The sequence below is a fragment of the Carassius auratus genome, chromosome 45 (genome assembly GCF_003368295.1).
Source record: "Carassius auratus strain Wakin chromosome 45, ASM336829v1, whole genome shotgun sequence".
Taxonomy (NCBI): Eukaryota; Metazoa; Chordata; class Actinopteri; order Cypriniformes; family Cyprinidae; genus Carassius; species Carassius auratus.
This window is the reverse complement of record NC_039287.1, coordinates 4,136,151-4,389,587: the sequence shown is the minus strand read 5'-3', so window position 1 is coordinate 4,389,587 and position 253,437 is coordinate 4,136,151. Positions and strand designations below refer to the sequence as shown.

Sequence of the window (253,437 nt, the reverse complement as noted above, 5' to 3'; positions counted from 1 at the left end):
TGTCAATCTAAACTCAGTTTGTGTGCATGTAGCCAGTAATGATTTCCTACAGCACAGGCACACTCAATCTTTGATGTCACGACCCAGTGGTCTACACGGGCTGCCCATCCAATTCGCAATAACATCCATCACTAGAAGGAGAGGGGACAGAGAGAAAAGAATAGTTTTCTTATTTTAAAGGTTAATAGGATTAATGTCAAGGGACATTATTGAGGGACCTGACAGCTCCTGCCTTAGAGGCATTATCAACCAATTTATCTCCTTATTACAGTGGAGAGATCAATTCTGTTCTGCTACAATGTTTTTTTTTTTTGTGTAATAAAAAAATATTAGTGATTTTTAAAAAATAGCTTAGAATCAGTTAACTTGCTAACTACAGCATGTGTGATTTAAATTCTGACTTTCAACATTAGTGTAGACTACATCTCAATGCACCTGTCTGGTTCTCCACTATCACGCTATTCTAGATCTACTTTAAACATGAGAAGATGTGACTTGAAGATGGTACGGCTGAACTCAATCCTGAGTTTGAGTTCTCAAAGCTTAATCCTTTTGCTGTAGGTAGCAGTTGCCGAACAAGAGGCTTTTGTCTGCCCACCAGGTTTCTAGACTTTAATTCTTTGTGCAGCCGAAAAGTCACGCTCTCTTTTGGTCCCTTGCATATATTTCAAAAACCATGTTCATTTTGTCTAGATTCATGCTAATGCTTTCATATGTGAGACTTCAGCATATTGTCTTAAATTTTTTTAAATTAACAATTTTTGAAAGAAATTTGACAAAACATCTCAGTGCTCACAAATCTGTGTTCCAATATGTGTATAATCCGTGGGAGATGTCTGTCTGGGGGTCACCAAGGGACTGCTGCTGCTTGTGGACCTTGACCTTGATGACCTGAGGTCATTGTTAATGGCTTTTGTGCTTGAAAACGTGTTGCATTATATTGCCTTTCCTGAGTGTGCTAAATTTAAACCGTCGGAAAGCCTACATGTCTGGCATGTCAATAATCTTGCTATCAGTTATCTATTTTAAGACTTTGTGTGGTGCATGTCAGTCCTCCCACACTCAATATTCATTGACTTTATCTTGTTACACATTCTCAAACACACGCACAGGCTACTTCTTGCGATTATTTGTGTGTGTGTGTGTGTTTGTGTGTGTGTCTGACTCCTGGTCATGGTGCTTCTAGATGACAGACGACGGAGGAAATCCCTCAGCATGGCAATCTGTCAGATTAAAGCATCCGCTTGCTGCAGACGAGCGAGGGAAGTCTGTTGGGACAGATTGTGTGGGAGGCATTGGGAGGGGGTGCGAGTGATTAGTGGATTCCTACACAGGCTGCTTTCTCTCTTTTTTGGCTCTCTTTTTATTTCATATAGTTTTATTCCTGTGGTAATGAATTCAAAACCTATTGTTTTTGTTAAGATTAATCGCTAATGCTTGTATTTTTCCTTGCTTGTAAGTCACTTGAGATGAATAAATACATGTAAATGCAAATGTTTCCTTTTGAGGGGGGTTGGTTATATTTTGGGTAATCAAAAATGTATTGCCTCCGCTTGGCTCATAAAACTGCAGATGATTTCTAGGTGTGATTTACATTGTGATATAATTTAAAGACATTAACAAAAGCAGCAGGATATATTTGTATAATTTTTTGTATTGTAACAATTTTTATGAAGTTAAAAACGTATATACAACTATATTTTTAAAACCAGATTTAATTTGGCTGAATTTTTCTTTTTCATGTAAACAACTATCGAAATACACAGGATAAAACACTGTTCATGATACAAAAATCCTATGTTGTCACGAAAGCCGAGATTTTATTTTTCCCCTGTCTTTTGTTGCTTGTCTCTTGGGTCCCACGATAAAGACGTGATATCTGTTTGATTTCTTCTATGAAATGCAGTTCTTCTTTCCTGACCTGGTCTCAAATATTTGAAGATGCCTTAACAAATATTTGAGTTAAAGGATTTAAAAGTAAAATCTCAGATGTGCACTGTGTGCCAATATTTTGGTGTATGTGTGTTGTACAATTACATGTAGACATTGTCTTTATAGATTGATTTTGGATTATTGTTGTCTGTCTGTCTGTCTGTCTATCTATCTATCTATATGACACTACAGCAGTTTTATATTGTGCTTATTCTATTATAAATGCAAATATTGCTGATTCTATGGTTTAGTGTTCAAAATGTCTTTCTTTCTTTCTCTCCATCTCTCTCCATGTTATTCCAGTGTGTATCTATGTGAATAAGCATGTGAACACGGGTCCTAACCTGGACAGGCAGAAGGTGCTGCAGCTGCCCGATCACCTGGGTCCTGCCAGGCCCTCTGTGGTGCTGCAGCAGGCGGTACAGGGCTGCATTGACAGCGCGTTTCAGCAGAAAGCTGTCTTCACCCTTCTTACCGAGGGCTACGGGGGTGAAAAGATCTCAGGTTCATTTGCATGCGAAACACAAATGTGTGCCTCCATTCTAATTCTCATTCTGCATTCTGATGTTCATCCTTTATAGGCAGTTTAAAAAACTTGGGGTCAGAAAGATTAAAAATATTAATATAAAAATGTATGCTTTTGTTCTGCAGTGATGCATCAAATTGATCAAAAGTTATAGGAAAGACATTATATTGTTATATAATGTTACAAAAGTTTTCTATCTCAAATAAATGCTGTTTATTTAAATTTTCTATTCATCGAAATAGAAAGTTCTATGTATGTTTTTATTCAGCCTTGTTGAGCATTCATTTCAAACACAATTTGTAAACACAAGTTTAATTAGTAGAAACGTGATTAACAGGTATATTGTACAGAGCAGATTAATCTGTCAATATTTGGCCATTTTGATGTTATCATCAGCTAATAACTATACCCACTTAAAAGATCAGATAATATTATCAGATAATATTACCATCGTCTTTAATAATTGATATTCCACAATTTATATTTTCACGCTTTAGAGAAAATAATGATTTATAAAGTCTTACTGTACGTGTATTAACACAAATTCCAACAATGTTCAGTTTACTTCAAATTCAACACTCTTTGTTTCTCTTCCTCAGCAACCTTTGACGGTAAGCAGCATTTGTTGAGTTTGCCAGTGGTCAACAGTGTGGGTTACGTCCTCCGCTTCCTCAAGAAGTTGTGCCGAAGCCTGTTGTGTGAGAAGCTCTTCAGTGACCAGCCCATTGCCCCTTCATCGTCTCCCTCCTCTTCTTCCTCATTCCACACTGAAAAGCACTCAGACGGACAACTCAAGTCAAGTGCGTGATCATCATGCTTTTATGTGACCTGTGTTCTTCTACCCTTTCATATCCTTCTTCTATACGTTAATAGAGCTGTATTTACATCTACCATATCCCTATACAATGTGCAGAGTAGAAATGAGGTTTAAATATTAGACTGTTTTTGTCTCATTTTGTTTTTGGATGTTTTGTAAATTTGGCTAATTTGATTGGATCTGCCCTCTTTTCTGTTGCTCTTCAATTTTGCCCTTCGGAAAATGCAGAGGAGGCCTTTAGTGAAAGCTGAGCTATTTAAGTGGCAGTGAAAGGTTGAGTGCCTCTGTGAGTGGCCTGTGGTTTGAGTGTTTGAATTCTGTTGGCTCCCTCTCTCTCTCTCTCTCTCTCTCTCTCTCTCTCTCTCTCTCTCTCTCTCTCTCTCTCTCTGCTGAATGTGGTTTTGGAGCTCTAGAGATTAGAGCATTAACTTCAGTATAACACAATATCTCGCCGCACAGCAACACAGGCAAAGGTTCTGTCCCGACTCAATCCCGTGTCAATGGTTAATGTGGTTAAGAGAGGAAAACCTACTCTACAAGGTGCCTATATTACTCAACACTGTATGTTAATCAGTGTTTCCTGCAGAAAGCTGTTTGCTGCAGCAGAAACCACTGTTTATCCCATAATTTGTTCTGCACAAACTACATAAAAACAATTATATATATTGTTATTCTTTCTTTAATTGTTTAAATTATTATATATTTTATTATAATTGTATTTATATATTTATTGAACAACTCGTCATTGATAGTTAATGTTTTGAAAAACCTTAAGTCCACAATTTTTTTTTTACCAGTTTAGTAAAATTTGTCAGACTGATTTAAACTCGTAACTATGCATTTTTGCGATTTCATTAAAAGCTTGAATCAGACTGCACTAGTCATTCTTAAAAAATAATTTTGAGTGAAGAAAGACATAGAAAGATTTGTTTTCTTTGAATTCACTGTATACTGTATGTATATAATTTGGTTTGGATTAATCCATGCATACCAATTTACTCTCAAGAAAGCAATAATTAGCCTGAGCCAAATGAAGCCTTTAGATGCATCATTTTCCCTAAATTGCATTTCTTTTTGTGCAGCAGATTCAATGGTGGATGATTACCACGGTGATTCAATGAACCCTAAGCGGTATTCTGCGGACCTCAGCGACTCTGCCTATGGTACGATGTCCTCACCGTACACTGCGAGTAAACCTGCTTACGGTTTTCGATCTGGTACCTCCTACTCCGGAGGTGTGTGCAGGCAGGCAGCCAGTCCCAGCACTTTCACGGAAGTAAACAGAAGTGGTAAGAAAGAGGAAATGTCCACTTGTATGTTAAAAGACACCAAGAGAAAATCAAAACACTGAAAACTAAATGGTATTAACGATACTAGTGGTTCATAACCAAGGAGCCGGTGTCCAATAGGGGGCCTCAGCAAACTTTACTTAAACTGATGTAAAACAAATGTAGTTTGAGTGATGAATGGAGCTCGAGCTTAGTTCAAATTTGATGGCTATTTGTATGCAACCAAGAATCAAATCCTTGCCATCTGTTATCCTGATTTATCTCTATCTAGCCTACAGTCCATCCCCAGAAGGAGGGGAGGCAAAGCCCCCATCCAGTAAGGATCCCTCCAGGTGGAGTGTGGATGAGGTGGTGTGGTTTATCAAGGATGCAGACCCTCAAGCGCTGGGCCCGCACGTGGATCTCTTCAGAAAACATGTGAGTTTAATTGACACATTTATTTACTTGTGGCAAACAAACACCATGTGTTGAACATGTCGTCGGGTAAGAAATCCATGTCTGGTTAACGTTAGTACAGTTTCAGGTTAAAAAACCTTGGATATGATCATCTCTGTTTCACAACTCAAGCTTTCAGAAGCAATTCAACTTCACAAATTTTTTTAATAATCACCAGAGCTGTATGTTAAATGAAAATTGACTTCAAATCTGTAAATTGCTTATTTAGACCAGAACAAAAGCAAAGTAGAATTTAACAACATCTAATGAAATTGAATTACCGGTACTCTTTAAACCAGAGCTGCCAAATTGTAATTGTAATAAGGCCTTGTTCCTTATTAAAGTGCGAAAGCCTGTGATTTAATTAAATGTGGGAATGTGTCCATCTCAGTAGGTGTTCTGGGTAAGATGGTGTTGTGTGAATTGTAACTGGAAAGCACAGCAGGTTAACTTTAGCTTCACATTTACAATAATTTGCACCATGTTTGCTACAAGTGAAGAAATAGAGGGAGAGATGATTATTATTATCCAGGTGCAGTTCAAGTCAGATTATACGAGTAAAGTGGAATGAAATCATTATATAATTATGTTGACTTGACAAAGTAACTTAGAGTTTGGAAGCAATTAACACCAAACTCAGATTAGATGTAACATACTATCTTCAAGCTAAAATGTGCTAGCAGCTTGTTAAAACAAGATCCATGCTAGCGGTGTGATGCTAATATTTTGCTAAATTGTTACAATTTTATTAACTGACTTTGTGTATATAGCTTTCAAACTTTATAGCTTTTAAAACTTATTTTAAACTTGTTGACTAGACTTTGTAATGTCAGCATTAGAATTTGTCTTCAAACTTAAAACCATTACTGCTTCACTGTAAAGTTTTTCAGTGTTTGTTTGAAACTCTGCTTCCACTCTGCACCACTCACAAAACGGTTTCTGTTATTGCAGTATTTGTTCAAATCATTGTCATTTTTGGGCCAGATTTTATACAGATCTTGGCTAGATTTATTGAGAAAAAAAAACAACACGCCACTTGTTTCATGTGTACAGTAAGCATTCTGTTGTGGAAATTGTGATTACTTCTTCAGGAGATTGATGGGGATGCTCTTCTTCTCTTGAAGAGTGACATGATCATGAAGTACCTGGGACTTAAACTGGGCCCGGCTCTCAAGCTCTGCTATCACATTGACAAGCTAAAACAGAATAAGTTCTGACCTGTCCCTGAACCCTACAAACACACACAGATGGATTCACTCACAGTATTTACTGTGACTCTCATTTGTTGTAGTACAGGACGTTTTTGTCCCCTCTTATCTGGTCATTCAAGGACAAGCACCAGACAATTGTTTTTTTACTCGTTTGGTTTGTCTGCCTGTATATTGGGACATTTCACCGACCAGAACATTTCCTTGTTCTCATTTTAAGTGTTTTATTTATTACTTGATACCTGAACACTGCTCGAATCAAATGGCAAGTCATCTCCGCTTCCTTCTGGGATTTGAGTTATTTTTCCTCAAGCCAGAGTTATGCAGATGAGTTAAAAGTGTACATCATGCTTCTTCAAATGGACGGAGTAGCAAAGGTATTAGGCCACAGACAAACTCGCTCCCATTTTAACAGAGCTATGGACATGGACTGTCTAAAATCCCTGTGAACTTCAGCCACCTGCTGGTGAAGTGGAGTCACTGCAACTCTGTGACATTTAATGCTATTCTAGCCGAGAACCATTCAGTTTTTTTTTTTAGCTGCTTCAGAGGCTGCTAATCTGGGAGATCAGTAACAAACACAATTTAGAATTGTGCTCTTAACTGAACAAATACAGTACGCACACAGTTTTGGTAGGATACAACTAGGAACAGTTACACTTTGAAACCAGCAAATAACAGGCACAAATGTAACCTTACTCGTCAATGGACCATTCACATCATCTTTGGGAAGCCTCCTTGGCAGTGTAAGTCAAAACTAAACAGGACACACTACAAGGGAATTACTGTTACTGTAAAAATAGTGCATTACAAACATATTAATGTGTACCAGGTGCTGTTTCTCAACCAGCAAGTCAAGTTTAACAAAACAATTATAATAGTACCGTACTTTATATTTCATACTGTGGACCAAATACACTGATAGGTCTCGTAAGTCCCAACATTTCTTGTTTTCCCTCTTTTTGGAGCAGAGGCCTCCTATTGAAAAGCTGTCTGATACAACACAAAAGTAAACTTGTGATTTTCTTAAGAAATATGTACTGCTTTACAATGATGTTCAATTCATTCAGTACATTGGTATCGTGAACTAACAATGAACTATACTTTTACAGCATTTAGGTTTACCATAATTTGAACATTTACTACTGTTCAAATTTTGGGGTCAGTAAGAAATAAATTAAACTTTTTTTTTTTTAACCAAGGATGCACTTTTAATCGAAAACTGACTGTAAAGACATAATTTCTACAAAAATAATAAGTAGTGCAAATAGTGAAAATAACAAGAAATGTTTCTAAAGCACCAAATCAGCATTTTAGAATGAATTCTGAAGAATTAAGTGACAGAGGACTGGAGTAATGACAAATTAATAATGTATCATGAACAAATATGAATTAATTTATAAATTACCATTAACATTAATAAATGATGTAAAAATGTTGGTCATTGTTAGTTCACATACCTAATGCATTAACAAATGTGACAAAATTGAACTTTATTGTAGTGTTGCAACAAAATGTGTACAACATGTTTGAACCCATTTTTTAAGTTCTGTAATATTTTGACTGTGGGTTCGAATTTTCTCTCTACGTACAGTAGATATGTGAATAGAATGTGTGAATGAGTTATTTAAGGCATTTCAGGAAATTAATATTATTTTTATATTATTGTTTTTTTTTTTTGTTGTTGTTTTTTTTTGTTTTTTTTTTTGCAAAAATGGCATTTAGAATCACTGTATTGTTTTTAGATGCAAAAATGATTATGTTGTCATCATTTATTCAACCTCATATTGTTCTAAACTTGTATGCCTTAAAGTGAAATTCAGTTCTGTTCCACAGGAAAAATAAAGTCGTACAAGGTTAAAAATGACGTGAGGGTGAAGAAATGGTGATAAAAATGACATTTTTAGATGAGCTATCCCTTTAAGTCTGCTCTAAAGATGTCATCCCAAACTGGATTAGAAAACCCTGGATATGATCATATGAGTTTATGTAGTAATCACAGATGAAATCTACCATTTCTTAAGTTAAAGAGCAAATCAATCAAGTACAGTTTATATCCAATCATCCGATGAACACATCCAGCTTTAACACGAAAACAACTACCAGCTTTGCTGCGCTAGACTTCATTGTTGTACAGTCTGCCTCTAAAAGCGACTGCTGTGCTAACCTAAGCATCTGTACAGAGTTATTGTTTCTAATTTTGCAACAGGGAGGCTTTTAAATGGTCCTTTTTTTCCCTTTTTAATGTAGCATCAATTGACCTGGGTAATATGATCTCTCAATGAAAAATGCACATGTGGAGAATCATCAAAAATGTAGGCACCAGAAGGTAATCAAGGGAATTAATCAGTGAGCTCTTAAATCTAGTGCCACATTAAGAGGTTAGGGTTCTTCATGAGTAAATTTACTGATTTGAAAAGTAGAGTATTCTTTTTTTTTTTTTTTTTTTTTTTTTGCATAACCCGTCTCTTTTGATTGGTTGGAAAAAGTTGAAGGAATAAACAATAGATTTTGGGCTTTAATCATGCGATTTTATTTTTTAAACCAAGACCCAAGATTATAGAAATAATTACCTATGTGTGATGTTAAGACTTTCGTATTAGCTTTAAAAGCATTTATTTATTTTTTATTTTTTATTTCCACTCATATACTCAAACAGTGGGAATATCTTGTTAGTTTTAAAAGCCCTTTAACCGAGTAAGGATCTTTTAAATATGTTTGCAAGCACTCCTTTCTATGGCTGCTGCACTTAGCTAAATCCTACTTCATGTAGGAAGCCATGACACTTTCATAACAATCTTTAATAACGTTTTGGACCGTTCATGACCTCATGCAGATATTCTGCTGATATTGATTAGCCCTGATGTTTCTGGCTTGATATTACCATGGTTTTGTGTCAGGAATATGAGTGGGCTTTTAGGGATAATCTTTTATTCAGTTCAGCTCTGTATCATTTTGTGTGTGTGCATATGTCAGGTTTGCGTTTGCCTCCGCACCATGTCATTCCTTGTCACTTTTTATATATAATGGAAAATGTAAGTGTACATTTATGAATGCTGCTCTTGATGATAGTCCCATATAAGATTTGTCAACTCACAAAAGACTTTTAATGGAAAAGGTGGGACTACAACACGGACCATTCATGTTGGTGCTATAATATGACTGTGTATTTAACTAATAATGATTTTATGCATATGATTTTATGATTAGTTTGCTTTATTTCTTCAGATAGACTTCAATGTTGTGAACTCTCGTGACTGACATCAGGCTCTGCACTGCGTGTCTGTTTGTGAGGTTAATATAGAGCATTATGAAAGAGTCAGAATAAAGCATTATGAACACCCTGAACGCTTACTGTATTTGTAGTTCTGTAGATACATCGCTGTTTGTATTTCCTGTTTTTCTTCTCTTGTGCAGACAGACACAACTCTGAACTTCATGCATCTAGTCTTGTTTGGAAGAGCAACATGGCTGTTGTACCAGTTTTTACAATTTAAGGCACATTCACAAGAAATAATATTACTGGTCTTGTTGTGTTGTGCTGACTGTCTTCTACATATAGGTGGCACTGTTGGGTCTTAAATATGCTGTATGTAAAATAGCCCCAACACAACATGGGTTAATATATCATACTTCACTCTCTTGTCTTCATGTATAAATCGACAAGTTAGACAAAACACCCCTGGTGTATTTAAAAGCTATGTTATTAAGTGTGGTGAACTGCAATTATTTTGCACCATTGATTCAAACCTGATGACAAGCAAATAGCTTTCAGCCACATGCATATATATTTATTTATTCATTCCTTCCTTCATTGACAGGACATTATATGGTAGATGGGAAAGTTGATATTGACCACTTGTCTTCATAGTAGGGAATTTTTTGATGTGGAACAAATACCTGAGGAGACACACCATGAGCATGCTCTGTTCTTGCTCTATTTTCACTTTATTTTTTTATTATTGTCTATTTATTTTGAGGCTTTTATTTTGATGCCATTAAAGCACACCCACAAGCAAGAAAAAGATTACGAAAAATCAGACAGGTCAGGCTTGCTTTATACTTTTTGAAACATGAGTGTTCTCAGAATACAGATGCAACTGAAATGAGTGTGTATCGTGCTGAAGGGGAAGCACACAAAAACTTCTCAAGGGTGAAACAGCCAATTGAAGAGAACATGCAACAGTAGGACATGCACCACACACAAAACACCACTGCAAACAAACAAACAAAACAACAATATGTGCCTCTGGCCAAGTGTTTCTGAGTGGAAAGACTAATAAAATCTACAGATTCTGAAGAAACTCTTAAATGAATGTTGAAACGATACAGTATGCAACCCGTAGGCATGGGGAAAAATAATTTGCAGAAAGAGTTTATTGCAGAATATTCCCACCAGTGGAAATGTAAACATTCTCTCACATACAATGAAGTTCTGTAATGTCAAAATCTGGAATTGTTGGAAATCTCTATATTAGTTATATGCCTGTGTTTGTGTGCTTGATAAATAGTTTTTTCCAGCCATCCTTTTTGTCGATCGTTTTAGCATTCTATCAAACGTTTTACTACTCTGTCAGTCTATCATTCTGTCTGTCAACAACTTGCTTTTCTAGTTAAAATTTGGTTGAACTTTGAACATTCATTTATTTTAATTCTACTTAATAACATTCAAATTCAAACTCCAGTATGTTTCTTGATTGATTTCTCAATTTTTTTTTTTTACAAACTAATTCATAAGGTGAACTCCATTATGAATGACAATCAACATATTCTAAACAGTCTAAACATTAGACTGTGACCACAATGTATCATCTTTCATTTCATTATTATTATTATTAAATGTTTTTGCTTTTGTTTGTTTTTTGCCTCTATTTATATGGAAGTGAATACTCTTTCTTTTTTTTGCAGTTTAATTTGATTTACAATTATCAAATTGTATTGTCAGCATAAGAATTGTTCAAGTTGAACAGAAAAATTGGCATGAATGTCAAAATTTGTTACAAATTAAACATTTTTGTAAAAAAATCTTTAAGATTTTGTTTCCAGGTTTGAATACAATTTTAAATTCATATCTTCAATGTAGCTGTATATCATAACACATGAAAGAAAAGGCTTCAGGAAAACGTGCCTACAGCAGTGCAGGCTTCTTTAGATGAATGCTGTAGTCTTATCAGTCGACTCAAATGAGCTCATCTCGATGATGGCAGAGTGTCAGAAGACCGACTCTCATGTATATACAGCTTATCTCTCTAGGACAAGATAGATAAGCTGTGCTTTGGCACAAATATGTCACATAAAGATATTAAAACATCTCCGTCTGCCTCGGATACCATAACGCGCTCTCATCTGCCTCCATCTCCCCCTACACCATCCGTTTGGAGTTCATGTGGAATGTGTCTGGAGATGTTTTAAATGGGGGGACAGCAGCAGATGAGTAGAGAGGAAGTGGCTTATTGGATTTGACAGACGGAGAGTGGGATATGTCGTGCCCTCCCTCTGGGTTTTCTTCTAAATCCAGTTTGAGTAATCATTTTATTCTGAAATAGTTTGTAAGACATCCCCTTTGCCTCAGGAAATAAAGATGAATAGATTACTTTTATTTGCTGTTGCTTCATCATGTCTCTTTATTTCTCTCTGATTTACTTTCTCTCCTGTGACAATTGCAAATGGTCATGCAACAGTGTAAAAAAAAAGAAAGGTTCTGAATGGAGGGAGAAGAGCTGGGATGTAAAACCAAAAAACAAAGATGGTTTGTGATTTGCTTTATTGCTTAGAGATCAGTATGTATGTATGTTTCCTTTCACCAGAGCCTGGCTTTTTTTGTTTTGGTGATTACATTCATCATGGAACAAATGACAGAAATATAACTATATCGAAACATGATTACTGAGAAGATGACAGGCGAAGCGAGTGAGAAAGGGGCAGGGGGAATTCCTGTGTCAGTTCCTTCAGATTTGGCATGAAACTGTGCTGTCTGTTGGACTGAAATGAAGATGTTTCCAGGGTTTGACTGGCAGACTGACGGCCGCACAGTTTGCATTTTGAACAGTAACGTTACATTACAGCTGCTCCAGGCCTGATTGATCAACTCTTTCAGCACTCCCACACATGCATATGTCTCGTCTGGTTGAGCAGGAGAGCCAATTCTCTAACTGTTGGTACACATGACCAGAAAGGTCAAAAAAAGTTGTTGAGTTTGCTGTTTTAGAATCATCACGTGGATGTTTGATACTGCTAAAGATACTTATGGTCAGGGCCGCTTCTGGCCAAATGGGTGCCCTAAGCAGGATTGTATTGTGCCCCCTTTCCTCAAATATGATGATGGAAAAAACACCTATAGGGGTGAAAATAGAACATTAATAAAATAAAAAAGTAAATGACCTAGATGAACAATTACAGTTGTTTTTATGACTGTAAGTCATTCTCCTCAAATGCTACTGACGTTAGAAAAGTGTTTACAAATATCGCATGTAACTTTAGAGACGCTAAATTTCAAAAGTCCAATCTCAAGCCAACCTTATGACTGTTTTTTTATTTTATTTTTTTATTTTTTACTTTATTTTTCTTTACTCTGCGCCGAAATGCTGAGGTCCTTTACCCGGGCATAGATGTCTATCCATCAATTATGAACATTCAGCCACAAACAAGGTGCGAGCGTGGATGGGAGAATGGCGCATGTTTTTTTTTTTTTTTGAGCAACTGGGATCGTGCCCCCTCTGGAGTTGGTGCCCTACGCAGACTGCGTACTCTGTGTATAGGGAGCGACGGTACTACTGCTTAGTTTGATAAGATACACTGTCACGAAAGAAATGTGCAAAAATTTTACCTATTAGTATCATCAAAGGTGCATATTAATTACCTAATTCACAACTTTAAATGGATAGTTCACCCAAATATTCTTTATTTGCATGTCATTCAAAAACTGACTTTATTTCTTCTTCTGTGGAAAGAAAATAGTTTGAAGTTTTATAGTTTTTTAGAACAGAGTTTAGATGAAAGACCAGACTTGCCAAATATTAAGATAACAACATACAGCACACCTCAAAAATAATTTTCTTAATGGTTATTTTTTGTTTTGTTAACTGGTAAAATATCTAAAAATCCTTAAAAAATAGTTGTAGAAATACTGTATATTTAATCTTTTATATACATTTTATTAGATCATTTATAAGCTTTATTAAAATTTGATATATTTAGGCAAAATCAAAGATTTATTTAATTACATTTGAATTCTTAATATATAATGCAACTTTGCTTCTCAAGTTAATGCATCTTTTTCTATGAATGTTTATATATTTTTTAAACATTTTGATTAATGATTATGGTGCTTTTAAAGGTTTCTGTAATTAACTTCAGTATAGACTATGAACTAGTGAATGTACTAATTCAATGTAAAATAAACACCACAATTAGATATTTGATATAATTGGTTAATCTATTAATTTAATGGTTTGATCTATTTGGTATTTAGAAATGATTGTAAAGGCAAAAGAGGTATTTTTCTCTTTCTTCACCAAGATTACAGATAACACTAGTAAATGCATGTTATAGTTTTGATACAAATATCTCGAATGTATTTGTGAATCAGAAGATACTGGCTATACATCTATACGTTATGAAAATCATAGCACAGTGTTTCACTTCAGTCTCACTAGCTGCAGTGGGATTAAAAAATGTCTATCAGTACAACAGACATTAAAATATGACGTTGCCATCATTTCATCAAATAGATGTGACATTTTAATACCATCTCTATAGAGGGGAAAGATTCAGCTGTGGGTTGTCATTATGTATATACGCTGACTGTAAGCCACAGAGCAGCAGTTCAATAATGAAGTCTGCAGAGGAATGCCCTACTACTGAGCGATAGTGCTTAAATCCTCCTGGAGACCGAGCAATGATCACACAGACAGCTTAGGTGAGATTCCCTATCTCCAGCTTAATTGAAATGCCAAAAAAGAGCTGTTCTACATGTATGAGAATGACAGGTACAATTTTTCAGCCCCCAGTTTTTGCATCTGCACCTTTGGTTGTGATGGCTAAGGTAGGCCTCGCTTTATTCCCAACAGCCAATCCTTGTGCTGGGAGTTTGGGATCTATGGATGAAATATATCAAATAATTAGAATTCCTGTTCTGTGGTCTGGGAATTACTTAAAGGAAATTTACATTTGAGCTTAAACCACTGTGTTGGCTGCCAGCTTTTCAGCTTCAGATTTACATATGAAAAAGAGGACATATAATCAGAAAGTATGGCGTACTCTTCTGGGAAATTGTGTTAGATGTGTGGTGCAGGGTAGCTTTTAGAAAGGTTGGCAAAAGTTTTGATAAATTGTGACGTTAATCTGCATGTTACTTGGAGTTTGGCACAAGGATGTTATGTAAATCTAGATTGATTTCAGTCATTGCATATAGACAAGGTTACATTGTTTTCTAAGTAATGCCAATATTTCACCTAGACATTCTTTTTATACTATCTGTTCAAAATAAGTTTCTGCACAAAGTTTAGATAGAATATCAGACATGACAAGTTATAATGTAAAATAACTTTTAATCAGTATTATTGTCTTGTTTTCCAGTAAAATATTGAAACATCCTTAAATTTTAAATAATTTACTTTGTTCAGAATACATTGAATCTTTAATTCAAGATTTATTTTCATATGCAATTTTGCTTCTCAAGTAAATGAACTTTTTTAAGCATGTTGATATATTTTTACTGGAAAAAAAAGGCAAAAATTATTATTGTTCCTTAAATTACAAAGGATTCGTCATAATTGGCATTCGGGGTTCTGTACTTCAGTGATTATTGTCATAATTTACCAATAGAACCTTTTCTGTAGTGATTGTGGACTTGTCCTCCTCCATCACTTCTCTCTCGTGTGAGGTGCCACAAGGCTCTATTGTCGGAACTGTTTTATTTCCAATTTACATGCAGCCTCTCAGGTCCATTATAGCCAGGCATAACATAGCTTTTCACTGCTATGCTGATGATTTGCACTTATTTGCCTATGAGACCACAAAATGCTAACGCATCTGGGTCGCTATTTGTTTGTATTTATGACATTAAACTATGGTTTATCTAAACAAAGAAAAAACTGAATATATTTTATTTAGAGAGTCTGTAACTACTGACTTTGAAGTGTTCACTTTAAAGCTTAGACCAACTGTCAGAAATCTCGGTGTGAATTTTGATAGAAGCCTGAAATTTGATAAACAAATTGACAGGGTTGTTAAAACTAGTTTTTATTTCATGTCTTTTGGCCAAGGTCAAACCATTTTTGAATCGCTCTGACCTTGAGAAAGCTATTCATGCTTTTATCAGTTCAGTGTAGCCCGTTTTTTTAACTAACACACGCAAACATGAGCACATTACCCCAATTCTTTATTCGCTCCACTGGCTTCAAGTTTCTTTTAGAGTTTTTATTTTTATTGATTGTTTTTAAAGCCCTCGATGGCCTTGCCCCAACTTATGTAACTGAGATGCTGGCTTTTCATCTGCCAAACAAGACTCTTAAGTCAACAGATCAACTTTTGCATGAAGTCCAGAGGTCACAGTTCAAACACTGGGGTGACCAGGCTTTTTCTGTATAGCTAGGCCCAGACTCTGGAATAAGCTTCCCCAGTATATGTGCACCATTACTGACCTGGGCCTTTTTAGAGCTAGGCTTAAAACTTATTTATTTAAACTGGCTTTTAATATCTAGCAATTGTTGGGACATTTTTGTATATTTTATGTATTTTATTGTTGTTGGCTTTTATTTTTGTTTAGTTTTTTGCCCTGTTTTATTGGAAATAACTTTGGTTCACCTTGAGTCTGGTAAAGGGCTGTATAAATAAACGTTGATTGATTGATTGATAACTATCTTATGGTTGTAAACCCTAGCATTTTTTTTTTAAATTATTGTTAAAATGATTAAACAAATATTTAAAAATGATGTTCCACAGGGTTCAGTTTTCAGTTTTGTTTGATTTGCTTAACACTTGTTTAGAAATTATGGTACACACACACAAACTCACACAATGTATACCATGGCCTCCTCAACAGAAGGTCATATTAAATCATAACTGGCCAGAACATTCAGCATTAAAGTTTGATATAAAACACAGTTAAATGGTCTGACTTATGCAAGTAATTTATCTTCATCAGAATTACAAGAAATATAATCCCATTGTCCAAAGGAAATCCATTCTATTTTACGCATAATAAAATTTGAAAGCACTTTAATGCCAAGAGAATTGTAACTTTATTCCATTGTCTGTAATAAAATACAGAAATTTCAGACATGCAACAATATATTGTTCATACGGAGGTAATGACAGTAAGACATTTTATGAAGTGCAAAATAGATTGGCATGGGAAAAAGAAAGTTATACTGCTGCTAGAGAACAAAATAATTGAACATTAATTTCCATTAGTACTATTTCAAATTTATGTTTGTACATTTACAGAAACACTCTCCTGAGTTAATAACCATAAGCTGAGATGAAAAGTGTAATATATCGCAATACATAGCCAAAAGAATGTGGACACCTGAATACTGTGTGTCCAAACCATGGGTATGAAGAGGAAAGCTGGTCCTCTGTTTGCTGCTATTATAGATTCCAGTTTCACACAGCTTGGCATTTACTACTTTTCAGACAACAAGAGCATCTCTGAAGTCAGGCATTGATGTTCGTTGATGGTGTCTGGCTCACTCACCACTCAAATTCATCCCAAAGGTGTTCAGTGAGGTTTAGATGTGGTTTTCCACACCAAAACCAAGTAAACTTTTTCTTTATGGCCCCCGCTTTGTGCACAGAAAAATGGAAAAGGTCTCTATTCTATTATAAATATTTGGCTGCATGGCTGTATGTTGGATTGTTTTGCACTTGTTAGAGCTGAAATCGCCAAATCCTCTAATTAGACGGGGTTGTGCACATACTTTTGGACATTATATGTATCTCAGATCTTCTAAAGCTTGGTTCTTTTGAGTAATATGATGCTGATTGTATGTGTACACACACACACATACACACACAAACAGTTGCTTGCAAGTGTGTGTGCACATCTGAGAGGATCTGAGAAATCCCATGCTACCAAATAGGCATTTGATGAGAAAATGTCTGAAGGTAGGAAGAATGCAAGTATATTTGGCTGCTTGTGAAGTGTGTGCCTTTGTATGCTTGAGAGAGAATCCATAGGGCCAATAGGGCTTGTTTAAAAGTCTTTTAGTACAGTGGACAATGGCAAAGTGAGGTTAGAATTCAGCCTTTCTGCAGATTTGTGCTGCTGGACAGAAAAGTGCTTTGACAGCTTAAAAGAATATACTAGGCTGGCATTCAATGGCTAGTAATGTGTGCTGGCTAGTGGCTAGTATTAGTACTCAACATAACATAACACATTTCCCATTGCATTAAGTCTTAAACCTAAAGCTATAATCAGCTATGAAGGACAGTGGTATCATTTTTAATACTGAAGCATTATAACACAATCTGTTTCCAAAAGCTATAGTATGGTCTGTAAGATTTTGTAATGTTTGTGAAAAAAGACTCTCTCGTCCACCAAGGCCACATTTATTTGATTAAAAATACAATAATAAAACAATAATAATGTGAAATATTACTAAGATTTAAAACTACTATTTTCTATTTTATCATAGTTTAAAATTAAATGTATTCCTGTGATAGCAAAATGATGCAGAATTTTCAGCAGCCACTGCCTTCAGACATCATTAATATACTGATTTGGTGCCGAAATATCTTATTATCAGTGTTATTATAATTTTGCGGAAATCATGATACATTTTTTCCTGAATCCTTTGATGGACAGGACGTTTGTATTATCATTATTATTGTTATTATTATTAGTAGTAGTACTAAGGAAGTAAGTAAGTAAGAAATAATTGAAGACAGGCCATTGAATTATTAGAATATAACGGACACCCAAGGTGCGGAGTGGGCATACACCTCGGATGTGCATTATTTTCTAATAATTATCCAGTTTATACTATGGTTAACACACCTCAAATATTGTTATGTATCTCATCCCATGCCTCTGTTTTTAATTCCAAAAAGGCTTGTTTTAAGAGAAAGAGAGAGAGAGAGAGAGAGAGAGAGAGAGAGAGAGAGAGATTAAGTGTGTGTGAATTAGCTGAATCTGTGTGTCTCTCAACAGTGTTCGGGAGCAGTGTTTCTACTAATAATCTCCATCATCAAGAGCAGCGTTTTGGTTCTTTTGCTGTTTTAATGACCTTTGAAATAACTAAAATCATTTGGCGAAGTGATATGGACATATAATGTGGTCAAGACCTGCCTGGAGCTACTTTAGCCGTGTGTTGTCCTGAAAATAATTGCACAACTTAGAATGTTCATCAGCCAGTCAGATTCAAGCATTCAACAGCCCCATAGTATATAATAAACTGCAGACGGCAGACTCTTCATTCATTCTTACTTTAATAAGATTAAAAAAGAAATCTCTTCTATTTAATGGTTGGACTTTCCTGTTGTTTTATAATGAAAAAGTTCTTCTTCTTTTGTATTCTTCATATCCTGATGAAGACTATGTGGGCCAAAACACATTGATTTCATTTAAATATTATTCCCCCAGCAACAAGTGTTGATCGATTTACCTTCTTCAGAAGTTTCTTACAATTTCCATTTACCTTGTTTGTTAGTAAGGTTGCACCTGACTAGTTATCGGTCCTGTTTTACAGTCCATATTGCCCTTTGCACACTGCAAATAACTTTTCCAGGCCTCTTTCTCACCTCAAGCCCTGTCTGTTTGAGTCATATCAGCCCACCCAACCCATTACCGATCAACATTCAGCTTGAAACAACTACACTTCATCTCAGCAAGCATCAAACATTCTCTATCAACTGCCTTAAATCCATCCTGCTCAGCCACCTCTTGTAGACACTCATTCATCAACATCCTCCCTGACAGCCACATCTTATGAACACCAGTTCTCCAGCTCTCATCGTCCCCCCCCCCCCCCCCCTCAAATGGCCCATCGTCTCAGCTGTTAGACCCTCCAAACACAGCAACTGCATTCTCATATCACATCTCTCCACACACCCACACATACACGCAGTCTGTGTAATGGGCTTGAGGAAACATACTGGGAACACTATCAGTGTGTTTGGAGACAAAGAAAGATGACAGCTCTGATAGAAAGAGAGAGCGGGACGTGATGATGATGCAGAGTGAGGGAAAAGAATGCGGAGAGCCAGAAACAGCATGGAAAATTCAAATTAAGAGAGGTGGTGTGGTGTGGTGGAAAGATGGATAGCAACAAAGTGGTTGGGAAGAACGATATGACAATGATAAATACAATTTCACAAAAGGGAGAGGGAGAAATAGCATGAGTCCAGAGCTAAGCAGCATGCAAACAGTGAGGTGTTTTTCAGAGGATTATTTTATATATTATGATGCTGATTATTATTATTATTATTTTGATTAAAAAAGTCATTTTAATTCCTGAAGAGCATAGATAATGCATTAGTAAGCAGAAGGCATGGGACACGCAGAGCTCACTCTCACACTTTGAAATGGCTGATTGGGCGTAATTGGAAGTAATTCAGGGTTAACAAAAAAAAACTAGATTCAAATTGTGCTAAACTCCTCGCTGCGTCCTTCCCGGAACATTTTACCTGGGAAAAGGGGACACGCCAGAGAGTGCTTTCACACTGTGAGCTGAGCTAATCAGACTCATGAAGCTACGCAAGCTGTGAGTGTATAAAGCACCAAATAAATCTCACTCTCTGCGAAAAGCAGGGAATATTCTACTTCAACCTGAGTGCTCTCACACAATCAGACCTCATTCAGAAATGTTTGCTCCATTCACATGTGAGTCCAAAACAACCATAAACCTTGTTTATTTTTATTTTTTATTTTTTGGGGGGGGGGGGGGGGGGGAGCTAGAGTCCTAATTGGAAATAGGCACATTTAGATTAATAATAATTTACATATTTTATTTTAATTTTATTAGAAGCATTAATTAAGTTGCTCGGGACGAAAGTGCATCTGCAACCAAATAAAGATCCAAGGAGAGAGAGTGTACGTCCTCTGTGAGGGGGGGATTGATTTCAGGTCTTTATTGGTGCAGGAGCAGATACTAATCACTACTAATTAATATGCTAAAACTTTCCCTCTAGCACTTATCTCTCACCACAGCAACCTGGTCTTAATTATTTCATTCGCAAGATTCGAAAGAGATTCCTTTACAAAGCAGTGTGACATATTTTAACACATACATATATGCGACCCTGGACCACAAAACCAGTCTTAAGTCGCTGGGGTATATTTGTAGCAAAAGCCAAAAATACACTTTGGGTCAAAGTGATAGATTTCTCTTTTATGCCAAAAATCCTTAGGACATAAGATGTTCCATGAAGATATGTTGTAAATTTCCTACTGTTAATATATCAAAACATTATTTTTGATTAGTAATATGTACAGCTAAGAAGTTCATTTGGACAACTTTAAAGGTTATTTTCTTAATATTTTGATTGCAGCCTCAGATTCCAGATTTTCAAATAGTTATGGCTAAATATTGTCCTGTCCTAACAAACCAACCATCAATGGAAAGCTTGTAAATGTATACATCTCAATAATAAAAAAAAGAGCCTTATGACTGGTTTTGTGGTCCAAGGTCACATATAGCCTGACCCACATACTGACCCAAAAGCAGTGTACAGTATGTTTCATTTATAATACAAGGCATCATGTTTACTTCTTTCTGACAATAAATAAATAAATCGAATGCATACCTTCTGCCTACTTTTGGATTATCTACTGTATGCTCTTCAGGAAATAGAAGGATTTAAAAATAATAATAATAATAATAATAATGATAATATATAAAATAATAATAATAATAATGATAAATATTAAATAATTTAACTCCATAATTACATTTTAAAAATATTGTCTGGTTAATGTGCATGAACAACTGTAAGTTGTAATGAATGACAGTCGGGGAGTATTCAGAAAACCTGTTTGAAAATGGTCATTATTTTTGCAATTGAGTTTGGTCATACAAGTGATGTCATTGCACATTTCACCTTTACAGCTTCATGGACTAAAAGATTGTGTTCAGATGTAGGATGTTATTACCTAAAATTATGATGCAATATGTTGGAATACTATTGGTTTTGAGGTAATGTTTAGGATTCCTACAGTTCTTGCTCTTTATCGAGATCTCACATTCATGTTTCTGCAGTCGCTTCATGCGTATGCTTAACATTTAATATTAACACCCATGTTCAACAGGATAAAAGGATCCGTCAGGAGGACCAACCTTTAGGGTGCCTTTTAAAAGTGCTTTTCATATTGCTCTACTGCCATGCCAATCGCCTTATCTAACTGCAGCAGTAACTAGAGAAAGCATAATCTACAACTTAACCTCCAGGCATCTTATCATCTTGGAACATCATGCCCCTTTTCTTAGCCCATATCCGAATTCCAAATAAATAAATAATGCAAACCCAGAACATGCCTGTTTGTCTGTCAGTGTCATTTGCACTTCAAAGTGTGAGGAATGGAACCGGAGAGCAGGCGTCTGGTTGTCAAGCATGTTTGGGTGAATCATTTGTTTGCCCCGCAGTTGTCTCTCTTTGGTTTGCGTCTAGCTGTGGTTAAACCTGTAGCATTGATGCCGGCTTATCTCTGCCACTCAGAGACTCCACACACACATGAAACTGACAGGATGTACGTCTCGAAGGAGAGAGGGATGAAAAAAGAATAAAAGTAACATCTTAGAAATATTGGAAAACAAACTTGTTGGGGGCCAAGGAAGGGCACTCAGATCTCATCTGTTATAGTAGTGTAGAAGAAGTCTGAGGTATATAAACAAAAAACGTGTGCAGATTTTTTGAAAGATAGTAAAAATGTAATCATGTTATAATTTACTCACTTTCATGTCATTCAAAATATATATGAATAAAATGTTGTCATGAAACTCTAGAAGTGTAATTAATTAATTAATTAATTAATTAATTAATTATAGCATCAGTCACATGGCACAGCTGAAGCCGGTTTCTTTTTGCATCAGCCGCCATGAGGTTGCTGCTCAACATTCAAATACTTGGCTAGTGCTTACTGCAGCAGTTGTAGCATGCCTTAGAAACTCTTCACTATCCCCAGCTCCACCTTATAGATCTGCTATGTGATAATTTCCTGTATATTATATTATTTCATATATGTGAACCTGGACCACAAAACCAGTTGTACCAGGTGTGTTGGAAAACAGAGTTTTGCTCTGAAAAAAGAAAGGCTATGGATTTCAAATGACATGAGAGTGAATAAATAATGCTGAAATGTTGCATGTTGCAAAACATGGTCAATCCCAGTTGGTGTTGGCATTCCCTATTGAAACACATTTAACTCCAACTGGCAATCTCTTTCACTCCTCTACCAGCTCCACTCTTTCCTTTACATGGTCTGTCTCTTCTTGTCTCCCGCTACATTAGTGTGAAATGTGTGAGGAAATAATCAACACCAAATTTGAAGATTTGTAACAATACGGGTCAGAACAGCTACAATATTGTTAAAATGCTAAATTAATTAATGTCTTGGTGTTGCATATTAGTGGACAGCTGCACATCCTCACTACATTTGGAGTGCTATAATCCCAGGTCAGTTCACAATGTGTTTCCCTGGCCTCAGACCCATTTCTGCTGTTATTTAGAGTATAATTTGAGAAGCAGTGATGGGTGAAGGAGGAAGATGGCTTAGAGAAAGAGAGAACGAGATGAATAGGATAGTTTGCTGTCTATTATTCTGGCCTTTATGTCCTAAAAGATGAATCTCATTAGTTCAAGGCTGTGCCTAATGAGCACTAATCCTCCATTCAGTGAGACACACACATAGAACCACTGACAGATTCTCTCTCTCTTGTTGACAGAGAGGGGAAGCATGGATTCTTTCTTCCTGTATCTGAGAAGATTATAATAAAAAAAAGTTGTTGTTGGCACATACACTCTTAAAAATAAAGTGTTTCGCAACGATGACCTAGAAGAACCTTTTCCCACTAAAATAACATTTTGTGCAGTATAACGTTTCCATGGATGTAAAATATGCTTCATGGAGCAGTAGATGCCAATAAAATAAAACGTTTTATTATACTTTGAGGATTTTTTTTTTTATGAAATCATAACGGGTTAGGAGCCATAGGTTAATTCCTTAAAATGTCCATTTAAACAGAGCCTGAGGAGGGAAAGTCTGTAAATAAACTCAGTTTTTAACTAAAAGAACAGTTGTATCGACCTTCAACTCAATGGAGGGATCAAACCTGAGTTACTGTAATTAAACTAAAGTAGAAATAAAAGTATTTTTCACCAAAATGCCACTGGGTCGGTGTTATTTTAATTGAATCAAGAAATCCATAGTGTCTCTTCTCAGAAAGAAAAAAACAGAAAAAGAAAATGATGGGAAAGTGTAATATGAGAGGAAAAGATGAGATGGCTCATCTGATCAATATCTCCCTGCCTCGAATTCAATCAGTGGGGATAAAAAGCAATTCTTCCTATCACCCAAAATAATACATCTCCATTACTCCGCACGAACTCCCATCATATCTGACCCTTCGTTCTATCCACACCTCACATGCTCGCTCCCCCCCCACCCATCTTTTTAATCTGTGCAGAGATACACGAGAGGAGGGGTAGAGTTGATGATTGATTGAGTCATGATAAATCAATCATCCCAAAATAACCCACATGCTTTTGGCACCTGTCATTTCATTTTCCTGACCCCAGAGCTGTTTGAGGGGGATATCTCTTTGATAACATTGCTTCAGAGTGACAAGAATGTAGAAAAAAAGTGCATCCAAACGTGCATGGTGAGCCAGTACATGTCTGTCTCATTGTTTCCCAAATGGAAGTTGCAGCAGTTGTCCATCGCTCAAATGCATAATCAAGAAACCAACTGCAATAACAGCTTGACAAATACAATATTCCCTGCAGAGCGTGTCTCTGTCAAGTAACTCCCATGATATGCATCCTCTCAAATACTGAATCATGTTACAGAGGCTTGCAGAAAATAACTGCTGGCTATGAAAGCCCTGGGAGGAAGGGTTTCCTTATCTCTGCCTGTTTATAATTCATCCCATCCAAAGACAGAGTTGTAACATTATCTGTTTTTCTTGCCTTGGGATCATTTTTATATGCATTAACTTTAGAGTAACTTTGCACGTTTGTTGGTGTTAGAGGGCGACAGGACAGGTAGATTAAAAGCTGGATACACTTGCATAATGGATCAGGTTTGCCAACTGAATAATAACCAGGAAGTAATTTTCCTTAATTAGGGACCAAAGACTAAAAATACAAACAATATTTTGGTATTTACATTTTAAGAGTGCTGGGGAGTAATTAACGGTAAAAACTATTGATAATTATATATTGTATACGTTTAAAAACATACATAATGTGTAAAGCTAACGTCTTTAAAAACATGTTTGACTGTAGTTTAACCACAGATGTAGCAGCTTCCCCAACACTGGTGATTTACACAAAGTTATAGTTATGCTGATGTTATATTTACATATAGGGATTAAAAACAATCTCAAAACCAATCAACCAACACGATATGATATCAGTAACACTCCCTTTCAGTTTCCAAGTGATTAATCTTGTATTGGTACGAAAGGTGCTAGCTTAGCATATAGCCTCTAGATATCACATGAATCACTCGCTGACAGATGAGGCTCTGGGATGTTGCATAACAGCATTTTTTTTTTTTTCATTTGTCATGTTTATCTCTGGATACTTTTCAAATATCACAAAAAAAACAAAAAAAAACAAAGCTGTAAGTATATCTTAAAAGCTTGTATCTAGATGAAACATTGTGATATCATACTTTAGTGAAACCTAAAACAAAACATAGCATTGTTTGCTTGTCACTGTTGATTAAAATAATAACTCAGTGCTATTGTATTATACAAATCGTATACTATTTGTTTTTGACCTTGTGTAATAACTGAACTGATTCATTTTCAGATTTATTTTACTCTTTAAAAACAATTACCGTGCCCATGATACAGATGATGGCTCTCCAACTCCTGCCAGCACTCCATGCTTATATAAACAGAGGGGTGTGACAAACCCTTTTTATTAGATTCCCAACCTCAGTCCTCCTCCAATGCTTAGCTGAAGACAGGGAAAGCAGACCATAATCTGACAGGCATCTGGAGGCAGATGGAGAAATCCAGTCTTCCCTTTAGAGAAGCAGTGAGATGTGGCGCATTTCCCCTCTCTTCACACCCTATTACCCCTCTATCCTGTCCCAATCTCCCTGATGGAATGGAGAGGGATCCGGGACAGAACGAGAGTTAGTCCTGGTGGTCCATGAGCATCAAGGCAAAACCGCAGTGCGCTGAGAAGGTTCTAATTCAACGGGCAGGAGACAGGCTGAAACATATACCTCCCGTCCAGCTCGAGGGGAAATGCAACATTTGGAATACAATATAAACTCACATAACACTCACATCTATAATTATTAATAAAACATATGAATACACTCAATTGGGCCCAGCATGTCGGAGAAAGTTTTTAAGGCACTTTGTCTGGAGGGTTGATAGGCCGTGCTTGACGGGGTTCCTGACATCTGGTGCTTGGATATGTGAGCAATTGCTATAAAGCACTCACTCCATTACTTTGCCACAGTGGAAAAACAGGTAATGGGTTTCTTAACTCTTCTTCTTTCCCCTTACCTGCAAAACTAAATCGAAAACAGTTAATGACTCTGACATTATCAGATTCAGCCCACTTTTCAGAAGGGCCACACTTAAAATAATAAAAAATATTTTTGTTAGTCAGTGTTACTTATTCTGCAGTGTATCTCAAATGTTTTTTTTCTTCTTGTTTTAAGTATATAAACCTCACTAAATATGGTTAATTATTAGTTAATACTTAAAAAAATAATCAAGGTTTAATAATAATAATAATAATAATAATAATAATACATATTTTTTTTTTTAACAAATCTTATGCAATTTTGTGTCTCCAGTACATTTTTAAGTTCATTAAGTTAAGTAAAAAAAAAAAAAAAACTGTCAAAAGAGAGTATCAAAAGGACCAAATCTTTGTCCACACTTTTCTTCTTTATGCCAGCAAATAATTCATTAATCCTTATCCAGTCTGGCTAGACATTACAGCTTTGTTTTTTCTGAATGTCTTTATTATAAAGAAATGAGTGAATCACTTAAAAAAAAAGAACAAATGAATAAAACTAGCTCTACACTGATAGCAGAATTAATATCTAAAATAAGAAGCATAGTTTCAATTACCTTGTCTTTATATTTATTTATCATAAAAAAGTGTTTGCTTTACTTTAAAAGGGGGATTGTGCATGCTTTGAAGTTAGACTACTAAGTTTTTCCTGCCTATAAAGCTTAGCAGCAACTAAAATGAATTACCCTTTAAACTCATGGTGAACAATTGAAATGAAATCCCTGAGAGTAGAAAACTGTGATAACGATGCAGAATCTTTCTGCAGTAATGAGTATAATGAAGGAAATAAGAGTGTCAAACAGCACGGCTGCCGTTGTAACAATCAACCACAAAGGGAAATTCACAACTCAAACAATATTCTACAAGCTATAAAAAGATTTAGTAACATTTGGCATGTTTAACAGAGTAAGAGAATAAGTAGAGGTGTAGCAAGAAAAAAATAGATTTAACTTTAACCTGCCTAGCAGATAGGAATCCTTATGTAAAAACCTAACGTCTAGTAATAGAACATATTATTTTGGATAGAATCATGTGATGTTATTTTGCAGTTAAATCTCCAGGCTTAACCTTCAAGACTTATTAATAAAGTATAAATAATTAATTTTATGAAGTGCTTTGATCCACAAACATTTCGTTTCTCAAAGGTCAACCAAGCATGAGACTGGATGTTGTACTATGACAGTGGAAGGCCTGCATTGGGCTGACTTCAGCCAAATGGGAACAAACAAAAACTCAAATTTTAGCTTTGAAGTGGAAAATTATCTTTTATATTAAGCAGGTGTGAGGTTTATGATTTACTGATACAGGGTGCTATTCTCTTATAATCATGGGCATTATATTTCAATAATATTCTTACTGATAGCACATCTGAGTGTAAGATGTTGACCTTTTATGCTGTTGTTAAAGCTAGACATGCAAAGGTTCAAAATTGAATCACAAATGCTAATACAGTTTGTATAAAGACACATTAGAATTGCATAACCCAAGATTTAACAATTAAAGACATGCAGGTAGAAGGTTTTCCACTATACTATAAAAGATCTCTGCTTGATATTAGGAATTTTTTTTTAATTAATATTAACATTGACAGCAAAAGGTCAGTTGCATTGTTTTCTTTTGCAGCATGACACCTACTTTGATATTTCTATCAATTCTAATCTTTAAATTTATTAGATTTATTAGGCTTGACGTCAAAGTATGAGTCATTTGATAAATAGTATTCCTCCATCTAATCAGCCCTCATATATTCAAGCCATGGATTGGATTTCCTGAAGCACTACTTACCTTTAATATTTTATTTCATTTTTATTTCATTTCATTTCAAAGGAGGTGCTTGCTCTTCAGTAGTTGATCACCAACCATGTTCATATGGCAATATTAATATCAATTGAGCTGTTTTATTTTCTATTTATATTTTATTAAGTTACTAAAAAGTTATATGAAGTGTTACTAAAATGTGGGACTTGGCTGGTGTGATTTTGTTAATTCCTAACATGAAATAAACATGGAAATTATTTTTTTAATTTATTTTTAGCTCAAATTAATTTTACTGAATAAAATAAACAAGGGTTAATTAGAAGGTGTTCTCTCTCTATATAATAAATAGCAGTATCTGAGAAACAGTGACCTCTGCTGACGACGAGAGAAACTGCAGACATTATGAGGGAAAAAAAAAAAATTATTTGTGATTCTTCTTGATACGAGGTGCTCAAGATGATTATTTTATTTAATTATTATTGTAGTTCCCCTTGGTTAGATAACTGAATTAACAGATAGAGGAGCAATTCCAGCACAAAACAACAGATGTATCAAACATGAAGTGCAACAAATTCCACTTTGCGTGCAAGAGCAAAGTCTAGTGACACTGCCTGTGTGCAAAAAAACAAATGCATGTGCATTACAATTTATTGCAGGATGTAAATGCATTAGCTGGTAATGCCATTGTGCCCTGGAATGAGTACGGAATGGAGTACGACCTTGCTGATCAATTAGTTCAGGCATTGTTAGATACCTGAAATTGCCTCATATGATATTGCTAGAAAAACAAACTGGACACAGACCACTACACATCATGAAATACCCAAGCTATTTCAGAAGGTACGGCTTTTTTTCTGTTGAGTGTGGAGGTCAGAAATACTGTGGATAAAAACAAGTAACACATTTACTGATAAAATATATATGCTGGAAGTACTGTAAATTGGTTTTGAGCGGCTGTCAAATAAATAAATGTAAAGGTAAGTAGCACACTGTCTTTTATCTCCTTTGGGAGATAAAGGCATCTGTCTAGTGTAAAATGAGAATGATAAGGTGAGGACTCAATTACCCACCAATGAGTTAAACAGATGAGGTCAAAGACAAGGCAATCAATGAGCCAACACTGAGATCAGTGACAAGGTCTTCACTGAGACGACCACTGAGATAACTGCCAATAAAGTAAGTCATTACTCTCACTGGGCTATACAGGAACCTGTTCTTATGTTACTAACTGAATCTGATTATGTTTATCAACAGAGCTTTCTGATTGCATAAATGTAGTTGTACACTACATCATTTTTTTATATGCATAGTTTTTAAATAGACTAGTTATTTAAAAGCTACTTTTTGTGACAGCTAACCTTTTGCATTTATCGAACAGGTAAAATGTCAGAATGCTTTAAAAGGTCTGACATGAAGAACATATTAAAATAGACCTAGTTAGAGTGATACAGTTATATCACTTGCATTTCTTTGCATCACTAAAACTAAAATGTCTTTTATGAAAAGTTTCTGTTTAAAGAAATAGTTCACCCAGTGAAAACTCTGTTTGTAAGAAACAAATCCATCATTAAGGCATTTTAACCATAAACCGTAACATCTGGTCATAATAACAATAATCAGTCAATAATATGTAATGGTACCTCCACTGAAAACTGTATCTTCTGTTGTCCTCTCACACCAAAATCCACTGTTTTGGACCTTTAGTTGCTTGATCTGTGCATATTGTTCTTTTGATTCAGACTTTTTCACTGGAGAAAGCAATTATGGATAGATGACTTATTTTAGCTGAAAGCACTGGTTTGAAGTAAAAAATGACCTAATAATGGACTTGTCGTTTGGATTATTGTGATGTTTTTATCAGCTGTTTGGACTCTCATTCTAACGGCACCCATTTACTGCAGAATATCTATTGGTGAGCAAATGATGTAATGCAAAATTTCTGCAAATCTGTTCCGATCATCTAAATCTTACATGGTCTGATGCTGAGTACATTCTCAGCAAATTAACATTTTTGGGTGAACAATTCTTTTAATAATGCTTGCCAATGAAATTAACAAGTGATGCTAACATTTTGAAGACAAGATATACACCTTTGCTATGATCCTAGTGACTGACAACAGCAATATATCTTTTCAATACTATGTGCTTTGAGACTTGCTTGAGAATGAAAACCAATAAACTACTGCAAAGCAGAGTCCTCCACCAGGAGTCCTCAGTGGCCCCATTATTCTTCGCTGCCCTTTGATGGCCCTTGCTCTCCAGGCTGGATTGATAGACAAGACTCTCAGCTCAAACCTTCTCTATTTCTAGGGGTCACGTAGCTGCGGTTAAACCTCAGCTTATAAAGCCATATTGCAATGGGCCAAACATGCTCTGTATTTCAAAACTGACATAAGATAATAATAGTAATCAGACAAATAATAAATCAAGGAGCAGAAGACAAATATTCAACACGTTTCCATATTATAAATCGTGTACAGCCTCTAGGTGATGCTAGGCATGTGCTTCTATTTTCAATTATCTTCAGGATGTGTACAATCTTTTCATTGGTTTCGTTCATTTAATGTGGAACACGGATGGATTTTCTATCTCTGTGTTATGAATTAAAAGAATATGTTGTTTGTCAGGTTGTACATACTGACCTTGGTGTATCACATTGTTTCTGTGGTTTTAAAAGATTTTATGCTAATGTATGCGTGTTTGTGGGGGGGATTGCAGTAATCTTTGAAACTGTTATCAAGGGACATGAAGTTCAAAAACAAGCTTTTGCAAGTGTCACATTGATTGCTACATTATATTCTGTGCAAGACATACTTTGTTCCAGCATCTGGTATTCTGCTTTCTTTTATTATAGTGGAAATAATCCCTTTTTTATTTTTTGTGTGCGTGTGTGTTGAGCCTCATTTTGCCCTTTTAGATAATCATGCTTGAATTCTATTTTGGGGTTTTTAAGAGAAAAAAATGTAAGACAGTTTTACCCTTTGTAACCGTGGGGTGGAATTGCACAGTTGATTTATTGGAGCTAAATAGTTCTGTTAAAGGTTAGATCACAGAATAAAAATTAAACAGCTTTCTTACTTTGAGTAGGTCAGTGGTTGAATGATGTGACAGGAACCACCTCAACAGCTGTTAAAGCAGATCGTTTCGTTTCCAAATTACTCTATTTTTGTTGCATCAAAACAAAATATACATTTCATTATGTCATATTAAGGAAATACATTTGCATGCCAGTGGTTATTGTGGTCTATATAACCTTAATTTAGGACATCTTCCTTCACATATTTATTCATAGAAACTACTTCAACTGCTCTCCCCAAGTTCACAGATCAAACAGATGTCAAACCTGCTGAAAGCGGAAAATTAAAGTTGTGAAAAATCGTAGACATTTCCGTTTGCATCTATAAACGGTCAGTTCATAACCATTCAAATAGTGTGGACCATGTCCTCACAAAGTGGTTTTTGACATGTTTTAATATTTGAGAGGACATTTTTAAAAATCTGGTCTTCACAACTAAAGCCAACCTGAACACACACACACACACACACACACACACACACACACACACACACACACACACACACACACACAAATATACAGAGAAGGTCCAAAAGAAGGCATATTCCTGAAGCTTTCTACATTCACCATTAACCAGCACCCACTTCCTATCCACTATGGTCAAAAAGTTTGAATGCTGTTAGGCCCTTTGTTCAGTCCTGGGTGCAAGTCATGTCCATGGTGAGTGAAGCACAGAGAAAGTGCTCTCAGAGTGGCTGAATATTAGTCATCACACAGTGAATGAGGCCTTGCAGAAGGCAAGAGGCCCATTTAAAAGTTCTAGCTGTCATTTAGGAACTTTGGCCTCCTTCTTTAAAGCATTGCACCCATACTGTCATATGTATATATATATATTATTTTTTACACTAAATGTTTATTTCTTAAACCGGTAATGCTAAACTATTTCTTTCAGTAATATCAAGGATCTTTGGAAGAGCTTTGTAGAGATAGATAAATGAAACAAGAAAAAGAGTAGTTTGTAGTGTCCCTGGGAAACAGCTTTGTATCCATTTAGCAAGTTACTTAGCATGGATATGTAAATGCTTGGGAGTGTAAATGCACAGATATATTAAACCAGCTTAGATAGACTGTGATGTGTTGCATCAAAATATTGAATCTAGAGAACAGTAGCCACCGCCTTTCAAGTGTCTTTGGTCAGCCAGGCGCACAAACTCAATTTAGAGGTAATGATTACTTTATTGACAAGCCTGTGGCTTGCTCACTGTGGTATTGGAAACCAAGCCTCTCTGCAGCTCCAGCTATGAAAGAAGAAGTTAAAGACAGACAGAGATGAGCAGAAAGTGGAAAATTAATCATAGCCCTAGAAGACGAGCACTATGGTGAATACAGCCAAAGCATTTGTCAGGCATTTGTTTACAAAAAGCAATTGCTTGCATGTGCATGTGTGTCAGAACACACATTAAATATATAATAGCTACATTATTATTCATCACAGTGATTCATTATAAATGAGTGTAGAGTTATATTTGAAAATGTACAAATACAATTTAGACTATTTATATAGAATATTTGGGGGAATTTGCAATAAAACTGAGCCGTTTTGTAAACAGTACATTTGATGGAATAATAATATGATGCCCGAAGGAGAACATTGTATTATTCCTTAAATTATAAGTTGTATTTGTTATGCACCACTCACCCTAAAAACACACATTTAAAGTTTGTCAAGCTAAAATAAAATGATCTATATATTTGTTAAGTGTGTGCATGAAGTAATTATTTAAGATTTATCATCAACGATTCTCTAATGTTTATCTTTTGCATTGCTGTGTGGTCTGTCTACATTATTCATCCTCTCATGAAAATGAAATTGCTGACTACTGTTATGACATCCCACACATAACACTTTTTTTTTAAATTCCTTCTGCTTATTATCACTCCTTTCTTCTCTTTCATTTTGTCTCTGTCTCTTTTTCAGGAGCAAGAAATCTGCCGAATTAAGCATATAAAAGAAGATAATTATTAATTCTTCATTCTTAATTTTTTTGAGATCTCATTTTTTAGGTTTGTTGAGTTTGCTTGATGCCTTAGCAGCTGTAAATCCCAGATCGGTCTGGATAAAAATGAGAAAACTATTCACACCAAGGTCTTAGGAGAACCACATTAAAGGGGTCATGAACTGAGAAAATGAAATTCCCTTGATCTTTTGACATATAAGAGGTCATTGTACTATAAAAACATCCTGCAAGTTTCAGAACTCAAAACTCCCTTGTTAGTCTAAAAACAGCTTATACTGAAGCCTGTCTGCCAAAATGACAGGTTGTGGAATGTGTCACTTTATGATGTGTGGCTAAACTCCACCTCCGCAGAAGAAATCAAATGTTAAAGATGCTCAGAAGACAACAATACACTCCCAAGTTGTGGAAAAACAATATTTGCATCACCTTCCTTCAGATCCCAGTGTTAGGAAAGAGTGAATGAATTTATTTTTAATGAAGTTCCTGATCAAGTCAGTAAGAACTCTGCCCTATGTTTGCTTTATTTTATACTGGATTTATTTACAAACAAGGCACAGCTCGATGCAGGATTTTCAGAAAGATTGAAACTAAATGAGGATGCTGTGCTGACTATATTGGATTACTGACAGTAATGTCGCACCACACAAGTGTGAGTAACTGTTTTTATCATGGTCACTATTGCTTTATCTGTTATTACAGATTTTATATGTAGCCTAGTGAGTATTTATGCGTTTTTTATTTTTTATTTTACCATAAATCACAGCACTATTCATCCATGAAGGCTGTAGGCTGTCAAACATACACAACTGTTATCCAATCATAGCAGTGGGAGTTTACTTCTGAGACTAAAAATCTTGGAAAAATCGCGATGACATTATAAGTGGACCTCAGAGAACTGTACAAAATAATAAAAAAGGCAGTTCATGACCCCTTTAATTGTATAGTGCTGTGCATTTTTTTACTCTAAAGTTGAATGTATAATGTATCTCTGGTTCCATTGTTTTTCATTCAAAGGGATAATTTAACCAATTCCACATTTTATTTATTTTTTTAAACACCTGCACAGAAGATCATATAGAATTGGAATCACACAATGGTTAGTGAATGATGACAGAAGTAGCAGTTACCAAAAGAAAATGATTTCCTTGCTTGAAAAAATAAATACAAATAATAATAATTAAAAAGTAAAAGTGGTTTGCTGGTCAGGTTTAGCCAGACTATCAATCTAGTCTTCACTAAAACCATCAAAACACAACAGCTTGACCTGAGTGGCAAAACCTTAGGCCGGTTTAAGTCATTTTTTTTAGCATTGCTGATAAGTATTTTAGAAGGTTATTGTAAAATAAGCCGACAGACTGAGGTGAATGATTTTATATAGCTGTCAAACAATGTCTTTAACTTCTTTTGAAGGGCAAAGGACTTTTCCTCACTCAGCAGCCACATTATCTCAGCATGCCAAAGCAAAGCAACATGCTAATGCTAATCAGGAAAAGAGCTGGGATCGATCCTGCCACAATGAATCTCAAATGAAAGAAAGATGAAAAACGACAGAGGCGTAGAGGGAGAGGGGAGTGTTTACCTCTTGAATATTTGATAACATCTGTTTGTTGCGTTTAAGTATGCTGTAGCTATTGTTCTTCTAGTCTCATCAGTATTGTAGGCGTCACAGGAAGGTAATTGTGATTGAGAGAGTCTGAGTGTGTTTGTGCCAGTAGGCTGCTCAGAGCTACATGGGCCGCTCACATCTGATTTGCATAAATGTGTTTTAATCAAGTTTATAATTGTCAGCTGCTTTTGCCCCCTGAACTGCAAAATAAATGCAGTCTATTGGAGAGCAATGGAGGGGATTTTTTGGGGAGGGAAGGGAAATGGAGGGAAAAGTGTTTTGTAAATTTGTCTACATTTATGCATTGTTTTGCACCACAGGTACCGCAGGCAGAACACCTGTCTAAATGGAATGATAATGATGGTGTGATAAATGTAGCCATAGCTCCCACAAGAGCAGCAACAGGGAGGAAAAGATGACTGATGGCAGCCATGGTGGAGTTTTGCCTGCACTTTAACTGTCTTAGTTAAGGATTAGAGCACCACCCAAGGGCTGTCGCTACCTGATTAAACTGGCAGAAAACAAAATAATCTTAAAATAGCTTGGTGAGAACATGGAATGAGATTTAGCATTAGTGTGTGTGTGTGTCTGTTTTTCTAATCCTGGGTTGAGTTGAAGAATAAACTGTTCTGCCTTAATGTGTGTGTGAGTTCAGTTAAAGAGATATAAAGTAACTCATCCAAAATGTCCATGCATTAACATTATCTCATATCATCATCTGGCTTCTATAGGGCTCCAAAAGAAAATTACATTTTTGTATATACACTACAATTCAGAATTTTGGGGGCAGTAATATTTTTTTAAGGAAGTCTCGTAAGCTCACAAAGGCTGATACAATAAAACAGTGATATTGTGAAATATTATTATTTATTTTATTTTTTTATTAAATCATTCTTTTGAGTTGAATCTTTTCAAGGAATCAGCTGGTTTGGTTTACCAAACCAGGCTGAATGATTTGTTCCCTTACTGACTCACTAAAGGGGAAGGAGAGCATTTTCTCACACACAACTAATGACTTCATAAAAGTTTTATGAACTACCTTAGCGATACTTCGGCAGCTCTGACAAGTACAAGATTCAAAATCCATTTGTATTTCATTGATGAAAAAACTAAAGGAAAAAAAAAACATAAACAGGGTAAGCGAATAATGAAATAATTTTCATTTTATAATTCTAATAAGTATTCAGAAGTATTCTTAGAACTGTCTAGAGAATTGCTGTACCTTTGGCTTCAGGAAATGGTCAAATCCCACAAACATTCTAGTGTCTGTGTTGATGCTGAGGATAAATTCATGGTCCATTTTCTGGAGAATTCTCTGAGCATGCTCTCTGTGATAGAATAAGTACCCCACAGCTTAAGCCCTGACCTTGTGATAACACAGACAATATATCTCTTTCCTCCTGAGTCTCTCTCCATTCATCTAAGTCTCCTATCGTTTGTCATTAGCTCTCTGCCTTTTTATATCATTCTCTGTCTCTTTCTCGCTCTGTTTTTCAATCTTTCATGCTGTGTGCATGCTGTTTCTCCTCTCTCTCCCATGTGAACTCAAAGCCATGGCCTTGGTCAGACCTCTGCGCACAGCTATCTCTCTCTGTCTGAACACATCACATGCTCAACAACCTCACTAAGCTACTTTTTCATTCCACAGGCCTGCTACATTTTAACTCATGTATGACATTTGCTATAAAGACCTAAGGACATGCAATTTTTATAATCATTGTGGGACATTGTTTTGCAGTGAACCCTGCAATGTTTTGCCAGTGGGGTAAAAAATCTTTTAAGTGGAACAGACTGCAGAATGTTTGAGATGAATTTGATTAAGTATCATCTTATTGAAGGGCAGAGAACAATATAGACTCTTCCCTGTCCCAAGCCTCCTTCACAATGTACATTTTTTCAGCCTATAAAAATGGTTTATTTTCAGATTGGAGAGTTCAAGTAGCAGCCATGGCAAAACTGTAGCATACAGTATATGTCAGATTGTATGATATACAGGTTTGTAGATACCTTAGTCACAGGTATGTTGTTGGCTGGGTATTTTACATCGTCATCTATATGTGAAAGACACTGAAATAATACTGCACAAACCTAAGCCAGTCCTTTGTCTAAAGTACTCATCACAAGTGCCACTGTCGAATTTGCCCAACAGTCAAATCTTTTACAATTATTTTCAGTGGGAAAAGGACTTGTATGCAGTGGAAATATTAGTGAAATATAGTGGATTAATCTCTAATCAGTCTAGGTCAATGCCAATGAAAAATAGCAAAACAAAGGGATGTATACAATAAAAATGATGACATGCTCTATTATTTTGAGTCAGAAAAAACTAAAGGTAAAAGCTTAATTTACTTAATTTCAAGATTCATGTTTGTTATATAGCCTCAGCTTTACAATTAAGTGTTTCAAAATATGAAATACAAACAATGAATATTGTTTTGATGCTTTAAAGTGTCATTAAGTACTCTTGAATCATATATTCTTCTTTACAACAACAGCACAAAAATGCATTAATGAACATTAAAAGCTATGTTGAAAGATGTGGGAAAGCTTTTCTAAAAAATATATAATCTCTCATTTAATTTCCATAGCTTGTTAGTCAGCTTAAAAAAGAACCTCAGTATGGCTAAAATCATAAATGTGACCCTGGGACACAAAACCAGTCTTAAGTCGCTGGGATATATTTGTGGCAATAGCCAAAAATATATTGTATGGGTCATTATAGATTTTTCTTTTATGCCAAAAATCATTAGGACATTTATTCAGCTTTGAGATTGTGTATAAATCCAAAAACAAGACTGGTTTTGTGATCCAGGGTCAAAAATATATTGTTGACTATAAAAAAAATCATTAACCTTTTATTAGTGTCTTAATGTTGTTATAATAAATTAAGTATAATAAGTTGTTAGCACTATGCACAATGTTTATGATTAAGTTATTTTACTTAACTCAGATAAAATAATAAATTATGTTTTCAGTTTGCGACATTAATCAAAGTTTAAACTTTTTTTTTTTTTTTACATTTTGTCTAAGTTTCAGAGAACAAAGGCAGTGAGAATATTCTCAAAGAGCACTCAAAGCATTGCACAATTGTTTGTCTCCAGGCTCCAGCATTCAATGGAACAAAAACAGGCAGTCCAATGACATTTCCGAGCATGACGAGGCACAGGATGTGCCAAAAGCAAAAATAGCAGATGTCACGTCACTGACTTTTCAATGTGGCCAAGAAATATGCAACAAAGCCGTACACATGCAAGCACAATCTGGCAACACAGGATATGAGGCACCCCTCCTTATGCAGACCTGACACACAAGATGATGAGACCCATCTCTTTTCATTTAGATTTTGTTTTTAGCTTCATAAATTGCATTAGGCACGGCATCTCTCAGTACAGTACGCTGCTCTTATTAATGACTCAAGCCAAGAGCAGGGACGCTGACTTCTGATTCACTGTGTCTCCTCGAGGCACGACGCCCAAAGAGCGAGCAAAGCAAATTAATTGGATGAGCAGAAATGCAGACAGTGGAAAATTGGAGCTCTCGATCTTGTAATGCATTCATCATTTCTTTTTCTTGTTTTTGTGCTCACCGTTTCATAAAAGTACACTCACTGCGGTCTGCTCACAATCGCATTTCAATTTGTTCTCATTTGGACATATCACTTTTACATTCAAGGTTGCCTTTAAACTATTGATAACAAAAGCACTCCACGGATATAAAACAGATAGCACTCATTTCAAGTATTCAATAATGTGTAAAATACATAAACACAGATGCTTTGTGTAAATGCTTCTGTAAGGATCTCTAAACTAAAAGATGCGCAAAATGTATCAAACATTATCATGAAAATGTCTAATAATATAAAAATTATATTTCTAGTGTGGGATATATTAATAATAAACGTATTATAAACTTATTATTTTTAGAAGAATTATTTCAATTATAATTTTTTTTAAACAAAATATTTTACTACAGTAAACTCAGTGGCATCCATAGTTTTAGTCAAACAGCTAGAAAATGTGTCTTCATTTGGATAATGATGTGTATGAATTATTCTATAAAAATATTTGATTATTAATCTATAATTTATTTATTTATTTTTGAAATCATTTGAATTATTTTCACAGTGAGAATGTAGTTTAACCCAACTTACTTAGTACGTTACGTTGTTTTATCTCTCTTTTATCAGGTGCTCAGCAACAAAGATTATCCTGAAAATGTCTAATAATATTAAAATCATATTTACAAGGTAATATATAAAAATGCAAATTTATCAGAATAGTTATACATTTAATATTTTATTTAATATAAATCATCTCAGTATAGTCAATGAATATTCTTAACATGTTTTATAGCTAGAAGTTGATGATGTGCATGAAATATTCACATGAAATATTATTTTATTAATTCTTAAAGAATCATTCCTTCCAGAAATGTGTGTGGCTATCTTTACTTGTGTGAAGACTATATCAGAAAGAGCTATAAGTCTTCTTCTATTCCTGATAATATCCTCAGGCTTCTGTAGCAGCTGTGTACGACTGTGTGCTATAACAAACAGCAGGCCCGAGGTCTAATTGGGGCAAATCAAGTTTGGCTTCAATAATGTGCAGAAGCTCACCTCTGGCATTTAAGTTGGTCTCCTTTAAGCTCTGGCACAAGAACATACAGTATTTAAAACACACTCATGTTTGCCTGAGTGTAATAACACACAGATAAATATGACTGTAGGGGTACTCATAGGCCGCAAAAAAGATTCTGAATAGGTAGAGCTAAAAAAATCACAAGGAAGAAGTAGAAATAATGTGTGATTCAGCAGGTACAGTATATGTTACCATTTTGTCACTGAATAGCTTGTAGCCCCATAAGTTTTCTTTTATTGCATTTGTATTATTTGAAATGCAAACAAACACATTGCATTTCAGGAATGCTTTTCTTAAAAAAAAAAAAAAAAAAAAAATCTGTATTCATTATCACCATAAGAAAATAATGGGGAACTTTGGTAAGTTGATCTTGTTTACCACTACACTACATTGTAAAAACGTCTGTTTTACATAAAAAACTAAACAAACAAACAATCAAAAGATTTATACATTTTAAACCCGTCAATCCAACAATCTTTTTTTTCTGCTGAAAAAAGGCCACAGTGCTACTAAAATCAGTTTTCCACCTTAAACGTGCTGATAACCACCATAATAACAGGCTGTAAAAAAAAAGTAACACATGAAACTCAAATAATGCAATAAACATGATATCAAATAAGGGTTAGCACAAAAATAATTAGATTACATTACCAAAAATGTGTAATCTAAGATATTACATTGCTGACTACAAATTTTGTCACGCAATCTGTAATCAGTAACTGATTACAATTCATAAGTAATGTACCCAGCTCTTATATAATCATATTATATATCTCATATAAAACCCTAATATACATAACCGATAACATAAACTATTAAGAAACACATTGAAATAAAATACCATCAAATGTGAGCACAAGGAGCGCAGTTTGCTCTTTTTTAGATGAAATTATAGGATAACATTAATTTTCACTTCCACAAACTGTACATTCAGTATTTTACTTAAAAATCGATGCAATGTAAGGTAAAAACTATTTGATTTTTACATTTTTACAGTCTTTTGCACTGCTGAGTGTATCTGTCATTTGCATCATCCTGTATGACACACGCTTAAAATGACAAGTACTCTAGACTTAATAACTTGTCATGTCAACCGTTGAGTTAGCAGAAGACTAATGATGCTCTTCGAGTAGCATTGCATTGCTCATGGTCTTTTTATCTTGCTTATGACTTATGCGTCCATCATGAACTATTATAATAGGTCTTTCTACAGATCAGAAAATGAGACCAACAGCAACAGTCTCCGTTGAAGTATTGCATACATAATGAGGCTACTTCAGTGTAATCATATAATTGCTAGAACTCAATCTCCGCTTAGACAGATAACTGTAGCCTAACAAGCTAAGCTTGGGTTGACTGATGGCAATGCAAATACTGAAATGCAAATTCATAACCCAATACAAATAAAGTGAAACTGCTAAATGAAATCAATAAATAGGAAGGGAAAAGTGGTCAATAAAAGGACGTGAATGGTTGTGCATCTGAATAGTGAAACATGAGATAGAAGCATCTATTTGAGTTGTTGTCAGGATAATAACAAACTTCTTTTGCCCACTGAGGCTTAGCACAAGTTCTCCTGACATGCATTTCACTCTCCCCATGTCAGAGTGCTCTCATATCTCAGTCTGTTTTCATTCTGCCCTCCATCTTTTTCATCAGTATCATCAATTTATTATCAGATAAACAAAAACAGTCTTTATATTCAATCCAGTATCTGCTGGAATGATCATTCAATTGAATGCTTAAATATTAATGGAATCAATGGCAATTCATTGAGGGATGACAATAAAAGCAAAAGCATTTTGAGGAGAGAAGCAAAATTGCACTGCTAAGTATTGAAACAGAGAGAAAAGATTCTCAGAGAACAAAAAAATGGTTTTCATTACATGTTTTTTTCTGAATCTTTTCAAATTCACTATTCACTCCTCTCCTCTACTGAAACAGTAATAAATCCCAGGCCATTGCTTTATATAAATAACGTGTATCTTCTGTGAAATAAGATAATCTGTAAATTAGCAATAATTTGAACTTAGAAAATGTGGGCTGCTAAATGACTTGTCGAAACCTACATTATGTGCATTAACAGAAACAAACACATTCGAATTCTTTTTAAATAAAGTTATAATATTAATCAAATACTCATAAACTTTTTTTTTTTTATCTGACTGGAAAGTTACTTGAATATTGTTACCTTATTTTTCTATCTGGTGTAAAAGTGGAAATGATTAAAAAAAAAAATAATAATAATAAAATTGCTGGGATGGCCTCCATTCATGCGAGACATGCTGGGATAGGCTCCTTTCCTTCCTACCCTAAAAATAATAAAGCATGTTTATCAGGATGGATGAATATATTATCATTTCATTTGATCATGCACATACTACAATGCTTATGCTCACTCAGGGGAAGCTAAACAAATGTTTGAATAATAAAGCTTTATGAGCAGTATAACGCAGCACTTTATGCTTCAAATAATAGAGCAGAAACATATTATCAAGCATCAGCTCAGTATGAATTTTTGTTGCCAACATATCATTTAATATCAATTCATTCAAAGCAATATTCTGCTCATGTAATCTTAAAATGATCAAATATGAGTTGCAATAAAAATGAAACTGAAACGGTGAGCTAATCTAACTAAACTGTAATCTTAGATTTATTCTGATAAATATCTCTTTCACTCAGCATGCAGTTGGAAGGCAACTTATGGATAATTTCTTGACGGGCAACTGTTTTGCAATTACAGAAATGGCCTTAATACCCGAGCCAACATATTCTTTGAAAAGGACTGATTAAATGTCAGCAATCTGAGTTTGACTGCATTGCTTTTTTCTGTTTTGTCCCAGTTAATCGTATTTCCCTTCCCAGAATGCACCACTAGCCTATTTTACTAGTGTTACACTCTCAGAAAACGAGCAAAATTTTTTTTTTTAGTGGCAGGTTCGAGTCTTGGTATATACAGCACTCCTTTCCACCCTCAGGACCATGACTGAGGTGAGACCCTTGGCCAAGGCATTGAACCCAACTGGCCCCCGGGCGCTGTAGCAAAAATGGTTTCCCAGGAGTGTTGTGTGTGTGTGTATGTGTGTTTACTACTCACTACTGTGTGTGTGCACTTGGACGGATTAAATGCAGAGCACAAATTTCAATACTATGGTATGACTTGGCTTCAAGTTATGTCACAAGAAATGATTCAAATGAAAATGGCCCTCTGCTATTGAGGAGTCTACAGAGCCATATCTAAACAAAGATGTTCTAACTACTATGACATTTTAGTCTGTTATTATTTTACAGATTTCAGTGCATTAGAAGTTCAGAAATGTGTTTTTTTTTTTTTTTTAAGATGATGTCCAAGGAGGATCCTGGAGCAAAGTAAAGGTATTTGTTGACAGAGTGCATAAAACTGGCAAAACACTCTTAAAGGGGTCATATGATGCTGCTAAAAAGAACATTATTTGGTATAATGAAATGTGTTAAAATATATTTTTTTAAACATTATTTTCCACATACTGTACATTATTGTTTCTCCTCTATGCCCCACCTTCTGAAATGCATTGATTACAAGGCTCATCGCTCATGTGCTCTGATTGTCCAGCTATCCAGTGCATTGTGATTGGCCAAATAACTTATGTGCGTGACGGAAATGTTACGCCCCTTAACATATTGTGATGCCCTGTCTGGCCGGAGCGATGCGACATAAACATTAAACCCATTCAAGACGTGTAACAAACATGATTTTTAGTCGTGTCCTCTTTTGGAAGGCTAAACAAAGTAGTTTGCCTTGAGTGAGTGGATGCCGCTTGAGAACGGCGTGGCTGGTGGATTCTACATAGGAGTGTACATTGGGATTGCGGCAACCACATGTGACAATCCCGGCTGGACTCCGCTTCGTCCACGGTGAAAACCGATCCGGCGATCAGTGCAAAGTTGATGTATTTCCCCAACGACCAGCACGGATCAGCTTCAGGCATGACGAAGCGGATATAGTCCTCTTTAGTCTTTGCAATTTTACAGATCTTCTTTAAACACCGAGAGGATGCAACACTCTAAAGAGAAAGGAAAAAAATTAATTGCATCATATGACCCCTTTAACATTTGGCTTAGTGCTGGCACAGTGGATTGAGACTCAAAACTGAAGCTTATTTCCCTTTGCACACTTTTCTTAATTTGAGCAGTTGAACTGACACTCAACTGAAGCAACTCCTTGCATACGAGCGAAAAATAAATAAATAAATTACATTTTCATAAACAATCTGTGAAGCTAATTTGTGTTGCTGAGATTGTTCTAGTGATGTGGATTGCTCTGAATCACACATTAACTCAATAAAAGAGTGCTGAATGTTAGCATTCTAGAGTCAATGTTTTCTTCTTAATTAGACATGTTTTAAAATCATTACAGTAATTTAATTCATTGTGAGTGTGTCATCATACACACACTAGGACACTTATTGAGGAATTATTGTATCAACTGTAACAAAGCAGTAACAACTGTTTTGTCATCTGTGATTACAATTATTGAAAAAAGTTATAGCGTGGGAATTGTACAGGTATACTCAAGTGGTTTCTCTTCCACTGGCTCTTCACTCTAATGGTCTGCATTGCCTTGGTCTACCAACAGGTAACTTTGTGTGAGGGTAAGAATGTATTTATTTTCTGTTGTTTGAAAGTCAAAGCCTGAATTTTGCATGAAGGCATGTCAAGGGTTTCTTTGACTTCTTCACTCCACTCAGCTTCAGATGAGGAACTTAAAGCAGTGCCTTTTAAATATTCACAACAGTAAAACAATGAAGGTGTTAAAAAAAGCATAAGGACTGATCATTTATGTGCTGAGAAGTGTGAGAGAGAGAGAGACAGAGACAGAATGAAAGGTGTAGACAGACTTTTCTAAATTTTTCTAAATGTTCTTCTAATTCTCTATTTATTTATTTTACCAGTGAATGAGCATTTTGAGTGAAAAGTTCAAATGAAAAAATTGACATCAATATAAATTATATATATATTAATTAAAAATTTAAAATCTTTGAATGAGAAGGTGTGTCCAAACTCTTGGTCTGTACTATATATATATATATATATATATATATATATATATATATATATATATATATATATATATATATATATATATATATATATATATATATATATATATATATATATATATATATATATGACTGATAAACATATATAAATGTTATATATGTATATATAAAAGTTATATGTGTGTATATATATATATATATATATATATATATATATATATATATATATATATATATATATATATATATATATATATATATATATGACTGATAAACATATATAAATGTTATATATGTATATATAAAAGTTATATGTGTGTATATATATATATATATATATATATATATATATATATATATATATATATATATATATATATATATATATGTATATATATATATATATATATATATATATGTATATATATAATTTATAATAATAAATTATATATATACCCTATAAATGTACTTATTTTTAAAGGTCTTCTAAAGTGAAAAGCTGCATGTTTTTAATGAACAAATACATCAAGATTTTTTACTTCAAACCATTGCTTCCGGTTCCTCTATACATAATTTTACTTTCTTATGTTGAACTGTTAAACTGAAGCTATTTGGACTCTCATTCTGATGGCACCCATTGACTTCATGTCATAACTTTCATTTGTTTCATTAATTCAAATAACATTGTTTATTTTAAATCAGACTTCTCGATTTTTGGATCCTGCTGTATCTCTGTATATTAATTAATCACACATCTTATATATCACAATGAGAAAAACATCTACAGAAACACTATTCCATTTCACATATAAATGAATACCCAGATTTCCCTTGGCAAATTTATATTAATACATTAACCAAACAATGGTTAGTATATAACTTTTGCCAGCTGTCATGCATGCAGCTGCAATCTCTCTCCAAACATACAAAGACCCTAATTTCCTTTCAACACACGTTTACAAGAAATTAAACTGCTAATTTGCCTTCTCCATGGGAGGAAAAAAAGCTGATTTCCAGGCCTGAACTTGCAGGACAGGGTATGAATTAACAGCATGGCAACAAGCAGAATATGTTTTGTGCTAGCTTTAATAGGGAATATGGGGTTATGGCTCTGTGAAATTGTATAAGCTTCCAGTTCATAAAAAACATTCTCTGACTAGTAAAACCCTGCCAAAATTCAAAATAACATATTTGACATTAACTGCTTTTAGAGACTGCAAACATATCACTTTGGTGATAGCAGAAACAGCAGCATGACTTGATCAGATGTTTAAATGGGGTAGACAAGAACGGAACATAGAGCGGAACTCATATGAACTTTTATGAGCATATGAGCATTTCTCCCGGAAAAGCGCGCCCGCGCACACACATTGACCACATTGACATCGTCGGCAGCGCTGCGTAGGATTTGTTTGAGAATGACTCCAAATAAGTGCATTTTTGGATGTGAGGGTAAAGTTTACCGTGTTCAGCTTCCTCAAGAACCCAGCATTACATGAACAGTGGATGCAGTTTGTTTTTCCGGGGCAGCAACGGAGTGCCTTTGTGTTTTCTGTTCACTTGAGTGAGAATGTTTTATAAACAAAGGCCAAAGTCGATGCTGGATTTGCACATCGTTTGCTATTAAAACATGGCGCGGTCCCTGTGATAAAAGACCCCAATCATTTAAGTACAATTGCATCAGATTTCTGAATTTTGTGGGAAATCAGCACATAAGTGAATATATGTTAATGGAAACAACACGAAACATCAGTATTATAGCTCCGCTGACGGCACGCCTCCAGAAGCCTGGCTTTTTCCGGAAAGAATCGGAAAGCTGTATTTTTCTTTATAAATATTATAAAACTAAAGACTTTTGGATATATGAAGGATGCAGTACTACTCTATAGGTACTCAAGATTAACATGAGATTAGGTGAAACCCTTTTTTACCCTTTAAATTCATGTCTTGCCCAAAGTTGCTCATGTATACAGATGCAAAACTTGCCTCTTTCCAGAGACAGCAGATAGCAATGTGAGTTTGAAATTTATAGTGAAAGCCTAAAGGTGAACCACTGGTTCAGCTGGTCTAATCTAATTTCCTGTCACACAAGAATAGCATCTAAAGAGAAGCTTAGAATGCAATAAAATATAAGGATGCTACTGCTATTCTAGCAGGCTAACAGTGCAGTGTTATGATAATCTGCATGTACATAATAGGCCAGAATTATTGCTAAAGCATTTAGCAAATTCATAAACTACAAACAAGATTTAAAAATTCACAGATTTTTATTATTATTATTATTATTATTTTTAATAAAAAGAGCTCATGCTCAAGAAAACTTTCCAACTTTCCGTATTTTCCCTTGAGTTTGATGTGCAAGTCTTATCAAGTAAACCTATAGTACCTGCAATCTGTTTGCAAAGCTTTACCACAACCTACTTTAATGCTCCTCTTGCATAAGTTCACCTGAACATGAATACTTTAAAATATAGTTTAATATTACATGCCATGTGTGCAAGAAATAATCGATCACTGAAAAAAAAAGTTTTATGACAGCTGCTATTTATACTAAGGTACATTTATTTTTTAACCTGTACATTTTTTTCTACAGGTAAAACAATGTTTTCCCAGACAGTGTGACAACAACATAAAAAAAATAAAAAAGCAACCAAAATAAACTTTTTTTAACTGGTTAGTAATAACCTTCTAAATTATACATATAAATTTAAATCACAGGTTAGCTGATATTCAGTTCAACAGTATGATTGTGATTCAGATACTGCTTTTATATGCTGCAGATCAAAAAACAGTTACTTTGTCTGTTTTGCTCAAGTCAAAGCAGAAAAAAAAGCCAGTCAACCAACAAAAATGTAGGTTATAATGCATGGAACGTCTTCCTTTTAGCTGCAGTGTTCCAACACAGCACAGGATCTTGAAGTTGTTGAAGACAATACTATCATTTGATCCTGGTTTGACTACTTTTGTAACTATTTTTACCGACAGACCAAAAGTCAGCAAAACCGTTGTGTTTGAAATGTCAGCATTGATTGCTTTTCCCTCTGTATCCACTTCACACTCATCAAACATGACAGCAGATTAGCAGTTTATTGATTATGCTTTAGCTATTTGGTTACACATGGTTTATCTGCAAATACCCTGAAGCAACATTTTAAAAGGTCACAGAGGGTCACAGGTATTTCAGCATGTTTTAAATCATTTTTAACACTGTGGATGTTCAAGACCATTTACTGTGGCTGCAAAGTGCATTCCTACGCATTTTTCTATCTGAAATTCTTAAGCTCTTTTTCTGTTTTTTTTTTTTTTTTGTGTCTTCAATTCTTAGTCCTTTCATTTTCTTCTTCAACTCAAATAGTGGCATACTAAGTAAGCTTGCAAATGGATCATGTTTAAATGCACTTTAAAGGAAGGCCTGGAGGTGCCTGAAAATGAATAAGGGTCTTTAGAAAACTACATTGTATGTCTCATTTATTTCATATTTTGCCTTATTAAGTGACGGTCCAGGAAGAAGGATTGTTCTGTTTTCTGGAGATATCTTGGCAGTCATGTTTGCAAACCCATTTGAGGATTTTAAAGGTGTAAGCGGAGGGCCATTAGTGGAAATGCAACAACAAATGCTTAAAAACTAAAACACTCTCCCCATTATATGAATTGTGGTCTAGCATATAACATAGTTTTGTGACTTGTGTGGCTCTTTAATATAAGACTTAAATCATTTTCACTTCTTTTGACACCATCATGCACTATCCGAAAAAGAACAGACAGGCGTTTTATCCATGGAGGTGAGCGATTCAAAAAAGAAATATTGTTTTCCTCCAGCTCCATTTTCCTTCTCTGCTCCTGTGTCAGCACTTTGTGTCCTATGGCGCTTTCATGAAAGTATGATAAAGTCAAATTATAGGGATGGGATTAGCTTTAAATAAATAATTGGATTCTCAATTTGCAGAAGATGATGTTTAAATTTAAATGAAAGGATTCCCTTAGGGAGGGTATGGATTTGACATTTTCTTCACTGACACAGAAAGACAGAAGTACCCTGTCCATACTGTTGGTGCGACTCTTCTCCAGTGTGGTTTTTATGCGTTCAATCAGCCTTACAGGGACAATGAATAAAATAAAAAAATGAGGAAAATAATTTAAGAAAAATGCTGTCATATTTTGTCGGTCGCATGTTGGTCCAAACACACATACTGTCAAAACAAAGAGGGAATGGAATTTTAAATGATTTTTCACATAAAACTTTTCAACAGAATGATGAATCATAGGCTATCAAGCTCCAAAAATACTATAAAATTAGTTCATATGACTCATGCAGTGCATTTCAAATCTCCTAAAAAACTTTGTGTGACAAACAGACAGACTCTGTTCGATGTACAAACCCATCCTGAATCAACACTACTTTTAGTTTTAAAATCAATGTAGTTGTTGCACTTTATTATATATTATTTAATACAATTAAAAGCGGAAGCGAATATTAAACCAGCTTGCATTATGACAAGGCTGCACATAATAAGCAGCACAAAGGGCTAAAAAAAACCCACAATTTAATGTGCTGATGCTAAGAGTGCTGCCTGATACTGAGAGCTGAGGACAACCAACGTGACACTCTCTCTGATTCAGGCTTAGTCATGTGGAAAATTAAACAAAGAAAGGAGCAGCAGTCAATGCAAATGCCGCTAGGGGAAATTTCAACTTTAGAAGAGGCAGAATTAAATTCTCATTTAGTGCAGATTTTCTACCTTAATAATTGCACCGCTCACTTTCTCTTATTTAATCTGGTTTTTCATTCTTCCTCACTTTTATCTATCATAAATTTAGAAAAAAAAATGTATAAACTCAAATTAGAGTTTCAAATTATTCAAAATTATTTCAAATTATTAAAATAATTTTATAATTGTACCTGTATATTTTATTACAGCTTTTGCAAAAAAAAAGGTCCATTACAATATATGAAACTATGAGAATTGCAACAAGACAAACACTGCAATGTTAATATTATTTATATACTCATTATACACATAATATTATTTCAGACAGGACCACTTTGGCAAGTTACTTGAGTTTATTGAACACAATTTATCCCCCCCCCATATACACACACACACACACACACAATATGGTACTATGACTATTTACATCACAATGTGCTTGGATATATTTAATAGTTAGTATGTGAGTACCAATGATATGGGACACAGTCCTAAACTATGGACTAATGAAGGCAGTATTAAGTTATGTAAAACTAAGATAATCATTACAGGAGCTTAGAGAGATAACACCAGAAAAAAAATCACTCTGCACACATATATACATACATAAAACACACACTTACTCACATACTTATGGGGCAACATGAATATGACATCTTCAGTGTCAACCAGTTTCTACGTGAATCTCGAGATTAAGTGAAAGCCTATAAAGAAGGGATGCTGAGTGAGAGCTGATGGGTTTGTGTAATGATGCTGTATATGCTCATGTGCGTGGGTTTGTGAGCAATTATACACTGTTTGTGACCTTGTCTGCAAGTGAGAGTCTGTGTTAAAGTTGTAGTAGTTTGGATGCTCATTGGTGTGCATTTTCCCTGTGTGTGTGTGTGTGTTTGCATGTGTGTGTCTGTGTGTAATAATGTTTCTCTTTAAATTGTCTTTTATGAAATGAAGTGAAGCCTGTACTGCCCTGCTGCTTGGCATTCTGGGTAAATGAGGGGTTAAGGCCGGTAATGGTGGGGCGCTCAGCATGGAGGCCGGAGCTCTGATGGCAATCCTCCTCTTGTTTTTAATCTCCTCTTTCTCTTAAGTCTTGTCATCCTTGGGAAACAGTCCTTGTTGTTGACTGCTGTTGACTCACACTACAAAACAGTGGTTAAACAAGTGCATTTATAAATTTTATACAGACAACAGAATCCAGCCTAGTTAGAGATTATGTTTTGTGTGGGTGAGTGTGCTCAGCTCTGTGCTTAAAAGACTACATCTATGTAACTTGCTTTATATAAAAACAATATGTCTATGGTATGTCCATTAGATAGACAAGTACGTGTGAGTAAAAATGAAAGGGTATGAAATTATAAATTTAAAGCAACTATTTAGAGTCCATTGACTTGTTTTACTGTTCAGATTCAATCGCCAATACCAACCCAAAACTGCCATTACTAATATGTGTGTGCACACGCATACCGTATACCTCAACAGCAGATAAAAGACAAACTCATTTCCCCACTGAATTGGGGCTGTGCAAAATGCTAACTCTGCAAAACACACTGAAGTGTAGGTATAGAGGCTATAAATTAAACCTTTGGCATGGAAATCTCATTTAAAACCAAATGGCCTTTCAACTATAGACATACATACATAACCACACACACACACCTGCACATCCTATCACATAAATCTTAAAGTCTGTTGTACTTGTGCATTACACATACAGTAATCATGCAATCTCTGATCTCCAGTTTTGGAGTTAAGTACTGGCCCACAAGTGACACACACTCCGAGGTATCTAAATGAAAACTTCAATCTCCATTTACTTCCAGTGTTTATTTAATGTAAATATAATTACTATAATAACATTAATCCTGACACGTACAAAAAAAAAAAAAAAATGTTGAAAAGATGTTTTGTCAGCTTATTATTCTCCAGAAGTTTGGGTAGGTGAGGAAAAATGTATAGATTCACTACCATTTAGAAGTTTGGGATCAGAAAGATTTCTTCATTTATTGAAACAAAATTATATTTGCATTCTGAAAGGATGCTTTAAATGAATCAAAAGTGACATTAAAGACACTTTAGTTGTTACGAGTGATTTATGTTTCAAATGATTCTTTTGAACTTTCTGGACATCTTTCAAAAAACTTACCAACCCTGAAACATTTGAACAGCATATATGTAGGCAGTGAAGCAGCTGACTAGAACAGAGCTACTGTATGTCAGTTCAACAAGACATCAACACATGAATCTATGGATTTAAAGTCGCCTGAAGATACACTGAAGAGATTATAAATTATATAATGATGGTGTTTTGACATTTTTTTTAAAAAAATGTAAAATAATTTATGTAAGATGTGTATAAGCATTCAGAACTGTAATTTATTTCATTACATGGTTTTGTTTGTTTGTTGTCACTCTTAAAAATTACATCTGGTGGTATTTATATACACAGTGGGTGTAAGCACTCTTCATACTATTCTTTAAGAAAACTCCAGCCATTAAAAAAAATCCATCAACAATTGATTTCAGCGTTTACGATTTGAAAAGCGTTATGGGTAAAGCTGCATTAAGTTACTTTCAATTACAGCATGCAATTTAGTCAGAGAGCAAAGCAATTGGCCTTTATAGGTAAACACACCATTCAGTACCGCATACCTAAGGAGATTTATTTTTCTTTATCTGGCACAATTTTGTTATCTATTAATATTTCCATCTATCCATCCAGCTGTTCGTCCAAATGCATCCAGATCCCAACAATCCATCAAATGCTAGCACGTGTGCTTTCTGTCAGCAGACCTTTGATTACAGAACTCTTCATCTTTTTTTTCCCTGCCTCTTTTTTCTCTTTCTACAGTACACAGTGGATTTATGTCATTGAAAATGCATTGGGTGAAGCAGAATCTGTTTCTGCATGTCTGCAGTCGCCTGAAGGAATGTGTGTTGCTTAGAAAAAGCAGAGAGATGCACGCACGCACACACGCACACACACACACAAACAAACATATGCCTACTGCAAGATGGATTTGTAATCATACATGTGAGAGACTCACACACAGAGAGCTGAGGAAGTAAATAGTAAATAGCTGGAATTGGACAACAGCATGGCAGATGTTATAGAGGGCATGTCTGGTAACAGCCTACATGCTCTAATGAAAAAGGCATACAGTAGGCCTTTATTTAGGTCTTATAAAGGTTAAACTTTTATACTCAATGTACTGAATCACACAGTGTAAAACTAGTGGTGAAGGCCATTTAATCATCCAAACAGTATTGCTTTAGTGGCATCAAAACATAAATGCCAGTAAGGTTATGTTAAGATTGGAACACACAAGTACAGTAGTCTGTTTTGTGGATTTTTATTATAATCACAAACTTTTTACTTTATTTTAATTCATTAATTTACTTATTGCTATTTTTAATAATTTTTCCATCTTAATTGGAGTTTTGGCAGTCATATGTTTTGCTTCCCAATATTTTCTCCCAGTGCTTTTCTTTAGCCAGATTATTAGCTAACTTGGCTGGCTAAATTGTTTTGAGGCAAAGTATAATCAAAACAAATCAATTGCAAAGAGCATATTATTTTCTGGACTCTCAATGCCAAAATCAGCAGTGAATTTATTTATTTATTGCACAAGTCATACATAACTTCATTCATTCTTTCATTCATTACATGCATGAACGAATAAAGGAAGAAAAAAAAAAACGGAACAGGAAGAAGAAAATCTTATGGTACCTGTCGCTTATTTGTGCACATCAAAAACAAACAAAACAAAAAAAAACAGCTACTTTATAAATGGATCAACCCCAATCATCACCCCAGACAACAAGTATTTTCAGTAATACCTATCTTACACTTAATTATCATCATTTTAAGCGTGTTAGTCATCATTTTTCTTGTAACATTCCTTTATTTTTTTCTTATACAAATTCTTAAATTTACACTTTTGCAGCACTTCAGTTCATAGTCCAAGGTGTTCCATAGTTTAACTCCATAAAGAGACAAACACATCTGTTTTTGTGTAGTACCTGTACGTGCAAAAAGAGTTTTAAAATAATATTGCCTTCTATGGCCATCTTCCTCTGATACAAGAGTAAATACATTTTGTAAGACCATAGGCAAAACTCTCTGCTTAGCTTTCCACATAAAAATCTAAATCTTCAAGTCAACCAAATCTTTGAATTTAGAAATTTAGAAATAAACTATTTATGTGTTCTCTGTAGCCTGTCTTGTTGATAATCCTTAATGTTTTTTTCTGTAACAAAAACAGAGATCTTGTGTTACTAGAGTATGTATTACCCCAGACTTCTGTGCAGTATCCAAGATATGGGAGTATTTGGGAATTGTACAACATATGCAATGAAAAACAGTCTAAAACATCTTTAACCTGATACAAGACCCCAATACTTTTACAAACTTTACTCTTAATATAAACTATGTGATCTTTCCAATTCAATTTATCATTCAAAATAACACCTAAGAATTTTAGCTCATTAACTCTTTCAATTTCATTTCCTTCAATTGCTTTTCTTACATTTTCATTCTTTTTACAATTACCAAAAATCATGTGTTTTGTTTTCTCCCAATGAATGAAGACCTTGCTACATTGAAGGATATAAAGATTAATAAAAAACTTATTTGTCCTCTGAACGATTCTACAAGACACTTTTAGTGTAATTTCAAAATCTTTGCACATTGTATTTTGGGTAAGAAGGTAAAATTGTCAGTCATTAATACAACAGTGTGATGTTACCAAATTGCAAATAAATTATTCCAACTTGTACAAGTCTTCACACCATGCATCCTTCTTTCAAGACAAACGTTCATGACTATTCATATTTTGGCATTTATTACATTTTTCTGTACAGTATTCTTATCCACGCAAATGAAAACGTCTTGGTTATGTATGTAACCCTCGTTCCATGAAGGAGGGAACGGAGACGTTACGAATGGGATCTCGCCCAAAAGTGGTACAAAACGAGCCAATGGTACACAAAGTACCTTGGTCTGCGGAATTTGCATCGCGAGCTCCGCCCCGCACAGCGAGTATATGAGGAGCAACGCAAGCAACTCGCATTCAAGTCAAGCACCCTGTCGTGAGGCCAGCACGAGTGAGGGCCTATAGCTCGCACAGAATACACTGGGTAGCATATTCCAGCTGGACATATGCTAGCAGGCTGCCTGTCCGTGGGAGGACTTACAGAAAGCAGGTATCTACCAAGGTGGTGATACGTAAGAACTCTGAGGTACCCAGCCCGCAGGGTGGAAGTTTCAACGACAGAGCTGGCAAGGGGCTTGCCAAGGGAAAGACACATGCTGCGGAGAGACTTACTGTGGACATACACACGTGGGATTACCCAGAAGGGGAATCACGACACATGGAGGCACCTAGTCCCACACATGGCTGACCAAGGGGCTTGTACGCAAGTGTTGGACATCAACAGTGCTGGAGGAACCCAGGGTTCTGACTGAGGAACTCACCTGAGGGGAATAGTGCACACATCCAGTCCGCGGAGTGGAATGGCGCAGCAGCAAGCGGATTGACACCGAGCAGGTCCTTACTGGCCCGAAGGGGCGAGTACCCGGGAGGACACGGGCTCTACACGGAGATTATAAAATCTTGCGAATGTGTTAGGTGTCACCCAGCCCGCAGCTCTACAGATGTCTGCTAGCGAGGCGCCATGCGCCAGCGCCCAGGAGGAAGCTACGCTCCTAGTTGAGTGAGCTCTCACCCCTAGGGGGCATGGCAGGTCTCGAGCCTGATAAGCCAGGACAATAGCATCCACTATCCAGTGGGATAACCTCTGCTTGGAGACAGCCTTTCCCTTCTGCTGGCCTCTGTAACAGACAAAGAGCTGGTCTGAGGTCCTAAGGCACGGAGTTCTGTCCACGTAGATGCGGAGCGCACGTACTGGACAGAGCAGCGCCAGGGCTGGGTCTGCCTCCTCCAGGGGCAGCGCTTGCAAGTTCACCACCTGATCCCTAAAAGGAGTGGTGGGAACTTTGGGCACGTACCCAGGCCGGGGTCTCAAGATAACGTGAGAGTTAGCCGGCCCGAATTCCAGGCACGCTTCGTCAACTGAAAATGCCTGCAGGTCCCCGACCCTCTTCACCGAAGCCAAAGCCGTCAGGAGCACAGTTTTCAAAGATAAAAACTTTAGCTCTGCTGAGAGCAAGGGTTTGAAGGGAGCTGTCTGCAGTGCTAATAGAACCACTGCGAGGTCCCAAGAGGGGACTTGCTGAGTGCGAGGCGGATTGAGCCTCCTTGCTCCTCTCAGGAACCTGATGATCAGATCGTGCCTTCCAAGAGACTTACCTTCAACAGGGTCATGGTGAGCCCGAAATGGCAGCCACATAGACCTTGAGGGTGGAAGGAGACAGCCTTCGTTCCAACCCCTCCTGAAGAAAGGAAAGCACTGACCCAATCGGCATTTCCAGGGGTCCTCACGCCGTGAAGAACACCAAGTGACGAAGAGGTTCCACTTCAAAGCATAGGCATGTCTGGTGGACATGGCTCTAGCTGAAGTGATGGTAGCTACCACCTGTGGTGGCAAGGTACCTAAACCTTCCGTGACCATACTTGCACAGGCCCAGCGGCCAGCTGTGTGTCAGGGCGTCCGTGCCGAGGGTGCACAAATCAGCTGAACCGACTGGGGGTGGAGTCTCCATTACCCAGGGTGAGACTGCTGTCGTGAGAGCTCGTTGGCTGCACGATTGAGCCTGCCCGGAATGTGAATGGCACGAAGCGACCTCAGATGCTTGTGACTCCACAGGAGGAGATGGCGAGCGAGTTGCGACATGCGGCGGGAGCGTAGACCACCCTGACGGTTGATGTACGCTACGGTCGCAGTGTTGTCTGTATGGACCAGAACGTGCTTGTCCTTCAGCAGGGCCCTGAAGCGGTGCAGAGCAAGACGTACTGCTAGCAACTCGAGGCAATTGACATGCCACTGAAGTCGGGGTCCTGTCCAGGAGCCCGACGCAGCATGCCCGTTGCACATGGCACCCCAGCCCATGGCAGAGGCATCTGTTGATACAACAACATGTCTGGACACCGGTTCTAGGGGCACGCCGGCCCGTAGAAACGAGGGGTCCAACCACGGGGTGAAGTATCGGCGGCAGGCCAGAGTGATGGTCACTTAGAGCGTGCCCTGTTGCCATGCCCATCTTGGGACTCGGTCGTGAAGCCAGTGCTGAAGCGGTCTGATATGGAGTAGCCCGAGCGGTATGACTGCTGCCGCGGACGCCAAATGCCCCAGGAGCCTCTGAAACAGTTTCAGTGGAACTGCTCTCTTGCCCTCGAATTGTCTCAGGCAATACAGCAGTGACTGCGCGCGCTCGTTCGTGAGCTGCGCGAACATGGTGACCGAGTCTATTTCCATACCGAGAAAAGAGATCCTCTGCACTGGGGAGAGTTTGCTCTTTTCCCAGTTGACCTGAAGACCCAGTCGGGCGAGGTGTCTGAGCACCAGATCCCTGTGCTCGCACAACCGCTCTCGAGAGTGAGCTAGGATCAGCAAGTCATCGAGGTAGTTGAGGATACGGACACCTTGTTCCCTGAGAGGAGCCAGGGCTCCCTCCGCGACCTTCGTAAAGATGTGGTGAGACAGGGCCAACCCGAATGGGAGAACCTTGTACTGATATGCCTGCCCCTCGAAAGCAAACTGAAGAAACGGTCTGTGTAAAGGAAGAATGGAGACATGAAAGTACGCATCCTTCAGGTCGATCGCTGCAAACCAATCCATCGGACGAATGCATTCGAAAATGCTCTTGGGCGTTAGCATCTTGAACGGGAGTCTGTGCATTACTCGGTTCAAGGCACGCAGGTCCAGGATTGGCCATAACCCACCTGTCTTCTTGGGTACTATGAAGTAAGGGCTGTAAAAGCCGGACTTCATGTCGGCTGGAGGGATCGGCTCTATCGCGCCCTTTGCCAGCAGGGTCGTGACCTCCGCGCGCATGACAGGGGCATCTTTGCCCACCATCGTCGCGTGGACACCCCGAAACCTGGGGGGAGGCTGGGCGAACTGAATCGCATAGCCGAGCCTGAGTGTCCGGATGAGCCTGCTCTCCTTCGTCGCCCGGAGAGCAAGGTCGGTAGCAGTGCGCCTCCTGCAAGACCCCTGGGTCAGCACCGCCCTCGTGCAGCTGCCGGAGCAGCTTGGCCTGATAGACCTGAAGTGAGGCCATGGCATGCAGGGCAGAAGTGGCCTGGCCCACAGCTCGGTAAGCCTTGGCCACAAGGGTGGATGAGAACTTACAGACCTTGAAGGGCAGCTTGGGACCACCACGCCAAGCGGAAGCGCTCTGTGGACACAGTTGCATCGCAAAAGAACGCTACACCGGGGGAATCCCAACATACCCCTTGGCCGCCCCGCCATCGAGGGCAGTGAAGGCAGAGGAAGAACCAGAACGGTTTCGGGCAGTTAAAGGTGCCTTCCATGAACTAGTTACTTCCTGGTGCACTTCCGGAAAGAAAGGAACCAGAGGGGGGTGCTGGCGATCCGCATGAGCAGCCCCCAGGAACCAATCATCCAGCCTCGAGCGCTCGGGACAGGGTGGAGGATTCCACTCAAGCCCGATGCTCTCCGCTGCCCGGGAAAGCACGGCCGTCAGCTCGGGATCGGACTCGGACAACGCTGGCACTCCCGAGGGAGGCAACGCAGCCGAACCCTCATCTCCCGAGGACTCAAGCCCGCCTTGTGATGCGGCGATCGACATACGGTCCTCTTCGCAAGCCCCGAATGAGATGTCAGGAGCCTGAGAGGGTCCAGCAAACTCATCCGGGAACTCGACCGGCTGCGGCGTATGTGAGGGGGGTGTGGCCCGAGGAGGTTCGCTCGTCGGGGAAGCCCACACGGTAACCCTCAGATCACCCTGGCCACCAGCCGAAGTAGCCCTCTTACGAGAAGAGCTAGAACGTGGTGTGGCAGAGGGGACTCTATATCTTTTAAGGTAATCGAGTCTCGATCTCAACGCCGAGATGGTCATGTCCCCGCAATGAGAACATGAGCCATCCACGAACGCAGTCTCAGCGTGCTGGAAGCCCAGACACGTGACACAACGATCGTGACCGTCACGAGGAGCGATATATCGACCGCACCCAGAAACACACACAAGGTACTTTGTGTACCATTGGCTCGTTTTGTACCACTCGAAGGTGATTGGGCTCTCGGGCGAGATCCCATTCGTAACGTTGAACGTGACTGACTGAAAGGAACTAAATGTTTGAAAAAAAATTTTTTTCAAAGAGTGTGCTTTCTTTTTCACATGAAACCACCACTAATCAACATTTAAAAACAACACTTTTCCTGTGGTCATATGGTCTCTTCCTTTCTAAGTAGGTGGTTCTTGGCTAGAATAAGCTGCAATGTGGAGTTTGGCTAGGAAACTGCCGTCAGCTCACAGGGATCCAGTCACACAAACACACACATCTGTTTGAAGCTTGGCAGCCAGTCAAAATGCCATGCAGCTATCTATCCATCCTTAACCTAGCATTATGTTATGACTTAAAAACCACTTCATCTTCCCTTATGAAAGGAAGAGAAAAAGAGAGTGGAGGGGAGGTGGGGTTGGGTTTACAAGACTGGCTAGGGGCAAATGAGAAGTTGAGTCGTTTCCTGGCTAATTAAATCATTCTAATAAAATAACTCTGGACACAACACAAGAGAGGAGGCATTATTAAATCATAGCCCATGGTGTCAGCAAGGAAACTTAAAAAGCACTGTCCTCCGGCTGGGGTGAAGTTAGATTTCCAATGTAACTAATATGAAAAATTAATTATGGCTTCAGTGTCACTGGTATCTCCTATTAAAAAGTGAGCGGTGTCTTAAAAAGGCAAGCTTAAAGCACCCTTTATCATAGCCAGGCCTCAAAGCCAGCATGATCAATCTGCATTAAAAGCAATGCTAATAATTACACACCAGTTGTGTGGCCTCTGCCAATGTAAAAGGGTCTGAAGGGCAAAGGGACATATATGCTATGCTATACATAAAACTTCAAACCAAGTCAAACTATTTTCTGATAGACAGCCTTTGTTTGTGCCTTTGAGCTAAACTACTTTTGTGCACGATGTTAGATAACTGGGATGTCTGCATCAATACATGCCTTTATTCTTAATGAGTTCCATATAAGGCTTTATAGAAAACAGATTAACAGTTTTGTTGTGGAAATCACAACCAGAGGTAAATAAGATGAATTATGAGTATCAGTAATAAATATCCTAACACTGAAGAGACGCCCTGTACAAAATATTGGAACCATATTGGTTGTCAGCCAACATTACAGATTTATTTATATATATATATATATATATATATATATATATATATATATATATATATATATATATATATATATATATATATATATATATATATATATATATATATATATATATATCTATATTATGTGTGTGTGTGTGTGTGTAATTAAATGTTTTCAAAATTTTTAATACAATTTCCTTAAAATTACTGAAATAATAAAGCTAAATAGAAATAATAAAAAATAACAATGACGAAACAAAATTAATCTAACTAAAAATATATATAAAAAAAAATATTAATACTATAATAGTATACAGATAATGCTATAGCACTGATTTAATTGTGCATGATCATTTTCTCTCTTTTACATTTAGACTAAACCTAACCCCAACTTAAAAATGATCTTTAAAAATATTAATAATTATATAACACTTAAATGCAATCTCGAAAAGAATATTAATTTTCATACTGTACATTGATTAATGTTGTGATGCCTCACCAAACGAATCTAGTGAAAGTGAAAGATATTTATTTTATAACATTGTGAATGGCACATTTTCAATATCATCATGACGAGAAATATTCCAGTCACGAGAGACCTATTTTTCATTGTAGATCTGTAAGTTCTTGACTTCAAGGACAGCCTCATGTTTATAATAGCTCATCGATGGGGGCCTCAGTCTTGAATTATGTGCTCACAAAGTCCTTCTGCAGAGAAGCATTGCATCATCAGCAGTGATTTTCCCCACAATCTTCTACTGCTTTGACCTCCCTTCAAACAAGGACAGAAAACAATCACTATAATCACTATGTTTGACATCCACCTTAAAAATATAACATCTTAACACACGCTGCCCTTGTAATGTCCCTGTGCTGTGGAGATTTCTTTCTTTGTTTTACAGCTGTCTTTAATTATTTTGTCTCTGCATGTCAAAGCAAATTCAGCATGAAGTCTAAACGTATAGTGGGCAGACTGAGAGAGAGAAAGAGAGAGAGAGTGCATAAAGTCCTCAGATTCTCTTTCAACTTCAGGCTTTGGCACACAGTGACAGCCTCAACAAAGCAAAGGCTTGGAATGTGAAGATAAACCAGAGTCACTCTGCGATGTCCCAAGAAAAAGGAGATGGGAGGATAGAGAAGAGGTGAGTGAGGGCAGAGCTGAGGAGGTGAGCACTTCACTCTGAGCTTATAAAAAGAGGGTGCTACTCTTTCAAGAATTCAACGCTACATGCTGAACGCAGCCTTAATGGCTTTTTGGTGTTTAGATACAAAAACAAATGTTTCATCGTCCTTTGAAAATATGTGGCAACACTACAATGCTGGACCTGCAATAATTAGCATGACAAAGAACACCAGGATGCTACTAATGGAAAACTCTTGCTGTCACGAAGTCAGGCAGTAATTAAAACCGGCTCTGTGTGTTAATAATTATATGGGGTATGGAGATGGTACTGTATTGATCCGGGATTAAACATAATGCATGTCCTAATGAAACACCTACATTGTCAACAGCGCTATGATGACTCATTAAAATACTAATATCTGTTCTTTTGAGAATATGAGGATATATATATATATATATATATATATATATATATATATATATATATATATATATGAGAAATAGGAAGAGAGAGGAGATCAGACACTAAAAACTCCTCACAGGCCATCAATGCAGAACAATGGCAAAAGATATTCATATTCCAGGTGAATAAACAAGATTCACGAGAATGTTTCTGATTGGCTAACAAGTCAGAATTTGGCTGGTTATCAGTTATTCTTACAGATGTTCATAACGGCACCATTCTGCAGTTAAATATCATTTTTTTTTGTCCTCTGATGATGCAGTGTCAGTTTTAGTTTTAGTATTTAAACTTATTCAAGATATTTGCCAAGACAGCTTTTCAATTTTTTTTTTTTAAGTTTATGTTTTTCAAATAATTTTAATGGACAAAAATAGTTTCTTGTTAATTAAATACTGTTTCTGACAAAATCATATCTTGTCAGAGATTTCATTTTCATCATTATAGTAAATTATGCTCTAAAAATACTAAAATGCTTAATTTTCTTATACTTAAGTGCATTGGTTCTTGAAAGCATAAAATTACACGAAATTATATAGGGATATCAAACTAACTTTTACTATGTGCAACGGACACACACACACATACACACACGACTTTGTCCTTATGCGTCTTAAGTCTTTTGTTTGTCCATATTTTTCCTTCATTAAGATCATAAGGAGTGTTTAATGTGAGTCCTAAAGGAGTCCCATCACATCTCAAACAAGGACTCTTCATGCAGCTTAAGGAACTGACAGACACATCGGCATGCACACAACATCACCATAACTACGCTCTTACAACAAAACGATCAATGCTAATTGGTCTCTTTGGAAGGCGTTACATTCAAAAATGAGATACGAGTCACCACAGAGAAGTAATGAAGAATTCATGCTGTGTCTTTGTGGCAAAAGGTCAGCCGCTAACGTTTGCAGTCACTCTTGCTTGCCTCCATTACCTCTGCCTGGGCTGAAGCTGGTTTCTCCTCCATCTCTCATAAATACTTAACCTGCCCCCTCCCTGGATAGCCCAGTGCAGGACAGAGGCCTTGGATGGATGATGCCCGAACAGCCAGAGGACTTGGGGTCTGAATCTAAAATCGCTCCAGACGCAGAAGACTAAAAGTGTGTATTTTAGTGTTAATTCACCTGCTGTGTCATCCAAGGCAGCTGCATACAGCACTAGTGCATAGATAGCATTGCTAAGTCACTTAGCCTTGATCCATCTTAAGAGTGAGTTTAAGTCATCTAGAACAAGGGCACTTATTTTGGATGTTTCTTTAAAGGGCAGAGAATGCCACAGAAAGCATTCGGGAGAAGCAGAGACTCATGTGCTGCACATTAATACCCCAAATTGTTAGTAGCTAATTGGTTGGTTATTACGAATGGTAGAATAACTCATCTCTCCTCGTAGAGACAAATGGATTTGCATTAAAGAATTCCCTTTGGAGATGGGAACAAAATTAGCAGACCTTCATTATTTTAAGACCCTGAACCTAATATGAAAATGTGACGTAGGGTTGTAAAGCCTTAAAAAGTTGCAATATTTGTTGAGACTCTTTGAGACATCTTTTATGTTAAACAATTCACACAATATTAATATTTTATATATTATATTGCAAAACTATTGACTGAAAACATTTACAATATCCACACATTACACTGCAGTAATGTTAAGGAAACTGAATATCCCGTTAAGCAGTTTCAAGCAGTAGCAGTCTTGGTCACTTGGTCAGTAGAAAATATTATTAAGCAATCACCATTTTCCAGTAAAATTTTATTTTCTGCTGGACAATTGGGAATGTAGAACTGTTTTCAAATAAACAATTATGTGTAATATAAATTTTCACCAGACCCCTGAACCCTCTTCCCACTTTTCTTATGCAGAGTAAACAAACAAACCAGAGCTGTACAGTTCCTGAAAAGCAACTGAATAATGGAAATAAAGAAGTGTGTGGTTTTATTTTTGGTTACAGATTTTGTTACTATATGCTTAAAATAAGAAATACCACTCTGAACTTTGAATTAAACTTTTAAATTTAGTATGTAGATGCAGCAAAACAAAATCCAGATGTTTGGATAAATATAGGGTAACACATTTTTTGCATTTGGATTCATGAGGAAATGTCGTACTTCAGGACAGAATCAGTCACATTTAGTAGATGATATTTGTTCCAGCTACCTCACCATTTCAGCTTCCAGATCAATCATGTTCAAGAATTTCATGACAAGGATGAGGTAAAGTGAAATACTATCAAATAGCTGGAAGCTGAAGAACACAGTGTTGTCCTAAGTGTACTGTGAGTGCTTTCTCAGGACATCAGTCCGTTCCTTCGTAATTATTTGTTGAAAAAAAAAAATGTTAAATGAAATAATATTCTATATCTCCAACAAAACTTCATCTGGGAATAACCTGGGGGAAAAAAACAGCCTTTGGATGCTCGCATTATGACTGTGCGCTCTCTGTGAATTTGTTTATTTTGAACATTGCAATTTGCGTCAAGAGTTGTAATTCATTAAAGTGGTCATATGATGCGTTTCTTTCTCTTTGGAGTGTTACAAGCTCTTGGTGCATAAAGAAGATCTGTAAAGTTTCAAAGACTAAAGTCTCAAATCCAAAGAGATATTCTTTATAAAAGTTAAGAGTCAACCATGCCTATATGTCTATGTCACGATGTGGGAAGATTCGCATTACACCGCCCAAATGTTCACGCAAAGAAAGAAGGCGTAACTTTTATTCTTGCAGTTGCCGCTGGCACAATGTCGTGGAGATGCTGTGTGTTTCGTTGTGAAATCGAAACTACTTTGGCCCTCCAAAAGAAGACAAAATTAGAAAACAGTGGTTAAGTTGTATTTACAACACTGTTCCAAAACAGTTTAACCCAAATATTCAGATTTTACAGAGGAGGAGGTCTGTTTCCTGAACCAGTAGCTTACAAGGCTTTTGTCCACAAAGGCTGTTTCTATAAAGTGGGGCAATTACAACTTCTGACTCACGGTCTGTAAGTATGTTTACATATTTAAAGAATTTGCCACTAGTGATTCAAATTTTTTTGCAGTGTAGAGTAACGCTTGTTGTTTGTCGTTTCTCTGATCACAAATGCAGACATGGTTTTATACTTACGCAGTGCAATACACAACGCAATGTGTAAAAAGACAGTATAAGTCATTATAATTATAATCATCACTGGATGCAACAAATGCCTCGTTTGTAATTGGTTGGTTTGGTCTCATTTCATCGGGACACAGTATCACAGTATGGTAAAGGGCGTAACATTTCTGTCACACACATGAAGCATTCAGTACTGGATAGCTGGTCAATCAGCATACGTAATGTTTCCGAACGATGAGCTTTGTAAAAATCGACACATTTCTGAATGGCGGGACATAGAAGAGAAACAATAATGTACGTTATATGGAAAATAATGTGTTTTTTTGTACCTTAAACCCCATAAACACATTGCATTACACCAAATACACAAAAGTACTGTTCTTTTTAACAACGTCACATAATTCTTTACATTTAATTTGATTCAGTGATAAAGTGAAGGGATATTTTTCTGAATGGTGTTCAGAAAAAACACTAAGACAATGAGAAAGAGAGTGAGAAGAAGAGAAAGAGAACATTATCTACTAAACCCCCTCTGAAGTCCTCAGATCTACTGCTGCTCTCTATAAATCTTTTCTCTCCCTCTTTTCCTCTCCATCATTCTCCTTCTGTGAGCCTCTGTTTTTGCCTCTTCATCTGAGAGTAATGAGTGAACACTCTTCCACACTACACCTCACTCATAATTAGTGCTAATAGGCTCTCCCTGGTCAAATGAATAACCCTCCTTCTCTGATTAAGAGTGTTAGAGTGGAAAAATGAAGACCAGTTGGAGAAATTACAAGGCTTTGTGGTAATTTTAATATTTTAAAGGGAGGACACTTAAGGAGCCGAAATGCATGTAAAGAGGTTAAAAGAGTCCGTCCGTCTGTATATATATATATATATATATATATATATATATATATATATATATATACGTATATACATATATATATATGTATATATATATATATATATATATATATATATATATTATATATATATATATATATATATATATATATATATATATATACGTATATACATATATATATATATAAAGAATATGAAAAGAGGAAAGATGGCAGGAAATGGGGTTGAGTTTCCAATCTGAATCACCAAATCTCACATGACAAATTTCCTGTCAATGCAGAACATTGGATTGAAATGGATAACTAGAATACTTGCAACTCCCCTTTGGCTTCAACAAGAACTCTCGCTCCTTGAATCCTGACTCCATGAGAAGAGGCGGCATCACATTCCTGGCATCATGCACAAGCTCCAAAAGTCCTATGGCGCAGAGCAGAATTTGCTGTCAATTATTTGATAGAGGGAATAAATAAATAAATATCATGGCACAAAGCTGTGTGCTACAGAGTGTGATTGAATAAGGCTGCTTTAGATACAAGTGTATTCGTCTTGTTCGGTTCCTAAACCTTGCTAACCGCGGGGATAGTTCTGAGAGGTAAGCAGAAGCACAGAGAAATATCTACATGCTCCAGACGCAACGCTAATGCAGGCCTTGTGCAAGCCCTCAGACTGACGTTAAAAGCTTCAGAAACTGTTCCAAACTTTGCCTTCAGCTCCCACTTGCAGACACGCACTTCTGTGAGTCCTCTCTGTCTCATGCTTCTCTCACTCACTCTCGCTCAGAGAGCAGAAAATAAATAAATTAAACCATTTCAGAGTCAGAGATAGTCGTTTTGCTTCAGTGGATCATCTGTAATTGTCACAAATGACAGAATCATTCAGACATTTTCTTTTTTGCATGCATGAATTACTCAAAAATGAAAAAGAGAAGGGGAAATGGATACTGGTAATTGGCTCTAATTGACTTGTTTTTGAGATGGGGAACGTGCTTTTCCAGGTCAGATGGATTTAAATGCAAATGTACACTGTTTTTCACTTCACTTTAACTTTAAACCTGTCTAGCATAGCCACAGTCCATTGGGCTGGACTGGGAAGATTATTTCTCATTTCCCCTCTATTGAAGAAACTGCCTTCTCTCTGAAGGAGAGAGAGATATAGGAAGACAACTTGTGCCCAAGGTATCTATGATATATCATGGAGTATTTCACAGGCCATTTTTATTGTTAGCAGCCTGCACATGTATGCATGCATGAATGAATGAACGATCTTTCTCTCTTTCACACTCACATACATTTTCAATACATTTGTGTTCTTGTTTAAGATAGAAAAAGTAGGCCAAACATAATCCTTCAATATGTCAAACGCCTGAAGACTTCAGAAGCAGCCATGTTTTATTCTTTATCTTTGCCATCTTACTTTTTCTTAGCCTATTTGTCCTGAAATTTACTCCTCTTGGATTTCTGAATTTCTTTCAACTTAATATGATTGTATTCTAAAAAGTCTCAGCATCAAATGGTATGTTCATTAGCAAGCATCTTAAAATAACACTCTAAAAAATGCTGGGTTATCTAACTGCTGGGTTGAGCCTGTTGGGTAGTTTTTGTGTTACACAGCCATTGGTTTTGTGGCTGGGTCAATATCACTGACACATGAAACTATACCCCTATTCCCTCCCTCCGACAAAACAACCCAGAACTGGGTTACTTAAACCGCTTCAACCCAGCTGTTGAGTCACAATCAGAGCACAGGCTTTTTGCATTATATTCAGGAGAGAGCGGTTTTCATAGCTGCCTTATTGGTATTGTGAACTGTATAATATACACTAGTTTGATACTAGTGCATCTGAAAAATAGTGGAGGACACTGAGTGAGCTGCTGCAGGATTGGGGATTTTTTTTTTTTTTGCAATATTGCCCAGTCCTATTACTTAATGGAAGCATTACAGGATTCAGTTTAATATGAAGCATTTTGAAATTTCCCTTCTGAATTTATTCTTGCGATGGGAAATCTGGTCTCTCATTGCAGCACAATCTGGCTAAGAACTACCTAGTTACATCATGTAGCTTGTTTTGCAGTATCTAGCAAAGTAGCCTACAATGAAATCTCCTTGGACTGAAGAACCGCTCTTTATGTATATTAAAAATCAGACATGAATGAGAAGAGAATGACAACAGCAGTTTAATATTAAATATTATATGATCCACAAGGAAAACCCTAAAAGTCAAGCATCCCTAGTGTGTTTACAGTAGAAACTGTGCATAATTTAAGCCACACTTTCCTCAACTATTCTTCAATAATGTAACTATTTCTCAATTCTAGAGAAATTCTGTTATGCATGGCAAAAGGCATGCATTTCCATCATGCAAAACTACTATTGTTAATGCATTTAGCTGACTGACATCTTGTCCATGTTTCATTGTGTAAAATATTATCACTGACAGCATAGAAAAGACTTTATAGTTCAAATAAAACAAATACAAATCTTTATTTCACTGAATAAGTTAACCAATAAGGCAGCTATGAAAACCGCTCTCTCCTGAATAGAATGCAAAAAGCCTGCGCTCTGATTGTGACTCAACAGCTGGGTTGAAGCGGTTAAAGTAACCCAGTTCTGGGTTGTTTTGTCGGAGGGAGGGGGGGGGGTATAGTTTCATGTGTCAGTGAGATTGACCCAGCCACAAAACCAATGGCTGTGTAACACAAAAACTACCCAACAGGCTCAACCCAGCAGTTAGATAACCCAGCATTTTTTGGAGTGTTATTTTAAGATGCTTGCTAATGAACATACCATTTGATGCTGAGACTTTTTAGAATAAAATAATATTAACTAGGTGGTCGCCTAGGGTGCCACCAGCAGGAGGGGGCACCAATGAGTGCACATACTGGCACTAAATTGGAGCAGGGTTGTGATAAAGAGCGGCATGGCCAGCCTGAAATATGATTGCCACCCCGACTGCATCCAGAAACATCATTAGTCTAGAGTACTGTCAATCTGACGACGCCTGTACGCCATTAGAACAGAGCGCTGTCAATTGCTGCAGGATTGTTGTATGCAAAGTTTAAGTTTGCATTTGGAGCACTCAACAGCACTAGTAGGTCAATGGGCTCTGCCAGTGCTTTGGCAAAATAACTTTTTTTTTTTTTTTTGTCATGCAATAAAGCTTAGTTAAAATGCCCATTTAAAGCTGCAGTCGGTAACTTTTGACGCTCTAGCGGTTAATAAACAGAACTGCTTGCGTGTTCCGGAAAGACATTGTAGCTGGAACTACTTCTCTCTGTTTATGTCTATGAAGAATCACAAAGGTACTGGGTTATCACCCTAGTGATACAGGACAGGCTAAAAACACGGTTTGGAAAATGGATTCATGGTGTACTCGCTTATTATATACATTTTGTATACTTTGAACACACAAAAAAGTTACGGACCGCAGCTCTGATTGGTTGTTTCTTACCGGGAGCGGTATATATATTATGTATATAATAAGCGAGTACACCATGAATCCATAGAAATATTTTATTGGAGTTGGTGCCACTTCCTGTATTGTGGACCTCAGTTGTTTAATTAAACTATTGCATTTATAGGTTAAAAAAGTTACCACATACCTAGCAAGGTATTCCAAAAATTAGCTCAGTAACAAAGTCTAGTAAACCTGTTTAAAAAAAAAAAAAAAACTTCAGATAACTGTTAGCGTTATAACAATACAAGTGTAACTGTAATTCAGTGCTGCAGCAAAGACTACATGACTTTAAAAGCAACAAGCAAACAAATGATGAACATTCACTTATATACCGGCTTGTTTAGTGACAGTATGTGAGCACACAGACCCACCTTAGCAGTAGATATGCTAAGATGCTTTGTTTACCTTGCTGTGCCACGAGAGTGCGGTGTAATGAAAACACTGAATGGAGTTTAATTTAATAATTTATATGGACTCTGAACCAAGGGCAACTTTCTGGTCTCGCTCTTGAAACCAATATTGAAGTGACTTAAACTGTAATTCATCGACTAGCCATTAGAGACTGGCTCTAAAAGGGAGTCAATCCCATTGACCCCACAATTTTAAAATGCCCAACTTTACGGCAAAAAAAAAATCTATATGTTTACAGCCTGGTACAAAAAGTGGATTTGGTCTATATAGCTTATTTTGCCATTGAGGAAGCAACAGCGTGGAAGTCACAGAAATGCGGAATGGAGTTTTGTTTATTAGGGCATTCCTCAAGAGGAATGGATTTGACTGCCAGTGCTCTGAAAAGTGAACAGACATATGCGCTGAATTACAGATTGTAAAAGTGAGTGGGTCCAATTTCATTGGTTTTAAAAAGACACCCATGGGTGGGGGTTCGGTGGATTTTGTCTAGGGCATCAAAATGGCTAGAAACTGCCATGTTTTCATCTTTTGTAGCAAAGCATCTCATTTATCGTTTCTTCCACCATATTTCTACTAATTAAAAGAGCAGAAAATGAGAAGCGAGGAGAGAGGTATTAAAACATGAGATGCACTAAGACAGCAAGAGCAAGTTAGAAAAGGTTTGACAGCACTTTTTTGTGATTCAAAGGACACCATTATCTCTAGATTATTGACTGCAAATGTCAGAGGGGAAAAGAGGGATTTCAAGACCCAGTTTGCTGTAGTGCAGGTCGGCATGCATGTTGTATGTGCGTCTATGGATAAAACAATTTAGTGTAGAACGTTGGACTAGAGGCATCTTAAAGATATAACACATAGATTACAGAAGACATGCTGTGAGATACATACAAACACACTCAGTGGTAAGTCTTCAACAAATACTTTTAAACCGTAATGGCACATCAAGGTTAGAGCACTAAATGCGTCAACATGCCATTTCGGCTAACATTCACTCCTGCAAACTGAATTAAGGCCAATCCACTAAATGTCACAATGTGGCCTTAAATCCAAAAGAGCATGCTTCTGGTCACCTTTGTTCTGTTGTTCATGAATCTTGCCCTGGTCTAATTCAAAACCTCAAATAAAAGCTGGAGATTTCTCAGAACTTGACTTTCCCATAGACCTCCAAGCGCTCTTGTGTAAGAGTGTTGCCAGGGGAAATCACTACGATTATGACGCACTGCTCTGGCATTTAAACTGAGCTCCTGAGACCAATGACAGTAACTTGGAATTTTCAATCAGCTTCTGAAATAAACTCTCCTTATCCTGGCAAAAGAGTCAAGAACTCAGCCTTCACCCTGTGCTGACCTCACACTTACACACACACACACACACTCTCTGAATCTCACTCTTCTGTTCTCCAGAGGAAAGTGGTACGATGACAACGACCTATATTCAAACTTTCTGCTCTGAAATTGGAGACTTGAAATAATAATGATTAATATACTTGAGCTTTGAAGATTTCACCTTATTAAGTATTTTGGGAATGATTTTTGAGGACTTTTATTAAGGTAATCTGTAAGCACTACAAAAACTATGTCAAATGATTTCATCATGTGAAATGCCACAATTATGGTTTTGCCAAATTCCCTTTTGAACAAGATTTTTTTGACCCGGAGTCCATAAATGGTTCACACAACCCATTTTAGTAATGGGTTAATCATTTGTTTTACCCAGCTCATGCACTGGTTTAATAATATACCAAATCTATGTTCAAATTGCACAGACATTGCATCAGTGTTTTCAATGCATTCTGAAAAGGGTCAGAAATTAACCAGGAGATGAGGCTCTGCAAGAAGTTATTTTGCTTTGTATTTTGAAAATGTTAATAATGTTTAAATAATTATTAACTGATTTGATAGAACTGAAAAAAGGTGTGTTTTTTTCTAAACACTGGGGCTGAATACTTATGGCATGCTATCTTGGATAAGAAGATTTATTAACATAAAGTCAAATCAAAACAGTTAACCTAAAATTCAGTGCACTGATCCAAACTTCCAGAGAACTAAATGTCAGCATACAGTTGGTCTAAAAACAGACAGGCCATTTCTTTATGGGTTCATCTTAAACTTTCAAATGATGGAAAGTTTAGAAAACTCATATCTATTAGTAAGCAGCACAGGAAGCCTCATTTTCTGAGGTCAGACTTTCACCGTGGGTTTATAGAGTCAACGATCATCACCATCATGTAATATCCACGCTAGTACATCAACAGAGCTAGGGAGCCTCATTCCAGTAAAAAAAAAACACCTTACTTTTCAATCTTGCTGTCCTCAGATGATTCCTTTAAATAACAAGGTGGTTTCTCTGACTCCAGCACCCTGCTGACACCATAAAACTTCACAGTGGTGCTTTACCCTATCCATGACCCCTCTACATCACCTCAAGATCCTGACATTACCCTTTGAGAAAGCATGCGGACAGGAAGAAGGGAAGGAAAAAATCCACAGCCTTCGCTAGGAAATGGACAATTAGAGATTGCTTACACATTTATTAAATTGATAGTTGTAAATGGTCTTTCCATACATGTTGTTTCATAACTTGTTATCCTTGTCCATTTTTCACACGAAGCTATCATACGAATTCAGAAGACTTAGAATACAGTGTATTAATCACACAGACCATTTTTAATGATACTTTTATGGTGCTTTTGTGTCCTACATATCATATAGGTTTGAAACAACATCTGTATCCAATGGACCCTCTGCAATGAATGGGTGCCATCTGAATGAGAGACCAAACAGCTGATAAAAGCAACACAATAATCCACAAGTAATCGACACAACTACAGTTCATCAATTACTGTTTATCAATAATGATATATCAAATCTATCATTCCATTCCCTGTGGTTATCTCACATTAAACTCACATAAGTAATATTATGCATAGAGGACTTGTATTTCATCTGAAGCGAAAGTTTGAAGGTAAAAACATCTTAATGAGGAATTTGTTTTTTAAGAATCCTCCTGCTAATGGACTGGTCGAAGGTTTAATGCGTATTCGGTCTTTTACTTACTTTGTTTCTAATTAAAAACTGATCACAAATGTCGACTATGTATTAATTTAGATATTTGATTATTCCAGACTCACTATACTTTCATTTATCCATTCACTGGGGAACTAATGTCTCTTTAAAGTCTCACGTTTATCTTCACGCCTTACGTGGATCTTACGATCACAAACTCGCCAGTCTGATGCTAGTCATAGGATGTGGACTAATACCTGTTTTGCCTGCAGTCTACTGCTTGCTTATGATAAAAAGTGTAGTTCACTTAGTCCTTTCCCAGACAATTTGCTTATACCAGTGTTAGACAGAAATCAAAAGGTCTCTGATGATGTGCCTACTGCTCCTATCATTCATGAGTCTTCAGTTTGACCTATCCTGACCGTAGATTTGTGATAACAAAAGCCTCCTCATAGTCTACTAGTGTTAATGATTTCAGCAGAGATCAGAATAAATCAAATATAACAATTTATAATTAGTCAGGTAAAATTGTATCATGCCAATTACATAATTAAACATTAAGAAGCCAATCAATTTAGAAAGGATAATGCAATTATGTCACTTCCCTTATATACTCAGACCAGACAACAAAGAAATCCTCAAATCAGTTGTGCAAACATAAAAGACCTTTTGGTTGTTAGGTTAGGTGATCAAGGGTCACACCTGCTGGAGATTGATAAACATTCTCACAGACCCCTAAAGGGGACCACACCCCCTCCTCAGCAGATACAATTAAACTTAAATAACAAGTGACCAATTTACCAATCGCAGAAAGACCTTTAAAATGACACCAAACATGATAAGTTTACAATCGTGAATTCTGAAGATATAGTAAATGTTTTATGAGAGTATAGCAACTTGAGTTCTTCTTGGCATTTCTCTTTCAACTTTTAGTGACCATGACCATGTGGCAAGGGGTGAAGGATGGGTCAAGGGACCAAAGAGCAAATGGTCTTTCTTCCAGATCTTCCTATCTCATCAAATCATTGTGAGAGTTCCTGAGCGTTTGGCTTCACGAGGAGATCAAAGCCAATTGTTTTGTGGCATGGCATTTGCACTGCGAGACTTCCTAAATGTTCGGCTTCATAAAGAACTAATTTCATAAGGAAATAATTTCACATCTTTCAGTTTATTACAAACAAGCAGCACATGATGTTAATGGTTTACCAAATGACTTGTGTGTTATTGTAATGCTTTCATCAGCTGTTTTTGACTCTCATTCTAATGGAACCCATTCACTGTAGAAGATCCTTTGGTGAGCAAGTGATGTAATGCTAAATTTCCCCAAATCTGTTCCAGTAAAGAAACAAACGCATCTACATCTTGGATGACCTGATCATTTTATTTTCATTTTGCCTGAACTATTCCATTAAACAATAATTTCATTCCTCTGATGCAGACATGCACAGCTACCTCTCAGCCCACAGTGGCAGAAGCTGGAGAAGTTGCTGATTAGATCAGAGAGTTACTCACTCCAGAATGAGTCATTCAGACCACATGGCAAGGATGCCACCACGTCATAAGCCTTTCACTCTCCACTGCCCCTAATCAAGAGCCCTGTTCAGCAGATGGGTGGAGGCAGGGGGCTTCCCACGAATAGAGAAGGAGAATCGCTTAAATGAGATAAGCAACAGCATGGAGGCCCTTAACATCACTCTCTAATGAGGAAGAATTGAGTCCTGCAGGCTTTATGAGAAAACAGCTTGAGGAAGTCTGAACAGAGAGGTTTTTCCAAGACCTTTCCAAATGAATTGAGGGTAGGAAATGCTTAAGGTGAATTAATTGTGAAGATAATCACTATAGTTTATTTCAGACAAAACTTTTGCTGACAACTAAAAAGAATAAAATACATAAAACTGTGATGAGTGTAACGAAAAAAATACAACATTACTCTAACAGAATAAGTAATTATTAGGCCTACTTATACACTAAACAATATTATAAATGCAACACTTTTGTTCACCCACACCGCATTTTTTATGAGCTTAAGTCAAAGATCTAAGACTTTTTCTATTTACACAAAATGCCTATTTCTCTCAAATATTGTTCTCAAATCTGTCTAAATCTCTGTTAGTAAGCACTTCTCCTTTGCAGAGATAATCCATCCACCTCACAGGTGTGGCATATCAAATGCTGATTAGACAGCATGATTATTGCACAGCATGCCTGATATACAGTGTAGCTATGAAAAATATCTGACTGCAGTCAGAATAAAGTATTTTTAAAAAGCCAAATTTACGAGATCGTTAAACATTACTGTTTAACTTATGACAGTTTGGTAAGAAAAACTTTAAGTTGACAACAGCTATTAAAAGTTTAGAGTATTTCAATACTGCAAAGAACAAAAACATTTTTTTGGAGCAGAAATGTCAGTTTAAGTTAAAACCACCAGCAAATGAGCTGTATCAAGAAAAAGCAAAATAGGAAGAATTTTCTCTGTTTCAGTAATGGCATTATTTGCTCGCTTTATATTTGTACAAGTTACTGACCCGTGTCCTTGCAAATGGATTCAAAAATTCATGCATAATTTACTTAGTGGATTTTAGTGTTTACAACTGTATAAATGAAAGAATATTTATAAAATAAGTAAAAATAGTTGATTTATTTTATTTTGTGGTTGCATTTGCTTTCTGTTCCATAAAATCATGTCTTCAACTAGATATAATGACAAAACTGTAATGAGGATTTTATAATGTATTCAGTAGCAATGTGCCAACTTCAAAATGAACTATGATTGTCTGATAGCTTTATATCCTAATTTATCTTTGCCGGAGACAAATAGGCCTGTTTACATAAAATGCAAACACTATTGCAGATTACAAGTTTTTGGCATAAAAGTGCAACCATATTACGAATAAATCAACTAAGAAATGTTTTCTCAAAATACATTTACTGTCACATCTAGACTTTTATTTAGCAGACAAGTCAGGGATTCTACTCATTTATATGTATGGCTGGTTCTCTTCAACTCATATTTAGCTATTTTGAATATCAGCATTCTTAATCTCCAATCCCATACATGTCTTTACTGTAAATCTGGTTTGCTTGTATATTATTTTTGATATACGCTTCCCAAGAGCACTTCAAGTATGGAGCTTCGAAGGGCAAGCCTGGGGCAATGAAAGCACTGGGAGACTTTTTGGAAGGTAAAAATCTGGGGGACAAACTTTTTAAAATCAGAGTAACACATATAACCAACAAAAATAAAATAAACTCTAAATTTGAAATATCTGGTAAGGAGCACAGTCTACTGTTGTAGTCTTCACAGTCGCAGCGCAACGCATCTGCATTTATGACAAATATGCCACAAGTATTTTCCAAAGCAGTTTTAATTAACCACCTGTGCAGAAAAAAAAAGAAGAAGAAGTAGAAGAAGAAGAAGAAGAAGAAGAAGAAGAAGAAAAAGAATACATCATAAAGAACTCTTGCTTTTCTAGCAGAGTTATTAATCATCAATGTTAAACATTTGGTACATTTAATTGCATTCCGTTGTAATTATGGTGCAGATAATTTTTCAGTAGACATCACTCCCATCACAGATGGAACAAGCACATATTTTGAGCGTCATGAAGCTAACAGTACTTTATATCACCACAAATAACTCAGGAAAAGGATTCGCCATCTTTACAAATGGAATAACAAAGATCTAAAACTACAAATTGCTCATAATACATCTTATGGAAGTTGAGTTTTCACCATATTTTATGCCTGGAGGTTTTTACAATGTTTAAATCCATTTCTTTATGCTGTTCAGCCCATGCTGTCTCAAGTGTATACTGCAAGAAACCTTGAATGAGCCATAGCTTTTTTTCTGTGGGTTTATGGCTACACCAAATGCTGGCTGCAATGAATTCAGAGGCACAGCAGTCTTCTGCCTGCATGACTGACCTCTGCATGACCCTAGTTCCTTTCTATGCATGTTTTCTCCCATTTTGTCATTTAACCGGCTTGGGACGGATGGTTGGCTAGAAAGACAGATAATGCTTTTCAAACAACATTCCGGTAAACAGAGTAATCAATGAGGTGCATAAGAGTGTGAGAAAAAGCAACGCTACTCATGCAACAGACCTTGAGAGATACTCAGGGACATACTGTAAACAGAGCGTTAACAATGGCAACTTTATGTGGAGAATCACCAAGGATGATTCACATCTCAAGTATCGAATTTATCACAATATTCAAGACATTTTCAATCTGAATAAAATTCTCCTGCAACGTCCTGGTGGATTATACTTGTTAACAGATACCCTAAGCCCTCATCAAAGAAATGGCCTACACATAATGAGATCCCTTAGGTACTGCACACACATTTTAAAAGGGTCTAGAGGGTGTTGGAAGCACCAGAAGATACAACAATGATACATGTATTGCTGTAGGTATATATGACCTAAATTACACATATAGACACTTTGAACCTGCTTCTAGTACTTCCAATTAAACATAACAATCTCATATTCAAAATGTTCTGGGCACCATTTTTTTTTTTTTTTTTTTTTTTTTTTTTGCTGCCAAACAGAAAAGCCACAAAGAACCCTGACATTAAACTGAATGCAAAACTCAGGCAGCCTTTTGTTTAACGAGTCACAAGTTAAGCAGTAACTTTGTGGAACATGAGAATGTGTTACAAACAAACACAGAATAACAAAGAACCACGTTCTACAGCATTTAATTGTTAACTTTGCTTGTCTCTGAGCATGTCACGAAGCTGACACTTTAACATACTAACTGCTTCACCTCCAGAGCGACTAACACAGACCCTCTCTGATCTGAGAACAGGAGATCAGCACATCTGTGGAAGAATAAACAACAGGAACAAACGATGAAGGGGGCAAAGGCTGTTATGTTGTCGGAGGAAATGGAATGCACTGATCTACCTGCATTTCCTCCTGCGTGTTCTGCTAACAACAAAATATAACCCTAGTCTAAGAAAAATCACGGCGTTCATTTTAAACACACAGATGGGTATAAATGCTTGGGTGAACAAGTAACTGTTGGATGATAATTAAGATCAAGATTTTAGGTTGCAAAATGCTGAATTGAAGAATTTCAGTTCATGAGTTGGAATTGGCCACTCTCTACAAAGTTTAACTAGAATTAGAATGAACTGGAATGACAGAATGAGGAATTTGAACAGATAATGCATTCTAGGAAATGAAGTGTTTTCCTTTGTTCATTTTAAATTATCTGTTTGTGAGTTCTATAAACTTTTTTTCAAAACTTTCAGACAACACTGTGTCAAGCCAGCTTTGATAAACTTTGACCAAATTAATTACATTTAAATGAGTTTCTCTCAAACTCATATTTTATTTTATTTATAATAATATATATACAAATAGCAATTCTGCTTCATGTTTGCTACCTTAATGTCATTTAAGATATTTAGTTGAAATTCAAAAGGCTGTCATTAATTCTAAATGGTGCACAATTCTGCAGATTTACTACAGAAGATGCTGTTTCACAATTGACCTCAACCAGAGCTTGCAATGTCAGCGTGTTAAAAAGTCCAGACAGGTGTCAGAGAAAAAATCAGTAAAGTTATTGAAGGTAAACAAGTGCATTGACCAACAACTGGCAATATAATTATTGCTGTAAAGCCAAACAGAAACACCAATTACCAGTTCCTGTCAGTGCTTAGTCAAGTTGTTCACTCTTCAACATCCAGAAAAGCCACAGCTAAGCTGGATTGCTTAAAATGCCATCTTGCTGTTTTTTCCTCAGCCACTTTCCATTTGGCAGATGACATGAAAATTTATTTAATCATTGTACCGGCCTCAACCCAAAGCTTATAATTTAACAGCCTCTGTTAGTCTGACATACTTTCTCAGAAGAAAACGTCTATCTGCTAAACCTCCTTGCACCACCTCAGCTTCTGCATTAACCCTTCTCTCTGACAGCTAGTTATTAGCTCATTCTCTCTGAATGACCAGTCATTTTGAACTCTCGTTTTTCATTAGTATCTCACCAGGCTTTCTAATGGGTCCGGTGGCAGATAAGCACAAAACACTGGGTTAGAAGCACAGCAGGACAGGATATGAAAGGACAGGGCCGGGGCCCTGTAAAGTTTCAGTGATGTTAAAGAGCCACACAGATGGGAAATAAAAAATTACCTGTATTACAGTGTATGATGTAGCTGTCCATCAGTGTAAACAATGTGCAAAGTAATTAAACCAAAAAGTACACGATTTATAAAGTTATTGGCTTCTAAAGTAAGGAGTCGACTCTGAATCGCTGAAACGAGTCGTTATAGATTTCAAGTCTTTTGTCCATCTCTATGTACGTCACTAGGAATACTTTGCATAATAATTTCCACCTACCGTGTTGGGAGAAATGGAACTCTGACCTGCCCCACCCCCCACACACAGACGCTCTGGTTGGTGTGATAGCATCATGTCGAGGAGACAGTGTGTTTTAATTGTAAAGACAAGTTTGTTTTATTTTCACTGCCAAAGAATGAAGATCAGAAGAACCAATGGCTAAAATTCATTTTTACCACAATACCAGAGCAGTACAACAAATCCTTGTTGTGTTCAAAACATTTCACTGATGACTGCTTTTCTAATCTCGGTGAGTACAGCGGGATTTTCAAAGCATTTGGCCATAAAAGAGGGTTCATTACCAACTTTATTTAGACCAACGAACATCTCCGAATTACAACGCGAAGTATGATTATGAAGTTATGTGTTTGTTTTCTCCCGTGCGTCTTATCAGTATTTCTGCTGTCTGCAGCCTGTCTGCGCTGATCGTTATGTACAAACACGTCATTAAAGGGGGGGTGAAATGCTCGTTTTCACTCAATATCCTGTTAATCTTGAGTACCTATAGTAGTAGGTAGTACTGCATCCTTCATAACTCCAAAAAGTCTTTAGTTTTATTATATTCATAAGAGAAAGATAGTCTGTACCGTTTTTTCCCGGAAAAACACGAGTGGCTGGTGGCGTGACGTGTGGGCGGAGCTAAAGAATCACAAGCGCCAGTAGGCTTTTGCGTTGAGCGCGTCTGGAAGCTGTGACACTGTGAGGACAAAACCAACCAAAACAAACCACGGCTAACAGTCAGATTCAGCGTATATTTATGATCCAGAATCAGATCCAGAGGCTGAAATTGAACAAGAGCAGCATCAGAAATCAGTCTCTATGTGGTATGTACTGAAACTGTATATATTTGCTTAGCAGTTTTGTAAAATGACTAAGTTCCACTTTGTCGTCTTTTTTTTTTTAAGCTGTACATGTGGAAAGTGCAGTTTGATGACATGATGACGTTGGGACTGCATTATCTTTAAGAAATAAATGATGTGCAAATCCGGCGTCAAACTGGGCCTTGTTTGTAAAACAAGCATCTTTGAAATGCAGGGGAACAAACACAAACACTTGCACAACTCCGTTGATGCTCTGTAAAAATAAACTCCATCCACTGGTCCCTTAATGCTGTTTCTCTTTTGGTAATCTGTGCAGGGTTGTCTTGCCCTGGCAACCAAAAACACTCCTTTTGTGACATTTCGCGATGCTCTCGCTCTGATCAGTGAAGTCTGTTGTGCTCTCAGTGCGCTGCTATACGGGAGCGCGCGCTCTTCCGGCAGACGTGCCCTCAGGACCTATATAAGGAAATTCTGCTCTATCTAACGTCACACAGAGCCATACTCGAAAAAAACTTTCCGAAACTTGTGACAAACAGGAAGTAGTATTTTTGGAACAGAAATACTCCTTCAAACGTACAACTTAATTTTTGAAACTGTTGTCCATGTAGCATGGGAATCCAACTCTTTAACAGTGTAAAAAACTCAGTATGCATGAAATAGCATTTCACCCCCCCTTTAAAATGAAGTGTAACTCCTTGAATACTCAACGAAGAGACATGAGAGAGATATCTATAGAAAGCTTGACATGTCTACTTTACAACTAAACAAGTGCTGCCGAAAACAGATATTCTGTGATAAAGTAACCACGCCCCCGCGCTGAACGCACTATTCAGATTCAAACTGAAGCGCGCGGCTTGAATACACACACACAGAAAAAAAAGCAGTGAGACTGTTCAAGTTTTTTATATTACTGTTTGCTTCGCGATGAGAGGAATAAGACATAATTCACCACAAACAGATGCTAACGCATAGTTTACCGTGGAGGTGGGTGTGGAACAACCAATCAAACCTGACTATGTTAGTTGACCAATCAGAACACAGTATGCTACCGAAAGGTGGGGTTTAAGGAAACTGAATCTTTTGAACAACTTTGCGTGAACCGTTTGGGGATCTCTGAGAATTGAGGTAATTTTAAAATGATATTTTGACAAAATGACAATGTTTTTTAACCTTGGATGGATTTAAACCTAATGTACAGGACTTATAAACAGTGATAGGAAGATTAGAATTTTCATCTTACTGGCTCTTTAAGAAAAATCTCATATGAAATGCCATGGAAGCCAGCTGGCCCATAAAAGAAAACCAGTCATGATAATAGTTATTTGTGCAGTGATAGGGTGTAGGGCTGCGAGCATATTCCTCTCAGATAAAGGCTCAGGGAGCACGGCCTACTATTAGTATCGAAGTGTAGAAAAAAGATGGGGTGAGTAAGGATGGCAGTGCTGATAGAATAGAAGATGAGAATGAACTGTCAGTGAGCTGCTCCATCAATAACACAGTGTTGTGGGAGTTCTACAAAAGGGCCATAAGGGAAATGTGTGAAAGAATTGTCAATACCCTCTCTCCACACGATGTGGGAACACAATCTATAATGCCATCTCAAAAACACAACTCTTTCTTGCAGGTCTAAGAAAAGTATCTGTGGTGTCCTGCGAGAGTGAGGATTAAACTGTCATTTTGGCACGGAAGCTGAACTCGCTGTAGGGTCTAAAGCAAGGTCAGGGCCCTTAAAGCAAAGCCACGGTTTGGAACGCTCACCCACGGCTCTTAGAACCTGTGACTCATGACTGAAAGAGACTGACTGGCAATGTTATTGACAGAGAATTTAAGAGCAGAGGATATTTTTAGGTCAAGCCAGATACATTTCACCCTGGGCACCCAATGTCTGCATTTCCGACAACACCATTTCTAGTAGAATCTTAATTAATATTCCCTCTAAAGAGCTTCTGAGAAACCAGTTGAAAAAAATCTGTGACTGAGCTGAGGACACAGCTCAGTCTTATGTCACATGTTCTCAAACTTTTGGACCGCAATACATGTTACAATATTTGCACTTTTCTATGGAAAACTAACAAAAGAAGCTCTTTCAGGTAAAAACTCTTTACCTGCTAGTGCAGAAGATAGATTAAAGCATGTTTATCTGTATGTTTGCAAAATGGGTTCACATGCACTAACTGCTAAACTCATATAGAGGGAATGATTAGTTATCTTGGCAGCGTTTTATATGAAGCCCATAAAATACTGCTTTCTCAAAGCCTACAGCTAGATATATTGAATGCAAGACTGCCACATGGTCATTGTTACCAAAAGCCGTTTTTCACCTGGTTTCTGTTCCTCTGCTCCTCTCATCCCTCTTTCCTTCTCTCCTTTGTTTGTGCTTGACTTGTTTTCCCTGGTGTTCTTATATGATTACAGAGTGCTTGTTTACTGCAAATCCAGACCATCTCTATATTTCGAAGAAAAGTGCATAAGTCCTGTGGATATTGTGTGTTGTCCCTTTATTTCCTTCACATCCTTCTCTTCCATTTCTTTTCTGTCGCTCTCTCGCACACACACTGCAAGTATTCACACACTTGACACCCGATGTATGCTGTGTACCTGAGTGTGTACAGTATGTATGTGTGTGTGTGGGGGGGGGATTCTTTCAGGGTCCTCTGCATCTGCCTTTCAAATAGATTCTCTCTCTCTTTCACCATCACACACATAGGCAGAGCTTCTATACATATTAAACACACATGCGGTCTAATCACAGATGGGTGTATTACTGAGAGACAATGGCAATCCATTTCATTGGTGGATAATTGGATCTGTCTTTGCAGAATAATTATAATCTAAATCATTCCAACTTCAAGTCTGCCATTTGAGTGCCTTGTTTGTGTGGGAATATGTGTGTATGGGTGTGGTATATTATGGTAGTGAGAATGCCTTATGTGTCAATACTGTATATGTGTGTGCGTTTGTGCAGGAAGGCTGGAATTTCATTTCAGCAAACTCTTGATTATGAATGGCTGGACGATGTTGGAAGGACTTAGTCACTTGACTGTCAGAGTCTCTTGACAGCTAGTGTGTGTGTTATATATGTTCCTGTGTGTGAGGAAGATTGATGAAGAATTCTGAGGACCACGCCAGACCTGACAGAAAAACAGCTTCTATCCTATGATATAGATTCAGGTCATGTTAGTAGAATATTCCCAGTTCAATGCAAGATGAGCTCAGTCCACAGCATTTGTGGCATAATGCTTACCATAAAAAAATAATTTGATCTTGTCCCTCCTTTTCTATTAAATAAATAAAAAATATAAAAAATCTGGGTTTCTGTAAGAAACTGACAAATTTGTAAATAGGTAACACTTTACAATAAGGTTGCATCTTAGACATCATTCGTTAAATTAACATGAAGTAACAGCAAAAAATACTTCTAATACATTATTTATCAATGCTAATTTAAATATTTACTAATACATTATTTAAATTAAAAGTTGTGTCTGTCAATATTATTCCTTTTTTCTTTTTATATTTTTATTTATTTAACAAAATTAACAAAATGACAAATGTCAACATCACAAATAATACTTAGGTTTTAAAGAAAGCGTGTGCTTTTATAAAATTTTACATTTAATTTTTTAAAATCAAGTTTACTTTCATTGTAAGTGCCTCAATTAAATGAGGAACCGGTCAAAACTATTTTTATGGTAATTGGTAATCAACATTATGGACTGAAGCAAAAACAGCGCCAATAAAGTGTTCCACCAGCAAACAAAAGCTCTAACTTGTTTTGACAGAGCTAATCAAGCATTCAGAAACCACATGTCCTTATAATGAATCTCTAACCTCTAATCTCAAGCCTAGATTTGCTATTGTTACATTTTACAAATCTGCCAAACCCTTTGGGTCTTGAAGGCTGTGACCAACACAAACAGGCTGTAATATAAACCTCAGAGCCAAGGTTTAAGTTTTTCATGAGGGCTCTGAACCAATCGCCATCAGGAGGGCAGGATCTGCTGGTCGGGGCGGAGTTTTCTAGACTATTTAAAGTGCGGCGGTGCAAAGTGTTAGGGAATCCAGTGTACCTTGGAGGACACGAAAGGGGGAGGCGAACGCGTTTTGTTTTGGAGACCTTACGGGATACACACAGCACGCGCACCGATGGAGAGAAAGGACCATTAGCCATTGTCGTGGGGAAATACGCAGGTATGCGTCCGTTTGCGGTGTTGTGAACTTATTGACAAGAGCTTCGTGAGCAGTTCAACACTGAATCCCCCTTTGCCTCTTTGTGCTGCGCTCTGCGTGACTGGCTTGTTTACGCGCCCAGGTGCGCGTGGTTTATTGTGTTGTGAGGTGACTTACTATGGCTGTGTACCTAGACAGCATTTTTGGGCGCGTCAGAGTAATTCTAGTCCGCCTCTCTAGTATGACACTCACATAACCCTTTTGTATTTCAGAAGCAGTATTCCATGTCTCTTCTCTGCCCTGTTATTGATGGGAAACCAACTGGACCGGATCACCCACCTGAACTACAGCGAGCTACCCACCGGGGATCCATCGGGCATCGAGAAGGACGAGTTGCGTGTTGGCGTGGCGTATTTCTTTTCCGATGAGGAGGAAGAGCTGGACGATCGATCGCAGTCGGACAGCTTTAAAGACAACAACAGCCCGAGCAAAGACGGCCCGGTTGCGCTCAATGAGGTCGAGTACTCGGCGTTCTGCTGCCAGGAATGTATATACTCCAAACTGCGAGAGAACGAGGACCTGAAGGTTTATTCGGTGAAAACTTTATTGACCATGTGCAAACCCGGGGATCTACTGGAGTTAGTGGCCAACGCACAACCCCCGCACTGGGTGATCTTTGAACGGGAGGACCAGGTTATTCACCTCTACAAGGGGGAGATCCGCAAGGACAGCTTGTTTGAGATCAGCTGCGGTCGGCAGGGCAGGATAGTGAACAATAGGTATCGCTACCGACCGCTGCCGGCTGATTTGGTGATGCAGAACGCGAGCGGGCACGTGGGGCTCACTAGCAGCGAGATTTGCTGGACGAACTCCGAAAGTTTCGCCGCCTGGTGCCGTTTCGGCAAGCGGGAGTTTAAAGCGGGCGGGGAGGCGCACTCGGTCGAGCAGCGCTATTTTCTGAAAGTGCACCTGTCCGAGAGCACCGCGCACACGCTCATGTTCCGCAGCCTGGAGGAAATGATACGCGAGAGACGGCGCGTGGACGCCAGTGGCATTCTGAAGGAGCTGTCGCTGGTGACCGGGAAGGAATGAGCGCTTGGGACTATGCATGCCTTGGGCAAGGGCTGCTTACCTTTATTTCAGGACTTTGGGAGGATTGTGCGTATTTGTGTTAACATGTTTTGGCAAAGACAACGCCCCTTTTGATTGTGCTGTGAGATCCAATGGCCCCACTAAAGTCACCCTGTACCTTTTAAAAAGGGGGGGGAAAGATAAAACGATGTGAAAAAAGGTGAGCCCTCATCACAGATCGCCCATGAACCGATACATCCCCCTCAAATTCGCGCCCGAGCCCTGCTGCGGCAGATGGTGACCACGATGCGTTCATATGTCTGTGGCAAGCCGTTTTGACACTTATTACTTAAGACTAACTAGCATTTGTTTTTGTTAGTAATCCTCATTATTCACCAGTAACCATTCAAACGGTTTCTAGTATATATCTCGAGTTGTTCTAGCAACATTTGAATAGTTACTAGTATTGTATATTCCAGTTGTTACCAGTAACATTTTAATCGTACTAGTAAGACGTCAGTTTCATTAAATGTGCCAAAAACAAATGTTACTGGTGAGCTGAAGAATGTTACTTGTAACAGCTGAGATCAATTGGTACTAGTAAACTAAAGATGGATACTAGTACCTAATTTAATTGTTACTAGTCAAAGTTTAATAGTTTATAACTAAACCACAGATCCAAAATCGTACCATGAAATAGTTACTTGTCATTATTACAATGTGACTAAGTACTATTTGAATAAACAATTTGGGCACTAGTAAATTCGAAAAAGACCTGTTGTTGTTATTGGACTAATTCTAATTTAAATATGTATTAGTAATCTAAAAGTGTATAATAGTAAGTTTAAAGGAATAAAACGGCTTGCCACATGTCTCTTATTTGACTCCACTCCAGAGCTTTAATATTAAACGTGGAGCTCCTTTTATTGCGCATCTGTCCAGCTGCAATAGTTTCTCTAAAACCCCTACAGGCGACAACACACAAGCCTTTGTTTTCATTGTTACCAACAAACGCAGCAAACCTTGTTTTTGGAGTCCATATTTTTGTATTTCCGTTAGTGCGTTAAATTTGTTTTTCTTTAAATAAACGTAAATTGCCATATGAAAATCCCGTTGGTCTCTAGCTCTTTCATACTGTTTTGCCTGCATACAAATGCAAGAAGCAAGCACGTGCTGGCTGAGGTAGTCTCACACGAGTGCCTAATCAATGCATTATAATTCACACATTAACCTTCTGTAGTGTTCACAGTATCAACTATCCCCTCATCTGATTTTTGATGGATTTATTTCCGTCCAGCAGGGCAGTCGTTTGTTATCATTGCTGCATTAGTATGCCTTATGGGCAGCTGTTGATGCATGGAGACACTTGTCCTTTTGTTCCAGCTTATGGTTGATGATCATCGGCGTGTTTCTAATCTTGACTCATAGGAGATGCTTCAATCCCGCCTCCAAATATATGATTCTATATTCTATTTGTTACTTAAATTATACAGATCCAGTTTATGTCTGCTCTGCTTGTGGTCCAGAAGTCATACATCCAAATTAACTGCAATCTCCATTTTTGGCTGCAAGAATTGCATTAAGGGTGAGCTGTGTGTTTTGTGTGTGTGTGTGTGTCTGTGCACATGGCCACAGTCTAGCACCAGTAACTATGGTCATGCTCTGTTTGTTTTCCTATTAGAGGTTGTAGGCTGCAGCTGGGATCATTTATGCTTTATGTTCAGTGTTGCTTGATTGGCCGGCTGGACCCTTTACAGAGCTTGTGCTGGCCAACACTAACAAGTCATTCTTAAAATTAGTTTGTGCCTGAAGCAATGCTAAAGTTTTTTTTTTTTTTTCTTCAGGTTTACTTTTGTGCTGCAGCTTATGAGTTTGTCAAGCACATTGTAACAGAATGAGTTGTGCGTTCATGGATTTACACACTGTAGACAGAATAATTTCTGCCTTTTGTTAATAATCTAGTGTAATATTTAGTAGGCTAGTTCCTGTAGTGTGCATTCAACACATTTGTATTAATTTCACACACACTCCTTACTGCTTATTCTTTGTATGGCTGTTACAGGTCACACTGTCAATCATTACTCTTCATACACAACACGTGTCAGGTGTGTCCGTTTTAACCGTTAATATGGAAAGTGGGGTGATTGTGAGAATGAATGAAAACAAGTGGGACAGGTTTCTAAAGGCTTGGGAAAGATTGCTCACCAGCCGTCAGATGAGTTCATTGTTGCTTTTACAGACTTGGGCAAATTCACCAAATGACTGCAACAAATTTTGCATCCCAAAAACAAGTTTAACAGATGATTAAGGTGAAATAGTGTTGCATTCAATGAATTAACCTTCTTTTAAGCAAATTAACTCTATTTTCACAGAAAAGAGGTAAATTGTCACTTGTCTGGCATAATAAATAATGTGCTTTTACTGCCCATGGAAAGCAGGCATTCAATTGTTATTAAAAACAAATGGTTATTTACATTTCTTTTGATTATGGTTGAAGTTCTTAATCAAATTACAGAGAAAAACATTATAACCACATACTTGAATAAATCTCACATATATTGGTGGAACAATGCTGTACAATCAAAGTATGTCAGATCTTGGTATTTTGAAGCATTTTCCACCACCTAAAACTGACCTGCAAGCCTTGTTAGTATGTACTTTGACACTGTACTGGCAAGTACGGTTGAGAAATACCAGACATTAACACTCACACAATCATTTGGCCCAGAACATGTAATCACCATTGTTTCTCCAGTCTTGTCTCCACCACATTGTTATTCTCCAATCCCAGCAGCCCCAGTAACCCACTTTTCTTCTAGGCGGTTTGGGGTATCCCCTTCCTTGACATTACCCCACCCCCGCCTCATTTCTCCATTCTCTGAGCCTGACAATCTGTCACCTGCTTTTTTTTTCTGATGCTGGAAATTTAGGATAGTGGGGCAGCGGGCTATAAGTGGAGAATGAGGACAGGAGTGAAGAAGAGATGGGCTGAGGGAGTAGATATAGCCAACATGAGCTGAACAGAATATCTTTAGCCTGACACAAAGTCTGCCTCTCAGTGATAAACCATATGTGTGCCGTCCTGTTTGTGTGTTTCTGTCACACTTCGTAACCTGTTACTGGGGAAACCTCAGCCAGTTATTTAGCTTGTGTCTACTGAATATTGTTTTACTTGAAGCCTGAAGAGATTTCCATGTCAGTTAAATTTCCCAGCCATTTTAAAGAATTGGTCTTGATCATCCAGAATTGCTGAAATGAAGTTGCACTGAGAAGATACTATGCTTTGTTTTGGACATAATATCCTGGTCCAAGGGTGTCACTCAGTGAACTACCTACTACTAACTACTACTTGATGAATCCTTATTTGTCAATGGGATTGATGTATACCAACTTGAGTATATTTTTTTCTGATAATAAATGAAGTCTTGTATGTTTTCTATCTGCTGTTTGGTTTCAGAATGAGCAAATCCAGATTCGTGAATAACTCTTGGTGTAATTGGTCAAACAGATTTGCAAAAAGGTCTGAAATTGTTTGCTTCATTCGGACAGATTCATACACTGTAAGTTTGCAGTGATTTCTCACACTGAAATAATAATGGGATATATATATATATATATATATATATATATATATATATATATATATATATATATATATATATATATATATATATATAGATAGATAGATAGATAGATAGATAGCACTGGATGAGGTGGATGTTTACTTAGTTTATTGTAGAAAACAAAACGTTCAAATAATTTCTATCGTTTGTCAATGACAAAGCAGCTCTTTATTGCGTGTGCATCTTGTGAATGACTCCTGCTGCAGGAAAAGACAATTTATATCCATTTATATCCAAAATAGTAGTAATTTTTTTCCCCCTCACAATATTCAGGTTCTTACAATGTGTTTGTGTTCATTGCTACATGGATAGCATTGATACAGATTTTAAGACTCTTCTGTGATTCACAGTAGTGGACAAAATTAAATGAAAAAGCGAAACGCGAGAGAGATCAGAACAGGTTTACAGCTGTTTCAGTAGTAATTCAAATTCAATATTGACATGTATTGCATCACAATGTAATTGGCTATATTTACACACTAGCTGCCATATTGTTTTGGACCTTTCTTGAAGTACCTTGGAATACCATATCACATAAATACTGTGGTTCATGAATATGTGATCATTCAGTACCATGGTAGACATAATAATGTGCCAAAAAAGGTCTGGAGTGGTACTGTAAGGCATATCCACATATTTCTTCTACATACAGATAAAGATAATTATCTAAATCTCTATAGAGCTTCCAAAATGATTCTGTACTGCTAAGGGTTCATTGAGATGGACTCGCTGTAACAGGACATTCTGAATCGGTCAGAGCTACAGTGTATAGGGGACCGTAAGAGAGTAGATTAGACTCTAGGTCGTAACATATTATAGGCTCCTTTTATAATGACACCGCATAATGCACCATAGTGCAGAATTCAGCAAATTCTGTTTCACGCTTCTAAGTGAGAGACCGCTGCTGGCTGTGAAAGAGCGCTGTTTGATAAAATTCAAGCAGAGTTCCAGAAAGCACTACAATGACTCAACAAAATCAACATATAGTGTGTAAGGCGAGCAGCCAGCAAAGACTTGCATATTAAATTGGAGAAAACGTCATTTTTCTCTATCGATCATCACCTCAGACCTTGTGCAGACCTGTTTAGAATGAATAGAGGCTCTCAGGAATGGCTGCTGGACGCCGTTGGAAGATGTTGTTCCACCTGTAGAACAATGAAGTGGATTGTTTTTGCAACCCCCAACAGCCTCATTATGTTAATGCTTTGTGTTCTTGTGCGAGTCCCTGCAGACACTGAGAGTCTCCCCTGCTGCCTTCCTTTTTATGTTTACTCCAGTCCTACTAGGCTCACATCGGCTTATGCTGGTCCATGCCAAAGTTCTTGGCCTGTTCCCAATTATTGCAGAAGTGTTTGCTCCTCTTGCTGTCTCCTGCACTGTACAGTGAACACGGACAGCGATGGCACGGTAAAAACAACCTGCCTCATGAAACATGACAGCTCTCCTTTAGAAAAATGAAGCAATCTCTCACCAATCTATCTAAGGTTTGAATCAGAAGAGGCCCATTTCTTTTGTGAGGTGAACTGAGTCTCAATGTAGTTGTGGCAGAGGAAAAATGAAGATTTCACAGCTATTGGTGATAGCGGAGAAAAGGTTTATGCGAAACACTGTAGCATTGTACACTCGCCTAAAGGATTATTAGGAACACCATGCTTATACTGAGTTTGACCCCCTTTCTCCTTCAGAACTGCCTTAATTCTACGTGGCATTGATTCAACAAGGTGCTGAAAGCATTCTTTAGAAATCTTGGCCCATATTGATAGGATAGCATCGTGCAGTTGATGGAGATTTGTGGGATGCACATCCAGGGCATGAAGCTCCCGTTCCACCACATCCCAAAGATGCTCTATTGGGTTGAGATCTGGGGACTGTGGGGGCCATTTTAGTACAGTGAACTCATTGTCATGTTCAAGAAAGACTTTTGCTTGTGCTTTTTTTTCTTTCTTTTCTCCTGACCAATGTTTTGAAAAGAGTCTCAGAACCAGAATTGAAATATTTTTGGGTGAAATTTTAAGCATTTAATAATATTTTTGACTCTAACAATGAGAAAACACTTGTGAGTTGACATTATAGAGAGAGAGAGAGAGAGAGAGCAATCTTAATTACATTTAACAACAAGTTCTGTACTGAAGCCAGTTCTTTATACACTATACAGATTTTAGGAAAGTACAGATGTCACTACCTGAATTTTCAGGGGTCATGAGAATTTCATATATTGAGCTCAGCCTATATGAACTTAACATTTCTCATCAAAATGTTTTAGATTATCTGAGTTAATTGAGCTGTGCTATCCATATTGATTTTATAGCTCTATATTCTTTTACTGCATTTTCATTTGTTTCATTTGCTTGTCTCCTAAAGAATTCTAGGACAAACAACCAAAGTGAAAATTTGAAGGAACGGTTCACCAAAAAAGAAAATTCTTTCATCATTTACTCACTCTCATGTTGTCCCTGACCTGTATGACTTACTTTATTCTGCAGAATCCAAAAGATTAATTTTTCTTTTTTTTTTGAAGAATATCCTGGCCACTCTAGCAATATAATAAAGGTGAATGAGGAGTGGAGCTGTCTAGGTCCAAAATGACAAAGACTAATGGAAGATGTGGAAACATTTAAGAATTCATTCACTTTGCTCATATGAAATAGAATGGCCAGTCCTGTTTTGTGTTCCAATCAAACTGATTTAGAATGACACAAGACTAAGGGATGAGAGAATTTCCATTTTTTGATGAGCTCTCATTTCATTACATCTCCTTTGAAATAGCAAGGTCTGAGTATTTACTTTTTGCTCTAGAGAGTGTATCTGTGATGCATCTACATATTAAGCATAGCACTGCTACTAATATTATACACCTTGAATTGGTATTGTAGCACTCAAATGTGGGCAAAACAAATCAACAGGAAACTTAATTTAGCCGTTGGGGCACACTGGCACTCAAAGAACCAAGCAGTCTTGCCCATAACTTTCCATTCCTCCTCTCTTATTCCACCTGCTCTCTGTCTGTGTGTTAATGAGAGTCAGAAGTACAGGATTAGATGTTCTGATCTCTCTGCTGGACCAAAGCACAATGCAATGCCTTTATTTTCCTTCTACTTTGTCTCACATTTTATTCCCTCCAGCTTTTATATTTCATACACTGGCACATATTTGTTCTGTATTTGTTAGCACGGGTAGATATTTGCCCCATTTCCCTTTCGCATCTTGTATTTCTCCATGCTTATAGGCTTGTTTGAGCTCTACTTTGACTGTGATATAACACATATCTCATGACTGCCATCTAATGCTTGCACAAACATCTACTCTTAGCGCACATTGGGCTGCCTTTCTCCTCTTGTCACTGCCTTTAGTCACATGCTCAGCTCAATATCATTCTCTCCCTCATTCATGTTTCCCTTAATTCCCTCTGTCCTCCTCCTCCTCAGCTAAGAACTGCATTTATTTCTCAGCTTGACCGTCCTTTGACCAGAAGCACATTCCCCCCTGCATTTTTCCAGTTGCTTCTTCATAACAGCAATCACATACCCCATAGGTGTTCTCTATGCCTCTATTTTTCTCTCAGCACATAATCATCGAAGTCACAGTGGCAATGTCACGAGGGTTGCAGAGCTTGATTGGAGATGAACACAGTGAGAGAAAGATATGTGGACTTATTATTTTTTTGTAACTTATGATTGTCCCAGTAATTATTAATAAATGTAAACAAATGACATCTGGTTCCATTAATGGTTCTCACACATTCATTTGCAGTTGGAAGGCATAATATTATATTAAAATGCTGGCGTTTTCTGCATTATTCTGCTGCTACAGCGTGAATCAGACATTTGAATCCATTTCCTAAATGAATGACTGGGGCTGGGGGGTGTTAATTGATTCAAATGTATTTATTACTGAAATAATCAAATAATTAGATAATCATTATGCCAAAATGTTTATTTTGTAACAGAATAAGAATTGCTAATTGTTAAACTTCACAGGGAACGTATTATTTTTTTTATAAAGGCTGTCAGTTGATAAAAGTTTTGGGGTATACATCAAGTACTGTTTGTTGCATGGGACTATTAATTGCATATTTTTTTTAATCACTAATTGGTATATATTTCTAAACCATTAATTAAAATTCCCTTGCTGTGATTTCCATTATTCATGCGCTGCCTATTTTGCAGTGTTATGGTTTTATGACTGTATTTGTGGCCTCAGGATGAACTCTGAAAGAAAACAAATGGCTCATTGCACAAGATTTTACATAAATGTATAGTGCGCAAACTAGGAGATGAACACTTGAGGAAAAGTCAGACAGGGATGCTAATGTTTGCAAATGGTGTGTGTCCTGTAAGCATTAAGATAATTTGAAACTTAACTGCCATTTTGCAGAGTGGACAAAAGAGGTGTAACTTTAGTGAAGGTCTTCAGGACCCCTACATTGTGATGAGGCGCAGTTCAAATTGCCTCCGTTATGGCAGTGTTCTCAATTACCGTAGGCTGAACGGTTGGATGCCTCCCACTATAAGCAACAAGTGTGATTCTGTAATATTGGGTCTGGCATTAAGTGTTTGGACTGCACTACGGTTGGTTATCAAAGGAAGCTGCAGGGAGTCTGATTGCAGAGGTTTGGGATGAATGTATTTAGTGATGTAACCAAGAGCCTGGCTTTGAATTATAAATGACTGTAAGACTGAACCCTTCAAAAAAGATGGCTATATACACAAACAGCACACAGGGTGTATATATCTGTAGCAAGACTGTTTAACTGTATTCAAATTTTCATATTTGTGTAACATTTATGCTATCTCTCACTCTCGAAAACATTCTGCTCTTGTTTTTGTGCACTTTTTGTAATTTTGAATTACAGTTAGCTGTCTGGAGGACAATTTTTATTTTTAATTTTTTTACAGAACTGAAACCCTCAGCTTGTCGGGATGCTTTTATATGATACATGCCAGAACAGTGTTCTTGAGAATTGAGGATGACTTGTAGCACGGTTTGCCGCAAAAGTCCTGAGAGTGTGTGAAATATTCATGCACAAAATAAATCTAAAATAGAGCCGTCATACAATCTGTACAAAATGAACCGCATAGAGAGACAACACAGCTAAATCAAAATAAGGCTTTGTGGGCCTCTTGTATTTTGACCGCATTATGCCACAGTTCAATATTTCTCTCAACAGTCTGCTGCTGAATATTATAATGTTGAATTTCAGGCAGCCTGGTGCATCTGTGAACTGAATGCGAAATCAAATGTTGACCATGTGATGTAAGAATCTTTCAATCACGTATAAACGGACACCTCCCTGGCAGCTGTATCAGCATTCTAGGTTTCTCTTTAGATATTTTCAATTAAAGATACACACACACCATGGTATCCAAAGTTTTAAGATTGCTATGACACTCAGTATGCTTTTTATCATAGGCAACATTAGTTGTACACAGCTGTGAGTGGCGTGTTGTTTTAATCTCAAGCACATCTTGTTCTTAAAAGCCAAAGTCACACACAATGTTGTTTTTGTCCATGTACTCTGCCTGTATGAACGTAAGCTCTTTCAACACACAAAAATGCACTCTCATGGTCACACATATCCAAATATATGGACACATTACACCAAGCATATTGAATTTCCGATGATGAAGACAAGAGCATCACCATGGCAACGTTACAGTACCTCTCCCTTTTACTCTGCCTGTTTCAAACGATGAGAGGATGGAAGACAACAAGAGAGAAATAGTTTAAAGAGACGAGGGTGGTCAGCGAATCATTTCACTGATAACTGCTGCCTGGAGGCTTCTGTGGATTAGGACGAAAGGAAGATACATTTTCACACACATGAAACCTACTAAAATAAACTCTCTGAAGAACAGCGAGCCTGAAGCTTTTTGAATGCGGACACATGCATATAGAGTTTAAAAAGATAGTTTACTCAAAAAAAAAAACATTCTGTCATCATTCCCCCATCCTCATCCTGTTCTAAACCACTGACATTCACTTTCGTAGTGTGGTATTTAAAAGAAACACACAAACAAATGAGACATTCTGCCTAACATCCTTTTTTATGTTCTAAAAGAAAGTAAGCCATAAAGGTTTGGAACAGCACAAGGTTGCGTAAATGATGAAAGAATTGTCTTATTTTTGGGGGTGAACTCCTAAGATGAATCTACGGAGTACATCCATCTTAAAAGTTAAATGCAGCAATGTGGAAAAACATTTCAATAAGCAATCATAAATGTGTGCACAGGCTGCATTTGAATGCATAATGCTAGCTGGAGGGCAGAAGACAATGAAAGGGCTAGAGTAAGAAAACACTCAAGGCAAATATCTGCATGCAGCTGAGTGACTTTATCATGCCTCTTAACAGACATTAAACATTCCAATGCACAGTCAAAGCAGAGATGTGATGAATAGATGCAAAAAACACAGATTGGAACAACATAAGTATTAACTGTAATTTAAGGACAACTATATCTTTGATAACCTTAATGCTATAAGAAGACTCTTAAATAATTACATCAGCAGGTGGTGACAAGTGACTGTATATGTGAATGAGTCATTGACTATGTTTACATGGACATCAGTAATCTAATTCTTTACCTTATTCTGAATAAGACAATATTATGATTAAGGTGTTTTCATGAGTTGCTTTGAGAATATTCCTCTCATAGTCTATAGATTGATTATTGGCACACGTCATTATGTCACCAAGCGACGCCATCCGACATCCCTTCCAGAATTTCATTTATAAACGTAGTTTGTTTTGGGGGTTTCATTTTTAATTTACTGAAAGCTTCAAGTGCAGTTAATTATTTGTCATGCTATATGTGAAAGCAGACGTCGACGTTGTTGAAGCCATGCTTTTTTGTTTGCCGTCAAACGGTTGACCACTGTTTGTTAATTAATTCCAAATTATATGTCAATATTGTGACTAAAATTACTTTTACCCAGTATTAATACTTGTTTTTTGACAGTGTTCTATAAAAACAATATCACTCTTGCAATCATAGTGTTGGTCTGAAGACCTGCACAACTGTGATTGAAATCATATTCAATACAACAGCACACCTGCTTATGTGATGTAGTTTAATTACAAAACATAATTTCTACAAATATTATAGGCTATTTTAAAACTACATGCCAATCTAAATCTACATAAAAGCAACAAGTGTGTGTGTGTGAGAGAGAACGAGAGAGAGAGAGAGAGAGAGAGAGAGAGACAGACAGAGAGAGATAGAGAGAGAGAGAGAACTATGGCTACCCACAGACTGTGAAATCTTCTGCCTTTGTGTGTTCCACCTTCTGTCTCTCTCTGCACACAAACAACTCACTTAAGCATTGATTACATCTCATTCTGCCTCCTTAAAGCAACTCCTTTACAAGTATAATTAACACTCTCAAAGAGGGACACTAAGATAAAATATCTGCTGTATACACGGCCAGAAGAGTGAATGACCAATTCAACTTCTCCATACTGTTAGCCTCTCAGTAACATAGACTAATCAGTAACTAACTAATCACCATGAGAATTTTATATGTTGGGTTTAAGAAAGACCTTGAGGAGCTAAAAAGGACTTATGACTTCAAAATATCAGTGTACATAAGGGTAATTGCATATATCGGTTTTTGCAAGCCATTTAGTCTTATGTATGTACACAGCCCCATCAGTAAGGATCTTCATCAACACCAAACTAGAAATGTGTTCCTTTTCATACTATACTGGATTTAATGTTAATCAATTATAGTATTTTTAGAACACATTGACATTAATAACAATGGATAGTCCTACTCAAGAATTTCTTCATTTCTTTTTAATTAGACACCTGAGCAGATTTGTCTTTCACAAGGTTTAAGGGCAACTGTATTACTGGTGTGTAAAGGAGAGAAGAAAACGAGTAAAAATATCTGCACTGTAAAAAAAATATATATATTTTCCACATAACTGAAATAGCATTTCAGTCATTCTACTTCATAATTTCATGTTTAATTCAATGTGTTACTTGCTTCTTTTAAATTATTTGTCAAATTTAGTAGCAATTTCTTAGGGAAAATGGTTTAATTTATTAATTCACTAATTATATATACAGTGGGTATAGAAAAGCAGTTTTTCGGAAGAATTTTAATGCATTTCGCCCCATCTATTTTATCTTCTTCCTGACAAATGGTCCAGTCCATGCTGCAGAGGAACACCCCCATAACAGGACATTACCACCGCCATAACAGGACATTACCACCGCCATGCTTTACTGGAGGAATGCGGTTATTTGGATGGTGAGCTGCACTGGATATCCGCCAGACATATAATTTGGTGTTGAGGCCAAATAATTCAATTTTACTCTCATCTGCCTCAGAATCTTCAAGGTGCATTTTGGCGAATCTCAGTCATGATGGGCCTTTCTTGAGGAGTGGCTTTTTTTCTTGCAACCCTCCCATACAAGCCACATTTGTGGGTATTTGTGATATTTTTGTCACATGCACTCAATTACCACTCTTTGTCATAAATTCCTGCAGCTGCTTCAGAGTAGCTGTAGGCCTCGTGGTATTCTCTCGGAGCGGTTTCCTCCAGGCTCTTTCATACAGCTGGAGCGACGTCCTGATCTAGGGAGGGTCTGTGTTGTACCAAATACCTTCCACTTTTTAATAATAGACTTCACTGTGCTTCTAGGCATTGATAGAGCCTTAGAAATATGTATCCATTTCCTGACTTGTGCCTGTCCACAACTTTATCCTGGAGATTTTTGACAGTGCCTTCCCACCCATAGTTGACTGTTTACTTCAGTTGCACTTCCAAGGCCTAAAATGCTTCAGGAAAGCTCTTTTCATGCTGAAATATCAAAATGACCACAGCTGATCATAGTTAAAAGTCAAAAAGCTTTGTGTGCCATTGAGAAGGTGATTATCTACACCTGATTGAGTTTACAAGTCATGTGCTACTAAGTGTGAATAAAAAAAGTGAAATTTTTTTTTAAAGGGGGTGATTCTTTTCTATATCCACTGCATGCATGTGCGTGCATATATGGATGGATGGATGGAGAATGAGGGAGAGAGAGAGAGAGTGCATCTCATCACATCACACGTGACTAATTTCCATTATCACAGACTGCAGTGATACGCTTGTTTTATTACCATAGTGAAGTACAGGCCAGGAATGAAATATTAAAGTCAAACAAAAAGCAAAAGGAGGGGGACAAATCTGTTATAGAGGTACCAGGAAGTGCGAGAGAATGAAAGAAGAGACCCCTCATCTGCCCTGACCTTGGGTAATTGTGTGTTTGGGTAAATAAGCTGTCCAGGACTAATCAGTGTGTAATTGTATTTGCAGGTGTATTAGGCTGCTGTGTGTGTGGAAAGCTGGAAGGTGCCATGTGTGCAGCCCACTGCTCTGACCATGTCACTGTTTCCATTAGCAACCTGTCACTGAGGGTCCCTCATTGTGTCCTGTCGCTTCCGATGGGAAAGATGTTGAGAGTGTCTGGGTCACTATACGACCGTCTGGCGCTGAATCATCAACCTCTCCTCTGCTGGAACGAATTTGCATACAGAACTGCCAACCTTTACTTTTTCCACAGCAATCAGAAATATCCACGAGTGCAGTAATCCCATCATTCGGCACGACTTTGACTGCTCCCAGCATCAAACTACACTGCACTATTTTGCCCCACCGAGTCGATTTGACCTGGGAAATGATGCAAAGACTGCTCAGTAATACATCTAGAGAGGGATGTTTGAGGGAAATAATATTTGTATTTGTAAACATTAAAAGACAGAATATGACCTCAAACAAGTCACAAGTCTGATCTACATTGAGAGAATGCATTACACTGACAAATACAGCTGTCTCAACACAGCATGAGTGGTACATATATAATTTACAAGACCAGTTATTTAATGAAATACTTTAATTAGTCTAATCTTTACCCTCACTGAGGGACTGGCTAAGAAAAGTGAAAAGTATATATATATATATATATATATATATATATGGCATACTACTTTGAGTAATAGCTTGAGGTCCTTTCCCCATCTTCCTCTCCCATTCAATCTCCCCTCCTGTCAAAGGCAAAGATACAACAAACAAAAAAAATGCAGCTCTTCAAATTAATTTAGATGGAAAATGGCATACGAGGCAAAAAGTGATTGGTTTGCAGTTTTCACATTCTCCACAAGACTATGTTCTAACTGGCAAGTATAAAAGTTCAATGAATGAGCCAGTTCCTCATCTGACTCATCACATAATGATCCGTCATTAAAATGTTACTAGGGCACAGGAGAACTTTACTGGAGCAAAAGGATCTAGCCTTCATACTGCACTTCAGATTCTGGCCTAACTAAGGAGAGAAAATCCATGTTATCTTCATAGATTGCACACACAAGAACCACCCGTAATGTGTCAACACACAAACCATCCAGCTGGCTTTATAATTGAATCAATTACCACACGTGGTCCTCAGATTTAAGTGTCACTGTTGGCGATAAACTAACACAGGTGGTTTTAAAGGTTGAATATCTGTTGAGTATTCTATGTTTAATCCTATTACTGAGGTTAATGCTATTATTTATCAAGTTCCTCACCACACAAACACACGCACCTGGAGGGAAGCCAAGTGTGAAGTGTGTGTACTAGGCTACATACTGATACTGGGCAAAAGTTCAATTATCCACTTGAAGCAAGGATTCAATTGGGCTCTTGAAAAGGGAAACAATCCAAGCCTCAAATTTTCGTCTTTCTCCTTTTCCCTCGAGACCAATCCATTGGCAAGGATTAAAACCCCTGCTTGTCTCTTCCCAGTGGTCTGGACATCTAAGCAGTTTCTTGCCAGGATGTGACTGAATGTTAAGCTATACAGAGATTAAGTCTCTCACAGCATTTGTTGGAGGAGGTTTGCAGGGATTGTTTGGCCATCTTGCAGACGCAGCTACTATGCGCTAGAGCTGGAGTCGGAGTGGAGTCACCACAATCCAGTTTAACCCCTGGGCTAATCTCACTTCATTAACTCGGTAAGAGCCTTCAGTGGCAGATCTTGAGCAGTAGTTTGAGAGTCCAAGGTCTAAGCGGGTGTACTCCAAGGCATACGAGGACAGCTGGATGCTTCTTTTTCAACAATTACTCGACTAGAGCCACTAATTAAAAGTAAACATGCAGTTGCATTAGTTAAACTCAATCGCCACATCTAATTAGCAACAAGCTCCTGAATGAAGCACTGGGCACGTGAGTGCTAACAGGCATGCCAAAGCAATATAGCTGGAGAAATATCATAGCTTTGTGGCCATTCCTTGCACTGTGCTTTCCAGAAAAATAATGGCAGTTTTGCTCATCATCACTCAACAATTACTTAATGTGCAATAAGACAGAAATATCATAAGTCTCTGGTGCCTTTCTGCCATTATGTGTCTAATGCATGCTTTGATTAGATGTTTCCAGGTATGATTTTTACAGTACTCAACAGGTCTTTACCAGAAGGTCAACTTACAGCCAGCATCTATGGGCCAAACAATGGCTCTTTGCAAGAGCAAAGAATGATGCAGCCTCAATGCTTAAGTGCCCTTTAGAAAGTATGAGGCAAGGTAATTTCCATACAGCACTGTAGTGCTCGATTTGCATGTTTTCTGGATTTGAAGAGCATTTGAGGTCTTATTCATCTCAATTTTGGGGCCTCTTTTTTGCTTTACATTTCAGATGTGGATAATTATCTGCTCAGATATTTTTCATGCTGAAATGTATTAAAAAGCCAATTTGACCCATAACACAGGCACTCTGCATGAAATCTGAATTGGAAGTTAGAAATGGCTTTTATATTAGTCTGTCAGTTTCTGTACCAATGAAAACCCTGCATCCAAGGCCTGCCCAATTCTGAGGTAAATATTGTCTCACATAACATTAATGAAAGCAAACATGCAGAAGAAATGTTTCTTGCAAACAAACACTCATGAAGTGCTCGCCAGTGTGTATCTGTTAGAAGCTGAGTGCTTTTACCTCATCAAGTGAGAAGAAGTGGCTGCTCTCTTCCTGATAAGAATTTGATTAATTAAATTTGTGAGGCCATTCTGAGTCATCGCAAATCTCCAAATAACTTCTGAATGACAATAAAAATGCACAAATGGTGATTGAACGCCTCTAATTTGTGTTTGTTTATGAAAGCTTCCCATGCAAGAGGGGAAAGCAATATCTGATGTTTGACTTGGATTTAGAAGCTCACAGTAATAAGAAAAGAAAACAACACATTAGGGTCAACTTTACAGTATAACGCCATGCAATTAATTTGGTTTAAACCTCAACTGCAAGCATTGTGGAAGCAATGTTGAAAAAGTTCAGTTCAGTTTTCTTGAATAAAATGGTACTCTATTTATAGATTACTACTACTACTACCACTGTATGCTACCTGGAGGTGGAAAAATAATTTGTCTTTGAAATTAAACTGTATTTGCTGATGTCAGAATACTAAAAAATGACTGCTACAGATACTAATAGAATTGGCCCTTAGGTTAAGGTTTGCTTAAATTTTAATTTTAAATGTAATAAGAGAGCATACAAATACATCTGTTAGTGGCTCCATCATATTTCTGAAAAATGCTTTTCTGATGGCAGTTTTACAAGACATAAACATTTAATTTAAAAGCTCTTCATGATTAATTTATTGCCTTTTTTTTAAAGTAAAGAAAATAGGGTTGTTATGAGGCAACAATGTGCCATTGAGTTTATAAAAAACAAACAAACAAAAAAACCCTATTTTGTAAAAGCAGTCTAGAAGTTCTTCAGATAATTAAGCAACATCACAGGTGTGTGCTATAGTACTAAATATCAGTACGACTGTAGGCACAAGGCTGAAAATGTATGATTGTGCATCTAAAACACCTGGCTGTTTTTGAAGAGGTGTTTTGATATAAAAACGGACAGGTGCAAAGCCTCAGGATAGTGATTTACAGGAGTCCACACAGTTCAAATCTGAGACCGCACACTATAGAGAGAGAGAGAGAGAGAGAGAGAGAGAGAGAGAGACTGGAGTGTGAAATCGGCCTCTGACTGTTTTTAGGATTCATGGTTTGAGCAGTTAATTAGTGTGAGAATACTCCACCAATCCACATACTCCACCAATCCACACACCTCGAATACAGCAATTATTGCACTAATATTCTACCACATCCCCACAACTGAACAGAAATACACAAAAACCCAGTCTGTCTCATACACACATGCACACTTAATGCAGTAATTACTTCAGTACTTGCCTAATATGTCTTTAAAACTCTTCTGTTTTTGTTCTCTCTTTCTTTCTCAACTTGTTTAATGGTGCCACTATCATATTCACACAAATACACACGCACACACACAAAGGTTCTCCTCTAATCAGTTTTAATACTGCATTTCCTGCCATTGTTAAACTTTACTTAACTCTTATCAGAATCAGACATTCTTTTATTCGCCAAAACTATATATCCTTGTTCACATTAAAAATCTGCTCCACATTGTATCTGCAACCATTACAATATACATTTTATAATACAATATTCAGAGTTTATGTAGAATAGAAGAGCTATATTAAATAACAGAGTGTCTGTTGGTCATGTTAGTCTTTGTGGCGTAGTTCACGGTCTCAGATGAGTAGATCTTAGCAAAGGATGGAAGCTTGTAGCCAATTACTTTTTCAGCACACTTGATAATGCGCTGTTAGTGGTTTCATTAGCACAGACACATCAGACGATGACAGAAGATGTGATTACATTTTCGCTTTCGATTAAAGATTTGATTAATTGCCTGTGTTTGTACTGTTCCTTGGATAAAAGCATCCGGAAAATTAACCAATATAAATGCAAAAAGTCAATGTGTTCAGTTGTGATGCTGTGAATGAGGAAATCTCATTGCTTCCAGTCTACCACCTATTACCAACTCTGATGCTACAGTACATTTAACTATCCACAAATCCCCGGGAGTGATGCCAGCCAGTGGTATGGCAGAAAGTGCTGTAACTAAATGAGCTCACCCCAGGGTCACTCACTCACACATTCAGAGATCCTCATCACACTCTTTCATGTCCCCGTCTTTCTCTCTCTCAGCTGCATTAATTACCTCTTCGCACTCATTTCAAAACTTACAAAATCTATCCGTGGATGCAATTTTATAGACACACAGTGACTAACATGTATGTATGTATGTGTGTGCGTGTACATACATGCATACATACACATGTATATTTATAACTTGCATATCCTGCAGCTCATGCGATGCCAGCCACTTCCATACATTCTGGAAGTGGATTTAGATTCGTCAGTGTTTCTCACTCTGGGTCATCAGGGAGATGGTCAACCTGCACTAACAAGGTAACAAGATGACACCTGCTGCTGCAGCCATACACCTCGTACACACAGATGCAAACCATAATGCATACACACATGCTCACACATACCAAAACTCCAACTGGTCAATCTAATGGCAGCACTGGGAATCACATCACATCTCTCAAACCAGTGCTTGCAGTAAAATAGTGTAGCCATGGCAACTGATCAGAGATTCAGCTGTGGCTGTAAGTACCTGGACAGCTAGGAGAGTACAATGAGGGGGGAAGAAGTGTCTCTCATGTAAATACACACACAGTGCTGGGGTGAGAACGGATCACAGGCTTACTGACAGGACAGGCACTTTTGGGTCACTGGTGTGAATAAGACCAAATCTATTATATGCATCAACATATATCTCTGTCTTATACAAACGAAAGCACATTTCAGCCAAGCTTTAAACTGTGTAGTAAAAAATGCTAGAGAATAACAGTCAGAGAGAAGAACGGAAGAATGATATGGATAGGTTGAACAGTAGGTAGATAAACTGAACTACAGAACAACAGAGGCATTATGACACATATACAGCAAACATATGGAGATAGATAATAGACAGACAGAGATACTGTAGATACGTAGATAGTTTACAAAGCAGCACACTTGGATGTCCACAGTGCCACAAGCAAAATATTCTGTGGACAGATAAAACTAAAGTTGAGGTGTTTGAGGAGAAAACACAATGTTGGGAGAAGATGACAGCACACCAACAGCCAAACCTTTAAAAGTGTGGTGGAGGCATCATTATCACCCCCAGGGCCTGACTAGTTTGCTAATTTTGCTGGAAAACAATGAATCCCCAAGTAGCTAATCAGGACATTTTGCAGGTCTTAAGTCTAACATAGTTGGGTGATATTATGACCCACAGCACAGAAGTAAAACAACAGAAATCCTTCAACAGAAGAATAATTTTTCTGACCTTAACATGACTGAGAGGCTTTAGCATGCAGACAGCTCAAAAACAGTGCTGTGCAGATCTGACCCGCAATTGCAGGAAACATTTGTGCTGCCAAAGGAGGGTTAAACAGTCATTATACCCAAGGATTCACATATTTATTTTCACTGGAATTGTACACGCAGTGTATTCAGTCAAGACATGAACCTAGTCCAGCAAGATAAGACCAAGACATTTTTATAAAATTCACGTCTATTAAAAAAACATCTCCAGCAAAGTCAAACTGGACACCTTAAGCTTTCCCCCTCTCTTAACAACAAACATAAGGTAGAAATTGAGGAAAGGATGCTTTATTTTTGACTCACATAAATTTAGTATTTTCCCATCAAAGTCCAGCCTCTTGTACATACTATTGTTGTTCCTCATACTGATTGATAAATCATATTTGCAATCATGGTAAACAATAAGTAAGTGCTGGAAACTTTGAGGATGCATTTCTGGAATGTACTTCCCCACCAGAGCTGCAGTACCATTGCTACAGCTACATAATGCATTAGAAACTCAGCTAAAAGAGAATAATCTCTTTTGGAAGAATAATCCCTGTAATGAAACTATACTGAACGGTTAAATCTAAGGTATCTCACGGAGTAGTGCTTGTGTAAAGTTCTGTCAAATGTGTGCATATGTGTATTAGCTTCTGAAGACCTGCTGTGCTTCTTTCTCAGCCTTTCTAATCTCCACTGTTTCATGTCTTGTCAAGTGGTTTCCCTCTCATCCCATGAGACCCTTCTCTCTCTCACACCCTTATCTTGGTCTCTCTCATCTCTCTACCACTGTACTCTAGTGCAACGATGACTCTCATCCTTTCATCCTCTTGCTTTGTCTCTGGAGGGGGTCAACAGTCTGACAGCAAATGTGTGTAGAAAAGGATGTCAACACACGCCCTTGCAAAAAAAGACTTACCCCCTGAGAGAAATGAGGGCATGAGGGTAAACTAACAAGATTTTCCAGTATTCCCCAGTTTTTTGTGGAATGTACTTGTTTCAGTCACATTATTAATGCTTTTAACGAAATTACTGACATAAAACAATAATAAAAAACAAACAAACAAACAAAACTTGCTTTGTTATAGTTTAACAAACATTTTGTCAACTAAAATTACTAAAAACTTTTGAGACATTTTGAAATCATTTTGGATTTCATGAGAGCTACACATTCCAAAAAAGTTGGGACAGGTAGCAATAAGAGGCCGCAAAGGTTAAATGTACATATAAGGAACAGCTGGAGGACCAATTTGCAACTCATTAGGTCAATTGGCAACATTATTGTGTATAAAAAGAGCCTCTCAGAGTGACAGTGTCTCTCAGAAGTCAAGATGGGCAGAGGATCACCAATCCCCCCAATGCTGCGGCGTAAAATAGTGGAGCAATATCAGAAAGGAGTTTCTCAGAGAAAAATTGCAACATTTAAAGTTATCTTCATCTACAGTGCATAATATCATCCAAAGATTCAGAGAATATGAAAAAATCTCCGGAAAACCATACTGGATGCCCGTAATCTTCGGGCCCTTAGACGGCACTGCATCACATACAATGAAAGTGAACGGACATTCAGCCAAGTATGGTGACCCATAGTCAGAATTAGTGCTCTGTATTTAACCCATCCAAAGTGCACACACACAGCAGTGAACACACACAAACCATGAACACACACCCAGAGCAGTGGGCAGCCATTTATGCTGCGGCGCCCAGTGCAGTCCAGGGGTCGATGCCTTGCACAAGGGCACCTCAGTCGTGGTATTGCCAGCCCGAGACTCAAGCCCACAACCCTAGGGTTAGGAGTCAAACTCCCTTGGGCCAAGGCTCATTTAAAATGGACTGTGGCAAAGTGGAAAATTGTTCTGTGGTCAGACAAATCAAAAGTTCTTTTTGGAAAAGTGGGACGCCATGTCATCCGGACAGAGGACAACCCAAGTTGTCATCAGCGCTCAGTTCAGAAGCCTGCATCTCTGATGGTATGGGGTTGCATGTGTGTGTGTGGCATGGGCAGCTTGCACATCTGGAAAGGTTTCATCAATGCTGAAAGGTATATCCAAGTTCCAGAACCACATATGCTCCTATCCAGACGTCGTCTCTTTCAGAGAAGACCTTGCATTTTCCAACATTACAATGCCAGACCACATACTGCATCAATTACAACGTCATGGCTGTGTAGAAGAAGGATCCGGGTACTGAAATGGCCAGCCTGCAGTCCAGATCTTTCACCCATAGAAAACATTTGGTGCATCATAAAGAGGAAGATGTGACAAAGAAGACCTAAGACAGTTGAGCAACTAGAAGCCTGTATTAGACAAGAATGGGACAACATTTCGATTCCTAACCTTGAGTAACTTGTCTCCTCAGTCCCCAGACGTTTGCAGACTGTTATAAAAAGAAGAGGGGATGCCAAATGTGGCCATATCCCAACTTTTTGAGATGCGTTGATGCCATGAAATTTTAAATCAACTTATTTTCCCCTTAAAATTATAAATTTTCTCAGTTTAAACATTTGATATGTCATCTATGTTGTATTCTGAATAAAATATTGGAATTTGAAACTTCCACATTATTGCATTGTTTTAATTCACAATTTGTACAGCATCCCAACTTTTTTGGAATCGGGTTTGTAGTTGAATAATTTATTCGTGTTTTTATTAACAATTATAATGTAATATTGATTAAATATAATGAAATTTCATTCAATAGATAAAAACTATCAAATTAACAGTCACCACTGTTTTTCCAGTCCATGTTGTCCCTCTCTGTTTGTTTCCTCTCACACTTGTTTTCTTTGTTAAGTGCACAGCAGCCCTGTAGAGAAGAGGTAAATGGCTCGTTTGAGAGAGAACGATAACCTTTCTACAGACCCGCAGCATTAGTAACATTCTTAGCTTTTCTCTGATACTCCTATCCACGATGGTCACTAACTCAAGCTGAGAACCTCCATTTATTCTCCTTGCTCACCTATGACATGACAATTAAACCATTCTGTGTTCTCTCTGTGTTCTCCCGATGCTGGCTTTTGAGTGAATAATTTGATAAAGAAAGTGAAGGTATAGTAATTGTTGAGCATATGGAAGGAGAGGCAATTAACTAAATTGCTATGATAAATTGATAAACTAATATTGCTGTCAAAACATGCTCTCCACAGGTTAAACTTGCATGAGCATCCTCATTTCAAGCTGGTATAATAAAATGTAGAAGAACATACCTGAAAAAATGTCCGTTCCTCAAAATTCAGTATCAAAGGGAGAATCTGACACATTTTAAGATCAAAAGCATAACACCTCTAAAGTTAAAAGATTGTTCTGGGTTTAAAACAGGTTAAATTCTATCTACAGAATCGGTGACATGCTGTCGACTAGCACAGACAATCATTTTTAAAAACAAACAGTAAACATGGTTACAGAAGAGCACAATGTAAGACTACAGGGCATGGCTTTTTGTAGGCTTTAAAATCAGTGCTTATCTTCCATTTAAAAATGAGTTTTTACTCAGACAGTCTAATCATGTTACACAGATGTAGATGATGTGGGTGGAGTTTGTATCATGTAAACAGTACTTTATGAATAGTTATGTCACATCGCTTTCTGGTATCCTTGTGCTTACTCAACAAAAGTTACCGTGTTCAATGAGCCCAAATGAGTCCATGTTGCACCTCTCTTTATCTCCTTGTACTGGCTACCGGTTGTGGCTCACATCAAGTTCAAGACATTGATGGTTGCATATAGAACAGCCACAGGCTCAGCACCTGCCTACTTCCACTCACTACTAATCTACATCCCCTCCAGAAGTCTGAGACCTGCTTTATTTATCGCTTTCTAGCTTGTACTTATTTGAATAATATAAAAAGATTGATATTACAAGCACTTCCTGTGTCTGTTTGCCTCTTTAAGAAGAATCGCTTTATGTAGCCCCCAGTTGTACTGTAAGTCGCTTGGATAAAAGTGTCTGCAAAATGACTAAATGTAAATGTAAATGTACTGTTTATGATTTCTGTAAACACTGTGGTGACTACCCAGAATTAACAGTAACAGTAACAGTTTTCCAAACTCTTTAATTATAAGGTAATGCTAATCCCCTGCGAATAGACCCGCTGTAAATATATACGTAAATATTCTATCAGTTGTTGGACCTAACTGATATTATAAGCAACATATTATAAAAATATTTTAAACAACGTAGTAGGCACAGGAAGCAACATGGCACGCACATGACGACAGGGAGGTCATGGAGGTGCGTATATTATCGAGGTACTCCTCCCAATTCTGTGCATGGTTGCATCAAAGCCCTTGAGTAATTTAAAAAACAACAACAAGGGATTTCTTTAAGAGCATTGCAACAAACGTCTTAACTGTCACACTTACCTTTCTTATCCTTCCACAGGCACACTAACATAGATTTAGCCATATTAAACCTGACAGTTAGTTAAATTGATTAAAAACCCACTTACCTGTTTGGATTGCTTAATCAGATACATCACACTGTCACATGACAGGTAGTATTTAACTGCAAGAAACATCCTGAAAATGTGTGGCTAAGCTAAAAAGGCAATCAGCATAATAACTGTCTTTGCTAACCCTAATGAGGTTCACAAATAGTGGTTGTTTCCAGTGAGCTGATGCTTTCAATTGCAGCCCATTATTCAATCAGCTCTGTTGGGACTGTAAGTCACATGCAATCTCATATTTATGCAAAACATGGCTGTCAGCCTCATCGTCTCATAGGCTGTTATTATCATTATGCACAGCATAAGTGTGCCAAATTAATGAACGCTGCTTCTCGCCGTCTAGAACGTCGACAGCCACCTAATGACGAGGTGCCATCTACCTGTAAGCTATGGTGTAATTATTATCTCCAACAGAACACACACTCTCACACACCGTGGAGAATGATGGTGTAAAAACCTATTCTCAAAAACACAATCACATAGCGTCTGTTCCCCCTCTCTGGTTTTATTTGCTGATGTGTAATAAGGTCCACAGGGCAACTCGTGCGTGGATCCACAGTGGAGCAGAGTTCAGAAGTTCACAGAAACGGGGACTCCTCACGATTAGGCTTGTAAATATTGTACTGAACTCCTCAAACAGTTAACATTGGCAGCTTGATTTCCCTAAGCACTCTGTCATAACTGAGTGATATTTTAACATGGTTTACAGCGAACACAATGATCTTGATGTCTTGGAAACAACGTAATGAATGCAAGCTGTAGCTTATATGAACAGTTGCAGGTAATGTAGACAATGCTCCAAAAGATACTGATTGCTAATTGTTTCCAGCTTGAACCTCTGAATATATTCAGCCAACGCTGTCTCGTGCTATCACACGCATTTGGCACAGGCAATTAATCTGTGCTAGAACTCAAACAGTGGCAGAAACAACATCACTTGCAATTATGAGTCATGATAAGGAGGGATAATGACTATGCGGGTGTTTATGCTACAATATATTTGCTAATCATAACATGCGTTATGCATCTTCCTCCCTCGACAAAGACTCTCATGGGGGGTGAGATTCCAATTTACAGCCTTCAAATAAAGCAGAACTCAAACAGGATGGCAGCATCGGCCCTGTAGGGTTTGGATTGTGTAGAATTAGATTTCTGCATTGAATCAAACCTAATTTAGATGATGCGTTCTAAAGAAAATTTGAGTGGTGCTAGCCTGTGTAAACATAGAGATGTATAGAATCTACATTCAACCACTCCAGACATGTCGTTCTTGAATATGTCTGCTTCACATGATTGGCACAATTCCAATTCAAGTCGGACATCGGAGTCTAAAACCTTGGGTTAGGGGTTTCTCAAATGAGTACGAGTAATAGTAGGTGATAAATGCTTCAGCAAGCACTACTAATAATAATATTGGTGTACTAGGCTGTCTGGAAACACATTTTTTATGTATTATAGTATTTTTATTTTTATTGTAGCATATAATATGCTTAGGGTGTTTCGAGTGAGATATTACAGCCAGATAAAATAATATATTGAAAACAGCTTCTGTACAATTTGTATTAAACCCATAGATGGGTGCTTAGATATTACCTGTTCACATTTATCTTATTTATCTGTTGACGTTTCATTGCCCAAAATGTGCAGTGCACCAAAACGGTTGTAAACAAAACCAGATTTGAGATAATTAAAGCAAAATACAACTTTTTGAAGTTTTAATGTTTTTATTGAGCACTGCAGATACATTTGCCTGAAGTACATAGATAGTCACATTACTGCTCAGCTACCTAACATAGATTTAGTGCATCTGTGTGCAGATTAAACAATCACGCAGGTGAGAGTCAGCCTGGAGGCCTAATCTGTTTTCTTCAAAAATAATTAATAACCCTACAAAGGAAAAGATCAAAAAGTTGTGTGGGGAAACGATCAACCATGAAGTCGCACATACATACTTTTGCCAAACACTCTGTTAGCACACATGCGGCATTTTCAATTCCGACTCCAGCCTATAATGATTATTAGCGCAGGCTAGCGTGACCGAACAGCCGAAGTAATGTAATTACACCCATGTCACCGAGCTCCAGTCAGGAGAGGGAAACTGACAGCGAGAGAGAGAGAGAGAGAAATGGGAAGGTGATCTGAGTCCTTTGTCAGCGGGAAGAAGTCCTGAACAAACACTGTCTGAATAGGCTAATTGGAAATTATATTTGTGATCTGGATTTGGTGCCAATGTACACTATTTTATTTTTTACTTTATTCAGCTGAGATTGACTACTTTCCTTTACTGATTGATTGGCCTCCAAAAACACAGACAGACAGGAACAATCTCTCCGTGTCAGTTTTTAACCCACACATGCCTCAAAGCCATTTTTTAATGACAGAGAGGGCACTGTTGAAGGTGAACTGCCCTGGGTGGGATCCTCGGTAGGACAGGAGCAAGGACCCGGCCTGAGCGCTGTGGCCGGCTTGGTGGAGGTCACGGGCGGCTTTCTCCACATCCCATTCCCCCTGAGCCAGCATGTGAGAGACCAGTGAAGAATACAGAGCTGTGTCCACACAACTGATCAACATCCCAGCATTCAACAGCAGAGACAGGAGCTCAGAGTCACACACCTCCTCAGTCACCTACAGAGAGACAAAGAGAAACAAGCCATGAAAAGGAGAGAACAAATTATGTGCTTATATGTGTGTGTGCATGAGTGTGTATCAAAGCGGCACAACTGTTTTCAGCATCAGAATTATAAAAACATTTCTTGAGGACCAAATCAGCATATCTGAATGATTTCTGAAGGATCATGTGACACTGAAGACTGGAGTAATGATGCTTGTTACTGTAAATTGTAATTATATTGTTTTTTATCAAATAATTGCAGCATTGGTGAGCAAAAGACATATTTCAAAGTAATAATAAAAAAATATATACATGTATATGTATGTGTGTATATATATATATATATATATATATATATATATATATATATATATATATATATATATATATATATATATATATATATATATATACATACCCCCCCCCCCCCCCACACACAAATATTAATCTACCTGTTAATTCAACTTACTATTTTATGAACATGTCTGATACTCTATTTTATCACATAAACAAAAAACAAACCTGTAAAAACCATCACACCGTACAGGCAGCTATTAGTCTTAAAAACAGACTAAATCTCTCCGCCTCCACTTCAGAACAGAGCTTACAGACTCACGCCTGCACCCTAGATTCTGTTTATCTGTGTTATCTAGTGGCCATGTTGCACTTGAATGTCTGGAGGAGGTCACATGCGATATAAATGAGCTCAGAGAGAGATGTCCCACCCTTCTGTGACCCCCGGACTGCTCAGAGAGACCAGGAGCACATCTCTCGTCTTTTCAGCATAAATAATTCAACTGCCGGCTTTAGAGGTGGAGAACACAGAGGAGCGCTACTGTAGGAGTCAGCACACTGGAAAATCAATTATGTGCTAAATTTGATTAAAGGCCAGCTCAAGTCAAGATATGATGACCTCCGACTGTGTGTGTGCGCGCCCTCATATTAAACACGACGTGACATTAATAGTGGATATAAAATAAACAAATGCAGTTTGTATATACTGTAATGACCTTGCACAAAGGTTTTTAACGCTTATGGGATAAGTTCAAATTTACAGTGATCTAAAAGACATACACATACATAATAAAAGTGCGGTTACATTAGTGAAACAATGTAGACAAAAGGTCACTTTTCTATTGCAGTGATGTATGAAGTGCTGTTCTAAGTCACTTTCAAATGAAGCAGCTTTTTAGAAGCCTTGTGTAGTTTTTCACTCTTATTTCTTCTTTCCAGCCAAGACGTCTTTAGAGAGCCGTTAGAGACGGCACAGACGGAGCTAAAAGGTCGAAGAACAGCAAGTGCAATGTGAGAGAGCAAGAGAGAGAGAGAAAAACAGAGAGAAGAGTGTGTTGGAGAAATTGAGAGAGGAGGATGGAAGGAGGGAGAGAGGGGAGAAAATAAGAGGATGAAGGGAAAAGGGAAGAGCATAGAGAGAGTCAGAGCTAAAATGTCGAGCGCTGAACTGTGAAGAAAGATCAGCCAGCTGTAGAAACCACTTCATAAAGATGGAGGGAAACAGAGAAAGCGAAAAACAGCATGAAGGAGAAGAGAGAGCTGGCACATGGCCTATAATGTTTCAAATGGATGCCGATGATAAAAATGATGTGGCTTGTGAAGAATCATTTGAATTTTTCTTCATTTGAAAGGAATGAAGATGTGAATATGAGAGAGCAGTAATGTGCTGTTAAGATATTCTACTCATCACCTTCTTCCAACAGACAGACGAGAGCAATTTCTCATTTTCCTTTACTGGAACTCTATTTCTGATCATTTCAAGGAGAAAAATGAGAGCGAAGGGATGCAAATAGCACTCACATATACAGTAGCATATACTGGATTTTCCAGATTAAAAAGTCACACCTGAATCTAAGTCAGACTGGGAAAAAAATATTGATAAATCACATTTTATAATTAGCTGCATTCAAGAATAAATGTTAAATATATTTATATAAAAGTTTAAAATAACAATTATAGTGGCATTCATTATAAACAACATTTATTATAAGCAACAATTCTTAATGAATCTAAAGTGAAACTCAATTACCGATATGTAGAGAATTCAATAAACAAATAGAATTAATGTGCCTTAGTCTATCTAACAAGAATAAACAGTTTTGAAGTTGAATAATAAAATAAAAGTATATATTATTTATTCATTTATGTTCAAACCTACCTTTTTTCCATGCAACTACATTATATGATATACATCCTTTCTTCCTAATTATCTGTCAATCTATCGAGATTGTATATACATACATACATACATACATATATACAAAGAAATAAAGAATTAAAAAAAGAGAAAAAGAACTGAGGAATACACATTAGTAAGGAGGAAGGAATAAGGTAAAAAGGAAGTAAGAAAAAAGGGAAGCAATAAGGGATAGATGGGTCGATATACATGTATGTATGGAGGAATGGATGGATTTATGTATGGATGGCCAGCCAGGAGTCGTTGGCAAGGCAGTAAGTGTGTGTCAGAAACGGAGAATAAGACAGATAGCGGATCGGTGCTATTGCTCTCCTCTGGACGGACAAGCACAGAATATGAACAGAATGGGATCTATCTACTTGATTTATTTGGCAAAACAATGTAATTCAATGGGATCCATTGCTGTTTGTCCCCCAAAATATCTTTTTTTGTGTTCTGCAGAGGAAAGGTTAAACAGGTTTGGAACAACATCATTATTTGGAACATACATCAATAGGAGAGAAGAGAGAGTGAGGAAATTTACCTCTGTCTTCGTAAAATGGCAAAAATGTCAAGAAAAAACTTGTCAAGCTGAACAAACAATATTTGATTAAGACTGAATATACTGCTCATAACAACCAATGGTAACAAATGAAAAGAAAAGGGCTTGATTTTTGTTACTGGGAAATGTCCTTTAAAGGCCCCAGCAGTGAGGTTAATGAAGCTACTTTGAGCACACTGGAAGTCAGAAACATGAACACACACAGCTATAAATATTTCAGAACATAATCTTATAAAATCCCAGAAAAAGGTAAACCCATTGATCCAGAATAAAATGCCCCATACTCTCTCGGGGTGTCTATGTTGTGTGTCAGTCTGGATGCATGTTTGTTATTAGCACTGTATCCATACAAGATAAACTGATTAAAAGCATAATTGTGCACACAGACACAAACGTGTTTGTTTTTTATATCATAGTATTTATAGTGAGCTAATGATATTTATGATCCTCTAACCCTGCCTTCTTTTCATTAAGACATTATTTAGTAGTTTATTAAGCTATTTTGTTGTGGAGACTATTCATAAGTGATTCAGTTTTTTCTATTCCTTTGTGGACATTTTGTTCTCACAAATAAAACGGCACATTAACAGCCTATTTACAAATCCACATACTGTTCACTAATATCTGCTAATGCACCCAAGGAATATGGGAAGAGCTCATTAAAAATGTATGTTTTTGACTCTTTTTGTTTATTTTTTTTGTCTTTTGTGCTGGTTGCATCGCAGCTTTAATCAGAATGACGGAGTGTCATAAATGATGCATGCTTGGCTTTTCTTTTATCATTTAAATCATAAAGCTGGTTTGGATCAGGACAGAGTAGGACGAGGAGAGGGTCCAAAACAGAGCTGGGTCTCTGCAGTAGCGGTTTCAGAGCAGCCCTCCTGAAAACACCAAGCGATTTTATTATTATAGACGACAGCGGTGAAGGAGGGAGTGGATGAGAAATATATAACCACCAACTATTACCCTCATATTGGTGCTCAGCAACAATCTAATTAGATGTAAATCAGGTTAAACCAAAGGGAGCTAGAAAAGAGATTCACAATCAGAGAGACTCACTGACAAGTCTGGTCCACATTGCAGTGTACTGTATTTTGGCCAAGAACAGAGTACCTCGACAGGAAGAGACCGAATGACGGCAATGTAAAGGGATCAACAGAATTTTTTGAGTTCACCTGCATTTTAGAGAGAGTTTAATCTTAAATAGATTCAGAGACTGTGCTGCAAATAATCTTTCACTTGGACACACATGTAAATTTTCTGTCGTGTTCTATTTTTATCCATTAGATACGTAATTCTTGATTTTTTTAATGTGGCATTAATCTAACAAGAAAATATGTGGCAAAAGGTTTTTTATTTCTACCATAATAATATATTATAAAAACTCTAGCCTCCAGTTTTATGTTTTTACGCAACAACCGTGATCATTTATTTTCAGAATTCTTTAATGAATAGAAAGTTCAAAAGAACATAATGAAATAGAAATTATAATTGATTTAATGGTGATTTAATGGTGAATTTTATGCATTCTTGCAGAATACAATTTTTATTTCTTTTTTATCTGGTAAATGAGAGATCTGTTTTTGGTGGCCCCTGGATAGATAAACAACACGAGACTCCACAAGAATAAATGTGACAAGAAGACAAAATATGAAAATGACGGAAACAAGAGGCTACCTTTATATACCATGCGAGTCAATAATGACAAAAAAAATAAAATAATTTCAGTCGGAAATTGTTCTAAAGTAAAGGTAATGGACTGAGAACTAAGAATACATAAAGGTGGAAGTGTTGAAGTGCCAACAATTGCCCAGCAAGATAGCTTCTGGGAGATTTTGCTGAATGCTGGCACTGATTGAAAAAAGAAAAGAATGACCCTTTTAAAAATGGCCTATAACAAAGTCATTCAGCCGAACTGTCGACTACTGTCCCTTTCTTTCATGTCCTCTTTCTTCACATAACAGACCCATTCATTCACATTTCCTGAACTGTGATTTCTTAGAAAGACCAGGTCTATGCACACATCGGATCGAGCAATGTCTTGCAGAGAAGAAAATTAATAAGTGATCATCTTAATGGTGGACTCCTTACATCTCTAGGATCAAATCTGCACAGTCTGACAGATTCTGTTGTGTTCTATTCCTTCAAATTAAATTTTTACATCAATTTGCTTGGAACGTTCTAATTGAAGCTTTCTTGTCAGTGGAACGGCGTCGCCTGTACAAATGTTTTACAAGATAATTTCAATAGCACGACAGACAAGACTGTCACATAAACAAACAGACACATGCAGCGCATAACTAGAAAAAATTAATAACAGGCCACCTAAAATTGTAGGGAAAAAATATATAATAAATGAACACAATTACCTACATAATCACTTCATAATTTCCCCTCTATTTTCGATTGTTGTTCTTAATTAAACAAAATAATCTCCATAAAAAACAACCTCATCACAGAGAATAATAAAAGCCATGCTTATTCAACATGATTCATATTCTGGAGCAATAAGTCCATTATAAAACACAAGCTTATTATGAGCGGGAACAATGCACATCAGATCGCCCAATACAAACAGAGACGGGGTGAGCGGTACGTAATTGCTCCTGGTAAAGAAAGCCAATTGACTGGCATTGATGAGTCTATTCAAATATAATCGGTGAGGAAAAAGGAAGCAGAGGGGCTGAGGTGTGACCGAATATGTGTGGAGAAGACAGAGCTGAAGTAGTCAAAGATGAATGATACTTGATCACTTTCGTGAAGATGACACGTTGCCATTCGTTCCTGTGTAATGGCATCATTGGCTGGAAGATCTCGCTCAATCACGCATGCAACACAAGTGGGAAAAGATGTTGTTTGGAATGGGTTTTACAGTGATCTTGATGTGTTTGAACATTGGAAGAGGTTAATAAAATAAATTAATAAAAAAAAAAAACATCTAACATTATGACAGCTGCAACTGCTCTTCTGAGAATGCAGCAGAATGTCAGGCTTTCAGTAAGCAACAGTTTAGAAGGGGAAACGAGGACACGCTGTGTGTACGTGTGTGTGTGTGTGTGTGTGTCGAGGCTAGAGTATGGCAGAAGGGTTACTAAATAAATCAATGTCTTGAGCATTCAGAGGGGAAGCAAACTCCCTCTAGCACTGAAATCAGATTGTGCTGATAGATTACAACAAGATACACTTACTGGCTACCACAAGACAGACGAACAAGACACAAACCACAAATCACAACATTTGTTTGATTAATGAATTGTCCTATGAATAAATGTGATTAATGGTATAACATAAATTGTATGATAAAAAAAAGAATAATTTGTTCAGGTTGTCAATATAATAATATATATATATATATATATATATATATATATATATATATAATAAATGTAAGGATTTGTAAACAAATTATGCACAGAAATAGAACGATAATATTGTGAATAATTAAAAACCTTCAAAATGTTTCTCTGGAGGGTCTGCTTTAGGATTAATAATATTTTACATTATTTTTAAGTTATATTTTAGATATTTATTTATTTCTCTTGTGTGTGCAAGGGTTCTACTTTAGTATTATGAACTTTTAAATAAGAAGTAATATTTTAAATATCCACAAATGCTTAAAATATATTTTTTGGAGGTCCTCTTTAAAGTCGGTCCTTCCATTCGCACCAATGTTTTTAAGGGACCGAGACAACCAAAATATTATATTGTGGCAATATATTTTGGTCACTGTATATTGAAATATTATGTATTAGTAGTACATATCGGTCCCGAATTCCTCAATTTTGTGCATTCATTTGAGGCGATCCATACTACAAGTCAAAACTAAACAATATTAAAATCAAGTGAATCTTGAGAGCTATCGTTCATAAGTACGAGTTCATAATACACCACTGCACAATAAAAAGAGACATAAAAATACACATTTCCTGCACAATACACAAATTCATGGTATTTGCACAATGATATTAATACAAACAACCACAATTCATGATCAGGCATAATACTTCAGACCACCACAACTGAAGCCATATATACAAGCATGTGCACACAAAAACACGAGCATGCACGCACACACGCACACAAAGCATCATGTTAGCTCAGAATGAATAACAACAACAACAACAAAAAAAAGTCAACAACATACTCAAATTCACCTATTCCTTTCTTTCTGGCTTTCCTCTATCTCTCTGCCAGGTTTGGAGATGAAAGCACATCACCCTTACCCCGAGAGAAGGAGATTACCCTCATTTTAAGTGAGCTCTTCTCAGTTTCATGGCTTTATCTGATCTAGAGTCAGTGAGAATGTGAGCTCTAATTGATCCTTCTGAGACCCAGCTTATCCAGTCAGTTCCCTAGTCAGTTTTTGGGCTATGATGAATTTTTAGGTGAACCCTAACAGCATCGCGGTGAGCTGTGGTAGTAGTGTAGTGGTTCAAGCTGTGCTCTATGATCAGGCTATGATAAGGGGCCTTGTTAAAAACAAACTTCATATTCTCGATCTGAACGGTAGGATCCTTTGGAAGGACATGTAAGTGCACACAGTCACAGGTTTAGACAGATTTTCCCACGTTACTCCTATCATTAGGTGTTTGGTATTAGTAACTGTCAGACTTGGTCCTCTTTTCTTCACAGTCGATTCATTTACTGAATATTTACACTAACTGACATGGAAATGTGAGCTGTCAAACTAATCTATCAATCCAACAGCACATTCAGAAAGACCGTTTTTACATCTTATTTGTAATAAATGTATTGGGAATGAAGTTTTGAAACTCTTATTTCAAAAGATCAAGGAAATTATCACACCTTCAAAATGTAAAAAAAAAAAAAGTTTTTAAGTTGCTTTAGATTAAAAGCGTGTAGAAAAATGCAAATTAATCAAATCATGTTTCCAAGGTCTCTGGGAAGAGTCTACCTGTATTAATGCGTAGCCATTCCGACAACAGCTATTGCTTATCTAGCCCTCTAGCAGAGCTGAGAGGATAAACTAAGTGATGGCGCTGTGCTGTGAGGGCTTGGCTTTTATCTGACCTGCAGTCAGTGAGAGATAGAGGTTACAGTCAGAGCTCTGATAGCACATATCTGATTCAAAGTCACTTCTGGTGTCAACGGTTAATTTAGTTTAATTGAATCCACATTACTAGTGACAGCGGTGGTTAGCTGACAGGAATGCACCTTTGACCATTAGAATTGGCCAGCAATGGGTTGTGAATGACATCCCTTTTTTTCCAAATAGGACAGAAATACTTCCATTTTTTTAACCTGGAAGCCACTTTTAAAAATGCTGAATGAATAAAATGGCCTGGTAAAATACTCTTCAATCTGTGACTTTCTCAACTTTGTTAACTTCACTAAACCTTTTGATAATTAATTCTGATTAATCTATCAATTTCATGTAATTTTAAATAGTTTTAAACCTGCTCCGCAAGCGAACACTGTAGGGTGACCACCTGGCTATTGCTGTGTTGCAGGACAGCAGACCTGATTTTGCGGGACAATGCGGGACACGAGGGAGAGAAATTACTATTATTATACTAGGTGAATAAATATTTATTTTTTTATTAGATATCTTTTTGCAGTGATGTTAACATGTGTTAACAGGTTTATAAAAATGTTAATGACGGCGCTGTGAACGTCACTAATAATATTTAATAGTAATATCAGTAAAAAATTATTTTAACAGCACGTCTCTATTCAATCCAAATAATTAAGTGAAAATAAAAATCCAATCGCTACAAAGCACATTTACAAATAAGCACATAAATTCCATTAGGAGAGACTAAGATTAAATGCGTTCTTACCGGATTCATTGCATCTTGAATTTATATTTTTTGTCTGATCTGGCAGCTTCGAGTAGGGCCTTCTCATTTATTATGTGTCTGTAGAACTCCTGGCAGGTGTAGCTGTAGTTCACTTTCACCAGGAGTTCACTTTTTATGAGGTCCACAGTTGCGCGGTTCCTTGTCTCTGTCCACGCAGCAGTCATGAGAGAAAACACCCTCTCCACGAACGCATTGGTGACAGGAATGCTCAAAGCCAAAGATACCAGAGCTGTTATGTTTGGGGCACGGACGTGCTTCAACAGAACTGTCCACTTAGATGCAACTGGATTTGTTGTTGTTGCGATTTCCTTTACGTGCAGCATAAGAACACAGAATTCATCATACAACTGGTTCATGTCCAGTTTAAAGCTCATTTTTAATGCTTCAGCTGCTCCACGGAGGTCTTGGAAGCTAAATTCCCTCTTGATAGCCAGGCATGAGATGTGCTTTAGGTAGTTGCCATCAGTGAAATCAAACCACTTGTGTAGATAAGCAAGCGCTCTTTCATAGAACATAAGAAAGTCCTGCTCTATAACAGCAACCTGTGCGGTGGGAAACTGTTGCAGGAGAGAACTGGTCTCGAATCCAAAGAATCGATCATTTTTCCTTTGCTCTAGTTTCAATTTGAGATTGGTCATTAACTCGAAAAGTTCACACACAGTTGTCTCGTCTCCCTCAACTTTAAGCACTGCGTCGAAAAAAACTTTGAGGCTATTTTGCAAAAACAGCAAGTATGCCTGGAGTTCACAGGGCACGTCTTCTCCATCCTCACAATTTGCGAGCAATTTCCAAAGTGCTGATGGACAGCGCTCTTCTCCAAGAGATAAAAAATAGCTTTTGACAGCTGGCCAGGAGTCGTGCAGACGTTTGACAGCAGGCCACAAACTTAGCCACCGTGTCGGCACATTCTTGTAAAGAGCCGTGTACTCCTCGTCCACAAACTCAAACACTTCCTTTAATTCTTGCACACGTTTAGCTGAAGACGAAAAGTGGTTGCAAACTTTTGTGACTATGTTCTCAATGTCAATTCTGAGCTTATCGCCTGCATACCTCCCACAGTTGTGCAGAATATGGGCCACGCAGTTGGCCTTGATAACTGATGCATTCTTGTCCGTCAGTTTTTTATACACAGAGTTATGCACACCATAATTGACGCTGGCGTTATCAGCTGAGTATGCAGAGATCCGTTCTAACCCCAGGTTTCTCTCCTCGAGCCTTGAAACAACCTGGTTGAAAATTGCATCAGAGTTTTCATTGCAATCATCATAAAAGTCCAACAGTTTGTTCTGCACTCCTAGGTCGGGTGTGTAATATCTTAATGCTAACGGGAATAACTTGGTTGTTCCATGGTTTGATGCATCAGACGCAATGGAAAAGTGTGGAAGAGAATCCGGTCTATCTGCAATCATTGGCGTATTTAACTGTTTCAAGCATGTTTCTAAAGATGCTGGTGCAAGCACACCTGTAACAATAGATGCACTCTTCGTTCTTCCACAAGCCAGCTTCTTTGCTATTTCTGAATCGGGAAAAATGACTGGGGCTAGTTTAGTAGTACAGTCACCTGATCTATACGATAAACCATGCTGCACATTATGGTAGACACTTGTCACTTCAGCTGCTGTGATTTTATTTTGGTTCCCATCTTTCGGTGGAGAGAAAAAACTTGTCATGCTAGCGTTAGCATTTCTTTGTTGTGCATTTTTCTTGTGACTTTCCCCATCTCCGTGCCTCCTTACATCCCCCTCACCTCCATGCGTGATGGTGAAACTTCGGTGGCATACACTGCAATCTCCTTTCTTAGGGTCACCTGTAACTGGTTTTAACCATGCATATTTTTTCTCCCATTCCTTATTATACGAACAAAGACGCTTTTTCTTCTCGGGAGCTCCGGATAGATCCATTTTTCTTTTGCGTGTTTTTTTTTTTTTTCTCAGTGTTTATTTTCCCGCTCTGGCTAGCCGCTAGAACCAATAATAACGGCTGCGCTGCGCATGTTCAGTGTTTTTTTTTATTAACATTTTTTTTTAATTGTAGAATTGTAATTTAAAGGAAGATTTAATAAAATGACGAAGACAAAATTAAAATGCGGGACACTGCTTATGATTTGCGGGACGCGGGACAAAGCTTCAAATTTCGGGACTGTCCCGCAAAATGCGGGACAGGTGGTCACCCTAGAACACTGTGGCTACCACTCTCCTTATAATAAGTGCAGCAATGTTGGAATTTATAACTTAAACTAAAATTGAATAAAAAAACTTAATTAATTGAAATGTATAGAAAAAAAATAATGAAAAACTGAAATTTAAATGAATATAACTATTCGTCGTTGAAATGTAAAAATTTAACTCCAGGCATGCTACTAGTAAGGTTTAGTGATGTTTTATTTACACATCAACAGAAAAAAGCATAGACTAAAAGAGTGATGTTGGAACTAAAGAATCAGCATCGGTTCTTCAAAATGAAGATTCAAATTGATCATTTTAGCTATAATTAAAATATTGTTCCTGTACATCGCCTGATAGAGTGTTAAACTGGGAGCGCCAAAGTCACGGATTAGGTTCCCAGAAAACACATAATGAAGGGAAATGCATGAAATGGGAACTGAATTCTCAAAAGGTCCACTTTGTGGTTACTGAACCATGGGGCGAGAGAAAACGCAGTCAGAATGAAACTTACATCAGTGATGCTTTTGATCTGATCCTGGGTCAGTGTGCGCAGATGCTCATCCTCATTCTCTGTCATCAGCTTCAGAGCGGCCAGCTTAATGCCAGCGTTCAACAGCAGAGACGAAATGTACCCAACGCACTAAAAAAAACACAAGTGAAGAGTGAATGTCACGCTACCATCAACATAGCAGAGCTGAACTCACAGTAACATGTTACAGGAAGATCTAATACAAAGTTAGGAGCATTTTCAGCATCTTCACAGTATCTTTTTTTGACATTAAACTTGCCGTCAGTGCTGTTTGTGTGCAGTGATGATGACACCCACACTCTTACCTGGGGGTTAAGTTTGTGTTTGGTCGGGTAAAGCGATCGGCACATAGTTAGAACCTCATTCCCAATGTTGATTTGAGCAAGGCTTGAGGAGTATGCAAGCAGGGCGGATGTAAGACACACCCAGGGGTTCTGCTCTGTCTCCAACCTGTGTAGAGAGAGACACCGGTGTCTGAAGGTGTTCAAAAAAACCAACACGTAAAAACAGGCCAGTGTTAAAGATGCAATGAGATGAAATAAGAATCATGAATGTTCATGTGGCACCGTGAAACTTTTAATAGGAATGCATCTGTATAATTAAAAAATAATCCAGTCATAATTATCATGGCATATTACACGCGTGCAGCTACAAAACTGTGCATATGCTTATCTCCTGAACTCTTGCAAGAAATGAGAGAAGCTTTTTAACAAACTCTACAGCCGACCGAGATTAACACACTATCGTAATCAAATGCAATCGCACACACACTGATTCCACTTATAATTGAAGTTGGCCTTTCATACACAGAATGTGTTCAACAGTGCTATAGATAGTAACACAATCCAGTTACGAGGAACCTGGAAAACTAAATTACATTCATTACAGTAGTTAAAGGATACATGAACTGGCTATGAAAACTTCTTTAAAGGAATGGTTCACTAAAAAATGCTAAATTCTCTCATCCTTTACTCGTTTTTAAACCTTTATGCTGTCATTTTAACACAAACACAGAATTTCAAAGAATCTTCACCTAGATCTTCTCTATAAAACAACGATTTTAACTATAAAAGCACCATGAAAGGTGCCTTAAATTGGTCTATATAACTCATGCACTGTATTACAAGTCTTCTAAAGTCATAAAATGACATTTAAGTTGAGCTGCTACAGCTCTCAAAGCACAGGTACTGAAGCAGGCTTGACTTTGTGGTTTTTGGTTACAAGAAATGAAAAACCCAGTTATGTTTGTTATTACTTACATCCAATCTATGCCATTACCATATTTTCATATCATATGACTTCAGAAGATAATAGCATATGAGGCATAGACCACTTTTATTATGTTTTTCTTTTTCTTGCCATTTTCTGTAATTTGACTGGTGACTATAAGATGACAAAATTCTCATATTGTATTTCATACAAAAACAACAGAGAGTTTAGAATGACAGAGTAAATGAATGATCATTTTCTGTTTCTTAGTGTCTTATCTATGGAGAACTCATGAATATAAACTAAAAGTACCACCAAAATTTTGATTTGAACTCGTTAGGAGAATAATTTGAGGAATAGTTCAGCCAAAAATTAAAGTTCTTTTTACTCCCCATGTGCCATTCTGAAACTGTGTGACTTACTTTCTACTGTGCAACAACAAAGATGTTTTAAAGCATGTTTGTAACCAAAAAGGTGACCATTAATTTCCATTGTAGGAACAAAAGAATAATCTTCTTTTATGTTCCAAAGAAAAAAGTAAGTCATACAGGTTTGAAATGACAAAGGTGAGTAAAAGACAACAGAACTAACCCTTTAAGACTCGACAAGCAACGGTTCTACTGAATGAAAACTTCAGAGCTCTAATGGGAAAAACATTAGATATATTTTAAAAGGATCATGGTGTGCCCAGTGTCTTGTATTCTCTAAGAAAAGGCTGTCACCCAGAGCTCTGCGGTGTGTCGATTTCGATTGATTTCCATTCGGATGGCCTTTTCTGGGACTTACTAAAGCAAGACAGAATGAGGAGCAACAAGACAGGTGTTCAGGAGACAGCAAATGTGCCATCTGAATCTTAAGTGATGAAACACAAATGGCGCACCTGGTCACATGTGAACTTCTGTGAATACATGAATGTATAGTCAAGCTCCCCTTTATCCTCTCTACAGTTGACTCCCTATCACACTCACCTTTTGTTTAAATGCCAAAGAGCATAGTGACGAACACACCAAAACTCACATTAACACACAACCCTCTTTGTTCTTCTGTAAGAATGTTAATTTGAAACTCTTCATGAAAACAAAAAACCTCAAGCTATTTGAAAATGTGGCACAATGCATAATCATCTGGATTATATTCTCTGTATCTATGTATTGATCTGAATATAAAACAGCTCTCCGATCATCAGCGCAAACTCTGATAGCCTCAACTTTAACCTCAAAAACTCATTCAGTTATAAAATACAGAACTGACCTCATCAAACCTGCAATCACACTTAATGGTCTAACAGCACTTTGATTCAAAGACATCTAATGAGAAAATATGTACTGTATATATAAAAATAAAAATAAATATTTCTGAAAGAAAATCAAAGAACAACAGAGATTCATAAGGATATTATTTTGAAAAATAAATTTAGCTTGTGGCAAATGTATATATATTGCATATATATTTAGTATAATGAGCAAATGTCTCCAACATTTTTAATTACGTTTTATTTATCTGTTAAGTATCTGTGTAATTAGTGGGATAATGTAGTTTTAATTGGTCTGGTCTGTATTAATATTTTGTGACAATGACCTGCTGACTGTACATTATACCTTCTTTAATACGTTTTACGAAGTGAATATTTATATTGTAAACGAGTGTGAACACCAAAGTCTCACCTGCTCTTGTCAGTCACTGGTGGCCACGCCTGTAGGAGGAGCATAAGGTGTTGAAACTCCTCCCATTTACTGCTAGACTCCAACAGTTCCAGGAACAAAGAGTATCGCTTTTCCTCACTCTCGACATCTTTCATCTCACACTGAGAAAAGAAGGGAAGCAAAGAGAAAGTTCTGTGACTTAATATTATGTCTTAAATCAATAATAAAATTAAAGGGGAAGTTAACATTAACAACAGATTCATTAAAACTTTCTGAGGGAATCCATGGCTTGAAAACGCGAAGTCTCTTCCTGGTTTTTAGGACTCTGAACTGAACAGCTATATCAAGCACAAGACTAAAATGCATGACCAAACCGTAAATATGCAAATTTTTGAGTCTGAAAGCAGAAGATAAAGTATTTGGCTTATCAGCTAATCATAATCCAAGACTAAATCTGTGAGAGGCAGAACATCTTTCAGGCTACAGTACTAAAAGGTAAAGACAGCATGTTTACAGATGGAGGGAGCTGGCAGGAGAATGCACGAATAGCAGACAGGCAAAAAACAAAAAAAAAACAAGTGAGATCGAAAGAGTAGGAGAGAGGGCTTGAAACAGCTACACAGGCGCGCACACACACACAGACACACATACACAGAGAGAGAATGCAATGACTTTTGAGGCAAAAGAAGCGAATTCTCCCCTGTGGTGACTCTTATTCTTGTTCTCCTCAAAAAGAAAGAGGCGGAGAGAGAAAGTAATTAATTTCCCTTCAGTGCAATGTGAGCGCAATTTAACAGCTGAGAAAATGTCTGATTTCTGATGGGAAACACAAAAAAACAGTCAGAACCATTCCATGCTCTGGTACTAGCATGCTCCAAGTAATGAAAGAATATAGCTGAAAACTCAGGGGGGCAAAAAACTGATCAAAATTGTTTTGTGGAATGTAGGTAAAAATCTTAGTTGCAGTAACACCAAAGGAGATATGGAAAATTTATTGGTTTGCAATTGTGACGAAGGTAATAAAACACATGTAATATGCATCCACTTGTGCCATACACAGGACAATAATCATGTCCATTTGAACAAACACTTTTTTGAATCCTCCTCAAATTTTTAAACCAAGTACACTATAAATGCAACTTAAAATGCAAAAAATAAATTTTCAGTTTTGTAATAAAAAGTATACATAGATGCAACTTTTTTGTGTCCAAAAATAATTTCAACCATTTATGCATATAGTACCTTTCAAATGCAACATTTTCTGAAACAAAATGTATACAGAGTGCAACTTATGTAAAATGAATTTCAATCATTTAGGAACAAGCCATATTTATGTATGCAATGAATGAAAAGATTGCAATGATTTCATCATATTGGCTTGAATGTCCCTAATTCCCACACTTACTTTCACTCTCTCCCTGTATCTTGTCTCACTGTTATTCACTGATGTAAAAATCAATTAAGCTGACACCTCAGCCAGAGTATTTCCAACACCATAATTCCATTCAACCACCAACCTACACATTCAGACCATTAATAACCTGCCTATTAAACCCATTACAGCCAATCATGTTTGACCTAAATTTATTATGATCTGAGAATAACCACTGAGGCAACACCTAAACACAGCAAGCGTTCTGGAGACCAATCAGTCTGTCTCCTAACTGGATAAATAGAGCTGGTAAACTGAGGCCCTGCAGTTCACGGGCCCCCGGGGCTCTTCAGTTTTCTATTAAAATGTTTTGGTAAGAACATAAACACATATTAATTGGCCTAATTGGTGTTTCTCGTTTATATGAAATACAAACCGCAATAGACATAGCAGGCTGGGGTTTTAGCAGAGAACAATGCACATACAAAAGGTTAAATGAGGTTATGTCTAATTCTCTGGCAAACTTCATCAATGTCCCTGTCAATGTTCTCAGTGTAGATTGTGTTAAAAAACTTAAAAGCTAATCAGTGACAAAGTAATACACCAGATCGATCAGTTCCACTGGCCCTCTGGAATTCCCCTAGGGAGACTAGTCAGTGCACACTTAGTAGAAGATGTGCCTTAACTAGAAGAAACACTCAAGATGACGTGCTCAAAAGTAACGCCAGACATTTTCACACTTTAAAATATTAACCTTACATTATATACAATTTCAACTTTGCAAGGAATGAATGTTTTGAGAAAAAAAAGCAAAAACAAACAAAAAAAAAACGAAAGAAAAAAACTATTATTTTAATTTAATATATTAAATTTAACTGAAAAAATGAATTAAAAATAATTGGAAACTTTCTGTAGAGCATGATATTTCAGCAGAGAAACAGGCTGGGATTTTAGCAAAGAACTCTCTGAGGTGCTACTTTAAATGCCTAATCCTCTGCTAAGCTTCATCGATGTCCTTGACAACATTCTCGGGTATAGACGGCAGGTCAAAAAACCCATAAGCTAATCAGTGACAAAGTCGAAGGTTTCCTGTGACCATCTTCACCTTTCAAATGCAGAATTCCCCTAGAGAGACTAGTCAGTGCACTCACTTAGTAGAATATAAGCCTAAACCAGAATCAATGACAGCGTGTGCTGAAAGCATATCCAGACAGATCCACACTAAAATCACCCACATACACTTCTGAGAACGAACGAGAGAGACAGCGAGGTTAGAAGAGGACAAAATATGGAATAAAGTGGGTCTGTTTCACTGAACTACGTCCACGCATATCAGCGTGAGAACAGGAGGGAAAGATGAGAATAAAATAATATGACATATTTTCCGCCCTCCCGTATCCCATCATCCTTTAAAACACACCCCAGGGGAGATGAAGAAAGCCCGCACTGGTGCAGCCATTCTCCCTGCTTTCAGAGCATCTGCCCACGCCGCCAAAAGACAATCTGTGTGTGTTTGTGTGGAGGGGGATCCTTAGACAAATTGGATGAGTTTGCAGTGGTGCCATCAAGCTACACCACACTTCAAGGCGTCCACCCACTCCAACGCTCCCCCACCTGCAGGAAATCTCCCTGCCACATGCAGAAACACAACAACTGCACATTTAAGGGTTAGTTCAGTGTGTGCACATCCGCATATTTGCGCTCGAGTCCATCAATGTGGAAATTCTCATAGTCATTTGCTGTGTTGGACTATGTTGCACCTTTTAACTCTGCTGGGCTCCATCTCAGCCTGTGACAGTTAATGGTTGCCTACCCACACACATAAACATCCCACTCCAACCGTGAGGAGCTTTTAGTTAAATAGCACCAAACAGTAAAAGGCTGCCTGACTGTGGGAAGAAAAATCATCTTGAAGGAAATATAAAACCTTCATTTGTTTTGCCTCATCTTTCTAAATGCAAAAATAGCAGACAGTTAGCAAGGCAGCATTGACAGTTGCGGCTCTTTGGATGCTGTATATATCAGAGATGGCTGGCTGGTAATTACCAGCCTTTAGCTGGACAGAACAAGAGTGGTCCCTTTTGTTTTCGGCATGTACGTACTTCAATGGCTACAAAGCTTCTAATCTGTCAGCCTGGCACTGGGAAGGAGACAGGAAGTAGTGTTGCTGAGGAGATGGATCTCTATTGATCACTGTAGTATTTAGGCATTATAAGTGCATATTGACAAACTGAATATGCTTGTACTTGTGATTGTAGTTATATTTAGACATGCTAGCTAGCCCAAATGTGTTTGTAGGCTTATGAATAGGATTACACATCAATGCACAGCCATAAACAATTGGACATGCAAGTGCACACAAACACACATTCACAAACTGTCTGACAAATTGATTTGCTAGGCAAGAGACGACCACTCATTATGGGGAGGCGCGAAAGAGGAGTAAAAAAGGTGGGCGTAAAGAGAATTTCAGGGCATAAACACAAGCTCTCTTCTTCTGAAAGCAAGAGTACAGAGCAGATCTCTCTATCACAGAGAAAACAGCAGAAGACAGGCAGCTGCACAGAACTCCCACGTTAGCCTGTGGCAGATAGTTCAGGTCCTGGATTCTGATTGGTTAATAGGGCTTCCAGTCATGCTAAAATACATTTAGACTAGGGTTGGGCCAATACTGATCACACACTGGTGGTGTTGATGTTAAGCCGACATGGTGATCACCCCCAACCCTTTTCAGAAAATGACATGTACACAGAACCCCATAAAGGGAATAAATACGAGAAATCCCTCGCAGTAATATCACTAGGTAATTATACTACATATATTTCGGGCATCAGGGAGCCACTATTATGCCTGACATTGAAACTACTGTTCAGTGCACAAACGTTTTTTTTTGTTTCACTTTCAAGATATGCGATCGCATGTAACGTTTGTCTGTTTATACTATGGAACGGCAGAACTTACAACAAATTTTACAAGATTAGATATTTGTCAGTGGTGCTGAGGATCTGCAAATCATTCGCCATCATCCTCAGTCATCTCTCATTACTCGGTTTATGTGGTAAGCAAAATTTTATGTTCTATAATGAAACAGAAAGCATTACACCGTGTCTACACCGAACGTGACAGTTGTCGTGTCACACTGTGCCCTAGTTTTACACTGGACGCGACAAAGCGACACCTGAAAATCATTAGAAATTTGTGTCAGCAGGTTATAAATAGAACATGGCATTCTTTTTTTTCTTTTTTTGTCTGGGATTTGTTTTTTGTCGTGTAGCACTGCATCCAGTGTAGACAGCATCACTGATTATAATATGTTCTATACACTGATCTATATATAATGAATCTCTATTATAGATCAGTGGTTCTATAGTATTTGTTGTGCCGCGTCACTCCCGTCTGGTGTAGAGACAGTGTTAGGAATCATTATTTGTTTTCTGTGCATTATAAGGATTCATGCTTCGGCCATAATCCCTAACTATACCCCTGCTGATGTCATCGTCCATCGCGATGTTTCACTGTAGACATCGTCCGATGCCAATTTTGTAGACATCACCCAACACTTATTTAGACAATGATGAGTTGAAATGTGATTAAGTGATGCCTACAACGATAGATAGATAGATAGATAGATAGATAGATAGATAGATAGATAGATAGATAGATAGATAGATAGATAGATAGATGATAGATAGATAGATAGATAGATAGATAGATAGATGTCCATGTGCACTAACCAAAAGTAAACCCGCATATGCCAGTCATCAGTATATCTGGAGTCAGTGTGTATTAAGGCAGCTTACACTGGTAAAATTCAGGTCGACCCTGGTGAGATTAGATCATAAGTCTTTTTACAGCATAAATACAGATACATAGTACCTCTGGCCTCCTAACTGGCCAAAGTCAATTACAATGCTCAGCAATTTTCTGAAACTGATCTCCTGTCCATGCCATTGGGCAAGAAAACAGCTGATAAAGAAAGCAAGACAGAGAACAGATATCTAAGAGCTCGACCAAACCAGGCAGATGTGGCTCAAATAAAAAAAGACATTTCATCATACTCTGATTTCCTCTCCATAACACCACTTTGAAGAGAATTTGACAGAATATGAAGAAATGAATAATAAATAGTTTATGCATAGTGAATAAATTAAGGCAATCCTGAACTCAGAGCAGGGAGGAGATGCAGGAGATGAGCCCTTAAAAGGGATTACTCCATAATTAACATCTTGTTTTTCTATTCATCAAATTAAAGGGATTCGTGGTGGAATTGTGTACACTCCAGACTCTGCTGGGTCATGGATTGAGAATGAAACTGGCAGGAAAAGGATGGACTCGGTTAGGCCTGAACATCAGAGAAAGGGAGAACCATGTAATGACCGCAAACATATTTTCAGCTAAAAGCAGAGAGAAATCCTAATACACCTTTCAAGGGCTATAACTCCTGGATGTGTTCTGCAACATGTCTATGAATAACCTGCAGAAATCCCTTTATTATACCAGTATGAATTTACATGCTAGGCTGGTTATTTCTGGATAGATAGTGCTGGTCATGTGCAAACATAGACATTCTTTTAAAAAAAGAAAGTAATAATACTAATAATAATAAATGTTAATTTTTTTCACACTTAAAACAAATGGAAATGTGTTAATGCAATTATTAATAATTCAAACATGTATATACATTTTATAATCAGAAATGTATTTTTAAATGATTTTCATTTAGAAATGAAAATATTTATTTTAATAATATATACATATTAGACATTATATGATTTACTTATGTTTTAAATTACAATTTTCAAGTTTTTCAAAAAATACGTTTTTATGAGGCAAAATTCATAGTTATCTAGTAGTCAGAATTGGTCCCCAAAATAAAGTGTGAACAAATAATAATAAAAAAATATATAGAGAGAGAACTAAATATTTGACCCGAATGAGACTCAAACTTTGGTTGCCTGCACATAAGTGTGTCCGAGCCAGGTCTGTTTCTGATTGAAAAGTGCTATTTTTTAAAAAAAAAAATTATACACTGCTATTAGGCAAGAACCCCATCTTAGTTCTGTGGCTCAAGGGGTCTATAAGGTCAGTGTTGAGTACAACTCATTCTTTTCATTCACTAAAGATATCGCATGAGGAATAAAAATGGTGAGCGGAAAGAAAGCAAGAAAGATGACTGGGAGGGGGTGAAGACGTGTCATGCCTGGCCTTTGGAAGAAGTATAAATGTCTTATTAATATTCATTGACCTACTGCCTAACTTCCACCGTTTCCCCTGTGCCCTGCCTAAGAAGTGATAGAGGTTGTTCGGTTTAAAAAGACAGGAGAGGAAGGGATGGGGAGGAGAGAGGAAGGACCGAATCAAGAGACATAAAAGTAGGAGCCGATCAAGAATACTCAGTGCATAAGAACAACTGAACCTTTTGGTTCATTAATGCAAAATTTTATTCGTACATTTATTTTATTTTTTGCAGCATTTGGTAGCTATAGGTATGTCTATGTTAAAATGTAACACATTTGTTGTGTTAGTATATTTTATATATATATACTAATTTTGTATATATATATATATATATATATATATATATATATATATATATATATATATATATATACAAATTTTGTTCGAAAAAAGAAAAAAAATGAAATGAAACCTAAGAGGGAGATTTTCAGGTAATGTTGACACACATCCACACATACCAAATCCTTTTTTTTGCTCCACACAAAGATGGCGGCTCCCGGCTGGAGGGCCCTTGAGTTTCCTAAGAATGATACTCCAGGGCATAATCTCCGTACCTCTTCAGCGCTCTGTGAAGGCGCTGCATGCTTGTGTGTCGGTGCAAAAGTGTGTGTCAGCATGACTGCATGCAAAAGCCAAAGGGATCTGATGTCTATGGATCTGTTTGGAGCTTTGGTTCCAAGACTTTACAAAGATAAGGCAGCAAAAAAAAAAAAAAAAAAGAAAAGAAAAAAAGGTCTGACAGCTGCAATCTATGGGAGGGCTGGATCTGGTGATACAGGAAATACAGGAATTTTCCAGAAAATAGCACAAGTTGACAAATGACCACTGTATGTACACAATACTGAATGCTATTTCTATAAACATATACTATCTTCATGTATTTAGCCTTAGGTTAACGTATTGGGTTATACAAACTGTGTAATGTGAACCATACTTACAGAATCAGGAGATACCAATCAGATTAAATCAACAGCGAAATGCGAGCTAGCTTTTAGCTTAATTCTACTGGTTATGACAGAAACTAACTAGAAATCAACCCGAAATGTGGAAACTATGGCAGGTATAAACCAGGCTCTACACTTGAAATGTTGCGCAGTTCAAACGAGTAGCGCAGTTTAGTTATGCATTCAGTTTAATTTGCTGTTTGATATTTCTCAAATGCTATGGAAATGACTGCGCTTATGAGTTGAACAACACAGTGGAACAACACAGTGGTCACGCCAAAATTTAGTTGCACAGGCAGAAAAATTACTATGTTAAAATTTTTAAAAATTACTATGTTGCTATGTGTAACAGTTTGATCTGTGCATGATGTCTTAAAGAGACAGCAACCTTAATAAACCTGCTGCAGTCTGTCATTAATGTTTTTTTATACATTGAAGGCAAAGTGTTATTTCTAAAGTTAAATAGATTATTCTGTTTCTGTGGCAATGCTGTACCTGAATATTACCGTTAAACCTACCTGAAAAACTTGAAGCACAGTTCATTTTAGTTGTATCTTATTATTGTATTTATTTGTGCTATTGCTTGTCATTAATCTATTCTTATTTTATTACTTACTGCTGACTTATCTCTTTTAGTTCAAATAAATTCAATTTATTAGATCAAAGTAAAAAATAAAGAGGTTAAAACAAAAGTATTGGTCAATAGGTATTACCATATTTTCCGTACTATAAGTCGCACTTTTTTTCATAGTTTAGTTGGTCCTGCGACTTATAGTCAGGTGCGACTTATTTATCAAAATTAATTTGACATGACCCAAGAGAAATTAACTAAGAGAGTGAACCAAGGGGAAACATTACTGTCTACATCCGCGAGAGGGTGCTTTATGTTGCTCAGTGCTTCTCGACGGTAATGTTTTCTCTTGGTTCTTGGTTCTAAATGAATGCGACTTATAGTCCAGTGCGACTTATATATGTTTTTTTCCTCATCATGACGTACTTTTGGACTGATGCGACTTATACTCAGGTGCGACTTATAGTCCGAAAAATACGGAAAGTACAAAGCTTTATTTTAAAGTCCAGGTTTGCTATTAACTACTAACGAACCATTAACTTTTGCCTCAATAAAAAAAATTTGCTACTTATTAATAGTTAGTAAAGTAGTTGTTAAGTTGTTAAGTAAATTGTTAAATTCATGCCTATAAAGTGTTACAAAAATATTATTAAAACATAAAATAACTCTTTACCATTTTAATAAATTTTAAAATATAATTTATCCTTGTGATGGCAAAACTGAATTTTTGACCCCAAACTTTTGAACAATAGTGTATATGAATAATTATTAATTCATAAAAAATGTACTCATACACTATTACATAATCAAAAAACTATGACAACTGTATAGGAACGCTACCAACACAGGCAAAAACCTCCATAAATATTGATCTTTTTTTTGTTGTAAAGGGGCAGCAGGGGCTGTTTCCAATTACACAAAATCACAAGTTTAGTCTGTCTCTCACCTGATCCATGTCCACAGTAGCTATAATATGTAACATCAATATCTATCACACAGTGAGAATGCAAGCATTTGAAACTACACTTTTGCCCTCATATGCTAAAGAGAAATGTGAACGTCACCTCAGAGTATTCTTGACATGCTCCCACCTGGAAACATGCATAATGCCATTTAATATTTCAATATTTGCATAATAATAGCCATTAGTGTTGAGATTGCAGTATCTTCCACATATTTAATTAATTATGCATGCGCACAGGAGGGGTTCGTGAATATTAAGAGAGGTGTTAAGGAGGTACACTTGAGTGCACTACAAGGTTCAGTGTTTCTGTGGAAAAACTATTTGTTTTTCAGCGAACCAGAAGTCATTACATCACCAACTAACACAGCAGGGGCAAAATCACCACACCTATGATGATAATAATAATAATATGGATAGGATGTGCACTAAAAATGTTAGATAAAGGAAAAAACAGTGGACCTGGCAACCCTGGCTTGAACTACAAGGGATTCATAGGGTCATATGGGACCTGTGATACCTAAGCTCATGTGATTTTGTTCGACACCCCTGAATTCTATATAAAAGGAATTTTCTACACATTCCAGTTGCAGTCTGGCACATTTTTGATGACACTTTTGATTGACAAGATATAATCAGCCCTGATCATCATTATTGGCTAATATATCGGTGCATGCCTAGTTTTGATTGTGCCACATGGAAACTTGCCTGATTAGGACAGTGTAACAGATTGTGAATCATGCTGACATGAAAAAAATTCATGTTATTCCAGAAAATGTGTCGTCATCTTGCTGATGAAAGCAGACATTAGAAGATGAGTAGACTGACTATGAAGTGCATAAGGTGGGCAACAATAATTACATATTTCCATTTACACCATCAACACCAGCAAAAAAAAAAAAAAATGTGGTAAATGCAAAATTCTGACTGCACCATCTGTACTGTATGTCAAAGCAGAAACAGATTTGTCAGAACAGGCAGCATTTTTTGCAATCCCTGCCTCTGCCCAGTGCTGCATTTTAAAGAAGCCGAACCTGGTGTGGTCTACTGCTGCTGTTGCTGTGCGTTCAGAGACACTTTTAATGATGACACTGTCTTAACGGGTGGTTGTTTTCCAGTTACCGCAAAGCTGCCAATGTTTGTTTTTCACACCATTGTCTGTAAGCTCTAGAGACTGCTGTGCATGAAAGTCCCCAGAGATTAGCAGGTTCTGAGACACTCAAACCAGTCCAGGGAAAAATACACACCAGAGGCGGAAATGAAATCAGTAAATGACTGCACTGGACTTTGATATTCTGATCCTGTCTTAAAAGGACAGACATTCAGGTGAAGGTCTCTTCAGAGAGGGACAAGAACTCACACTTACAGCATAGAGGGGAAAATGGAGATCTACCTTGATCAAAGAATGTAGAAAACCAAATCAGCTGTCTAACTTGTGTCAGAGTCCTCTCTTCAATTTCTGTAGGTTTGAGCTTATGTCGATTATAGGACTAATGCAGGGTACAGCTCAGTGGAGGGAGAAACCACTCTGCAATGTTGTTAAAAACCAGCCTCAAATGTTATTAAGAGCAGTCAAACAGTCATTCACGCACTGCTGGAACATATTGACGGGAAACTGTATTCACCCTCAAGGCAGCAAAGGTCATTGAGACTGTGGCAGTGTGTTAAGAGGTGAAAGGTTCCTTGATCACACACCAAAAACAATAAACTCAATGTACAGTCACTGAAGTGTTTTGAAATCAACAAACACACGTACAAATGCACTCACACACACTTATAATTTCCCAATGGTCTAGACAGATTAATGCTCGAAACTGCCAACTATGTTTCTATAGCAGCATAAAAGCTTTAAAATGTTAAATCTCAAAGTCAATGCTAGAAAAAAGAAGAGAGCCAAATTAAAAGAAAATGCCCAGTCTTACCTCACCCGCAGCAATGCATTCCAATCCACTACTAGTCATGTGACTAGTTCAGAACACAATGTATGAAGTCAATGGACAAATTTGAACCTGCATCACCACAGCTCCAGCGAGACTCCACACCTGTTCATATCCAGTGATATTGAATTTTGTTCATTTCTATTTACGTTTGATGAAACACCACTTGAATCCGTTAAGCTGGGAGACCTCACTGTTAGCATGATTGTATGTGATTAGCTGTTCAGGCAGACCCTTACAAAGGCAGAATCTGTTCCTCTTAGCTTCAGAGGAAAAGAGAGCGAGCGAGATGGAGAACACAGAGAGAAGTACCTGGAGCATAATTAAATATTAAGTCAGCTCTTTGATTTATGCAGAGCCAGAAGTCAGAGATTACCCTGTGCTTTCAATGTACAGCTGATCCAAATCCCAGTGCTGGGGGACTGGAGTTTGATATTCTGATCCTGTCTTAAAAGGACAGACATTCAGATGAAGGTCTCTACAGAGAGGGACAAGAACTCACACTTACAGCATAGAGGGGAAAATGGAGATCTACCTTGATCAAAGAATGTAGAAAACCAAATCAGCTGTCTAAGCCTGTCCAGAATCTGTAAATGAAGTTGTAAAAGCTTAGATAGGACTGATCATAAAAACTAGTACTTTTGCTTTGCTTTTTCATAGATTAATATTTCAGGCAAGAAGATGAGAAATTCTTACAATTAGAGCAGTTCATCAGGGACATAAACCAGGTTTTTTTTTCAATGTGCAATCGATTTCCCCATGCAGATTTCACAATGGGTTCAAGTTCATCATGGAAGTTTTCCACACTGACTAACTGTTTTTCACTGATAAACCCCTGACAAGGGACCATTTTTGTACTCAAGATTTTGCTGAAATTTCTCAATAGTTGAGATCAACTAGGGGAATACTGAACTCTTAGAACTAAGAGTATGTCATAGCATGCTGAATGTACTTTCCGTGACTTCCCCCCCACTTAGCATTTATGACTCTGGGCACCCTTGCATCCACATACAGTTTGAGCAAATGCTAATGGAGCTCCAGGCCAAGGACAGAGGTCGTTGATGGATCACGGCTGTCTGTGTGTGATGAGGTGCACAGAAAACCCACTGTATCTTCTCAGCGCTGCCATAAATCTGTCACATGTAAAACGGTTTCCAAATATAGCCCAGGTTCAGTTTGCTCTTGATTCCTGAGAACATTACGTCAAAGCTGAGTCACCTTTAAGACACTGAATACCTGAAATCAAACTCTGGAAACCTGAACTCAGACCTGTTTAATATCATTAACAAGTAGGACATGCTCCTGGATCAAAAGCCTTTATTGTACCTGGAACAACAACCAACCAGTGCTCTATGATTTTAGGACTAAGGTAAGGACCCTCATAGACACTTATACAATCATATAGCAAGATGGTTTGTATTACTTTTAATAGGAGAAACTATGGCGCATAGTAAGTCCCACCTTCTAAATAAAACAGCCAATCGCAAAACGGTAAAGTCATTGAGTCACTACAGATGTCATTAGAATATCTGGTTCCCATAGAAACAGTTAGTGTACTGAGAAATGCTTGGGACTCCACATGTGCATTGGCTCGACGAACCTCAAATATATTTTTCAATGATATGTGAAGATGAGAAGATAAGTCATTTAAATGCAAATTTGGCAAGCAAGCTTTGAGATTTTAGTATTTCCCAATTCAGGTAGATATGAATAGGTTGTGCATGCCCAAAATAGCTTCCCAGTCATTGCAAATATGGCCGCTGAGTGAATTTACTTTTCTTGAAAGGGACTTTGACAAAGACAACAAAAATAGAATGCTAGAAACTAGAGGAATTTCAAGGAATAAGAAGCAGACGAAGTCTCACTAAGACCTTGGAAAGTTAATGCAAGAGAGTACAGCAAGTGAAACTTACTGACACCTGAAGCCTGTGAAGGGGGAGAGGATGTAAGCGGGGCCCTGGGCTGTGCCAAGGAGGCGGGGCTAATGACAGAGGAGAGTGACACGGGTGAAATACATGAGCGCTCGTGACAGACCGGAGCTGACACACTGACAGTGGGTCTGATGTCACATTACTCTGACATTTTGAAGACACACAAATATGTGTGCACGTGTGATATTTTTTAGGAGTCTCAGCACACCAAAATAACACAGAATACAAGCACACTTACATGAATAAATAATTCGAAGTGCAAGTAGCTCTTTCTCTGTAATCAACAAACAGCCAAATACACACACACACAGCTGGATAAAGACATTCAAACAGCACTGCTAAACATGGGCATATTAAAGCATGCACTCCGGGGGGAAACAAAGACCTTGTTTTAATGACCACATTAACCCCAGTCATTATTGTCTACGGTTAAACACACACAAACACACACACACACCCTCCCCATTTAACCTGAGCACTGATGGCTTCTTAACATGACAAATGAGTCCAGATTTTCATGTTAAGGGACAATGGTAATGATAACACCCCATGTCTGATCCCAAACACACATGCCAGTGTCCTCAGGTTCATTTGCATGCATTACATCAATAACTACTTCAGAATACAAGTAAACAAGGGAGTCTGGGACACAGACAGCTGCCAAATAAAGATTCTCAATTCAGACTGACAAAGCTGCTGTTCTCTGCCAAGCGAACAGTAAGCACTCATAGGGATTGTGACATTTTGTTGCCGTTAGGCTAAGACGGACGGCTAAAATTAAGAGACAAAAATCCACCGCCCTGCGCCACCGGGATGAGGATCTGAACACAAGTCACTGCGCTGCCAAAGGGGTAGATATCGTTTACATAATGCATGCAGAAATTGCCAGGGAAATGCAGATAATGCAGGTCACTTCAATTAAATTTCTTTTAGAAACATCTGGGTGAGGTCAAACACATTTATGAGAGAATTTACAATATTAAGAAGCTGTTCTGGAGTTCATGATTTGTCAAACAAAACATTCCATGGCAGCTTATTAGACAACCCCAATTACTATCGTAATTTACACAGAATGAGAACATAAGCCATGAGAGGCCTTGACTGCTTGACAGCATCTATAAAATCTGATTGACCACAGATTGGGTGCCACTTCATTAAAGGGAAATTAATAACAGGACAATCAATGACAGAAAAAGCAACAGACAAATGCAACAATCAATCTCTCTGCAATCACATACAGTATCACATAATAAATGTGGCAACACTTTTACAATGTTGTGTTTCAATGAGTTTATGTATCACTGTAGATATAATTTAACAATAAACAAAAAATGTTGTTATATGATTCAACCTTTTGTTAATTTATAGATATAATATTGTCCATATGTTTAATTCATGCACATTTGAAATAAATAAACTAATATTCAATTATAAGACTTGAAATGCCAAAATGTGTTGGTATATGTAGAAACTGAAATTAATTTAAAATAAGTTAAATAATAAAGTTAAACAATAAATACTGTAAATAACTTACTATTTACTTAAAATTCTACACTCATTAATTAGTACAATATTCATCATTCTCAATATTGTTTTATTTAGCAGCAGTTTTAAGTGCAACAAGTTCACATTTGCATCTGTATAACATTACTTACATTTATTGTGATATATATACAATAAATATATAGACCTACAGCTACAAAACAAAAACTGCTTAGGGAAAAACTTATAAATATAGAAAATCCATACTGCATATCTGGGACCCCAATTTTTAGGGTTGATCTAGCAGTTCACTAGAATGAACTCAAAGATCCTATTTATAGGAGTTACCTGTTCTGAGTGTAAAGGGGGAGCAAGCAGTTGATTGTCAAGGCAATTTGTGAAAACGAGGGAAAAAGTGCAACCTCAACATGGCAGCAAAAATAAATAAATAAACACACACACACACACAAACAAAAAACACATGGCTCTATAGAATTTCTCTACAGCTACAATGATTTCTGCTGAGGGTATGTATGTGTCATTTTAAACCGGATGAATGTAATTGAGAGAGTAATCACATTCCACTGACAGTTAGTAAATGAGACAATAAAATCCTACCACTCTCACTCTGTCTGCGATCAAAGTCGTTTCCTCAATCAGACAACCCTGCAATAACCATCCCAGAACTTTCCACTGCTCACATGCGCTGCATCTTCCTCTGTCTATGAGCTTTTACTTTTCCTCTTGTTGATTTTCAAAGGACGGCCCCCATACCGCTTTGATAAAGTTCAAGAATGTTACCTCATACATCAGGGCGATAAACAGCACTGCAACGCAGCAGAAGTAAACAACAACAGAGAATATACAGCTCAGCAAAACATGCGACAGAACAAACTGATGCGAGACCTGAAAAGCAGCTCCTGCTTGGCAGTAGTAAAGTCGCAGTTGCTATGGTGCTGGGCAGAATGGGCTGGTGTGCAAGTTAGGAGATGATTAGTTTGGGATATCGGTGGTATAAGTGCCATATTAACAGACACAGACATACACAATTAGAGATGTTCCGATACCCTTTTTCTCTTCCCGATACCGATTCCGATACCTGGGCTCAGGGTATCGGCCGATACCGAGTACTGATCCGATACCTGGGTGTGTATCTGTATATACAGCTGTATATACTACTAGCCCTGTGTAAATTGCTAGAATTCTTTTTATGGTGTGCTTCAGACAGATCCCTCAATAAAACATGAACAAATACATGGTGAACTACTGTATTTATTACAGTATTTTTATTATCTAACATGAATTTGACAGTATTATTTATTTTCATATGCAAAAAAGAACTTGCATATGCATATGCAGCCAAAAATCTAACACCGCAAACTAAAAAAGGTATTTAAGTTTTACAATATAACTGTATAAAAAAACTGCAACAAATAAGTCTAGGAATATAAAAAAAAGATCTATTAATCAGATAATCTCTTTACAACAAAACAAGTAAAAAACAAGCAACCATCTAGGCATAATTATTATTATTATAGAGACGTATTATTATTACTGTAGGCTACAACAGTAGCTTTATATATTGTCAATTTACTCATGTAAACCAAACATTTATTTTAATGGGCTGCCATGAAGATCTTTGAGTGTCTGTGTTTATGATATGACAGTATTCTCAAATGAAACGGTAAATTCTCATGAAGTGACGGTTTATGCGTTCGTGTCCTCATGACACACAGCAGAGACTACAAAACAGCGAGCTCTCGCGCATCTGTGCCAGTCACCCACAGAGATGTAGATTTTGCGGGAGTAATATTTAAATAGTATTTTGCAGTTTAATATTCACAGACACTAGTATATATTCGGCTACTGTCTGGAGCCCTGCGCTTTGACTTACACGGAAGCGACTGAACGCAGCTGCCGGTACTGAATATACTCGAGAGTCTGTAACTACCGGTACTACAGAGACATACTGCTAACCAACGATCTATAATATAGTAGCGGCTTCACTGTCTTTTGGCAGTTTAGAATGTGATGAGTGATCCAGTCATATATAGATAAGGGCTGCTAACGCGTTTTCATTTCTTCTTCGCTGCTCTAAACAGGGGTTGCTTGTGGCAACACAGCACAACTTCCTGTGTTTTCAATGCATTTTGAGCAGCGAAGAAGAACCGTGCAGCGGTTAGGCAAAGCTTGCGGTCATAACTAGGTCTTTTTTAAGAAAATGGTATCGGATCGGTATATGGGTTCATGTACTCGCCGATGCCGATGCCAGAATTTGTTGTGGTATCGGAGATATTTCCGATACTAGTATCGGAATCGGAACAACTCTATACACAATCCTGTGGGTCTGAATCAGAACCCTACAAAATACCCTGATATAGACATAAATAAAGACACACATACACCTGGGGCTATCAGTTGATAGCCAGAATCTGTGGCTTGTGATGTAAACAGTGTCTGCTTCTCAGCAGACAGACATGCAACAACAGCGATCTGTGGACTGAAGCCCATCACTCGGGGTGCACAGGCCCGGCTCAGCAATCCCAATCAGGATTTAGCCATCTGAGATTGTGGCCTCCATCAGAGGACTCCACGCCTCAGTGAAACAGAGCCAATCCGCTTTCTCTTCCCCCAATCTGTTCTTTTTAAATACTCCTCCTCCTTCAGGGCGTGCCTTCTCATTACAACTCCCCTCACTTCCCTTCGTTTTTCAAATTAATGAACAATAAAGACACAATTAATTCATTTCATTGAGGAAAACAAAGCTATTGCCAACATTGGAGACCCAGTGTAGAAACGCAGCCAAGCAATAGGAAAGAAAGCCACAACTGAGACTTTTTTTTTTTTTAAAGAGAAGTGAAGTGATAATCTGTGGAATTAAAGGTTAGACTTCATTCTTAATGTTCAACATGCTCTAAACTAGCCACATCCAAAATCCATGACATGCCAAAAATGGCACTTTCCAACCATAAGCTTGATATTCTGTTGTGTGTCACTAAATAATGCTAATCAAAGACTGATGGGAAACTGGAACTACTTGCAGTAATCTCGAGGGGTTCTGTTTTAACCCTACGGAGTCGAAGGGTATTTTTGGGGCCTGGAGAGGTTTGTCATGCCCTGACAAATTTGGCTTTTTTCAGTTTCTTATAAATATCTAAGTCTAATCTCACTGTAATCAGCACATACTGGGCTATAATAATATGCGAGCAGCATGTATGTACATGATTGTGTTTTTGAGAAAAAAAATGTTATGCGTGGTTAGTGAAAAACTAAAAATGTTAAATCACTTGAATAAGGAAAAAAAGAAAAAACATTCAGAACATTGGTTACCGGGACTTTTGAAAACTGGAGCTTGTAGCCGAGAATTTTTCTTTCTAGATTACTTGAAAATCATCTTGCTTACTCTCTCACAGAAAACAATATATTGATTACAATTTTCTAAGACACTTTTTGTTGGTAAAAGTCATATGCGAGTAGGTGTCAACTATCATGAATTTCATTGTGATTTACACCTGAGAAGACAAAGGCCTGCATAATGAGCTGCATAATGAGCTGCATAATGAGCCTTTCGGTCAGCTGTGTCACTGAGTGGGAGGAGTTACAAGAAAGAATGTGAGGACAAATTAAATCTATATAATTTTATATGTTTGTAGTTTATTTAGAATATATTTAATTATCCCAGAACATAATTTAATATCCACTTGGGACTGCAGTTAAACAGTTTATCAGGAACAATCAAAGCTGACTTCCTAATAATAAAACTGATTGTTATAATCATCATCATCATTATTATTATTATTATTATTATTATTATTATTATTATTATTATTATTATTAATAATGTTGAAAAGAGCTGAGAATATTTTTTTCAGGTTTTTTTGGGGAGATAAATTGAAAGAACAGCGTTGTTTGTTACATTTGTTACAATTAGCCTACATTTATTTGTTACATTTATATTATTTACATCAAGCTTTTAAATGTTACAGTATTGTAGATTGTTATTGAAACTTCATAATGTTTGATTTGATTATACATTTAGTCAGGAATTATAGTTTGGAAAAAGTATAACTAGTAAAATGTTAAGACATTATGTGAAAACTAGTACAAGTATATAAATAAAAAGAGACTTAAAACTTGAACAGTCTCTCTGCATTGTCTTCTGTTGTGTGGGTGTATTCAAGCCACACGCTTCAATGAAACATTCTAATCTGAATAGCGCGTTCAGCGCGGGGGCATGGTCGCATTAGAAGATAATGAAGGGAGATGTGAAAAATGGACATCGCGTTGTTTTCATATGGATTACATTTCATTTAGTTTAAAAGTACATATGTTAGGCTTTCTATAGATAACTTGCTCATGTCTCTTCGTTGAGTATTCACAGAGTTACAGTTAGTTTTAACGACGCGTGTCTAAATGAAGATCAGCGCAGACAAAGGCTGTAGACAGCAAACCTTGTTTGTTATCTTTATTTTATAAATGCACAAAGTTTTGTTATTATGTCTGTATACAAAAAAAAAGTAGACCCTTTACAGATCCGATTGATGTATTGCTTATCTGTACGATCAAAACTGAAAGTGTCATTTAAGTTCTTTTCTGGGTTATCAGGAGAAAATGCCTCATAATGCGTATACACGTTAATTGACTTCAGAGGGTTAACCCCTGAAGATTGAAAGTTGCATTTAATTATTCTATTAAAAACAATTGGCAGAGTAATTATCTTAAAGTGAAACCAAACATCTGATAGCGTCTGATAATATAAATATAAATTTGCATGATTAAAGTTTGGTGAAAGAATGGATTATGTGATTTGGTGGAAAATGGATTACAGCATGCCATTTTGTAATGTGTGTTGAGTGAGATGAGAAATATTATGGAGGTATATTAATGAAAGAAGTCTTTGATTATGTCAAAGTTTGTCTATTCATCCAAGCACCTGTTCAATTATCCATTCATTTATTTATCCATCCATCTATTCATTCGTCCATCCATCCATCTGCTCATTTAGGGATGTTTCCTTGTTTCATAAAGCCTCATTTCTTCTTCTAAAGGAAAATATGTTTTATTAATTTCACTTAAAAAAAATATATAAATAAACAAGGTCCCTCTACCATAGGCAGATCTAAATACAAATAAAGATTATAGTTCAATTATGTTCTGCTAGTATATTTATCTGATCTCTTCGACTTTTGTAAACCAAAAGTTTAGCAAGGAAAATCAGAAGGTCATTCGCCTTAGAAGAACACTGACAGATTTAGACGGAATTGCTTCTTAGTTCTTCCATATATTCAACTCCAGCTTCACTGGTACATACAGACAGAGAACACCACATAAAACGGCAGAATGACATGTTCACATCCCCAAAGCAACATGAGGTGAGGCCAAAGAGCATGGCTAAGTAGGCAACTGGTAATCCCTGTACCAAATACATCTCAGTCCTTCACACACACACATACACACACACACACACACACACACCACTACATGTGCAAGAATAGTGAAGCAATTCCTATAAGCACGTGCTAACTTGCAAAGGGCTGCGCTGTATAATGAGATTACATTCACAGTGCCTCACGGAGGAAATAAGCTAATACTGAGTCAGAGATGTGGGAATGTAATAATATTTATGTGTGAAGTGTAAATCGTGTTTTGTGCCAGTGTGGGTATATGCATATTTTTCACCTTTCTATTTGGCCAGCAGGCTTTCAGAACTGCTTGGCTCCTGAAGAACACCAGTAGGTGGATGTCTTGATCGCTGAGGCTGAATGAATGTTCTAGGATCTGCAGGACCTCAAGTCGGGGTCGTACAGGTTTAGAATCGTCCCCACAGAAAGGTCGTAACCATGCCAGCATGTCCTCAGATGTTACCATATTCCCACTGAAATAAATTAATATTAAAATTAAATAAAACTAGAATACACACACACTCACACACACACAATGTATCACAATTATAAAAAAATAAAAAAAATTAAGCGGCACATTACTGATGATAATAAGAAATGTTTCTTGAGCACCAAATAAGCATATAAAAAATAATTTCTGAAGGATCATGCGACACTGAAGATTGGAGCAAGGGCTACTGAAAATTCAACAGTGTTATTACATGATTAAATAAAAATATAATAATACAAATAATAATAATAATAATAATAATAATAATAATAATAATAATAATAATAATAAAATTTATTAATACGGTTATAGTAAATTGTAATAATTTTTTGTTGCCAAATCGTACGTATTTTACGATTTGCACAATTCGTATGAATTTGTATGAATAACCTACACTTAACCCCGCCCCTAAACCTATCCGTCACTGGGGTCGTATAAAATCGTACGAGTGAGGTCGTACAAATTCGTACGAATAAGCCACCTCGTAAAATACGTACGAATTGGTCGTGAGATAGCGTTGAATTAAATACAATAACATGAAGTGTTTTTACAAGCAAGTAACAAAAGTCATTACAAATTAAGTAGATTGGTCGTTTACAAAATAGTAATAATAATTGTCAAAATGGGCATTCTTTTCATTATTGACTCAGAAATAGTGTTTAAATATTCAATCTTAAATATTTAGATCTTAAATTTATCATCTTATTTTCATTTCATAATGTCACTTTGATTCCCATTGTTTCAAATGCTCAAATGGATCTAAAAATGTAATTATATAAGCCTTGTTTGAAGCAACAATAAAAAGGCGATATAAGGAAATGCGATTGTACATCAATTTCAAAATCTATTGTTAGTTTGGCTAACAAACAACTTTCACGTCAAAACAATTGCTTACTTTAGACAATTATTATAATACCATTAACACAGGTTTCTTTTAATCATGCTATTACTGCTTATGTTATCTAAAAAAATCCTATTGAATTGCAGAAATATCTAAAATATATATGTTTAAATAATAGTAAAAGGGAACATTGCAACAAAGGATATACCTACCCGTTCTGTACATTAGTGTGCACTGCTGCAACAATTCCTTCCAGCACCTTCAAGGGGTCTGCATAATCTTTCAACGTGTCCTTGTCACCGCTGAAAACAAACAACACACATTCGCAGCTTGAGTTTTGATTCAATGTCTCGAGGCTTTAAAGTGGCTTGATGGCTGCAAACTTTGCATGTGTGTGCGAGAAACCGAGGGAAGGGATTTTCATTCTGAGCAATCTTAATGCTCATCTGCTGATGGTTCTAGCTGCAGGGCTCCTCTCTTCTCTTCTGGCCTCATCCGTCTCCCTCCATTAAAGGTGTTTGTGTTATGCTTTTCTGCATGAGGCTGCACTGCCTTATTATTTTTCTATTAATAATAGCTTTGTATTTTTACTCCAACATTTCATTACTACTTCTGCAGTAAACACTTAGCCTGGTGTTAAATAATCTGGCCTTTCTTCAGAAGCATCTTCTCCGTGATGTAAACAAAAGCTCTATTTTGCAGTTTCATTCAGTGCTGTTGCTGTATGTTAGACTTCACTTTCTCTTTTTGGTTAGGTCAATGTAACATAAACGATGCTTCGATGGGAAAATTTTCTGTCATTGTTGCTTCCAAACCATAAATTTTTCAGCATCTTTTGTATAATTTATAATATTATTTACTTTAGCTGGATTCTCACAACTGTATCAAATTACAGTCAGTGGATGTGCTGTTTAAAACAATAAGTGATTTAATTTTTCACCAGACTTTCATTAGCAGAGCGCTAGTCGGGATGCATCTTTCCACTTTGTCCTTGTTGTAATCTGAACAGCAGCCCATTTTATTACTACAGCATCATTAAAATGTTAATATAGTGTTAAATTCAAATAATTGCTCTGACATTGCTCTGGTACTCCAGCTATAATACATTTAGGAAGTTTGTTTTTGATTCCAACATGGATAAATTATTTTTCAATCATCTAAAATATTACATTCTGATTATAATACTTTTATAATAATCATACAAAGATTACAAAGATGTCAATGACTTTTCTATGATACTAATACTTAAAATATTCCACATACAAAACTAAAATACCATTCAAAAGTTTGCAGTCAGTAAGAATTTTTTATGCATCCCTTCAGTATGCAATGATTTTTTAGCATCTTCAATATTATGATACAGACTGAAAAAACTTTAACCTTGCTTTAAAATTCACTAATCGCAACCACACACACTTGGAGTAACAGTGTTTCTTTTACTCCCCAGATATAAACATCAATCATGAGCAGGTTGTAGACCACAGATTCCACTTCCTTTTAAAAAAGATGTCTGACTCACAGGACGCAAGAAATCTAGGTAAATCTGAGGATACAATTTGATGAAATCAACTTAAATAGTTTTGACAATTTCATGTGCCCAAATCATTTCATTGTTAATTATTCATATGCCCACCTCTGCAAACCAGCAATTAGCAGCAGAAGAAAGGAACACGCTTTAGTTATAAGCAATTACCTAGAATATGAATCATCAGCGAAAAAAAAAAGGGGAGACTGTGTCTGAATAAAAGCAAACTGTGATCAATCTTAATTTTTCTGACCATGGTTTTCTCTGATTCAGAAGAACTTTACTAATCCCGCTTGATTACAGACGGAGCTGAAACGTCTGATCACAGACTCACGAAGCAGGATGACTAATCAAGAGGTGCAGAATGATCTTGGAGTAAAAAAAAAAAAAAGTATTTGGTTTGAAAAGGCCTATTCACAACAACTTTGTTTTGTTTAAAATTCTAAAAATTGGCTGTAAAAATCTGAGTGGATGAGCCTTGTTCAAAGCAACAATAAAAAGACAACATATGTACATTAATTTAATTGTGCTTAGTCTAATTTACTATTTTCACATGTCAATACTAATTAAAAATAATATAAAAATTCCCTACTATACTGTAAAAGACATTAAAATAACATAAAAAAAATGTAAAATGAAAATTTGAAATTAATTGTTTGTTTTTAAAGATGAACGTAAAGTGATTAACGGATGAAGCAAAAGTAATGTAGTTCATGTAAAAATGTTGAAAATAAGAATGCACAAAAAACACGCAATACTGGCTGACTGGTTATATTAACACACACATTCATATTTAGTCTGTATTATGTAACATACTGGCTAATGAAAGTTTTTTTCCCCCTCACAAGAAGATCTAAATGGAAATCCTCTGAGAAACATTTCTCTGCATTGCTGCAAGATTCAATACTTGAAACTTGCTGAATGAGAGCTGTTCCACCAAGTCGAATGATTAATCCCCAAAAAATGATCTGTCCAGACCACTGGGCTCTTTAAATGTTGGTAGCTTGGTCTGAAACCTTAAAGAATAGGTTCAAAATAACTGCCTTGAAGGGCTTCACAAGTTGTGGTGGAAAATCAGAGATGGGTTCTAAAAATCTAAGCTAGCATTACCTGCTCTCTGAATTGCTAGTATTACTAAGGACACGCTGTTATTAAGAACCAGCCAGCAGGGAAGGTGCCCACCTCCTAAAAGCAGGAGATGAAAGGTAAGAAAAAGAGAGGAAGTGAGCTGTAAAGGAGAAAGATGAGAGGCCAGGGCAGAGGCCAAAGCTGTGTTTAACTCAATCAAGCAAAAACACATCCAGCCAGACACAGGTTAATAGAGGTACAGGCCATAAAGTCAGAGACTGAGAGTGGAATAAAGAGACAGAGAAAGCATTACCAGCGATGTATAAAACAGACAGAGAGAAAATGAGGGTTATATTAAGAAAACGACGCTGGCAAACAGAAATCGGCGAACTGCAGCTCATCGTACCTGAGAGCAGTTATGATTCGCTCCACTGCGTCCTGGACTATGCTCTCCACCGACAGGTCGCTCGTTCCCACGCTGACTGCGAGCAGCTGCTCGATCCGTTCGAGGGGCTGTCCGTCCATGACCATTGTGATGGCCAGATGGCACACTTTAGATTGCTCGGATCTGGACAGGTCATAAATGCGACTGTACTTCTGCAGAAGCTCCTAAAAAAGACAAGAATGCAAAGTAATTAACACCAAATCATGCTCAGAAAACTCTTTATGCTTCCCATCCTCTGGCGGTAATCAATGAGTAATATGTGCGGAGACTAAAACAAAGCCTTAAGTATCTTTAAAGACATACAGTAGCAGTACACCTGAAGACAAAGAACAAAACATTTTGTTTGGGTGCTGAGAATCAAGAGGCACAAGCTCGTCTCACACACACATACAGAATCCCAAAACCTAGTGAGCTCCACAATGAGCATTCTTTTCCTACTTTTCTGTAAATAGCAGTGCTACTTTAATTCAGGGACTCTCCTACACTGGCAGGTTGCAGGTAGCAAGGCAACTGGAACAGAGATTTACAGTACACTGCAGTTTCCACGATCGTGCACATTCCTATGGGAGCATGTTGTGTGACATGGTGAAGGTGTGTCTGTAATAAGATGCGGCAGTATCTGCTCGATAAGTGTGCAGTGTAAAAATGAATCCATATATTTCCATATACAAATGGCTCAATGTGTGAATTTAAGCAACCACAGGCTGATATGGACTGCCTGCTACTATTCTGCAGACAGCACACCAGCTACAAACCTGCCAATCAATCACAGCCACTGTCACACAGGACAGGAAAGGGAGAAATTGTATAGGAGAAAGTAAGAGAGAAAAAAGGGGCAAGTAAGATGGGGACATACATAATATTTAAGGCCTTGCTTACTGTTAGCATAGGTCTCACGAGAGTGTGTGTGTGTGTGTGTTGACCAATTACCTCTTGGCTTGTCTTGAGTGACAGAGGGAAGGAGTGGCTCAGAGTCTCTAGATGGGTAAGAGACTGCTGTATGTGAGTGAGGGCGGAGTCAAAGCTGGAGGCGGAGTTTTCACTTCTGTCATCATTACCCTTTTTCTTACTCTTTTCGCTAATTCCTTTTAGAACCTTCTGTGCCCGCTTAGTGATCTCCAGCCGGGACTCTACTGACAGCTAAACACACAAAAGCAAAGAGAAAAACATGTCAATGAAAGAGTTTTTTATTTATTTATTTTTTTTAATGTTCAATATTTTTTTTATACCAACTTTTAAAAAATAGGATGAAATCCCTTGCTATAAAGACAGCTATTTATTTTCATATACATTAAGATAAACGACTATAATATTAATATACATCATTACAAAGTTTGTGGTCTTTCCGATTTTTATAATGTTTTTGAAAGAAGTCTCTTATGCTCACTAAGGCTGCATTTATTTGATCAAAGATAGCCAAAACAGTGATACTGTTAAATATTATTAAATGTAAAATAACTATTTAGAAATGATTCTAATATGCTGAATTAGTTCTTAAGAAATGTTTCTTGATGTTATCAATATTGAAAACAGCTGTGCTACCTCAAAGTTCAAAATAACAGCAGATTTCCATCAACACAATAAATAATCCGCATAATAATAGTAAATAAATGGCTTTTAATAGTCAATGAGTAATGGCAATGAGTGTTTGTAACTTGCTTTCTGCAAAATCTAATCATTATAACATTATATCAACATAACAATCATTACAATAACATCATCTGAACACTCCAGGGGCCACCGAGCATTAGCAATTAGCCTTTTGATTACAGGCTCATTTAGGATGTTTGCCACAGAGCCGTGTGTATGTGTCTTTTTCTGTATGCATGTGGGGGCTTGACTTGCAAGCAGAATAAATAGAATATGAAGCCATCTGTGAGAGACAGGAAGAGATGAGAGGTGCTAAAACATCAAACAGCACTTAGTAGACATGAACATGTCCAGAGAAGTCAATGAACACACCATATGCATAAGTTATGGCATATACTGTACATGTGCATGTGTTGATTTTAATAATTCATGTTATTGGACAACAGACTTTAAACATGTCAATCTGGGCACCGTGCTTCACTTAGAGTCTATGAGAGCAATCGCATTGGACAAAGCGTCTGACTTGATGCCGCAAAGTGGATACAATGTGGAAAATACATTAATAATCACTTTAAAAGTGCATTTTTAAATGGAAACGGCAGTGGCCAATAGCTTTGTTATAGTTTCAAATACAGTTAATGATTTGTCGATTTTAAAAAGTGAGTCATTAAAATTTTTCAATTTAATAACATTTCAGATGGACTAAATGCATAAGTAAAAGGTAAATGTATCAGTAAACCAATAAATATATTTTTTAAATGGACAATATATATATATATATATATATAAATTGTCCATTTAAAAAATATATATATGAATAGTACATTAATAAATAATTCATTTGCACCTTTAAAACTGCAAATTAAGAAAAAATCTTCTTTGTCGTTTTAAATAAATTTTCTATTTGCCAATTTAAAAAGTGATTTATTTGTGGATTTCTTTTCTTTTTTTGTAATACACTGATAATCATTTTAGATTTTTTAGTTTTAAGTGGCCTTCCCAGTCCTCCACTAAGCTCTCAAATAATTTAAATGATCATGCATTTGACTGACAGTATTTGAAATAACACAGCTGTTTGCTTATAAAGATACATTTATAATCTTGTACTCACTGTAATTTTTGTCAAATATTTTTTATTTTTTCTAGTTTGAAAGGATTTTGTAAGTAGAACTTCGCAGAACCCCAAAAAACCCACTCATTTTCTGCATTAGACTCACCTTACTGGCGGCTTCAGGGGAAAAGGTAATGGCATCCAAGAAGTTAACAGAATCTACAGGCAGAAGTCGGTCAAAGTATTTGGCACAGGTGTCATAGGCATGCAGGAAGTCGGGATCACTCTGGGGGGCTTTTTTCAGCACATGCTGATCCCCTTCCCAGAACAGTTTATGGAGCCAGGTGGCATGTACAGCGCTAGAGGTAAGCGCTTCGCCTCCCTTCTGGGGGATTCGAGGGGCCAGTTTGGAGATTGACAGGACGTTCTGGCTGGTCAGTACCGGCTCCAGAGCTTTCAAAGGATCGGAATCCTCATCCGTCAACTTCTTATAGTCCAGACCTAAGCAAAAAGACATGATTTCAGCATCATATAGAACACAGACTGAAGCTAGTTGTCACAATACAGTGAATATTTATCAGGATGGGTGTGTTTTTCATAAAGTAAATTTCTTTATAAATACAAACCTTAAACTCTACAAAAAGCTATTCTTGCACATCATTCACTAGTGCACTGAATTTTTTTAACTTTTTGGATGACCATGTTGTCACTCTATTGGGCAAGTTGTCACACTGGAATATATTTTGTGCAGTTTGAGAATACTCTCTTCATCTCTACGAATCCCAAAAATGGGACATTTAATGCAGTTTCCAGCTTTCATGAGGTTTCTATTTGTGTCAATCTATGTGAATAGGTGAAGACTTGGCATGCCTCCAGGAAATATCAAGTCTGACAGACAACATTACACTGACACACAAGGCCTCAGAAGGGCATTCACCACATACATACACTCTAACAGACAGAGCTGTGGAGAAAAATGTGCTCTCTCTCTCCCTGGGGTTGTGGCAGATGCTACTGTATGAACAGAATCTGTGTCTGGAAGCATGCATGCATCAGAGTGTGTTTCCGCTGCCTACTAAGTGCAAGTGTTCAAAAGGGAAGGTATCAGTTGAGATAGGAGAGATTGTGGTGTAAAAACTCTCTGACAAACTCCCCCCTGACCTCTCAAAACACTCTCTCCAAGATTATCAAGTTTAAACAAGACGAGATCATTAGTTCTTCTAGCTCTTTTCAGAACTACAGTGAGTCAAGTCTGTCTTAGGGAAGGTATTTTTATGATATTTAAGAAGTGACACAAAGCAACTCATAATATTTCATCATAAGACTACAGATTATATACATATGCGGTTCAAAAGTTTGACACTGGTACGTTTTTTTTTAAATGTTTTAATAGAACCCTCTTGCACTCACCATGGCTGCATTATTTATTGGATTGAATATACAGTAAAACAGTACTACTGTAAAGAAATACTACAATATTTTATATTTAATAATAGATTTTAAAATGTAATTAGTTTATGTGATGGCAAGCTGCACTTTTAAAAGCCATTATTCTAGTATTCAGTATCCCATGATCCTTTAGAAATCATTATGATATGCTCGAAAATGGTTGTGATGGTTAATATTTTTGTGGAAACTGTGATGCATTTTTTTCTGGATTATTTGTTGAATAGAAAGTTCATATCTAGTCAAACAAATTCATTTAAGTACACAACACTCTTGCAGTTATGAGTGAGCGATCCTGGTTAAGTTTGCCACTATCACATGTAGTGCCTCAACACAGGAGAGAGAGAGAGAGAGAGAGAGAGAGAGAGGTACATAGCTAATGAACTCATTCAAACCTCACTCCATGTCTCATTTGTTTCACAATAATCTTTCCTTTCTTATCAGAACAGAACAAAACTATTGTATGCGGGCTAATTAACATTCCTCTTATTTCCACTGGCACCCTCACAGCTCAGTGACCCATTTCCCGCTGTCTCAGCTGGAGAGAGATGTATCATTACATGGGAAGTTTCTGGTTATGGTGTTGATTGACATGCTTGCGAGCAGGAGCTGATGAAATCTGATGTGTTTGTTTGGACTCTTGCTGTCACTCACCGATGGCGACGGCTTTGAGCTTCTTTAGCAGTTTGAGGTGCGTGTCGGGCTTCATAGCAGATTGGGGGAAGAAGCTTGCGCAGCTGCAGTTTTCCAGAAGAGTGAAGTAGAAGAGGAGTCGGAGCTGGTCGGTTCCGGCTATGCTAGGGTACACATATTTAGTCATGTGTGTGTAGAATGACTCCGGGTTAGTCTTTAGAGTCTCAAACAGGCCCAGAACCTCCGTCCTGTCCTCAATGTCTTTGGTGGAAAGCCTGAAGGAAGACAGAAATAAGAGATGGATGGCAATGGAAGACTGGAAGGTGAGAGAAATGATAGAATGAGCAGTCGTAGCCAAGGTCTGTTGAAGCAGTGATCACTCAACCTTTCCAAATTGCTTGTAGAAAATCAATTAAGGCAATGTGCAGGCAGTTTCCCCCCAATTGTCCCCCGAACCAGATGAGGTACATTAAGGTCGCTGTTAATATGCTGTGACGGCCCACTCGTGCTAGAGAATTGATTTCGTTTAATCTAAAAGAACTTCGTCAAACTACTTAAAGTACATGAAACTTTATTCACCATGGTTCGACCACTTCCAGGACCAAAAAAATGATAATTTCAAGCAGTGAATTATAGCCTATGGCAAGGGTTTACTGACCCACCATAAATCCGATGTCAGGTTTGGATTCTATCGGTGACGTTTTTTTTGTAAGCGCTGCTCTGATTTCCATAATTTATCTCCATGGTGACTTCATAAGCAGGCGTGTGGATTGGCCCTCCACCTCGCTCTAATTGAATGGCTTTTCAGTAAAGATAAACAGCTTTATGGCACCACAGAATATCCCATTGCAATTCTGATGCATTGAAATGTTTTATAGAGTTGGGTTATCAATAAATTACCATGTGAACCTTCAATGACTGCCAAGTCCATTTATCCAGCAGGTCTGCTGATGCTGTACGTGAGGGTGTAACGTGTGAGAGGGAAGGGGATGGAGAAAGAGTCATAGAGAGAAAGAGAGGGAAAAGACATAAAAAGCATGCTGACTCGCAAACAGGACAGGAAATAAAAGATGGAGTCAGATTCATGGGTTGCGTAGACCTCCACAGAGGCAGAAAAAAGACCACTTAAAATTCCAATGTTGTGAAAAGTCTTAGCTTGTGAAATTTCTGCGTTTGCACATATTTAATAATGTTACCAGTGTTTTTTTTTTGGCAATGAAAGACGATGTGAAATACAGGCAAGTCTGTAAGAGAACGGCTGAAAAAAAAAAAAGTAAAAGTTCTCAAATGGCACTGTACATTCCTCATATAAATTCAACTAAAATGCTGATGGAGGAACCTGAAATGTGCTAGCATGCTTAAAAGTCCACAAAGGTCACATATGAAGCAGTTCTGCAAAGAAGAGAAAACATGCATAAATAACTACACAGTAAGTATTTGGCTGCCATTATTGCCGCCTAATTGCTTCCTTTAATAGATACATGCAACTTGCAAATATAAAAATGTATTTAATGTAAATCTCTGTGTTTTTAGTTCACTTATGCTTCATAGGTTCTTGCTGAAGCTCTAATTATATTCAGTGTAAAAATATGAAAAAATGCATGTGGGAAAGACAGCATATGGGGGTGTAAAAAATTTCCCACAATACTGCAAATTAGTTCATATAAGGCGCTTTCTACAAATACTGTACACTTTGGTTTCTACTTTGGTTACCTTCTATAGAGCATAAGAGGCACAAATCCCATATTTCTGTTAGAAATATAGTGTCAGTAAGAATTTTTTGTTTTAAAAGTCTTAAGGTTTTCACATTAGATGATCTTGTTTGGTCCAACATCTATTCTTATAAAATAATATCTATAAAAACAAATATTTATTTATTTGTTTAGTGACTAGAAACATTCATAGGACACATCCAGGTCTCAACATTTGTGTAGATAAACACTGTACCTGCATGTTCTTATTGTGTTACAGCTAATCATATTCAGCATTAATGCAACAAAATAAGCGAGCTGCAGGGTGCATGCAGCCATTTGGACAGAGCCCAACACCTATCCATTGTCCACGGAGCGTAACCCCTATGGACTTTAACTCATGTTTTATGGATATGTCTATACTGGCTGGAGGTACGATGTCTTGGGGCCAGAAAGAGAGACAGAAAGAGCAATGCTGAGAGAGGAATGTGAGACAAGCTGGAAAACAACAACAGGCCAGAAGAAAGTGAAGAAAAGAGGAAGATGATACCAGAGACAAAACAGGTAGGACAGAAATTACAGGAAGGAAATGCGGCAGGGGAGAGATAAAGAGAGGAGCCTCTGACTGCAGTCTGCTTATTAACACAGAATAACTGCTTCTAACAGAATCAATACTTCACTAAACACAGCAGCCATTAATCCTGTCTCCTGCTGCAATTACAAACCAAAGAACAGATAAAGGGTGTGTGTGTGTGTGAGAGACACAGAGGCAAAGGCTGAATTCAAACTCAATTCTTCAGTCAAGGACAGGCTAAGGCACTAACCCTCTTCAATATACATACAGTATATATATATATATATATATATATATATATATATATATATATATATATATATATATATATATATATATATATATATATAGGAATAGTTATAGGCCTCTTAATTTAATTGGACAAGTGGCTTCAGCATCAGAGGGCAACAGCATCGGGACAGTCCAAAATAAGAAGAATTTTTTTTGTTTTGGCCAAGCTATGTAAATGTAGTCAAGCAATGCTCAGATTGACTTGCAGCAAAGATTGATGCTGTGGCATCTTTTTTAACCATCTGAAGAAAAAAAATTACCAGAAAAAATGTATATTAACTGGAAAAATGTGAAAAGTAACTTTATAGTAACATCATGATTATAGAACTACTGTAAAAGTAAAGTTACATTGCAAATAATTCAGCTTTGATAAATCAAAATTAAACATGTCAAAAACTACAAACATGATACAATAGGCTACAAAAATTGTGTTCCTTTAGCCCCGTTGTACCGTATATTTGGTTGAAAATTAGTGCAAAACTCAGCTTAATGAATAAAATGAGAAAAAAATTAATGAATAACAGGAATTGATGCCAACAAAACGTCTGTTCAATTTGAAATAGCAATTAGAACCTGGCTCAAAATGCATTGAGCTATAGAAGCTAATGCATTATATGGCAGTCGGTGTGAGGTCTTCTAATGAATCATGAATTTGAAGACTGAAATAAAACCCGATTTGAAGCAATTCATGCAGAGTTTTGTAAGAGTATCCTCAGGGTACACAGTGCACCACACAAAGAAAGCAGGGCAGAATAAGGTCAAAACCCTACAGTTTATTCATCTGAATTGAACAAGGAACCAATGGAAATATCTAAAACCAAGTAACCTCAACTACCATATTCAAACTCCCAAAAACCATTCCATTAAGTCTGTGAAGAGCCCATTCATTCAGGTGGTCCAAAGCATGACTCAAATGATTAACAAAATCTGGCCTAGCCAAATTATTAATGCACAAAAAAGCATGACTGAATATACAAAGCAGCTGTCCAGAAAGAGCAAGATAATTTTGGACTGACCATCTGTCCTATGTAGGATTCAGGAAAAATATCCCACATTTGAAACATTTTGTCCAGATTTCTGAAAGTTGGAGTATAAAACACAATTTCATTATCTGGTTAAAAAAAATTAAATTAATAATAATAATAAATGAATAAATAAATAATAATGCATACCACTTGCATGAATTCAGAACTCACATTAAACACTTAATTTATAGTGTTTATTAATTTTAAGTTTTCACAATTTAATATTTAACTTAATTTTAGTATTTCTTCTATTATGCTTAAGTTTGCAAATGTTTTGGCAATACATACCATCTGTCATATCAAAGCACACTGGAAGGGAACAGAATTGATTTGAACTGATTTAAGCTGAATGGAATAGAATGCAGCATTATGGAATGAAACTGAAGCGATTAGAATAGATGCAAAGCCTATTTGAGCCATTTCAATCCAAACCAAAAGCAACCATTTCTATGCAACTCAATTGCACAGAACTGCTTTAAAGCTCACGCATGACACAAGGGTAACTTGAACTACTGTAGATGCTTAAGAGGCAAAATTACATCATGAATACAATAAATCTAAGCAGAAAAAAATACACACCAAAGGATTGGCCCTTTTTCAATGCCTTTGAAATAACATTTTAACCGCATCATATGCAAATCACATAAACTGAGTAAATAACATAAATGATGCAAAATATGTGTTGACGAGTCCTCATCAGTCAGAAAAGCCTATTTGCTGACAAATTAACAAACAGAAACTGCAAAACAATAAAACTTTTGAGTAATTGCCAAAGTTGCTCAAACTCCCTCTGTTGCCATTCTCTGGTAACATCTTTGATAGGGGGGAATATGTTCTACACAGAGCTTCCAAAAAAAAAAAACGGCAAAATAAAACAGAAGCCTTGGGGATGCTAATAAGCATGCAAGGACTCTCACAGATGAAAAAAAACAACATCACATTCATAGTAAATTTAGTTTCATCCAAGCAATCTGTACTAAACAAGTAAAGTCAAATGAGTGCATGTTTATGTAGAGGGAGGGAGAGAGAAAGAGGGTGATTAAACCCGATGAGAGATGGAGAGGGAGTTGATTAGACCAGGCTTTGAACAATGCTTCAGCGGCAAATTTACCGTGCAGCAAGCTCAGGAGAGGTGGCACGCTCTTGTGTGTGGATTTTCAAAGCCTTATAAAACTGACTACAAAACTAAACTACAGGTCTGGCAAGTCACACAAACCGATCGCCTGGAAGCCATTCTCTGCAATCGATCCATGCAATCTACTGTTTGCGCTTCTAGAGCGCCGGGGTCGCAAGGTTCTGACCTGCTGGGGCCCCTTTACTTCCAGGAAAAAAAAACAGTTACTTGTGGAAGAGATTGCTTTTAACTGAGGTTTTGCAGGCTCAATCCCCTGAAAAAGTGTGAGTGCTGTTAATGTCTGCTGTGTGTGTGAAAGTATGAGTGTCTTACCCGCTATCAGTGAACAGGAACTCAAGGTGCGTCATGTGCACTTCCCAGAGAGGGATGCTGTACCGCTGAGCCAGAGAACGAGATATCCCATACACACTCTCATCTAGTGTCCTACATAGACAGAAAAAACAGATTAAATGATAGAACAAAAGATATATACATATATACTAACAGACAGACAGAGACAGATAGATAGATAAACAAAGACATGCATAGACAGACACAGACAGACAGATAGATAGAGCATTTCAATTACATTTTTCATGAAACTTTTTTTTAGAACACTCAAGCTTTAGTTTTTAATTAGATAAATTCAATCTTTCTAATCATGGCCAATTTGGCTGACCATCAAAGGCCAGGCATAATATATTCCTAAAAATCTAGATCTGTCTTGCTCTGAAAGAATGATTTGATCCCTTTTCTGGCTGCTCTTGCAAATCAGATCTGCCCTGAGCTGCTGGAACTTTACTCTGCAGTTCCTACAGTGAGTACTGAACGTTGCCAACTCTTGCTAGACCTTAGTCACCCCAGACCCGTGATTCCAGTGCTCACAAAACTGAGTCTCAGGCTCCGTAAAGCCAGAACTCTTGTTTGGATCAAAAGATCAATCCTAAAACATGAGCTTCTATTCCAGAGACCAGCAGAAAGTCATACTCAAAGGACAGACAGATAAAAGTTGTAGGACGCGTGTCGTTCTCTTTCAACTCTGGACACATTCTTTGTGAATGCCAAGCATCTGCAAAGTTGTAATCTAGAGAAAAGGTCATTTCATACTTTCCATTTATGCCCCATTAGAGATGACAAAGATGAGTAGCTATATTAATTTAAAAAGTATATGTTTATGTATACAGTATGCTTTTTTGTGAGTGGCACACAGTACTTACTCTGCCAGACCCAGAATAGTTTCTTTCTTGTACTGGTTGTCGCTGCTAAATCTCTGGACATCAACTCCACGGCCGAGCCCCTGTAGCACCTGAGCTTGAGTAAAGTCTGTCAGTCTCTCACTGTATAGTCGTAACTGACCAATCAGGATCTGCAGCTCCTGATCCCCCCAATCACATCCAGCGTGGTCTGTCACATGCTTGGTCACAAGACGAATGAGCTCTCTAGGATCAGCCTACATAGAAATAAAATCCAAAGAATCAATACTGTTTAAACGGAGCAGCGAGTAAGACAGCAACAAAAGTGCTTAACTATGCAAAGTAGAATCTTTCACATCCTATCCATGAAAATGAATTGGACTGTGACAACACACATTATAACACAGTCTCCGATCCAATACCAGTCAACTTATTCAACCATAAAACTTTCTGTTTCCAAGATTAAACTAAACTGCGAATCTGGGATTCATAATGTGGTCTCACTTCTCGAACTGTACAGTATATTGCCTCATTACTACGGTACACCATTGTAATCGTTGTGCTAAGTAAGAATTAGAATTCAGTGTTATCCAGTTTGCCATGAGGAGAAATGAACAGGTTAAGAGCCTTGACAGAAGTACAGAATCCAGAATGATTACTCACTAATCTATATGGAAATTATTACCACGGCATGTCATGAGTGTAATAACAGACTCTGATAATGGGAAGCTGTGTGGGATTGTGTATTGTTGAACTCTGACCATTAAACAGCACCTGTTCTGTGCTGACAATACGGACAGAAAAAAAAGACAGATTAGAGGGAAAGAAAAAGGTACAAGAAAATAGAAAAGCATGTAAGAAATGGAGCACAACGACAGACAGACGTGTTAAGGAAGATAAAACAGAGAGAAGGATAGAAGGATCAGAGAGAGAGAGATGAGAGGAAAAGACTAAAGGAGAGTTATCTTGGATGAACTAGTTTTGATTTTAAAAATCCTTCTTTGTGAACAAAAATGTTAAAAACAATTAGAATTTGCATATATTCAACGGTAATATTAAAAAACGCTTATATTTAAATATTTCAATTAATATTAAATACATCACACTATGATATATATATATATATATATATATATATATATATATATATATATATATATATATATATATATATATATATGTATGGCACCCCTTGCAGAATCTGTGAAAATATGAGTAATTTTAAAATTACGCTTGTTTCCTTCTGGAGCATCAGTGAATGTTTGAATCTTTTTAAATAGTTGTGTTTGAGTCCCTCACTGGTCGAGAGCCACTGATCCGTGGGATGCAGAAAAGAGAGAGTGATGGATGGATATGGCGAGCATTTGAATCCCCTCTCCAAGACAAGCTCTTTCATGATGAAACATCTTTTTCCAGCTATTCTCTTTCTGTCTCTTCCTCATACTTTGTCTTTAGAGACTGTCAAACCAACCACAAGCAAGACTCACCCTGTAGCTTATCTGTCAATTGCGATCCATCTTTTGCTCTTCCTGTTGTTCACACCTGCCATGTTATGTGCGAGTGTAATCGGGTTCTCCGCAGCCCCGAGTGCACATGTGAACTATAATAACTGACCCTGTGGCTGATGTGCTAGGGGATTTAGGCCAGTTTTAGACAGTAATTACCTCTAATGATGTTAAAAGACCTTTTTGGATGGGTTAATGTGTGAGGTTTACTGCATATTTGCATGCTTTTTAGTCGGCAGTGCAGTAAAATAACAGACTTGTCGCATTTTGCATCCACATCACATTTATTTCTGCTAAATGTCCACAGGTGTGTGTACAAGAGTGTAGAGGTGGCTGGTTTAGTGCCTCTCTCTAGGGCCTAAAATATCATGCTTGATCAATCACTTTTCATGATTAAATTTTTTTTTTTGTAAATCCAAAAAAATGATAACAGTGGCGTCTAAAACTGCTCAAAAGGTATAGGCAGAAAACTACAGTAGTAGGTGCTACAAACATCTACTGCTTAAAAACACCTATAAATATAATGGAAACGTGGGTGGGCTGGATACACACTTGTGTGTGTGTTTGCTGCAGGCTATGATGAACGGTTGTGTACTCAGTGGTTTGTTTGCCTCGCTCTCAGCCTGACAATTATCCTAAACAGCACTTAGACTCCTTTTCTCAAAGACAGAGGCGAGCAACTTGGCTTCGCCCACCAAAGATCTAGCAGGACGGGGTTTATATTTATAAAAAATTAAAAAAATAAATAAAAGGAATTGGTCTAAAAAAGATGAAAGCCTTGCCTACTGATGCTTAATGCCCGAAAAGAAAAGGACAAAAAAAAAAGGAACATCCATCAACATCAAATAAAAGGCTGATAACTAATCTCCGCATCCTCGCTGGTACCCAGAATGCAATATTAAATTACAAGCTCGCGCTGTGTATGACAGACGCAGCACTTGCTGTAAACGCGTCAATCGTTAATAATGTGTTTATCAAGCAACAATATCTCTGAAAGCGGATTTCAGAGTCCAAAGGTAGTCTTTTAGCTGTCGTGCCATTTTATAATCATCCTGGAATCTGTCTGTTATTCCACATTAGAAAATGGATGCGTGGTATAGTGTAGATGGGCTGGTAACTGAAACTTTGGCAATACAAACCCCTACGACAGTGATTCATGAACTAATCAGCCCTGAGCAAGACGTTTAACCCTAGACACTCGAGGGAGATTAGAGACTCAGCAACAGTGGCGAATGGGATGAATGGAATACAGAAAAACATCTGAGGAAATTTGTTCATTTCTTCTTCACTACTGTTACCAATGAAGCTGTGTGACAGACTAGGTGATAAAATGCCATTTGTAATTGTATGTTTAGTACATCTATTAAAACAATCTACTACACTACTACTTGACGATTCATTACAAAAGAATAATGAAATCTGAGTAGTCTTTGGTCAAATAAAAGTAGAAAGCATGCATTTCCAAGGATGCACTGCTTTCATTTAAGACATGCGCTGCTTTCCATTTCAACAGGATCAGGACCAGAACACAACACCGGTTACAGAAGAAAACACTTGCTCACTGTTAGTAGGGCGTCACAGTACAACAGGATCACAGACTCATTCCAAAACAGAAAACATAATTATGCACTTAGATTTGAAAGAAACATCTTGTTGGGCTTAATTTGCAATGCAAAGGCAGCGCGCCGTTTGAGATGGAGCAGGATTCATCCCAAGTCCCGACTGCACGCTCCTACGGACCTACTTGCTTTCAATAACAACACGTACATGTGCTGCCTGTGATAGTGATGATGTCTGAGGGGGATCGGCTTGGAAACAAGGCAGAGAGAGCAAAGGAAAGCACAGGGATGGATGTGTGACAGGAAAGAGAGAGATTATGTGTTACGTGAGAGAGAATGAGGAGGTTTGAATTAAGAGAAAAGGAAGGATAAATGGATTACCATAAAAGAAATGGAAAGATGGAGAGAAAAGGCAAATGAAGAGACAAATGGATAAAGACGATGCAAATTTGAAGAGGTACAAACGGCGGGGGCGTTTGAGGCCTGCTGTACAGCTTGTCTGCCGCAGCAGACCGTCTCCTTCAACAAATATCAGCAAACACGAAGCGAAATGTCACATTGAAAGAGAACAAATGAAACTAAAACACAGGACATCATATTCTTTCTCTTTCCATCAGTGGTAATGGATTTCCTCTAGTATTTAACCAACCCCACATAGAGGTACATTACCATCCATTAAGAGAAGTGTGTTGATGCGGATGTGCGAATTGACATACGGTGTACAGTGAACACTGGCCACTTACTACCATAGCTTGCCTTGAAAAAAAATCATTCTTAGTGCACATGTGGACAGGTCGCGGCAGTGAATTCAGCAAACTTCAACCTTGAAAAGATCTACAAATAATAATTTCCTTCCATTAACTTCTGCTCTTTAAAGGGGAAGGCCATTCAAAATTCCCAGTTCGGATGGGAAAGATATTGAAAAAGGGAACAAGCTAAAGTATATATCTTTAAAGTCTGTCATTATTTTATCTCCTGCCGAGGCGCGATAGAAACAGCTAAAAGGGCATAAAATGGAACCAAATAATAGACTTGTGACATGCCTTATTTGAGTGTGCTTTTTTTCAGCAGGTGTTTTGTTTATCGCACACTCCTGTGCACGGAAACCTGCAGCAGCCCTGAGACTAACTGCTCAGCGCTCAAGGGTGAAACGGCAACACGGGATCTCGGTTCACAGGTGCTTTAATCATTTCTTTTATTCTTGTCCTTAGACTTAGCCTGGCTTTTGACTTGAGCCATAGAGTTCGGTTGCCATTGCAGCTACACTACTTTTCAAACGTTGCTTAAAATTGCTTAAAAATTTCTCCTGCTTTTTTTCAGCCAAGATATATTACATTTCTAACGTTACAAAAGATTCCTATTTCTAATAATTCATCTTCTTTTGAACTGTAGATTCATCAAATAATCCTAAAAAAAAAAAACCGTTTTTCACCAAAATATTGATGAAAATAAATAATAAATAAGAATCATGTGACACTGAAGAGTGGAGTAGAGCTGCAGGAATGAACAGGAATAAATGGAATAAATAACATTTTATTTGAGATGTTTTAAAATGTTAATTTAATTCATATTTAATTCATTGTTGATGGACCCCACTGTTCACCAAAATATAAATACATAAAAAAAAGTCATATAGGTTTGAAACAATGTGATCACGAATAAATGACAATTTTCTATTTAAATTGAGTAAAAATGCCCCTTCGTATACGGCACACTTGATTTCCCCAGAAACTGTATATCTGTGATCTTTGTAAAACTATGACAGAGCCACAGTGCTGATTTTTTCACTCTGTGATATAATTATAAGAACATTTCCTTGTGTTTTTTTCTTCCTCATCCACCCTGTTCAGCCCGTAGCTAAGCAGAGAGCTGATAACTAAGTGACAGCTCTCAGAAAGCAACTGTGAAGACTCTGAAACAAACACAGACCGTTTCAAGCTCACAAGAGCAAAACATTTAATGACTCGAATTCACAGAATTAGCTTGCAGGTCTAGTTCGTTAAAAAAAAATATCTCCAAACCTTGTGGCAGCAGCAGCCAAGTGTTCACTGAAACTATGTCTAAATATTAAAATATCATCAAACCACTCCTGACTCATAATTTTCTTTACATATTTTTTTCTCCTTTTCTAAGCCATATTCTGTAAAACATTTTGTGTACACATAGAAAATGGATTCACCTTAATAGAAACTGTTAAAATGTAAATTAAGAAAACCAGAAGTATATATAATGTCTTTGAGTTTGTGTCGACATTTGCAGGCAACTGCAATCCTCATCCAATATAACTCCACTAGTGCACTTCTAGTTTTCTTCCAGAATTCAATACAGGGATCTATGCTTACATCTTTCATGAGTCAAAGTCTCAAAAATGTAGGGGAATAGTCAAAGTTCAGTCTTTTTTATGAGTATAACATTAGTCTTACAAGCAGACAAGAAGTTGCCCTCCCTAAAGAAGAACAGGGGAGGAATGAAAATGGAAAGAAGCAGTGTGAGTCACTGTTTCATGATTTTCAGGATGATTCTGAAGTTGTAACAAATATAAAAAGTAGTATGCAGTGCACTAGGTGTGTTTCTCATTAGACCGTTGGTGGGTTGTGGACTGTACAGTCAAAGAAACCGCACCAACAACAAATTCTGTTTTGTGTTGTTCCTTCATTGTTAACTAATAAGTCTTAAAGGGAACTGAGAGGAGCATGCATCATTATAACACACAGACAGAGAGAGAGAGAGTCACGAGGGGAACGGGAGGGAGAGATGCTGAGGTGCAACAGAGGGTGAAAATGAAAGATGGAATTATGATAATGGAACGGAGGAACTGGGCAACATGAAAAATGAGAAAAGAGGCAAGCGGAGAGAAGATGCAAAAATTTGCAGAGAAGCGGTAAAGTGCTGTCATGTGTAATGCAGATAAACCTGAAATATTACAAGAAAAGAGGAAAAGAATGACACCATAGGAGCTGTGTAAAAGAGACAGAGGTGGAATGTGCAGAGAAATGGGCAAAACACAGAAAGAGAAAAGGGCTGATACCGTTTTATCGGTCCATTTCAAGGTGAGAACTTTTATTGTCTCGCTAATGAATTCTGTTCTGGACTCGTGTAAGTGTTTGGAAACTTGCTAAAATGATAGATAAAGAAGAATGGCTGTGGAATGGAGGTTGACAGAGAAAAGTGTTTGTGCACGCTTACTCTGTAAAGTGGGCTGCACTTGTCTTTAAAGCAGGGTGCAAGGCGGGAGTAGATCTGAAGAGAGTAGTAATAGGCAGCTAACTGCAGAGACAGTGCTGATGGAGGTTGCTTCTCAAAACACGTGTTAGCATCCAACACCTGAAACACAAAAAGACAAAGAACACTGATCACTAATCTAAATTGGTTTCCCAAACTGATCTTGAGGAACACTATTGCATGGACAGTACTGTGTTCAAAACCATTGGCTCATTAACTACATAGCGAATTTTACATAGTTTATTATATATGAGAAGAGAGTTAAAGTGTGTTGTGTAGATTGGTTGTTAAACCATATGCTTTTCTAACTTACATTTTAAGATGTGTCTGTTCTTTTCATGTAGGAAATATATCAGAATATATTTGATTTTAATATACTGCTGAGTGTCAGTATTTTGGACCAATGAGATTCCACTGTGGGCGGGGCTAATGAACTAAATAAGGGTGTTGTGATATAATAATGAAAAAACATTATTGTGTTAATTAGGGCAGTATTGGTGATATTTAAACATAAACAGTACAAATAAATATGTATTTTTGTATAATGAAACACGAGGAGAATCAAAACATTTTTGTTCAATTGTTTATTCTTTATGATTTCTATAGATAGTGATAGATCGCTATTGTGAAATTTTCGTGGAGTTACTAGTACTTACTAGTCCTAGTACTTAAGTAACTAAATCTGAAATAAATGTTAATAAAACTATAAAGAAATATTTGTACAAAAATAAAAGAGCAAGAAGAAAAAAAAACTAAATAATTAAAAAAATACTAACACTTTAACTGAAATTAAAAAGAAAATTTAAGATAAAAATATAATGGAAAATATTTCTAAAGCTATAATAGTAACTCAATGATACTAAAATAACACTGGTTCATATATATATATATATAGATAGATAGAGGAGGACAATGGCCACACTAACAGCGCATCTATTTCAATTCAGCTTCACCTGATAATCAGCTGAGAGGCATCAATGGGCACATGCTATGAATTTTACACCCATCAGGATCTTTTCAGATGATTTCATTAGAGCATGAACCAATCGAGATCAGGAAAATGCATTAATATAATTTGAAATGGAGGCCCCGGACGTAACAGGACAGAGGCCAACTGGTATTAGACTTCATATTCAATTGTTAGCGACTTTTAAAACCGTTTTATCTTTGGCTGCAGATAGAGAAATAGTTATGAAAAACCATAATCTGAGGCACCAGAGCTCTAGCATGCCCTGCTGCACACACACACACACACACACACACACACACAGAGTCACAGAGAGAGAGAATCTGCAAATAGAGCAGTCAGACTCACCTGAGGTAGAGCCAGTAAATAGGCCAGAGCGAGTGTCATATCTTTGGGAAAAGCATCACTGGCCAGCTGAAGGAGCACTGTGGAAATGACAGAGGAGATGGAGAGAGAAAAGAAGGATGAATATTTCAGAGTTATTACTGCAGAGAAGCACCTCCTTGCTGTACTGTTACATGATGTGACAGAAGAAAAAGAGAGGGAGGAAAATGAGCTGCTATGGCTCTCAATGGCAGTGTATAAACCTCAAATGTGACTGTCACAGCAATACTGAGAGGATGCAGATTCAGACCCACAACATATTCTTATCCTTAACCAAAATACCACTTTGAAATGCAATAAGCTACAAGAGGCTATTCACAGGCAAAATCTCCTTCTCATATAATCTCAGGTTTGTCCTAATCAGAAACAACAAGAAGCCACAGAATATTTTGTTGTTTGTCTGGTGACCATTTCTGAGGCGCTGCAATTAAACAGCCCCGCCCACAATGGAATCTCATTGGTCCAAAATACTTATTAGCAGTATATAAACATCAAATATATTCAGAATCATCTTTAATTCCTACATGAAAAGAAACGGACATCTTAAAAGTAGGTTATAGAGAACATATGGTTCAACAGCCGATCTACACAACACATGATCATTTCCTATGGCCACCCTTAAATGTATGCAATTATGACTTTGTAAACTTTACCTTATTTAGCAGTGAACAAAACCTTACAGGGACTGTGGCTAAATTTGATCAGACCACAAACACCCTGAGGGATGATAGTAAACATTCATTAAACCTGCAGCAACACACACAAGAAAAATCGGTGCAAAGCTGGTGAAGAAACGTTAGTTTGGTCGAAACAAAGACAGACTGCTGTGCAGACATGTACAGCGCCAGACTCTCAAACAAGATTAGCAGGTGAAGCGAGCGTAATTTTTCAGGCAGCCCATGAGTTCCTCTTTCTCACAGAACTGCAATACAGTGTTGGGTTTTATTCAACTATTCTGAGCCTGTGATGGTATCAAAGGCATTTTGCACGTCAAGCAATCCTTGGAAAGACTGTTATCAAAAACAGCTGGAGCTGAGGGAGTCTTGCACGTGTGGAAATAACAAAGGTGGGAGTGTTCCTAACAGTAACAGTTTAAGTGTTCTCAGCTGTTTGACAGCTTCTTTTAACACATCCTTCCTCAAAGTCCCTTTAACATTGAAAACTAGAGAGGTTTGGCTTCACACAAAGACACAGGGTGCTGATGATCAGATATGGTGGTTGTCATTATAGCTAAAGACTTGTGTTCTGTTCTGTTCTAGAGTGTGTATGTGTGTGTGAACGACACTTTAAATATGCACATTATAAACTTCCAATCTATACACATGACTGATGCTGACAGGATGGAATAAATTAATGTATTATATATATATATATATATATATATATATATATATATATATATATATATATATATATATATATATATATATATATATATATATATATTAAATAAAAATTATGAAATATAAAATTATTACATATTTTCTATTTAAATATTAGGGTTATTGATTTAACTCAATCTCATTAGTAATAATATATTTTTTTTTTTATGCAATTAATTCATAAAGTGTGTTGGACTTGAAGCAATATTGCGCAGACTGATCAGAATTGAAAAGCTATTCGAAAGCATACAGAGCCGTCTGATCTCTATAGTTCTTGCTGAACTTTGAAATCATACACCGATCAGTCTGCACAGCACCACTTCAAGTCCAACACACCTGTAGTGGATTGCTGATGAACATGATGCAATGCAAAAACTCACTGCGTGATGTAACATATAGAATGAAGTCATATGCCCCTAAAATGTAAGAAATTGGGGGGAAAAAAACCCTGTATGAGATATAGTTAAGCAATATCACATGATCACATGCTGTTTTAGTCCTGAATAAACAGAGTACAATGTGATACTGATTTTATAGAGCAGTGCAATAAATAACTTAATATTGTGTTATATTTTAAACAAAATATTACAGCCACATCATAACTGTGCATCTCCAAGCAACACACAATTCCTGAAGGCGTTTTGAATGAATAGTGTGATCCAATTATTCAATGACCCATTAACTACATAAAGAGACCCATTAACTACATTCCAAAATGAATCAGCTGTTTAAATGAACAGAGTGAATGAATGACTCAAATTATTCATGAAATTATTACTGCCAACTACTGGCAATTTTAGTTTCTTTATTTACGATATAATTTCATAAAACAAACAAAAACTTTTACACACTTTAAAATCTGAAAATCTATATTATTAAAAAAAAAAAAAAATATATATATATATATATATATACACACACACACACACATTTCTGAAGCTTTTTGTAATATTTATTTCATGCTTTTTTCATGTGACACAATAATGGCTTTAAACTATCTTTTGTGGGTAATTTCTCAGCCAAATTTGAAGTACAATTAACATGCAATTAATTCAATGAATTAATTGTCACACTGTGTAATTAAATAAATAAAACATTTTAATCGTTTGACAGCCCTAATAAATATACAATGAAATTTTAAAATACATATTTAGTTTGTTTATGATATTTAGTAAATCTATATTGTATAATGTAATGAATACAAATATGATGAAATATAATGAAAATAATGAAATATATAAAATAATGAAATTTAATTTAGAGATTATTTTATCCAGCATAAATCAACAACAATTTATAATCATTAATATTTTTCTAATTTTTTATATACAAATATTTTAGTATTTAAAATATATATTTTATTGATATATTTATTCCATCCTGCAAGGATAAAGTTTTTTTATTTATAAAAATAGCACTGTTGCATAGTCAGAAGCGTGATGACCATATCAGCAGTGGGACGCATCCTTAATTCATAACCTTTAAGCGCTTCACACATAAGCACCGAGATTAGAGAGGACATGAGTGCAATACCTAAAACAAGAGCAAAGAACCATGACTCTTCTTATAAGAGGAAGTGTATTCAGCATACGTTTTAATGTGCAGGTCATTAATTTAGCGTTATCAGCCCGACACAAGCACTTTCCTTTCATCTCACGTTCTCTCACACGAAGGTGACTTTATGTCTGCCGTGCGCAACTGAACGACAGTGACACTGAAGGAATTAAAAGAGCGGTAAAGGGAGGATTGCTATTTACATTCTTCCACCAAAGTTCCTGCACCCCTCCCATCAGTCCGCATTGATTTTCTCATTTGCCTCATCCATCTTGACGCAAAAGGCCTTGATATTTTGACTAGCCGTTATCTCGCTTGTATCGGGAGGGTGCGCATTATTTACTGCTGTCTGCTTGTGGTGAGTACACATTAATTAATCAATATGATGCTATTCTTCCAGACATGTAGCCAGCTAGTGGTGATACATCAGGGAGACAAGAGGCCAGGCGAAGGAATCGCTGCTACCTGAGAATCTGCCCCGGGGCAAAGGATTACAGCATTCCTAGCAAGGACACTGCAGCTAACAAGAGGGTGATTAGATACTGATGGCAGACACTTAAATAGGACGGTTGAGGTCACCAGTCACCATGATTAGAGTTGATTTTAAATGCAAATATTTGTGTACTGCATATGAGGAGCACTACCTTCAGTTGCAGGAAAGAGATTCTGTCCCTCGCTGTTGGTTTCAGCCAGTTTGCCAGTCCGTAGTAAAACTTCAGCAAAGTCTTCTTGAGGGTTGTAGTTGTATGATGAATACACATCCTCGGACTGAAAAATTTATAGAGAACAGGGAATATTACACTTTGCTTTTGGCTTATTTTTTCCGACATTTTTTGCATAAAGCTTTGAAATTCGACCTAAAATATACATATATTACATGACAGAAGCCAATACCTGTCAACTGAATTTTAAACTCAACAAAGTTGAATGTTATATTTATAACTTTATCACGAGTCATCACCTGAATAATTGGCAATAGAAGCAGCTGTTGCACTGATACAGAAGACTTTTGTTATGTATTATTGTGAGCCAATACAATCTACAATCAAGGTTTTGGGGTCTGTAGGACATTTAAGCTTTCAAATTCTGCTTTTCTGCTTTTTGGAAGTAGAACTTGTGCATGCACATTCCTGAAACGTGAAGAAAGAGTGAACAAAAACCTCAACCATAAATCCTGGGAACACTAGGAAAGTCAAACAGCAAAATGATACCATACAAGTAAACATAAATGTGGTCTACAAGATTTATTATGCTATATCCCAAGTCTTCTGAAGCCATATGACAACTACATGTAAAGAATAGCTTGATGGTATTCACTGAAAGTGGAAAAAATAAAGCTGTAGGAAAAACACCAACAGATGAGAGCCAGAAGGATGGAGATCTAGTGAAATTTACCGTGCTGACGTATGGATCATTGAACAGCTCCTCATAGAAAGGACTGCACCCCTGCCTTTCCAGATCTGTGTTCTGATTGGCTGAACCAGTATGGCTTCTATCCACAGCTTGTCCCTGAGAGGAGATAAACATTCATTAAACATTCATAGAATATTCATAAAACATTCACAGACATGCATGCAGGACCCATTAATGTTTCAGCCGCGCTCAAAAACGTTCATAAGGCGCCAGAGCCTTCTGCCAAGGACAGGGGGAGTTTTTGATTCTGGCCTTGAGAGACAGTCAATATGGAAGGGCATTAGAAATGCACAAGCTTCAGCTTGTCATCGACCATTTCACAGGAAGGACTCGGGCGAATTTTATAGAAACAGGAACTCAAAAAAACAAACCGCTTCAACAAAGAGACACGCAGACGTCTGCCGGGGAGAAGTTCATTCAGTCATGCCAGGTTTTAATGGCCTAACAAAATCTGCCAAAAAAATGTGCAGACGAGTCTTACTGATGAGGTTTGTCCAACCTGTTCCCGGCAGCTGTGTTTTGAAGAGAACTGAGATACATAATGGAGAGAGGCACGCGGTTACACTTCAGAGAGCGGCGGACAAAACCTTTCAGGCTGAAGTTAAATGTGACTTACGTGCAGTGGGCGAAGTAAGCTGAGGGACTCCCTCCACCAATGGGAGTCGCTGACGGCGGTCAGCACGGCTCTGGTGGTCGTGGTGGTGTTGGTCAGGACCTCTAGAGTGCGGGCTGTGGTTCTGTGCAGCAGGTCTGCGGGGTTAATTGATCCAGGAACAGCAGCTCCGGTCTGCTATGGGCAGCCAAGAAAGGTTACACATGAGCCGTATTGATCAAATTACAGCGGCTCTAGCTGAACGACAGTAAACAACATAAATACAGTAGGATTTGCTTTCTTTCTGTAGAGACTGTTTGATTTTCTCACTAGGGGTTTCAAGACAGTATTTTCGGTAAAACTAGTGTAAACCAAAAGTGCTTTTGCGAAAAGTGTATTATAAACAAAAGGGAACAGACCTGACAGATAAAAACCATGACGCAGTGACTTACTGCACAATATCACCCCCCAAATTTTTTTTTCATACATGTAATATCAATGGCATATATATCAGTAAATACATTTTATATTGACATTTGATAATACTTTTCCTGCTGTATAAAAATTATACTTCATATTATTTTTTTTTATTTTATTATGCTACATAATATAAAATTTCAGTTTATTTTATTTATTTTTATATCCATTTATAAACAATATAGATGGCTGGAGGTTTTGTGTGAGTGTGCGCATGCGTTTGTGTTTTGTTTTTGTTTTTTAATGCAGAAACTGCAAGAGAACAAGGTCATATTAATGCCACATATCAACAAATAAAATTTCATACATCAGGAATTCAAATTAAGGGTAAATAAAAAAGTACTATAGATTTATTTACAATCAATAAGTTGTGTTATAAGTCAAGTTAATTTATTTTATTTTATTGTGCTTAATTTTTTACTTATTCAGACATTAATTACACTCAGGACAATACACTGTGGCAGTGAATAGGGTCAATTTTGATTTCATGTTTATGTTTGATATTAATTTTGATGTTAATTTTAAGGCTAGAACAGTCAACAAAGCTACAAGTCAGGCTTTGAGATCTGACAGATATTTGTCAGAAGTGAACTTCTAAATGCACCAAAATCAACATGGGGAGTCTTTATTCTCTGCTGTTTATGCACAGACAAGTCCAATCATGAAAACTTGGGTAAAATGGTAATTGCAAAAATGGCCAAAAGTGGTGGTCTAAATGTGATTAATAAATCATCCATCAGAGGCTATAAATGTTATCAAGATGCAATAAGGTGACAAGTATGCTAATTTACTCGAGGCAAGTGTTACCCAGTGGGGAAAATACAAACACAAAGAAACTGGAGGAAATCCCAGGAGGGACAGAAATTTCCATTTAATCCTATAAAACAAACAAAAGCGCTACTATAGTCATCACATCGAGCTAAATTCGACATGCATTATAAATGAAGGCATAGGCACAGAGAAGTAAATTGACACCTGAGCGAGAAAGCTCTTCGCCATCAGTGGAGCAAATCACCGCCTGCTCACTGTAGCAACATGACAAAAACTGAAACAATATTTAGATGTTACCGCAATGCTAGGTGAACTTTTAAAAAAATATCATAAAAACTAAGCAAAAATACATATTTGACCTCATCAATACTTCATTCAGCTTTAAATGCACATTTAGCAGATACACAACACACACACACACACACACACACACACATTTACGCTAATGTATTTTTGTGCGCACATGAATTTTTAAACATGTCTATGGTGTCTTTTATCATGGTGAGGTGAAAACAGTGCTTGCTATGAGTAACATAGCTGAGCTCTAAAGCTATATTTACACGGTATGAAAAATGCAGAGAGAGTCTGTTACTGAGGCATAGAACTCAGAGTTCAGTCAAAGCTTGTGCTTTAAAAGTCCACTATAATATAACGATCCAGGAGAAGATTTTACTATTTTATAGACATGAATGAAACATTGGCACTCATGTAAACATTTCTAAAGAAAGCTTACAGACAGCATGAAGCCCAAATTGACCCTTTTTACTTTCTTATTGCAGGTTCATGGTCCTATTGTGAATGATGTATAAGTGCATGTTATTATAAATAATAATAAAAAAAAGTTTATAATCTTGATTTTTTTTTATATAATTTTTTTTTATATATATATAATTTTACATTTTATGTTGTTGTTTTTGTCCTTTTTTGTGTGTGTGTGTATTTATACTATGGAATTCATTAGTCAGCACATTACACCATTTAAATGACCATTAAAATTAACAAATAAAGGGAAAAGGTGTTAAATCAGTGAAAAAAAAAATATATTAAATGTATTTTACTTCTTTCATATGTTGAAAAGCGAAATTCCACGGACACACCAAAGCACTGACTGTGCACATACAAGCTTTAAAAAAAAAAAACATTTTAAAGAAGTCATGACACAATATTCTAACTGGATAATTAGCAAAAAATTATTGGAAAAAATTTTGCTCCTCAAAGTGAAACTCTGAAATAAAGATCTCTGACATGATGTATGCAGAAGCGCTGTTCTTTACCTCTGACAGCTCGCTGCCTGTTTTCTGCGCTTGAGAAGGATCAATCTTGTAATTTACAGCCTGGTACAGAACCTAAGACAAGAGAAGAGAGCGAAGCATTGACTTTTCCACTCCTGCCCTTCAGCAAAACACCTTTTCTCTCTTCAATTTTCTTTGCTCTTAAATGTTTAATCGTTTTGGCAGTATTTATACTTGACAGGGCAGTTAAACTTATTTAAATTACTATTCCATCCCTCAATAAATTTTCTTTTGAGGGTTTCAATGTGGCAACTATCTTGGTATACGTAAATCTACTTTAGGTCTGTCCTGAAAGCAGCCTGACACCAAAGAAGTCAACACAGAGGGAGATAAGAGGCGACTTGAGCTGGAAGAAGTGCTTAGGGGGTAATAGTGTGCGTGTTGGAGACGATTTCTAAAACTTAAAAGCTCTGCTTTAAGTCTGTCTATGCATACTATGTCCAACACAACATATGCCTATACACAGAAACGAAGGAAGAAATGAAACTTGGCAAAAATTCTATAGAAGAACTATTCAAAGCATTCCAGCTCAGATCAGGAGTTATCTTTTAACGTGAAGTGTCAATTACTGTTTATTAATAACTGGAAATATTGCATGTAGGCCTACAGGTAAAACACTACATGGACACTGGCAAGTATCTCTCTACACATATAAAATAGTTAGAGGGACATCTAAGTGAACAAAAAGGCACCTGTGTTTGAAGGGAACTGGAAGCCGTTAACAGATTCTGGATGCTGCTGGGAGGACAGTGTGTGAGCGCGAACGCCATCAGCTTCTGACGGGCAGAAAGCTGTGAGTATGCCTCACACTGACCCAGCTGAGCGCACACATTCCAACCATCACTATAGCCTAGAGTAAGAAAAAGAGAGCAAAAAAGGAAATTTATGGAAAGCAGTCATATGCAGGAGACAGGAGATTTCAAACTGACTTTGAAGAAGGAGGTCAGGCATTTCTTATGTGTCAAAGACAGCACTTTTCAGGGCCTGATTGCTTTTCAAATTCCAATTTAATTCATGAATATTTAATTACAATATGAATTTGAGTTTAAGGAAGAACAATGAATATGGAAAAAAAGTAGCTGATATACAAATAATACAGACAGACAGATAGATAGACATAGATAGACAGACAGACAGACGGAGAACAATATAATGATAAATTGAATGATGAATAGAACGACAGAACGACAGACAGATAGAATGGTAGACAGAACAATAGACAGATCAAATGATAGAACAACAGACAGACAGATAGATCTGCCCAGAAACAACAAAAACAGCAAACCCCACAATCCCTTGCTTCAGCACTAGCCATTGTAGTGCCGTGGTTTCAGCTAGCATAGTTTCAAGAATCTGTTGCAGTTTTATTCTTGTTTTTCCATCCATGGCTCTTATTTCCTCGTGTATTCGGTAAATCTTTCTAATCTCTAGCACTCTCCCTCTGTTCCTCATTCTCCATGAGTGACTGAATAATTACACAGTGAAGCAGGAGAAAGGCTAACCCATTTTCCACACTGATGTTAGCGAGGCTGTGAGACTGCTGCCGATAGCAATCAGAGATTAGCACATCTTCTGTTCTCAAGCTTGCATTAATCTACCCCAGCCTGAAGCATATACGCGCACACACACACACGCACACAACACCAGTCTCTTTCCAACATCTGATGGCGCATTGAGTGAAAAGCACCATACAAGCGCACACACATAAAACACCTTTGAGCTCTGACTAGAGATGCATCAGACTGGAATGATAAAGATGGCCCTGCTGATCACATTCAAAACATTCTGTTATTCAAACTTTACTTAAGAAAAAAACAGAAGTCTGCAAGCAAATTTCGATGCTGTAGGGTTGATGTACCATTGAATAATTCATTTCTATGTCTTTTTAATGGTTTGTGGATAATGATTTAAATCATTTTGAAGAGACTGCACTCACAAAGAGCAACTTCTAGCCAAACTAGCAAACGAAATGGCTTTTCTAAGTCTGCTGATCACACAAAACTGTTAAGATCCAAGATTTTAAATAATAAAAAAAGTGTGATCGCTGAAAATCTGCAGTGCATTTCTGATTTGGATTTAAACAAAGTGGAAAGTGAAGTGAGTTTCAGAGTCAATCTGTTCCAGTTTACCTGCAGCCATCAGATCCTGGCAGTGGATGTAGGAGGCCTTGAAGTCCTGACAGCGGAGAGCCTGTTCTGCCAGCAGCGTGAGCACCTGACCCTTTCTCTTGGCCTCATCATCACCTAAACCAACACCAAAATCATCACACAACTATAAGACAAGACAAATTCTGGAACATTTAAAGGAACATTTTTACTTGAGAAAGCAATATTTTGGATATTATATGGACTTGTATACAACAGTTTGATGTTAAACGCCTTGATTTTAATTTGTTCATTACAAACAAACATCTTTTCACTCCACAAGACATTAACTGATGCACTGGAGTGGATGTTTTAAGCGCTCTCTCCACCCTCAATACCATGACTGAGGTGCCCTTGAGCAAGGCACCAAACCCCTAACAGCTCCCCGGGTGCCGCAGCATAAATGGCTGCCCACTGCTCCTTGTGTGTTTTCATGGTGTGTGTATGTGTGTGTGTGTGTTCACAGCTGTGTGTGTGCACTTTAAAATGGGTTTAATGCAGAGCACGAATACTAAGTATGGGTTCCCACACTTGGCTGTATGTCACTTCACTTCACTGCAGATGATCCATTGGTGAGCAAGTGATGTACTGTAATGTTAAATTTCACCAAATCTGTTCTGATGAACAAACAAACTCATCTACATCTTGGGCTACGTTCACACTGCAGGGCTTAATGCTCAATTTCGATTTTTTGAAAAAATTTGATTTTTTTGCAAGGCTGTTCACATTTCCAATTAAATGCGACCTTTTGTGATCTCCTGTGTAAACGTGAAATGACCCAGAAGTGACCCGGATGCGCAGAAGAGTACTCAACGGTGAACGATGTCACTCGTTGTTTGCGGAAGTAGCTAACGTTAAACATGGATGTCAACAACAGTGTAGTCAACAGCGGAGCTCTTTTTGCAATATTAAAGTTATTTTCCCAACGGAGCCAGCACAATTACAATTTCCTCGTTTTAAGAAGAAAATTAAAAAGAAGGTTTTTGGCCATGGCGTTTTGCGGAGCAGAGTTAGCAACGTCGGTACAGAGAAATGTGTGGGTGCACAGTCGCAGCCAGGAGTGGTGGGATACTGATGTGAGTGGCTCTTCTCGTTCCCGCCTACTTCAACGCAGAATTATGATGTTTGTAGCGAATCAATGACGTACGGGTCAGATACATGTGGCCTGGCCGTTCAGACGGAGGTCGCATTTCAAAAGATCGGATACGTATAGGATTCAGGACCACATACCCAAGTGACCTGGGTCCCATTTGAAAAGATCGGATCTGTGTCGTTCAGACTGTCATGAAATATCAGATACAGGTCGCATAGGGGCAAAAAAAATCGGAATTGGGTCGTTTCAACCTGCAGTGTGAACGTAGCCTTGGATGGACAGAGGATGATCAGATTTTCAGAAAATGTTCAATATTGGGACAAACTATTCTTTTAAACCCATCTATTATGATCATCAGCAGCAACAGCACATTTCATTTCAGTTCAGATGAATTTAAAGAAATCGTCACTTTTTCAAAGTTCACTTTCAAACTCCTCAACATTCTTCTGTCAGGATCTGATCACTATCATATATGAAAAAATATAAACACCATAAAACGTTCATTTACTACTCAAAAGTATATTCATTTCCTTTCAAATGTTTTTCTGATAAATTCCTGGATGGCTGCTTCAATGTACAAATATCACAATCACATCTCAGAGAATGCACTCTTACACGTCTCTGATCTCAGTCCAAAATAAGAAAATATAAAAAGACCATGAATCCTGATGAAAACAGTGATAGGGGTTGTTTTTTTTTTCATTAAAGTGTGTGTCGAGCATCAAAGACCAGACAGGCAATAATACAAGAGGAGGCAGGAGAGTGAGCATCCACATGTGCGTGAATGTCTGCGATCCCCATGGATAGGATTATTGACCAGTAAAATCAAAAGGGTCGATACAATGGGAAGTGGCCTTATTCCAAACGGATTTATGAGTGACATGGAAGTCTTGATATGCCAGGAGTATTCATAGCTTTCCATTTCTCCTCATTTCACCTTTCTCTTATACCAGTGCAGATACAGGCACAAGTGCGCTGACATACACTCACAAACAAAACAGCCCTACGGACATTAGTCGAGGGCAATACATCAAACACTAGCACAGCGAACACCCAGTCACTTCATAGAGAGCTAATCAATTCCACTATACACGACAAGAAGAGCTTCTGATGTCCTGCGTACTGATCTGCCTGACATCCACAGAAGAGAAGAGAGTCCGAGCTCTGGAGTCACCTCAATTACCCCTGCAACCAACACAAGAACTGATCGCCTGAAGACAGACATCCATGCTGGCTCACAAAATAAGTGGCCAAAAGCGATTTGAAAGAACATTCAACTATACTTTCACAAATGGGGAGCACTTTGGTGTCCCTTGACTTTTTCAGAGGCACCAACTCCATACTTTTTGATGTGAGAATTAACTTGATATGTTAGAAAATGCTATATAAAAAGCTATTTTGGGTCTGTATATCACTTCTGATATATTCAACAGTTAAACTACAACAATGTTGTGATTTGTGATCTGATAGTTAAAGGGTTAGTTCACCCAAATATCAAAATTATGTCATTAATAACTCACCCTCATGTCGTTCCAAACCCATAAGACCTCTGTTTCTCTTCGGGACACAGTTGAAGATATTTTAGATTTAGTCCGAGAGCTTCCTGTCCCTCCATTGAAAGTCTATGCATGGTATACTGTCCATGTCCAGAAAGGTAATAAAAACATCAAAGTAGTCCATGTGACATCAAAGGGTCAGTTAGAATTTGTTGAAGCATCGAAAATACATTTTGGTCCAAAAATAGCAAAAACTTCGACTTTATTCAGCATTGTCTTCTCTTCTGTGTCTGTTGTGAGAGAGTTCAAAACAAAGCAGTTTGTGATATCCGGTTTGCGAACGAATCATTGGATGTAACCGGATCTTCTTGAACCAGTTCACCAAATTAAAACTGAATCGTTTGAAATGGTTAACTTTTTTAATGTGGCTGACACTCCCTCTGAGTTAAAACAAACCAATATCAACTAACCAATAATTAATTTACTCAAACAGTAAACCGACTGAACTGCTGTGAAGAGAGAACTGAAGATGAACACTGAGCAGAGCCAGATAACAAACAAAAGATTGACTCGGTCTCGAGTCAAGAACTGTTTCTGTCAAACACGTCCGATTCGAGAACCGAGGAGCTGATGATAACTGCGCATGTGTGAGTGAAGCAGACTGACACACAGCGGATCTGAACTGAACTGTTTCTTTTGGTGATAGATTCTGAACTGATTCTGTGCTAACGTTATGAGTGCGGGTAAACCGAAAGCTTGAATCAAGGGCAATCATCTCTGATGACGTCATTAGGTTGAGCCCAAAAGAACCGGACCGTTTTCTTCAACCGGTTTATTGAATCGAACTGTCCAAAAGAACCGGTTTGCGGAAAAGAACCAAACTTCCCATCACTACTGGTGATCCGAAAACCGATGCAACCGGATCTTGACTTGAGAATGAATCAATCGTTCGTTCATTATCTGGCTCAGCATTCATCTTCAGTTCTCTCTTCACAGCACAGTAAATGAATTACTCCAGGATATTAGTTTGTTTGAACTCAGAGGAAGCGTCAGCCACATTATAAAAGTTAACAGCTTAAGTCATTTGTGGATTAATGCTTATTGGAGACGCGAACCATTTCAAACGATTCAGTTCGATTTGGTGAACTGGTTCAAGAAGATCCGGTTATATTGAGTGATTCGCTCACAAACTGGATATCACTAGACTGCGGTGAAAACGCTCACATCAGACCCGGAAGAGAAGACAATGCTGAGCAAAGTCATAGTTTTTGCTATTTCTGGACTAAAATTTATTTTCGATCCTTCAAAAAATTCTAACTGACCCTCTGATGTCACATGGACTACTTTGATGATGTTTTTATTACTTTTCTGGACATGGACAGTATACCATGCACACAGTTTAAATGGAGTGACAGGAAGCTCTCGGACTATGCTCTTGTCTTACGGGTTTGGGTGGGTGAGTTATTAATGACATAATTTTAATATATGGGTGAACTAACCCTTTAATATGATAATGTAACCTGTTGTAATATAATAAGTAATGGAATATTTGTCTATATCTTCGGTAAATACCATGTAAATAATTCCATATTTCTCAATTTTACAAAAACTGATAGCTGCTTTCAATCAAAGCTAAATCATTCAACCTTGTACTCAAGATAGAAAAAAAATCTAAAATAAATATAAACAAATAAATAAAAATGTCACCTCTGTTCAAAAGTTTGGAGTTAATGTTTTTGAAAGAAGTTTCTTATGCTTTACTGACATCATGCTGATTCATAGAACTAACTGATCATGTTGATTCACATGAGGTCACATCTCTGATGCATTTCTTTTTGGGCTGTCCGATGCAATATTAATCTGTAACCCCTGAGCAAAGCAGACTTCAATTGAATTTCTACTTATTCATTCAATTGCTCACTCATGCACATTCATTTATTTATTCACAAGTAGATAATATACAGCTAAAATACAGCTTAAAAAGCACACTGGAAAATTAGCACTGTTTAATCTATGAAAAATAGGCACTGTACTGCACCATCTTCAGTTACAACTGTCTTGTCATTTTGGAATGTCATGAAAATATTTAGAACTTTCGAGGACTGCATTGGCTAACGACTAAAACAAAGCACTGGCTGAAGCGATGCCAAGAACTGATGTGGGTATTTTTTATCGTAACTGCTGTGGCAGGCTATCTTTGACAGTGTTGATGAATCTTTGTATCTGGAAATACTTCAGTTTAAGCATTTTTCTGCAACGGACATACAGAAACGGACCGCTAGCCTGATGCTGAGGGAAGTTTTAATTCGATTTTACCTGCAACGCGTAGCAGTCTGGCCAGGCTGAGGAGGAGAGTGGACTGTCTGTACGCAGTAGGACACTGAGAGATGCACTCCTTTATCAATGACAGACGATCCGTCCGCAGACGCACTGCAGAGAGAAAGAGGAAATGAGAGAAAAGAACAAAACAAGGAGCAAAAGTTAAGACCAAGCAGAAATGCAGTATGTACAGTCTAGAATAACCAATATTTGACCCACTGTTTCATACAAGCTGTGCTGCTTGCTAATTTGGTCATTTGTGCAGAATTTGTCACATGACCATATATTTACACAAAACCACATTGAATGATTCTTCTCTTTAGATCATGAGATTTAACTTTATGACTGATTTTACTAGATGTCTCCACATGGAGCTAAAGCCTTTTGTAACCTCTATAGAATATCTGACAAACAACATTATTTTTAACATTGCCACATATTTAGACAGACATACACATATAAAACTGCCTGTGACAGATATCGAGGAAAAGTGAATGAAATTTGTTTTCAACAAAATTATATTTGTGGGGTAAAGTGTGTCAGAAACTTTGAGTAAAGTTTTGGGGTGTCTGTGGCTCAAAAAATACTGATCGTAAGCAATTGCATACAAATGTAGGGAATATTATTACAAATAATACTATAATAAAAAAATATAGAAGCTTAAAAAATTTAAATATTATATTTAAATATGTATTAAAATATTAAACCTTTTTTTTTTTTTTACCTAAAAGGTTTGTGAAAATGTGGATGACATGCAGCAAATAAAATTTTGGGAATAGCTATATAATTCATCAGTATTCTTTTTCTCTAATTTTCCCCAATAATTCTATTTGACATTAATCCTTAATGTGGGGCAAGTTCTGTTGCTGGAACAATTTTCTATTTTTTTATTCATTTTATAGATGCTTTCGTTTAACTTCAGTTGATAGCACACATCATAGTTAAAAAGTGGCACAGCTCACCCCACTCTCCTCATACCACAACATCATGAATTGACCTTCCATTTCCTATATGCTGAAAGAAACAGATTTTTCTTCCTTTCTTTATTTATTGTTGCATAATAAACAATGCCGTGCATATTTTATAAAATAGAATACCTCACAGTCCATACTGCGCAGTATGCATTAGCTAGTATTCCATTTAAAACACAACAAAGATCGAACCTAAAGAAAATTTATGAAAAACACCAAATTCACTGCATGTGTTCTCCCTACTTCCTGTCATAACAGGCAAGTGCTTGTGATGTGTGGTAATTGGATGGACACAAAGCATGTCTCAGCTGTCTGACTGAGCACAGTTTAAAATATTGAGCTGGAAGTGGTCTGTGCTGGAGGTCACGCTGGTCTGAAGTAGGCAGGGGGCAGAGCGGGCCACGGGATATAGGCCTGCGGGAGGTGGGGGCAGACACTTCCATCTTCTGAGGAGACACCGCAGGGGCAGCACCTGAACCACACACAGACCAGCCAGCCATCAGCAGCACCTGCCAAAGCCATTAACATGCTTCCAAAAACAGCTGCGCATCTGTGTGTGTGGCACCAAGAGGTTTGCATTTACTTGAACGTGAGCATCAGTGATTACAGTTTAGTTTTTGCTTTCTTTATCGCTCACACTTTCAGTTGTAAAATTGAAAAGTGAAAAGTGCAATTATAAATTAATAGTCATGAGAAGACTAAATTAAGCAGTAAGTCTTTGAGGCAGGCTACAGCTCCTCGTTGGCTGACAGTCGAGTCTATAACTTTGCCTGCTAGGAAAAAGACCGGCGCACATGAGGTCACTCAGGTCATGAGTGGCAAATGAGCTCAAGGAGAGTTTCCACTTGATGTATTCAGACTTCCTTCTTAAGTTTAGGAAGAAGAGTTGAGTTGCTCCTGGTCTTGCCTTGACTATATAAAACAGTTTCTTCACTTCTTCAAAAGGACACTGGGAGAAGCACACATGGGGCTAAAGAGGCCTTCCTTTTTTTAGAGATACAGGTTGTGTACTTTTTCTTCACTTTTTACTTGTGTTGTATTATCAGTGATATCTTGATTTTGTCTCCACACAAAAATGTACTTTACTGACAACAACAGATTAACAAAAGATGATGGGCAGCTTTAAATCTCAAGCTTGAACTTAACATTGTTTTTTTTTCCCAAGTGGCAACCTCCCGCTCTCTCTCGTGAAGCCAACACGGAAGTAACGTAAACTGTAATTCATCACCTGGCCGCTTGAGGCTGGCTGCAAAATGGAGTCAATCCCATAGACCTTCCCATGTTAAAATGCCCATCTTACAGCAGAAAAAAAAGCATGTTTACAGTCTGGTTCAAAAAATTATTTTATAATTTTGGTCTATATAGCAAATTTTACCCTTCATCACAAGTGTGAAAAGGTGATTTTTTTTTTTTTATAGCTCATCCGTTGAAATTATATAAAGCCTTAAAGTTCTGCATAATTGAGGTCACTTGAGTGACAGGTGGAGTGTGGAGGTGACAGTGCCATCGAGCTAGGTGGGCGTGGCTTCAGCAACCAGCTCCCACCTTTTAGCCCATTTTCGAGCCCTGGAGTGACGCACGGTGACATGCTACCAAGATGGCAAAAGTGGGCTCTGCCAACTTTGAGTTTAAAAAACACTCTTCAGAAATCTATGGGTGACATCACAGACACTACGTCCATGCTTGTATAAAGTCTATGGTGTTTCTGAATATCTCTTTTGTAACCTCAATAGAGTATTGAGCAGAAAACTGAAAATGGAAATGAGTAAGAAAAGCTTGAGGACAGATGAGTGTGTCAGTAATACCATAAAAAAAGCAAGTCTTAATTAAGAGGCCTCCACACAGGAAACATTCTTGTGTTAAAACAGCTAGGCTGAGCACAACAGAACTGCTTTTAACTAGAAATGTATGACTCTGAGAAGGAAAAACTGCAAGTCATAGTACAACAACTAGATATGTTCAGCTTATGTGTATATAGTCCAACAATGTACTACACAGCATGAACCAGGGAGAAATCACTCCTCTTCCTCTTGCAGTGGAAGAAAAAAAAAGGTGAGGTCACTTTTTCCAAAACATGTATGCAATAATGCTCAAAATGTTTGACCCAAGTGGCATTCACGCATATAATTGTTTTTGTAAAAAATAAATGCATATTGTGGTTATTTGCTTTTCACTGCTGTATTGGAAAATAAAATAAAAATTCTCCCTGATGTTCACTCAAATCAAAACTGTGATTTTTTTTTTTTTTTAGTGCATTTTTACTCTATGTTATTAATTGCAACAACGATAGCTGTTTGGTCAAATGATCAGAGGTCAGAGGAAATCCCTAAAAACGAACTTATTTGGGGATATTTAATATTTGTCTTCTGCTCACCAAGGCTGCATTTATTTCATAGAAAATACAGTATAAACAGCGACAGTTTAATTTTATACAAATTTCAAATATCGGTTTTCTTTTTTTTTATATATATTTTAAATGTAATTTACTGCAGTGAAGGCAAAGTTTAATTTTCAGCATCATTACGCCAGTCTTCAGTTATCACATGATCCTTCAGAAATCATTTTATACCAATTTGGTGCACAAGAAACATCCCTACACATCAGTGATAAAACAGTTTGCTGCTTAATTTATTTTATTTTATTTTTTTTGTGGAAACTATGAACATTCTTTTTCAGGATTCTTATATAAATAGAAAGAGAGGAGCATTTTGATCAGTTTAATGCATCCTTAGTAAATTGTTTTTATTCTAAGATTTATTAAGACTCAGACCTTTTGAAGATTTGTGCATTTTAAATATCATAGATATTTCTAATACATTATCCAGCCCTGGTTCTGACATTTTACTTTTGTCTGTTTTTTCTGTTTGGTTTGAGGAAAAAATAGAATAAAAACAAACACAAACACAAACAGGCACATCAGGGGCTTGTTTTCCAATGGTCAATTTGATGTAGCTGATTTAGTCAGCTTGAGCACCAATCTCCTGAAGGAAATGGAAGGAGAACACATTTTCGAACAGTAGTAACAGCTCAGTGCTGCTTTACCTTGTAAGGGAAGAACCTTCACGCCAAACTGCTCCAGTCGAGAGAGGGCGCTGATGAGATCCATTTCCTCTTGGACGAGAGAAGGACAATCCGTGATCAACAGCAGACACGACCTAATGGACACACCAATTATTACACAGAATATTCCAAATATGATATTTAAGGGGGCAGTTCTATTCCACAGAAGAAAGAACACATATTGGTCTGGAATGACACAATGCATACTTTTTTTTGATTGAACGGTTCCATTAAAGAGGAAACAGAAAAACCAGCAGCCATTTTCTTTTGATTCTTCTTATTTCTTAATTACAGACCGAGACTCTGACATCACGTCGCTTTCATACCGTTATCAGAGCCTTGCAGAGGCCTGCGTCTGCTCCACATCTGTGCTGCTAAAAATGTGTTTCATAGGACAACAGGGGACAGACCAAAAAACCCAAAACCAAATAAAAAGCACAGATCCTGGGCCAGCTCTGCTGTCACTTTCCAATATAGTTTGGCCGAGACAGCTGCAGTGCACTTTTGAGCCAAGCTAGTAGCAGCAACAGAGAAAGCAGAGCAGAAATAATCATTCAATTTAAGAGCTTGAGGAAAAAACAACAATGACATCAAAATGCAGCAGTATTTTTCGAGTAGTTTCCTCTACAATCTGAGTTCTACATGGTAGTTATTTATTTTCAGTGACACCACAATTCCAGCTCCGCTTTGCATAAGATTTACAGTGGGTCGTACAACTATAGGCTAATATAAAAATAAAAAATTACACTACCCTTCAAACAGTTTGAGGTTTCTACGAATACAGTTTACAACATATTAATCATAGTGGTGTGGGGCTTGGTGATCTGGGGTGAGCAACCACAGGTGTGAAGAACTATCATCAGTGACCTTGAGTTAGGCATCTAATGTGTACTGTGCATGTAATAAGTGTAACGTAAAAAGATTTGAGAGTGTCTGCTATTTGACTGCATACTTCTTAATCAAACAGCATTTATCCTGGGTAAAGTTAACATGCAGGCAAAGGCTAATAGGAAACTAGGAAACACACACACACACACACACACACACACACACACACACAGAGAGAAGTGTGTGTTCTGGTTTTCTGTCAAAATAACAGCTTTGTGGTTTAACATTTGAAAATTAAGAAATTAGAACAACTACTGTATAACTAACACCAATGTGTGACATAATTTGCTGCAAATTGTCACAATTTTTTAAATAAATGCCATTGACTTGATTCTTTGTTATATATTGCAATGTGCAATCTCACACAGTGTGTAACTAGGTTTTTGGGCCACTTCAAACATACGGCAAAGGAAAAAAGTATTATAATGCAAGTTACATGTGCCAAGTGATTTTTATGCAAGAACAATAAGCAGTCTAAAGTGACACTACACCAAATGTGTTTGTTTGCTGCAGTCATTGGTTGATGAGGTAGTATGATGGTCCCGATCATCAGTAGAATTATAAGATCATCAGTCAACCAAAGGTTTGAGGAACCAGGAAAAACCACCATCATCCTCCTATCAATTCACCACATCACCATCCCACCAGATTTCTGTAGCACGGACAGATGAAAACTCTCATGTTCTTTTACTACATCGCTCTACTGTGTTTCCACCGAACACTTTAGTAACACTCTGCCCAGCGTATCAGAGCAGCCCAAATGGTTTCAAACGGTTTCCAAGACAACAGCGTTACTATTAAAATGTAAGTGAACGCACCAGCTATCTTCAAAATCCCTGTAAACCCCATTCAACATGAAACAACCGGCCTAAACACTATTCAACATGAAACAACCGGCCTAAACAGTCACTGCACAACCCGCTGCTTCCTGGGGCTAAAACAGTTTTTTTAATGAAGGTCTCTGATTAGCCTTACAATTACAAGTGTTTTTCTTGGTTTTGTTTAGCAGGAAGTGTCCGTATGTAATGACGACTTAAGCAGTCGCTCACTCAGGATTACACACGGGATGGGATGGATGTTTTCAAGGCCACCTAGTTTGAAAGTAGTATTTGTGGCAACTCTGAAAATCTGAAAATCAAAGAGCAACAACAAAGAAATAACTCACTGGTTTTGACTGAAAAGCTTTTGTAACTTTAATGAATAATAATCTTTAATTTATACAGTCCAGTATGCCATGCTGCTTTACATTTGATTACTTTATTCAATTGCTGTACCTAAAAACTAACGCTAGATCATATGGATTTTTTATGATCTCTTTATTGAACTTTTAAAAGAGGTGGAATGGACTTTTAATGGAGGGACAGAAATCTCTTAGGTTTTCATTAAAAATAGCTTCGATTTTGCTTCAAGGATGAACATAAGTCTTATGGGTTTGAAACGACAAGTAAATGACGATTAAATGATGACAGAACTCTCATTTTTGGGTGAAATATCCTTTTAGGCTTAGCAAGAAACACTAAAATTCTTTCTGAACTACTGACACCAAAACAGCACTACTGATTCTTTCAATGAAGAGGAAATCAGTCATTCTCTTTCAGTCCTAGTTTCACTCAGAATCCTTCACTGACACATTCTGTTTTCAATCTGTCACAGTCTTTCTCTCAAAAAAAGTGCTATAATGTAAACATTAAACTCATAATTACTGTCCATCTGAGTATTTCCTGTCTGTCAGTGGCATGTGCGAGTGAGAGAAAGACAGTGATGTGAGATGCGTGTGAATGCATATGGAGTGGCGACCCGTCCAGCTCGAACAGCCTGTGAACAGAAGATGGCCTAATTACTGACCCACTTTCAGCATGCCCCATTGCTTCAGGGCTGCAGTCTGTCACCCTTAGCGCTCCAGCCCAACACAACAAAAATAGGCAGACACACAGAAAAACTAGAAACACATTAACCTAGAGCTGCAGGGAGGAAGTGAGCGACCGACTGTCTGTCTCTGATGGAGTCGATCTCTCATTATGGCAGCTAATTACGCCAATAATAGCCATTGTGAAGGGCTGGGCTCATAACAGAGGGAGGATACCAGAATGTCATTGGACCGTTTGATTCCTTCGGGGTTTCTTCCTCTTTCCTCATGAACTCCTCACACAACTGCAGAGACTGAAGAGGTGGTTTCAGGCTATTTTCACTCATGGTTTGATACCTTGGTCTGAACTAGGGTTTGATTTGCTCCCCCAAGTCCCTTGTCAGCTCATATTTCTTGACATAAGAACACGTTCACTTACATTATTCCACTGGTTATGACAATATTTTGGTGATGTTCCTTAAAAAGTAAAAAAATTGCATAATATGAAAAAAAAGTTATGTATTAATTTTAGCTGACAAGGGAACGTACAATATTAGTATTTTTTTTATGCAGGCCAATTGTACTCTGCTATTTTTGTGCATTTTCTGCCACAATTAATAAAAGTGTATAAAAATAATAATGTCTAATAAATGTAACTGTCATTAATTTTGAGATATTGACAGAGAAATTTAGTATAATTAAAATGGGTTGTTATTATTATCCTTACTAATAATAAAATAATTGTTATAAAATATTAAGTAAATTAAATGCCATTATAATAATAAAAAAAGTTATACAAAAATATCCCATATTATTAATTTATTTTGAGATATTACAAAATACATTTTGCATCATTAAAATTAATAATAAAATAATCATTCAATTATTAATAATAATATAAAATATTGTTATTATAATTTCTTAATGATACAAAAATACATCTTACAATTTCCTAGAATTGAATAAAAATTTAATTTCATAAAATATGAAAAGAATAGTTCACCAAAACAAAAGGACTGTTTGTAATTATGGCAAAATTTGAGTCATTGTACAAAAAAAAAAAAAAAAAAAAAAATCAGTAGCAAACAAGGTTTTTGTGAAAGTAAATAAGGTTTGAGAACTAGTCTCCCACTATCCAATTACCTCACATTTTGAGAAGGACTGGAATTAAAAAAATCTTTAGTATTTAAGATGTTGAACGCCACTTTGTGATGTTACAGCAAGTTCATGTGGCACACATTATCTAAACACATCAAAAGATCATGGGACATCATACCGTGCCAGGTTCATGCAGGGGTCACTGAGGGTGGCTGAAGAGTTGAAGTATTCACGAGCAGCAGCCAGAACCAGCTCCACACTGCGGCTATATGACACACGGGCATGAGCTTTACCACGGAGCGAAACGCTGACTGGAGTGTCCTCTGACACGGCGCTGCAGTGCATCAGCTGACCCGCCAGACGGACGTTTTCCTCTCGTCCCGAACATAGCAAACTCTCCACAAACACCTGCATGGACAAGCAACAAGGATTGACAATAAAAGAGAGAGAGAGAGAAAAATCAGTGCCGTGTAGTGGAGACCCATGGGAAGAACACGTTCAGGTGTGGCAATTAATCACCTTTCTTTAGTCAATTGCCGGCGAGACAGAGTCACTACAGAACAAATATCAAAAACTGCTCTTTCAATGACAACACAATCTCATGAGCATCTCTGTGCAACAGCTGTGGTGTTCTGGGTAATTTCAAAGTTGCCTTCAGCTACATTTAGGCAGAGTAAGACATCAGCATTTTCTGTGGTTCGATCTATTTGTGTGTTTTTCAAACTGAACCAAAGTACCCTCATTATAACATCATAAAACCCAAAGAATAAGCATTAATAAATAATAGATAGAAATAATTCTCTCTTGATTCCTGCTGTTCATGCACAAAATCCAATTTGTCCACTATTTGTTACCATAAACCTTTGAATGGTAGCGTATAAATACAAAATGTATTAAAATAATACTGTAAAGTCAACAGTTTCATATCTTTGCATGTTCTTTCATGATACTTTAAAAGGATCGCAGTCCATGTATCCGAGACATTTCACATTACGTGAAGAATCAAATTCATATCGGGTAAACAAAGTTGCATTATTGGGGACAGATATTAAGACAGCAGCTGAGAGAACTTACAAACCCCCCCTTTGGAGTTTCATGTGGACTTTAGACATATAATCTGCAAGTGCTTTAATCTGCCTGCATTAGAGAATCCAATATTTGAGGTGCACATTGCACCTATAACCATAACACGGTTAACTCCCAAAGACACACAAATGAAATATCCACCCATGCTCGGTCTGGGAGCCAATGAGCCATTCCCACAGAAGTGAGGCAGAGTTTAGGGCTGGTTGCTGAGGTTTGTGTAAGTTCATTAGCTGTTAAGCTATTGAAGAGATTTCAAAGCAACTCTGCGGCACTCTGTCAAATGGACCCAGACGCAGAGGTGAAATGGTGAGAATGCCAATTCTGTAAAACTACATCAAGTTCTTTCATTTTCCTCTCCGAACTTTCAATTTACTGTTCGTCTGGGATTGTCTTTCAGTAGCTTGGAGAAAAATACAGTGCAGGATCCCATACGGACAGAAACTGGGTAAGAGCAATTCGAACAGAGTACAGGTTGAAGGATAATTGTTGGGTTTTTTTTTCCTTCTTTCTTTCTTTCTGGTCACAGGGTGAGCGGCTCAGAGTTGAGGATGAACTCCTGATGGCAAGTTCAGCTCGGCTGTTCTGCTCTTGATTATGATGAAGAAATCGATAGAGAAGGGAACACAGCCTCGTTAGAGAATGCCGCTAAATTAGAGAGCACACAGACAAAGCCCACTGTCGCCATCAGACTAATGCGCAGCCTGAGACTCTTTCACACACATACGCATATACAGACATACAATAACCAGGGTGAGCAACAAAAGAAGTTAATGAGAAGATAGATAATGTTGGAGCTGTGAGGCCGAATGAAACGGTTAGAAAAATAGAGTGAAAAGATTACGGGAACTTCACAAAACACACACACAAAAATGCTACAGTAAGTACAGAAAAACATAACAGCTTTGTCACAAACCAGACAAGTTACAAAAATAAGATTAATCACAAAGAAAATGATAATATAATATGCTACAGTATATTGTACCTGATGACAAGTTTCTGGCTCTAGACAGGTATAAACATTCTGCTGCATATCCAGAAGATCTTGAAGTAGACCTCTCCACACTGTCTCGCTCACAGGAGGGTTTCTGAGCAAACAACAGACAGTGAGACAGGTGCACACGAGTGCTGTGTGTGTGTGTGTGTGTGTGTGTGTGTGTGTGTGTGTGTGTGTGTGTGTGTGTGTGTGTGTGTGTGTGAGAGAGAGAGAGAGTGTCATACTTGCGTCCTGTGTGACGGGTGAGTCGCACCATCAGCTGGTGAGCTTCCTCTTTGCTGTTCTGACTGTTCCTCACGAAGGAGATGGGCTTCTGGAGACCGTGTTTCTCCAGAACCTCAGCAACACTAGAGAGATTTACATAAAAGTGGCTAAACTCTTAAACTGGCTTACAGTATTTGTATAAGCCCTATAAAACAATGCTGTACAAATAAACATGTCTCTCTCTGTTCACTACACAGTTAAAAAGTTCGTAACGTTTTTGAAAGTCGTCTCTTGCGCTAACCAATATTTCATCCGAAATACAGTAATAAAAACAGCAAAAATTTTGAAATGATTACAACTGCAAACAACGGGTTTACATTTTCATTTATTTTAAAATATTATTTATTCCTGTGATGGCAAAGCTGTATTTTTTATCAGTCATCACTCCTTTCACATGATCCGTCAGAAATGGCCCTCAAGCAACATTTATCATCATCAATGTTGACTCCAGCTGTGTTGCTTAACATTTTTGTGGAAATCATAAACCGAATTTAAGAACAGTAACATTATAAATGCCTTTCCTGTCACTATACTACTATTTTACTATAACACTAAGTGACGATTTTACAGTAAAATAGTGTGACTGGATGCATACAGTACACAAACAAAGTCTATTTTGCTGTCCTAAATATGCAACATTATTCTGTTCATAGGATTGTATGTGATGTATTTCTGAGTTTCGACCCAGCAGTTAAGAATGTACATTAGAAGCCATCCCTAACCACAGCTACATGCTAACAGCTGCTCAGAGGAGCCAGGAACAGACAGAGGTGTCTGAATGAGCCTCAGTGAGCTGAACTGGTGCCGTGTCTGGCTGAGATGCCCTCCATAAATGAGGATGTACTGTCCCCTGGGAGCATCTAGTGCAGATGTTTTCAGTTTCCTTCCTTTCTTCCTGTCTCACACTCCTTCCTTCATGTCTCTTTCTTTCTCTCTACAATCTGCTAGAGCCAGATTTTTATTTTTTTCTGTTTCACTTACATAATTTTGCTCTTCCCTCTCTTTTTAACCCCTCTTTCCATCTGTCTGTAGCTTTTTAAGTCTTTTCCAGTGATCATGACCTGCTCCTGAAATGGCTGTTTAAACTATTTCTAGTGCAATGACTAGGGTTAATCACATTAATGTTTACTTTTTGCCCATGGTGTTATAATGGTTAAATGATAATCCAGCATTAACGATATCAATCACACACACACAATACTGTAGTTAGTATGTGTATGTGATAAAATGAATGCATAATTTACAGTAATAAACCTAACCCTAACCCGAACCATAACTGTAGTGCAGGAGAGTGCTTCATATAACATTATCCAGAGAAACCAATGTTAATGATAAATCCCCTGTTATGTTTGTACTGGCTATTGTATACAGGCCACCAGGGCACCATACAGACTTTATTAAAGAGTTTGGTGATTTTACATCCGAGTTAGTTCTGGCTGCAGATAAAGTCTTAATAGTTGGTGATTTTAATATCCATGTCGATAATGAAAAAGATGCATTGGGATCAGCATTTATAGACATTCTAAACTCTATTGGTGTTAGACAACACGTTTCAGGACCTACTCATTGTCGAAATCATACTCTAGATTTAATACTGTCACATGGAATTGATGTTGATAGTGTTGAAATTATTCAGCCAAGTGATGATATCTCAGATCATTATTTAGTTCTGTGTAAACTTCATATAGCCAAAATTGTAAATTCTACTTCTTGTTACAAGTATCGAAGAACCATCACTTCTACCACAAAAGACTGCTTTTTAAGTTATCTTCCTGATGTATCCGAATTCCTTAGCATATCCAAAACCTCAGAACAACTTAATGATGTAACAGAAACTATGGACTCTCTCTTTTCTAGCACTTTAAATACAGTTGCTCCTTTATGCTTAAGAAAGGTTAAGGAAAACAGTTTGACACCATGGTATAATGAGCATACTCGCACCCTAAAGAGAGCAGCCCGAAAAATGGAGCGCAGCTGGAGGAAAACAAAACTAGAGGTATTTCGTATTGCTTGGCGGGAAAGTAGCATATCCTACAGAAAAGCATTAAAGACTGCTAGATCTGATTACTTTTCTTCTCTTTTAGAAGAAAACAAACATAACCCCAGGTATTTATTCAATACAGTGGCTAAATTAACGAAAAATAAAGCCTCAACAAGTGTGGACATTTCCCAACACCACAGCAGTAATGACTTTATGAACTACTTTACTTCTAAAATCGATACTATTAGAGATAAAATTGCAACCATTCAGCCGTCAGCTACAGTTACGCATCAGACAGTGTACTGTAGACCCCCTGAGGAACAGTTCCACTCATTCTCTACTATAGGAGAGGAAGAATTGTATAAACTTGTTAAATCATCTAAACTTACAACATGTATGTTAGACCCTATACCATCTAAGCTCTTAAAAGAGGTGCTTCCAGAAGTCATAGGTCCTCTTCTGACTATTATTAATTCCTCATTGTCATTAGGATATGTCCCCAAAACCTTCAAACTGGCTGTTATTAAGCCTCTCATAAAAAAGCCACAACTTGACCCCAGAGAACTAGTTAATTATAGACCAATCTCGAATCTCCCTTTTCTGTCCAAGATACTAGAAAAGGTGGTATCCTCACAATTATATTCCTTCTTAGAGAAAAATGGTAAATGTGAGGATTTCCAGTCAGGATTTAGACCGTATCATAGTACTGAAACTGCTCTCCTTAGAGTTACAAATGATCTGCTCTTATCATCTGATCGTGGGTTTATCTCTCTATTAGTTTTATTGGATCTTAGTGCTGCGTTTGACACAATTGACCACAACATTCTTTTGCATAGACTTGAACACTTTCGGTTCCTTGCCGCTGTCGCCTCTGGCTTGCTTAGTTGGGGTCACTTCATCTACAGCGATATCATTGACTTGATTGCAAATTAAAACAGACACTATTTAACTGAACAGAGATGACATCACTGAATTCAATGATGAACTGCCTTTAACTATCATTTTGCATTATTGAGACACTGTTTTCCAAATGAATGTTGTTCAGTGCTTTGGCGCAATGTATTTTGTTTAAAGCACTATATAAATAAAGGTGATTGATTGATTGATTGAGAGTAATGTGTTAATGCCCAAAGTCATGTGAATAAAACAATCACCATATTGGCTTCTAAAGCCACTTTTGGTAATGTCTACTTGTGAACATTAGAGAATGTCTACATTGATTTTCAAAACAGCAAAGAAAATCCGGGTTTGATATGCCCTCTTTAACATTCAAACAGAGAGCAGAGGGGATAAAAGAAAACACTGGCAAAGACACAATTCAGATACAAAGAGGGGAAAGGGTAAATCTTGAGAGACTGAGAAAAACGAGTGATAAGTTAGAGAGCAAACAAGAGAAAAAGAGAGAGAAATTACGGCTGCAGTGACTGCACCCTCTCAGGCCAGTCATAAATATCTGAGAGCGAGACCTTCATCATCCTGTCCTCCAACAGAATTCTAATGGATCTAAAGGAATGTGTCTCTACGGAGCGAATACAGGCTGATCACGTCACCTGAGCGGAGACTGACACGTGCAAAGACAAAAACACAGAAATAGATGCAAACGTGGTACAACATGCATACAAACATGCTTTGTTCAGACAGGCAAATCTTCCTTTGGATTTTGTTTTGTCTGACTCAAATGAGTTTTGGTTTCTTGTAGTCTGCAAAAAAGAAATAAATGAATGGATAAATAAAGCCCAATGTTTTTAAATCCGATCCTGAATTCAATCAGATTTTTTGGACTGTGTCTCAGTCAGCCAGGCTGAATTTCAAGTAGTTTATATTGTCATTCAAGAGGTATTGCGTGTGTAAAATCACACAAAGTGTGCAAAATGGTCTCAAGCGGCATACGAATGCACTCATTTCTACTCCATCTTTCCCAACTTAGCAAACTAATTGATGTTTTCTACATAGTGAATGGCAAATGAGTAAACGTTAGAAAACTTTTGGACAGTATATGCATGAATGCGTGAAATGCCTCTGTTCTCTCGTGTGCTGCATGAGGGAGATGTCATGATGGACGTGAGCAGAACAAAAATTGTTCACTTTTTCCATTCTCTCTCCCCACAATGACAGCTATTCTCAGTAGTTATGTGAGAAAGTATTTTGACACGGTGCTGAAGCTTACATCATCCACACCGAATACCGACTACACCAGCGGCTCTCAAATCTCTTCAGGTCAAGCACTACCTCTGATCAAATCAAAACATCCAAGTACTGGCTAGACACCACAAAGATCCCTTTATTTCCCATTAGCTTTGATTGCTGAGGGGCTGTGAGAAACATACACATAAGGCTGCATTCAGATTAATATTGATAATTCTGCGGTTCAGATAAATCATGTTGCTATAAGACCCTGTTAAGTCCTTTAACTAGCCCTTTGCAGATGTGTTGAAGGACCCTACCAGAAAACATACACCATACATCATAATAAAGACATCTAGAAAGGATTACAATGCATTTCTGTGAGTTAATATGCAAAGTTTGCAATCCCATTCAAACACATAAATAATAAATATAGCCTACTCTGGAATATGAGGTAATGTGTCCAATCTGTCTTGAGGTGTTTGAAACAGACTGGTTATGTAATTGATAAGCTACTGTGCTCAGAGTTGAGTGATGAAACCTGCGTTTCAGAATCAAAATGAAGGCCACTTTTAAAACATGAAGTCGTGAAATCAACCTGAGGTCAAATGGAATATCTTGCCTATATATGGATTCACATGTGGCATTCTTGAACTAATAATGTTGGCTAGGAAATAGAGTTTTAAATTTATAAAGCTATATTAAACTAGTAAATAATTTAGAAATTAGAATTATAATATTGAACAAATAAATAATAGATGATATAAAATATTTAAAATAATATAAGCAATGTATATCATTAATCTACACACTACCGTGCAAAAGGGCCCAGTATGATTTGTTTTAAAGAAATTTAAAATCTATATTTTTATTCAGCAAGGATGCATTCATTTAATCAAAAGTAAGAATAAAGACATTTTAAATATTACAAAAGATTTATATTTCAAATAAATGCAAATCACAGTTTCCAAAAAACAATAACTGTTTTCAACATTTGTAATAAGAAATGTTACTTGTGCATCAAATCTGTAAATTAGAATGATTTTTAAAGAGCTGGGTAAAGCTAAAGGCTAGAGTTAAAGCAGCTTCGCTATCACAGAAAAAAATACATTTAAAAAATATTAAACAGAACATTGTATTTCTGTAGCATTATTTCATAATATTACCGTTTTAGTATACTTTTCATCAAATACTAGCTTTAGTGTACATAAGAGACTTCCTTGGAAAACATTTACAAATCTGACCAACCAAGTGAAAATGATGAAAGACTTTAATTACACTGAACGCTTGGTCATGTGTCAGAGACACTGAAGAGTGACACATGTGCTATGCAAATAAATGCAATTATAGCTAGATCTAAGTTCAGAGGATCATTTATACAACAGCAATATATCGCCAGCCCTAAAACCACTCTATGGTAAAACATTAAGGCATTAAAGACCTGACAGTACGACTTTCTATAAAGCTGCTTTGAAACCATGTGCATTGTAAAAAGCTCAAATAAAACAAATACATTGGGCTTGACTGGACTCATTCGGGCTCTTCTTACCTCAAGTGTTTTTCAAGAATGTCCACCTGGTCATGCAAGGCTTTTGTAGAATCTGTCTCAGGTCTGGAAAAGAGAGAGAAGTAAACAAGATCAGAGATCTGCCATCTGAACACACACAGACTGCATTTATCCAAAGTCACTTTCAAGATTTTAACCTTCCGTTATCTAATTATGTCGCCAGGTCAGTGCTTCGGAATGTCAGTCATTCTGGTTATAAGCTTTTATATTTGTATTCTTTGTATTAAAAAACATTGGTTATGGCGGCGTCTATGAACTCTAAATACTTGATTTCTATTTGATCACCACATCTATTAGTATTAGGTCAGCATACACTACAATAGCAAGTAGGCTAGCTAGCATTCTCCAGTTAGAATCTGGTCCCAAAAAGCAGCTTTCTTCACAGACAGCCATTCAACAGTAGCAGAATATTCTGACTAAATTAAATTGTTTGCTAGAAATAATTAAGCTGCAAATATTTAGTTAAATTACTGACAATATTTTAGCAATTGTACAACTGCCATTAAAATTGGAACAATAACATTCTTTTTTTAGGATTGTTTTTTTTTTTTGCTGTGCCCTTTATGTGAACTTGAGAAGATTTCATGAGCAATTCTGCTTGAGAGTCCGGTTGCCATGGAGATAATGTCTGAATTGCAAAAAAAAAAAAAAAAAAAAAAGAATGTTTTGTTGCTGACAAAACTCAGACTTCTTAGGTCTGAACTAAACTCAGTATGTTGGCAATATTTCCCTGGCTCTTTCCAAGTTTCGTCATTTGACTACAATGTTGTATGTTTTGTCGTAGTCTCAGAACTCCAGTTCATCTGCTCATCCCACATCTGAATAGCATTCACAAACGCAAACACGTCTTTTCTTCAGTAACGGCAAAAGATAACAAGATCAGCTCTGGAAAACACTAAAGCATTGATCCCAGGATAACAACTGAAGTGTAAAAGCACATTAGGGTCTGCAAAGGTACAGAGAGACTTTACAGCGACAGATTGACTTAAAGTGAAAATGAGGGGAAAAAAAGGCAGATGGCATTTGTAGAAGGTATCAAAACTGTTTTTAGCAGAATAATGTCGAACCCTCAGGATATAACCGATGCCAAATTTTGCAAATCACATTATTTTTGGCATAAACGTGTTATTTTGTTGTTCCACGAGAGAAATCACGTGCTAGAAAAACACCAACCCTTTGCACAAACGCTAACACATCAAAGACTGTCCAAAGACTGCAGAAATGTATATTTAATAGCAACATAGGTGGTTGAGTGACAGGCTTCTCAGTCTCCAAGACATCTAAAGGCAGCAGGGATATAATAAGGAACGCTGAGATGTTTTGAGGGTTCACACTTTGAAGGCAGAAAGACACATGCTGTGCCAATAATGAGCTAATCAGGGGCTTACTGACAACTGTGCACATATGTGCTAATTGTGTCTGTGTATGTGTGTGTGTGTGTGTGTGTTTGACAGGGCTTTTGTGACAGCAGTGCCAGAACAAGTTTTGAAGTTGAGGGGCCAGTTCTAATAACCAGCTTTGAAAACACTTTGCATGAAGTGTCTTTAATTACTATGTACTAACATATAAACGAATCATTCGATACAATGCTCTTATTTTGTACATTAACGTTTTAAATGTAAATAAAATTAAACTAAAAAAAAACATTTAAAAGAATGAGGTCAGTAATATTTTTTTATAAAAAAAAAAAAGAAGTATTTCTTTTCTTATTTTTCTGCATCTACTTGTAGTTGTGAAATATTACTATTTAAAATATCAATGTTTCGGTTTTGATATATTTAAAAATGTAATTTATTACTGTGAGGCAAAGATTTTTTAAGCAGCCATTATTTCTGTCTTCAGTGTCACATGATCCTTCAAAAATCAGTCTAAAATTCTTATTTGGTGCTTAAGAAATGTTTCTTACAAATATTAGTTGAAAATGGTTTTGTGGAAATTGCAGATGTGCTTTTTCAGGATTGGTTTATAAATATATGATTATTTGATGAAGTCTTTTGTAAAAATGAAAATAATTTAATGCATCCTTGCAAAATTTAAATGGTAGTGTAGAAAATTACTATCACAAATTAGAGTGAAAGACTTAATCGAAAAATGTGTTCCCAGTTGTGTGAGCTCACCCATATCCTCTCTGTGGTAGACATTCAAGTATATCATAGCAGAGTGCAAGCTGGTCATCTCTCTCACAGCTGTAGATACACTCTAATGCCACGGACATAAGCTGATCCGAATCTCCAATGACTTTTGGATGACACTGCAAGAAAAAATAAAAAATAAAAAAAATAAAAAATAACAATTGGCAATGTGTAAATTACTGGCAAAGTAAAAACCGACCTATATAGCAATTCTGAGGATCACTGGCTTATTTGAATGTCTTTATAATGCTCAAAAATGCTGATTTTGAAACAACCAGCTTGTAAGCCTATATAACAGAACATAGCTTTGTTTGTATATAATCTATGACCTTCATATGAGGTTAATATTCAGCCATTTCATCTCATCTCCTCTCAGACGATAGTAACTCACGCATAGATGCAACCACAAGAACACTAAAATCATGTTAGTGACTGGATTAGATTGGACTTCATTTCACACAACATTGAATGTGCAAAGTCTGATTCACAGACAAACACAAACACACACATACAATCTCATACACCTGATTTCTCTCTGTGAGGGTAATTGATGCCTCAGGTCATACATTTTTATCATGGCCTAGTGAGACGGCATGTACATGTGTGTGGGTCTAAAGGCATTTTGTGGCTTTGGACTCAGAATTGGAATGGCATCCCTCTTTTATGAGTGTATCTGTGTGTGTGACAAATCATTCAAATTACTTACATTTATTCATTTAGAAGCCGCTTTTATCCAAAGTGACTTATGAATAAGGAAAAGCACAAGCAATTCATCATGAAAGAGCAACAACATTAGTAGTGCCACACTACTGAATTATTAAATCAGATCCGTACAGAATAATGTGATTTCTGAAAGTGTCTTCACAGCTCATACACAGGTCAAACATTTCTTAAATTAAATTTAAGTGTCCAAAATGTGTCTATAAGGAATAGGAAGTATTTATGATTATGGTATCGTGGATTTTGTCATGCCTCAGTACATCCTCATAAGAGAATGTTTGTGTGTTGATTTACTGGCCAAATTTGAAAAAAGCTCTGGGGAATCTAGGAACACCAACAATTGGAAAAATAATAATAGATAATAAAAAATATACTTCATTATAAAAAATACAAATGATAAATATTAACACTTATAATAAATGTAAATTAAATATTATATATAACATTATAAAAACATAGTAATTGTATAGAGTAAATAAATAAATATATTTATAAAAACCAACGTTACAATATACAATCTTATATATATATATATATATATAAGATTGTATAAAACTGCCTTTGTTTGGACAGTCAAGCACATGTAAGTGGTTCAGCTTACGTCTGGCTTTGAGTGCTGGAACATTTTGAGTGGGAGTGTAAGATCATCTTTGGCGAGGGTGACCAGATATTCTCTGAGCAGAGCAGAGGCAGAGCCCACCCCCTGTCCCTCACAGCGGTGCAGGAACGGGACCATCCACTGGAATGAATTCTTCACATATCGATCCTCGCTGGACTAAAACAGAAAGAAAGCGTGAAATACAACACACGCATTTACGAGTCTGTAAATGACAAAAACATGATTTGCTTTCATTAAACACAAAACGAGGAATTCTGAAGAATGTACTGGTTTCAGTTTCCACAATTTCAATAAATAAGAAAAAAAGAGTGTCCTTTTGCATGAGGAAATCATTCAGATCCTTTCTAAAGCTGTGTTTATCTCCTTTTATGTTCCACAGAACAAATGAAGTCTGGAACACCACAAGGGTGAGTAAAAGCTGACAGAATGTTCATTACTGATTGAATTGAGTGTTCCCTCAGAAAACATTAAAAGTATCACTAGCAAACAGATGCTAAGATGGCGATTCACCCACTCACAGCATTTCTCCTTAAACGAGCAAACGAGTATTAAATCATTTTTAATGAAAGCATTAAATCCAAACAAGCCCGCTGGATGTGCTTACTGCAGTCGTAATGAGACCACCTTTGAAAACACAAATCTACACACACTCTAACAGAATCTCTCATTATCTCTAGTGCTCTTCAAGGTAAAGAGCTGCCTAAATATGAAATTTGTATGACTTTTGAGCGAAACAGGGCTGATATGAGGTGTATAGCAGCTATTGACACTTCAGAAAAGAATAAAACATTATACTATGTCAGAACTACATATAGACTGCAGTGGTAAATGTGAACATAATAATACAAGTGTTGAACGAGACTGTAGACAGCAAAACAAAGAGAGCACAGCCTCAAAACATACATTTTTCATGAGGAGGCGGAGCTTGTCAATGTCCCTGAGCTGCTGGAGCTCCTTTAGTGTGAGACTCAGATCACATGACGTCTCGTACACCAGTGTCTCCATGGTAACCAGGTCGTCGCACAGCACCTCCAGCCCAGGAATGTTCTGCTCTTTTCCCAGACGCACCAGAGACAGAGCACAATCAACCTGTGTGGACCGGACAAAAGCATAAGCAATCTAATAGAGATGCACAACAGAAATGAGGCAAGGGCTGCCTAACACACATTCAAATACGGAATATATTATTAAATATGTGTATTAATGTTTTTTGTGTGTGTGTTTAGTTTTTTGTCTACATAGCTTTTTTTATTATTATTACTTCAAATTAAACTAAATTAAATGCTAAACATTTTTTTCATTTTTTATTTAAAGTAACAAAAATGTCTTTTTTTGTGATTTTAATTTTTGTTTCAGATAAAATGTTTAACATGATTCTACATTTTTGACATTTTACTTCATTTTTTTTATAAATAAACTTGGGAAAATGTGGGAATAATTATGAGTAAAAAAATGTTGATTGCTTTGAAAAAACAGAATTTTTTTTTGTGTGAAAATCTATGAAACCTGTCAGATTACACCAACAGAGATGCAAAAATATAAAAGACTTACAAATAAAAGAAAGAATGCTACAAGTAAAAAACCCTTAACAAATGCGTAAAAAGTAGAACCAGTCGATGAAATCCAACCCGCCTTAGCAGCCCATCTATACAGTTCACATCATGAGCTGACGATTGGTATTCCTCTACCAGTTGACAGGCAGGGCATGGAGCCAATCAATAGTGGGTGCCTGCATAGAGGAAATGATTGCTGCTGTTTTTCACCTGGTAGGAACCAAAACCCTTGACATTGGAGTTAACAAGAGCAAAACACCTCTGGAGCAATGCTGCCTTCACAACAACACGATATAACACTCCAATTACAAGCAATGCTGCTTAAAGGGATACTCCACCCCAAAATGAACATTTTGTCATTAATCACTTACCCCCATGTCATTCCAAACCCATAAAAAGTTTAGATCATCTTCAGAACACAATTTAAGATATTTTGGATGACAACCAGGAGGCTTGTGACAGACTGCCAAGTAAATTGCACTGTATGAAAGTATGAAAGACATCGTCACAATCATCCATTTGGCATAAGTGGTTCAATCTGAATTTTACAAAGCGACAAGAATACTTGGTCACACTTTATTTTAGGGTCCAATTCTCACTATTAACTAACCATTAACTATGACTTTTGCCTCAATTAACCCCTTATTTGCTGCCAATTAATAGTTTATAAGGTAGTTGTTAAGTTTAGGGTATTGGGTAGGATTATGGATGTCATGCATTATATGTTACTTTATAAGCACTAATAAACGGTCAATATGTTAACAATAGACATGCTAATAAGCAAGTAGTTATTAGTGTGAATTGGACCCTATACTAAAGTGTTACCGAATACTTTTTTACGTGAAGAAAACAAGAATTACGACTTTATTAAAAAATGTTGTCCTTCCGCATCCCTGTAGCACCATTTTTGAGAACATCCGCTGAAAGCAAACTGTGTATGCTCTTCTGCTTGTCTGCCACGGCACTTGGATACGTTTATTACTTGTATCTATGCTTTGATTTGAACAAAAACAGCACATCAGTGCACAGAAGAGCATGAAAAGTTTGCGTTCAGTGGATGTTCTCCAAAATGACGCTACGGTGATGCGGCGATACTGATGGTAGATGGACTATTCTGATGATGTCATTCATACTTTTCTGGACCTTGACAGTGCAATTTACTTGGCAGTCAATGGGACAGTCACAAGTCACAAAATCTCTTAAATTAATTAAGTTTGTGGCCTAATAGTTAGAGAGTTTGACTTGTAACCCAATGGTTGCAGGTTCAAGTCTCAGTGCTGGCAGGAGTCGTAGGTGGGGGGGAATGCATGAACTGCGCTCTCTTCCACTCTCAATACCCATGGCTGAAGTGCCCTTGAGCAAGGCACTGAACCCTCAGTTGCTCCCCGGGCGCTGGATCTATAGCTGCCCACTGCTCCGGGTGTGTATTCACAGTGTGTTCACTTCTCACTGCTGTGTGCGCACTTGAATGGGTTAAATGCTGATCACCAATTCAGAGTATGGGTTACCATACTTGGCAAATGTCAAGACTTTCACTTTCACTTAAATTGTGTTCCGAAGTTGAACTAAGCTTTTTAACGGGTTTGGAACGACCTGGAGTTAAGTGAATAATGACAAAATGTACATTTTGGGGTGGAGTTAACAGAACACTAAATCAGGATTAAAACCAGTACTTGAATTTACCTTAAAAACAAATGATTGCAAACAGCACACCATTTGTTTAAGCACAAACGGCCATCGTTCTCAGCCATTCTTCCCTTCTCTTTAAGGACCAAACAGGCAGCCAGAGCTCAGATAAACAGATCTCACACACTTTCATTGCACTATATTTCTTTTTTTTTCTTTTTCAATCTGCTCCCAGGCTACGCCCGTCCTCCTCCCCTCACTTCACATGTCAAGTTCTCTCAGAACAGCCCTTTCTCCTTGCTTTAACCTCTGTCTTGACAGAGTGATGTCTCTTCTGCTCTGCAGCACTTCCTGAAACAGGGTGCGCCTACATTTGAGTGATAGCAGTTGTCATAATGGTCAAATTCAGTGAGGACAAAAAGTTTGAGACTAGTCATACAACTAGTCAATTCAAATTCTTGTCCAAAAAATGTACAATTATGGACATACAGGACGAAGGCCAAAATTATTATAAAATAATATTGCTCAATAGATGACTTTTGTAAAATATAAGCACATATTACAGTATAAGGTTCTTATGAACACATAGTAACAAAAGACAAGCTGTCTTTGGGGGGGGGGGGGACTAAATCAGAAGAATGCAAATTAAAAGCATATTAAACCGGGGTCTCACACTTTTACAGCTTTTAGTAAAATAAAAAGCATTTGCCAAATTTCTTTTTTGTAGTTTCTTTTAGAACTGTTCTTTTAGAGATATGTATCTAAAAAGAAAGAAAGAAAGAAAGAAAGACTATAAAAGTATGAAGGAAGGAAAGCACAGAAATACAGAAAAAGACAGAGGAGTTCAGAAGCTCAGTCTGGTCTCATAATAGTTCAGATATCTCTCCATTAGGAGCGTCCACAGTGGACAGATACAGCGTTATCTAGTTCCACATTTGATCTCACAACACTAACAGCCCTCTGGGACAGCAGTAACTGTCACTCTGGAAGGAAGCAAATCTTCTGCGAGTCAGATGTGCATCTGTATGTGTATCGGAGGAGGTTGTTTGTTTTTCAGCCGGGTAAGGTATCAGTCAAGTGAAAGTGCAAAAGAAAATGGTGTGCTTTGATCCATGTTTGAGTGTCAGTTTCTGTCAGCGTGTACATTTGTGTACCTGGCGGGAATTGCTCTCTATGTCCTGTGCCCTGGTCAGGTACCATTCAGTCAGCAGTGTGATGGAGGGTTTAGCGCTACGAAACCTCTCTAGTTCTGGTTGTTCCTCAAATAAGAAGTGACAGTCATCCACTGGGTTGGGCTCCACCACTCCTCTAAAGAAAAGAACACACACAGTCACCAGCGATAAACAGAGATTTCAACCTCCACAAGCAGCAGTGTGATTTTACCTGCACTCAGGAACTTCACACCAGTCCAAATCTCTGTGTCGGCTCTCCTCCCAAGGAATGAAAGCCAAATTACCCTTTTTATCCACACTAGAAAGAAAGAAAGAAAGAAAAGTGAGAAAATTAACCAACAACAGCTTATTGTCACTAATTAAGCAAGGTTTATGGACTCAATAATGAGGCACCAAGATGAAAAATAATTGTTCAAAATAGAAAATTCAGGACACTAACCACAAATAATGTTGACTTTTTGAGGACAATTGAAATAGCAAGCCACCAACTAACCACACACATTGTTTTTTTTTTTTTTTCTAAGACACTTCAATAGATCAAAACAAGAAATTAACAAATTAACTAAAATTATCGCTGTCCTTTTAAAGACAACTAAAACCGCAAGCCACTAACTAACCAACAAACTAACACACAACAGAACAAAAGAAGCCACTAACTAAAATGATTGGTGTCCTTTCGAAAACAATTAAAACAGAAAGCTAATAACTAATGCACAAACAATCTAACTTAGTAACCACAATTTTGAAGTGTGTGAGTTGAGTGCGAAAGCCACTCATCAGCTGCTAATAGAGCTTGTGAGCATTTTTGCTGTTTTATTGGCTTTGAACGATTGCATAAACACTTATATGCGTCTAAATGCAAGTATCCTCATAAACACAGTCATTTAGGTCTTAAGGGAATGTATACAGCTGTGAGAGAGAGCGCATATGTAAACAGTATATTGGATCCGGACATTTCTTGTATTTGTTTGATATTGACATTGGTGACAAGGATTGTGAAAATGATATGCTATAAATTTGTAATATCATCAAAAACCCTTATTAAAAATAAAAAAGAAATATATCAAGATATTGTTATCGAGATAAAAAAAACATTTCATATCATGATATAACATTTTGGTTATATCGCCGACCCCTACAACCAACTAACAAACTCAACTAACAAACAAACTAATTCTTGATGCCCTTTTAAAGGCAATTCAAACTCTGAAAGCCTGTTGAGGACCAACTCTAAAGTAGTTCTAAACCTAAATAAACTTCACAAGACCACTCTCAAACTAAAAATGTCAGAAATAACAAGCAGATTCGGAAGTCACACTGAAAAAAAACACATTTTAGAGATGACAAAAAGCATTAGTCATCAGAGTTAATGTATCTGACTCTATTGAGCCCTTCTTAAACAGAGCTATCTATGTTAGTAGGCTGAAAACATACTGGAAATGGACAGTGAAAATGGAACAAATAACAACCTATAAAACGCTAACAATGGGATGTAATTTGTCCAGTTGGCCATTTTTAAGACTGAAAAGCACAATTATGTTCCTCACACACACTCCTTCCCAAATGAGACAACTACTTTTATAGAAAAAAATGCAAGGTCATGCATGTACTCACAACACAATTCATAAGCCTAACATTCAAACCAGTAAGAATCCCAGCTATACAACTAATAAGACTTTTACACACAGTCCAGTTCAACAGATCCTGATCTGAGGCCTTGAAGCAAACAAAATACTTAAAACAGAAAAATTGGTGACCAGTGGGCCAAAAATGGAATATCTAAATGTGAATTTTAAATTACTATGAAATGTAAAACTTGTTTCATTTAATAAATGTTACACATTTTCTAATCTTAAAAGCATTATATTAAATTAACCAGAATGTAAAATTTCACTATTTTACACGTAAGCAACTGTAAACCGCAAGAAAACTTCATTTGGCTGTTTCTTTCCAACAGAGGCGGCAGATGGCGAGAGACTACTGGTGCGGCGAGAGTCCTGCAGCAGCGCTGTTAGCACTCGCAGGCTTCCGGCCTCCAGCTGCTGAGCTGTGATGGATGTTCACTGCAGAGGCGACTGACCTCCATAAGAGAGAATGGGCGGAAGGAGGGCGACCGGATCCAATACACTAAATCTATTCTGTCACCCCCATTACTGGAACATTAGGGGGGTTGCAAATGCCCTAACTCTGTGTGTCTCGGTCTTAACACACACAAACCCGTCCACTAAATCAGTGCACTCCCATACACACATACAACAAAGCGTGTTTAACCAATCAAAAACATTGCTAGATTACAATATGTACAAAACAGAGCAGCAAAAGCTCTTACCAAGTTCTCATCTCGGTGTAAACGCAAGTAAAGAAGCTATTGCCTGTTTTGATACTTTTCGTGAATATATTTAGAGCGAGCAATTACATCAGTCTTTCTTGTTTGAGTTCTGAGGGTGTCAAAAGAGACAGCACGATTTTAGAGTGTCATCGGCAAACAAGATCTGTGCGAAATCCCTAAGGATGTCTTAACCGACGCCACAAAAGCGTTCACCATATTAGCACTTTCAAAGCTGCAAAATCTCATTTCTTCTAGCTCAACTATGAAGTGAAATGGAAATTAAAGCTAAACTGAAGTCTATTTTTAAGACAGCTCTCAAAAGATGTCGTTGAAAGTGATTATGACAAGTCATTCATGTAATACTACGGATGTTACATACACATGTAATTAAATAACACAATTCACAATATTACGGTGTATTTATTCTGCATTTTGTTTTATAAATTTGGAAATACAGGCAGCTTTGTTGCTCTTAAGAGACTTAACATAAAAATACTATCGACCTTAAACTTTTGAACGATTGTGTACATATTCCTTCAGTGTTTATTTTTAGTATTTTTGGCCCAGAGCCAGCAGGTTACTTCACAGCCTGCAGTTATTTCATAATCTTAAAGTCTTAAAGACTAAAGAGCAGATGGAAAAGGTGCACTGCAAAATGTCTCATTTAAATAACCAACCTGTTTAAACTAGCACCTCATTCGGTCATACAGCAGACAGTACCTAATAACCTCTTTCAGTGGACCTGTCATCTTAAAATGACCTTTTCCCGTTACACACTTTCCAAAAGATTTATGTGGGTTTTGTTAATCCTGTTCACAGTAGATAGGCATCTTCCAATAAGTAATTCTTACCCTGCCTTAGGCAGAAGGTCAGAGTACTCGTGAGGAGAGGTGGTTTCTGGGAAATTGCAGAGAATGGCGAGCTGGTACTGGAGCAGCTCAGATCCGTGGTAAGTGAAGAGAATGTCCAATGCCTGCACGTTACTCTCCTGAGAGAGAAAGAGAAAAGGCGAGAGGAACAAGATTGATAGAGATAAATAATTAATAGATGATTTATGAAACCAAACTATTTACAGATGGCTTTATACTCTGCAGCAATATTTCCCACATTACAAACCCCCAGAAGCCTTTGCATTGGGCAGGTGACCATATTTCAGACATCTACACTTTAAAATACTCACAGAATATGGGGGGAATCTATCTTTTATTCTACAAGCTAGCGAGAACACACACACTTATCCACAAAACTGTGAAATGGTGACTATAACTCATGCCGCGGGACCCCGTTACACACGCTCTTGTCATGGACGGAGAACAAAGGAAGAGAGATTTACCCTTGCATACGTTCTTGCTGACAGAACAATATTCTGGTTGCGGAACTTCTTGAAAAACTCAGCATCAAATCGCTGCTCTGCCGCATGAGGTCCACCCAGAATCTCCTGCAGAAAATGACAGAATGATGAAAAAAAAAGGATTAAAGATGAGAGGAAGAAAGCAAAACAAACATGAGAGTTCAGGAGAGGTCAAATCCTCCCAGTCCACACTGCTGACATTTTTCGCTTTGACATTTACAATTACAGCCTTTAAGTCAACATGGCCGCCATGTGTATGTGTGTGCACCTGTGTGTTTAATGTCTCAGAGGACTGGTTACATTCAGCGCTATTCCCATTGAAATCAATTACAAATGAAGACACTGACAAAGGCCATCCATTACAATCGGAGCAGGACATTAACTATGCGACAGGATGAAACGACGACACTCTTCTGCTGATGACTTTCAAATTGAAACAAAGCATTATGATATGAAGTCGCTCACGCATCAATTTATTCATAAAATGGTAAGATAAAATGACTAAGATTATTGAAGATTATTATCCTAGTAACACCATTCGTGTGGGTTTATAGTTTCAGGATGATCAAAGTAACTTCAGAACGTGGTTTTTATCATTTTATTAGCAATTTATAACTGACTAACCTTTTCTGCAATAAAATAGTTGTCATGTAGAAATAAGGATGTTTTTGCTACTGTGCCTTCTGTATGGAAAATTACCCTTGTTATAATTGACTAACCTTTACATACAAGCATAAATCACATCAACGGATTTGAATGACAGCAGCTGAATACTAAATAGGTGCTGACGGTCTAAAACCACCGCCAAAAGTGGGCGAATTGAGAAAATGTTCTGAACATAAATATTTATCCAGACAGAACACACTGCACTTATTTGCAATCACAAAAGTACATTGTTTGCATGTGCTTTAAAGGCTTGTCTTTTAAACATTTCATTCGTATGCTGTTCTGATGTGCACTTTTTCTAAGCGAATACACCTGAAGTGCACACACACACTAAAAATCCTGTCAAATAGCGCCTGATTACTGGGCTATGTTATCTTTTGCGTCTGATTGTGTTAATACTGCCACAAACACACAAGGTTTACAAATAAACAGTTGGTTATGTCTAAAGTGAAAGAAAAGAGAAAAACGTCTGCGTGCCTATAGATGCATTAGATGTGTCTTAAAGTGACAGCAGATTTATACTACTACTACCTGTTCTCCATGATATAACCTTTTTAAACCCAAACTGGTTCCAATTAAAGCCAAATTCTGGAAATTTAAATCTTTATTGAATACAAAAGTACAGTTTTTTTGGAAAATGTTACCTCATAAGTGGCCAAACGATCCAGATAGCAGAGAAGCTTCAGTCTACTTCTGCAGAGCTCCTTCTGCTCTAGAGTCAGTCTGGAAGAACATAAGATCAACAGGATTAAACATGCAAACACAGTCTTATCTGGAGCTTATCAGCATGCATCCACTTCAGAGAGCCGCCGCTAATATCCATGAAAAGGTTGTAATGATATAAAGCTTCACACACTCTGAGGGAGGGGTGGATGATTTTACAGGCATGTGCGTAGAGGCTTACAGATATAATGGAAGGCATTACAAGGAAATACGGAAGAATGGGACAATTTGTGATTGAAGAAAAAAAAGGGACTAAACAGAAGGAGAACAGTGCTGAAAGGGTAGTGAGCCATTATAGACCCAGATTAGGTCATCAAAGACAGGCTAATGTGAGGCGACCGCTGCCTGATTGCCTGGATGCCCATGCGAACGCGCACGTGTAGCAGTCAGCGTAAGAATCCACAGAAGGCAATTACAATCTCATTTCATTCTACCTGTATTACTGTGAAAACTTGAGCTTCCCATTGTAAGCGAATGAGAATTGCACATACACACATAGATCATTGGACTGGGGGAGAATATTGAACTGGAGGATGTTATCGCAGGGCAAACATGAAAAAAAAAAGATAGAAAGAATAGCCTATGCATTAACACACTCGCTCGTGGATGCTTAGCACACATTTGTCGGTCGGATTCTTAGCATTGGCATGGTCAATCTAAAAAAAATAAATAAATAAAGAAGAGAAAAAAAAAACTATAATAAGCATTAAAAAATTCAATGGAATGATTGTTTAGCAGGCTGGTTTATAGAGGAGAAAAGAAATAGGCTATTGATTTGTCGCAGGACAAAAATTTAGTAAAAAAAAGGTGCAAATCAGGCAAAATCAGCATGTAAATTGTTGGGGGAAAAAACTGCCAATTGCAGTTAAGTACCGGTAGGTAAATATTACAATGAATCTTGAATGGTCAGTCTGATGAAGTGTATTTTCTGCTCTGCTGGCACCATCAAACATGTTCGCAAACAGGTTCTGCTGCAGGCAAAAAGCTGCCTTTATAGCGCACCAGGAAAACCCATTCCTCGGAATCAGGCATTCGTTATTACAACATGACACGCATTCAAGTCAGAAACATAACAGGGGAAAAAAAATGAAATAATTACATTGCGAACAATACCACTAATTAACTACAAATGGAGATCAAACTGATGAAAATTATTGATATATTTCACTTGTTATTATATAATATTTAACAAAAATCAATAAATAAATCAAGTATCATTAAAATAGCGTGCAAAATCATTCAATAGTGCAATAATTATAAAGTACATAGATTAGAGCTATGTATTATTATATACATTTTCAACTCCACTTCAAGGGCACACTAGGCTAAGCTAGTTTAATTTGACCATTTTCATAGTTTAAGTAATATGATGTGCTCGTGATGTGTAATTTAAATTATATGAACATTTGCATCAAAGACTCAAAAACTATTTCTCAGATTATTACGCTGATAATAAAAAAGCAAAGACAAGGCGAATAGCGTATTCAAATACAAAACAAAAGCATTGTCACTAAATAAGGTTTAAAGTTGCCAGCACACATAAGCCTGAGATGATCTCAAAATATACTGTATGTTTGAAAGGAGCTGAATTAACTGCAGGCAGTGTCCTTTTCAACTGGGAGAAAATCGCTGCGAGACTGAAGCCTGATTGACAGGCACACATTGTTAAGGGGAATCACTATCAAAATATGCAGTTTAGCTGTGATAGAGGAAAAAAAGAGAAGAGCACTAAACTTTCTATTGCTCTCAAACACACACACACACAAACGTGTATAAACCTTTGACTAGACCCAGCGGTCTGATCGATACTACCCCATTGCTATAATGGTGGCGTAGTTAAAAAGAAATTAACAGAATGTCAACAGATTGTCTTTTTTTGCCATTGAATTACCACAGCTGAGCGTCAGGAGAAATTGAAGTACACACAATTAGAGTCGCTCTCTATTTCTCATCCCTCTTTTTGTTGATGTGCCTGTCTATTTTCTCCCTCTTTTGCTCTTTATCTTCTTTCTTCATCACCTTTATCATGTCTTCCGCTCTATGAATGCTTTTGTTTCTCTTTTTTCTTCCATCTCGCCATTATTTTTCATTGGTTTTCTCTCTGTCAATCGTTATTTCCCCCTCGACGGAGTAAAAAGGAAATCATGCATCTTACATGGAGACAGACACTGGTAAACAGCCTTATTAACATGCACATTAAATATGCTGACTACCTACAAACAAACAGCCTGAGGAGTAAACACACAAACACACACACTCTGGTGTCAGACCACTGGTGGAAACGTACAGTAATTAAGTGAAAATTAGATACAGTTCTGTGTGATATGCATGGAGAGCATGCGTGTACACGTTTAACCAATTTACGCTATGAAAAATAAGGCAATTTTAACAGTGTGGTTTAATTAGTGCAGTGTTTACAGCAAATGTTAGCCAATCTAGGATTTTTTTTGTCTGTATCTTCTTCCCCATAGGGTGTGTGAGCATTCATAATTTGTGTTCACAGAGGACTCTTTCATTAAAGGCCTCTTGGGCAAAGCACAACAGAGGTATAAATTACCTTATGCAGATTAGAAATAAATCTATAAATGGCTTTAATTTTATCCTGCACCTCTTCCTCTCGCTTCTCTTTATCCGTCTTCCGCTCTTTCTCTCTGTGATGTCTCCGAGATCTCTTCCACTGAATTTAACTTTCTAATGAGCTTTATGAGAACATCTACTAGTGGTGAGTCACGTCCAACAACCAACTAGAGCATCAGTGACTAGTTTATCTGTATCTGTTTTGTGTATTTTTTTGTATCTGTGCAGGTGCAAGGGTTTTTTAACTAGGGTCAGGGGGTCCCCAGGAGACCACCAAGAGTATAAGGACATTTGAGGACAAAAAGGGTTTTCAAATCCTTACGGAATTACAACACATGATGCTTTGTATTGATGAACAAATGGTATTGTGAAAAATGCTGTATGAACAAAATGTATTTTTTTGGTTTATAAAAGTTTTGGTTTATAATTAAATGCATCTATAAGTTATGTCTACATTAGTTAGTATGCAAATTAATCCACAAATAAATTTTTCTACAAACTAAGTTTATAAATTCAAATTCACTCAAATAATGGATAGAAAAAAAAATTATACAGTCAATATACAGTATGGTGCAATACATATTTAATACAATATACTGTATGTAAATAATTTTAGGTTACATTAAGAATTTTATTTTGATTTAATACTGTGACTAATTTTGTTTGTTTAATAATTAATTATTAATTAATTATCTGTGGAAACAACATGTCTGTAAAATATTTCTCTGATACAGTATATTGTTGTTTACACGGGAAAGGATCTGAAACCCTGTACTCCTAAAATCTGGAAAAATAAAAGATTTTTTAGAAAATGATGATATATACACATTATATAGGATTTAAATACAGCCTAATTATAGAGGGCTTCCTCTAGAGAGCTAACAGCCAACCGACTAGCAGAATCTTCAAGTAAGTAGTTATCACAAACATCTACCCAATCTACAATGTGTGTGTATGTGAGAGAACCTACTTGCTAAAGTCCACTTTCTTGAGGAGCTCCTGTCTCTTCTTGGGCTTCCCTCTCCTTTCTTTGCTCCATCTCTTCCTCTGTGGAAACGAAGTCTTCATATGGACCATCGTCCACGTCCAAATCGCCTGACAAAATAAATCTATGACAGACAGCCTGGTTAACATACAGCTAAAGAGGAGATCTCCAGATCTGTGTTAGAATGGGTCACACACCTGCCCTGGTCTTCTCCCTCACCGATGGCAAACAGTGCTTCAAGGTCAGTTCCTTTCAGGCCATATTGCAGCAGCTCTTTGGCAGCATCTACATTCTCTGGAACCCTCTCCACACACTCATGCAGGACCCATGATCTTTTCTTTATCTTACTCTGTTGGGGGGGTTGGGGAGAAAAATCTAATAACTACTAATACGAAGCACCAATTTTGGTCAACAATTATCAGCATGTCAAGATGTTAAAATACAATACATCCCTAAGGAGCCCTACACTTAAAGTGCAAACAAAGAATAAATGTATAATTAAATTAATTAATTAAAATAAGTTTGCATTAAAGCAAGAGGAACAACTACAGTGCTTGGAGGGGGGGGGTTCTGACATTTTGAACACTGGGAAAAATTTAATTTGCATCGGTTATTTGCACTGAAAAATGTTTTTTGTTATAAATATTGTGGTTAAGGAATGACTTTTACCAAGTAGTCCTGAATGGAAGCGATGCTGACTGTAGATTTTCTCCACTGCCTCTGATAGACGAGATCAGAATCCAAACCATATGCTTGAGCAAGAGAGAGAGCCTCTCCATACTCCTCGTTATCAATCTGTGAACACACACACACCCACACACCAGATAAACTTCAACTGAAAGCGCTTAGTCTTATTAATGGTCCATCTATGGATGGACCTGTTAATATTATAGCAATAAAGTACATCTAGAAGGAGCTGGGGTTTCACACAAAATGGTGTTTCAACCACCTGTACAATTCCCTCCGAAATTCATCTCCCTCTCTCTTTCATTCCACACTCTGGAAGGTTTTGTAAAGGGACTATATGTAAAAGGCTAAGCCCATGAATATTAATGAACTTGTGCTGATGTTGCTAGGTACTCTTCAAAGTCTACTTAATCTTTGTGGATCATCTGGTCACATTACATGAATTGTTATTCTTGTGAAAACCTTCACTTTGGTTCTATTTATAATGTGCAACATGAGAGTGAGTTTGTTTGTTTTTCGTAGAGTTATACCAGCTTCTTTGGCTATTTTCAAGGAGAAAGCCGTACTTGACATAAACCAACCCAAAAATGAAATGGAACCTAAAGGTATATTAAAAATCCACTTTCCCTAAAAATTCTGAAATGAAAAACCTTTTCAAGTGTATCAACAGAATAAAACGATTTTCTCAGAGTAATCGAAATATTGCAATCCCATGAGTGATCGACTGAATTTTTATTTTTTTGGTGAAATGAAATGAAAAAAAAACTGGTTCTCTATCAGGTTCCAGAAGTAAAATTCCATGTATTTTCTCCATAGGGGAATTAACCATGATTCTGCTAAGAAATTTCAGAAAGAAATCTCCATCAGAAATAGCGAATCACATCAAAAGAACTCTTTAGTGCCCATGAAGCAACTGCGAATGGAAAAGGTCTGTCTCCCTACGCACTCAAAAATACTTGTTTCTTAATGGATGTTTTAAGATCTCATACAGGTAAGATTACAAACTCATTTAAACTCAACCATATTTCATGTTCAGCAGTTTATTTATTTGATGAGTAATTCTGTAGTAGGCAGGATAATGTACAGTCATCTGCTCATCACAATGACTCTACATAAAGAGTTTGGTTTGGAGTGGGCGGTTGTGCTCCGTCTGGTTGTAACAGTAACTCACCTTCCTCTGGTAGAGCTCCTCTGGCGTGGTGGACCTCAGGCTGACCAGGCGGTAGTTCTTGATAACAGTGCGTGGCCGTTTTCGGGGAGGGGCGAAGCGTTCCATCTCAGTCACGTAGTACAGGCCCTGTTTCACGTATCCAAAATAACGTGCTTTCGCCGAGGACTCTTCATCCGAGTCGGAGTCATCATCACAATCATCCTCTTCACCCGTCACACTGCTCTCCAGACGAGCGCGCTTATGGGCCAGCTTTACCTCACACTGAGAGGACAGAGACCGATTCAGAAGAAGTTAATAGAACTTTCTGGAACATTTTTTTGACTATTAAAAAGACTGGATGATTTCGAATATGGACTTGAATGACTAACAAACATAATTTCCGCAGGACATAAAACACATTTTCCTGGCAGTACCTGTTTGTTTCAGTACACTGAAACATCTATTAAACAAACTTCACACACACACAGTCGACACCACAGCTGTATGCTGCATTTCCCTAAGGAGTGAGGAAACCATCAACCCAACATATAGCCAGAATAAAACCCGACATGTCTCTCATGCTCTCACTTTCCTTCTTTTCTCATCCCTCTGTACTCCCCTCCAGGTTCACATGTCTCTAGCTGTGAGAGCTTTACATCATTGGTAAGCACCAAAAAACAATGAGGTGGAGATAGAAGAGATGAGATTTTTTTCTTATCTGACGATGAGGAGCGGTAAAGCACTTTTATGACGATGGCCTGAAGATAGAGAGAGTGTGTCGGAATGACACGACTTCCTTTACAGGAGTAATTACTGTCATCAGCGGCTACGAATGAAAGACAACGTTCTAAAGGCAGAAGTGTGTTGTCACTAGGACTTAAATATTACGTTTTTCTTTTGACAGTGTTATATGATATTCTTGGTAAGAAGTTTGGGGTCAAAAGTTAATTATGCACACTGGGTCTGCATTTACTTGATTAAAAACACACTAATATGGTGAAATATTACAATATTAAATAACCAGTTTTTTTGTTGTTGTTTGTGTTTTTGATGCTGAATTTTCAGCAGTCATTTCTCCAGTCTTCAGTGTCACATGACACACGATCCTTCAGAAATCATTTTAAAATGCTGAGCTGGTGATCAAGAAACATTTCTAATTTTTAACAATTTTGAAATCCGTTCTGCTAAATATTTCTGAGGAAACCATGGTGCATTCTTTAGGATTCTTTGATAAATAGAAAGATAAAAAGAACAGCATTTATTTGAAATAATTATATATTTTTATAATGTTAAAGTATTTACTGTTACTTTTGCTGCATCATTGCTAATTAAATGTATAAGAAAAATTAAAAAAAAAAAAAAAAAACGTAGTTTTATGTCGCTGGGGTAAATTTTTTGCAATATCCCCCAAAAATTGTATGGGTCAAAATTATAATTATTTTTATTTTATGCCAAAAATATTAGATATTGAGTAAAGATCATGTTCCATGAAGATATTTTGTAAATTTCCTACCATAAATATATCAAAACTTAATTTCTGATTACTAGTATGCAATGCTAAGAATTCATTTGGACAATTTAATGGTGATTTTCTTAGTATTTAGATTTTTTTGCAACCTCAGATTCCAGATTTTCAAATAGTTGTATCTCGGACAAATATTGTTCTATCATAATAAACTATACATCTATGGAAATTTCAAAAAATTGACACTTGTTTTGATGTTTTGTGGTCCAAGGTCACTTACGAATATATGAAAATGTCACAGGATTTCGAGTTTTTAGTCAATCAACTTCCTTTCAGCAAAATCATCACTGATATATCAGGACTATTCATGAAAACTGATACACATACAAAAGACACACCTCCAGACTGAGGAAGCCCCCGTCATGGGCCGAGGTGACTCGCGGTGAGGTTTCAAACCACTCGCACGACTTGCCAAGTAAGTTTTTGAGCGTCCGCACAGAGGACACGGTGAGAGCCCCAGAACAGCGGGCTAAAATCAAAGCAGTCTCACTCCACCAGCTCACATCTAGCAGAGACTGGTACTGCTCCTTATCTGGGAAGAGAGAAAGAGAAAAAGAGACAGGTGTTAAGGAAGACAAGACACAGAAGAAGAAAAAATATCATAAATAAAACATTTCACAGACATTCATTGATTTAAAAGTCACCATTCCACAGCTGAAAGTGATAGATGATTTAAAAACATCGTTTTCAAAGAGGAAACGGAGAAGAAAGCACAAACCGAGGACAAGCAGACAGACAAGCTTTATGAAAACGTGTGATATAAACCCACAATCAAAATGTCACTGCCTGAATTTAACGCCTCTCTACAATGACAAGACGCAGGGCTTTATTAAAGCATTCTTCTCCATCCCACCACCTCTGTCTGGACTCACTACATAATTAATAGTGCTAGGTAAGTGTAGGAGTGATACACATCTAAAGTTAAGGGTCTGGCTAGTGGCTACCTTTTATCTTCTTTCTCTTCTCCAGCGACGTCTTCCATTCCGGGTTTATCTCGTCAAATCCCGGCTAAATGAAAGAGAGGACAACAAGAGAGTTTTTAAAAAAAAAAGGATAGCTAAGGGTGTTTTTTTTTGTTTTTTTTTAGGTGACAGAACGCATGCTGAACAGAAAGTGATGAGCAAATCAGTGGAACATTGCAGCATGACATTGGAAGTCAAGTGCTACAAAGAAAGAAGACATACAAGCAAAGTATACGCAAGAATATATCAACTTATGACATATTGTTAAAAGGTGTGTTCATTTCTAGCTGTGCCCGAGAAAGCAATATTGAAGCTGAAGTGTGCCATCTTTTCCCATGTTAAGACATTTTATTCTATCCTAGGTGTTTGCCTTGTTAATGTTTTACACAATGAAATATAAAATAGAAAAAAATAAAATTATTTGATTTGCGTGGAATTAATTCTAGTTCAAAAGCTGTTGTATTCTAAATGGAAACGGTCTTTTTATTTTATTTTATTTCTGTAATTCCTCTTAAATGGAGACAATTGTGACTGCAAACAGAGCATTTCTACAATGGCTTTGGAAACTGTAAATTTTAGGTTTTTGTGTAATGATACATGCTTGCCAGTAGGAGACAATTTAACAAATTGAGTATACTTAAAAATCAGCACAAAACGAAATTACGGTTGTCTTTTCATCTTTACTGTGATGAGTATATCATAGCTTCTCAAACAAACAAACAAAAAAATGTAGAGGACTTGATTTTATCCATCGGGAATTGATTGGATCGTTGTCATTTGCTAATTGCTGCAATAATTATGTGATTGACAGGTTGTTTGGAGGGGTGGAATCATTCTTCCTCCCTCATAGAAGAGATGTCTGTGAGAGGGAACGTTAATGTCTTTGATTAACGATTACAAGGGCACAGACAACAGCTAAATTTGAATTTCCTGGTGACTTTTATATGCAGACAACTCAGCCATTGCCCATTGTTTGCCCTTAAAAGTGTATACACTGTAGTGCTTTATTTGTTTGAGAATCCTGACCAGCCCTGCACGACAACAATGATTCAACCAATGGCGTGAGCTGAGGGCTTGATTATCTGATTGCTTGACCAATGACAGGCAAACTGAGTATTTGAGAAACATGTTTAAAAACAATTAATTACATTGATTGGAACAGTGGCACAGGAATGCATACTCTTCAGCTTTAAGGGTGCTTTCACACTAGCTCTTTTGGTGCGCACCCGGTTCGATTGACGTCAGACTTCAGTTCATTTGGATGCACTTATAAAGGCTGGTGTATGGTTCATGTGAACACCGGTACAGTTCGCTGCTGATGTGAATGCAATCGTACCAAATCGCAGAAGTGAACCGCTATTAAATGACATATTATTTTATAAAAATGTGTGTTTGTGTTTCACTCACTTTCCTGAAAAGCGTGACTAACTCATTTTTGTTGGCCTTCAATGTTTTCTTTAGAGCATTTGCAGTACATTCGTTAGACAGACATATGTGGCGTTATGTACCGAAGCTTTATAAACAAAAAGTACGGTTCAAAAACGTAAACATATAAAAGTGCAGAGAGCAATGTTATGCATTTGCTGCCTTCTCCTGCGCCCCCATTACTAAGCAACAGGGTAAACAGCTTCTGGCTAGATGAAGCAAACGAAACACGATTCGGGTCTAAATAAAATAAAACAGTCCAGTGAGGCAGGGGGAGCAATCGAATTCGGATTGGGACTAGGCAAGCGAACCCGAAGTGTGAAATCTCTGAAATCGAGCACAAACACACACAGTGATTTTATTACTTGTTCCTCTTGTTTCCAGCTGCCTCTCCGTTTGAACGATGGAATATCCCAGAGACTGAGACTGCCAGAGAAGTGGATCACAGCCAGCACTGTGCCATCAGGAGACAGGCTCATTCGGAACACACCATCCTAAGTAAACATACACGTTCAATTAGGCATTACACTATTTATTCAGAGTTATTAGCAGAATGAAATTGAGCTTTGGCTTTTCATTTTTTATGCTGTCATAGAAGGACAGGAAAGAACAGGCTAGCAAACAAATTAAGTGAGCGACAAAAAATCTTCACCAATTTGAGTCACCTGTTCACTGTTATGCCTGGAGAAAAGTCGAAAGCTGGGAATCCTGAAGAATCCTCGCCTCTGGGACTAAATAAGAAAAGGAAATGATGATTCATAACGTCCTTTATGATCTCATGAATGCAAGCTACCAACTGGTAATACTAGATTAAGGTTATCAAGCTAGTTTCTGGAACATGCTAGCTGATAACTAAATCACCAAAATGGACTTGTTAGAAACCAAAGGGACCTGATCACTTTATATGACAAACAGATTTAATGTAAACTTTATTCAAATATAAACGCACATACATAGAGCAAATCACATATGGTAAATACAGAAGCTTATGCTGCGCTAGAACAAACCTCACTGGTTCTCTTGCTTCATGGACAAAATCATGAGCTTTTGTTTTTACCATATGAGAAATGCTTTATATAGGAGTGTTATTTTTAGATACTTAGTAAATTAAATCTGTTCATCATATTTAAGGTATGTGTGAGAGGTCATGGTCAGTTTTCAACACCCACCATAATCTCTCACACGTTCAATAACACTATATCAAGCCAAGAACTAAATAAATAATTGAAAATTGAACAAATGTGAAGAATATTAAAACAGGTTCCACCAATTCAATCAGAAGTCACACGACTGGATCTGTAGGAGAGAATAAACAGCTAGAGGCTTCAGTACTAAAGCTCTTATTAAGCCTACAATGCAGCTTGCAGAGCTCACTACATAAAACCTTTACAACCTTAGAAAACCAGAAATGAGCCTGTGCTTTCAGGTTTGTGAAATACAGTGATGTGAGAATGAATTATTGTGTATTCTGAGCAGAAATCAGTGCAGAAGTGTCTTTACTCCTTGAAATAGTAGTCCATAGTGTAATAGTTCTGCAAAGTGAGAAAAACTTCCAATTCTTTAGTGGTGGCTGATAAAAACTAGAAAGAAAAAACAACAACAAAAAAAGCAATAACCCACATAATACATAGGGACCAGAATATCATAAAGACTGTAGGCTCTTTTGACCTGCAAGCATCCCCCTAGTAACTACCCTGAACATGATGTGAGGCCCCAAAATATGCCAAAGCAACCACACTGCTACAAGCTACAAACAATAACTTCGATTTCTAAGTAACACCTTAGCAACTACACAGGAATCAATAAGCTGCACATAAGCACCAAGTACTGAAGGTGGAAAAGAGTGCCGGTCATTAACATCAAGACAGTGATTTTCTTTAGAAAATATTCAATAATCAGTTAGAGCTCCACCGTTTTAGTTTTTTTTTCTCTCATTGGGAAACTAGTAAGATCAAAGATCAAAACCATGATCAGAAACCTGATATGCCCAAGATTTGAATTTAATCTAGTTTTAATTTTTTTGTGAAAGACTGAATGTCATGGATGCTGTATCATTAGTCAAGCTGTTGATTAGGGTTTTGATTTTGATTTATTTTGCTGTTTTATATTTTATCAATTAATTTTGCATTTTAATTGTTTAATTGCAGCGCTTTGGGTGTGAGAAAAGCACATTATAAATAAAATGTATTATTTTTATTATTATTATTATTAGCACATTAATATACCTTTATATGTCCATAGACTCACCGCATTGATGTCATCCTCATAGCTGGTGACCTGTTTATAGTGAGGTGACCCTGACAACACCCTCCAAGCTGTGATCCCGCAACGGCTCGCCCTGGACACATCACTGTCTCCAGACTCACAGCCTCCCACCAACAGCAACCTGAGGAACACACGAACACATCAGCAGCATGAGTCAGAGGAAAACACACACAGAGAGCACCTCAGCATGCTTCTGAGCTGTAGTGGTCCATGAGGGGCTGATGAAACAGGAAAGGGATCTGATCTGATCTACGCATGTGAACAGCATTTACAAACAAATGTACACACACACTTATATACACCATAAATACTGCCCCCATGTGGCAGCTAAAGTCTAAAATATTTTCTTCTTACAAATCAATAAGCTCTGCCAGAGAGGATTTCAATTCAAACCTGTATAGGGAATAATCCAAATCACAAAAAGTGTGATGCAAAGATAGAGCTACGCCAGATGATTTTGAGTTCATTTTAAGACATTTAAAAAACATCCCTTTGACAGTCACACACACCCACACAACAAAACCAGCTTCTAGATGGGGTCTCACCTGTGGCCAGGATGATATATTGCTGTGGTAATCCCATTGGAATAGTGGGCGGAGAAACTGAAGGTGTGATTCTCTTGAAATCCTTGATTGGTTCCGACACTGAAAGCAAAACAGGAACAGGAAATCGATAAATCAACATTATAATAGTCATTACCAGGCCAGATGAATAAAACCCTGTGGTTCAAGACACTGTTCAAGATAATAATCAATTAGGCTCAACAATAATGGTTTTTGATTCCTGTTTGATTTTGTCCTGGCAACATTTCCACTGGTCCAAACTGAAATGAAATGAAATAAGAAACATTTATTTTTCCATTTAAATGTTAAGCAAACAAGATAATAAAACAAAATATCAATAACAATAATAATAAATATATGAAATTAAACAAAAATAATAAATTAATGTAAATTTATTTTAATGAAAAAATTAAAAATTAAAAATTCTGCAGCTATAATAATGGAAAACGACAGCATATGGTGCGAAACATTACCTCATCAACACAAACCAGCTATGTTAATGTTGCATAAGTGAAAACCAATGTTAAGTTTGCAAAGCATATTTGTATATGACCAAAAAAGCAATAGCTAGGGTACTGTAGGGGTCCTTGCGATCCCCTGCTCTCCACATTATATATGTTTCTATTATCGCTTCAGACATTTGTTCTATTTAAACTTAAGTGCCCTGTGAAGTGGACATCACAGGATATTCGCTATGGTTCCAGTTCGAAGCGAACATATATTTTCCACTCAAAGTTCATTGAAGTGTGCGAGACGTGAATTTAAATTGTATTTATTTCCCGCGGTATATGATGTCACACTTGTCCGTGTGCAAAGACATCCTTCTGAGGCAGCATTCTAAGGCAGGAAGGCATCAAGGCACGTTTGAATCCAAATTCTGCTTTACTTCCTGTCTCTGGAGGTACCTTCTTCTGATCAAATTTTGCGAGGACTGGAATTGAGAAGTGCTGCTGTAGGGTATTGTGTTGGAAACCTACATCAGTTAATTTAGTGCAAACAATTACAATATGATTCAAGCCTTGCTTAGCTTGATTAGAATGGCAGTTGAAATTTTGAATGATTTCAGTGATTGAAGGGCAAATACAATCTCTGATTTCTTAAGGATTGAGTAAGAATATGGTTTCCTAAAGAGCTTTGTGTCAATAATGCTCTTGAAAGAACCATTTCATCCAACGTTAGGCCAACATTTCTGAATGACTTTGAACACCTCCTCAAAATAATGCTACTGCAAACACTTCCATTCGACAACATGAGGGAGAGAACAAGAAAAAGCTTTCTTCTGGCCTTCAAAGCCTACAGCAAAGTTTCTGAGGAGAATGAAGCAGATCGTTTCATCTGCCATTACTCTCGCAAACAGACGATGGAAACTTTGAAAACTTGAGCTGACTGATTAAACAAAGAATTACAAATTGGACACTGCAGGCAATTTCATTAATACTCAAAGCTAAGCCTCCCCCTCAGAACAGAGATAAACAAACAAGGCAGGCTTTTGGGTTTAGTCGCAGTATATCTGGCCCTGAAAGAGTCAGAGGGAATTAGAGAGGATCGGCAAGTATCTGAATCATCAAAATCCTCTCTGGTGGTCTTGTTCCAATCTTTCAACATTTGATCCATGTATTACAACACAAATACTCTACTGTCTAACATCCCATAACACTCCTTAAACAACACAGAGAAAGATTAACACTTCCTTATCCTGCCATGTCCTCCCAAACTTTTGATGATTGGCACTAAGGCCCCAATCCCAATTCTATCCCTTAACCCTTCCCCCTACCCCTCTGAATTTTTGCATGTTCACGTGAAGGGGTAGGGGTGTCTCGATTCTCTTTTGGTTGGAGGGATAGGGGTAAGAGGAAGGGCCAGATGGCGTTTCAAACAAAGATTTTTTAGGACCACACTTCAAACGAAGGGGTATGAATTATCTCGGCAACATGGCTGCTACAGAGAACAAAAAGACACATAAAAAAAAAAGTTCATATTAACGGTCATGTTACTCAAAGAAATTTTAGAAGAAAAAAAAATTGCTAATATTTGCTAACGTCATATCATTACAGACTGCATGATAGTGCCACAGCATATGTCTGATCAGGGCGATAACTGCTGTAGAGACTGATAATTAGAAATTCTAACCAATAATTAGAAATCGCAAAAAAAAACTAAAAAGAATCTCAAATAATGCCTATTCAAGAGAGAAAGAGAGCAAGAGAGAAAGAGAAATGGAAGTTGCGTGTATTCGGGTCTGTGCGTTTATCTTTTTAGAGTGAGTTTACTTCAAAACAGCGATTGTATCCTCTCTTCGTTGAACAATATTATGTAGCGATTCAGTATTTAAAATGTATTTAACAAAAGTCGTGGGGTAGCGCTGACAAGGTTATTTTCTCCTGGATGTGTGAGCTGCGTGGTTTCTGATATGTGTGTGTGTGTGTGTCAGTAAGCAGGTCATTAATCCAGAACGATAATTAAAGGCTCTAATGCACACCAGTATATGTGTGTATTGTAAGAGACGACGAATGATGACTTTTCATATCATTTCAGTTTTTGTTTGCTTTGCATTATTTTATTTAAATCCACAAACCTATTTGTTGAGCAATCAATCAAGGGTTTTCCCTTAGTAAAATGACAACTTTGCTCAACACGTACCTGACCAGGTAACTCTTGAGCTGACCGCTGTAGGTGATCACCAGCAGCTCTGCTGACCATTGGGCACTGGCAGTGTATTCCAAGAACATCAGGCCGGCTGCTGCATAGCTAAAGTCTCCCGGGAAGCTCATAGCCTAGAGACACATCAAAAAGATGAGGTAGAGTTAGAAGCAGAGTTTAAAAGTGACAAAAATATATGGAGTCATACAGGTCATTATACTCTCAGACTCTGCTAAAGAGAGAGGCCACCTTGTGAGACTAAACTAATAGTTTCTGACAGAGAGATGGAAGAGTGTAGAGTAAAGCGGGGGAGGATGAGAACCAGCAGCAGAGAGAGGGAGAGAGAGAGAACAGCGATGGACTGAATGAGACCTCACTGGCAGTGCAATCAGAAGAAATGTATAGGGGTTACGAGGGGGATTTTGAAATGGTAAAATGGGGAAAAGAGCTGCCTTTCTGATAGAGAAACTCCACAGAAAATGTCCTTCAAGTGCATCGGGGGCTTAGAGCTGAAGAGAACCAGAAAATGTGTTCCTTGCTTGGGCAACAGAGTGGGAAAAGGCCCCTCTCGAGGGGATCAGGCTTACCCGGGCTACAGACAGAGAAAGAGCAGGAGAATTTAAGAAGAGCTAAGCAGTGCAAAAATCCAGAGGGTAACGCACACAAGCCTGAAATTCAGTCATTAGGAGCCAGTCATTACAGCTATCACTTATACTGAAATAGATGAGTGTTTTAGCTGTGCAAAAAAAAAAAAAAAAGTTACTGTGCATGGAAAGTGGAACCGATGTCAGCAGAGTATGAGTGTGAGAAAGAAAGAGAGAGAATGACTGACTGAGGAAAGGACTGCCAGAGAGAGAGGACGACAGAAGGACAGTATGAGTGACATACCGGTGGAATAATGAAGAGCTCGCTGCCCATCAGGTCAAAGACTCGGACCGTACCCGTGCTGTCAGCGTACGCCAAAAGAGCACAGTCATGACTCCACGCGACCCTGCGCCAGTGAGGGTTTGGATCCTTGGGTACTGCAGAAGGAAGGAGAACAAAACATTGGATTTGGAAACTCCTGTTTAAAATGTTGGGGTCAGTATGGTTTATGTCAGTGTTTTTGAAAGAAGGCTCCTTTGCACACCAACAAATATACTTTAGGTGGATGAAAATCAACTAAATTGTGGCATAGTTTTTATTTTTATTTTTTTTTAAATCAGCCAATTCAGAATCGGCCTGTTAGGTCAAGCTCAATTTTGTTTTACGGTCTCCACGGTCAACAGGGAGGAAAACACAGAGCGATCAGCCATCAAACAAGTAAAAAAAGAACAAGTTCACCGCAGTCGAACAGCACCCGATCTGGTGCGGGATGAGCCCAAGGCTTTTTAATTAAGGTTCAAAAGCTCAGCGTGATTAAATCTGTATGCTTAAACACTAAAGTAACACTTATACACCAGCCGCATGATACAACAGCTTCAGGGGCTAGCAACTGTTTCATCCCCACAGCCTCCTGCAGACGACAGACCGAGAGCATCCAACAACCGTTCATCAGACAGGAGGGGGTTAATAAAGCAGACCTTTGATTAAAAACATTTTGGCTTTGGTCCGAGCCCCACCGCTGAGATCAGACGCACATCAAAGCAAGCTGTTGCCATAGCAACCTTATCATCAATCCAACCCCTGAGGTGATGGAAACCAGGAAACGCAAGCTGGCGATTTCTATTCAGGTAGAAATGCACAGAAATATCGGGAAAGAGAGATTCAATAATTCACAATGAACGATGGCACTTAGCAAGATAAATATCAGTTGGGGAAACGCTTAAGCAGGGTCCATAAATCACCTCTCAGCTGTTAAAAGCTAATTAATCTGAGATGAACGCCGGGGCCAATATGCCTGAATTTGCGCGGATGAGTGTACTCTATTCTATCGGGGCAGACTTGCAGACCGTAAACCTTATTTAAATAAATAAAAAAAGAGGGGAGAAAGGAAATATGCAAGGTCAGCAAAGCCACCCGGTTGAGTGCGTACTCGCTATAAAAATGTCTCCCTGAGAGTGAAAGCGTAAAGACCACTGAGTCACTCTGAGCTCCTGCACCAAGAAACAAACCTGAGGGAATCGCTAAATGCATTTGGATGCAAAGCAGAGCAGCCATTTATTGTAACTAACACATGACTTTCAGTATGGGCTTAATGCTGCAGATCTGTAATGGTCTGTGCTGGCTTACAGTCTCTTATTAATTATTAACAATTTGGTAGTGACATCATATGAGAGGAGTCATGACATCTGCTTGTCCATTTTTCTATTCCTGGATCAAAATGACTGATTACTCATGCAGCAATACACAGATTTGTGTTAGGGATGCATAATTTATTGGTACATTATTATTGGCTAAAAACTGATATTACTTACTATATTACTTCACAATTTTTTAATTTAATGGATTACAACAGTTAGATTACCTTTGCCATAATTAAAGACCAAAAGCATTCATAATTTATTAATGCTGTTAAATTTAATATTTAATAACAATAACAAAAATGTACATTATATTATGATGCCTAAAGTTTAATATTTGTTTTACTGTTAATTTCTATAGTAGCTTTATTTTTATCATCATTATTAGTTATTTATTTAGTTTTGAGTTTTAAGTTTTAATATAATATTTACTGGTTATCAGTATTTTTATATAAATGATTTTTATATTTAGAATACCATTCACCCTAATGTCCTGCCTATTTGCAATTAACTAGAAAGTAGCAAATGATGGTTCATAAACATAACTGACATCATAAATCAGTTTTATTTTACTATAGATACATATCACTGATTACTTTTTTCTCGTCTGATGCTCTTAACTCACTCTCAATTCATTAAGAGATATATTTATGCACAGATGACTTTTTAATGAACAACTGAGAATGTATATGCACCGACTATTACAAGAAGAGACGAGAAAAACATTTCCATTAGGGTAACACCACAGAACACACATTGATCTGGTACATATAAAACATCACATTCTGTTCTAAAAGCTATGAGTGGAAAGGAGGAAGTGTGAATCTAGAGCACAAAAGACTATGCCAATTAATCAAACACATCCATTACATATACTTCACACCACTGGGAATTCTGCCTTTATAGAAAATACTGGCTGAATGTAAATCTCCATGAAATCAACTGAAATGAACTAGGACAGTACTAATGAAAGTGAATTGAAAGCAGACTTGCATGTCTGCAGGAATAGTCTCTGATTGATATTGCTCATAAAGAATTCAATGCAAATGTAAAGCTATAAAAAAAAAAATATAGAGCAGGGAAGAGAATAACAAGTAAAATAGCCTATTTAACCGAGTAACCCCAGAGTGCAGTCTGGACGATGGGGCGGGGCGACACTTCGAGGCGGAGCGACACGTGTCGCCCCGCCCATATTTGTTTTCCCCGCCTTTGACATTTTCCTCCGAGCCAGCAGGGGGCAGTTTGCGTTGAAACAAACAGAACGGTGGCAACTACAGCAGCAGAGTAATAACGCTATTCCGTTGATTGCTTGAGGTGAGTAAAGGTGGTTGTGTAAATATCTTATAATATGAAATGCGATGTTCGATCATTTATTTATCCATGGTACGTTCAATTTGAATAATTATTGTTAATAATTGTTATAAATTGCTCATTTTATTGTTCTTTGTGGATTGTAACAATACACTCTGTACATGGCTTTAGTTCATAGGTTCGATTTTACAGAGGTATGGCATCACATTTGTCAAGTTATTTGAACAGATATGCATGATTTTTGTGTGTATATTATTATTATTATTATTTTTTTTCAGGATGACATGATCAGGAGGTGGTGGTGTTCTGTTCTCCTGGACAGCTTTACTCCGCAAATGTATGTAGCTGTTTGAATGTTGCTACATGAAACATTACTCTGTACTATATCTAGCAATATACCTACCTCTTGACATTTGTTCTTTTAGAGCTCAACCACTGAGGGGAGGAACTTCACCATTCACCATGTCTTCAGGCAGAGTCCAGCAAAGCAGGTTATTTGTGCACATACATTCATTAAGAACTAATAATTACATATGTGTGTACATGCAGAGGTATTTTATTTATTACAGCTACATAGTTGTTCAGATGTGAAATTGGTATTATGTACAAGTACTATATTGGTCAATACTGTGGATTATTTAATATATAACTATCAGTTAACATCAGCATCAAAGACATTTAAAAACATTTCGGCTTAATTCATTTTCAGACAGCAGCAAGTTTTTTAAATAACTTCTGTTTGCGATCTAATGTGGATTTTGTTCACCATATAAGATAGAAATATTTATATTCAATGTAAAAGATCTTCATGTGGATCATGCATACAAATATATACAAATATCTCACTGGATTATTACAATTAATGGCAAAATGAATGTGTGGAAATGTAAACTAATATATCCTACTGACACACAACAGCAAAATATATAAATAATTGGCTTAAAACAGTTTTTTTTCAATGTGAAAATACTAACACTAATACTTCTGCACAGTACTGTATATATTAACATTTTATTAGTGTTATTATAAAAGAATGAGTATGCAGTTGTGACAACAATCTATAGAGTTTTTAATGAGAGTTTGTTTAAAGCAAGGTTGTCTGTAGTCAGTGTTTATATAATGTTTAATAACTTTTATATACATATATAAATAAACCTATGTATGTTTTTGATTCAACAGCTTCCACTGGAAATCCTCAGGGAAGTTATTTTGTCGGCGGGTGACTCTGCATATTTGACACTTTCTCTGGTTTGCAGATGGTTTAGGGATGTGCTCCGAAGTTTTTCGGAAAGCGGCACAGTTTGCCTGGCTAGAGAGTAAGATTTCCCCGTTTAATGCTCATTCTCCAATTGAATTTTGTAGTAGAAGGCTGTTAAACTTTTTTTGTATTATTATTATTATTATCTTTCATGTATTTTGTCTTTACACTATAAGTTGTGGCCAACTGGAAGAACTGTCCTCCTGTCTCCTGACCGGAACGAGTTCAGACGGATGTACAGCATCAGGGAACACTTGCAGTGCAGAGCCCTTTTCAAGTTTAACCCAGGGTACAGGGAAGAGACCGGCGTGGTGATCTTCTGGGCTTTTGTTTACACAGGATTTTGTTCCAAGGACTGTTTTTTTTTTTTGCGGCATGAAACACATTTGTGTGTTAAGTTCATTGAAGGGAAATAGAGAATGGGCTGAGATCAACTGGTTTTGATTATTAATTGATGTAATTTAAAGTTAAACTTTGCACTGTATAATGTTTTAATAAAAAAGCTATGGAAAACACGTGCATGACAACAGGTTTCAGTCATTTACATCAGTCTATCATTCTTTAAGGTTTCTCATATTTGATGATAACATGATTTGCTATGCATTGCTCATAATGGATTCTTAGTTTAGTTGTGACAGGATTGTGAGGATTAATGAGGTTTTCAGTAGTGCAGTTCAGAAAACAAATAACAGAAAGTAACAAGTGTTTTTGGGCAAGTTCTTTAGAACCTGTATTGTTCCTTCCTTGCAAAAAGTAACCATGGATTTATTGTAGTAAAAATATTTGTTGGCACATTAATTACTGTGAGCTGTAATTATAAAAACACCATAGTTTTACTATAGTTACTGTAGCAGAACCATAGTAAATTTTCGTAGGGGCCAAGGGAATGTTCAGAATATTATTGATGACGTTCAGAGACTGGTGACAATTTGCTACACACACGACACACACACACACACACATATATATATATATATATATATATATATACACACACACACATATATATGTATGTATATATTATTTGAATATATAAATCAAGGTACTCCATGACTATCTACGTAACCATACTTCGCATAATATTGCCGTGTCATTTTCAAACCAGCGAGTAATGCCGAGGTAGCGTCTACACTACAGCCATTGAGGGAGTAGACCATTTATTTTTATTCTGTTCGTCGTAATCCAAAACTCTTTGTATTTATACGGGATGTTGTGGAAATGCAACAATGAATGCAAAAACACAACATGTATATTCACTTTTTAATTTTATTAAAAGTTTATTCATCTTAGTGTCTACTTCCGCATTCCAATCCTGCTAATAGCGTCATAATTCTCTATACCAATAAGCTGTAAAATCGTCACTCATCTGTACACCAATAAGCTCATCTTAATCATAAACCAATAACCGCTGAGGTGGGCGGGGCGACACGTGTCGCTCCGCCCCAACGTGTCGCCCCGCCCCATCGTCCAGACTGCACTCTGGGATACTTGATTTAACCAAAGACTGGTAACTCAAAGTGGCAGATTTCAATCTTTAAAACAACAATCAAAACAGGGAGAACAAACATACATACATACATATATACACATATACACATACATACATACACATATACATATATATATATATATATATATATATATATATATACACACACACACACACACACACACACACACACACACACACATACATATATATATATATATATATATATATATAAACACACCATATACATCACATACACTTAATATTCATGAACCAGTCTGAAAAGGTTTAAAATGGTATCAAGATCCAATGAAATCAGCAAATATTTGCTGGGAATGTCAAAATTCACAGAAGTTATATGCATATGCATTTCAGTTATATGGAACTAATTTTATTGAAAATCTGGGGAAATAGGGTGGCCACGTAACCACAAAACAAAACGATTACTGTACCTTGGCATTTTCCTTTGATGGATCCAAAGTCATCTCTAGCTGACCTGAAAGAGAGCAAGAAGCCCATAAGAAGCCTTTTTATAATCACATATAAGTGTTTTGAGTTCCCATCAGCCTCAGTTAGTAAATATAGGAGAATGTGGGGGGGAAATAAACTATAGATTTTTTTAGATTAACCAATTTGATGTTTAGAGGTTGTTTTCAGAACATCAGGCTGTGAATTACTTAGACCCTGAAGCATGACACTTTCATTTCTGTGTGAGCGGATGAGCTGGTGCTAAGCGAAATAAATCACACCCACTGAAAACTGAATTGTACATGAAAACACATACGAATGTTTAAAAATACATCATCAGCACCAAATCATCTATCTCAGAAGTAGCTTTGCTCAGCGGAACAGCACCCGGGAAAAGAGGGTGAAAAATTAACCAATTATAGAAAGGGCAAACATTTCCAATCAATGTGCAGAATTACCTAATTTCCACGCATTGGTCCTGAACCACAGCCAGGAGCTTCCCATTACTGGATGGGGGAGAAAAAATAATTAAATAAACAAACCAAATGGGTGAAAAGAAGACAGAATGACTGTGTAAGCAAACATGGGGCCAAAAATAAACATTTCTAACACAGGGAATGTTGTCTTCCATCTGGAAATCAATAGCTAATTAAAGCTTGCTGTCTCTGCTTGTATTGCACTGTTTTGCATAACTAGATAACTGGCAGAAACAAGTAGAACAGGGAAGGAAAAAATGAGTTTGATTGAGATTACATGGCTTGCATCCACAAACAGACGTTTAATTAAATTTGGATCTCTCACAAGAACCAAAGCACACAAACCAATGATTTCTAGAAAATCCAAGAAAACAGTGTTGCTGCAGTTAAAATGAACCTCTAGAGTCTAAATTAGGGGCAAAAATACAATGTTTTTTTGGTGAAACACAGCATAAACTTTGGGAATGCAGAGTCAATGAGGTGTGGATGATAATCTTTTATACAGTATGTTAAAAGCTGATTGTATCACCTCGCCAGAACCAATTGCCAGTTCAACTGTTTGGTTGCAAGGCGAACCAGTCCAGGTGGCAGAGTTGAACTGGAGGGGCTGAAATACAGAAAAAAATAAAAATAAAAGTCAATCACGCACAAACGGGTGCTGAGAATAACTAGGTACTAGTATTACTCTATCTTTATCCCGAACTTTTGAAAGGTATTGAATGTGGTGTTATATATTCATGTCTAATTATTTAAATCACTATCTATTACCAATCACTATCTATCAGAATTGCTATCCAACACCAATTCTAAATACACAGCTACTGTATACTTCCCTGTAAATACAAAAAGCAGAGAGAATATCTCACCTGTACCAAAGGTAGTGCAGAATAAACCTGAAGGGCCCTGTAAAGACACAATATTTTGACTATTAAGCTATATAATTTTGACAACCATATTAAGGCAGCAATACATTTGATGAGGTAATGGAAATCAGCTTATATAGACTTTGTATATATAATCAGCGTTTCTTTTAAGAAACATTATATAGAACATCATGTAATAACAATAATAATGATCATGACAAAGGTGCATAAAAAAACTTACCCTATACCTCAAATGAAGAGTGTATTAAACACGCTAATTAAAAATATTAATACACCTATAATTAAATATAAATAATACTTCAATAACTCCAGATGAGTAAATCATCTTAAAACTGCAAAACAAGGCACCATTTGAATAGAAAGTTGTTGTATTAAAATGAAGTGCATAAGCAGATCTCATGTGTAAAAACTAGTAATCCCCAGAATCCCATTTAAAACTCAAATAATCTAATTTAATTTAAGTAGATTTAAACTAAATAGACTAAAATCGCTAAATAGGATGTGATTAGCACTTTTATTATTCAAACTGAACATATCTGCCAAATGAACACATTCATACTGAAACAGTGTTCTCTGTAAAGCTGCTTTGGAAAGAAACACGTGAGCAGAAATTAGTCACGTTTTATCTAACTTTTGAGACATATATTCAGGTAGTATGCAGGACAACATGACATCTTGCAAATATTTCCACGTGCTGCGTCTCATCTCTGCACTTCATACCTGTCACTGCCTTTGCGACGATCGAGGAGTTGTGTTCCTTCAGTCCACGCAGCTGAAAATCAAACACAAGCGAATGATCTCAGACTATTTTTAGCAGCTGTAATCATCAGCCTGTATAGTGAACAGTTCCGAAGTTTGAACTTGAACCTGCTCCTCAAAACTGCAGCTGTTGATATTTGACAACCCGAGAAAAATAAATAAATGACGAGTTGTAAGTTATCATGATGATATTTATTCCAAAATCAAATTAACAAGAAAATAAACAACTGGAAGATGATGAACTTGGATACGTGGCTCATATAGACTTGGGCAGAACGGATCTGCTTAATTATACGTAATATATTAATATCGGGTGCAAATAATCATTTAGTCAAAGAAGGGGTGTATATTTTGACAAACCTGCGTATCTGTTTCGGGCGGCCATTCTGTGTTAATAAGTAAATCATATAAAATATTCTCCTCTTCGTCTTCCAGAATAATATCACTTGCCATGTTTCCTCCACGTCACACTACGGAGGTCTGCGAGGTACATATTAAGGGACCGATGATCTTTCATATATCACGACTGACTATCTGTAGGTTGTTGTCTAAAAGTATCTCTAGCTGGAATTTTTTATTATAATTTTTTGTCGCTCTAGGTGGTATAAAATTAACCTATCATCTATTTTGATATTAAAAACAAGATTAGCGGAACTGAAGCGCGGACGCATGATCCGCACGGACCGTTTTTCTATGTAGCACTCTGTCAAAACCTAAACCAGCACACGTTATATCCGGTGGAGACTCACCGGAGTTTGACAACATGGCAGCGTTTGGAGGTGAGATATACCTATCAGCGTTTTAGCAAAACATCTATTCAGTTATATATTGAGTGTGGTTAAACTATTTGCGATCTTGATATCTTTTCGTGTTGCCTTCTAGAAATGGGAGTGATGCCTGAAATTGCACAGGCGGTGGAAGAAATGGACTGGCTGTGAGTTAGACGATCTTTCCTGGTTCTTCTACACATAAATGCATTAATAAGTTGTTATCTGTGCATTAGTAAAGTAGTTAATGGTTTGATTCTCTCTTTCAGGTTGCCAACAGACATTCAGGCCGAGTCTATCCCTCTGATTCTGGGCGGAGGAGACGTGCTCATGGTGTGTGTGTGTGTGTGTGTGTGTGTGTGTGTGTGTGTGTGAAAGAGAGAGTGAGTGTGAATGATCAGCACCTCTGTGCTCACCTGTGTGTTTATGTTTACAGGCTGCTGAGACTGGGAGCGGAAAAACAGGAGTAAGTGTGAAACCATAGACATTAATAATGGCCGATTAGAGTAGTGTTGGGGTTTCTTAGGCTTTGTATTTTACCATACATCAGAATTGTATTAATGTGAAAAAAAAAAATCTGGTCTTGTAGGCCTTCAGTATTCCAGTCATCCAAATAGTCTATGAGACCCTTAAAGACCAGCAGGAGGGGAAGAAGGGACGCAGTGCTGTAAAGACAGGAGGAGCAGGTATTAAACCTTCATCTGTATATCAGCATTCAACACACTTATGTATGTAGCCAGGCTTAGTTTACACTGATGGTTTATGGGTAAGAATTACTATATAGGGTGGCGACACATTCCTATTTTTTCCTGGGACAGTCTTTGGTTTTGGTGGCTTACTTTGAACACATCACAGTATTATGTTGTTGTTGTTAACTAAAACATTAATTGTGAATTTCATTTCATTAATTGAAATAAAGCTAAAATAAAATATAAATATTAGACAAAATACTAAAGTACTTAAAAACGTAAGGTACAAATGTTGCCTTGGCAACTTATTTAAATAAATTAAGTTGAAGTACTGAAATTAAAGCTAAATGGAATGTAAATAAATAAAATGGCAAAATCACATAAAAAATTATGAAAACTTAAACTATAATAAAAAATTAAATCCAATTCAAAATATTAATGATTACTATAATTGCTTATAGATACTAATTAAAAAGATAGAACATGAAATGGATTATTTTTAAAACAATTACATCTACTTTACCTCCGTCTGTCTGAAGTATATTAAGACTGCTAGATATGGCAGATTTCCCCCCCCCCCCCCCAGAAACTACTTTCCTGACGTTTACGCTCAAAATATTTTTTTTGGTTGATTATTGATTTTCTTTCCAGTTTTCAATAAATGGCAGATGAACCCCTATGACAGAAGTCCAGCATTTGGTAAGTATTTAACACGTAGCCTGGTTTGATTCTGAATTTTCCATTGTGATTCTGGAAGCTTATTTCCACTTCTTTGTTGCAACAATATTATTATATTACATTTTGGCTTTTCTCCTTCAGCTATTGGTCCAGATGGCCTGTGCTGTCAGAGCAGAGAGTTCAAAGAGTGGCATGGCTGTCGTTCCACCAAAGCAGTCACAAAAGGTAAGAGAACATTTTTTGTGTGTGTGTGTTTTTTTTTCTTTCCAAAACCAATGGATTCCTGGGATTTATTCTGCTTATTTTTCTCTAGGGAAGTATTATTATGAAGTAACCTGTAATGATCAAGGGCTGTGCAGGGTGGGCTGGTCTACGGCCCTGGCATCACTGGACTTGGGTATGTTTGAGTATGACCTCGTTGAACTGTTCGGTCAAATCCCATGTCATTATTTAAAGTAATAATAATATTTGGTATTCTGTTTTTACCTTCTCTTAGGAACGGACAAATATGGATTTGGCTTCGGAGGAACTGGAAAGAAATCTCACAATAAGCAGTTTGATAGTTATGGAGAGGTAAGGTATGACAAGGGAACTTGATTTGACACTCAAGCTTTGGTGTATTGATATGATGTATGCCTTTTCTAGGAGTTCACGATGCACGACACCATTGGATGCTACATAGATCAAGATAAAGGCCAAGTTTCATTCTCCAAAAATGGTAGGGCTTTTTTTTTTATGCCTTTGAAATGGTTTAGTGAATTATTTAATTGAGCATGTCGTCACACTATGCAGAGCGATGCTGAACTCTCATCCAGATTATGTAAAATAATTCATAAAATGTTATATTACACACTACCTTACCGGATAAGATATATTTTTTTTTAACTACCGTATTTTTTGGACTATAAGACGCACTGGACTATAAGTCGCATTTATTTAGAACCAAGAACCAAGAGAAAACATTACCGTCTACAGCCGCGAGAGGGCGCTCTATGCCTTCAGTGTAAACTACAGGAGCACTCAGCAGCATAGAGCGCCCCCTCGCGGCTGGAGATGGTAATTTTATCTCTTGGTTCATGTCAAATAAATTTTGATAAATAAGTCACACCAGACTATAAGTCGCAGGACAATAATTTGATCAAATATGATAGTAGTGTTACAGAAGATTTCTATTTCAAATATTTTAAATTCTATTTCGGATGCTTTTTTTTTTTTTTTTTTAATTCGTCAAATAATCTGAAAAAACTGTATCACTTTTTCCACAAAAATAAAAATAAAATGTGATCGAATAAATGGTGAGAATAAGAGAAAAATCTACCAACCCCAAATATTTCAGTAGTAGTGTACCTCTCTAAATGTTTGGTACCACAAAATTCTTTTTAATATCAGTAGACTGTGCAGCCCTAATGTAAATGCGAGCCGCTGTAACTGATTAGTGATTGTCTTTCGCAGGTAATGATCTGGGTCTGGCTTTTGAGATCCCTTCCCAGCTGAAAAACCAGCCCTTCTTTGCTTCCTGTGTGCTGAAGGTATCTGACATATACACAGCTTGTTGTTGCTACGTAACATTTCTATTACAAAACAGCTTTTCTCAAAATGTGTGTCTGTGCCAATCGCACTCAGAATGGTGAACTGAAATTCAACTTTGGTGATGAACCTTTCAAAAACCAACCTAAGGATGGATATGTGGCCCTGAACCAGGCTTCAGACGGTCATGTGGTCAAATCCAGCCAGACAGGTGAGCTTCAAATCACATTCATTTTTCATTGCCTGCAGGGCTTGTGTTAATGTTTCTGACACTCTGTCTGTGATGTGTATTTGTCCTCAGGCAGTGCTAAAGTAAGTCAGGTCAAATCCAGTTCGAACGCCCCCAAAGCTCTCATCATCGAGCCGTCTAAAGAGCTAGCTGAACAAACACTCAATAATGTCAACCAGTTCAAGAAATATGTTGATAACCCCAAACTGAGGTGAGCTGAGGGTAACAGAAGAGCTGCAGTGAGTGGTAGTGTCTGCTGAGGGATTTGGAGTTAACTGAACATCATGATGTTTTGCAGGGATCTTCTGATCATCGGAGGAGTGGCTGCTAAAGAGCAGCTCTCCGTTTTAGAAAGCGGAGTAAGTGTATAAATCTTAAACCAGGGGTCTTTTATTATTTTTTTGTTCTCAAAATATTATTTTGTGAAATTATCTTTAATGCTAAAGGCTAAATTAAAATATACACTAACATATGCTTTTCTTCATTAAAAGTGACAGTCAAGACAGTAATTACAAAAGATTTGTTTCAAATAAAACCATTTCTTTTGAACTTTCTATTCATCACATTTTCTAGTCATCAAATCTTGAACAAACATAACACCAAAAGACTACAAAACATTCTCTGTTAAAATATTAAGCAGCACAACTGTTTTCAACATTGAGAATGAGAGAGAGTCTTGAGTACCAAAGCAGATTTCTGAAGGTTCGTGTTGACACTGAAGACTGAAGAAAGACTGCTAAAAAGTTTTACTTTACTATCACAGGAATAGATTATATTTAGAAACCTATTGACATAGAAAACCGGTATTTTAAAATGTAATGAAATTTCATAATATTATTATTTTTTTTTTTTTTTTACTGTATTTTGATCAAATAAATGAAGAGTAGATGAGCATAAGATACTACTTTCAAAAACATAAAAAAAATCTTACTGGCCCCACAGTTTTGAATGGTAGAATATAAAACTTAAAATATATAGATATAACTTTAGTAAACGAGACTGTACAATAATGAATATTTGATAGCATTGTATCAAGTGAAATAATGTTACTATACAAAAGTTATCACAGACCAGTTTTAATAAGGTTTAAATAACTTAATTTTATACCATATGTTATCTATCTATCTATCTATCTATCTATTCTCAAGTGATTTAAGAACCCTGTCCTAGACCATAATACATAACTTAGAACTCAAAATGTATAATACTATGCATTTTTCGGTGTTTATACTTTTTTAAAATTGTCCTTTTAGGTTGATATTGTGGTTGGGACCCCTGGCAGACTGGATGACCTCATATCCACAGGAAAGCTGGATCTTTCTCAAGTCCGCTTCCTGGTGCTGGATGAGTGTGTATGTTGAACACTAAAATTCAACCTAAAATACTAAAATTCATTAAAAGAATGCTTTGGATTGACTACAAGTTCTGTTGACAGCATTTGTGACAAGTTGTTGATTTCACTGTAAATATTATTTATTATTATATTTTACCTCAATTTGTAAAAAAAAAAAAACAGAATCATCAAGATTGTGATTTTTTAATTTATCTGAACATATGGGAAAGTGCAAAGAAGAAACCTTTGTAATTGATTGCTGAATAAATGTGTTCAGGATGGACTCCTCACAGCTGGCTACACTGACTTCATCATGAGGATCTACAACCAGATCCCACAGGTTACTTCAGACGGCAAAAGACTGCAGGTGATCGAAGCGCTAGATTTCAGCTTTCTCTAGAGTTCTCAGCTGCAGTTTTTAATGAACGAATTACTGTGTGTGTTGTAGGTGATCGTTTGCTCTGCTACACTGCACTCATTTGATGTGAAGAAGCTCTCGGAGAAGATCATGCATTTCCCCACATGGGTGGATCTGAAGGGAGAAGATTCTGTACCAGAGACGGTCCATCATGTGGTGGTGCCAGTCAACCCAAAAAAAGACCGAATTTGGGAGAAACTGGGGAAAAACCACATTCGGGTACAAATATTTAACACTAGCAAAGATCTCACTTCATACTGCCATTTTAAACTCCTGAATTATAGTCTAAATCAATGATGTTGTGTTCTCACAGACTGATGAAGTTCATGCCAAGGATGACACACGACCTGGAAGCAACACTTCAGGTAAGAATTTCCAGCCATTAAGGAAATCATGGTGAAATATCTAAATATTTCCAGGCTCATATCATATCAATTGTGACCATTTAAAAAGGACTTTGACTTGGTCTGATAGAAAGGTCTTGCAGTGAATTGTGTTATATGGCTTTTTACAGAGATGTGGTCAGAGGCCATTAAGATTCTGAAGGGAGAGTATGCCATCAGAGCCATTAAGGAGCATAAGATGGATCAGGCCATCATCTTTTGCAGGACGAAGATCGACTGCGATAATATGGAGCAGTACTTCATCAAACAGGGAGGAGGTGAGGCACACAGCTCGGGTTTTAGCTTCATTTTCTAACAGCCATTATATACGACCAAGTCTAGATGCAAACATTTGGCTTTTTCTGCAGGTCCAGACAAGAAAGGACACCCTTTCTCTTGTGTCTGTCTTCACGGCGACAGGAAACCAAATGAGCGCAAATATAACTTGGAGCAATTCAAGGTAAAAAAAGGAATTAATTTTTTTTGTATGTGAATATATATATATATATATATATATATATATATATATATATATATATAAGTGTGTGTATGAATGTGGCCCTGAAGCACAAAACCAGTCTTAAGTCTCTGGGATAATTTTTAGCAAAATTATTGATTTGTTTTATGCCAAAAATCATTAGGATATTAAGTGCAGATCATGTTCCATGAAGATATTTTGTACATTTCCTTCCGTAAATATATCAAAATAGAATTTTGATTAGTAATATGCATTGCTAAGAACTGAATTTGGACAACTTCAAAGGCGATATTCTCAGTTTATTTTTTACCAGATTCCAGATATTCAAATATTGTATTTTTCGGACTATAAGTCGCACCTAAGTATAAGTCACATCAGTCCAAAAATACGTCATGACAAGGGAAAAACATATATAAGTTGCACCAGACTAAAAGTCGCTTTTATTTAGAACCAAGAACCAAGAGAAAACATTACCGTCTACAGCCGCGAGAGGGCGCTCTATGCCTTCAGTGTAGACTACAGGAGCACTGAGCAGCATGGAGCGCCCTCTCGCAGACTGTAGATGGTAATGTTTTCTCTTGGTTCATTTCTCTCGGTTCATGTCAAATTAATTTTGAAAAGTCGCACCTGAATACAAGTCGCAGGACCAGCCAAACTTAAATATGGTAGTTGTATCTCAGCCAAATATTGTCTGATCCTAATAAACCATACATCAATGGAAAGCTTATTTATTCAGATCAAGTAATATTCAAATATTTATTCAAATAATTGACAGTTATGACTGGTTTTGTCGTCTAGGGTGACATGTATACACACACAAACACATTTTTATTTTATTGTTTTATTTAAATAACTTTCCTGATAAAAGCCACTCTGTTGAAATATCCTTTCATCATCCTTACTTTAGAAACAGGAAGTGAAGTTTCTGATTTGCACCGATGTGGCTGCTAGAGGAATTGATATTCGTGGCGTTCCTTATGGTAAGAATGAGAAATTCTTCTGTTTAATGAATTTACCTTCACAATGGTGTGAAATATGAATATATTTTTTTTAATGACTTATACCAACAATTTAGTTTGTTTCCTACAACTAATATACAGAATTAGTTTTCATTATTATTAATAATAATGATATTAAAATGCATTTAATAATTACAAATTATTGCTCATAATAATAAAAACAATATAGTATTTAATAAAACAAAATAAAGAATACTAATTAATTATACACTTATTTTTTATTATAAAAATAGATTAATGTTTTGCAAAATGATTGCACTGAAAATGGAATGCAAATTGTGCCATTTATTAATAAACTCATTGTTTAAAAAACATAGGCTTGACTAATAATGTTCTTATCTAAAATTCAAAAACACAGAAAATTGCAGTATTCTTGCCTGTTTTGCAGTGATAAATGTAACTCTACCTGATGAGAAGCAGAACTATGTTCACCGCATTGGAAGAGTTGGCAGAGCGGACAGGTGACAGCCAGCATTCATCTTTAGCTGAAGATAACCGTCTGTCTGCATTTACATTTTAATATCAATCATTCATTGATATTTGTGATGTCATTACAGGATGGGTTTGGCTATATCTCTGGTGGCTATGGAGAAAGAGAAGGTAAGTAGGAAGTAAAGCAGAACTGGCGGTGTAGAAATGTAATGTGTTAGTGTGTTAACTGTGTGTATGTGTGGGCTTTCACACAGGTGTGGTACCATGTTTGTGCCAGCCGAGGAAAAAGCTGCAATAACACCAAACTCAAAGAGAATGGAGGATGTACTATTTGGTACAACGAGAAAGAGGTGAGAACTCACTCAGCACATTTACATGACATTTACGAGATTTGAACTTATTTTGTACTTTAATCGTTTTTTCCATTTGTAGTTGTTGTCAGAAATCGAGGAACATCTGAAATGCACCATTACTCAGTGTGAACCTGACATCAAAGTACCTGTGGATGAATTTGATGGCAAAGTGACTTATGGGCAGCGCAGGACTGGTGGGGGTGAGTATCTTTCAGTTGTCCTGTTTGTATGCCTCCATTTATCTGTAACTTATCTCAATATCTATTTCCTCTCAAACACACCCCAGCTGGTCTTTATAAGGGCCATGTGGATATACTGGCCCCGACCGTACGGGAACTAGCCAACCTGGAGAGAGAAGCGCAAACGTCCTTCCTTCATCTCAGCTATCTTCCAAACCAGCTCTTTAAAGCCTTCTAGAGCACACTTGCATACTTCACACTGAAATAACCACAAAGGAAGATGCCACCGGCCAAGAACAAGTCCTAACTTTACATAATTCAAATATTTAATTTCTGATTGATGAGGTTTGACATGCAAAAGAAATTTGCTTGGGCTGTTATTGATTAGCGGTGTTTTCTTTAATCATTTAAGAAATGTAAAAAAAAAAAAAAAAAAAAAAGTTGGGTTATGTTTTTCCAAAACACTTAAGTTGTAGTCAGGCAAATAAATCTGAAATAAATTCATACAGCATTATGCTTCTGTTTTCTTCAGTTATTTTGTTTACATCATGTAAGCAGAACTCATCTTATCAGTTTTTGAGAAAACAGGTGTGGTTTAAAATCAATTAGACATGGTCTAAAATATATATATTATTTATTTATTTATTTATTTGCTAAAAAATATTATCTAAAAATACATGAAGCATTATTTTAGGCTACAGGCTGCTGTCCAAACTTTTCATTAGTGTTTTCATTTCTCAAAGTTTTCTTTGTTGCATGTTTAGCAGCTTGTGCATATGATCCAGATATTTCAGCCAAAAAGCAATTAATAAATGACAAGACCAAAAACTAAATTACAATTTCTCTAACAACTCTAACAAAAAATTTTAAATACTGAAATAATAAAATATGAATTTTATTTTTATTTTTAATTAATATAAAATGTATACGTTTGTATAATGTATAGCGTTTTATGCCTAATAACACTGCGACTAATACGCCACTGACTCTGCAGTACCTAATACTTACACTAGGTGGCGGGCTTGTCCTAATGGAGAGGCTCACGCTCGCCTCTCATTCCTCTGGAGATGTCCATTGTATATAGTTCATGCCATAAGCGCTGCTCCTTTATTTATAGTATAGCAAAGTCCAAAAGAGGGCAATGACGTCAAATCTCATTAATAATCCAAAACTCCAGTTCTTTACTCTTAGTGACCCAGCACACACATGTTATTACAGACTCCTGTTTAAGCTCAAATCACACACACGCACACACGCACACACACACAGTAGGACATCTCTCTGTAATTATACCCAAACTAACAGCAGTGCTCGTAAACAGCCTTGCATTTTAAACTAATCCACAAAGGACCACACACACCTCAACCTACATTCCTACCCTAAATTTGATTATATAATACAAATACTTATGGATTCATACAACAGATCGGACATCACAGAGCCTACCAATTCTGAAACACTGATCAAGTTCCTGTTTGACATGGACCCATCATATTCAACCTCGATCCTGAGCCGATGTTTAAAAGTTTGGATTTATCTTTTATGTTTGTTATTCACTTGTCCTTTCATGTTATATAACTGCAGTAGCTATGTGTATATACACATACGTGTGTGTGCGTCTGTGTTTCCACTCCTAAGCATCTTTGAAAGAAAATGGTTTCCAGCTGGCAGAGCATGCGTCTCATGTTTGTCCGCCTTTTGCTCACTTCCTTAACCCTGCCTGCAGACCAAACTTAACCCATTCAACATCTTGCTTCTCGATGGACTAATGACATTTCAGACAGATGATATTGCATGCTTTCCATGTCTGAAGGTGATTTTCTTCACATAAATGGTAAAAAAATTAATAAATAAAAAGATTGTGGAAAGATCAAAGATTAGGTGACTTGTCACCGGGGCAAGATTAAAAGTAGGTCCAGATGTAATAGATTATTTTATTTTTTGCATTAAAATCTACATTTTTCTAAATTTGATAAAATGTTTAAAAAATTACAGGCATTAATTTTCTGGCCCATTTAATAGTGTTGAGTCAAACAGCTACAGAAGTTCAGTCACAATCCAGGAAACTGTTACTTGTAAAGCCTCCACCTTCCTGTACCCAGTTTTGACTGTTGTGAGGGATTTATGTTGGAGCAAAGGATTATAGTTAGAAAATAAGGTACAGGAAGTCCCACCTACCTAGCCCATAGGGCATTTCCTCTGCACCTGGTAATGAGAAATGTCCCTGTGGCAGGTAACCGAGATCAAATAAGTTCAGAATGAGAGTGAATACCACAAGCAAGTTCCTTTTGCAGCATACCTGGTGTAAAGATGCTTCAAACAGAAAGTAAACTGTAGCCTGGATGAAGTCCACAAATAAAAGGTTCAACCACAGTCCTCCTCCTCCTCCCTCATATTTGCCGTATCAAACAGTGTGGTACATGTGTGAGTGATGTTTTGGTTATGCTGAACCAAAAACCTGAGGAAATTAACTTGCTTTGATTATGCCAATGTCTCTGAGCCAGTAAGAACAGATTTCAGAGAGATGTGAGCAGATAAAGGACACAGGAAGTGCTACAATCTAATGGGAATTATCATGATTTAGCTACTGCAATGATGACTGACTACAACCCTACAACAGTTTTAAGTGTGTTTTACTCCTGTATGGATGTAGGAACTCTCAGACTCATCCCCGAGGCTAAAGGAAAGGTGCACTGAATCAATCTGACAACATGAGTCACTGCTAAATCATAATCTCACACGCCTGTATTAGAGACAGTGTGTATTTTCATGCTTTATACTTGCATTTCTTAAAATAGTGCTGATTTGACAGAATATGATGTATGTGTGGGTGATAGATTCAGCAGAAATTGTACATTTATCTAATATAGACCATATAAATATATACAAACCCAATTCCAAAAAAGTTGGGACACTGTACAAATTGTGAATAAAGCAGAATGCAATAATGTGGAAGTTTCAAATTTCAACATTTTAATCAGAATACAACATAGATGACATATCAAATGTTTAAACTGAGAAAAAATGTATAATTTTAAGGGAAAGTTAAGTTGATTTAAAATTTCATGGCATCAACACATCTAAAAAAAGTTGGGACAAGTCCATGTTTACCACTGTGTGGCATCCTCTCTTTTTATAACAGTCTGCAAACGTCTGGGGACTGAGGAGACAAGTTGCTCAAGTTTAGAAATAGGAATGTTGTCCCATTCTTGTCTAATACAGGCTTCTAGTTGCTCAACTGTCTTAATTCTTCTTTGTCACATCTTCCTCTTTATGATGCGCCAAATGTTTTCTGTGGGTGAAAGATAGTGGTGGTAAGTAACGAAGTAAAAATACTTTGTTACTTTACTTAAAGGAGCTATGTGGAGGTTTTTACTTAAAAAAATCTTTGAGATAGAGTTTTCATTTGTACATGTATGAGCCAACCATAATTAAAAAAAAAGAATGACACCTCGACTGTCCACCACGGTTGCCTGTATCAGCCTGTAGGCTCAATTGTGTGGAGAAGTCGGGCCCGAATTGACGCAAAAATTCACAAAATGTGACGTCATGCGCGTTCTCGTCTATATGGGCTTACAACCGTACGGCACGCCGGCCATTATAGTAAGCAGCGGCAATAGTGTTTCCAAATGGACTCTGTGGATGGAAAGAAGCGACCAGCCTCCAGCACAATTCAGACACCAACAGACACTCCTCGAAGTAAAAAACAAAACAAAAAAGAGCCTGCTCCTCTGCGCACTGAGAACGAGCATGAGACTGGCTGCAGTTCCTCTAACGGCCAATGGTGTCAGTTTCTGGAAGTATTCCTAAGACCATGTTGTGTTTCCATTACAGTAGCATTCCTGTATGTGATGCAGCGTCATTTAAGGGCTCGAAGATCACGGGCATCCAGTATGGTTTTTCCGGCCTTGACCTTTACGCACAGAGTTTTTTTCCAGATTCTCTGAATCTTTGGTTGATATTATGCACTGTAGATGATGATAACTTCAAACTATTTTTTCTCTGAGAAACTCCTTTCTGATATTGCTCCAATATTTTTCACCGCAGAATTGGGGGAATTGGTGATCCTCTGCCCATCTTGACTTCTTGGAGACAATGCCACCATGAGAGGCTCTTTTTATACCCAATCATGTTGCCAATTGACCTAATAAGTTGCAAATTGGTCCTCCAGCTGTTCCTTATATGTACATTTAACTTTTCCGGCCTCTTATTGCTACCTGTCCCAACTTTTTTGGAATGTGTAACTCATGAAATCCAAAATGAGCCAATATTTGGCATGACATTTAAAAATGTCTCACTTTCAAAATTTGATGTCATCTTTATTCTATTGTGAAAAAAATATAAGTTTATGAGATTTGTAAATTATTCCATTTCTTTTTTACTCACAGTTTGTACAGTGTCCCAACTTTTTTGGAATCGGGTTTGTACACTGATGTATGTTAACTAAATACAACAATAAGACTCTAAAGAACATTTATCATCAAGTGATGACAGAGAGAGGAGGAAGGAGGAGGAGAGGGGAGGAGAAAGGGGTGGGAATACTCATAAAAGCCCAAGTCTTGAACTATGCCCACATTAAATGGAACGGTCGGAGTTTAGTTTGTCACTAATGAATGGTTTATCTCATTTCTTTCGATCTCTCCCTCTCTCTTTTTCCATTTTCTATACCCATGGGTGACATTCACAAATGTGCTTTGATCTGCTGCCCGACAGCACAAAGCGCACACCAGGGAGAGGAGAGAAAGAAGGGAGGGAGGAGGAGTAAATGAATTTCAGTTACTGTAAGTCTTTAAAAACTTTAGTTCCCTTAGGGATCTCTGGAAAAACTACAGTCCAGATCCAGCCTGAAACTAGCTGACTGAGACTTTCTTTATAAGGGATTGGTGGATCAGTTGGTCGGTCTAATGATACACAGATAGATAGAGAGACAGAATGATAAACAGACAGAGACAGAGCAAAATATAGAATGATAGACAGACAGACTGAACATTAAATAAAGATAGAATGATAGAGAGAGAGAGAAACACACAGAGACAGAGACAGACAGACAGACAGACAGACAGACAGACAGACAGACAGACAGACAGACAGACAGACAGACAGACAGATAGATAGATAGATAGATAGATAGATAGATAGATAGATAGATAGATAGATAGATAGATAGATAGATAGATAGATAGATAGATAGATAGATAGATAGATAGATAGGGTCTGGGCTGCTGCTCACACTAGTACAACAGACCATCAGCCCACCCAGCTAACTTCAACACTATGTAACTAGTCATTCATATTACCTGTCAAGGCTGACAAAGTTTCAGAGAGCTTGTGAAGAAGCTGATTTAAGAACATTCCTTTGACTCATCACTCTGTGTCAATGATGATGACCCTAAACCCAGCGTGAACTTTGACTCCTCACCCGAACCTGGTCTGAGCAGTGTGGCCATCCGTCCAGCAGAGAGGACTCGCGCTCATCTGTCTAACCATCTGTCTGTTTCTGCACTGTCTTTAGCTGTACTCATGTGTTTGCAGCTCTGTCTCTTCTCAAAGGCCGACTCTCATCCATCAGCCTGGGGATTCCTTTTCGTTCTGACCCTTTGTCAATACTCAGCTCACTCTTTCACTGACCTCATTCATTCTTTTGTGTGTCCTCTGTCTCCATTGCTGCAAAGCCAATGCCCCTAGTTTCAATCTTAATAGGGTAGTTAGTTTGCTCACTGTAAAATTGATTGCAAAAGTAAGTTTGCTGATTGATATTAAAAAGCTGTTACCACATGAAATACAAAACCTTAAATTTTTTTTGATGACTTGTGTTAATTTTTATGCTGTGCTTTATGAAGAAAATGTAAAAATTTGATGGAAATATTGAAAAATATTGGAAAAAAAAAATTTTTTTGGGGGGGGGTACATTTAAAGATAAAACTTTTAAATCATGATCATAATTGAATTTTATTTTAATGAAATATATAATTATTGTCATCTAAAATATATTTTTTGTAATTAATAAAGAAAATGCATTTACAATCTTCTGTGATTCAAAGACTATAAATCTAAAACTTTTTGCCCTGACCAGACTATCAGAAAAAAAAACTTACGAAAAAGAAAAATTGTCACCATTATTTATTTATTTTTAAATTATAGTTTATTTAATTTTAGTAATTGTAGTATTTCAAATTTAAAACTAAATAAAAATTATTTTTATATTTTATATAGTTTTTTTATATTTCATTTTATTCCAGTTAATGTTTATTTTGTTGAGTAACATGTTTCATGGTTTTAGTTAACAATAATAACACTGTTTTTTATGTAATTCCATGCATTGAAAAATTTTAATGATATAATAAACAATATTTCTATTATTATATAAATAATATTTTAAACTAATTTCAAAATAAATTACTATCTAAGAAAACAAAACAAAATAAATATATATTTTCAAAAAATAGTATTTGGTAATTCAGTTTTATCGAATGGAAAATAGCAGCATGGATAGCCTAATGTTACTGTTTGTGCTCTACAAAAGAAAGACATTCCAAAAGGCTTCAGAATGGCATGAGACATAACAATAACAAAAGAGCTGTCATTTTTGGTGAACTACTCTCTTTAAATACCTTTATAGGATCATTTCATTCACTCTATATGATGTGATGCAAAGCACGTGAAATGAAAAGTGTTAAGGCAGATTGCACAACCTACACACCCACACACATCTAGACAACTCAATACGTTGTCTCTGATTTCACCCAGAACATTTAGCTCCACCGCCTCATCTGTCAGTAGTGGGATGGAGAGATGACTGGCGCCAAAATCATAGCAGCTGTGTCTGCAGCTAACGGCTTTCGTGCTCATTTACCACAGGAGATGGACCAGCGCGGCAGCAGCCCGTATATCTCACTCACTGCAGCCAGCCGTTAGCCTTAACGATAAGATCCCCTAACGCCCCGGGGTTAGATGATACTTCCACACACTACGCTTTGGATTTAAACTGATTGAGGAGAGCGAATATATTTAAGAGAATGAGGTCTTGAGTTGACTGAAAATGAGCACAAATTGAGTATGCTAACATCAGGGTTGTAACCACCCTGAACATGTCCTCTTAAAATCACACGTTTTCTCTGACAGCCCGAGACTTCTAAACAACAAAGAAGAATCAAAGAAGCAGCTAATACGAAACACTCTTTGCTTGTCAATCATGTGACACTGTGATGGATGACATGTCTTTGGAGGGCGAAATCAGTGGCTAAATCTGGTGGTTGTTAGAGAAATACCTTAAATTGCTTGCAGCAGTTTCAGAAAATGTGCTCGGTCAAGCTTAGAGGTCAAAGTGAGTCATTTAGATTAGGGAACACTATTTACAAATGCTTATTAGCATGCATATTACTTGCATATTTGCTGTTTATAAGTACTTATAAATCACATATTAATGCCTTCTGCATAACCATATTCTGGTTCACTTATTGGTAACACTTTAAAATAAGGTTCCATTAGTTAATGTTAGTTAATGTATTAATTAACATGAACAAAAATGAATAATACATTTATTACTGTATTTATTCATCTTCGTTAATGTTAGTTAATGAAAATACAGTTATTCATTGTTAGTTCATGGTAATTCACAGTGCATTAACTAATGTTAACAAGCACAACTTTTGATTTAAATAATGCATTAGTAAATGTTGAAATTAACATGAACTAAGACTTATAAATGCTGTAGAAGGATTGTTCTTGCTTAGTTCATGTTAACAAAAGTAGTTAACTAAAATTAACTAATGGAACCCTATTCTAAAGTGTTACCCACTTATTTATTTATTTATATTATTAATCACTTATAATATATATACCCATAAATTCAACTAGTTTTATCATTAATAGCATAAATAAATAAATATTACAGACAAAATGTACAAAATACATATACACAAAACAAATTCAGCATGATGAATACATGAAAATAAATGAATAGAGTACATTAACCTAAAGTTTGGGGACCCAAGTGTTGTTTTTTAGTATATGTATCAATATTTTCAATTGGTGAATAAAGTCAACACTGTTCCATTTATTAACAGACATTAACAGGAAAAAACCTTCTCTCTTTCTTTCTCTCTCTCACTCTATCTGTTCTACAAACTGTTACTGCTCCATCAGTCTCTAGAGTGTTTCAGCAAATGATCACACACACACACACACACACAAACACACACACACAGGAGCCTAATGTCGGATGACTCCCCTCAAGGATCATATAAACAACCCATCGCTGCAGGGGGCAACTTCCGACAATTTAGGCTATTCTTCAACCAACCGCACGCATAAATCAATGGACGGACATTCGCAGTGTGGATTCAAGCGTGTGGAAGTGTTTCATTGTGTGTATGTGTATGTTTGTGCTTGAATGGGAATGTGTGTGTGTGTGTGTGTGTGTGTGTATGTGCAGGACGTAACTGATGTCAAACCAGCTCTCCAAAGCCCCAAGCATGACACTGGTGGAATCTCTTATTAGATTTTCTCTGTACTTAACTCTGGTTTTAGAGTGACATCAGTCCGGACAGCAATGAACTTTTTTTCCCCTATAAGCATTCAGATAGACCCACAGACAGACAAAAAACTGCCCTCCAGCTAGTCAGTTGCAGCATTACCCATGTTGTCTGGTTTGTCCTGATTTGAAAATGAAACAAAGCCCGACAGCATCAGAAGACAAGTGCAGACATGCAGGTTTACAAGAGCTAAAATGTACGCAATGTGCCAACCGTCGGACCAAACGTGTTCTGATAAAACATGTCTCACATCTATGCAGCATTCAGAAGGGAAAAAAATACAAAACAAACAACCCAGGTGTTGAGACAAATTTAAGTTTGAGGTAGAAGCCACATAAGCTCTCCTTGACATAGTGGACTGCTGTGAGTATATGAAGACATGCTTAGAAAATCTAGTCTCCATCCAAAAAAGTTTGTTAGATATTGCACCTACAACATGCTCAGTTTATCAAGTCTCTCAATCTCAGTTTTTATCAGTAACTGAAATTTTACACTCATACTGCCAAAGCATTTGCATACAGATATAAAACTAAAACAAGCCAAAAAAAAAACCCCACACAGATAATTATGAAAAATGAGGAAAAATGGTCTTCTCAATGTTTATCTCATTAACAAAATTACCAGGCACATTTCTGTTGTTTAAGCTTTTTTTTTTTTCAGTGAAAATGAAGACAAGATGCATCATGACAAAAAACAAACAATTTTAGTAAAAATATTCTCTTGTAAAAGGTATACCATGAGAAACACCTGAAAGATAATAAAATTATTTTCTTTAAAACAAATAATTAGAAAAAATAATTCTGTGTGTAAAGTTTGGGTTGGTTGCAATGTTTGAAGTCTTTCAAAACATATGTTCAACATACTGCATGTTGCATTTATTTAATCTCAAATACATCTTATATTAAGATGTAATTCATTCCTGTGATGGCAAATCTGAATTAAAAAAAAATAATAATAATCTGTTTGTGATTACTGTATGATTACTGTGTAAGTATACTTTAAAATTATTACAGTAATCTTGTGTGTGTGTGATTATTACTGTATAGTTCAGTCAGAGGAAAATGACTAGTGAATCATGAAGAAGAAAACTGTAACAAAATAAACTTTAACACCATTGCTCCAGTTTTCTACATACAATGGTGGTCATGTATGGCTGTGGGAGGAAGGACCATTAGATAATTCTTGACATGCTACCCACATAATCCCTCTTTCTCAATCTCTCTTTCTTTCTCAATCCCAGACTCATCTTTCACATTCCTTGAGCATTCCAGCAGGGTTAGCTGATGCCGCCAGTGCAGACCCCATTCATGCAGAGAGAAACTAAGAGAAAGTATGTGTGTGTGTGGGAGAAAGAGCAAGACTGCATTCGTGTGTGTGTGTGTGACAGAAAGGTTTTTTTTCACCCCAAACTATTTCTCCCTTCAGACCAAACAGAACATTGTGCAGTCTAGCATACATTCTCAAGAGAGCAACCTGTCACACTGCTTGAAGAAATCAAACACTTGGGGAATGATGTTTGACTCCTGGCATCCCGTGTTTTTTTTTTTTACGTATGTGTTCTAGGTGGCAAGTGTGTTGCACAACAAAATAACTCAGTATCACAGAAGACACTATTCCAGAAGAGCCCACCACCACAGACACACACTCGCTATCCCACAACAAACAAACCTGTGCCTCTGTGTTCAAAGGAATTCCATGTATTGATCCAGTCGATCAGTGTTTGAATAATGGAGCAGAAAGAGAAAGAGATAAAGCTTGTTTATACTGCTTTCTCTCATTTGTCTTTGTCAATGGTGCAACAGTCTGTGTATTGAGAAACAATTCAGACAGTCTTCTGACTAAATACAAGGGTACTTTCACATTCAGAGTCTAATACAGACCGTTTTAGAGAACTAAATGGTAGCTGAGCACTGGTGAAAGAAAACCCGTGGTGAGTCTTTTTATTATTCTTTCTAGTAAGAGTAACAGAGAGAAACAAAAGACATTAAGGTGCATGGGGGAAAAAATACAGGAAAGATGGACCGGATGACAGAAAGAGAATCATTGTCTTGAGGGTCAATCTAGGGGCAGAGTTCTTTTTGCTGATTGGTTTAGACAATTCTCAGCTGTAATGACAGAAAAACAAATTACTTAATTGCTCTGAAATACATTTATTGGACATCGTTCAACAAGAATGCACTCCAGAGTCATTTAGACATATTGCCGCTGTTTGAAATTATTTTGCATTATGTATGCAGACCTGTATGCAGTATCCACACTTCTTTATACATATGCATATACAAACACACACACAAACAGAAGAAATCATGGTGTGTCCCCATTTCGAAAGCTAAGGAAATACGTTTGTGTGTCTTTTCCTGAGTCCCCCTAAAGATAATCTTTCCAAATCCATCAGATCAGAATGATTAATTGCCTTGCCTTTACAGACGCTCCTTCTTTTCACACAATGAACATTTTTATACACACTTTGAGACCAGTTTTAGACTGTGCTGACAGATTTTAAGATTTCCTGATACTGTTTCCTGGCTTTGTCAGTACATCAGCCCTGATCCAACAGTCGTTTTCACTCTGTGCAGTTAACTATCCAGAAATATCTAGCTGCCATCAGTAAGAACCAAACAGAGAACATTTTCTGTAAGACTCCACAGACTTTTATCAGGATGTGTTGTAGAAACAATAGAACAGGGCTTTTTTTTCTTTTGCTTTTTTTGCATTTGCACGGGAGAGACCAGGTCAAACCGGTAGCACATGTGGAAATGTTTTCATCATCACATTTAACAAGGCTGTTGGCGGAAAGGAAAGACAGAAAGAAAGGAAGAGAAGAGGAGAGAGAGAGGGCGAGGGAGAGAAAGAGAACAAGACAAGTGGACAAGCTGTGCCAAAGAGCACTTGCATCTAAAAAACCTCTCAGCTGTTTCCCGTCCTCTTTTTCTTCAAATATAGGCATGTGCTGCTGTCACAACCCTCACACTCTTTTTCTCTCTCTTTCATCTGCCTTCTTCCATTCGTACAGTCTGCTGTGTGTGTGTGTGTGTGTGCAATATCCTTTCATCTGTGCCTTAGATCATATTGTGGTTCATGTCTAATGCTGCAAGCTGTAGGTACTGTATGATGCTAGAAATGTGGCTTTCAATGGAAAGATTGCTATCAAGTAGCACACCTAGGTTCCTAAAACCATTTCAGTTGCAGTCTGAAGCCATATGTG

The 253,437-nt window shown here is 37.1% G+C and overlaps 4 protein-coding genes across 4 annotated transcripts in view; 3 read left to right on the top strand and 1 right to left on the bottom strand.

The window, feature by feature from the left end:
• LOC113062996 (sex comb on midleg-like protein 4) overlaps nucleotides 1-7,161 on the top strand; it is a 13,035-nt gene extending 5,874 nt beyond the window's left edge. Inside the window, exons 6-10 of the mRNA XM_026233119.1 lie at nucleotides 2,236-2,436; nucleotides 3,058-3,258; nucleotides 4,358-4,564; nucleotides 4,836-4,981; nucleotides 6,091-7,161. Of these exons, the coding sequence (XP_026088904.1) occupies nucleotides 2,236-2,436; nucleotides 3,058-3,258; nucleotides 4,358-4,564; nucleotides 4,836-4,981; nucleotides 6,091-6,216 (881 nt within the window). The 3' untranslated portion in view covers nucleotides 6,217-7,161. The remainder of the gene's footprint in view (nucleotides 1-2,235; nucleotides 2,437-3,057; nucleotides 3,259-4,357; nucleotides 4,565-4,835; nucleotides 4,982-6,090) is intronic.
• Nucleotides 7,162-82,559: 75,398 nt separating this feature from the next.
• On the top strand, nucleotides 82,560-87,201 carry LOC113063001 (protein FAM84A-like). Its single transcript, XM_026233126.1, has 2 exons — nucleotides 82,560-82,714; nucleotides 82,966-87,201. Exon 2 carries the CDS (start codon nucleotides 83,003-83,005, stop codon nucleotides 83,783-83,785), a length of 783 nt encoding a protein of 260 aa, XP_026088911.1. The 5' UTR covers nucleotides 82,560-82,714; nucleotides 82,966-83,002; the 3' UTR covers nucleotides 83,786-87,201.
• A 21,588-nt stretch (nucleotides 87,202-108,789) lies between these two features.
• Nucleotides 108,790-233,844, bottom strand: LOC113062977 (neuroblastoma-amplified sequence-like). Its single transcript, XM_026233094.1, is given in 53 exon segments — nucleotides 108,790-109,705; nucleotides 120,943-121,071; nucleotides 121,266-121,410; nucleotides 123,834-123,973; nucleotides 143,928-144,123; nucleotides 145,194-145,283; nucleotides 147,981-148,183; nucleotides 148,950-149,159; nucleotides 150,827-151,161; nucleotides 152,761-153,014; nucleotides 157,768-157,878; nucleotides 158,652-158,884; nucleotides 164,878-165,015; nucleotides 166,229-166,305; nucleotides 169,845-169,968; nucleotides 170,596-170,709; nucleotides 171,230-171,403; nucleotides 173,728-173,799; nucleotides 174,438-174,595; nucleotides 175,875-175,988; nucleotides 180,795-180,908; nucleotides 184,811-184,923; nucleotides 188,839-189,068; nucleotides 190,729-190,831; nucleotides 190,965-191,087; nucleotides 196,659-196,721; nucleotides 198,794-198,927; nucleotides 200,130-200,303; nucleotides 201,051-201,236; nucleotides 204,481-204,634; nucleotides 204,710-204,796; nucleotides 207,679-207,815; nucleotides 208,161-208,265; nucleotides 209,489-209,567; nucleotides 213,115-213,155; nucleotides 213,157-213,253; nucleotides 213,327-213,478; nucleotides 213,799-213,924; nucleotides 214,988-215,248; nucleotides 216,830-217,023; nucleotides 217,436-217,499; nucleotides 219,244-219,372; nucleotides 219,544-219,609; nucleotides 221,126-221,264; nucleotides 221,689-221,787; nucleotides 224,347-224,480; nucleotides 225,235-225,368; nucleotides 231,079-231,122; nucleotides 231,553-231,600; nucleotides 232,100-232,177; nucleotides 232,437-232,473; nucleotides 233,175-233,226; nucleotides 233,574-233,844. Coding segments are annotated over 53 exon segments (7,074 nt in total). The 5' UTR covers nucleotides 233,667-233,844; the 3' UTR covers nucleotides 108,790-109,438.
• A 65-nt stretch (nucleotides 233,845-233,909) lies between these two features.
• Nucleotides 233,910-242,212, top strand: LOC113062986 (DEAD (Asp-Glu-Ala-Asp) box helicase 1). Its single transcript, XM_026233108.1, has 26 exons — nucleotides 233,910-233,992; nucleotides 234,096-234,147; nucleotides 234,250-234,313; nucleotides 234,417-234,446; nucleotides 234,570-234,666; nucleotides 235,321-235,368; nucleotides 235,489-235,572; nucleotides 235,661-235,744; nucleotides 235,844-235,920; nucleotides 235,993-236,065; nucleotides 236,800-236,876; nucleotides 236,971-237,085; nucleotides 237,176-237,314; nucleotides 237,402-237,462; nucleotides 238,357-238,455; nucleotides 238,714-238,803; nucleotides 238,885-239,073; nucleotides 239,168-239,219; nucleotides 239,369-239,515; nucleotides 239,606-239,697; nucleotides 240,623-240,695; nucleotides 241,123-241,195; nucleotides 241,292-241,334; nucleotides 241,421-241,516; nucleotides 241,599-241,719; nucleotides 241,806-242,212. Exons 1-26 carry the CDS (start codon nucleotides 233,977-233,979, stop codon nucleotides 241,934-241,936), a joined length of 2,223 nt encoding a protein of 740 aa, XP_026088893.1. The 5' UTR covers nucleotides 233,910-233,976; the 3' UTR covers nucleotides 241,937-242,212.
• Nucleotides 242,213-253,437: the final 11,225 nt, after the last annotated feature.

Coding starts and splice junctions, on each gene's coding strand:
- LOC113063001 (XM_026233126.1), top strand. CDS start 83,003: ATGGGAAACCAACTGGACCGGATCACCCACCTGAACTACAGCGAGCTA.
- LOC113062986 (XM_026233108.1), top strand. Junction 241,196..241,291: donor AGAGTTGGCAGAGCGGACAG/GTGACAGCCAGC, acceptor ATGTCATTACAG/GATGGGTTTGGCTATATCTC. Junction 241,517..241,598: donor TTTGGTACAACGAGAAAGAG/GTGAGAACTCAC, acceptor TTCCATTTGTAG/TTGTTGTCAGAAATCGAGGA.